Consider the following 250829-nt stretch of genomic DNA (forward strand, 5'->3'; position numbering starts at 1 on the left):
GTTTGTGGTACTTTCACTGTAAAACCAATTTCAAATCGGACACTGTGGTGGGATTAAGAAGATTACCCTTAACATGGTATAAGATACATGTTTGAGGAATTTTAATTATGAGATTTCTGTTGTTTTGAATTTGGCGCCCTGCACTTTCACTGGCTGTTGTCATATCGATCCCGTTAACGGGATTGCAGCCCTAAGAAGTTAAATCCACTTCAGCCGTGAAGTGGTAGGCTACACAAGCTCACAGAACGGGAGTGCTTAAGCACTAAAGAGTTCCAAACTACCTCTGAAAGCAACATCAACACAAGAACTGTACGTTGGGAGCTTCACGAAATGGGCTTCAATGGCCGAGATGTTGCACATAAGCCTGGCTTGTAAAGCTTGCCACCATTGGACTCTGGAGCAGTGGAAATCAAGCCACACCATCTGGCAGTCCGATGGACGAATCTGGGTTTGGTGGATGCCAGGAGACCTGGCCCAATGCACAGTGCCAACTGTGTAGTTTGGTGGAGGAGGAATCAGGGTCTAGTGCTGTTTTTCATGGTTCGGGCTAGGCCCTTTAGTTCCATTGTAGGGAAATCTTAATACTACAGCATACAATTACATGCTAGATGATTCTGTGCTTCCAACTTTGTTGCAACAGTTTGGGGAAGGCCCTTTCCTGTTTCAGCATGACAATGCACAAAGCGAGGTCCACACAGAAGTGGTTTGTCGAGATCGTTGTGGAAGAACTTAACTGTCCTGCAGTTGAGCCCTGACCTCAATCCCAACAAACACCTTTGGGATTCATTGGAACATCGACTGCGAGCCAGGCCTAATCGCCCTAATCAATAATACTCTTGTGGCTGAAAGTCCCAGCATCAATGTTTCAACATCTGGTGGAAAACCTTCCCAGAAGAGTGGAGGCTGTTATAGCAGCAAAGAAGGGATCAACTCCATATTAATGCCCATGATTTTGGAATGAAATGTTTGACGAGCAGGTGTCCACATAATTTTGGTCATGTACTGTATATTGAGGCAAAAAATTTGACAGTGTAGCCTACAATTAGCAAAATATAACTCAATAGACTGAACATGACATTTATTTAAATGTATAAACCCTGTTTAGCCTATAGGCCTACTGTATGTATCTTTCAATGCAGTCATCTCGGGTCATTTGAAACATGTTTTTATGCTTTGCTTGTTTGTAACATTTGCAAAGACATTGACAATTTTACAATTGTAGTCAGCTTCGTTCCGAAGTTATTATCTGTCAGCTTGATTCTGTTTAGCGGAGATCTTCTGTGTATAAAGTGATGCGGAAAGGCAAAAATAATCAAAAAATCTAACGACACACTTCAAAAGCATATCTGTTCGTTCAGATCTAGACAATCAGATCCGCCTAAGCATGGCGGTTGTGTTTGTGATGTCGAGGTAGAACTGTGTTAGAGCTGTCAAATCCACAAGCTGCTCCTGGCATTTTACCTAAAGTGGACATTGCCGTTGTCTAATTAAGAGAAATCCCATGCAGCCTTGTTTACAACTCCGAACACTGGAATGTGAGATGTTGTTCCGTGACAATGATCAAGAGCAGCTGCTCACTGATTGGAAGGTTCCAAAGCAGCTGCTCACTGATTGGAAGGTTCCAAAGCAGTTACACCTCCAAAACATCAGCTGTGCGCGTATTTTTTAATTTTTTTACCTTTATTTAACCAGGCAAGTCAGTTAAGAACATATTCTTATTTTCAATGACAGCCTGGGAACAGTGGGTTAACTGCCTGTTCAGGGGCAGAATGACAGATTTGTACCTTGTCAGCTCGGGGGTTTGAACTCGCAACCTAGTCCTAGTCCAACGCTCTAACCACTAGGCTACGCTGCCGTCCCAGGCTATCTGTATAGGCTATCGCCGGTTAACGCTTGATCTGATTGATAACGATCCTTTTCAAGTGCAACTTTACTAAAGATGGAAACAGCTTGGAGATGTATCGATGCACCTACGAAGGTTCTAACGACGAACTTGGCCTTAAAAATGCTTTTGGGAAACCGGGCCTAGAACCCTATGAGCCCTGGTCAAAAGTAATGCAATAAATAGGGGATAGGGTGCCATTTGGTATGCATCCAGACAGTTGGGTGACCACTCCAGTAGCCGTCACCTGAGACACCATAGATATTCTGCTAAGATATTCTTTGTCCAGTCATCTGTGGTTGCTACAGAGGTTCAATTGACTCACACAGTGGCTGGGGAGGAAGGGGGATGTATAGTGTATGGTGGTTATTTTATATTGTGCTTTTTCGATGTACTATAATTAAATATATTTTTTAATTACCCCTTATTACTCCCCCTTATTTGATTTGAATATATTACTCATTATTACCTGCAATATTGAACACATTAATATGTTATTGATTGTTTTTAATCCATTTATTCTTGCCACACAGAACATAATTGGCCAATGAATACAGAGCAAATGGACATTTCTCTCTCTTTATTCTAGAAAGGCAAAGTATTCACTGATCAAATCAAATATTACAAAAACAATGTATACACAATTAAAGACTTTACAAACAATTACTTGAAACATTTGTTCCCCAGGCTCAGCATTTAAAATATTACAAATAAATTACAAAACTGTTAGCTTCTTTGTTCTTTGCATAGTCAAAATCATTTTGACTCCAAATGTATACAATAAATATACAGACATCAAATTTAGGCGAGAAGCAGAACAGAATAATAAATGAACCAATCAGGATGCACGGTACAAACAAACACTGATGATGACATTGCTGTTGCCAGGTGAAGGGGGATCTTCCAATAAGGTTAGTAAGTGTGGACTCACTTCAGCTCCAGCTCAGATGAGGACAGATTTCTCCGTTTTGATTTCTTGTACATGTAGCCCAGGAGGATGGTGGCCACTAGAAGCACCAGACCCAGGACCAGTAGGACCCACTGGCCTGCTGCAGCTCCTGCACCGTCCAGACTCATCCCAAGGAAGTCAACTTTACCCTCTTCTGGGGCTGGGGGGGATGTTTCTGAGCTGTCACCTGGGAACACACACAGAGGTGAGTGATGCAAATCAGGTTGTGGCATCATACCCCCATCAATAGCCTTATAGCTAGAAAAGACTCACTCTTATCCTACATTACTTTTCACGACTGCTAGTGCCGAAACTCAGAACAGCTTATTTGATGCATATTTAGAAAGGAAAGAGTATATTTTTCGTATCCTTTCCTCCATTTAAATGTTGTACAGTCAGTGGGTCTGAGAACATAGGTCTCTCAATTTTGTGCTCCCCCCCTTTTTCTAACCCCATTCTATTTTCTCCGCTATCGTGTTCTCTTCCTCGGCTTTTTCCACATCCCTGTGTATTGCTCTCCAATGTTCTCTCCACCTATTGGATTTCTCTCATTTGAGTCCTGTCTCCCCTCTATCTAATCTCGAACTCGTCCTTTCAGCAGGAACTCATCAGTACATGATGGATTGGAGGGATTGATTTCATTGCTAGGCGCCTCAAACCCCTAAAAATCAATGCTTAAGCTCTGACAACAGTTGTTTCTCTGCAAAGGCATTGGTTTCAAGTTGACATTGGAATTTTGGTAGCTCTGATGCATTGGGAAAAAAAAACATACTGTGCCAGTCAAAAGTTTGGACACCTACGCATTCAAGGGTTTTTCTTTATTTTCAGATGTAGAAAATAGTGAAGACTTCAAAGCTACGATATAACACATATGGAATCATGCAGTAACAAAAAAAGTGTTAAACAAATCCAAATATATTTGATTTTTGAGATTCTTCAAAGTAGCCACCCTTTGCCTTGACAGCTTTGCACACTCTTGGCATTCTCTCAACCAGCTTCATGAGGTAGTCACCTGGAATGCATTTCAATTAACAGGTGTGCCTTCTCAAAAGTACATTTGAGGAATTTCTTTCCTTCTTAATGTGTTTGAGCCAATCAGCTGTGTTGTGACAAGGTAAAGTGGCATACAGAAGATAGCCCTATTAGGTAAAATACCAAGTCCATAATATGGCAAGAACAGCTCAAATAAACAAAGAGAAATGCCAGACCATCATTACTTTAACACATGAAGGTCAGTAAATCAGGACAATGTCAATGACTTTGAAAGTTTCTTTAAGTGCAGTCACAAAAACTATGATGAAACTGGCTCTCATGAGGACCGCCACAGGAAAGGAAGACCTGGAGGTACCTCTGCTGCAGAGGATAAGTTCATTCGAGTTAACTGCACCTTAGATTGCAGCCCAAATAAATGCTTTAAAGAGTTCAAGTAGAAGACACATCTCAACATCAACTGTTAGAGGAGACTCCGTGAATCAGGCATTTTTGGTCAAATTGCTTGAAGGAAACCACTACTAAAGGACACCAATAAGAGGAAGAGAATTTCTTGGGCCAAGAAACACAAGCAATGGACTTTAGACCGGTGAAAATCTGTCTTTGTGAGATGTGTAGTAGGGGAATGGATGATCTCCGCAGGTGTGGTTCCCACGGTGAAGCATGGAGGAGGTGGTGTGATGGTGTGGGAGTGCTTTGCTGGTGACACTGTCTGTGATTTATTTACACTTAACAATCATGGCTACCACAGCATTCTGCAGCGATACGCCATCCCATCTGGTTTGTGCTTAGTGGGACTACCATTTGTTTTTCAACAGGACAGGACAATGACCTAACACACCTCCAGGCTGTGTAAGGGCTATTTGACCAAGAAGGACAGTGATGGTGCTGCATCAGATGACCTGGCCTCAACAATCACTCGATATCAACCTAATTGAGATGGTTTGGGATGAGTTGGACAGCAGAGTGAAGGAAAAGCAGCCAACAAGTGTTCAGCATATGCGGGAACTCCTTCAAGACTGTTGGAATAGCATTACAGGTGAAGCTGGTAGAGAAAATGCCAAGAGTGTGCAAAGCTGTCATCAAGACAAAGGGTGGCAACTTTGAAGGATCTAAAATATATTTTGATTTGTTTAACACTTTTTTGGTTACTACATGATTCCATACAGGAGGTGTTATTTCATAGTTTTGATGTCTTCAATATCATTCTACGATGTAGAAAATCCTAAAAATAAAGAATGACCCCTGAAGGAGTAGCTGTGTCCAAACTGTTGACTGGTGCGGTATGTATATATATCTATTCATTATAATTCACATAATAATTCACATTTCCTGTTGCTGCAGGATTATTTTCCTTCTGTAGCAAAAAGGCTCAAATGAAGATCCTACATCTGTAATGTCAATATTGAGCTTTAGGGGTAGATTCTATCAGATCTGCACTACTTGACACCTGCATAGCATTCCTAGATGCTATTCCAAACTCCCTCCACCTACCCAAGGATTTAGGAGTACAAAAATCAGTTAACTACCTAACTGATGATCTAAACTGAACTTTGTGTAAAACCCTAGATGCAGTCGCACTGCTAAAAACAAAAGCAGTTGTCATAAGAAACTAGCTCCCAGGTTTACAGAAAATTCCCGAGCCCTGAAACTAGCTCCCAGGTTTACAGAAAATTCCCGAGCCCTGAAACTAGCTCCCAGGTTTACAGAAAATTCCCGAGCCCTGAAACAAGCTTCCAGAAAATTGGAACGGAAATAGCTCTCCACCAAATTGGAAGTCTTACGAATAGCTTGGAAAGACAGTACCGTGCAATATCATAAAGCCATCACTGCTTCTCGATCAGCCTACTCTTCCAACCCGATTAAGGAGAATGAAAACAATCAACATTTATTTTTGATACTGTCGCAAAGCTAACTAAAAAAGCCGCATTCAACAAGTGAGGATGGCCTTCACTTCGGCAGTGATGAATTCACAAATTTCTTTGATGCAAAGATCATGATCATTAGAAAACAAATTACAGTCTCCTCTTTCAATATGCAGTTTTCTCCAATCCTCAGTTGTCCTACTGGACCCTATTCGAACTCAACTACAGAAAGAGCTACTTCCTGTGCTTGGCCCTCCTATGTTGAAAATAATAAATGGCTCCCTATCTTCCGGATGTGTATGAAACTCACTAAAAGTGGTAGTAATAAAGCCTCACTTGAAAAAGTGAAACCTTGACCCAGGTAATGTTAAAAACTATCAGCCTGTATCGAATTTCCCATTCCTCTAAAACATTTTTGACAAAGCTGTTGCTCAGCAACTCACTGCCTTCCTCAAGACAAATAATGTATATGATTTCAGACTGCACTCATGAAGGTGGAAAAGGACCTCTTAATGGTGTCAGACCAAGACTCTGAGTCTGTTCTTGTGCTCCTAGGCGTTGGTGCCGCTTTTAACACCATCGATCACCACAATCTTTTTGATTGGAGACCTGGTTTAGATCTTATCGGTCGGAAAGATACACTACATGACCAAAAGTATGTGGACACCTACTAATCAAACATCTCATTCCAAAAATCATGGGCATTAATATGGAGATCGTCCCCTCTTTGCTGCTATAATAGCCTCCACTCTTCTGGGAAGGCTTTCCACTAGACGTTGGAACATTATTTCGTTCTCCTGGCATCCGCCAAACCTAGATTCGCCCATCGGACTGTCGGATGGTGAAGAGTGATTCATTACTCCAGAGAACGCATTTTCACTGCTCCAGAGTCCAATGCGTCAAGCTTTACACCACTCTGGCACTGCGGTGATCTTAGGTTTGTGTGCAGTTGCTCGGCCATGGTAACATATTTCACGAAGCTCCTGACAAACAGTTATTGTGATGACGTTGCTTCCAGAGGCAGTTTGGAACTCGGTATTGAGTGTTACAACCCGAGGACAGGTGTGTTGACTTGTTGGAAAAGTGGCATCATATGATGGTGCCACGTTAAAAGTTACTGAGCTCTTCAGTAAGGCTATTCTACTGTAAATCTTTGTCTATGAAGATTGCATGGCTGTGTGCTTGATTTTATACACCTGTCAGCCAGGGATGTGGCTGAAATAGCCAAATCCACTAATTGTAAGTGGTGTCCACATACTTTTGTAGATACAGTTCATTCGGAAAGAATTCAGACCCCTACAACTTTTCCACATTTTGTTACCTTACAGCCTTATTTTAAAATTGATTAAATTGTTTTTTTTCCTCATCAATGTACACCCAACACACCATAATGACGTTGAATAGTATTTCAGTTTTTAAAAATTTCTATAAACCTATTTTTGCTGACCATTTACTCAGTACTTTGTTGAAGCAGATTTACAGCATCGAGACTTCTTTGGCACACCTGTATTTGGGTAGTTTCTCCCATTATTCTCTGCAGATCCTCTCAAGCTCTGTCAGGTTGGATGCGGAGCGTCGCTGCACAGCTATTTTCAGGTCTCTCCAGAAATGTTAGATCGGGTTCAGGTCCGGGCTTTGGCTGGGCCACTCAAGGACATTGAGACTTGTCCCGAAGCCACTCCTGCGTTGTCTTGGCTGTCTGCGTAGGGTCATTGTCCTGTTAGAAAGTGAACCTTTGCCCCAGTCTAAGGTCTTGAGTACTCTGGAGCAGGTTTTCATCAAGGATCTCTCTTTACTTTGCCCCGTTCATCTTTGCCTCAATCCTGACTAGCCTCCCAGTCCCTGCCACCGAAAACCATCACAACAGCATGATGCTGCTACCACCATACCATAGGGATGGTTTCCTCCAGACGTGGCGCTTGGCATTCAGGCCAAATGGTTCAATCATGGTTTCATAAGACCAGAGAATCTTGTCTCTCATGATCTGAAAGTTTTTACTGTTGATGCCTTTTGGAAACCTCCAAGTGGGCTGTCATGTGCCTTTTACTGAGGAGTGGCTTCCGTCTGACCACTCTACCATAAAGGCCTGACTGGTGGAGTGCTGCAGAGGTGGTTGTGCTTCTGGAAGGTTCTCCCATCTCCACAGAGGAACTCTGGAGCTCTGTCAGAGTGGCCATCGGGTTCTTGGTCACCACCCTGACCAAGGCCCTTCTCCCCCGATTGCTCAGTTTGGCTGGGCGGCCAGCTCTAGGAAGAGTCTTGGTACTTCCAAACTTCTTCCATTTCAGAATGATGGAGGCCACTGTGCTCTTGGGATCTTCAATGCTGCAGACATTTTTTGGTACCCTTCCCCAGATCTGTGCCTCGACACAATCCTGTCTCGGAGCTCTACGGACAATTAATTCAACCTCCTGACTTTTTGCTCTGACATGCACTGTCAACTGTGAGACCTTATACGGACAGGTGTGTGCCTTTCCAAATCATGTCCAATCAATTGAATTTACGATAGGTGAACTCCAATCAAGTTGTAGAAACATCTCAAGGATGATCTATGGAAACAGGATGCACCTGAGCTCAATTTTGAGTCTCATAGCAAAGGGTCTGAAAACGTATGTAAATAAGATATCTGTTTTCGCTTCTTCATTATGAGGTATTTTGTGTAGATTGCTCAGGATTTTTTGTTATTTAATCCATTTTAGAATAAGGCTGTAGCGTAATCAATGGTAAGTTTCGATGTTCCTCAAGGCTCCGTTTTAGGACCACTATTGTTTTCACTATATATGCTATATATGCTACCTCTTGGTGATATCATTCGGAAACACATTGTCAACTTTCACTGCTATACAGACGACATACAGCCATACATTTCGATGAAACATGATGAAGCCCAAAAATAACCTACCCTGGAAGCATGTGTTTCAGACATAAGTGTATGGCAGCAATTGTTTTAAACGTTTAAACTCGGACAAAACAGAGACAGACCTATTTCTATGTCCAAAAAACAAAGAGACGAAAATATCAAAAATATTTCAAGAGCAGCTTTTTTCCATCTTTGTAACATTGCGAAACTCTAACCTTTTGTAAAAACAATATGCAGAAAAGCTAATCTATGCTTTTGTCACTTCAAGATAAGCCTACTGCAATGCTCTATTCTCCGGCTACCGGGATAATGCTAATGCTAAGTACATCTGTTAGAATGTTGACTAGAACCCCCAAATTCAATCATATTACTCCAGTGCTCACCTCTCTACACTGGCTTCCTGTTAAGGCAAGGGCTGATTTCAAGGTTTTACTGCTAACCTACAAAACATTAAATGAACTTGCTTCTACTTATCTGTCCGATTTGGTCCTGCCGTACATACCACGCAGGTCTCCTTATTGTTCCTAGAATTTCTATGCTGGAGCCAGGGCTATCTCCTATAGCGCTCACATTTGATGAAATTGTCTGCCGATGCACACTCAGTCTCAACCTTTAAGTCTTATCTCTTTAGTAGGTCATATGATTGAGTATAGTCTGGCACTGGTGGTATGGGGGCTGTGTTTTGGCCAGTTGTGGGTGGGGTTATATCCTGCCTGATTGGCCATGTCTGAGGGTGTCGTCGGATGGGACCATGATGTCCATCGACCCCTCCCCTGTATCTATGCTGTAATAGTCTGTGTGCCGGGGGGCTAGCGTCAGTCTGTCCTATCTGGTGTATTTCTCCTGTCTTATCTGATGTCCTGTGTGATAGTATGCTCCCTCTAATTCTCTCATCTCTCTTTTTCCCCTCCCGGAGGACCTGAGCCCTAGGAACATACCTCAAGACTACCTGGACTGACGACTCCTGGCTGTTCCTGTCGTGCTGTCCACCTGGTCGTGCTGCTGATTCAGTTTCTGCTGTTCTGCCTGCGGTTATGGAATCCTTACCTGTTCACCGGAGCTCCTACCTTATCCCAGACCTGCTATTACAACCCTATCTCTCTCTCTCTACCTCACATGTTGTCTCAATGCTCAGTTATGAAAAGCCAACTGACATTTACTCCTGAGGTGCTGACCTGTTGAATCCTCTATAACCACTGTAATTATTGTTTGACCCGGTTAGTCATCTATGAACGTTTGAACATCTTGAAGAACGATGTAGCCTTAATGGCCATGTTCTCTTCTAATCGCCAACGGCACAGCCAGAAGAGGACTGGCCAGCCCTCAGAGCCTGGTTCCTCTCTAGGTTTCTTCCTGGGTTCCTGCCTTACTAGGGAGTTTTTCCGAGCCACCCTTTTTCCACATCTGCATTGCTTGGTCTTTGGGGTTTTAGGCTGGGTTTCTGTATAAGCACTTTGTGACATCTGCTGATATAAATGCATTTGATTGATTGATAGCAGTTGTTTTGTCTGTGTCCAAGGTGAAACTACATTAGAGCTGTCAAATCCACAAGCACAATCTACACCTCGATTAGGCTGATAGAATTCCTAATTATTTTGTTTAAATTAGTTTCAATTTGAGCGTCATCATTTTTATGTAGACTACACTTTCTCGTTCTGAACTTCTAATGCGAGTGGGACGGGTGTGGCTTTGTGCAAATGATCACAAGAACACCGGCTGCCCGATTTTGACAGCTCCAACGCAGTTACACCTCAGACATGATAAAACATCAGCTATGCGCGGGTGTCTGAATCCTGACCCCATAATGTTGTCATTAAGTGCAATTTCCCTCAATGAAGGAAGTTGAAATGTAGTTGAGGATAGCGTTTAAAGCCAGCTATCATACTCACTTGGTGGTTTCCAGTCGTATTCAGGCCAGCCTCTGACCTCATCGTTCTTGTTGTTCTCTGCTTCCAGCCAGTCAGTGAGAGGTTTGAAGTACTCTACCAGTGGCTGAGCAGACATGATGGACTTTCCAGTGATCATGGCCATCGTTTCAGGCCAGGGCTTACTGAAACCCACTTTCATCACGTCACTGCAAAACACACGGAAAGGAAGGATACAACAGGTAAAACAAGTCCAAAGAGTCTATCAGAATGGCTGTCTGTTTCACTATAGTCTCACAAATACGGTAACTTCCAAAACGACGTCATTTATCACATTCAAATATTGACAGTGCTGTCCTCGCGGTGATAGAATGCTACTTGTTTTGCGGGTGTGCACAGTACTGACCCTAGAAGTTTCCCTGCCTCTTTGGAGCGGTAGATGTCACAATCGTGGAGAGGGCCGACATGCCCGGCGGCGTTACACAGAGCCTGGTGGAACTGGAACTGGATGATGAAGCTCACAAAGTACCTGATAGGAAGACACACAGTCACATGACGTTCCCACTGCATCTCACGTACAAAACCAATCTGTTTTATGAACGAATGTCACTTCATGCAATGTAGGCCTACTTGTGTTTTATGGGCAAGAAAGAGAAGTGATCAAATTGAAGTTAGGTAACTTAACGTTGAACATTTGGCTCACTATTGTTTTCAGCATGTACATTGCACCACTGATTTCATCTCCTTTCATCTCCAGTAATAAATGTGGCAGACACCATGGCAGACACCGTACCTGACATAGGGCACATTAGCAGGGATGTGGAACTTTGCACCTGGGTCAAAGTCCTGCTCAGTGCGGGCCACAGGTGGACACAAGCCCTGGTACTTCATTCTGGAAGGGACAGACACAGTACAAAGAAACAATTCAGTCTTTCTTTTAGATAGATGAGATATGGAGGATGGAGGTTATTCACTAAAAGTACTGGTCTTTACCTCATATTCCACCATTCCTTGTTGTACTCCTCCTCAGAGATGCGCCCGTCAAACACTTTCCACCTCCACTGGTCCATCAGGTAGCCGAAGGGCAGGAAGGCTATTTTGTCCAGGGCGATGCTCATGAGGTAATTGATCGTACTCTCTATGGAAATGAACAGACACATTCACGTTTAGAGTGGCATAGCACATTCACAGTGCAATCACAGCGTATAGCTAGTTAATTTATGTTCGCCACACAGACTGCTTTAAAATATTATATTTTGTTGATGCTCTGTCTGCAGCTATGCTGTCGTCACATAACTATTTTTTTTCCGGTTGGAAGGTCTTGGTAGTGAATTGAAAATGTACCTTGCAAAACAATGCTTCTTTATTTTCCTCATATTTATGACAGGGAAAAAAGCAGGGCAGAGTCCAAATGATTCATAAGTAAGAGCTCACCGGCGTTGTCCTCCACCACATCCAGTAAACCAATCTCCTTTAGATGCTTGGGAGTCGCGACAGACAGGGCCAGCACATCACCGATGGCCTCGTGGAAACCTGGATTGGCGCCTTCGCGGAAGGATATGGGCTGGTCCTTGTACTGCAGGAAGTACTGCACATGACCCATCTCATGGTGAACGGTGATGAGGTCATCCATGGTTATCACGGTGCACTGTTTGATCCTGGAAAGGAAGCATATGAACTCATCATTTGAATGGCCAAAAAGGGCAGCCATCTTTGTTTTTCATGGGGAACGCAAACACATCTTGAAAGTTGAACGGGTTAGAATACAACGATGACGGGTGGGGGTACCTCAAGTGAAACTCACACCTGCAATCCTGTACATGTGAGTCCCAACCGCATTCACCAAGAGTTCCAAAGCTCCTTGCAAAGTTTCTGATGTTTTACTGCACTAAGAAAGCTACAGACTCTACATCCCTCCAAATTACCGGAAGTCTTTGCGGTTGTAGAAGTCCCAGGCGGAGGCATGACACACCACATTGCGTCCATCCTTGGGTTTCTCCAGCATGGACTTGGCCCAGAACTCTGGAGGCATGGGCAGCAGCCCCAGAGAAGTGAAGAAGTTGTCTGACTCTTGGAACATCCTGGTGGCATTCCAGCCCTGTGGGGAAAGTTGAGGAAAGCCAATAAGGTTTACCTGGTCAGGTCACATGGAAACGCAATAATATCCCACCGTTAAACAGAAAAACTGGTAGTGGTCAAATTTGTTACCTTGGCTATCATGGCTGGTGTGGCGTCTACTTGTGTGGCATCGGGGTAGGGAATGGCCAAGTCCATGATGCCAGACCAGGTCTGCGCCCACATGTTACCTGATAGGACAAGAGAAACATGGCTGTGCTGTTTTATCCATAACTAAACAAATGTTAAAAGGTATTAGCTATCTTTCAACCTTGCACCCCTGACAGAGCTAAAAACAGTGGGATTTAGATTCAGAGCCAGCGCAATCCCTAGCCTGGTGGACCTGTCACAATCAATGTCATGCTCAAGGAACATCCACAAAACAACAGTAGAATATCAATGTGCAATGGTCATACATAACAAGAGTTTTGGCCTTAGTGCTGGAATCCATGCGGGATTCTGACTCTTGGTCTCACCTAGAAGATGGGCAGGGATGGGCCCTCTCAAGTTGATGTGTTTGCCGCCATACTTTTTGTAGAGAGACCTGCGCACGTAGGCATGCACGTTGAGATAGAGGGGCTCCAGCTCCTTCCACAGATGCTCCAGGTCCTCTTCGAAGGTGGGGGTCTCGTACAGGGAGCGCCAGAATGCCCCGTTATCAGAGTGTCCTATGAACAGAAGCATTAGAGGGAAGGAGCATACGGTGCCAGAATAGAACATAAGTAGATTGCGGAGGCCGACAGGGCTGCTCCCTATTGCTTATTTTTTTCATATTAGTAGATGAAACCCTTCCTGAACCAATTAGAAAACCTACCAACTGCCAGCCTCTGTAGAAATGTCTTTGGGTCTTTTATTTTGAAGACCTTACCATTAAGAGTGGCAGCTTTGTTGGCCAGTTGAACATATCTCTTGTAGTCCTGTCGCAGTTCTCTGCCAGAGGCGTTTCTCCAGCCCTGCCAGGCAAATAACAGCTCATTATAGTCTCTGGACTCAGCCATAATCTGCTGGAGGTCTGAAACAAGACACAAACCAGAGAAAGAGTCAAGACCAGAACTCTCGGGACTCAAACCAAGACCAGACCCAACCATTTGAGACCCAGAACAAGTGTATAAAGGCCATGATGAGATCAAGACCCAAAAATGTGAGAGGAAAAAAAACAAGACCCAGACCAACCAATTAAAAAAGTTTGTGTATCTTGACCACATGACCACAGTTAAAAAACTGAGACAAACCTCTTTGAAGTTTCATATTTGTCTGGTTTTGCAGAGTTAGTTGACACCTCTTTTGCCAAATGTTATCTAGATAAGTTGTTATATTTATTACTATATATATATATATATCTTGGATGTAAAACAAATATCACATGGACTAATAATACAAACCAGTTCGAAAAATGGACAATAGATGGACCTTTTAATTAGGTAAGTGTTGAGTTTCAGCAAGTGTATTGTGGGATCTTACCTGGGTCCAGTGGATGGCAAGTCCCATTAGCTCTGCACACCTGAGCCACACTGTACTTGGTCTCCATGTTCGCCAGCAGAATGTTGTACTAATAAAAAAGCAAATCAACGGCATAAGAACTTGCGACTGCCCTAAAAACATTTTATAGTCCTACGTACCTGTTAAATAGCTGAGGCGTAATTTCATTAACGATTGAGGTTAATGTACTGTGTGATTTTGCCCTTGATTTTTGTGTCAATGAACAGGGGATCATTTCAAAGGTATTGGGTCAATAAAAGCACACAACCCATTCTTACCTCTTTCAGTTCCTCGTCGGGAAGTCCTGCTCTTTCGATGTCACTGAGTTTCTTCAGGATACGTTTCACAGAACCATCCTGGAAGTCTGTGGTGTCATACTTGCGGGCCTCTTTTCCGTAGGTCAGTGTGTGGATAGACATGTCCAAGTTCTTTTGCAGCTGGAGACAGAATACACTCACTCGTCACAACGGTCCATTGATTTGTCCAAGTGCAAGAAATGGGCCAGAAAAGCTGCAGGATGTGCAGTAGAATCTAGTGTGTTAATGCTGGGCTGGAACAAAAGCCTGCTCATCCTGTAGCTCCTTCAAACCCTGGTTCATCGATACTAAGAGCAGTTTTTGAGCTGTGGGTTAGTTGTGTGAAAGCCAATTGCCAATGTGTACAGTATGAGCGAGTGCGATGCGCCATTAAGACACCAGACCCAACTCTTACCATGTTCTGCTTGTTCTCCTCATTGATGTCAGTGTTGTAGGCCCACGATGCTTCAGTGTAGGCATTCCAGACCCCCTCAGAAGTGCTGTTGTACTCTTCCAGGAACTTCTTAGCCTGCACCTCATCTGCAATCTTGTCTAGGTTAAGAGAAAGGTACAGGTACATTTAAGCTACATGGCTATGTGACTGTGGCCTGTTTCTAACTTAAGATCTGAGGGTATAGCTTGAATTTGTATAAAGGTTCATCTTCCAGTGACATCCATGCATGATTTAAGAGAGAAGTGAATTTGTTTGAAGAATCATTTTATTGATTTTCAGCACGAGGTTTCAATTTAGTTTGCAACAATGAGAGTTCTCAATGTAATGTCCAAACAATGGAAAACAATACCCACCACCAGTAACACAATTATTATCGTTATCATGTTCATTGATAATAACTATTACAACAATCACAATAATAATTGCACTGCCTACAATTTCATCAACATGTAAGTGGAATCAATCAACAACAAAAATAGATGAATCACCAACAATGAAGGGCTCATATTAGAATTATAGACAGATGGTATAGAGAGTTTAACACCGTTCTTTGTCAGAAAATGAAAATGGAATAAAAAAAGAAGAAACAAAATGAATACACAAATAAATGAATTAGAATAAAGAGTTAAATAAATCAAAAATCTAACAAAACAAAAGGTTATAGATTAAGATTTTCCTTCATTTGTCCTACAATCGTATAAACTGAATTTGATATTTTCCTGTTTGAAACTCTGTACTGTGTGTATATATGTTTTTTTATCTGACAAATAAAATGAATGAATCCATCAAGTGGGGAAAAAACATTGATGCATCTGCCAAAAGTAGGAGGGGCAGACTTCTTCCAATGCAAAGTAACCATGTTGAAAAGGTCATTATAGTGCACTTGTCATCAGCTATATCATCAATAACCATATAAATCACATTGAAAGATGATCATTTTCCTCCACCAAATTTAAAGGTTGACTTTTGGAATTCTCCATGTTTTATTTGATGGAAAAATCCTCCTCCTCCTTCGGTTAAACCTGTTTACTGGCTTACCAATATCCTCGGGGTAGCCCTCTGGTACGGGTGGAACCCAGTTAAAGTCTGGCCAGCCCAGGGTCTCATTCGTCGCTGCATTCTGTTCCTCCAGCCATGTGATGATGGGACCAAAGTATTCCATCAGGGCACTGGCGTCCATCTTGTTTGTTCCGACGGCTTCCTGGAGCACCTGTGTCCAGGGCTTTGATTCTCCGGATTTAAGGACCGTCCTTTCAAATTCAACAGAGGCCACATGGGGAAATGTGTTAAGCCTCATTTACTAATGTAGCTTTGTATGGTTTAGCTTTAGCAAGTCTAGGGACAATGTTTTATGACTGATTCAGTTAGGGGGGGGGACTACATTTTAGGGTCATTTGAGATTAAATATATTTTGTGTCTCATCTCTTAACTTGATCAGGTAACACCATTGTTTATATGGCTGTAATGAATGTTCTAAGAGAGGCAATAACAGAACACATACTCTAAAATCTTTCCCGCCTCCTTGGACTGGTAGATGTCACATGTGTGCAGGGGTCCACTCTGATTGGCTGCCTGACAAAGCTTCTTGTGGAACTGGAACTGCAGAATGAAGCTCGCAAAGTATCTGCAGGAGACCAAACAACAATCTTGAATCAATCATCCCAGCAAACCAAAATTGGTTTGTTCGCATAAAACATTCGCCTGATATTGTAAGAAAGCTCCCAGAACACATTTTGACTGTTTTTTTAAAGGTTCCCAAAATGTTTCATTCGGTTGTGGGAATAGTCTTGTGGAATCATTGTAGGGATATCACAAAATATGAACTGTCCAGATGATTATACAATATTTATTTTGGGGTGCAAGAAACAGTCACCTTTTCTTTAAAAGTTAACATTTTAGTGAATGTTAGGAGAACATTCCAAGGATATTTAATTTAAAACATTATATTTGTTTTGTTCCAAAAATATGTTGTTATCAAAAACATGATTTCAATGTTTTTGGGAGGCTATCAACCTAATGTTAGATAAAACCCAAACTATAACTTAATGTGAATCTTATCTAATGTTCTGGGAATGTTTGAGGATTGATGACATTTGAGGATAAAAAAAATGTATGAATGAATGCATATTCGAAATATGTATATTCCCTCAGTGGTCTTTATTCCTGAAGTGTATGCGCATAATAATCACCAATAAAATGACCTGTATGTGGATATGAGGAAAGAAGTGCGATGGTTTGAAAGAGAATCCTACCTGATGTATGGGGTGTTTCCTGGAATGTGGTATTTGGCTCCAGCATCCATGTGCTCCTCTGTGCGTTTGGTGGGAGGACAGATACCCTGGTATTTTGTCCTTGAAAAGTGAACAAGGGAAGACAAAACAACAATGTTTTTTTAAATGAAACATATTCCCATTGTATAAAATTTACTATTATCTTGGATATAAAACAATTTCCCTCCGCAAACTTTGGTAATGTTGAGTCTTTTCTTGGCACTTACCTGAGGTGCCACCAGTCTGCGTTGTAGCGCTCTGGGGGGGTGCGCCCACTAAACACACTCCACCTCCACTGGTCAATGAGATAGCCGAAGGGGAGAAAGGCTATCTTCTCCAGAGCCATCTTCAGCAGGTAGTTGATGTCGCTCTCTACAATGAACAAGCCAATTAAATCACACACAAAAATAATAACCACCACAATAACTAAGTAAGTAAGTAACTTACTCACTAAGTAAGTAAGCAAGCAAGTCGGTAACTAACTAAATAACTACTTACTAACTTACATACTAACTTACTTTCTTACTTAAGCTGCTACTTTCATACTACTTACTCTCTTAATTTCTTACTTACTTTACTTAGCTACTTAGTGAGTTACTTACTTGGCAACACTGTACCTACTAACTTACTAACCACCAAAAATCCAATTGTTTTATAACAGTGTGCCATAGATTTATTTTTGCGTACCGTTGTCATTGGTCACATTGGGCAACAGGCCGATGCTGGCCAGATGCTTAGGCGTGGACACAGAGAGGGACATGACATCACCAATTGCCTCATGGAAACCTGGGTTAGCCCCGCGGCGGAAGCTATAAGGGAGTTCCTTGTACTGCAAGTAGTATTCAACATGGCCCATCTCGTGGTGCACTGTGAAAAGCTGCTGCATGTTGACTGTGGTGCACTGTTTGATCCTGAATGTGAGGAAACATCACATATGAAGACATTTCATTTTCATAGCATCGGGTAACTGAAGCCTCTCTTTCCTCGACTCCGGAGTTCATTTCCATAACCCCCTTTCCACTTGCTCACCTGAAGTCCTTTCTATTGTAGAAGTCCCAGGCAGATGCGTGGCACACCACCTCCCGATTGTCTGGCTTCTCCAACATAGACTTGTCCCAGAACTCTTGGGGCATTTTGATGAGGCCCAGGGAGGTGAAGAACTCCTCAGCCACCCGGAACATATGAGTAGCATTCCAGTTCTAGGAGGAGGAAATCATTGTATTTCAGGTATATACAGCCAAGCTTAACAGACTTTCAGTGGATGAATTCTGAGTTGGTACAAATGATTTCAACTAGGCTAGACAAGAGTTTGGGATTTTATTTTGCCATTTCTTAACATTAAACTATTTCCCACCCAGTGATCTACATGTAAACTGAGCTGATAACCATTTCTCCAATTTCACCAGCTTACTTGGGCCATCATTTCATCTGTCACGTCCACATTGGGTTTGCCGGGGAAGGGGATCATCATGCCATAGATGTTGTTCCAGGTTTGTGCCCACATGTTTCCTGAAGAAATGAAGCACACGCACCTAGCATTAGCCAGAGGCTTAATAAATCTACTCGCCGAGCCTCACTATTCACAAACACTGTGAGCAATGGGCTATAGGTAGCATCTGATGTTTCCTGACTACGTGACTTGACCAGGAAACCGCAGGGCCTGTTCTAACCTACATTATGTGTCTGATAGTAACGTCTATAAGCACGGCCCAGGTCAGGGCTAAGTGGTCAGGAAAAACTCAGGGCACCACCTTAAGTTAATGCTAAACTTTGATGGAGTGAGATTAAGTTGACAAAACAGCTGATAAATGAGTGATTGAACATTTTGCATTGGCTATAAGTTCAAAATGAAATGCAAAGGTAAACTCACCTAGCAGATGAGCAGGGATAGGTCCTTTAAGATTGATGTATTTCGGGCCGTAGTGGTTGTAGAGCTTGCGGCGCACAAAGGCGTGAAGATTCTGGTAAAGCGGCTGTATCTGTTTGTAAATAGCCTCCAGGTCACTCTCGAAAGTCGGTGACTCGTACCACGAGCGCCAGTATTCTCCCGTGTCATCAAAACCTAGAGAGACAGCACAACCACATGTTTATGAACAATGACCTTTCACCCCTTGTCCATCTGTCTCCCTCACTACAACCATGGACCAAACGTACAATGCCTATGAAATATGCTAGAAATAGTGACATTCACAATGACACCGTTGTGGGGTTTAACCATATGTAAGGTCAACGTGATATTTTGTACCATCAGCTTTATAGGCCTTGTTGCTAAGCTCCACAAACTTTGGATACTCTGCCTTGAGTGGCACACCCGATGCATTGTGCCAACCCTCCCAAGCGTACAGCAGTGTCTTGTAGCTCCGTGAGTTGGCCATGATCTCTGTCAGCTCTGTGGAGGCAAAGTCAAAGAGACCCTCAGTTACAGAACACAGAAACTCCCCACACAGGGGACTTCTGGATTTCCAAACGGCGCCAACGGAAAGAGAACAATGGTAGTTTTAACTTTTCTTAAACAATGAGGTGTAGAAGTGTTTAGATGACTTCATGCTCTCCTCTCAGTGGGAGAGGTGCCTAAAATACACATTTGCTAAGAGATTAGCCTTAAGTTATGATGATGCGACGGAGGCAGATAGTGGCCTAAAAAAACCATAGATATTTTACAGGTTGGGTACAGGAAGTGAAGGTGAGGAAAGAGGGAAGTTGAAGGCCACTGAACAAAGTGAGTTTGGTAATCCAACGGCTGGCGTTGTTTTGGGATGAGGGACCCTGGACCACCCAATGTTAACTTTAGTCGATTGTAAAATGAGGAATCATCTGGGGGAAGTGGACTCTAATTTTAGAGTGTGAACACGTGAACAGAAACCATTTCCATGACCTATAGGGTACCGAGTTTAGGACACCCCGAACTAAAGGTGTCAAAATGTACACAGTGTAGTAGGCCTGTCAGAACATTTTGTATTCGGTTGGTGTTTGATTTCCATCCATTACACTGCATGACATTAGGAAATGACTGACAGTAAGTTCAAAAATGATTGTGTGGGCGTATTACTGAATCACTTATGTTTTTTGGCCCAACACGATAGTTCACATTCGTTTTTTGGGGGGCACAGCTCACAAACCACAGGCCAGGGTTTAAACCAACATCTAGGTAATTGGGAATGACTGATGAAGTCAGCGTGCTCTGCACCGTAGTAATGACCAGTACTTGGCCATTTCAATGTTCCTAAAGAGCTTAAACCACATCCTCCAGAGACCTCTTCAAAGTAATTGCCCTCATCCTTTTCCTAACTTGTTATTCCATCCTCCCTTAAGGTTCCCTCATTTATTTTTACAATAAGCATAATATTGTAATTATAACTGTAATTACACAAAGACACCCACTCACCTGGCTCAAGAGACCAGCATTCATCTGTCTTTGGACACACTTTGGCAGTAGAGTATATTTCAGACATCTTGCTTAGTATGACGTTGTACTGGGTAAATAATAAGGAGATTGTGAAAAGACAAAATTGCTCTCTGAATCCATTCAGACCTTGCTGATGCTCTCCTTACAACAGCTGAACTAAACATATTATGTTTTATAACATCTGCTACAGACATGTTGACATTTCACTATCACATGGATACACAACATCTAATTCTGAGTCTGACTCAAAGCTTGTAGTAGCGCTCCTCTAAAAAGATGTCAACAATATGAGACTGACCTCATGTCTTTCTCCTGCAGGTAAGTTAGCCGCTCCCAGAACGTTGATCTTCTTGATACGCCTCTGCAGAGCATCATTAAAGGTGGCCACTAGCATATCAGAGAAGGTTTCTTTGGCCTTCTTCCCCCAGGCTTCTGTGAAGGCCTGCTTTAACCCATCAGATTCCACCTGTAACCACAGACAGGTTTTGGGGTTACTATAGTGTAGCAGCCCAACGGCCCTCACGTCACAGCATCCTGTATCTTGAGTAGTCACGGTCCAAGTCGGAAGTAGAACGCACAGGTACCATTGACATCCAATCGTTTTAGGGAAATTGATGATGCTGTATATTCTGTTCAGAAAACTATGAATAGCCATTACAAAACTACTTCCCAGAAACAAGGAATCCACTAACTGTACAGTCTCTCTTTCTATATCATGGCCACTCACACAATCATTTTCCTACCTCCATTTTCCTACTGTATTTGTCTTATTCCCTACTTCGTCTAGTGTCGTAAGACTGATTGCATTGCACTAAATCCCAAGCAAAGGCCCACAGCATATTGAATATTCATGGGGATCATGACAGTTAGCTGTGGGCCAGAAGGCCCTCTTTGTGACAACAGTCAGAGCTCAGGGGTTGAGTGGGAGTACAAAGACTAGAGAACCCTGGCCGGCCGGATCAAAAAGTTCCTTATGCATCTTATTAAGGAGTGGAGACGACTACTTAACTAGGAAAGCGGCAGAATCACTCAGTTCAAGGACAACACACAGACATTATACTGCTCTCTTGCTCTTACTACGTAGGCAGTACATAAACTCATAAAATGAGACGTGAGACCTGTCCTTGACATCGTCCTGGAAGGCCACTTTAGAGTAGAATACAGTCAATTCAACATTGTGCTCTGCTGTATGATAATGCTGATGATACACGAGGGATGCTGGAAGACAGGGCCACTCAACGCATCACACACATACCATGTTATCCTGTCCATTATGACACTGACTGAAGCGGAATACAATTGCGTCGAAGGGGTTGAGAGGCTTCAGCCCAAACCGCCTCAGTTCACCTTAGTGACTGCTTCTGACAGTTGACGTGTTTTACCTGCCAAGAACTAGACTATTACAAACAGATTAGATGGTGTTGCTTTGTTATCGGGTTAAGAGTGTTTTCACAGTAGAGTGAACGCCTCACCGGCGACACAAGGTGTACTGTGTGATAACAAAAGACAGATGACACACGGCCAACAGGGAGAATGATAACCTCAAGATGACACACAGTCACACACCCATGTGTGCTACAATGTGGACCCAGTGTGAATATGCCACAAGCGACAGTCGTTTTGGGTTTCCCTATACTGTAGTATCATGTTTGGGGAACACACAAAGCAACTCCTTTTCCTCCTGGGTGTTTGATCCTAGGACTGGGTAGACTGGTCCATTGTAAACTGTCCCTTTGTGTACTCTTGTGCACTCTCCATAAATGTTCATTTAACCCATTTGGGTACTGTTGTTTTTGCCGCGCTGTTAAAAACTCGAATTGAAAACCTACTAGTTCCCCAGCCGCCTTTCTTGTTTGTGATTTCCTACAGGGAATATTCGGCGCATTCTGTCTACGTCCACTGCATTAGCGGTTGAAGATTCTCCAACAGGACCTCCAGTCCATTAGTTGTGTTATTTGTATCTTAACCACAGAAGCATAGAGTCACTGTCAGGAGGACACTGGGGGCTGTCTGTCACAGCCCAGGACATAGACATCCTGTCAGGGCTGACAAGACAGTAGCTTCTGTTACGTGATGTTTTCATTGAGGTCCAGCTTATCCTCTGTGTCTCTACCGCCACTGATTAACTGCTGGGCTGGACGGAAAACTGGTACCAGATTTGAGGCATTAACTCTGACCTCTCTCCCACTCTCTGCCTCTCTTAAACTTGGTTTTGCTGCCACACACACTCAATTATATCATCAGATTGAGCTCTCCTCTCTTTTTTAATAGGATAATAAAGATAAGGTGAGAAGTTGTTGACTTACCCCCCCCCCTCTCTCTCTCTCTCTCTCGCTCTTTCTCTGTATATTTCTCCCTCTCCCCCTTTCTCTCTCTCTCAAGGCTGTTGAATGTGTTCACTCACTTATGAAAGATTGACTGTAATTCAGTAAGGTATAGTGTCATTAACCAAAGGGCCCAAGGTTCACTCTTGTAAAGTTCGCCAAGATAAAGTTAATTTGTAAAAAGGCCAATGGGGAGGGAAAGGTATCCTACAACGAGTTAGTCAAATGTTCCAATTAGAACGTTGGAATTCTGAAAAACTAGGAATCTCAGTCAAATTCAAAATGGTACTCTCAGTGTTTGGCTAAATAAAGTACTGTGCTTCTTCGCTTCATATTATTTCAGATTTTCTGAGGAGGACGAATGTTTCATTCAGTTGTGCTCTATGAAGTGAAGTGAAAGAAGACGCTTTGAAAACACAACTCCATGGATTTGGACCTGCTTCGACAGCCCTGGGTGCACACGCATCATGTACTTTTTGGATAGTTGATATTCCATCCGCATTTCAAAGTAACTGAGGCCCACAACCAGTGGTGCTCGTTGAGCATTGCATTTTTTTAGAGCTTACTTGATATTAACATCCCGGACTGACCTGTGTGTGTGTGTGTGTGTGTGTGTGTGTGTGTGTGTGTGTGTGTGTGTGTGTGTGTGTGTGTGTGTGTGTGTGTGTGTGTGTGTGTGTGTGTGTGTGTGTGTGTGTGTGTGTGTGTGTGTGTGTGTGTGTGTGTACATAGAGTTGCAAGGGGAATACATCTAGTCTAATTCAATTGCTTACCATGCTTTACCATGGTACAGTTTAACAGCACGTTTCTGCTATTTTCGCCTTATCCACAACGACAGGACTGAGACAAAGATTAACTCAGTGACGTAGGAATCCCAGGCCCAGCCCAAGTTGAATGGAGTGTTGGTGTTAACTTTACAGTACATCCCCACCAGTCAATAGGCCTTTCTCTCGCGTGATGGTGGGTCATGCTAATCCATTGTCACAGCCTGCGGGGAGGAGACTCGGAGAGAGACCAGGAAGGCTACCCTGCCAGATCTTATAGAACACCAAAACCCCTGATTCCCTTTGATCCAATATTTGATGTGTGGGGAATAATAGCGTTCATAACTGGCAGAGACGCTCGATGCCTGGTGCGCGTGTGTGTGTATGTGCGCACATGCGTGTTTGTGCATGTGTGTGTGTGTGTGCACTTGCATGCATGCGTGTTTGTGCATGTGTGTGTCTATGTGTGTGTGTTTGTTTCTCTCTCAGAGCGACAGATTACTGCCTCACACCTCCGCAGTTTCATTGATCCTTCCCAACTGCCTGGATGGCTTTACTTTTTCTAATTTTTCACAGTCTCTAGCTAACACTGTTCCCCAGCCCATTTGGTTATGCAAATGTCTCATGATAGCATATGGTGAGACGGGAGGAGCAGTAAAAGAGAAACAGGCGGCACTAGCATGCAAATGTCTCATTACTCCACTCTGAAAAGTCCCATTTAAACCGCACTATAGAGTCTTTAATTGTTTGTACTAGGAAGTCCATGTTATGCATCAACCTGTGAAATTGCATTTTCCTCAAATACCAGTACAATTCTTGGAAAAATAATCAGGCATTTGAACTTATAGGCATCTAACAAAACAACAACCCTCATTCTACCCTCTCCACACACACCCCACACCCCTCGGGCTTCATTCAAGACTCGGAGACGCTCAAACCACATGTGTGTGGGTTCTTTTGATGATTTCCGAAAACATACAAGCTGAGTTGGCAGAAATGGGAGGAACTGAGCATATCATTTTGGATGAGGATGAATAGGGTTGGTTGTAAAGCCATGCGGGGCTCAACCCAACAAACATCCCTGACAAACACAACTGAGTAAGACTTTACAGTACTCGCCTCCATGTTTATGCATACATAAAGCCTTTATAACAGCTGTGCGACATTCATAAAGCCTTTATGACAGCTGTGCAACATTCATAAAGCCATTTTAACAGCTGTGCAACATTCACAAAGTCTTTATAACAGCTGTGCAACACTCATAAAGCCTTTATAACAGCTGTGCAACATTCATAAAGCCGTTATAACAGCTGTGCAACATTCATAACGCCTTTATAACAGCTGTGCAACACTCATAAAGCCTTTATAACAGCTGTGCAACATTCATAAAGCCGTTATAACAGCTGTGCAACATTCACAAAGCCTTTATAACAGCTGTGCAACACTCACAAAGCCTTTATAACAGCTGTGCAACATTCACAAAGCCTTTATAACAGCTGTGCAACATTCACAAAGCCTTTATAACAGCTGTGCAACATTCACAAAGCCTTTATAACAGCTGTGCAACATTCACAAAGCCTTTATAACAGCTGTGCAACATTCATAAAGCCTTTATAACAGCTGTGCAATATTCATAAAGCCTTTCTAACAGCTATGCGACATTCATAAAGCCTTTATAACAGCTGTGCAACATTCATAAAGCCTTTATAACAGCTGTGCAACATTCATAAAGCCTTTATAACAGCTGTGCAACATTCATAAAACCATTATAACAGCTGTGCAACATTCACAAAGCCTTTATAACAGCTGTGCAACACTCATAAAGCCTTTATAACAGCTGTGCAACATTCATAAAGCCTTTATAACAGCTGTGCAACATTCATAAAGCCTTTATAACAGCTGTGCAACATTCATAAAGCCTTTATAACAGCTGTGCAACATTCACAAAGCCTTTATAACAGCTGTGCAACATTCACAAAGCCTTTATAACAGCTGTGCAACATTCACAAAGCCTTTATAACAGCTGTGCAACATTCATAAAGCCTTTATAACAGCTGTGCAACATTCACAAAGCCTTTATAACAGCTGTGCAACATTCACAAAGCCTTTATAACAGCTGTGCAACATTCACAAAGCCTTTATAACAGCTGTGCAACATTCACAAAGCCTTTATAACAGCTGTACAACATTCATAAAGCCTTTATAACAGCTGTGCAACATACATAAAGCCTTTATAACAGCGGTGAGACATTCATAAAGCCTTTATAACAGCTGTGCAACATTCACAAAGCCTTTATAACAGCTGTGCAACATTCATAAAGCCTTTATAACAGCTGTGCAACATTCATAAAGCCTTTATAACAGCTGTGCAACATTCATAAAGCCTTTATAACAGCTGTGCAACATTCACAAAGCCTTTATAACAGCTATGCAACATTCACAAAGCCTTTATAACAGCTGTGCAACATTCATAAAGCCTTTATAACAGCTGTGCAACAATCACAAAGCCTTTATAACAGCTGTGCAACATTCATAAAGCCTTTATAACAGCTGTGCAACATTCATGAAGCCTTTATAACAGCTGTGCAACATTCATAAAGCCTTAATAACAGCTGTGCAACATTCACAAAGCCTTAATAACAGCTGTGCAACATTCACAAAGCCTTTATAACAGCTGTACAACATTCATAAAGCCTTTATAACAGCTGTGCAACATTCACAAAGCCTTTATAACAGCTGTGAGACATTCATAAAGCCTTTATAACAGCAGTGCAACATTCATAAAGCCTTTATAACAGCTGTGCAACATTCACAAAGCCTTTATAACAGCTGTGCAACATTCACAAAGCCTTTATGAATGCATGCATAAGAGGGCTACAGTAAAGTGCTACCCACAACTCTAACTGGTACATAATGGTTCGCACTGGACTGAAGAGGCTAACGACTAACTAATCCAACAACTGTCAACCTTTCATTGAAACACCTCTGTGTGCTGTGTGCAGAGTGGGTAAGGGGGGCCGGGGGGAGGAGTCCTACCTTTTTGTTGGAGTTGTGGGCCGTAATGTTGGTCTGGTATGTCCAGCTGGCCTCTTGGTTTTGGTAGGTGACAAGCTCGGCGGTGGTATTGTAGGCAGTGACAAAGCTTTCAGCCCCGACCTCTGTGGCAGGGTAGTCCTCTGGCACCCACTCGGGTGGCAGGACAAATTGACAGAGTCCCAAGAGTGGCAGTACCAGCACCACTGCTGCCCAAAGCATTCTGGCCATTCTGGCCCTAGAGTAGTCTCTCCAATCAGAGGATAGTAAAGTCAAGAAAATAAAGTGGAGGAGGAGGTAGGAGAAGCTGCCTAAAAATGAACTTGTTGCAGTGAGAGGAGAGTAGAGGAACACCTTCCCTGGTTTTCTCTCATCCCAGTCTCCCTCCTGCTTCTCTTCTCCTACTGCCACTGTCTGTTCCTCCAATGCTGAGCCGCCACAGCCAGCTCCTTTTAAGTAGCTAGCAGTCTAACCCAGCCCACACTTTTCTGCAGCCTTCCCCTTTCCACTTTACAGCACTGCCTGCCGCACACTTACAAACAGTATCTCTTTCTCGTTTTTCCTCTCCCTTTCCACCCCCTCTTTTCCTCTTTCCCCACACGCCCTTCTTTACCTGTCTCTCTCTTTCTTTAATTAACAGTATCTCTCTCTCCTTTTTCCTCTCCCTTTCCACCCCCTCTTTTCCTCTTTCCCCACACGCCCTTCTTTACCTGTCTCTCTCTTTATTTAATTAACAGTATCTCTCACTCCTTTTTCCTCTCCCTTTCCACCCCCTCTTCTCCTCTTTCCCCACACGCCCTTCTTTACCTGTCTCTCTCTTTATTTAATTAACAGTATCTCTCTCTCCTTTTTCCTCTCCCTTTCCACCCCCTCTTTTCCTCTTTCCCCACACGCCCTTCTTTACCTGTCTCTCTCTTTATTTAATTAACAGTATCTCTCTCTCCTTTTTCCTCTCCCTTTCCACCCCCTCTTCTCCTCTTTCCCCACACGCCCTTCTTTACCTGTCTCTCTCTTTATTTAATTAACAGTATCTCTCTCTCCTTTTTCCTCTCCCTTTCCACCCCCTCTTTTCCTCTTTCCCCACACGCCCTTCTTTACCTGTCTCTCTCTTTATTTAATTAACAGTATCTCTCTCTCCTTTTTCCTCTCCCTTTCCACCCCCTCTTCTCCTCTTTCCCCACACGCCCTTCTTTACCTGTCTCTCTCTTTATTTAATTGTCTCTTTGTCTTTTTTTAACCCCCCCCCACCTTTACCTACCAATAGTAATGATTGGAATCGCAAGCACTCGCTCTTTTGCCCAAAGCCAAAGCACGTAGAGGGAGAGAGGGAAGAGAAAGGGGGAAGATACAGAGAGAGAGAATAAGAGAGTGGGAGAGAGGGAGAGGAGGTGGGGAGAGAGAAACTGGAAGAGAGAGATACAAAGTGAGAGAATGAGAGGAGGGGAAGATATGGGTAGATGTTAAGGGGGTGAAACAGAGATACAATATGTGAGACAGGGGATTCTCTGTGCACAATTGTAGGGCCCCCTGACTTCCCAGCTCTCTCATCCTATAGCTACTGTATGAGAGCATCAGTGTTATTTCTCTCAAAAGAGAAAAAGATAACACAGGGGAAGGTTTTTGCTGCAGCTCCATTTTCAAAGTAATATCATCATACTAGCTAGCTGTGGGCAAAACAATAATACTGCACAGTGCAAGCATTTTCTTCACTATTTAATTTGTTTACAAGGGTATAGTAACACGTCACAATTGTAACACGTCTCTCAATTGTTTTCATGAGAAGCTGTTTTTGCTTTCTTTGACTGTGGCTAGTTGTGGATCACATAATCTCCTGTCTCAATCTGTGATTCAATTCTACATGTATTGACACTCAAAACTGAATTTGGAAGAAAAGCTTGTCATTTTCATCTTATTCAAGGTTTAATACGGGCTTTTTTGTTTCCCTCATCAAAGACTGTAGATAGAACAATGGCCAGCGATTAAATTGAATGTGTTTTTTTTCTTTGTTCTTGAAAAATACCTACTTTAATGAGTAAAAACAGATATAAGCTGTGTAGAAATTACAATAGTGACACAATGACCCTGCTAACAATCACTAAAACGATAAGTGAGCCCATCAGGGAGCATTGAAAACCCTACAGGCATGAGTGCTTGGATGAGCAAACATGGAGCTAGCAATAGTCCAAACTGCACAATGGCTCAGTACTGTATTAGAGGAGGGTACTCTAAAAGCACATTCTCACAGTGATGTTACAACAGCTACTCTTCAACACAACAAAGCTGAGACAGCACAGCAGTCAGGTCCTCAACAAAAATAGAGGACGAGGGAGGAGGAGAGTGTGAAAAGGCAGAGGCAGGGGATTTTCATTCTGTCTTTATCACCATATTCTGGATAGTTGTCTGTCATCCAGACTGTAGTACAGCAAGCTAAACTCTTTGTCACTTGCTGTTGCACGGCAACTGACAATGAGGGGGGAGGGGGCTGGCCAACGTGAGAGAACCTAGCTCAGCTTCTCTGGTATGGGGGAAATCAGAGGGAGAAAGAACACATTATTACACAATCAGAATAAAACTGGGGTAGGCCTATTCATAGGCAAAATAGCCTAAATCTGGAGGCTGCAAGTGCCCAACAAGTGGGAATATTGAAAATGTGCTGGCGTATAGGGATTTGGCATAATCATTGATGTAAGCTATGTCACCCCAATGACATTTTCCATAGAAGACCATTTCCAGAGAATGGGTTTTTGACTGGGTCTCTTCTGTACAGTTGACCAATTTTATGGGTTATTCAGTGGTGTGAATCATACCGTTATGACTATAATTACTGTTCCCTGAAGGAGGGAAATGAGCTACAACACAGCTATGGGGAGTTTGTGCTCTACTGCCCTCTACTGAAGAGCTTTAGATGAACACCGTGCTTCACTGGAAACCCCACCTTCCACAGGTGATAGTTCCCAGAACATTTGTTAGGTTGCGGAAAATGTTCTCATAACACAAAAACTGTCCAGTCATGCTGATGATTATACAATGTTTGTACAAAACATTCCCCTGATGTTTCAAGAACATTCCCAGAAAATTCCCATTTAGTCTGTTCTTTAAAAGTTTCCAACTTGTTTCTTTAGATTGTGGGAACAGTCTGGTGGGAATATTGTGGGGACTTCACAAAAGATATGTTCCCAAAACACTGTCCAGTTGTGCACATGATTATACAAGGTTTCTTTTAGGGTGCAAAAACATTCACCTAATGGTACAAGAATGTTACCAGAAAACATTTGGTCTGTTCTTTAAAGGTTACCAGAATGTTTCGTTAGGTTGTGGGAACAGTCTGGTGGGAACATTGTGGGGATATCACAAAATATATGTTCCGAAAACACAAAGAAATGTTTCAAAATGTTCAAATAAGTCCGTTTTTATGACGTTCATAGTATATTTGCTTTAGATTTAACATACTATTCTATTGATGTCCATACATTGTATCTTGTCTTGGAGATTCTCAGAATACTTCTAGAACATTAACAAAATTGTATATTTATGTTTGACCTAATATTCCCAGCATGCAAATTTGTAGCTCCTTAAGCGTAAGAAAGCAGATTGGAATGCATCTCCATTATTTCTATCCAGATGTAATGGCAAATTGCATTGGGGGACTGTATTGTAGGTCCACTACTTAGGTGACATAGAGATAAATGGCATTTTAATTTCATAGGACATTTGAACAGCATTTAATCATACAAACATTGGTCAAAACATATAAAGTGTAGATTCAATGTAAAGATGGGAAGAGGTCTGTCTGTAATAAAAAGCTGCTCTGCTTTTTTGACACCGCACTCCACAAAGCAAGTCCTGCAGGTTCTAGTTGTATCTTCTGTTGCTTACTGACCAGCCCAGTGTACAGTTGAAGTCGGAAGTTTACATACACCTTAGGAAAATACATTTAAACTCAGTTTTTCAAAATTCCTGACATTTAATCTGAGTAAAAATGTCCTGTCCTAGGTCAGTTTGGATCACCACTGAAGAATTTGAAATGTCAGAATAAGAGTGGAGAGCATGATTTATTTCAGCTTTGATTTATTTCATCACATTCCCAGAGGGTCAGAAGTTTACATACACCCAAATAGTATTTAGTAGAATTGCATTTAAATTGTTGAACTTGTGTCCAACTTTTCGAGTAGCCTTTCACAAGCTTCCCACAATGAGTTGGGTGAATTTTGGCCCATTCCTCCTGACAGAGCTGGTGTAACGGATCCCGGTGTGTAAGCCTCCTTTCTCGCACAAGCTTTTTCAGTTCTGCACACACATTTTCTACAGGTTTGAGGTCAGGGTTTTGTGATGGCCACTCCAATACCTTGACTTTGTTGTCCTTAAGCCATTTTGACACAACTTTGGAGGTATGCTTGGTGTCATTGTCCATTTAGAAGATCCATTTGCGACCAAGTTTTAACTTCCTGACTGATGTCTTGAGATGTTGCTTCAATATATATACACTGCTCAAAAAAATAAAGGGAACACTAAAATAACACATCCTAGATCTGAATGAATGAAATATTCTTATTAAATATTTTTTTCTTTACATAGTTGAATGTGCTGACAACAAAATCACACAAAAATGATCAATGGAAATAAAATTGATCAACCATGGATGTCTGGATTTGGAGTCAAACTCAAAATTAAAGTGGAAAACCACACTACAGGCTGATCCAACTTTGATGTAATGTCCTTAAAACAAGTCAAAATGAGGCTCAGTAGTGTGTGTGGCCTCCACGTGCCTGTATGACCTCCCTACAACGCCTGGGCATGCTCCTGATGAGGTGGTGGATGGTCTCCTGAGGGATCTCCTCCCAGACCTGGACTAAAGCATCCGCCAACTCCTGGACAGTCTGTGGTGCAACGTGGCATTGGTGGATGGAGCGAGACATGATGTCCCAGATGTGCTCAATTGGATTCAGGTCTGGGGAACGGGCGGGCCAGTCCATAGCATCAACACCTTCCTCTTGCAGGAACTGCTGACACACTCCAGCCATATGAGGTCTAGCATTGTCTTGCATTAGGAGGAACCCAGGGCCAACTGCACCAGCATATGGTCTCACAAGGGGTCATCTCGGTACCTAATGGCAGTCATGCTACCTCTGGTGAGCACATGGCTGTGCGGCCCCCCAAAGAAATGCCACCCCACACCATGACTGACCCACCGCCAAACCGGTCATGCTGGAGGATGTTGCAGGCAGCAGAACGTTCACCACGGCGTCTCCAGACTCTGTCACGTCTGTCATGTGCTCAATGTGAACCTGCTTTCATCTGTGAAGAGCACATGGCACCAGTGGCGAATTTACCAATCTTGGTGTTCTCTGGCAAATGCCAAACATCCTGCACGGTGTTGGGCTGTAAGCACAACCCCCCACCTGTGGACGTCGGGCACTCATGGAGTCTGTTTCTGACCGTTTGAGCAGACACATGCATATTTGTGGCCTGCTGGAGGTCATTTTGCAGGGCTCTGGCAGTGCTCCTCCTGCTCCTCCTTGCACAAAGGCGGAGGTAGCGGTCCTGCTGCTGGGTTGTTGTCCTCCTACGGCCTCCTCCACATCTCCTGATGTACTGGCCTGTCTCCTGGTAGCGCCTCCATGCTCTAGACACTACTCTGACAGACACAGCAAACCTTCTTGCCACAGCTCGCATTAATGTGCCATCCTGGATGAGCTGCACTACCTGAGCCACTTGTGTGGGTTGTAGACTCAGTCTCATGCTACCACTAGAGTGAAAGCACCGCCAGCATTCAAAAGTGACCAAAACATCAGCCAGGAAGCATAGGAACTGAGAAGTGGTCTGTGGTCACCACCTGCAGAACCACACTTTTATTGGGCGTGTATTGGGCGCGTATTGGGCTTTTATTCAACAGCATGTGAAATGTATTGTCAATCAGTGTTGCTTCTTAAGTGGACAGTTTGATTTCACAGAAGTGTGATTGACTTGGAGTTACATTGTGTTGTTTAAGTGTTCCCTTTATTTTTTTGAGCAGTGTACCTCATTTTCCTACCTCATGATGTCATCTATTTTGTGAAGTGCTCCAGATCCTTCTGCAGCAAAGCACCTCCACAACATGATGCTGCCACCCTCGTGCTTCACGGTTAGGATGGTGTTCTTCGGCTTGCAAGCCTCCCCCTTTTTCCTCAAAACATAAAGATGGTCATATGTGCCAAACAGTTCTATTTTGTTTCATCAAACCAGAGGACATGTCCCCATTTGCAGTTGCAAACCGCAGTCTGGATTTTTTGTGGCGGTTTTGGAGCAGTGGCTTCTTCCTTGCTAAGCGGCCTTTCAGTTTATGTCGATATAGGACTTGTTTTACTGTGGATGTAGATACTTTTGTACCTGTTTCCTCCAGCATCTTTACAAGGTCCTTTGCTGTTGTTCTGGGATTGATTTTCACTTTTTGCACCAAAGTACGTTAATCTCTAGGAGCGTTATGACGGCTGCGTGGTCCCATGGTGTTTATACTTGCATACTATTGTTTGTACAGATGAACGTGGTACCTTCAGGCATTTGGAAATTGCTCCCAAGGATGAACCAGACTTGTGGAGGTCTACAATTGTTTTTCTGGGGTCTTGGCTGATATCTTTTGATTTTCCCATGATGTCAAGCAAAGAGGCACTGAGTTTGAAGGTAGGCCTCCATTAGCCTATCAGAAGCTTCTAATGCCATGACATCATTGTCTGGGATTTTCCAAGCTGTTTAAAGACACAGTCAACTTAGTGTATGTAAACTTCAGACCCACTGGAATTGTGATACAGTGAATTATAAGTAAAATAATCTGTCTGTAAAAAATTGTTGGAAAAATGACTTGTGTTATGCAGAAAGTAGATGTCCTAACCGACTTGCCAAAACTATAGTTTGTCAACAAGACATTTGTGGAGTGGTTGAAAAACAAGTTTTAATGACTCCAACCTAACTGTATGTAAACTTCCAACTTCAACTGTAAGTGAGCGGAGCATAGCGGTGCTGGAGCGGAGCTCGCCCAATTTGACTGGAGTGCAAAGCAAGATTCCCAAAGGCTGGAGCGCTGGCCTTCTCTCCCGCTCCAATTTCACTCCAGTAGCACTCCAGTAGAGCTCACTTCACGGCCCAGCATGCATTTGTAGGATACTTGTGTGCTGCTATAGCCTCTTGCTTTATTTTTATTGAACCTTTATTGAACTAGGCAAGTCAGTTAAGAACAAATTCTTACTTACAATGACCCTCTACCAAAAGGCCTCCTGCGTGGATTGGGGCTGGGATTACAAATACAAATAAATGTAATAAAAATATAGGATCAAAATCTCACAGCGACAAGAGAGACAACACAACACAACATAAAGAGAGACCTAAGACAACAACACAGCATGGTAGCAACACAACATGACAACAACATGGTAGCAACACAACATGGCAGCAGCACAATATGGTAGCAAAACAAAACAGGGTACAAACATTGTTGGGCACAGACAACAGCGCAAAGGGCAAGAAGGTAGAGACAGCAATACATCACGCAAAGCAGCTGCAACTGTCAGTAAGAGTGTCCATGAGTCTTTGAATGAAGAGATTAATATACAACTGTCCAGTTTGAGTGTTTGTGGCAACTCGTTCCAGTCACTAGCTGTGTTCTATAAGGAGCATTGGTGGCAAATCTGATGGCCGAATGGTAAAGAACATATAGCCGCTCGAGAGCACCCTTACCTGCCGATCTATAAATTACTCTCCATAATCTAGCATGGGTAGGATGGTCATCTGAATCAGTGTTTGTTTGGCAGCTGGGGTGAAAGAGGAGCAATTATGACAGAGGAAACCAAGTCTATATTTAACTTTAGCCTGCAGCTTTGATATGTGTTAAGAGAGGTAGTAATCACACCTGTGGGGAGAGGGGCATTCTTCTTACCAAACCACATGACCTTTGTTTTGGAGGTGTTCAGAACAAGGTTATGGGTAGAGAAAGTGTGTTGGACACTAAGACATCTTTGTTGTAGAGTGTTTAACACAAAATCCAGGGAGGGGCCAGCTGAGTATAAGACTACCATCTGCATATACATGGATGAGATAGCTTCCTACTGCCTGAGCCATGTTGTTGATGTAAATTGAGAAGAGCGTGGGATCGAGTCTTAGGTTACCCCCTTGGTGACAGGCAGTGGTTGAAACAGCAGATGTTCTGACTTTATACACTGCACTCTTTGAGAGAGGCAGTTAGCAAACCAGGCCAAAGACCCCTCAGAGACACCAATACTCCTTAGCCGGCCCACAAGAATGGAATGATCTACTGTATTGAAAGCTTTGGCCAAGTCAATAAAAATAGCAGCACAACATTGCTTAGAATCAAGGGCAATGGTGGCATCATTGAGGACCTTTAAGGTTGCAGTGAGACATTCATAACCTGAGCGGAAACCAGATTTCATACCAGAGAGAATACTATAGACATCAAGAAAGCCAGTCAGTTGATTATTGACAAGTTTTTCCAACACTTTTGAAAAACAGGGCAAAATAGAAATAGGCCTATAACAGTTAGAATCAGCTTGATCTCCCCCTTTAATAAATAAAAGACTAACTGTGGCTGCCTTCCAAGCAATGGGAACCTCCTCAGAGAGGAGAGACAGGTTAAAAAGCTGTATTTTTCTATAGAAAAATAAAAAATAACTCTGCATTTCTGCCAAGCCTGACAAGAGTAGCCAAAAGGGGTGTTTAGCATCCCAAGTGGCTCTGCAAGTGTGGAGAGGATATTCTCTACTGCCGACCGGCTCTCCAGCCACCATCGCATGAGCCTGAAGCCACTTGTGCTAAAAATGAATTCAAAAGGCACCAATGAGTCATTTTAATTTAATTTGTAATTAGTTCTAAGTCACAGCCTTTATGCGCAATTTACTACAATAAAATGCTATTTAAATGCTGAGTGCTTTATGTCCTTACCAGCCTATTTTGTCGCACTTGCAAAAGCTTCACAATGTATTTCTTTGAAATAAATGAAATAATATAGCCTAAATAATAATAATAATATAGTCTAATAATTGTGTTCCTTCTTAGGCTCCCTGTCTGGCTCCGGACCTATTTAGAGTGTTTATATGCTGTTTAATATGACATGTAGCCTATTTCGAAATGATGATCGGCTATGAAAAGCCAACTGACATTTACTCCTGAGGTGCTGACTTGCTGCACCCTCGGCAACTACTGTGATGATGATTATTTGACCATGCTGGTCATTTATGAACCTTTGAACATCCTGGCCATGTACTGTTATAATCTCCACCCGGCACATTCAGAAGAGGACTGGCCACCCCTCACAGCCTGGTTCCTCTCTAGGTTTCTTCCTAGGTTTTGGACTTTCCAGGGAGTTTTTCCTAGCCACTGTGCTTCTACACCTGCATTGCTTGCTGTTTGGGGTTTTAGGCTGGGTTTCTGTACAGCACTTTGAGATATCAGCTGATGTACGAAGGGCTATAGAAATACATTTGATTTGATTTGATTATTAATTTGAATACTGTTCATTCAAATCATGTGGTTTGGTTTCAATACTTCAAAACCAAATGGTAGGTCCAGGTAGTCACAACAATAGATGGGTTTTGGTTAAATGGTGATTTTAATGAATGGAGTGAATTTTGAGCTGCATTTGTTCCCCCTGTGAGTGCGGAGTGTTTTTTAGCGGAGAGGTTGGAAAGGATGTGGAGCACTGCGCTCCATGAGCGATGAGCAGGTTGATGAGCGGGATTTCCAACTCTCAATTCCACTCACAATCTCTGGTCAAGTCATATGGTCAAGTGCTGCAAGGAAGGACCTAGTTAATCTGCACCTGGATCAGAAACGAGCAGCACGTCTTGTTCGTCATTGTAATTAGAGAGCTAATATCAAAACTATGCATGCCAGTCTCTCTTGTCTGAGAGTTGAGGAAAGACTGACTGCATCACTTCTTGTTTCATAAGAGACATTAATGTGATGGAAATCCCAAATTGTTTGCATAGTCAATTTACACACAGCACTACACACTCTTACCCCACCAGAAATGCCACCAGGGGAATTTTCACAGTCCCTAGGTCCAGAACAAATTCACGGAAATGTACAATATTATACAGAGCCATGAGTGCATAGGACTCACTTTCATCTTACATAGCACAAGTGAACAGCAAACCTGGTTTCAAAAAATAAAGCAGCACCTCACGGCACAACGCCTATTCCCCATGTGACCTACATGTTGTGTGTATGTACTGACATGAACAGCATGTGTAACTGATAGACACACACACACACACACACACACACACACACACACACACACACACACACACACACACACACACACACACACACACACACACACACACACACACACACACATACGTTAAGAGCGTCTGCTAAATGACTTAAATGTAAATGTAATGTAAATGTTAAGGTGTTTGAATGTACAGTCAAAAGTTTGGACACCTACTCATTCCAGTGTTTATTTTCTAGTATAATAGTGAAGACATCAAAACTATGAAATAACACATCAAATCATGTAGTAACCAAAAAAATGTATGTTTTAACAAATTTAAATATATTTTATATTTGAGATTCTTCAAAATAGCCACCCTTTGCCTTGATGACAGCTTTGCAAACTCTTGGCATTCTCTCAACCAGCTTCATGAGATAGTCACCTGGAAAGCATTTGCATTAACTGGTGGGGCTTGTTAAAAGTTCATGTGTGAATGGTCTTTCCTTCTTAACGCGTTTGAGCCAATCAGTTGTGTTGTGACAAGATAGGGGTGGTATATAGAAGATAGCCCTATTTGGTAAAAGTAGGGTAGGCAACAACCCATCTGCCATGCTGATCCTCAACACCGGAGCCCCTCAGGGGTGCATGCTTAATCCCCTCCTGTGCTCCCTGTTCACCCACAACTGCATGGCCAAGCACAACTCCAACACCATCATTAAGTTTGCAGAGGACACCACAGTGGTAGGCCTGATCACTGACAACGATGAGAAAGCCTATAGGGAGGAGGTCAGAGACCTGGCAGTGTGGTGCCAGGACAACAACCTCTCTCAATTTGAGCAAGACAAGGGAGCTAATTGTGGACTATAGGAAAAGGAGGGCCAGACAGGCCCCTCATTAACACCGACGGGACTGAAAAGGAGCAGTTCAAGAGTTTCAAGTTATTTGGTGTCCAAACAAACAAACTATCATAGTCCAAACACACCAAGACAGTTGTGAAGAGGGCACAACAGCACCTTTTCCCCCTCAGGAGACTGAAAGGATTTGGCATCCCCAGATCCTCAAAAAGCTCTACAGCTGCACCATCGACAGCCTCCTGACCGGTTGCATCATCGCCTGGTATGGAAACTGCTCGGCATCTGTAAGGTGCTACAGAGGGTAGTGCGTATGGCCTCGTACATCACTGGGGCCAAGCTTCCTGACATCCAGGACTTATATACTAGGCGTGTCAGAGGAAGGCCCAAAGAGTTGTCAAAGACTCCAGTCACCCAAGTCATAGACTGTTCTCTCTACCGCATGGCAAGCTGTACCGGAGCGACCAAAATCTAGGACCAAAAGGCTCCTTTACAGCTTCTACGCCAAAGTCACTGCTGAACAATTAAACTAATCCAATAGTCACCCGGACTATTTACATCGACATTCCGTTTTTACACTGCTGCTACTCGCTGTTTATTATCTATTTATAGTCACTTTACAAATGACATCGACTAACCTGTACCCCCACACATTGACTTGGTCCTGGTACCCCCTGTATATACCCTCGTCATTTTTATGGAAATTGATTGGGTTACTTTTTGATTGATATAAAAAAAAGTACTTTAAAATGTATATATATTTTATATTTAGTAAATAAACTATAAACTCTATTTCTTGAACTGCATTGTTGGTTAAGGGCTTGTAAAGTAAGCGTTTACAGTAAGGTATACTGTTGTATTCAGCGCATGTGACAAATACAATGTGATTTGGTTAAAACGTATGAAGGCACTGTACCATTACTACAGTGCCTTCAGAAAGTATTCACACCCCTTGACTTTTTCCACATTTGTTTTTTTCCCTCTGGCCCACACATTATTTTATTTTTTTTACAAATGAATACAAAATGAAAAGCTGAAATGTATTGACTCATTAACTATTCAACCCGTTTATAATGCCAAGCCTAAATAAGTTCAGGATTAAAGATGTGTTTAACAAAACACACACTAAGTTGCATGGACTCACTCTGTGTGCAGTAATATGGTTTAACATGATTTTATAATGACTACCACATCTCTGTACCCCGTCATACAGTTAGTTATCTGTAAGGTCCCTCAGTCGAGCAGTGAATATCAAACACAGATTCAACCACAAAGACAAGGGAGTTTTTCCAATGCCTTGCAAAAAAAGAGCACTTATTGGTAGATTCAAAAGTTAAAAAGCAGACACTGAACATGTTGAAGTTATTACTTACACTTTGAGTGGTATATCAAAACACCTAGTCACTACATAGATACAGACGTCCTTCCTAACGCTCAGGGATTTCACCATGAAGCCAATAGTGACTTTAAAATAGTTACAGAGTTTAATGAATACAGTGAATGTTCATGAGTGGCTGAGTTTAAGATTTGAAAAAAAATCTATTTGGAAATCTATGTCCTGAAAATGGAAGTTAAAAGAGGGGATGCTGGATGGGATGCTGGCCTTATAGGCAGAATAGCAAAGAAAAAGCCATATCTCATACTGGCCAATAAAACTAAAAAGATTAAGATGGGCAAAAGAACACACTGGACAGAGGAGACACTCGCTAGAGGAACTGTGGTCCTTCTGTAGCTCAGTTGGTAGAGCATGGCGCTTGTAACGCCAGGGTAGTGGGTTCGATTCCCGGGACCACCCATACGTAGAATGTATGCACACATGACTGTAAGTCGCTTTGGATAAAAGCATCTGCTAAATGGCATATATTATTATTATTATTATAACTCTGCCTGGAAGGCCAATATTCCGGAGTTGACTCTTCACTGTTGACGTTGAGACGGGTGTTTTGCGGGGTATTATTTAATAAATTTTCCAGTTGAAGACTTGTGAGGCGTCTGTTTCTCAAACTAGACACTAATGTACTTGTCTTCTTGCTCAGTTGTGCACCGGAGCCTCCCACTCCTCTTTCTATTCTGGTTAGGGCCAGTGTGTGCTGTTCTGTGAAGGGACTAATACACGACATTGTACCAGATCTTCAGTTTCTTGGCAATTTCTCACATGGAATAGCAATCATTTCTCAGCACAAGAATAGACTGACAAGTTTCAGAAGAAAGTCATTTCTTTCTAGCCATTTTGAGCCTGTAATCGAACCCACAAATGTTGATGCTCCAGATACTCAACTAGTCTAAAGAAGGTCAGTTTTATTACTTCTTTAATCATAACAACAGTTTCCAGCTGTGCTAACATAATTACAAAAGGGATTTCTAATGATCAATTACACTTTTAAAATGATAAACTTGGATTAGCTAACACAACGTGCCTTTGGAACACAGGAGTGATGGTTGCTGATAATGGGCATCTGTACGCCTATGCAGATATTCCATTACAAATCAGTTGTTTCCAGCTACAATAGTAATTTACAACATTAACAATGTCTACAATGTATTTCTGATCAATTTGATGTTATTTTAATGGATTTTGTTTTTTCAAAAACAAGGACATTTCTAAGGGACCCCAGACTTCTGAACGGTAGTGTACATGCATCGGGTCCATGGGAGAGCATTCACTTATACTTTGCAGAAGACTGCAAGCAAAATGTTTTTGGTTGTTATGGATGCATATGCTAGATTGGCAGAAACTGTACACATGCAGAGTACTACTTCAGCTAAAACTGTTGAGGTACTCAGAAATCTGCACCAGGAAGTCGTCACAGATAATTGCCCACTCCTGTGAAATGAAATCATTCTTAAAATTGAACTGTATCAAGCATACCACGTCACCTGCATATCACCCAGCTTCAAATGGGTTAGCTGAAAGGCTAGTACAAGATCTTAAGAAGTCGCTAGCTAACAACAGAACAATAGGTGGTATGACGTTACTGCATTGTGTTACTAACTTCCTATATGGCTACCTTAACACACCGCGTACTAGTACACGGAAAACGCCAGCAGAGCTGTTCTTAAAGAGACAGGTTCGTACACAACTGTCCCTTGTCAAATCACAGTTCTCGCCGAGTGTATAGATTGAGGGGGTCACAAATGAACAGTGAAAAACTACAGTACGTCAGATCCTTCTCTGTTGATCAAGAGGTCTTGTTAAAGAATTACAGGGGAGGAGAAAAATAGTTCTGGGTCCTGTCACATACATGGTTAATGTTGAGGGTAACTGTGTGAATAGACATGTGAATCAGATATTGACCATCAAGCCAATGAGACAAGGTGATGTTCCTGCACAGGGAGCTGGTTCTCTTTATGCGGGAGGATCTAGAGGATCTGTTGACATTGATATGGACAATGCGATCAATGTGCCTCAGAGCACAGCTGCTGAACCAGTTGAGGTGCCTCCACCACAGCCTCCGAGTGTTGTTCTGAGACCCCGTCCTGTCCGGAACAAACACCCACCACAGAGGATGAACTTGTAAAAGGACTACTGGAAAAATACTTTAAAAAAAAGAATAATATGTAAACAAACTAAATTGTAACAACTTGTTTTGAAGAATCTTCTTACCTGTAAAAGGAAATGTTAAAACGCCGTAAATGGGTTATGTACTGTTATGTTATTGTTAAAGGTCAAATAAGGTCAAATAAGAGAGTAAGGTTTTCAAAACTAGTTGAAGTTACAAGGGACGAGCTGTAGTGTAGCAGCGTGCTATTATGCACTTCTGGTTTAAATGGTATACACATGTAGCTTAATTGGAGGCCCTCATTGGTTGCTGGCCAGGGTATTCAAGTGTGCTACATTTGAGCAGGTGCAGATGGACTTAGCTTGGAACAGGCTATGTTGTATCTGCTGTTATGTTGGAAATAAACCATCTTCGTGATCCGAAGGAGCGGAACACCACCTTGTGGGTTTGGAGAACTTGGTGATTTTTTTTTTCATTTCCACCACTCTCGACAATCAAGTGTCTGACTGTGGGCAAGGGATTCATTTGATTCAGCTCACATGGAGAACACAACACTCTCGACGGCTGTGAGCACTGCGGAACTTGTGGTAGAAACAAGGTGTTTAAGTTCCGACGTTTGCCTGAAGTCGGTCCATTCTGGGTGTGGGGGCTTTGGCTACTAGTGTCGTAGCCCGATTGGCTTTGCCTCTTGGGGGTACTGTTGTCACGAAGAACTTCTAGGGAGGGGACCGTGCCACCTTCCCTCTCTAGCTGAGCTGCAGAGGGACCAGCTTTCACTTCACCCTTGGGAGTAAAACCGCACTTGTGCCAAGCAGACTGGCGCTGCTCTTGTGGAACAGGATAAACAGGAGCAGAATTGGCCTCTGTCTGAAGATCCTCTAGATGCCGCCGCAGCAGCAAAGGTCCTCAGAGGAAGGAAGACGAGCAACACCTCCTCCTTCTTCTTTTTCTCCTCAAAACGAAACTGCATAGATTCCAGGGCCTAGCCTTACAACCATGTAGGAGAAATCGGCTCATCCAAGTACAACTGCTTGTCTCTCTCAGGCACCTGTAACAAAGTCAACTAAAGGTTCGGCTGCACCACCAATGTAGCCCCCATGCTCGTCCCGAGCTCCGACACCGTGCAACACGCGCAAGACGAAATCGGCCGTAGCACGAATCATCTATGAGCGCTGCATGGGGCTCCCCAGCAGCCAGAACCGTGGCCAGGTCTACCAACAGCTCATTCTGGTAACCCTGCAGGACTGTGACCCTATGCACCTTGTCCAGCTACGCCCCAGAAAAAGGACTGCTTATTGGGGAGCCAACAAGGCTAGGTCGTCAGCTAGCTTCCCATCTACATGAGGCATGTGGATAAGTCATGCCCCCTCAAAATACAAGAAGTGGGAATACCCATGCAACATCAGCTTGGCAGAATGTGGCTGGGTCCAAGTCTGGGGGGGAAAAGGCAAGTGGTGTTTGACTGCTGCTAGCACTTGTGGCAGGTATTTCCCACCAATTCTAGACACCTCCCGCCGTGGGGTGGGCGGACACTCCACTGACAAGCATGCAGCCACTCTGCGACATAGATCAATGAGTGGTGCACTAGAAGCCAGGGAATCCCTTACTCCATACGAAGGAGTGATGTGTGGCTGCTGAGAAGCCAAATCCTCTCTCTCTCAGAAAAGTCCCTAGATCCGACACCACGTTGTCAACCGAACGTGAGTCCTGACTCTCGTGTAACACTGAAGGAGACCGAGATATCAGCCAGTTCTATATTGCCATGCTGGGAGGATAGTTACATGGGATCCGACCACAAGCCCAGATCCACCCCTGTATCCTACAACTCAGACTCCGCTGAGGTACAGGCACCCAGGGGAAGAAAGTCAACTTCAGTTCTATCAAGCCTTCTAAGGAAGGCAACGCATACAGCCAGCCAAGACATACAAGACACCAAGACATAGTGAAACCGCCTGACTGTGGGCAAGGTTGTGAACACAAACCCAGCCTTCGTGGACTTGTTCGTGCTTGTCATCTTACTTACATCCATTTAGTGAGGTTAAACAGTCAGAAGAATAACTAACAAATTGGTAAGGAACTTCACAAAACTAGTATGTAACATACAACGTCTAGAAGGATGAGCACGGCGTCCTTAAGTGGGACAGTTAAGTTGGAGTATTCCAATGTTTGTTTTAAAAAACATTTTTGAATTGTTCTGCTCAGCTCGAGGTGAAGAGCGGAAGAATTGGCATTGTCGGGAGTGATTTTAATGTTCTTCAATAGAGGGCTCTAGCTTGTGAACTCCCCATAGTTGTGTTGTACCTAGTTGACAAACTGAAAGGGAACCTACTTGACACACACTGTATAGGTTTCGATGTTACCACTGAACCAGAAGGTTTTGAGACCAAAACTTACATTTTTTTCAGATGAAATGTTTTATTACCAAGGATCATTTTTCTGATTTTGAATTTGAATTGTCATTTGCCCTGGAATGACTTTTGGCTGTCTGGCTGACTGTGACTGTTAGTAACTTGTCATTGTCAAACAATTAATTTACTTAAATGTGCAATATGCAGAAATCGCTCTGCCATTTCCTGGTTGCAAATATTCTAATAGTTTGCCTAATTTCAGTTTGTGACAAGCAGTGATTGTGTAGAGCAGGGGTGTCAAAGTCAAATGGACGGAGGGCCAAATAAAAAATTTAGCTACAAGCCGAGGGCCGGACTGTTCGAATGTTCATTGAAAAACTTTTAAATGACGCATATAGTCTAGTGAACCTAATTGAACCTACTGAAAACCTAACAAATATATTCCAATATGATCAGATAAATAAAGCAATATTTTCTTATGGCTCTGTCAGTAATCTTTAATTTTCAACAGACACAAAAGACAAATTTCCTTTATATAAAAATCCCCATAACATGAACATTAAATGAAAGAAACCGGTATTCAAGGTACCATCAGTAGCCTATATTTTCTATTTTAGCTAAAGTGGGCTAAATTTACTTCAAAGAAAAAAACAATAATAGCAATTTTCTATCATCCACTCAACTGAAATATTTTTAAAATATAATTGGATTGAAATACAATAAAATAAAGTGCAAAACAACACTTTGTTTAAGGAGAAGTAACATGCAGTGAAAACAAATATTAAACTTTAACTTTTAAACTTGAACTGAGTAAAAACTCTAAATATGTGATTGCACAGTAATGTTCACTTGTTTGAGGTTGAGGGTGATACTTGGTGGTGTCCCATCTTTTCCACAAGTTCATCAATGTTCGGGGTAAGGCTCTGAGCTGAGGAAATCCTCAGAATTGAGTGGAGGTGTTCAGCAGTAAGTCGACTTCTGTGTGATGTTTTGTTCAAGTTCATCAAAGAAAACAGTTGTTCACACAGGTATGTGCTGCCAAACATAGACAACGTTTGAGCAGCCTGGATGCGCAGCTGGGGCATTGTGTCGGGGAGGAAACGGGCGAACTCCGCAGCACCCACTGCCGCATATTTTGCCCTCAGTGCATCATTGCATTGGAGGTCAATCAACTCCATTTGGAGGTTTGGTGGTGAGCTTTCCACGTCAACAGCAAATGGGTTACCGAGCAGTTCCAACCTGCTTTTGTGCTTCAAAGTCAGCAAATCGGCGTCGAAAGTCAGCGGCAAGCATACCTATTTTATCAGCCAACTGTTCGGGAACGCACTGGTAGAGAGCTTCTCTTTCATGGTCTGGCAGCTGGGAAAGTGGCTCAAATTTTCTTTCCGCATCTGCGTCTCCCACAGAGTCAGTTTGGTTTTAAATGCCTTCACTGTACTGTACATATCAGAGATGACACGATCCCGACCCTGCAGCTGCAAGTTCATTGCATTCAGATGACTCGTAATGTCACACAGAAAAGCCATTTCACACAGAAACATTTCGTCTCGGAGTTGTGTTGTGTCTTTCCCTTTGCTGTCCAAGAACAGACAAATCTCCTCACGAAGCTCGAAACATCTTTGAAGCACCTTTCCCTGGCTTAGCCATCGCACCTCTGTGTGATAAGGCAAATCACCATGCTCCGTTTCTAACTCCGTCAGAAATGCCTTGAACTGGCGGTGATTCAAACCTTTGGCTCTGATAAAGTTAACTGTGCGCGTGATGATGCTCATTACATGCTCCATTTTCAAGGCTTTACCGCACAACGCTTCCTGGTGTATGATACAATGATAAGCTGTCAGCTCACCTGTCGCGTTTTCCTCTTGCATCTTTTCCCGTATCTTCGCCACCAGTCCGCTCCTGTGTCCACACATCGCAGGTGCTCCGTCGGTTGTCAAACCCACGAGTTTTTCCCAAGGCAGCTCCATCTCATTTACACATCTTGACACCTCTTCATACAAATCATGTAGTTGTGCCATGCATAGGACGTAAAGCCAAAAACTCCTCTGTCACGCTTAGGCTGGAGTCCACTCCGCGGATGAAAATTGACAACTGGGCAATGTCAGAAATGTCGGTGCTCTCATCCACAGCCAAGGAATATGCAATGAAATCTTTTCCCTTTTTCACAAGCTGCTCTTTTAGATTGATGGACAACTGGTCTACTCTCTCGGCAATGGTGTTTCTGCTCAGACTCACATTTAAAAAGAGTTGCCTTTTTTCTGGGCAAACTTCGTCACAAACTTTAATCATGCAGTTTTTGATGAAATCCCCCTCCGTAAATGGCCGGGCTGATTTAGCGATCTCTTCTGCCAAAATAAAACTGGCCTTGACAGCAGCCTGGCCTTGTGATTTGGCTTTTTTGAACAGAGCCTGTCGAGATTTGAGGCCTCGTTTTAATTCCTCTGCCTTTTGTAGCCTTTGTTCCATGTCCATATTCTTGTTTTTGTCCGCGTGTTTCGTTTCATAATGTCGTCTCAGATTATACTCTTTCAGTACCGCCACACTTTCTCCACACAGAAGACACACAGGTTTTCCAGCTACCTCCGTGAACAAATACTCCGACTCCCACCTTGTTTGAAACCCCGGTTCTCAGTGTCCACCTTCCGTTTTGCCATTTTTGATGGGTATCTGAAAGTTAATTTTACTGTGATGCTGACAACTGCTGTGCCAATAAATATTGAAATGAAGCAGCCTACTGCTAGTGCGTCACCGTTGCATTGTGGGAAATGTAGTATTGGTGCGTGTAAAAGATCTGCGGGCTGCCGGCTTGCTGCGGTCTGCGGGCCGGTTCTAATAATAAATCAAGATCATCCCAGGGGCCGTAAAAAACCTTCTCGCGGGCCGGATGTGGCCCGCGGGCCTTGACTCTGACATATGTGGTGTAGAGAATCATTTTACCATCTAAACCACCGTGAAATATATTTTCCATGACCACCAAAAATATTGTATTTTCAGCTGTTTGAAGCTGGTGTCCAAACCCGAAAGTAAAAGGTGCAAAACTAAACTTAATAACGGAAAGTATCGAAATAGCACACATAGAACAGATCTACCACTTCTTAGACTTGCTTTCAATGAGAATGACAGATCTATAACTCAGATTTCTATGTGAATTAGATCGGGTTGCCCAAAATGTTACATATTGCATATTTAAATAAACTATAGAGACTATAAAACTATGACAGGTTCTAATTGTGTTTTAGGTACCTTGACAAACCATCTCAAACCTCCACTCCATTGAGGTTGCAGAACATGCAACCCCTAGAGATGGTGAATGTTTGAACAAGTAATGTTACTGAAGTGTGGGAGATTCTTCAGGTGATTGGATGACACACCACAGTAAACAGACGGGATGGAGAGGGATTCCAAATAAGAAGCTTTAATTAACTCATTTACCTGGCAACTAGAGACAAACTGTCACTTCCTGTTTTTAATAAAGCTTCAAACGTTTATTTCACACAATTCAAGTGTGTGTAAAAGTACAAAGTTTAGCTTCAGAGAATACAATATACACTACATGCTTTGAGAGAGTATCAACATACCAAAAAATACCATAACAACTGGATAATACGTTTTCATATTTTCCCATAAAAGAGTTGACAAAAGGAAGATTTCAACAACCTAAATGACTTCACTAATCAAGAACAGAATCACTTTCTTTCACTGGTGGTAACTCAAATCTGCTCACATTAGGAGAGTGAATGAGGTCAATAGGGAACGATAGCATTGAAAAGGTAGTTCCTATGTTGAGCCTCGAACAATGAATGATTATTAATGCCAGTTACAGTTTCAGATTGAGATCCTTGAATGGGCCAAGTTTACACCCAAGCCGTGGCATGCCATTTACATGTAAGAATGTACCTACTGGGCACACACTGGCTGGTTCAATGTTTCCACGTCATTTCAATCAAATTAAGTTCAACCAACGTGGGCTAGACGTTGAATTGACTTTTGTGCCCGGTGGGTAGTTACTCCCCTTTCTGCTGCTGTGAGATACCTACTGTAGATCTAGCTTGAGGTACAACTCCCAACCACAGATCTAGGATCAGATTAAACTACCCTAAAACTTCACCTTAACCATTAGGTGGACAAATTATCTGACCACGTGTCAGTAGTTAGGGAAAACCTTTATCCGTAAATCTGCTGTCTCAATATCCCAGTGTACTCTTACAAATGTATATGACGATTTACAGTTCAAGGTGATGTTGTTGTTCAAAGTCTGTGAAACCTGATAACTTAAGCACCTCGGACTACTCTACATGTGGCGACTTGATTCTTTATCAATTCAGCCAAGGTCTTTGAAGCCAAACCTTGTCCGATTCACCACTTAACTTTTGCCTCCCCTCTCCATCCTGATAACAAGGTATGTTGATAACTGTCTGATTGTACTTGCTCATTGCCATAACCAGAGGTTACTATATCTTTTACGGGCCTTTGCTCCATACTTTTTTTTTATTGCAAATGAACTTCTGTAACACATTGGTTAATTTGTGACCATAAAGTACAGATGTGATTGATACAATAAGATAAAGACATACAGCACAATTGATTGAACATTAAAATATCTCTTAGGAATGTATTAATGATGATTCATTAATTCATAATTCATTCATATTCATAATTAATATGATCCATTTAATTGTGCTACACTCTCAGTAAACACGTTCTTGACTTGCAGTTGATTAAAAAGCATTCGTTTAGATCAGTTGGTTTGCTTGTTTCAGCCATGTTACGTAAATAGTAGATTTAGGGCAGGATCAAATAATAGGTTTCTAGTTCAACCTAAAGCAGGTTTTGACTTAACAACCTCAATCAGGGTCACTATAGGTCAATGTCACATGAGGACATCGGTCTGAAGATGCTCTTTCTGTCTGGTCAGAGTAGCAGGAGGATGTCAGCTGGGATACACATCATCACAGATATCTCATCTGCTCTCACTTTCAACTCTAGGTGTGCGCACGCACACCCGCACACGGTCTCCATACTGCTTCTGAAGTGTTTGGGCTCTTGATGCATCTTTGGGGAATAGCAGAAGATGACGAGGTTACTCACTGAGGGAGGATCTCACTACTCACTGGGCTTTGGTCTTGGTGGTCTCCTTCGACATACGGATGAGACACAAGGTGGGGCGGCAGCGTAGCCTAGTGGTTAGAGCGTTGGACTAGTAACCGGAAGGTTGCGAGTTCAAACCCCCGAGCTGTCGTTCTGCCCCTGAACAGGCAGTTAACCCACTGTACCTAGGCCGTCATTGAAAATAAGAATTTGTTCTTAACTGACTTGCCTGGTAAAATATATATATTTTTTAAATATATATAATTGGAGCATGTCGCATGATGGAGTAGTCCGGTGTGCATGTGCATCGTTCAGAAAACAAGGGCTGAACCTTGTGGTAACCTGTTCATACAGTACAACACATGAATACATGCCACATGAATACATGCCACATGTAAAATACAGTGGAAGCGTGTCTCAAGCAATATTTGTGTCAGATGATATTGTGCTTTAAGAACGTCAGACATTCCTGCTCTCTCCATAGCCTAAGTGGGAAACCTCCACATCCCAAGCTGATCAACAATAACAAGTTCCATTTGACTAAACGGTGGGAGGGGGAAGCCCTCAAGGTCTTGAGCGATCAATGCTGTAAATGTGAGGCTGATAAACCATCAGACATGGATCTTAAGGTCAATGTTACCTGGGAACAAAACAGTTTCCTGGGACTATAGCGTCAGTCAGCGAGCTCACCATGAGTCGTTAATCATGAAACATACACCCCCGCCCTTCTTCAGGTGTAGAATTGAGAGCATCCTGTCGGGCTGTATCACCGCCTGGTATGGCAACAGCACCGCCCACAACCGCAGGGCTCACCAGAGATCTGCACAACGTATCACCGGGGGCAAACTACATGCCTTCCAGGACACGTACGGCAACCGATGTCACAGGAAGGCCAAAAAGATCATCAAGCACAATAACCACCCGAGCCACTGCCTGTTCACCCCGCTTCCATCCAGAAGGCGAGGTCAGTACAGGTAAATCGAAGCTGGGACAGAGAGATTGAAAAACAGCTTCTATCTCAAGGCCATCAGATTGTTAAACAGCCACCACCAGCACAGAGACGGCTGCCTACCTACAGACTTGATATCATTGGCTACTTTAATAAATGGAACACTAGTCACTTTAATAATGCCACTTTAAGAATGTTTACATATCTCGCATTACTCATCTGATATGTACAGTATATTCTCATCCCATTCCTTTACTAGATTGTGTGTATTGTTGTGGAATTGTTAGATATTACCTGTTAGATACTGTTGCACTGTTAGATCTAGAAGCATAAACATTTCTCTACACTCACAATAACATCTGCTAACCATGTGTATATGACCAATAAATTTGATTTAATGTCTGTCTATTACTGTCTATGCAAGACAACCTCAGTCAACCCTTCCTCCAGATTCTAGGACTATAATTGAATTGAGAAGCTGCAATGGAACTCTGTGAAGTGTGGCGAACCCACGATATCCCTGAGCATCCAATCACCACAGATAAAAGAGGCATGTACAATACACACACACACACACACACACACACACACACACACACACACACACACACACACACACACACACACACACACACACACACACACACACACACAGGGGTGTGTGTGTGTGTGTGTGTGTGTGTGTGTGTGTGTGTGTGTGTGTGTGTGTGTGTGTGTGTGTGTGTGTTGGGGAGTTGGTTCGTTGGAGAACACATGGTTCACTCATCGACTCTGGTTGTGAATTGCCCATACAGTGAGGCTACAGCAGGGATCAGAGATGTTGTAATTGGGTTTATATCATGGTCCCCTACTCTCCTCATCTCCACCTTCTGATGGTTAATCAATTCACTATCGTTTTTGTTCCGGTGGAGTGTGGTTGGCAAATATGAACCATATCACACAATGACATGAAGCACTTGCAACAGCGTTTCCCAACCCTGGTCCTCCAGTAACCCCAACAGTACAATTGTACTGTAACCCTGGACAAGCACACCTGATTCAAATTGTCAGCTAATCCTCAAGCCTTCAATGAGTTGAATGAGGTGTGTTTGTCCAAGGGCTACAACGAAACTGCGTACTGTTGGGGGTACTGGAGGACCAGGGTCAGGAAACACTGACTTACAACGTTTACATTCTGTTCTGCCAACGACATCTTCGAAAACATCCAAATACAGTACCATCAGTGTCTTTCGAATGGTTATAGTATAGTAGTATATGATAGAAAACACAAGTGCAACTCACTTCAATACTGATACTGTGATCAATTCCTTACCAAATGTGTCAGGCTCCCCTGCCCCCATAAGAATAACAAAACTGATATATAAACAGTTGTGTTTCCCATCAAATGAGGTCATTTGTATCAAATGGCTAGATGAGCACGTGAGTTCCACACTGTGCCTCAGTTACAACAACAAGCCTATAAAACAGCACTACAGCAGTGCGCCATACAGTTAGTGCTGAGGTGGATATTTTCAAGGGTTTGGTTTCTCCATGGGAGGGGGGGGACAGGGGGGGGGCAAAATGAGTAAATAATATGCTTTCTATCGTGAGAAAGTTTAATCTCTTGAGAATATTCTGCGATGCACACTGTTTGCGTTTAAGGATAAGCCTATAACGAGTATACACAGTGTGTGATATTTTATCCTAGGCTCTTGGCTACAGAAGAAGCACATCTATGGGTATACTTTTATGAAACAGACTCTGGAGAAAAAACATTGGTTACATTTGATTGGTTATGGCATTACTCAACACAGCAACCTCTGGGTATTATTCAACTTAACTCAGGCCTCGGTATAAGCCTAGTGATTTTTTTTTCAAATGTGAAACGGCACCTTATTCACAAGCCAAAAAAGTGACTTTCCATAACACATGGAACTACTGTATGCAATCTTTCGTAAACATAACAGCTAGAGAGTGCTTCATGGCAAAGTAATCATAATCATAAAAACAGGTCATTAATGGTTACAAAAATCCCAATCTGCACTCAACAAGCTCAGGGAGCTACTGATGTAATGACTTGAGGTCAATAGGAAAACAGTGAGAGACACTGAAGAGGGCAACCTCGAGGTCTCTACATTCCCTATGCTACATCAGTGTGGTCTCTCCTATGGTATGTGAGTGCAGTCTCTATAGGGCATGATGAGTGTGGACTGTCCTCGGCATAACAAGGGCTTGGTACTAAGATGGTTAATCATTCATCACAATAATTATTATTATTAATGTATCATTTCAATGTGTGAGTTATTATAGATGTAGCTAGTGTTATTGTGTTGTAAATTGAGCGGAACAACGAGCACCAGCTATGTAATAATAGACATGAATACATGTCAGACTACAGGGAACGCTTAGTGCTGCGCAAGAGCACTTTATTAGGAAGGAACAGAGGCGTGTTCTTATTTTCGAATGAATGAATCCTGAGGGAGGTACTGCACAGTACGCAGCAGAGTATACTTTTCCTGCTTAATGTCGAATAAGGAAAGGACCCCTACACTGCTGTTTTTCTTTGTATCTACCTCTCAATAGATTGTCAGAGAGGAACCAAAGTATATGAAAGGCATTATCTTCTGTATGCGACCCAAATCTAACTATCTTTGAACAAATGTAGACTCCATTATTATTGTGCACAGATTTTCTCAGCTGCAATGCGTTTTTTCAATGAGCTAAACAATTCCAATTGAATCTATAGTCCATTCCATTGCCCCCAGGTGTGCCGTGCATGGTGGGATACACATTCAAGCACCACCCGTTCGACAGAAAAGACACTGAAATCAATCATGTTTGTGATGGCATGATAGTCTGAAATAAATCAATCAGGATCAAATGCTCTATTCCAAAATGAAAAACCATTTCAGGTGACCCTTGACCTCTAGCTGCTCCGGATTCTGAATGGTCTGTGTGGAACACGGCAGTATAAGCAGCACAAGAACGCACATAAAGATATCAAAATTGCAAAGCAGTAGTCCTTATCAGGTCAACAGGACACAAAGATCATGTTTACTAGGTTAATGTGGGCCATAAAATGTGATTAACCATGGCTGAAGACCGAATGACACAATCCCATAATCATATTCTGTCATAAAACAAAAGGTAGAACAACGATGAGTCAATGAGACAAAGATGATGTAAGATACTGTAGCTACCCTTATACAATATCTGACAGTGAAAGAACTCTAGATAGCCTGACTGAAGCTTGTTTGACTGTTTTATATATTAACATTTATTTTTGATGGAATATAAATTGATCCAGGCACAAAAGACAGCGGGTAATATTATTTTCATATTGAACTAAGCTAACTATATAACACAAGGGCACTAAAAAGTTGTATGTTCGTAAGGCCTGGGGGGTTTATATGATTTTCTCTTTGCTTTTTAAGTTGAGGCTAATAACTTCTAGGGACAGATAATCCCTTCCCCTAAGTATAGGAGAAGGTGCATTATGTTAGGTTGTGGGTAGCCACCCCCATGTACAATCATACGTTGTTGACCAAGACTTGTAATTGTATGAGTGTTGCGTGTATTTTAATTCGTTTTGTGAGGCTACAAAATACATTATTCTAATATGAAAGGCCTTGAAGTGAGATGAATATTATTATTATTATGATTATTATTTATGTTATATGGGGATAGCTATCCCCTTCCCTTTGGATAATGTATATAACACTGTGTGTGTCTCCTCCTGCGCTGTCCCCCTGCTGAGTCAGACTGTGGCTACTTTGCACTGTTCTGTGAAGGGAGTAGTACACAGCATTGTACGAGATCTTCAATTACTTGAATGGAATATAGCCTTCATTTCTCAGAACAAGAATACACTGACGAGTTTCAAAATAAAATGATTTGTTTCTGGCCATTTTGAGCCTGTAATCGAACCCACAAATGGTGATGCTCCAGATACTCAACTAGCCTAAAGAAGGCCAGTTTTATTGCTTCTTCAAACAGAACAACAGTTTTCAGCTGTGCTAACATAATTGCAAAAGGGTTTTCTAATGATCAATTAGCCTTTTAAAATGATAAACGTGGATTAGCTAACACAACGTGCCATTGGAACACAGGAGTGATGGTTGTTGATAATGGGCCTCTGTACGCCTAAGTAGATATTCCACAGAAAATCTCAAATTTCCAGCTACAATAGTCATTTACAACATTAACAGTGTCGACACTGTATTTCTGATCAATTTCATGTTATTTTAATGGACAAAAAAAGTGCTTTTCTTTCAAAAACAAGCACATTTCTAAGTGACCACAAACTTTTGAATGGTAGTGTGGATATATCTTTTTTGATTCTGTTGATACCCCTATACAATATCTGACAGCGAAAGTACTCTATAGATAGCCTGACTGAAGCAACTCACAGCGAGGGAGAGCTGTGACACACTGGTCTGGGCAGGATGCCATTGCAAATGCAGTCTATGCACAGAAATGTGCTCCTGAAGGTGCTGAGCTTTGATTGGTTCTCTCAAACGTTTTGTTTTCCGTGGGCTTGAGTCCTAACCTTGTTTCGATTTGAAAATCCAACAGTTGGCGGCTGTGTGTGGTGGTCTATGTGAATGTGTGAGTGAGAAAGACAGAGGAGAACCAATCAGTAAAAAAGCACATCCCCTTCATTCTGGCAGACATATCAGTGTGGATGACGGATCACCACCTCAAGCTGAACCTCGGCAAGACGGAGCTGCTCTTCCTCCCGGGGAAGGACTGCCCGTTCCATGATCTCGCCATCACGGTTGACAACTCCATTGTGTCCTCCTCCCAGGGCGCTAAGAACCTTGGCGTGATCCTGGACAACACCCTGTCGTTCTCAACTAACATCAAGGCGGTGGCCCGTTCCTGTAGGTTCATGCTCTACAACATCCGCAGAGTACGACCCTGCCTCACACAGGAAGCGGCGCAGGTCCTAATCCAGGCACTTGTCATCTCCCGTCTGGATTACTGCAACTCGCTGTTGGCTGGGCTCCCTGCCTGTGCCATTAAACCCCTACAACTCATCCAGAACGCCGCAGCCCGTCTGGTGTTCAACCTTCCCAAGTTCTCTCACGTCACCCCGCTCCTCCGCTCTCTCCACTGGCTTCCAGTTGAAGCTCGCATCCGCTACAAGACCATGGTGCTTGCCTACGGAGCTGTGAGGGGAACGGCACCTCAGTACCTCCAGGCTCTGATCAGGCCCTACACCCAAACAAGGGCACTGCGTTCATCCACCTCTGGCCTGCTCGCCTCCCTACCACTGAGGAAGTACAGTTCCCGCTCAGCCCAGTCAAAACTGTTCGCTGCTCTGGCCCCCAATGGTGGAACAAACTCCCTCACGACGCCAGGACAGCGGAGTCAATCACCACCTTCCGGAGACACCTGAAACCCCACCTCTTTAAGGAATACCTAGGATAGGATAAGTAATCCTTCTCACCCCCCTAAAAGATTTAGATGCACTATTGTAAAGTGGCTGTTCCACTGGATGTCATAAGGTGAATGCACCAATTTGTAAGTCGCTCTGGATAAGAGCGTCTGCTAAATGACTTAAATGTAAATGTAAATTATCGAAGCATTGTGCCGACAACATCTAAATAGCCTTTCCAGACTCTGAAGTCAGGAGGACTTTGGGTTAGGTGTTAAAGGCAGTCCACTCTATAGAGATAATACAGCTCCTTTTACACAGGTTGACAATTTTTTTATTTTACAATCAATTTCAAGGTAATTCAAGTTGAAGCATTTTGTCCGACAAAAGCTTTGTTCCAATCTCATGTATGCATCGCCATATCTCAGAGGAAACAGCTATGACTTTACATTTTTGAAAGGGACAAGACACCTGACTGCACGATTGTCCATAAAACAGTCAAAATGGCTATCAGTTCATTATCAGGTATTCTTTATTGGCTTATTGGTAGGTAATCATAGCAGTGTCAGAACATTATCATGGGCATTGATACCCAGCAGTACTTATTGACTGACCTCACTTAATGTGGCTCAAAGGCTGTATAGTCTTTACAGTCTCCGCTGCTGGCTTGTTTGTTACACAGGAAATAATGAAGAGTCATTACAGCAGAGTTAATATTATTGTACTATAAAACTAACTCTGCAGAGTGAACTTAAAACTCGGTTGTGTAAAAGAACCCCAGTGTTGTTAATTTCCAGAGTTGAGCACGATTCTGACATTTTTCACTCTGTGTAGAGTAAAACACTCAAAACCACGCCATTCATTATAATTTTCTCCAGCGTGCTCTACTGCAGTTTCAATATCTGTGTTCTTCCATGTACATAGATTGATAAATTAACCGTATGCAACACAAAGATAAATAACATACATTTTTCTAAAGTAATCCAATCTGTTAGTTGGACTTATTGCACCCGTTACTGAAATGATTGTTCTATTTTAGATGGTTTAGGTAGTGTCATTTCTTTATCTTTCTAACCATGGCAATAATTCTGAATGCAGCTTGTGGGTGAAAAGATATTCCAATTGTTGGATATCCCCACTCTGGCTGGATTCCAATAGGAATTAAACATCAAGCCAGAATAATGTGACTTGCAGGCCTAATGTGGCCTGCAAACCAGGAGTTTCAGGTCACTGTATTACAATAGTATTTTTCTGTGTTTACCCTGATCCAAGTCAATTTAACCCTGATCAGAGTCAATTTATTTAGTATTATGAGTCAGAGTAAATATGTAATGACACTGGTAGAAATAAAAATTAATCTAAACAATGAACTCTAGAAGAGTGGACAACACTGCAGAGAGTTAATAAAAGTAATGTTGTGCAGGGTGAAACGCAATGACGCAGAGTTAAATATCAACAATAAATTGAGCAAATACAACTCTGAAAAATAACTCTTTTGCCAGAATACATTTAGCTTGTTTTAGACAGAGTAATGTTATCTGCACATTCATTGTACTTTGTGGGAGCCTATCTATGGATCATGGCAAGGAAGGTACAATGCAGCAAATAGACAGGAGGAAGCACACTTTATGGATGCACAAGTTTTTTAAATGTAAAAACGTGAATTTGACATCATAATTTCATGCTATTATGGAGATAGGGTATGGATTTAGATACAGTATACACTCTTCAGTTGTCCCCATAGGAGAAAGCTTTTGGGTTCCAGATCAAACCGTCAGTAGAAAGGGTTCTACCTGGAGCCAAAACGGTTCTTCTAAGGGTTATCATATGGGGACAACCCTTTAAGGTTCTAGATAGCACCTATTGTTCTAAGAGTGTAGAGAGTGTTATCCATATAGCACAAGCAGACAGACAGACAGACAGACAGACAGACAGACAGACAGACAGACAGACAGACAGACAGACAGGCAGGCAGGCAGGCAGACAGACAGACAGACAGGCAGGCAGGCAGGCAGACAGGCAGACAGGTTCACGCACAAGCCCATGAGAATGGACCTATATGAACTGTTGATGCCTTTAGAAAATGCATTATATAACACTGACCTCTAGTGGACGTTCAAAAGAGTATCGCTTTATCCATGTATTTTACCTTTTTTACATTGTACCTTTATTTAACTAGGCAAGTCAGTTAAGAACAAATTCTTATTTTCAATGACAGCCTAGGAACTGCCTGTTCAGGGGCAGAACGACAGATTGTCAGCTCGGGGATTTGAACTTGGAACCTTCCGGTTACTAGTCCAACGCTCTAACCACTAGGCTACCCTGCCACCCCGGTGAGTTCCAAAAGTATCGGGACAGTAACACATTTTTTGTTGTTTTGGCTCTGTACTCCAGAACTTTGAATTTGAAATTATACAATGACTATGACGTTAAAATGCAGACTGTCAGCACAATACCCATACCCCCTCCCCCCCAAAATACAAATACCCATACCCCCCCTAACCTAACCTACCCTGTTACTGTAATCAGACTACCAGATGGTTAAGCATGATTCATCACCCCAGAGAATGTGTTTATACTGCTCCAGAGTCCAATGGCAGCGAGCTTGACACCACTCCAGCTTATGCTTGGCATTGTGCATTGTGATCTTAGGTTTGTGTGCGGCTGCTCGGTCATGGAAACCCACTTCTTGAAGCTCTCGACGAACAGTTCTTCTGCTGACGTTGCTTCCAGAGGCAGTTTGGAATTCGGTGGTGAGTGTTGCAACCGAGGACAGGCAATTTTTACGCGTTAAGCGCTTCAGCACTTGGCCACAACACCCAGGAGACAAAGGGCTGTGAGAAGGGTTTAATTCTAGATACATGAAAAGTGGGATGTATACAGAGGGTGCGGGACAAGCAAAGACTAACAGCAGAGGGGCTAAGGATTTTAGAGATGGGGAAAGTCATACCCTCTGCCCGGGAAGATAGCGGGGAGCAGGGATCCGGTGGGCGCTCCGCTTGTCGCAGATTCTTGAAAAGAATGTCTCTCTTCCGGGTATGGCAATAGCGGCAGGATGAACATTTGGGCTAAAGGTATGCTGACCTCTTCTTCTTGTTCAGAGAAGAAATACAACTGCAATGCAGGGACTGCGTTGCAGTTGTATTTCACCCACACAAGTTGCTGGCTCCAAGTTGTAGGCTTGGGAGAAGCCTCGGATCCTCCGCCATTCCCGCAGAGTACCAGGACCTCTGGGGGGTTTTCAATAAGGCCCGCACTACATCTCTCCCTCCGCATCGACCCTACGACTGCGCAATCGGCCTTCTCCCGGGTACTACACCGCCTCGGGGGCGGCTTTATTCTGTGCCGGGTCCGGAGACCAAGACCATGGACAGGTACATTAAGGATTCTCTTGCAGCAGGGAGTATTCGTCCATCTGCCTCCCCCACTGGCAACGTTTACAGGGGTTTGCTCATTTCTACCGCAGCTTCATCTGGGGTTACACCACCCTGGCTTCCCCCCTCTTAGCACTCACCTCTCCCAAGTTTCCGTTCATGTGGTCTCCAACAGCTGACCGGGCATTCTCAAACCTGAAGAATCGATTCACCACAGCTCCCATCTTAGTCCATCCGGACCCGTCCCGTCAGTTCATGGTGGAGGTTAACGCCTCGAACATTGGATTGGGGGCTGTCCTGTCCCAGCATTCTGCCCAGGACCAAAAGTTGCAACCTTGTGTTTTCCTTTCCCATTGTCTTAACCCCGCTGAGAGGAAATACAACGCGGGAAATCAAAAACTACTCAAGATGACATTGGAGGATTGGACATCCCCGGCTAACCGGATGTTTGTCCCGGACTCTGCCCTTTCCCCGGCCCTGGATAGACTCATTCCTCCAGACTTGTCTACCATCCTGGCCCCCGTCGGACCCTGGCCTTTGTACGACAACGCTTTTGGTGGCCCACCATGGTTTCTGAAGTCTCCGCGTTAGTCGCTGCCTCCACTGTGTGTACTCAGAATAAGACTCCACGGCAAGCTCCGGCTGGCCTCCTTCAGCCACTCCCTGTTCCTCACCGCCCCTGGTCTCATATATCCCTGGACTTCGTCACTGGCCTCCCTCCATTAGATGGCAACACCATTATCCTTAAGATAGGTTTTCCAAAGCTCATTCCCCTTCCCAAGTTACCCTCAGCCAAGGAGACGGCCCAGCTCATAGTGCGGCACATCTTCCGGATCCATGGACTTCTGGTGGACTTGGTCTCCAATCGCGGGACCAAGTTCTCGTCACGGTTCTGGAAGGCTTTCTGCACCCTCATTGGGTTGTCGGCCAGCAACTTGTGTGGTTGGAATACACCTGAAACACCATTCCCTGCTCGGCCACTTGTCTCTCGCCTTTCGAGTATTCCATGGGATATCAGCCCCCGCTATTCCCTGAAAAAGAGATAGAGGTCAGTATACCCTCGGCCCGCATGTTTGTCCACCACTGTCGCCGTACCCAGAAGAGAGCCCTGAACGTTCTTCTCAAGACCACCTCCAGGTATCGGTGACAGGTGGATCTCCACCAGACCCCTGCGCCCCTGCTCAGGATCTGCCCCTCTGGGTGGAGTCTCGTAAACTTTCCCCCCATTTCATCGGCCCTTTCCCCATCTCTAAAATCCTTAGCCCCTCTGCTGTTCGTCTTCTGTTGACCCGCACCCTCCATATACATCCCACTTTTCATGTATCTAGAATTAAACCCCTGTCTCACAGCCCTTTGTCTCCTGTTTCCAGGCCCACCCCCATCTTATCGATGGCCATCCGGCATACACAGTGAGGCGCCTCCTGAGTGTTAGACCTCGAGGCAGGGGATTCCAGTACCTGGTTGACTGAGAGGGTTATGGCCTGGAGGAGAGGTGCTGGGTCCCCGCTAGGAACCGGATGGACAACTTGTGACCCAGCCCTCGGCACCCCGGGCAACCAGGTATGTGCCCAGGTAGGATGCCAGGTGGCGCCCCTAGAGGGGTGGTACAGTCACACCTTGATCTGTTTCACTTGTGTTGTGCTTGTCTCCACCCACCACCAGGTGTCTCCTATTTGTCCCCATTATCTCCTCTTGTCCTGTCCTGTGATCTTTTTTTATTTGTATTAGTCTTCCCAGTTCTAACCTTTCTGCTTGTCCTGACCCTAAAACTTCCCGCAGTCCTGTACCTGCCTGACTCTGATTTGGATTACGACCCTTTTCTTGCCTCAACTACTCTTTTGCCTGCCCTTTGTACTATAAGAAACTCTGAGACTCGTACTATCTGCCTCCTGTGTCTGCATCTGGGTCTTAGCCTGAGTCATGATAGTACAAACTGGCAACAGATGAACAGAAAACGCAGGTATAAATACACAGGAGATAACGGGGACAGATGGGAGACAGCTGGTGGGGGTGGAGACAAGCACAAGATGGGTGGAACAGATCAGGGTGTGACACATATACTATCACTAAGGACATACATTATATTATAGTACTCTGTACCATTCTGGAAGAAAGCAATTGTCAGAGTGGTACAGTATACTGCTCTGTGCTCAGTGTGCACAGTATACCAAGAAGATGCCTGCAGCATATCACATTTTATGATTTCCCTTAATGTTTAAGCAGGAGGGCATTGTTTGTATGAAAAAAAAGAGTTAAGATACCATACTGTACTGTTTCACAAGTTACTTCATGAGACTAGTGTACAGCATAGGACTTTTGTTCAATAGAAGTACAATATATTTGGTTGGGAATACACAAATGTGTGTCCCAAATGGCACCCTAGTCTCACTGTAGGTAACAGCGTGCCATTTGGGACCCAAACTAAGTGTTGTAATACCTGTGCAGTTTCCCAGGCTGTAGATCCATCAGGGGAAATAAGCTCGGAGAGAGACTTTACCACAGTAACAAAGTTGGGTTTGCACCAAATTAACGAGCCCTCCCAAAGCTGGCCGGGAGCCCAGGGTCCGCTACACCAGACAATACATTTTCCCTTGTGGAGAAATGTATCCCATTAGACTTAGCATTGATATTTGTTAAAGTAATATGTTATTGACTTGACAATGCCAGCAGCACATAAACAATACTCTCTCTCTATGAATAATATATAGCAGTCTACATCATTGACATGACAAGTCTCTGGTATTATTAGCACTCGTGCTCATTAGCACTTACTTAGTCTGTAATTCAATGCCGCCATTGCAATGTTATTCGGCCATCTTGTTGTGTCAGCTATCTATCTAGATGCTGACTTTAGAGCAATAATATGGTTGTGATGTTTTCCCAATTTTTTGTCTTCCCCAGCTCAATGAGCTGCAGCCTGGGAAGAGAACAGAGAGCGTGCAGAGTACATGGAGCTGTGGCCTGGGAAGAGAACAGAGAGCGTGCAGAGTACATGGAGCTGTGGCCTGGGAAGAGAACAGAGAGCGTGCAGAGTACATGGAGCTGTGGCCTGGGAAGAGAACAGAGAGCGTGCAGAGTACATGGAGCTGTGGCCTGGGAAGAGAACAGAGAGCGTGCAGAGTACATGGAGTTGTGGCCTGGGAAGAGAACAGAGAGCGTGCAGAGTACATGGAGCTGTGGCCTGGGAAGAGAACAGAGAGCGTGCAGAGTACATGGAGTTGTGGCCTGGGAAGAGAACAGAGAGCGTGCAGAGTACATGGAGCTGTGGCCTGGGAAGAGAACAGAGAACGTGCAGAGTACATGGAGCTGTGGCCCGGTGGAGTGTCCAGTTGCTCCTGCTACCTAGCCTGGGGAACCCTCCTCTGCCAGCATCAATAATGGTCTCTACAGGTAAGCACAGGACAAGTTGGAGTAGCGATGGGGTATGACCAGTACTGTAGTTAATTAAACCAGTGATAATGCACATTACCAGTAACAGATGGACATTAGTCTAAATTGTCTCAAGATGGGACATACTGTACATTTAAATGAGGGATTCTGAAGAAAAAAAAACATCACAATTGATCTATAAAATATCAATTGAATGGAATCTTCTCATTGTACCAACCTACAGTATATATAGACTACTGTTCAAACATTTGGGTTTGCTTAGCAATGTCCTTTTTTAAAAGAAAAGCTCATTTTTGTCCATTTTTAAAATAACATCAAATTGATCAGAAATACAGTGTAGACATTGTTAATGTTGTAAGTGACTATTGTAGCTGGAAATGGCTGATTTATGGAATATCTACAGAGGCCCATTATCAGCAACCATCACTCCTGTGTTCCAATGGCACGTTGTGTTGGCTAATCCAAGTTTATCATTTTAAAAGGCTAAATTGATCATTAGAATACCCCTTTGCAATTATGTTAGCACAGATGAAAACTGTTGTTCTGATTAAAGCAGCAATAAATCTGGCCTTCTTTAGACTAGTTGAGTATCTGGAGCATCAGCATTTGTGGGTTCGATTACGGCTCAAAATGTCCAGAAACAAAATACTTTCTTCTGAAACTCGTCAGTCTATTCTTGTTCTGAGAAATGAAGGCTATTCCATGTGAGAAATTGCCAACAAATTGAAGATCTCGTACAAAGCTGTGTACTACTCCCTTCACAGAACAGTACAAACTCTAACCAGAATAGAAAGAGGAGTGGGAGGCCCCGGTGCACAACTGAGCAAGAGGACAAGTACATTAGTGTCTAGTTTGAGAAACAGACACCTCACAAGTTCTCAACTGGCAGCTTCATTAAATAGTACCCACAAAACACCAGTCTCAGCATCAACATTGAAGATGCGGCTCTGGGATGCTGGCCTTCTCGGAAGAGATTAGCTAACACAACGTGCCATTGGAACACAGGAGTTATGGTTGCTGATAATGGGCCTCTGTATGCCTATGTAGATATTCCATGAAAAAATCTGCCGTTGTTACGATTAATGAGTGAAGAGGTGTGGAGTCAGGCGCAGAGAGCAAAAGGATGTGGGAAAAACACGCTTCAATGTCCAGGAAAAATAACATGAACAAAAGTAGGAAAACAAATGATCAGAATTAATAACGGACAGCACGAAACCCGAAAATGCAAACAAAAATCACTCTAACACAAAACAGACGAACAAGCCTGCACGAAACAGAAGCGGGCTGAACAAACTTATATAACCCCACCCTAACAACCAAACAAGAAACAGGTGCTACCAATCAGACAAAACCAAAGGAACACAGAACAAAGGATCGGTGATAGCTAGTAGACCGGCGACGACGACCGCCGAGCGCCACCCGAACAAGAAGGGGAGTCACCTTCGGTAATATTCGTGACAGCCGTTTCCAGCTACAATAGTCATTTACAACATTAACAATGTCTACACTCAATTTCTGATCAATGTTATGTTATTATAATGGACAAAAAAATATGCTTTTCTTAAAAAATCAAGGACATTTGTAAGTGACCCCAAACCTTTGAACGGTAGTGTATGTATGTATGTATGTATGTATGTATGTATGTATGTATGTATGTATGTATGTATGTATGTATGTATGTATGCAGGTATGTATGTATGTTGCGAATTCACATATAAAGTAAAATGCACACCATCAAAGGGAGTGAAACCCACTCTGACTCTCTGTCAAGTCACTCAGTCAGAACAGAAAAGCAGAAAGGTAGTGCCGAAAACATTTGAGACCAAAAAAAGGGCTCGATGCCGACGCTGCTAAATTTGTGAAATGAACAGACTTATTTGCTAATAGTTCTGGTACTGCTTGTCCGAGTGCTGTGTCTGTGAGAGAAAACAGAGAAAGACACAGTAATGCACACTGACACACTGCTGCCAGTTAGGCCAAATATTGTGGCTGTATATTGTGGCTGTATATTGTATGAAATACATTTCATACCTACTATAGTGGAATCACATTACATCACCACCACCACTGAAGGCCGGAAAGTCCCGCCTATCTCCAGCTTATTTCATTCGCTGAAAGGCCCATCGCTTCTTATCAGAAAGACGCGTGTGTCACTGTCAAACGTACCACAGTGGTAGAAATCTATGCGCATTCACATAAACTAGTCCCTGCATCGTTCTATGACAAACACAGAAGGTTGTATATTGAATTCAATAGAAGAAAACAGAGATAGGCAGAGAGAGAGAGACTGTCAGTTCCTTAATGTAGCCATTGGCTGTATTATACAGCCAAAACATTAAGGAACTTGCAGTCTCTTGCTCTCTTTCTCTCTCTGTTTTCTTCTATATAATTATATGTAGTCTAATATTTAAACACTTAGCTACATGGGCAAGGGGGAACACATGGCATGCACTTATTTGAACATGTAGTTAAGCTGATATAAGGTATACAGAGGAGAACAAAGGAGAATGTGGACTAGTGGCTAAAATGCCAAGGCTGAATGTTTGTCCCAGTCCGCCCCTGCCTCAGAATGCTATTTTCTGTATTCTCCACATAGAGAGAGACCTATCACAACAACAGACTATGATGGACACTGACAGTTGGTTACTTGGTTCAATAAAGTAAGTCTTTATTTTTCTGTTTCATTCTGTTTGTGATCTGCACCACTATCAAAGGGAAAACAACTCATTTCACTTAATACTCAGATGTGGATGTACTGGATACTACACATCAAATCAGTATGTGAGCAATAACATGAGGTTATAGATATTTTAAAGACAATATCCTAATGTAAAAGTATAAAATATGATGCATTTGGTGTACTATTTATAGGGCTAGGTGAAAACTATTATTTTGATCTCAAGTCCTTGCGTCCATAGCTCTATCTATGAATTTGAGAGTGGTTACATTTCTCCAGCCCCGTCCTTCAGCTGTTGACCAAAACAGTGCTGGGGTGTTCGCTTTGGTGGTGTTAGATCTGCAAATTCCCCCTTTAAGTTAGTCTGCCCCATTTCTTTTTGTTGCAGTTATATCAGCAGATTTTCTACCAAAGCATTTCAACACACCTCACAAGACTAAAATAGTTTCTGTAATTAGAAAATACTATTTTTTACCCCCAAAAAAGAACAGATGTAGCGTCACTAAAGCACTAAGTTACACAATCTCATTCAAAAGAGCACATTCACTGTTTTGACCTGCACAACTACACCTGGCAATAGAGAGATCTCTTAAAATAATTATTATATAATAATAATATAGTAGATCGGCCAACCGGGAAAAAGTGTTTGAAAAAATGTTTCTTGTTAAAAGCCGTCATCTGGGGGCCTCCTCTAAGGCACTGCATTGCAGTTCTAGCTGTGCCACCAGAGATCTGGGTTTGAGTCTAGGCTCTTATGCAGCCGGCCGCAACCGGGAGACCTATGGGGTGGTGCACAAATGGCCCAGCATCGTCCGGGTTAGGGGAGGGCTTGGCTGGCAGGGATGTCCCTGTCCCATCGCGCACTAGCGACCCCTGTGGCGGGCCGGGCGGAGTGCACGCTGACATGGTTGCCAGGTGTATGGTGTTTCCTCCGACACATTGGTGCGGCTGGCTTCCGGGTTAAGTGGGCATTGTGTCAAGAAGCAGTGCGGCTTGGTTGGGTTGTGTTTCGGAGGATGCACGGCTTCACCTTCACCTCTCCTGAGTCTGTACAGGAGTTGGAGTGATGAGACAAGACTAACTACCAATTGAATACCTCGAAAAAAGGGGCTAAATTAATTAAATTAAACACAAGTTGTCCATCTTTGGCCTCTGTATAACCAACATTGATAATAAAATAAATGAGTCCATCAAAACGAATGTTCTTCCCAGAAACAGTCAGACACTATAAGTGATAGTTCACATTAAGAACTTTTGAAAATGAAGTGCGAACAGTAATCAAACAAGTACACATGATTTAAATTACACATGATTTAAAGTACACATTATTTAAATTACACATGATTTAAATTACACATTATTTAAATGATCTAAAACATTTCTTAGGGGACTAAATTAATACTTACTGATTGTGGTCTATGCTACAAAGATCACGAACGGAATTATTTCCAACATCTCACACAATAAACCATTTAAAAAACAACATATTTGATAAAAACATGGCAACAAAGAACAAAGAAATGAAAGCTGACAGTAAAATATTCCAATCTCGGAGTAAGAAAATAGATCATGTGCTGCAACCAGGTAAATTCAACAGAAGGATGCGTTGTTGATTGCTGTGTGAATGTCTTTGCGTGTGTGCCTATGCATTCATGCAGGCATTTGTGTATATTTATCTCAGATCATGTATTGCTATTGCTATGCCATCGTAATTTTTCAACAAAGAACATTAATAAAGAATAAGTACAGTAAGATCAACAATTGTCAATTATTTACAATGGTATGATCATATGACCAAACATACAACATTTCATATGAAGAATAGTTACAGTTGGCCATAAAATGAAACACTGAATGTAAACATTGCAGTACATCGTTTTTGTAAGATTTGGTAAGGCCCCAATTTTCTTTAATAAATAAATATTTGGTAAGTCTAAAAATGTTCAGTGAACTCCTGGTAGTATAACAATGTTCATTATACTCCAAGAACTCCAGTACAGTATTTGCTAAATATATAAGCCTACTTCAACCTATATAACATACTGTCACTCTTATCACTCACATGCTACGCACTGTACCTCAAAACACCTCTAACGCCTCCACAACAAATACCAATATATATTTTGTTAATATATTTTTTTATGTAAATTAGGCTTATCATTTTTACAGAAATTACAGTTCAATATCATGTCTGTGGAGGAACTATAATTTGTGCAACAGTCTACCATGAGGCAAACCCCTTGCACTGGAGCATCTGAATGGGCCCTTTTACAACAGGCCTCCAACCAATACCCCATGAAAGTGATGCGTTCCTATGTCATACGTCCGTATCTATGTCCCTGGGCCCGGGTTCCCCAGAAGCATCTTAAAAGATGTACTGTAAATGGCATGCTATTGAAAGGTCCAGACACTTTCACTTTGGTTTTGAGAAACTTAGCAGCGATTGACTTTCTGAGTTCCAGGACGTACAAAGAACACTAAACAACCACCGAAATACGTCTTTTTACAAACGGCAAAGCTCTTAGCATCATGATGCAGGTCTTTAGAATCTTTACAAATTACATTGCGGATAAAGTTCAGAATGACACAATGTTATAATCCATTTTGTGGTTTGGGGCACTGACCATAAGGTGTGTATGGACCAATTGAAAGAAAATAAATAAAACATCTTTAAAAAAAAATCTATAATATATATATTAACAACTGCAACAGTGATGAATGATGGGGCCAGAGTAAAAGTCAGTTGGGGGGCTGGGGGGGAAAATGTCCATACAGAAGCATGTAAGGTAAATAACCGTTGAGGGGGTGTGGGGAGGAAATGTCCATGGGGGAGTGGCAGGGGGAGATGGAAGACCCGTCAAGAAGTGCAGGACCCAGGTACATATGGACGAGTTCAGACCCATGGCCGTGAGCTTTGTAATGAGCTTATAGGGCACTATGGTATTGAACGAGCTGTAGTCGATGAACAGCATCCTCACATATAATAATATGATGGCATATTGTTTGTGCATTGCTTTGTGCATTGCTTTTGTCCAGGTGGATAAGGGAAGTGTGCAGTGTCAATGGCGATTGCGTTGTTTGTGGATCTGCCAGGGTGGTAGGCGAACAAGAGAGGGTCGAGTGTGTCGGGGAGGGAGGTGATATGGTCTTTGACTAGCCTCTCAAAGCACTTTATGATGACAGAATGGCATCTGCAGTACGGCCTCAGTGGAGACTGAGTGTGTAGCCCACATTGTCATCATGGGCTTTCCTGGGCAGCTCAGGGTCATTGTGCTCAAAACGTGAGAAAAAGGTGTTTAGCGCCTCCGGTAGGGTGGCATTGGTGACCTGCCACACATGCCTTGTGTTTGACCCGCTGAATTGCCTCTCCACTTTGTCCCTATACTTGTGTTTTGCCATCTTAATCGATCAGAGTAGGTCTTATTGTACTGTTTAACCAAACTATTTGTCCCTGGTAACCTTGCCCTGTTTATAAGCAGCATCGCTCTCTTTCAGTTTTCCTACAAGGCTGCTATCAATCTGTCGTTTTTAATTCAGGAACGTTTTGAAAGACACTATTGGTATCACGTCATCTATGCATTTTCGTATGAATCCGGTGACTGAGTCGGCGTATTCATTGATTTTATCTCCAGAGGTGACCCAAAACATATTCCAGTCCATGTGATCAAAACAGTCTTGGAGCGTTAATTCTGATTGGTCCAACTCTGTACAGACCTGTCCACCGGAACTTCCTTCTTGAGTTCTTGTTTGTAGGTGGAGAGAAGCAAGATGGAGTCATGGTCGGATTTAACGAAAGGAGGATGGGAGAGGGCCTTATAACCACGTCGAAAGGTGTGTAGCAGTGGTCAGGAGTAGAATTTCCACAAAATAGACAGTCGTCGTGTTGGTAATAATTTGGGTGCACAGCTCTCAAATTACTTTTGTTAAAGTCCACCGCAACAATGATCGTTGCCTCCGGGAACGAGGTCTCCAGTTTGTTCAGGGTCTAATGAAGATCTTTGAGATCCTTTTAGGTGTCGGACTGAGAACTCTCTCGGGAGCTAAAAAGGGCGACATTTGATAACCAAGTATTCCAAATAGGGGGAGCAGAAGCTCGCAAGTTCATGTACATTTCCTCCATTGGTCCTTTATTGGTCATAAAGCAGAGCCCAACACCTTTGCTCTTGCCAGAGAGAGCCCGCTGGTTGTATATAATCCGTTTGGATGTCGGAGGAAAGCCAAATCTCAGAAAGGTATGTTGCAGGATCGGATGTCCCTCTGGAAGGAGATCCTCACTCTGAGTTTGTCAATTTTGTTCATTTAATGACCGAACATTGGCGAGTAATATGCTCGGTAATGTAGGACGGGGCGCACAGCGTCTTAATCTCACTAAGATCCCACTCTCCGTTCGTGTCTTTGCTTCCTTACTCTCAGGTAGACCTCGCAAGCAGCTAGGCACCTCGCCAAAGAAGCTAGTCCATTGTTTCAATTTCTCACGGATTCGGGGAGGTCGGGGTGGACGGTGAGTACCAAGTGATTCATATTCTAATAGTTCTACCCGGGTGTATGTAGTAATGCATGAAGTAAAATGATTATGAAAATTTGAAAAAAAAAACTGTAGAAATACACAACAAAAAGTAGAAGCCTGTTTAATCAGAGCTCGAGGCGAGGCGCCCTTGGTCGGCGCTATCTTAACCACCCACTCATACAGAGATCTCCGCTAAACATAGAGTTAAGATGTTTAGCTGTCTCTCTGTGACCACCGATAATTTCACAACGAAGTCGACTACAAATACAACGTTGGCAATGTCTTTGCAATTGTTACAACCAAGCAAATGACAAACAATGCTTCAAATGAAAACTAAGATGACTGCATTAAAATATAAATAATATAGGCTGCAAGGGCCTATTGTCACGCCCTGGCCATAGAGAGGCATTTATTCTTTATTGTGGGTAGGCCAGGGTGTGACTAGGGTGGGCATTCTAGTTTCTTTATTTCTAGATTTTCTGTTTCCACGTTTTGGCCGGGTATGTTTCTCAATCAGGGACAGCTGTCTATCGCTGTCTCTGATTGGGAATCATACTTAGGCAGCCTTTTTTCCTTTGTATTTTGTGGGTAGTTGACTTTGTTAGTGGCACTATAGCCCTAGGAAGCTTCACGGTCGTTTCTTTGTTTCTTGTTTTGTTGGCGACATTTATATTAAATAAAGGAAAATGTACGCCCACCAGGCTCCACCTTGGTCCGGTCATTTCCACGACGACGACCCTAACACCTATGTACAGTATTTCAATCATATTGAAATACATTTTATGTTCAATCAGTTCTATTTTAGGTTCAGCTACTCTTTGTAAATTTGGCCTCACTATTTGTCATTATGTGTCGCAACATGTGCAATGATGTGCCAAATTGTGTGCATTATTATTGGATACGTGTTAGAATAAGCAGCCTGAAATATCTAAAGCCGATCCGAGAGCAGCACTGCCTTTCTTTCGACCCTATCAGTATCGACACACGCTCCAACGACGCATTTAGCAAACATTCTCTCTGCGTGGTGTTTTGGGAAACGCATGTTACATATTCGGCCGTTGTAAGGAACGATAGAAATGTTAAAAACACTCGTATGCCTAAGTTACTATTGGGGAAACTATTGGGAAACCGGGCCCAGATCTTTTGAATGGTAATGAAGACTTTTATAATCAAATTGAGGAAAACAATGTGATTTAAGATATTTATGACATATCATATTCATATTCGTGATTTAGTCATATCAATGCCTTCGCTAAAAATATTTGACGCTCAAGAAGTAAGACACATGGCAGAAAGGTAGGAAAGTCTCCTTTTGAACTTCGTCTCCTGCTGCTTTGACAGCATGCCGGAGCATGCATGCTCTAGCCGAGAACTTACTCGTTTGGTCCTGCTAATAGGCATTTCTATTAAGATTTACATGAAACATTTGAACTTTTACTCTTTATTGATGCCAAGTTGTGGAAAGAACTGTAGCCTGGATCCCTTCATCAAACAAACGTAAACTATTCGGGTTTCACTAACAAAAAAAAAACATTTCCCATCAACAAATGCAGATCCATAATGTCAAGGACAGTATGATATGTCGGGTTGAATGTGTCCCTCACTATCAAATAAGTGTTTGAAACACATTTTTATCCTCTTTTTATCCATCTTCCGGATGTGGGGTGACATTGTAGATCACGCAGTAGCTAACTCTCACAGGAAGAACTCGTTACTTACAGGCTGTTTGATGTGTTGTATATTAGATTACGCGGTTTTTGTTAATGAACATTGCCAGCCGGTACTTTTTTTTTAATGCAAAAAAAATAATAATTGTAGACCTGGCGAGCTGCCGAAAGATTTGTAGTTCTAATGAAACGGATTTCACTTTTCGGCTTCATGCTTCTTCTTGGCCATCAAATACATTGAAATCCATCATATGCTAGAGTATACAATTTCACATATATCTTAAATGACCACGTTTTCATGACTTGGACGATGCAAATTTGAGGCTCATTTTTAGCCTACAAAACAAGGGAAACAGAACTAAAATTGACGTAACTTGCACATCGTATAGCGTTACACGCTGCTGAGGGAAACTCACCTCTTTTACAATTTACTCTCTCCTAATTGGTCCCACTCTGCCTGCCAACTCCTCAGACCTTTGACCCCTATTCTGACCTCCTGACCTCTAGCCCTGACCTCTGATTGATTGGCCTTTAGAAGACCCAGCTGACAGGAACCCACTGCTGCTCTGAGCTCAGTCTCTCCAGTGCCGTCTTCAGGCCGCAGAAGGCCCCCTCTAGGCTGTCATTGATGATTTTCAGGTCAAAGAAATGTCCGTAGGCACGCTGGATCTTCTCGCTCTCATCCAATGTCCTCTTCAGCTCAGAGTCCTGCATGGGAGGAACAACATGGTGATGATAATGGTGATAGGAGGTCTATGATAGAGTTCTACACCCAAACAGTTTGAGCTTCTAATTTTAAAAATGTTTCTCTCCAGAAATAAGTCTCTCACTGTTGCCGCAAGTCATAGACCCCCCCAGCTCCCAGCTGTGCCCTGGACACCATATGTGAATTGATTGCCCCTCATCTATCTTCAGAGTTAGTTCTGTTAGGTGACCTAAACTGGGATATGCTTAACACCCGGCAGTCCTACAATCGAAGCTAGATGCCCTCAATCTCACACAAATTATCAAGGCACCCACCAGGTACAACCCTAAATCTGTAAACATGGGCACCCTCATAGATATTATCCTGACCAACTTGCCCACCAAATACACCTCTGCTGTTCTCAATCATAATCTCAGCGATCAGTGCCTCATTGCCTGCATCCGCGGTCAAACGGCCACCCCTAATCACTGTCAAACGCTCCCTAAGACACTTCTGCAAGCAGGCCTTTCTAATCGACCTGGCCCGGGTATCCTGGAAAGATATTGACCACATCCCGTCAGTAGAGGATGCCTGGTCGTTCTTTAAAACTAATTTCCTCACCATCTTAAACAAGCATGCCCCATTCAAAAAATGTAGAACTAAGAACAGGTATAGCCCTTGGTTCACTCCAGACCTGACTGCTCTCGACCAGCACAAAAACGTCCTGTGGCGGACTGCACTAGCATCGAATAGTCCCCGCGATACGCAACTCTTCAGGGAAGTCAGGAACCAATACACGCAGTCAGTTAGGAAAGCAATGGGTGGCTTTTTCAAACAGAAATGTGAATCCTGTAGCTCTAACTCCAAAAAGTTTTGGGACACTGTAAAGTCCTTTGAGAATAAGAGCACCTCCTCCCAGCTTCCCACTACACTGAGGCTAGGAAACACTGTCACCACCGATAAATCCACGATAATCAAGAACTTCAAAAAGCATTTCTCTATGGCTGGCCATGCTTTCCTCCTGGCTACCCCAACCCCAGCCAACAGCTCCGCACCCACCGCAGCTACTTGCCCAAGCCTTACCAGCTTCTCCTTCACCCAAATCCAGTTAGCAGATGTTCTGAAAGAGCTGCAAAACCTGGACCCGTATAAATCAGCTGGGCTAGACAATCTGGACCCTCTCTTTCTAAAATTATCCGCCGCCATTGTTGCAACACCTATTACCAGTCTGTTCAACTCTCTTTTGTATCGTCCGAGATCCCTAAAGATTGGAAAGCTGCCGCATCATCCCCCTCTTCAAAGGGGGTGGCACTCTAGACCCAAAATGTTATAGACCTATATCCATCCTGCCCTGCCTTTCTGAAGTCTTTGAAAGCCAAGTTAACAAACAGATCACTGACCATTTCGAATCCCACCGCACCTTCTCCGCTGTGCAATCCGGTTTCCGAGCTGGTCACGAGCGTGGCTGAGGGGCACCCAAGGTACTAAACGATATCATAACCACCATCGATAAAAGACAGTACTGTGCAGCCGCCTTCATCGACCTGGCCAAGGCTTTTGACTCTGTCAATCACCGTATTCTTATCGGCAGACTCAACAGCCTTGGTTTCTCAAATGACAGCCTCGCCTGGTTCACCAACTATTTCTCAGATAGAGTTCAGTGTGTCAAATCGGAGGGCCTGTTATCCGGACCTCTGGCAGTCTCTATGGGGGTACCCCAGGGTTCAATTCTCGGGCCGACTCTCTTCTCTGTATATATCAACGATGTCGCTCTTGCTGCGGGTGATTCCCTGATCCACCTCTACGCAGACAACACTATTCTGTATACATCTGGCCCTTCTTTGGACACTGTTAACTAACCTCCAAACAAGCTTCAATGCCATACAACTCTCCTTCCGTGGCCTCCAACTGCTTTTAAACGCTAGTAAAACTAAATGCATGCTTTTCAACCGATCGCTGCCTGCACACGCCTGCCCAAATAGCATCACTGCTCTGGACGGTTCTGACCTAGATTATGTGGATGACTACAAATACCTAGGTGTCTGGCTAGACTGTAAACTCCTTCCAGAGTCCTATTAATCATCTCCAATCCAAAATTAAATCTAGAATCGGCTTCCTAATTCACAACAAAGTCTCCTTCACTTATGCTGCCAAACATACCCTCGTAAAACTGACGATCCTACCGATCCTCGACTTTGGCGATGTCGTTTACAAAATAGCCTCCAACACTCTACTCAGCAAACTGGGTGCAGTCTATCACAGCACCATCCGTTTTGTCACCAAAGCCCCATATACCACCCACCACTGCGACCTGTATGCTCTCGTCAGCTGGCCCTCGCTACATAATCATCGCCAGACCCACTGGCTCCAGGTCATCTATAAGTCTATGCTAGGTAAAGCTCCGCCTTATCTCAGCTTACTGGTCACTATAACAACACCCATCCGTAGCAAGCGCTCCAGCAGGTATATCTCACTGGTCATTCCCAAAGCCAACACCTCTTTGGCCACCTTTCCTTCCAGTTCTCTGCTGCCAATGACTGGAATGAATTCCAAAAATCGCTGAAGTTGGAGACTTTTTCCTCCCTTACTAACTTTAAGCATCTGAGCAGCTTGTCGATCGCTGCAGCTGTACACAGCCCATCTGTAAATGGCCCATCCAATCTACCTACCTCATCCTCATATTGTTTTTATTTACTTTTTTGCACCTCAGCATTTCTACTTGCACATCATTACCTGCACATCTATCACTGCAGTGTTAATTTTCTAAATTGTAATTACTTTGCTACTATTTCCTATTTATTGCCTTACCTCCTCATTTGCACACACTGTATACAGTATATACTTTTTTCTATTGTGTTATTGACTGTATGTTTGTTTATTCCATGTGTAACTCCGTGTTGTTGTTTATATCGCACTGCTTTGCTTTATCTTGGCCAGGTCACAGTTGTAAATGAGAACTTATTCTCAACTGGCCTACCTGGTTAAATAAAGGTGAAATAAATAAATTATAATAAATAAAATCACAATTATAATAAAATCACGGACAAATATGACTTATTTGCGTACAAATAATTGTGCCCATTCAAAAAGCGTCTGAGAGTAGGGGTGCTGATGTAGCACTGTACATCAGGTCAAACTGATACTATGACATGACCGAGATGGTAACAAGGGGTGATGTAACACTGAGATTAGTGGTACACAGTCAGAAATTAATAAGGTGTTAATGGGCTTATTACAGTTTTTCTCAATTGCTAAAACACAATTACTTAAATCTTGCTCCATTTCCTGAAAACATTAAACACAAAACCTCATCTTCATGCACTATTTACATAACCTCTGACTCCTCTTGCAAAATGAAACATTCGCCTCGAAACAGTTTTACCTGTGTTCAAAATCAAACACTGCTCTCGAATCATAAACAAAGTGATCAAAATGATATACACTCTCAAGCAGTCAGTAAACAATACGCCGAAAAATAGAAAACACATTGTTCAAAACATACAATTCTCATGGAGAAGTACATTTTTAATCCCAAAAAATATTCATATTTTTCCATCATTGTCCTTTGATGAACGAAAACATGTTCTATCATAGTAGCTCAAAATTGATCAGAAAATACTACTCTGCTTTGCTCTTTGCAATTTTGTTTTTTGTTCTTCCTCCTCCTTGTACCCCTATTTTTACAGTACTGTACCCTGCATCTCACAAACTTGTCCTTTGTCTCTGTGATACTGTAATTCTTGTTCTTTGTTGATATGAACCTGCAACCAGTCAAAATCTATTGAGCAGTCAGTACTGTTAATAAATGGAAAGCACAATGTTCAGGGCCATACAAGTCATCCATTGTACAGTATACAGCCTACAATGCACTGTACTACAGTATCCATTCTCAGACTTTCTCCTTCCCACCTTCAACAACCTGTTTGCTCTCTGAACTGGCTTATTTTGTGTGTTTAGAGTTTTGCTGAAAGTCTGCAAATTGTGTTTTATCATGTGAAATGGTTTAAGGTATTGACAACAGACTGCATAATTAGCTAAATGAGTCCAGGCAACTGGGAACTTGGGTTTTAGTGTTTTAGCGATTGAGAAAAACTGTAATTAAATAAGATGATTTGCTAGGGTTATTGCATGTTCAACATACCAGTCATACATTTTAACGTGTTTCAAACAACATATTCTGCTAACTGGAACAATGATGTAGCTATGATACAACTGTCCAGTCTGTCTGGGACTCACCGTTAACTGCTTCGTCACCACTCCGGCTTCTTTGGCAGACTTATTCATGGCTTTGAGGACCTCATAATCTGGAGCCTCAATAAACACCACGTAGGGAAGGAACTCAGATGTACGCAGAACCTTAAGTGCCTGCAGAAAGAAATGACATAGTTGAAACGCAGTTTTAATCATACATTAGTAGTAGATGCTAATGCAGTAACGAGCTAATCAAATTAGCTATGAACCACTTGGGAATATTGAGACACATTAAAAAGTTTTCCATTCCTTCCATTTCATCTCCGTAATGTAAACCTTGGCTTTGGTTGAAAAAAAAATAAGAACGTTCTATAATAATCCTATTACTTCACTGATCTATGTGCCAAAGTTTGGCATAGTGGTAATGTAGACAACAATCTCAATAAAACAATAACATACGAAGGGGGGACCCAATTCTGTTGTCCTTTCAAAAAGAAAGAAAAAGGTCAAGATCAACCTATTCTCTAGACATTGTGTCTGGAGTATTACACCCATGAATGAATAAAGATACCCAGATGCTATAGTCTACCTGTGGGTTGACATCCAGGATGCAGATCTTTCCAGCATCCACCACCTCATGGATGGAGTTGATCTTGGTGCCGTAGAGGTTCCCGTCGTACTCGCCGTGCTCCAGGAAGCGTCCGTTCTTAATGTCCGTATCCATCTCAGTGCGAGTCATGAACGAATACATCTGTCCATCTTTCTCATCCACCTTGGGTTTCCTCGAAGTAACTGGAAACAGGTAATAAAGAGAGATTGACGGTTGTTGTTGGGTGCTGTACAGAAAGGTGTAGCAACCGTGCTGAGCAACGCACACAGAATAAAGAAATGTAGTCCTTGTATCTCATACAAATGTGAATACAGTATTTGTATTTCTAAATGGTATGTTTTTAAAATATTTGTTTTAATATGGCATAAATCACAGAGGGTCAATGTCAATGGCTTGTGTTAAATACTACTGTAGTGCTACTCACAGGGGATGGTGGTCCCGTAGCGCAGGGGGTCTGACACCAACAGTTTGTTTTTTAGACTACGGCGGCCTACTCCCTGTGCTCCAATCAGAACCAACGTCTTCCGGCGAAACGGGGAAACCTTGGCAACCTCCTCGTAGATCCTCAGCTCGTGCCGATCAAACTCTGAACAGGAACATATTGATATCAGGCATCCACATAATCAGTGTTACTATCAGTATTACTTTACCTAATCTAATTCATGCTGCACATACACAATATAGCATACCACATTGACAACCGTTTACACTGTTTTCTAATCAAGTTTACAAGTAAAGAATACAATGGCAGCAGTTTCAAACATTGTTACGTTTACGAATGGTCATTTTGGCACGAAAAAAAACTTACCTGCATTTTTGGTTGTCAGATACATCATCTTTTTTTTCTTCTTCCCACCCATTCCAGAACAAAGAGGACCTGAGAAAGGCAACACACAAAATGTTGTCTTCGTTCAGTACTTCTCAACCCACTTAAATTGAGTCTTTATCAATTTAATCGATAGTACCTGCCAGTCAGGGTCGGCTGCATTTTATAATGTTGCTGCTCTGTATCATAAATCAAGTCTGCAATATGTAGCCTGTACCACCAGAGGGGAGTATGCCAATGCATTACAGCAGGGGCCTTCAATCTTACCCAGAAACCTCGTCCCAGGCAAACAGCGACCCAGGGACCCCCTTCATATATTAGCAAAAAATGTAAATGTTCCCACGTCTTGTCTTATCATTAGGTGACAGATAATGGCAAGGAGAACTAATCAACATTTTATAATGAATGGATTTTTTACTTATTATTATTTTTTTTACCTTTATTTAACCAGGCAAGTCAGTTAAGAACATATTCTTATTTTCAATGACGGCCTGGGAACAGTGGGTTAACTGCCTGTTCAGGGGCAGAACGACAGATTTGTACCGTGTCAGCTCGGGGGTTTGAACTCGCAACCTTCTGGTTACTAGTCCAACGCTCTAACCACTAGGCTACGCGAAGAAGACTGTTTTTCATTATTTTGACCTCCCCACATTGGATTTGTCAGAGGAAGTGTAACTCTAACAGCCTATTAGCTAGAAAGGTAACTCCAGCTGTTTAGCTGTATAAACAAAGTTTATCTATGTGTTGGCAAAAATGTATGTTCAAGCGAAGAAAGCTTACTAGTAGTTTTATTCTCCTCTTTTCTACTGTAGATAAGTCAATTAAAATGTGTTTATTCTGCTGTTTCTCGTGATATTCATAAAAACATGAATAAAAAATAACTTATTTTATTGAATATATATATATAATTAAAAAAAAATAAGACTCCAGGTTGAATACCCCTGCATTACAGAAAGGATGGCAGTTCAATTTGATTACAACAGTACACCTGGGAATCTCTGTCACTGCCCAGTCGTCTCTTCAGTATGGCTGGCTGGGAATCTCTGTCACTGCCCAGTCATCTCTTCAGTATGGCTGGCTGGGAATCTCTGTCACTGCCCAGTCGTCTCTTCAGTATGGCTGGCTGGGAATCTCTGTCACTGCCCAGTCGTCTGTTCAGTATGGCTGGGAATCTGTCACTGCCCAGTCGTCTCTTCAGTATGGCTGGCTGGGAATCTCTGTCACTGCCCAGTCATCTCTTCAGTATGGCTGGCTGGGAATCTCTGTCACTGCCCAGTCGTCTCTTCAGTATGGCTGGCTGGGAATCTCTGTCACTGCCCAGTCGTCTCTTCAGTATGGCTGGCTGGGAATCTCTGTCACTGCCCAGTCGTCTCTTCAGTATGGCTGGCTGGGAATCTCTGTCACTGCCCAGTCGTCTCTTCAGTATGGCTGGCTGGGAATCTCTGTCACTGCCCAGTCGTCTCTTCAGTATGGCTGGCTGGGAATCTCTGTCACTGCCCAGTCGTCTCTTCAGTATGGCTGGCTGGGAATCTCTGTCACTGCCCAGTCGTCTCTTCAGTATGGCTGGCTGGGAATCTCTGTCACTGCCCAGTCGTCTCTTCAGTATGGCTGGCTGGGAATCTCTGTCACTGCCCAGTCGTCTCTTCAGTATGGCTGGCTGGGAATCTCTGTCACTGCCCAGTCGTCTCTTCAGTATGGCTGGCTGGGAATCTCTGTCACTGCCCAGTCGTCTCTTCAGTATGGCTGGCTGGGAATCTCTGTCACTGCCCAGTCATCTCTTCAGTATGGCTGGCTGGGAATCTCTGTCACTGCCCAGTCGTCTCTTCAGTATGGCTGGCTGGGAATCTCTGTCACTGCCCAGTCGTCTCTTCAGTATGGCTGGGAATCTCTGTCACTGCCCAGTCATCTCTTCAGTATGGCTGGCTGGGAATCTCTGTCACTTCCCAGTCGTCTCTTCAGTATGGCTGGGAATCTCTGTCACTGCCCAGTCATCTCTTCAGTATGGCTGGCTGGGAATCTCTGTCACTGCCCAGTCGTCTCTTCAGTATGGCTGGCTGGGAATCTCTGTCACTGCCCAGTCGTCTCTTCAGTATGGCTGGCTGGGAATCTCTGTCACTGCCCAGTCGTCTCTTCAGTATGGCTGGCTGGGAATCTCTGTCACTGCCCAGTCGTCTCTTCAGTATGGCTGCTGGGAATCTCTGTCACTGCCCAGTCGTCTCTTCAGTATGGCTGGCTGGGAATCTCTGTCACTGCCCAGTCGTCTCTTCAGTATGGCTGGCTGGGAATCTCTGTCACTGCCCAGTCGTCTCTTCAGTATGGCTGGGAATCTCTGTCACTGCCCAGTCGTCTCTTCAGTATGGCTGGCTGGGAATCTCTGTCACTGCCCAGTCGTCTCTTCAGTATGGCTGGCTGGGAATCTCTGTCACTGCCCAGTCATCTCTTCAGTATGGCTGGCTGGGAATCTCTGTCACTGCCCAGTCGTCTCTTCAGTATGGCTGGCTGGGAATCTCTGTCACTGCCCAGTCATCTCTTCAGTATGGCTGGCTGGGAATCTCTGTCACTGCCCAGTCATCTCTTCAGTATGGCTGGCTGGGAATCTCTGTCACTGCCCAGTCGTCTCTTCAGTATGGCTGGCTGGGAATCTCTGTCACTGCCCAGTCGTCTCTTCAGTATGGCTGGCTGGGAATCTCTGTCACTGCCCAGTCATCTCTTCAGTATGGCTGGCTGGGAATCTCTGTCACTGCCCAGTCGTCTCTTCAGTATGGCTGGCTGGGAATCTCTGTCACTGCCCAGTCATCTCTTCAGTATGGCTGGCTGGGAATCTCTGTCACTGCCCAGTCATCTCTTCAGTATGGCTGGCTGGGAATCTCTGTCACTGCCCAGTCGTCTCTTCAGTATGGCTGGCTGGGAATCTCTGTCACTGCCCAGTCGTCTCTTCAGTATGGCTGGCTGGGAATCTCTGTCACTGCCCAGTCGTCTCTTCAGTATGGCTGGCTGGGAATCTCTGTCACTGCCCAGTCGTCTCTTCAGTATGGCTGGCTGGGAATCTCTGTCACTGCCCAGTCGTCTCTTCAGTATGGCTGGCTGGGAATCTCTGTCACTGCCCAGTCGTCTCTTCAGTATGGCTGGCTGGGAATCTCTGTCACTGCCCAGTCGTCTCTTCAGTATGGCTGGCTGGGAATCTCTGTCACTGCCCAGTCGTCTCTTCAGTATGGCTGGCTGGGAATCTCTGTCACTGCCCAGTCGTCTCTTCAGTGGCTGGCTGGGAATCTCTGTCACTGCCCAGTCGTCTCTTCAGTATGGCTGGCTGGGAATCTCTGTCACTGCCCAGTCGTCTCTTCAGTATGGCTGGGAATCTCTGTCACTGCCCAGTCGTCTCTTCAGTATGGCTGGGAATCTCTGTCACTGCCCAGTCGTCTCTTCAGTATGGCTGGCTGGGAATCTCTGTCACTGCCCAGTCGTCTCTTCAGTATGGCTGGCTGGGAATCTCTGTCACTGCCCAGTCATCTCTTCAGTATGGCTGGCTGGGAATCTCTGTCACTGCCCAGTCGTCTCTTCAGTATGGCTGGCTGGGAATCTCTGTCACTGCCCAGTCATCTCTTCAGTATGGCTGGCTGGGAATCTCTGTCACTGCCCAGTCATCTCTTCAGTATGGCTGGCTGGGAATCTCTGTCACTGCCCAGTCGTCTCTTCAGTATGGCTGGCTGGGAATCTCTGTCACTGCCCAGTCGTCTCTTCAGTATGGCTGGCTGGGAATCTCTGTCACTGCCCAGTCATCTCTTCAGTATGGCTGGCTGGGAATCTCTGTCACTGCCCAGTCGTCTCTTCAGTATGGCTGGCTGGGAATCTCTGTCACTGCCCAGTCGTCTCTTCAGTATGGCTGGCTGGGAATCTCTGTCACTGCCCAGTCATCTCTTCAGTATGGCTGGCTGGGAATCTCTGTCACTGCCCAGTCGTCTCTTCAGTATGGCTGGCTGGGAATATCTGTCACTGCCCAGTCGTCTCTTCTGTATGGCTAGCTGGGAATCCCTGTCACTGCCCAGTCGTCTCTTCAGTATGGCTGGGAATCTCTGTCACTGCCCAGTCGTCTCTTCAGTATGGCTGGGAATCTCTGTCACTGCCCAGTCGTCTCTTCAGTGTGGCTGGGAATCTGTCACTGCCCAGTCATCTCTTCAGTATGGCTGGCTGGGAATCTCTGTCACTGCCCAGTCGTCTCTTCAGTATGGCTGGCTGGGAATCTCTGTCACTGCCCAGTCATCTCTTCAGTATGGCTGGCTGGGAATCTCTGTCACTGCCCAGTCGTCTCTTCAGTATGGCTGGCTGGGAATCTCTGTCACTGCCCAGTCGTCTCTTCAGTATGGCTGGCTGGGAATCTCTGTCACTGCCCAGTCATCTCTTCAGTATGGCTGGGAATCTCTGTCACTGCCCAGTCGTCTCTTCTGGCTGGGAATCTCTGTCACTGCCCAGTCGTCTCTTCAGTATGGCTGGCTGGGTGGGAATCTCTGTCACTGCCCAGTCGTCTCTTCAGTATGGCTGGGAATCTCTCACTGCCCAGTCGTCTCTTCAGTATGGCTGGGAATCTCTGTCACTGCCCAGTCGTCTCTTCAGTATGGCTGGCTGGGAATCTCTGTCACTGCCCAGTCGTCTCTTCAGTATGGCTGGGAATCTCTGTCACTGCCCAGTCGTCTCTTCAGTATGGCTGGGAATCTCTGTCACTGCCCAGTCGTCTCTTCAGTATGGCTGGCTGGGAATCTCTGTCACTGCCCAGTCGTCTCTTCAGTATGGCTGGCTGGGAATCTCTGTCACTGCCCAGTCATCTCTTCAGTATGGCTGGCTGGGAATCTCTGTCACTGCCCAGTCGTCTCTTCAGTATGGCTGGCTGGGAATCTCTGTCACTGCCCAGTCATCTCTTCAGTATGGCTGGCTGGGAATCTCTGTCACTGCCCAGTCATCTCTTCAGTATGGCTGGCTGGGAATCTCTGTCACTGCCCAGTCGTCTCTTCAGTATGGCTGACTGGGAATCTCTGTCACTGCCCAGTCGTCTCTTCAGTATGGCTGGCTGGGAATCTCTGTCACTGCCCAGTCATCTCTTCAGTATGGCTGGCTGGGAATCTCTGTCACTGCCCAGTCGTCTCTTCAGTATGGCTGGCTGGGAATCTCTGTCACTGCCCAGTCATCTCTTCAGTATGGCTGGCTGGGAATCTCTGTCACTGCCCAGTCGTCTCTTCAGTATGGCTGGCTGGGAATCTCTGTCACTGCCCAGTCGTCTCTTCAGTATGGCTGGGAATCTCTGTCACTGCCCAGTCGTCTCTTCAGTATGGCTGGGAATCTCTGTCACTGCCCAGTCGTCTCTTCAGTATGGCTGGCTGGGAATCTCTGTCACTGCCCAGTCGTCTCTTCAGTATGGCTGGGAATCTCTGTCACTGCCCAGTCGTCTCTTCAGTATGGCTGGGAATCTCTGTCACTGCCCAGTCGTCTCTTCAGTATGGCTGGCTGGGAATCTCTGTCACTGCCCAGTCGTCTCTTCAGTATGGCTGGCTGGGAATCTCTGTCACTGCCCAGTCATCTCTTCAGTATGGCTGGCTGGGAATCTCTGTCACTGCCCAGTCGTCTCTTCAGTATGGCTGGCTGGGAATCTCTGTCACTGCCCAGTCATCTCTTCAGTATGGCTGGCTGGGAATCTCTGTCACTGCCCAGTCATCTCTTCAGTATGGCTGGCTGGGAATCTCTGTCACTGCCCAGTCGTCTCTTCAGTATGGCTGGCTGGGAATCTCTGTCACTGCCCAGTCGTCTCTTCAGTATGGCTGGCTGGGAATCTCTGTCACTGCCCAGTCGTCTCTTCAGTATGGCTGGCTGGGAATCTCTGTCACTGCCCAGTCATCTCTTCAGTATGGCTGGGAATCTGTCACTGCCCAGTCGTCTCTTCAGTATGGCTGGCTGGGAATCTCTGTCACTGCCCAGTCGTCTCTTCAGTATGGCTGGCTGGGAATCTCTGTCACTGCCCAGTCATCTCTTCAGTATGGCTGGCTGGGAATCTCTGTCACTGCCCAGTCGTCTCTTCAGTATAGCTGGCTGGGAATCTCTGTCACTGCCCAGTCGTCTCTTCAGTATGGCTGGCTGGGAATCTCTGTCACTGCCCAGTCGTCTCTTCAGTATGGCTGGCTGGGAATCTCTGTCACTGCCCAGTCGTCTCTTCAGTATGGCTGGCTGGGAATCTCTGTCACTGCCCAGTCGTCTCTTCAGTATGGCTGGCTGGGAATCTCTGTCACTGCCCAGTCGTCTCTTCAGTATGGCTGGCTGGGAATCTCTGTCACTGCCCAGTCGTCTCTTCAGTATGGCTGGCTGGGAATATCTGTCACTGCCCATTCGTTTCTTCTGTCTGGCTAGCTGGGAATCCCTGTCACTGCCCAGTCGTCTCTTCAGTATGGCTGTGAATCTCTGTCACTGCCCAGTCGTCTCTTCAGTATGGCTGGCTGGGAATCTCTGTCACTGCCCAGTCGTCTCTTCAGTATGGCTGGGAATCTGTCACTGCCCAGTCATCTCTTCAGTATGGCTGGCTGGGAATCTCTGTCACTGCCCAGTCGTCTCTCTTGGCTGGGAATCTCTGTCACTGGTCTCTTCAGTATGGCTGGGAATCTCTGTCACTGCCCAGTCATCTCTTCAGTATGGCTGGCTGGGAATCTCTGTCACTTCCCAGTCGTCTCTTCAGTATGGCTGGGAATCTCTGTCACTGCCCAGTCATCTCTTCAGTATGGCTGGCTGGGAATCTCTGTCACTGCCCAGTCATCTCTTCAGTATGGCTGGGAATCTCTGTCGCTGCCCAGTCGTCTCTTCAGTATGGCTGGGAATCTCTGTCACTGCCCAGTCATCTCTTCAGTATGGCTGGCTGGGAATCTCTGTCGCTGCCCAGTCGTCTCTTCAGTATGGCTGGGAATCTCTGTCACTGCCCAGTCGTCTCTTCAGTATGGCTGGGAATCTCTGTCACTGCCCAGTCATCTCTTCAGTATGGCTGGCTGGGAATCTCTGTCACTGCCCAGTCGTCTCTTCAGTATGGCTGGGAATCTCTGTCACTGCCCAGTCGTCTCTTCAGTATGGCTGGGAATCTCTGTCACTGCCCAGTCGTCTCTTGGCTGGGAATCTCTGTCACTGCCCAGTCGTCTCTTCAGTATGGCTGGCTGGGAATCTCTGTCACTGCCCAGTCATCTCTTCAGTATGGCTGGCTGGGAATCTCTGTCACTGCCCAGTCGTCTCTTCAGTATGGCTGGCTGGGAATCTCTGTCACTGCCCAGTCGTCTCTTCAGTATGGCTGGCTGGGAATCTCTGTCACTGCCCAGTCATCTCTTCAGTATGGCTGGCTGGGAATCTCTGTCACTGCCCAGTCATCTCTTCAGTATGGCTGGCTGGGAATCTCTGTCACTGCCCAGTCGTCTCTTCAGTATGGCTGGCTGGGAATCTCTGTCACTGCCCAGTCATCTCTTCAGTATGGCTGGCTGGGAATCTCTGTCACTGCCCAGTCATCTCTTCAGTATGGCTGGCTGGGAATCTCTGTCACTGCCCAGTCATCTCTTCAGTATGGCTGGCTGGGAATCTCTGTCACTGCCCAGTCATCTCTTCAGTATGGCTGGCTGGGAATCTCTGTCACTGCCCAGTCGTCTCTTCAGTATAGCTGGCTGGGAATCTCTGTCACTGCCCAGTCGTCTCTTCAGTATGGCTGGCTGGGAATCTCTGTCACTGCCCAGTCGTCTCTTCAGTATGGCTGGCTGGGAATCTCTGTCACTGCCCAGTCGTCTCTTCAGTATGGCTGGCTGGGAATCTCTGTCACTGCCCAGTCGTCTCTTCAGTATGGCTGGCTGGGAATCTCTGTCACTGCCCAGTCGTCTCTTCAGTATGGCTGGCTGGGAATCTCTGTCACTGCCCAGTCGTCTCTTCAGTATGGCTGGCTGGGAATCTCTGTCACTGCCCAGTCGTCTCTTCAGTATGGCTGGCTGGGAATGGCTCTCTGTCACTGCCCAGTCGTCTCTTCAGTATGGCTGGCTGGGAATCTCTGTCACTGCCCAGTCGTCTCTTCAGTATGGCTGGGAATCTCTGTCACTGCCCAGTCGTCTCTTCAGTATGGCTGGGAATCTCTGTCACTGCCCAGTCGTCTCTTCAGTGTGGCTGGCTGGGAATCTCTGTCACTGCCCAGTCGTCTCTTCAGTATGGCTGGCTGGGAATCTCTGTCACTGCCCAGTCGTCTCTTCAGTATGGCTGGCTGGGAATCTCTGTCACTGCCCAGTCGTCTCTTCAGTATGGCTGGGAATCTCTGTCACTGCCCAGTCATCTCTTCAGTATGGCTGGCTGGGAATCTCTGTCACTGCCCAGTCGTCTCTTCAGTATGGCTGGGAATCTCTGTCGCTGCCCAGTCGTCTCTTCAGTATGGCTGGGAATCTCTGTCACTGCCCAGTCGTCTCTTCAGTATGGCTGGCTGGGAATCTCTGTCACTGCCCAGTCGTCTCTTCAGTATGGCTGGTCGAATCTCTGTCACTGCCCAGTCGTCTCTTCAGTATGGCTGGCTGGGAATCTCTGTCACTGCCCAGTCGTCTCTTCAGTATGGCTGGCTGGGAATCTCTGTCACTGCCCAGTCATCTCTTCAGTATGGCTGGCTGGGAATCTCTGTCACTGCCCAGTCGTCTCTTCAGTATGGCTGGCTGGGAATCTCTGTCACTGCCCAGTCATCTCTTCAGTATGGCTGGCTGGGAATCTCTGTCACTGCCCAGTCATCTCTTCAGTATGGCTGGCTGGGAATCTCTGTCACTGCCCAGTCGTCTCTTCAGTATGGCTGGCTGGGAATCTCTGTCACTGCCCAGTCGTCTCTTCAGTATGGCTGGCTGGGAATCTCTGTCACTGCCCAGTCATCTCTTCAGTATGGCTGGCTGGGAATCTCTGTCACTGCCCAGTCGTCTCTTCAGTATGGCTGGCTGGGAATCTCTGTCACTGCCCAGTCATCTCTTCAGTATGGCTGGCTGGGAATCTCTGTCACTGCCCAGTCATCTCTTCAGTATGGCTGGCTGGGAATCTCTGTCACTGCCCAGTCGTCTCTTCAGTATGGCTGGCTGGGAATCTCTGTCACTGCCCAGTCGTCTCTTCAGTATGGCTGGCTGGGAATCTCTGTCACTGCCCAGTCGTCTCTTCAGTATGGCTGGCTGGGAATCTCTGTCACTGCCCAGTCGTCTCTTCAGTATGGCTGGCTGGGAATCTCTGTCACTGCCCAGTCGTCTCTTCAGTATGGCTGGGAATCTCTGTCACTGCCAAGTCGTCTCTTCAGTATGGCTGGCTGGGAATCTCTGTCACTGCCCAGTCGTCTCTTCAGTATGGCTGGCTGGGAATCTCTGTCACTGCCCAGTCATCTCTTCAGTATGGCTGGCTGGGAATCTCTGTCACTGCCCAGTCGTCTCTTCAGTATGGCTGGCTGGGAATCTCTGTCACTGCCCAGTCGTCTCTTCAGTATGGCTGGCTGGGAATCTCAGTCACTGCCCAGTCATCTCTTCAGTATGGCTGGGAATCTCTGTCACTGCCCAGTCGTCTCTTCAGTATGGCTGGGAATCTCTGTCACTGCCCAGTCGTCTCTTCAGTATGGCTGGCTGGGTGGGAATCTCTGTCACTGCCCAGTCGTCTCTTCAGTATGGCTGGGAATCTCTGTCACTGCCCAGTCGTCTCTTCAGTATGGCTGGGAATCTCTGTCACTGCCCAGTCGTCTCTTCAGTATGGCTGGCTGGGAATCTCTGTCACTGCCCAGTCGTCTCTTCAGTATGGCTGGGAATCTCTGTCACTGCCCAGTCGTCTCTTCAGTATGGCTGGGAATCTCTGTCACTGCCCAGTCGTCTCTTCAGTATGGCTGGCTGGGAATCTCTGTCACTGCCCAGTCGTCTCTTCAGTATGGCTGGCTGGGAATCTCTGTCACTGCCCAGTCATCTCTTCAGTATGGCTGGCTGGGAATCTCTGTCACTGCCCAGTCGTCTCTTCAGTATGGCTGGCTGGGAATCTCTGTCACTGCCCAGTCATCTCTTCAGTATGGCTGGCTGGGAATCTCTGTCACTGCCCAGTCATCTCTTCAGTATGGCTGGCTGGGAATCTCTGTCACTGCCCAGTCGTCTCTTCAGTATGGCTGGCTGGGAATCTCTGTCACTGCCCAGTCGTCTCTTCAGTATGGCTGGCTGGGAATCTCTGTCACTGCCCAGTCATCTCTTCAGTATGGCTGGCTGGGAATCTCTGTCACTGCCCAGTCGTCTCTTCAGTATGGCTGGCTGGGAATCTCTGTCACTGCCCAGTCATCTCTTCAGTATGGCTGGCTGGGAATCTCTGTCACTGCCCAGTCGTCTCTTCAGTATGGCTGGCTGGGAATCTCTGTCACTGCCCAGTCGTCTCTTCAGTATGGCTGGGAATCTCTGTCACTGCCCAGTCGTCTCTTCAGTATGGCTGGGAATCTCTGTCACTGCCCAGTCGTCTCTTCAGTATGGCTGGCTGGGAATCTCTGTCACTGCCCAGTCGTCTCTTCAGTATGGCTGGGAATCTCTGTCACTGCCCAGTCGTCTCTTCAGTATGGCTGGGAATCTCTGTCACTGCCCAGTCGTCTCTTCAGTATGGCTGGCTGGGAATCTCTGTCACTGCCCAGTCGTCTCTTCAGTATGGCTGGCTGGGAATCTCTGTCACTGCCCAGTCATCTCTTCAGTATGGCTGGCTGGGAATCTCTGTCACTGCCCAGTCGTCTCTTCAGTATGGCTGGCTGGGAATCTCTGTCACTGCCCAGTCATCTCTTCAGTATGGCTGGCTGGGAATCTCTGTCACTGCCCAGTCATCTCTTCAGTATGGCTGGCTGGGAATCTCTGTCACTGCCCAGTCGTCTCTTCAGTATGGCTGGCTGGGAATCTCTGTCACTGCCCAGTCGTCTCTTCAGTATGGCTGGCTGGGAATCTCTGTCACTGCCCAGTCGTCTCTTCAGTATGGCTGGCTGGGAATCTCTGTCACTGCCCAGTCATCTCTTCAGTATGGCTGGGAATCTCTGTCACTGCCCAGTCGTCTCTTCAGTATGGCTGGCTGGGAATCTCTGTCACTGCCCAGTCGTCTCTTCAGTATGGCTGGCTGGGAATCTCTGTCACTGCCCAGTCATCTCTTCAGTATGGCTGGCTGGGAATCTCTGTCACTGCCCAGTCATCTCTTCAGTATGGCTGGCTGGGAATCTCTGTCACTGCCCAGTCGTCTCTTCAGTATGGCTGGCTGGGAATCTCTGTCACTGCCCAGTCGTCTCTTCAGTATGGCTGGCTGGGAATCTCTGTCACTGCCCAGTCGTCTCTTCAGTATGGCTGGCTGGGAATCTCTGTCACTGCCCAGTCGTCTCTTCAGTATGGCTGGCTGGGAATCTCTGTCACTGCCCAGTCGTCTCTTCAGTATGGCTGGCTGGGAATCTCTGTCACTGCCCAGTCGTCTCTTCAGTATGGCTGGCTGGGAATCTCTGTCACTGCCCAGTCGTCTCTTCAGTATGGCTGGCTGGGAATCTCTGTCACTGCCCAGTCGTCTCTTCAGTATGGCTGGCTGGGAATCTCTGTCACTGCCCAGTCGTCTCTTCAGTATGGCTGGCTGGGAATCTCTGTCACTGCCCAGTCGTCTCTTCAGTATGGCTGGGAATCTCTGTCACTGCCCAGTCATCTCTTCAGTATGGCTGGCTGGGAATCTCTGTCACTGCCCAGTCGTCTCTTCAGTATGGCTGGCTGGGAATCTCTGTCAGTCTCTTCAGTATGGCTGGCTGGGAATCTCTGTCACTGCCCAGTCGTCTCTTCAGTATGGCTGGGAATCTCTGTCACTGCCCAGTCGTCTCTTCTGGCTGGCTGGGAATCTCTGTCACTGCCCAGTCATCTCTTCAGTATGGCTGGGAATCTCTGTCGCTGCCCAGTCGTCTCTTCAGTATGGCTGGGAATCTCTGTCACTGCCCAGTCATCTCTTCAGTATGGCTGGGAATCTCTGTCACTGCCCAGTCGTCTCTTCAGTATGGCTGGGAATCTCTGTCACTGCCCAGTCGTCTCTTCAGTATGGCTGGGAATCTCTGTCACTGCCCAGTCATCTCTTCAGTATGGCTGGCTGGGAATCTCTGTCACTGCCCAGTCGTCTCTCTTCAGTATGGCTGGGAATCTCTGTCACTGCCCAGTCGTCTCTTCAGTATGGCTGGGAATCTCTGTCACTGCCCAGTCTCTTCAGTATGGCTGGCTGGGAATCTCTGTCACTGCCCAGTCGTCTCTTCAGTATGGCTGGCTGGGAATCTCTGTCACTGCCCAGTCATCTCTTCAGTATGGCTGGCTGGGAATCTCTGTCACTGCCCAGTCGTCTCTTCAGTATGGCTGGCTGGGAATCTCTGTCACTGCCCAGTCATCTCTTCAGTATGGCTGGCTGGGAATCTCTGTCACTGCCCAGTCATCTCTTCAGTATGGCTGGCTGGGAATCTCTGTCACTGCCCAGTCGTCTCTTCAGTATGGCTGGCTGGGAATCTCTGTCACTGCCCAGTCGTCTCTTCAGTATGGCTGGCTGGGAATCTCTGTCACTGCCCAGTCATCTCTTCAGTATGGCTGGCTGGGAATCTCTGTCACTGCCCAGTCGTCTCTTCAGTATGGCTGGCTGGGAATCTCTGTCACTGCCCAGTCATCTCTTCAGTATGGCTGGCTGGGAATCTCTGTCACTGCCCAGTCATCTCTTCAGTATGGCTGGCTGGGAATCTCTGTCACTGCCCAGTCGTCTCTTCAGTATGGCTGGCTGGGAATCTCTGTCACTGCCCAGTCGTCTCTTCAGTATGGCTGGCTGGGAATCTCTGTCACTGCCCAGTCGTCTCTTCAGTATGGCTGGCTGGGAATCTCTGTCACTGCCCAGTCGTCTCTTCAGTATGGCTGGCTGGGAATCTCTGTCACTGCCCAGTCATCTCTTCAGTATGGCTGGCTGGGAATCTCTGTCACTGCCCAGTCGTCTCTTCAGTATGGCTGGCTGGGAATATCTGTCACTGCCCAGTCGTCTCTTCTGTATGGCTAGCTGGGAATCCCTGTCACTGCCCAGTCGTCTCTTCAGTATGGCTGGGAATCTCTGTCACTGCCCAGTCGTCTCTTCAGTATGGCTGGGAATCTCTGTCACTGCCCAGTCGTCTCTTCAGTATGGCTGGCTGGGAATCTCTGTCGCTGCCCAGTCGTCTCTTCAGTATGGCTGGGAATCTCTGTCGCTGCCCAGTCGTCTCTTCAGTATGGCTGGGAATCTCTGTCACTGCCCAGTCATCTCTTCAGTATGGCTGGCTGGGAATCTCTGTCACTGCCCAGTCGTCTCTTCAGTATGGCTGGCTGGGAATCTCTGTCACTGCCCAGTCATCTCTTCAGTATGGCTGGCTGGGAATCTCTGTCACTGCCCAGTCGTCTCTTCAGTATGGCTGGCTGGGAATCTCTGTCACTGCCCAGTCATCTCTTCAGTATGGCTGGCTGGGAATCTCTGTCACTGCCCAGTCGTCTCTTCAGTATGGCTGGCTGGGAATCTCTGTCACTGCCCAGTCGTCTCTTCAGTATGGCTGGCTGGGAATCTCTGTCACTGCCCAGTCATCTCTTCAGTATGGCTGGCTGGGAATCTCTGTCACTGCCCAGTCGTCTCTTCAGTATGGCTGGCTGGGAATCTCTGTCACTGCCCAGTCATCTCTTCAGTATGGCTGGCTGGGAATCTCTGTCACTGCCCAGTCATCTCTTCAGTATGGCTGGCTGGGAATCTCTGTCACTGCCCAGTCGTCTCTTCAGTATGGCTGGCTGGGAATCTCTGTCACTGCCCAGTCGTCTCTTCAGTATGGCTGGCTGGGAATCTCTGTCACTGCCCAGTCGTCTCTTCAGTATGGCTGGCTGGGAATCTCTGTCACTGCCCAGTCGTCTCTTCAGTATGGCTGGCTGGGAATCTCTGTCACTGCCCAGTCGTCTCTTCAGTATGGCTGGCTGGGAATCTCTGTCACTGCCCAGTCGTCTCTTCAGTATGGCTGGCTGGGAATCTCTGTCACTGCCCAGTCGTCTCTTCAGTATGGCTGGCTGGGAATCTCTGTCACTGCCCAGTCATCTCTTCAGTATGGCTGGCTGGGAATCTCTGTCACTGCCCAGTCGTCTCTTCAGTATGGCTGGCTGGGAATCTCTGTCACTGCCCAGTCGTCTCTTCAGTATGGCTGGCTGGGAATCTCAGTCACTGCCCAGTCATCTCTTCAGTATGGCTGGGAATCTCTGTCACTGCCCAGTCGTCTCTTCAGTATGGCTGGGAATCTCTGTCACTGCCCAGTCGTCTCTTCAGTATGGCTGGCTGGGAATCTCTGTCACTGCCCAGTCGTCTCTTCAGTATGGCTGGGAATCTCTGTCACTGCCCAGTCGTCTCTTCAGTATGGCTGGGAATCTCTGTCACTGCCCAGTCGTCTCTTCAGTATGGCTGGCTGGGAATCTCTGTCACTGCCCAGTCGTCTCTTCAGTATGGCTGGCTGGGAATCTCTGTCACTGCCCAGTCATCTCTTCAGTATGGCTGGCTGGGAATCTCTGTCACTGCCCAGTCGTCTCTTCTGTATGGCTGGCTGGGAATCTCTGTCACTGCCCAGTCATCTCTTCAGTATGGCTGGCTGGGAATCTCTGTCACTGCCCAGTCATCTCTTCAGTATGGCTGGCTGGGAATCTCTGTCACTGCCCAGTCGTCTCTTCAGTATGGCTGACTGGGAATCTCTGTCACTGCCCAGTCGTCTCTTCAGTATGGCTGGCTGGGAATCTCTGTCACTGCCCAGTCATCTCTTCAGTATGGCTGGCTGGGAATCTCTGTCACTGCCCAGTCGTCTCTTCAGTATGGCTGGCTGGGAATCTCTGTCACTGCCCAGTCATCTCTTCAGTATGGCTGGCTGGGAATCTCTGTCACTGCCCAGTCGTCTCTTCAGTATGGCTGGCTGGGAATCTCTGTCACTGCCCAGTCGTCTCTTCAGTATGGCTGGGAATCTCTGTCACTGCCCAGTCGTCTCTTCAGTATGGCTGGGAATCTCTGTCACTGCCCAGTCGTCTCTTCAGTATGGCTGGCTGGGAATCTCTGTCACTGCCCAGTCGTCTCTTCAGTATGGCTGGGAATCTCTGTCACTGCCCAGTCGTCTCTTCAGTATGGCTGGGAATCTCTGTCACTGCCCAGTCGTCTCTTCAGTATGGCTGGCTGGGAATCTCTGTCACTGCCCAGTCGTCTCTTCAGTATGGCTGGCTGGGAATCTCTGTCACTGCCCAGTCATCTCTTCAGTATGGCTGGCTGGGAATCTCTGTCACTGCCCAGTCGTCTCTTCAGTATGGCTGGCTGGGAATCTCTGTCACTGCCCAGTCATCTCTTCAGTATGGCTGGCTGGGAATCTCTGTCACTGCCCAGTCATCTCTTCAGTATGGCTGGCTGGGAATCTCTGTCACTGCCCAGTCGTCTCTTCAGTATGGCTGGCTGGGAATCTCTGTCACTGCCCAGTCGTCTCTTCAGTATGGCTGGCTGGGAATCTCTGTCACTGCCCAGTCGTCTCTTCAGTATGGCTGGCTGGGAATCTCTGTCACTGCCCAGTCGTCTCTTCAGTATGGCTGGCTGGGAATCTCTGTCACTGCCCAGTCATCTCTTCAGTATGGCTGGCTGGGAATCTCTGTCACTGCCCAGTCATCTCTTCAGTATGGCTGGCTGGGAATCTCTGTCACTGCCCAGTCGTCTCTTCAGTATGGCTGGCTGGGAATCTCTGTCACTGCCCAGTCGTCTCTTCAGTATGGCTGGCTGGGAATCTCTGTCACTGCCCAGTCATCTCTTCAGTATGGCTGGCTGGGAATCTCTGTCACTGCCCAGTCGTCTCTTCAGTATGGCTGGCTGGGAATCCCTGTCACTGCCCAGTCGTCTCTTCAGTATGGCTGGGAATCTCTGTCACTGCCCAGTCATCTCTTCAGTATGGCTGGCTGGGAATCTCTGTCACTGCCCAGTCGTCTCTTCAGTATGGCTGGGAATCTCTGTCACTGCCCAGTCATCTCTTCAGTATGGCTGGCTGGGAATCTCTGTCACTGCCCAGTCATCTCTTCAGTATGGCTGGCTGGGAATCTCTGTCACTGCCCAGTCGTCTCTTCAGTATGGCTGGCTGGGAATCTGTCACTGCCCAGTCGTCTCTTCAGTATGGCTGGCTGGGAATCTCTGTCACTGCCCAGTCGTCTCTTCAGTATGGCTGGGAATCTCTGTCACTGCCCAGTCATCTCTTCAGTATGGCTGGCTGGGAATCTCTGTCACTGCCCAGTCGTCTCTTCAGTATGGCTGGGAATCTCTGTCACTGCCCAGTCATCTCTTCAGTATGGCTGGCTGGGAATCTCTGTCACTGCCCAGTCGTCTCTTCAGTATGGCTGGCTGGGAATCTCTGTCACTGCCCAGTCGTCTCTTCAGTATGGCTGGCTGGGAATCTCTGTCACTGCCCAGTCATCTCTTCAGTATGGCTGGGAATCTCTGTCGCTGCCCAGTCGTCTCTTCAGTATGGCTGGGAATCTCTGTCACTGCCCAGTCATCTCTTCAGTATGGCTGGCTGGGAATCTCTGTCGCTGCCCAGTCGTCTCTTCAGTATGGCTGGGAATCTCTGTCACTGCCCAGTCGTCTCTTCAGTATGGCTGGGAATCTCTGTCACTGCCCAGTCGTCTCTTCAGTATGGCTGGCTGGGAATCTCTGTCACTGCCCAGTCGTCTCTTCAGTATGGCTGGCTGGGAATCTCTGTCACTGCCCAGTCGTCTCTTCAGTATGGCTGGCTGGGAATCTCTGTCACTGCCCAGTCGTCTCTTCAGTATGGCTGGCTGGGAATCTCTGTCACTGCCCAGTCGTCTCTTCAGTATGGCTGGCTGGGAATCTCTGTCACTGCCCAGTCATCTCTTCAGTATGGCTGGCTGGGAATCTCTGTCACTGCCCAGTCGTCTCTTCAGTATGGCTGGCTGGGAATCTCTGTCACTGCCCAGTCATCTCTTCAGTATGGCTGGCTGGGAATCTCTGTCACTGCCCAGTCATCTCTTCAGTATGGCTGGCTGGGAATCTCTGTCACTGCCCAGTCGTCTCTTCAGTATGGCTGGCTGGGAATCTCTGTCACTGCCCAGTCGTCTCTTCAGTATGGCTGGCTGGGAATCTCTGTCACTGCCCAGTCATCTCTTCAGTATGGCTGGCTGGGAATCTCTGTCACTGCCCAGTCGTCTCTTCAGTATGGCTGGCTGGGAATCTCTGTCACTGCCCAGTCATCTCTTCAGTATGGCTGGCTGGGAATCTCTGTCACTGCCCAGTCGTCTCTTCAGTATGGCTGGCTGGGAATCTCTGTCACTGCCCAGTCGTCTCTTCAGTATGGCTGGGAATCTCTGTCACTGCCCAGTCGTCTCTTCAGTATGGCTGGGAATCTCTGTCACTGCCCAGTCGTCTCTTCAGTATGGCTGGCTGGGAATCTCTGTCACTGCCCAGTCGTCTCTTCAGTATGGCTGGCTGGGAATCTCTGTCACTGCCCAGTCATCTCTTCAGTATGGCTGGGAATCTCTGTCACTGCCCAGTCATCTCTTCAGTATGGCTGGCTGGGAATCTCTGTCACTGCCCAGTCGTCTCTTCAGTATGGCTGGCTGGGAATCTCTGTCACTGCCCAGTCATCTCTTCAGTATGGCTGGCTGGGAATCTCTGTCACTGCCCAGTCGTCTCTTCAGTATGGCTGGCTGGGAATCTCTGTCACTGCCCAGTCATCTCTTCAGTATGGCTGGCTGGGAATCTCTGTCACTGCCCAGTCATCTCTTCAGTATGGCTGGCTGGGAATCTCTGTCACTGCCCAGTCGTCTCTTCAGTATGGCTGGCTGGGAATCTCTGTCACTGCCCAGTCGTCTCTTCAGTATGGCTGGCTGGGAATATCTGTCACTGCCCAGTCATCTCTTCAGTATGGCTGGCTGGGAATCTCTGTCACTGCCCAGTCGTCTCTTCAGTATGGCTGGCTGGGAATCTCTGTCACTGCCCAGTCATCTCTTCAGTATGGCTGGCTGGGAATCTCTGTCACTGCCCAGTCGTCTCTTCAGTATGGCTGGCTGGGAATCTCTGTCACTGCCCAGTCATCTCTTCAGTATGGCTGGCTGGGAATCTCTGTCACTGCCCAGTCGTCTCTTCAGTATGGCTGGCTGGGAATCTCTGTCACTGCCCAGTCATCTCTTCAGTATGGCTGGCTGGGAATCTCTGTCACTGCCCAGTCGTCTCTTCAGTATGGCTGGCTGGGAATCTCTGTCACTGCCCAGTCGTCTCTTCAGTAGCTGGCTGGGAATCTCTGTCACTGCCCAGTCGTCTCTTCAGTATAGCTGGCTGGGAATCTCTGTCACTGCCCAGTCGTCTCTTCAGTATGGCTGGCTGGGAATCTCTGTCACTGCCCAGTCATCTCTTCAGTATGGCTGGGAATCTCTGTCACTGCCCAGTCATCTCTTCAGTATGGCTGGCTGGGAATCTCTGTCGCTGCCCAGTCGTCTCTTCAGTATGGCTGGGAATCTCTGTCGCTGCCCAGTCGTCTCTTCAGTATGGCTGGGAATCTCTGTCACTGCCCAGTCATCTCTTCAGTATGGCTGGCTGGGAATCTCTGTCACTGCCCAGTCGTCTCTTCAGTATGGCTGGCTGGGAATCTCTGTCACTGCCCAGTCGTCTCTTCAGTATGGCTGGCTGGTGGGCTTTAAGGATATTTGTTTGAAGCAGAGACAACAATGGGCATGACATAACCTTTTGATATGACTCTTTGTTCATAGATACAATTATGACTGTGATATTGACGCAGTTTATATATTTGTTGATGGAATGCATTGAAAATGGACCACTTCTGCTTTTTAAATATATCTCGATCACATTAAAATCATATACTGAATTCTGGTTCCAATGGCTCAGTCGGTAGGACCATGGTGCTTGCAACTCGACTACTGTGTGTTTGATTCTTACATTGACTGGATACAATCAATATATGTGTTGACTATAAGTAGCTTGGAATTGGCATTTTGTATACAGTCGTGGCCCCAAAAAATAGCATCCTTGTACTTTTTTCAAGTAACTCACAATTTTCCCTAAAAATAATAAGTTGAAATTGAACAAAGTATTTGATCTCCAAATTCTTTATTTCACTGTTAATATTACAGAACCTTTGTTTTTTATTCAGAACTTAATATATCCATTAAAAAGAAAAAAAAAATACATTGACAAAATTATTGATACCCTTGACTTAATATTTGGAAGCACAGCCTTAGGTCAAAATAACTGCAATCAAGCGCTTCATGTAGCCAACGACGAGCTTCCTGCACCTCTGTACTTGTCGTCTGAACTCATTGCTGGCCACTTCAGAACAGTCCAGCGTTTTGTCATTAACCATTCCTGGGTGCTTTTTGAAATGTGTTTGGGGCCATTGTCCTGCTGGAAGACCCATGACCTTTGACGGAGACCCAGTGTTCTGACACTGGGTTGTCAGAAAGGCATGCTCAAGTCTGTTTTGTCAAATTGCAGTCAGGCTTTCCAGTCTTTCTCTCAGCAGTGGGGTCCTCCTGGGTCTCCTACCATATAACCCCCTTCCATTGAGTTGGCGACGGATGGTGCGACAGGAAACTGTCCTACCTTGTGTCTGATGGTCAGATTGAATATGTGTAGCAGTTGGCCGAGGTGCTTATCCACCATTCTAACAATCCTTCGCTGCAATCTTCCATCAAGTTTCCTCTTGTGGCCACGTCCAGTGAGGTTGGCTACAGCGGCATGGGCCTTAAACATCTCGATAACATTACGTACGGTGGAAACAGGAACATCAAGGTCTCTGGAGAGGGACTTGTAGCCTAGAGATTGTCCATGCTTGACTACAATCTTGTGTCTGAGGTCCTCAGATAATTCTCTGGTTCTTTCTTTTGTCCATGCTCGTTGCGGTACACACAGTGTCAAGAGAGATCTGGAGCTGGTTACTACAGGTACCAGTCCTTTTCTCTATTTAACCTGGATGAATACGTGATGTTTATACTGCAGGCACCTGCAATTCACCACCGGTGAGTTCAATTCCGAAGTAAAGGAGAATCACCTGCTTGAAATCTACTACTTCTAGATGGTGCAAATAATATTGTCCGGGCCATTTTAGGATTTCTTGGTGGAATAAGCTAAGATATAAATCAATTATTCAGAACTTTTTTATTTATTATTATTATTTTTTGCACACTGAAGACATACGTATTTGGATACCAAAATGTTTTATTTTTAAAACAGTTTTCTGGAAGAAATTGTGCATATTTGAAAAAAGTGCAAAGGAGCCAATAGTTTTGGCCACGACTGTATGACCATATCATATACTGTGTGAATAGCCCCCACAAGTGTCCCATATTTGTCTCATACAGGTCCAAGGGCAGTCTTAGTGCCTTAGTGTACTGCCTGACTGCCACCTCCCTCTACTGAAGTGAAGAGCATGTGGCTGCAGGCAGGGGCGGAGGGGGGGAATCACCATCTACCACCTGTGCTACAGACAGAAAGAGAACACTACAGTATGAATGTGACCTGGCACCTCCTGTCTAGAATGAGCTTAACGAGGAACAGCCTGCCTTTCTGAGTCATGTCTTTCTAAGTCTGCTGCTTTATGCTGGTCCCTCTTCACTGATTAAACAACCACCTTGAAGGGTGACGAGGGGACAAACAGGCAGTCAAAGCGTATGCACACAAAACACCCAGAACATTTTTTTTTTTGTCGCAATTTATTCTACTCATGTTTCATGTTGGTGGACCATATTTTGCGCATTCAGACAAAAAAAATATAATCTTATCCCATTTGAGTTTTTCTTGTTTTGTGGACTCCTGAGTGGAGCAGCGGTCTAAAGGCACTGCATCGCAATGCTAGAGGCAACACTAGAGACCCTGGTTCGATTCCAGACTGTATCACAACCAGCTGGGATTGGGGCGGCACACAATTGGCCCAGCGTCATCCGGGTTAGGGTTTGGCTGGGGTAGGCCGGCATTGTAAATCATTTGTTCTTAACTGACTTGCCTAGTAAATGTGTTCCAATTGAGTGCTGTGTGTAGAAGATGCCAAGCTCCTTTGTATCCTCAGTATATAATATACAGTACCTGTAGTAACCAGCTCCAGATCTCTCTTGACAAAAGCCTTCCTCTTCTCCTCCAGTAGCTGGCTAGGGATGAGGCCTGCACTGCCCCCCACTAGGTGACATGCCTGTGGTGGAAATACATACAGAAAGTGCTTCTATCACTGCATTGCAACCACAACATATATATATTTTAACTATTTAGGACAAACATGATAAAGTGAAAGACTAAACAGTGGCTGTCCGTTAGAAGTGACTGACCTGCCACCAGTTGAGGTCCTCCTGGTTGAAAAGCTGCAGGATGTCTCCACTGCTGAAGCCCAGGCCTGCCTCCTTACAGGGGATGAGGTTGTCATGGGACGGGTCGTAGTCAAAGTGACACTTCACATACGCCTGAGGGAGATGTAGAGGGAGCTCGGTGAACAGGTCAGAGCTGGAGTAGAGGTAAACGCCATCTAAACATAATACATAATATCCAGTGCTCAATACACTGCCTACTTCAAAATGCTACGTTAAACCCTTTATTACAGTATTTGTTTACATGCCATACTACTATAAACACAATACCGGCAACCAGTGTGTGGTCTCAATGGTTCCTAGTGAATAGCTACAGTATCTGGTCAAGACCATCTACATCAGACAGCCTTGCTCACTTGAAATTCATTCATCTGCCTCTTACTGTCCCAGACAACACAAAGCAAGAGCACCACCCCTGTATCCCATCTCCTGAAAATGGAAGAGGCGGAAGGAGTTAGAGCCCAAACAGGTAGCCATGGCAACCCTTCCCTATGCTCAACGGTGATTACTCATGGCAGCAAGTTGAAGTGTGAATGAACTGCTCCCCTCATCCCCTGAGCTACTCTAGCCCTCCCATCACCCCTTCTAACCCCCAGTGATTTTAGCAATGTGGAGGGAAATGTTGTCACTTGGAGTCACCGACAGGACACAGGGTAAAAGGAGTATTCTACTTAGCTTGGTCACCTCAGCATACACCAGCACAGTACAGAGAGATGGGAGTTAAAGTTGATACTTCGTAATATACCGGGCAGATCTCTTTAATGGACTGGATTAATTGAGCACTTAAGAGGAATGTATCATCCATTATCAATGTAGTGTAGCACCCACCTGCACAAAACGCCTTGTATGTAATGTAATGTTACGGTGTTTTGACAAACTGTTTATCTCATTGTTGAGGGCCGCCATTGTCCCTGTTCCCAAGAAAGCTAAGGTAACTGAGCTAAACGACTACCAGCAGCACTAAGACTAGTCAAGGACCATATCACCTCCACCCTACCTGACACGCTAGACCCACTACAATTTGCTTACCGCCCCAATAGGTCCACAGACGACGCAATCGCAACCACACTGCACACTGCCCTAACCCATCTGGACAAGAGGAATACCTATGTGAGAATGCTGTTCATCGACTACAGCTCAGCATTTATCACCATAGTACCCTCCAAACTCATCATCAAGCTCGAGAACCTGGGTCTCGACCCCGCCCTGTGCAACTGGGTACTGGACTTCCTGACGGGTTGCCCCCAGGTGGTGAGGGTAGGTAACAACATCTCCACCCCGCTGATCCTCAACACTGGGGCCTCTCTCCTGTACTCCATGTTCACCCACGACTGTGTGGCCACGCACGCCTCAAACTCAATAATCAAGTTTGCGGACGACACAACAGTGGTAGGCTTGATTACCAACAACGACGAGACGGCCTACAGGGAGGAGGTGAGGGCCCTCGGAGTGTGGTGTCAGGAAAATAACCTCACACTCACACTCGACAAAACAAAGGAGATGATCGTGGACTTCAGGAAACAGCAGAGGGAGCACCCCCCTATGCACATCGATGGGGCAGTAGTGGAGAGGGTAGTAGGTTTTAAGTTCCTCGGTATACACATCACGGACAAACTGAAATGGTCCACTCACACAGACAGTGTTGTGAAGAAGGCGCAGCAGCCAGCGCAGCAGAAATTCGGCTTGTCACCAAAAGCACTCACAAACTTCTACAGATGCACAATCGAGAGCATCCTGTCGGGCTGTATCACCGCCTGGTACGGCAACTGCTCCGCCCACAACCGTAAGGCTCTCCAGAGGGTAGTGAGGTCTGCACAACGCATCACCGGGGGAAAATTACCTGCCTTCCAGGACACCTACACCACCCGATGTCACAGGAAGGTCATAAAGATCATCAAGGACAACAACCACCCGAGCCACTGCCTGTTCACCCCGCTGTCATCCAGAAGGCGAGGTCAGTACAGGTGCATCAAAGCAGGGACCGTAAGACTGAAAAACAGCTTCTATCTCAAGGCCATCAGACTGTTAAACAGCCATCACTAACATTGAGTGGCTGCTGCCAACATACTGACTCAGCTCCAACTCACTTTAATAATGGAAATTGATGTCAAAAATGTATCACTAGCCACTTTAAACAATGCTACTTAATATAATGTTTACATAACCTACATTACTCATCTGATGTGTATATGTATATACTGTACTCTATATCATCTACTGCATCTTGCCATCTTTATGTAATACATGTATCACTAGCCACTTTAAACAATGCCGCTTTTATGTTTACATACTCATCTCATATGTATATACTGTACTCGATACCATCTTGCCTATGCCGTTCTGTACCATCACTCATTCATATATCTTTATGTACATATTCTTTATCCCTTTACACTTGTGTGTATAAGATAGTAGTTTTGGAATTGTTAGGTTAGATTACTCGTTGGTTATTACTGCATTGTCGGAACTAGAAGCACAAGCATTTCGCTGTACTCGCATTAACATCTGCGAACCATGTGTATGTGACAAATAACATTTGGTTTGGTTTGAAAATGTGTTATGATGATGGAGCAGTTTTGAGAGGCAGGGGAAATGTCTGCACAAACAGACAATAGCATCTCGTCTGTCATCTCTCTCCCTTTCAGAGAAGCCATTTTGTAGCAACTCTCGGTTTGGATAGGCCTGAAGTCGCCTCCGGAGATCAAAATACTTCAATATGGACCCTCGCCGGTCGCCAGGAAGCATTTCAATGCCATAACCTCTACATTTTCTTCTCAGAACCTTTTGAAATGCGCCAAATGTAATTTCCAAAAGAATAGCCCAGGGACTGATTTCAAAATGTCAGTGGACTGGATGGACAGTACAGCTGTGGGCTGTGGGCTAATAGCATGCCATGAATTACTGCTATTTGAGAGAGGTGTCCAGTCCTGTGAGCTTTTCCTTGATCTCTGAGTCAGTTACCGTAGAGTCGCTGGTTCAAATACTCCAGCCGACAAGGTGAAAAATCTGTCGATGTGCCCTTGAGCAAGGCACTTAACCCTCATTTGCACCAGGGGTACTGTATTACTATGGCTGACCCTGCAAAAGAAAGCCTTTCACTGTACCTATCCGGTGTATCTGACAAAACATTTTATAGTGATTTATTTCATTTGGGTCATGATGCCACTGAGTACAATCAATCTCGCACACTCTTTCCCACTGGGAACACAGTGGTTGGAACAACAGTGCTTCAAGATCATTTCATGAATTGACATTGAACCAACGTAGAATAGACATTGAATTGACATCTGTGCCCAGTGGGTTGACTCCTCAGAGATTCTGGGTCCATTAGCTAGACTCACAGAGCTAAAGGACACTATACTAACAAGGAATACAAAGGCTGGGCGGAAAAAGGTTCAAGGGGACTAATAGTAACCAGTAATGTGTTTTAGGTGTATTCATTTAGGGTGCATACACTATTTTGAATAACTATTTTTGTCAACTGAATGCTGAGTCTGTGGGTTGAAATAACCAATTGAAACATTGTCTTTCTAGTTGGAACAGATGTACTGTACAGATCTTTTTCTGTTTTTCTGGACCTTTTTGGTTTGCTTCTCTCATCCTCACGGTGACTCCAGTAGCTAATGCATTATTCATGAGAGAAAAGCCATTAGTAGGATTACACTTAAAACATTTTTTTTTTTTTTTTTAAATCTCACAAAATTGTAAAAGTAAAATTGCCAGCGCAATTGGCAGGTTGATGTTTATGGTCATGAATCTTGGCCTGCAGGCAGAACTGAGTGATTTCCACTAGATGGACCAGCTACAAAGTCAAAATTGGATATATCGTACAAATACAGGGAAATGTAAATGTGCTTTTTGGTCTTAATCTAAGGTTAGGGTTTGACATTAGCATTAGCAGTGTGGTTAAGGTTACCACTCTGCAGAGCTGCATCCAAGGTAATATTCATGACAATAAATATTCTTGGAAGGAGACACAAGGTTAAAGACTGCAGGAGGGAGACATTGGCTGTACAGTATTTTCTGAAAAACCAAATAGAATTTCATGTAAATCTGAAAAGATTTGATAGACTAAGTGGACGTTTTTGGCATATTGGATACATATATAAAATGCTTTCAGATATACAGAAATCCCAAAACAGATATGGGCTAGGGTTACATTTATACTGAACCAAAAAATAAACGCAACATGTAAAGTGTTGGTCCCATGTTCCATGAGCTGAAAAAAAATATCCCAGAAATTTCTCAAAAGCATAAAAAGCTTCTTTCTTGCAAATGTTGTGCACAAATTTGTTTACATCCCTGTTAGTGAGCTTTTCTCTTTGGCAAGATAATCCATCCACCTGTCTGGGTTGGCATATCAAAAAGCTGATTAAACAGCATGATCATTAAACAAGTGCACCTTGTGCTGGGGACAATAAAAGGCTACTCTAAAATGTGCAGTTTTGTCACACAACACAATGCCACAGATGTCTCAAGTTTTGATGGAGAGTGCAATTGGTATGCTGACTGCAGAAATGTCTAAAGAATTGAACGTTCATGTCTCTATCATAAGCCGCCTCCCATGTCATTTTAGATAATTTCGCAGCATGTCCAAACTGCCTCACAACAGCAGACCACACGATACCACGCCAGCCCATGACCTCCCCATCTGGCTTCTTCACCTGTGGAATTGTCTGAGACCAGCCACAAGGACAGCTGAAGAAACTATGGGTAAATAAGGTATTTCTGTTTTTTAATACATTTGCAAACATTTCTAAAAACCTGTTTTTCTTTGTCAAGGGGCATTGTGTGTAGATTGATGAGGATTTTATTTATTTAATCCATTTTAGAAAAAGGCTGTAATGTAACAAAATATAGAAAAGGGGAAGGGGTCTGAATTCTTTATTTCGGGTAGCTATTTGGTCAACTATTTAACTAACTACTTAACAGTCGTATGGTTTGGAGTTGCAAGTTGTTCAGGGTCCTGTTGGCACCAGACTTGGAGCAGAGGTGCAGCTTGCCGTGCAGTCGCAGAGAGAACAGTCTATGACTTGGGTGGTTGGAGTCTTTTGAAAATGTTTAGGGCCTTCATCTGACACTGACTGGTATCGAGGGTCCTGGATGGCAGGTCATATGGTTCACTGTATGGGGTCACAGAGAAATCATGGGTCAACTCACCTGGCGTGGGGTGTGAGGCTCCTGGTAGCTGGGGAGGATCTTGAGCACCACACTGCCGCTGGCCTCTTTCAGCATCTGCTGGAGCACCTTGGGGTCATTGCCCACCTCTTTCGCGTTCACCTCCTTGATAATGTCACCAACGTGGAGGAGGCCCTGCTGGTCGATCATCCCGCCGTGGAGGATGCGGGCGATCACCAGCTCTCCGCTCTCTACCCGAAACGTCACACCCTACAAAGGCAAAGGTGTATTTTACATTGCCGTTTTTAACTACATGAGCAGAGTCAAAGAAAAGTAAAGAATCCACGACACTGAGTGGAAGGACCTACAAAGGTATAACAAGGACCGCCATTTAAAAAAAAAAATCATTAAGAAACATACTCACAAACTCAACAAACAGTTGCACTGTAAGCCACTGTAAAGTAAGCCATTTCAAAATGGCTGCCAGGGTGTCCAGCATTTCTTGCCCCTCACTGAGTCTTACCAGGTGCTCTCCAGACACCTTGCGGATGCCCACCATCCTGACTGCGTCTGGGGCAACAGGCTGGGTGTTGAAGGCAGCGTCCATGAAGGAACAAGGGCTGGGAGGAGGAGTCTCAAAGGTCTTGGATGCCACCGAATCATGGGTTTCCAGGAGAGACTGTGTGTGGACCAATAGGGGCAGAGGATAATGATGTTGATGATTGCGTGACACATACTGTAGGATGGAATTGATCTAGTAAGATTCACAACTGATCTTAAGAAGACGGCATTCGATACATTAAACGCGGTAGCATGCCATCCATGGTAGCTACATACGTTAGGTCACTTTTCCCTCAATAAGGTAAAGCTCTTGGAGAATGGGTAAAAAAACAAACTCTGTGTAGATGTCCCACAGTAGGAGTGCTGATCTAAGATCAGTTTGGCCATTCAGATCATAATGAATAAGATTACGTAGACAGGAGGGAACTTGTCCTAGATCTCCCCTGATAAAAGTTTAAAACATTGAGTGTTTAGACCTGGAAGTGTGGCTCCTTCAGTATGCGTGCCAGTTCGTCTGCAGCCTTGTTCCTGTGTGTGAGGGGAGTGAGCTCCTTCAGGATGTCCTGCACCAGCTCCATGTTGTTGTCACTCACCGCCTCCAGCCTGGACTCCTCCAGGTTCTCATGGGCCTGAGGGTAGCAGGGAGACGGGAACTGAAGGTAAAAAAAAAACGGTCTTGTTAATAACCATCTTTGTTGGAAATTTTAGCCGACACTATTTAGCCGACACTTTTATCAAACGCGACTTACAGTGCAGTGTGTGCACACATTTTTGCATTCAATCCCACGACCCTGGCCTTGCTAGCGCCATGCTTTTACCAACTGTGCCACACAGGACCATTGGAACCAAATCAGAACCAATTAGTGCCAAATCTCACAATGTACTTAGGCCATAAAAATAAGTGCAAATAGTCACAGAGTATTCACCAGTCGCTCAGTTCTTTTCTAGCAATAAAGTCAATGAATTGTAAAAAGACGGGAAATCCCCAAATAAACACAGTACAACTCCCATTCAGAAACAAACAACAAACGTCTCAGAAGAGAAGCATCTGCCCTAAAACAGTCAAGTACGCTGTGTGTTTTCTCCCTGTGCTGTGGAGCATCAACACAAGTTTTTTTTGTCTCTCGTACCGAGGGCACTGGGCCCTCACCTTTCACCACGACTGGCCTCTGGCCCACACCCCATGTGGAACTAATGAACTGAATGATAATGTGTTACTGCTCATCAATCTCCAAATGTTTCTTTTTGGCTCCCATTAACAGCAAACCCTTTAATTTAGAAGTTTGAAACACTGCATAGTACTTAAATGGTTTAACCTGATATCAACTTATCCTGTCTTAAACCCATTAGATAAACCAGTACATACATTGGTAGGCACAGTGTAACTATATAGTGTTGATTCAAATTAGCACCAGATAAATGAATGAGAACACGAAGAAGACTACTAAAATAAGGATCTCTATGCATAGCCGTTAACAGTACGCTGCTGCATAGAATATAAAGATAGAATAGTCAATTATAAATGATCTATCATCCTGCTACGTTACTCCCAAACAGATACAAATAGCCATGTTGTTTTTGTGGGTAGACTCACAGAGACAGTCATACCCCCTTGGGCCTGTTGTCTAATCTCTGATCTGGCAGCCATGGGCTGTTTGTTTACGTGAGGGAAAGGAGAGCGCCCCTGCCGTTAAACAAGACGGACAGAAACACAACACACACACAGTGTAACGATTTTCTTCCTCTTCTGACGAGTAGTAGGAAGGATGGGACCAATATGCAGCGTGGTACGTGTCCGTGTTATTTTATTCGAACAGAAACACTAAACAAAATGACAAAGAGAGTGGAATGAAAATGACACAGTCCTGTGAGGTGCTGCAACACTAAACAGAAAACAACTACCCACAACTCAAGGGCGAAACCAGGCTGCCTAAGTATGGTTCTCAATCAGAGACAACGATTGACAGCTGCCTCTGATTGGGAACCATACCAGGCCAAACACATAGAAATACAAAACATAGAACACCCACCCACATCACACCCTGACCAAACGAAACATTGAAACATACAAAGCAATCTACGGTCAGGGTGTGACTCACAGACAGACACTCACACACACACACACACACAAAGAGAGAGAGAGAGAGTGACACCCACACACATATAGAATGTGTTTTGGTAAGGGTGGCAAGGCTGGTGGAGCAAGCTTCAGAGAGTGGCCCTTGGACAGCAGAACAACACAGCCAAAGGCAGGTTATGCCCCCATATAATAGCTATCTTTGCCCTCTGCTGTTGTTGTCTGGCTTTGTAAGCTACTTCACAGGCACATTGGAAATATGGGAGGCTGAAGAATCCAAAAAGAGCAGAAGACCTGCAAGTCTGCTGTTATTTATTTAGATACAGTATCCACTCATAGAAAATGGGTTCAAAAAGGGTTCTTCAGCTGTCACCATTGGAGAAACGTTTTGGGTTCCAGGTAAAAACCCTCTGTAGAAAGGGTTCTACATGGAATCCAAAAGGGTTCTACTTGGGGAAAAATAGGGTTCTTCAAATGGTTCTCCTACGGGGACAGCCAGACAATCCTTTTAGGTTGTAGATAGCCTTTTATTTTAAGAGTGTAGGCAACCTAAATACGCGAGGGAGAGCAAGAGCGCATTTGTTATCTCATGATCTACAACTTCAATAGTTCTAACGACTCCAAGATAAGGAGCCAAGCAGTAGCTGCCAAGGAAATGACTGATCATAATGTTCTGTAGTTTTGTGAATTGCTGCTTCTGCCAATATCCATTCATTATTTATATATACATCTCTCACCATCGTTTAGACAAGCATTTCGCTACACCCGCAATAACATCTGCTGTGTATGTATAACATTTGATTTAATAGTACAGAACCTTGCTGAATGCACACAGGGCCCTGTTCAAAAGCCCTGTAAGGAAAAGGGTGCCATTTCAGATGCACCACGTAATATATTCCATTTATTCTTTATCATGAATATTATACAATAGACCCGCTACTGTCTCAAGTCCTTGAACATGGACCAGTGCTCTTACAGCTGGCATCTGTGGATGAATAATTTATGATGTTTCCCATCGATAGACACAATGGGCACACACACAGATAAACACACAGATAAAACACAGAGAGAGAGAGACTTTCATTTAATTTAAAACTCACCCCCCTTAGAAATGAAACACCAAAATATATCCTGTACTGCATACATGTACCATACTCAGCTTGCCCTCTACCCTATGATACAAACCAACATCACAATAGCCAAAACAACTCACCACTTCTACAACCGTATATCCAAAACATCTTCCCCAGCTATACAGACAGCCCCCCAACACACCATATCTCCTGAAACATCTCCACACATTTTATCATTCTATAGATCTCAAACTCAACCCTAAGGCGTGCAGAGACCATCCCATTAAACAATAGTAAAGGGTCTGTTACCCCCCCCAACTTTGACCCTGTTCCTCTTTGTTTGCCAAATAGCCAACTTCGCCTGAGCAAACAGAAAATTCAACAAAACCCATTTGGCCTTCTCCTTAATCGATACCCGTATCCCATTATGAACATCCCAACAGTAAACCCCCCCCCCCCCCAACCTCTCACACAGACATTCCAACAGAGACATTAATGGCATTAACCTGGTGTACACAGAAAACACATCACAGTTCCTTTCATTACACAGAAAGGACACCCCTGCCCGATTCTCGGTTCAACCCGTGCCAACCAGCTGTTAGTGGCCAGGGCTCCATGTAGAACCCTCCACTGGAGGTCCCCTGACCTCTTTAGTACTGGGGGTTTGTAGAGCCCCCTCCATCTAAAACACACCATACTCTCCGCCCCATATACCCCCTGCCACTGATGTGCCTTCACTCCTGTTAGGCTCCTAATGTTCCTAACCTTAACGCAGAGGTTGTAGAGGGCTTTACCTGCCACATCCTCAAACTCCCCCAGGCTCGGAGTGTTCAAATCTAACAAGTCCTCCAGACCCCCTTGCCAGTCTCCAGTCTCTGCCATCACCTGCAGTGGTGGAAACATTGGTGGCCCCTCCCCCTTTGGCCGCTCAAACACCCCCCTTACTTGCTCAGACAGTGCCTCCTGGGCCTCTTCCAGGAATCTCTCCAGCAGCCTAAGAGACTTTATTCCTGTTTGTTGTGCCAAGACTTCCGGGGTTTTCCACCCCTCCTTTCCCAGCACTCGCAGGTTGTGGAAGATAGGCTCCTCCCACACCCACAGCCCAGGCTCCACACCCCCTTCTCCTGTGGGCCTTAGTAGCTGCCAGGCCCTAAGCACTGCAGAATAAAAATCAGAGAGACCTGCTGTACTCAGCCTCTCCAGCTTCATTGAGGAACAGCTGCCGGTCCAACGCTAATCCGCCAGCTCTCCTCAGTAGTACTGGTTCCCTCCAGCCAACACCAGTATGGTACAGCAGTCTCTGCACCGCCTTTAGCCTGAAAGCAGCCATCCTGCTCTCCAGTTCCACCAGGCCCTGTCCTCCTTCGTGGATGGTCATGTAAAACCCTGCCGCCCTCAGCCAGTGATGGCCCGACCAGAAAATGTGCACCAGCTTGTGTTGCAGGTCTGCTCTTGCCCCAGTTCACCTTAGCTGAAGAAGCACCCTCGTACACCTTCAGACTAGTCTCCAGTGCCTGCATATCCTGACCATCACAGAAACATCATCTGCATATGCTAACTCTGCTATGCCTGGCACCATATCCATGCCTGTCCAGCACACTCCCTGCAGTCTCCTGCGTAGCAGTCCTAAAAAAGGCTCAATGGCTAGCGTGTACAGCTGCCCAGATAGAGGGCATCCCTGTCTAATGCCCCGTCTCACCCAGACTGGACTACTGAGCCTTGACCATACATGACGCCCCAGCATACAACATCTTCACACAGGCCGAAATCCTTTCTCCAAACCCAAACATCACATTAAACAGATACATGGTCAACTCTCTCAAAAGCCTTCTCTTGATCTAAAGAGACCAGTCCAAAGTTCACATTAGAACCTCTCGACAAGTCCAACATGTCCCTGATTCAGAACAAGTTGTCCGTGATTGAGCGTCCTGGTACACAATATGTTTGGTCCTTATGTACTATCGAGTCCAAATGGGACTTCAGTCTGTTAGAGAGGACCTTGGCAAAAGCATTGTAATCTGCACAGAGTAATGCCACAGGCCTCCAGTTCTTAAGTTTACACAAGTCCCCTTTTTTGGGCAGGAGAGTCAGAGCCGCCCGACGGCAGCTCATTGGCATGTCTCCTACCCCGACGCATTCACGCAACACGCAAAATAAGTCCTGTTCAATTATTCCCCAGAATTGTTTATAAAACTCCACTGGGAGTCCATCGACCCCCGGTGCACGACAGGGGGACATCTGGGTTACTGCCTCTGCCAGTTCATGGGACAACAGGGGAATGTCCATTTCATCCTTCTGTGCCAGAGAGAGCTTAGGGAGTCCTGCGAATAAGACCTGAGCACACATAGGATCACACACTTATGCCCTATACAACTCAGTATAAAACTCCACAGTCCGCTCCCACATCTCCCCCACGAGAGGTCACCGGCCTATCAGACAGCCGTAGACAATGCATACCCTTGGCTTCACCGCTCTGTCTTTCCAAACCAAAGAAGAAGGAGCTGGGAGCATCCATCTCCTTGAACATGGAAAACCTGGCTCTTACAAGTGCTCCATTTGCTTTAACCTGGAAAAAAACTGCCCAGGTCCCGGCGTAACTCAGCTAAATTAGCCTGGAGGCCTACATTGCCTTTCCCCACCATCTCTACCTCCATCTCACTAATACAATGCTCTAGTTCCCCCAATACTCTCATAGCCTCTGAGGATGAGAGAGCTGTGTATTGTTGACAGAAAAGCCGAAATTGGACTTTCCCCACATCCCACCATTGACTCAGAGACTCATACTCCTCTCTTCGCTACCCCCACCTCTCCCAAAAGGTCTGGAAACCTAAGCAAAAAGTGGCACCTTTACATTGAACTTACAATAGGATGCCTGTCGGGGCCCTGGTGAAATAGACAGCCGAGCCATGGTTTTCCGAAAACCCCACCGGGAGAATGGTAGCGCCCAACAGGCTATTGCTCCGATTCCTAGACATGTAAAAACGATCAAGTCGGGCTGCACTCACCCTAGCCCCAAAAACCTTCACCCATGTCTACTGTCTTGTGTTGGGATGTTTAGTTCTCCAAACATCCACTAGGTCGAACTGATTAATGATGTCCCTTAACACTCCCACTGACACTGAATGAGGCTCTTCCCCATTTCTGCCTTTTGTCAAATCCATTGTACAGTTCCAGTCCCCTCCGACCACCAGCGTCTCCTCAGGCGCTAGCTGTGAGAGTTCCTGTCTAAGGCTCCCAAATAGAACCCCTCTTTCTCTCCCTGTGTTAGGCGCATACACATTTATAAAGACAAACCCCATGTTGTTAATTTCTGCTTTAACAACAAGCAGCCGACCCCGACACACCTCCATTGAGGAGCAAAGTTTTGCAGACAGACCCGGTGTTAAAGGACTGCTACCCCTGCACAAAGATCTGTCCCATGGCTCAACACACAGACAGCCCCGGTGCTAAAGGACTGCTACCCCTGCACAAAGATCTGTCCCATGGCTCAACACACAGACAGCCCCGGTGCTAAAGGACTGCTACCCCTGCACAAAGATCTGTCCCATGGCTCAACACACAGACAGCCCCGGTGCTAAAGGACTGCTACCCCTGCACAAAGATCTGTCCCATGGCTCAACACACAGACAGCCCCGGTGTTAAAGGACTGCTACCCCTGCACAAAGATCTGTCCCATGGCTCAACACACAGACAGCCCCGGTGTTAAAGGACTGCTACCCATGCACTAAGATGTGTCCCATGGCTCAACACACAGACAGCCCCGGTGCAAAAAGGACTGTCACCCCTGCACTAAGATTTGTCCCATGGCTTAACACACAGACAGCCCCGGTGCAAAAAGGACTGCCACCCAGGCACTAAGATTTGTCCCATGGATCAACACACTTGCCCCTTTCCATCAGAGCCCCCAATCGACTTCATTCAGCACATCACTATGTGTCTCCTGCAGAAACAACACATGTACTTTTTTTGGTTTTACATATTCACCCAACACACTCCTCTTTCCCGCATCTCTGGCACCATTTATAATGAGCGAGCCCACCCGAAGAGTCTCCATAAGAAGTGGGAGAAAAGCCAGCAAAGAAAGAAACCAATAGCAAACCTCAAAAAGCCCCAGTGTCAGAAAGACAATATACATCTAAACAGTGTCTGAAGGTAAACCACAATCTCTAGCCGGACTAGACCCAGCCTCTGCTACCCCACCATCTCTAGCCTGACTAGACCCAGCCTCCGCTACCCACCTTCTCTACCCTGACTAGACCCAGCCTCCGCTACCCACCTTCTCTAGCCTGACTAGACCCAGCCTCCGCTACCCACCATCTCTAGCCTGACTAGACCCAGCCTCCGCTACCCCACCATCTCTCGCCTGACTAGGCCCAGCCTCATCTACACCACCATCTATTGCATGACTAGGCCCAGCCTCATCTACACCACCATCCCTGGCATGACTAGGCCCAGCCTCATCTACATCACCATCCCTGGCATGACTAGGCCCAGCCTCATCTACATCACCATCCCTGGCATGACCTCTTCATCTCATTACCCCCTGCACGTTGACCTCGATTTCCCCCACTGGCGCTTGTACCCTTACCTTGTCTACGGCCTTTATGTGGGCACGCAAAGCTCTTATGCCTCAAATCCCCACACTCAAAACACCGTAGACTATCTGTGCTGGCATACCCTGGATAGAGCCCCTCCCCGTGCCTCACTTTAAAATGCACATTTAGCTGTTGCTCATTGTCATTCAGAAACAAACACTTGCCTCTGGAACGAAACAACTTGCTTAAAAACCGCTAGCAAACTTACCAAAACGACTCAGCTCTTTCCTGATTTTATCATCCGTAATAAACAGAGGCAAATTTGCAACTACCACTCTTGTCGAAGGGGTAGAGAAAGGTGAAACTGGCACCAACACATCCCTTACAAATATTCCACTAGCAATTAGCCTACCAGCCAAATTTGCTCTTTTGATGAACACAACTACAGCTTTGTTGATTCTAGAAGCAGAATGTATAAACTCAGCTCCTCCCTGTTCACCGACAGCAAGCAGAACCTTCTCCACCTTAACTCCATTCTCAGGAACACACCTGAATCCATGCCGTATAGACAGCGTCTCCTCCGCGCTAGGCTGAGAAGCCATCGCGCACCCCACACCTTCTGGACCCCAGGAAACTAAAACTCTGTCCTCTTCCACCCTAACTTTGAAAAAACTGTGGATGCCGCTAAAACAAATAGTGCATTAACCCTCCACCATAGAAAAAGAGAATTGAAAGAAAAGACCAAAAAAACTATCAAGAAAGTTAGTTAGGACAGAGCCCTCCACACCAAACACTAAACCACAAAAAAACTCCCAGCATGCACTGAGAGAGAGAGAGAGAGAGAGAGAGAGAGAGAGAGAGAGAGAGAGAGAGAGAGAGAGAGAGAGAGAGCAAAAATACAATTACTTAACACATTGCAAAGAAATTACAAAAATTTGGGTACACAGTGGCAGAATACCTGACCACTGAGACTGACCCAAAATGAAGGAAATCTTTGACTATGTACAGACTCCGTGAGCATAGCCTTGCTATTGAGAAAGGCCATGTGCACACTGCCCACAAAATGAGGTGGAAACTGAGCTGCACTTCCTAACCTCCTGCCAAATATATGACCATATTAGAGACACATATTTCCCTCAGATTACTCAGACCCACAAAGAATTCGAAAACACATCCAATTTTGATAAACTCCCATACCTATTGGGTGAAAAACCACAGTGTGCCATCACAGCAGCAAGATGTGTGACCTGTTGCCACAAGAAAAGGACAACCAGTGAAGAACAAACACCATTGTAAATACAACCTATATTTATGTTGATTTATTTATTTTGTACTTTAACATTAACACTGTATATAGACAGTGTTAAAGTACAAAATGTCTTTATTCTTTTGGAACTTTTGTGTTAGTGTAATGTCTACTGTTCATTTTTTACTGATTATTTCACTTTTGTTTATTATCTATTTCACTTGCTTTGTAAATGTAAACGTTTGTTTCCCATATGCCAATAAACTGTTCAATTGATATTGAGAGTGAAAGCGAGAGAGCGAGGGGCTCTGTTCTTTTCTTCAACTGGAGGTATTTGATGCAGTGCTCCCCAAAGAGCTCTCATCTTCTTATCTCTCCCCCCAAAAAAGTCTGTCTGAATGCTCTCTGTCTGGAGAGAGAGAAAGACCACACAGCACTAATGGGCCTGAGAGTCTGTTCTTTCTCTAAGCGCAAGGAAAAGAACACAGTATCCCCCAGGACATGGTATTGTAAAAGCTCAGAGCTTCTGTCAGTTCCTAAGGCATCAACTGCATTTGATTGGATGACGCAACAATTACGACTATGTTTTAATGTTAATAATTACAATGTTGATGTCAAGGTTGATTTGTTCATTTCAAAATGAAAACAAAAACCGTTTGCTTAAGATCATTTTCATGGTCGACTTTTCATTCTAGTAGCTCTTGTAAAAGTAAAATATTTTCAAACCGTACACGTTAACCCACTGTTCCCCGGGCACCGAAGACGTGGATGTCGATTATGGCACCCCCAACCCCCGCACCTCTCTGATTCAGAGGGGTTGGGTTAAATGCGGAAGACACATTTCAGTGGAATGCATTTAGTTGTACTGACTAGGTATCCACTTTTCCCTTTCCCTTCACTCGTGGGAATTTGCCTAAATAGGAATAAGGCAATTTTTGGAATAGGGCAAAATTGATTTAAAAAAAAAAAAATGTTTACAGAAGAAAAACATTTGCATAACCATGGTAGCAATTCAAAGGGAACTGTTTGGAGATTATGGAAAAATTGTTAGACTAAAGTTGAGGACACAACGGTTCACCTGACACAAGACTGCATGCAAACATTACACTGTTGATTTGATGTGCATTTTACATTCACTGTACATTTGTTGATAACAAAATCTGAAAATACTCTGGATACATTTAGTAAAATGATTTGATGGTAGTGTAACCGACGTTCCTCTAAACTGTGCACATGCACGGGCTCGCAGATCCCCCCCTGGAATGACGCACAGAAGAAATATCAGCCTGCGCAGAGAAGCGCGGGATTTAACTAGAAGAGTTTTCCCCGTTTCTAGAGTTTTCCCCCTGTTAACACTATCAACATTTCAACTTTTAGCCCAATTATAGATCATTTGTAGTCAGCAATGGGGAGAGTGATTGCTTCTTACAAGAGTACAAAATGTGTGCATTTTTCTAGACATCTTTGAAAAGAGAGTTTTTATCTTAAAGGGGAACTGTTGTATTTTGAGGCAGGCTTGAATAAGCTAAGTAGCCAATAGGCAGAGGGTAGCATCATTGTTCTGATTCTCTGTAATAATGGTATGGGAATAATGATGCATTTTATTTTGTGAAGTGGTTTCTTGCATTAAAAAACACCATAGACAAGTATGTATACTGTAGGTATTCTGTAGGTACATATATCCTTACCACGGGGCTCTCCATGATGCCCTTGAGGAAGATGAGGTCCAGGTCATTGGCGATGGTGGAGCTGGTGCTGTCACTCAGAGTGTCCAGAACCTGCTGCATGGCTGAAGACAAACACAGAGATGAGGACAGTTAGGACTCCAGGTCACTCACCGTTCCACTTTTCCCATGTGTGCAAAGCTGTCATCAAGGCAAAGGGTGGCTATTTGAAGAATCTCAAATATATATAATATATATAAAATATATTTGGATTTGTTTGACACTTTTTTGGTTACTACATGATACCATATGTGTTATTTCATAGTGTTGATGTCTTCACTATTATTCTACAATGTAGACAATAGTCAAAATAAAGAACAACCCTTTAATGAGTCGGTGTTTAAAACGTTTGTACACATTTACATTACATTTAAGTCATTTAGCAGACGCTCTTATCCAGAGCGACTTACAAATTGGTGCATTCACCTTATGACATCCAGTGGAACAGCCACTTTACAATAGTGCATCTAAATCTTTTAAGGGGGGATTACTTTATCCTATCCTAGGTATTCCTTAAAGAGGTGGGGTTTCAGGTGTCTCCGGAAGGTGGTGATTGACTCCGCTGTCCTGGCGTCGTGAGGGAGTGTGTTCCACCATTGGGGAGCCAGAGCAGCGAACAGTTTTGACTGGGCTGAGCGGGAACTGTACTTCCTCAGTGGTAGGGAGGCGAGCAGGCCAGAGGTGGATGAACGCAGTGCCCTTGTTTGGGTGTAGGGACTGATCAGAGCCTGGAGGTACTGAGGTGCCGTTCCCCTCACAGCTCCGTAGGCAAGCACCATGGTCTTGTAGCGGATGCGAGCTTCAACTGGAAGCCAGTGGAGAGAGCGGAGGAGCGGGGTGACGTGAGAGAACTTGGGAAGGTTGAACACCAGACGGGCTGCGGCGTTCTGGATGAGTTGTAGGGGTTTAATGGCACAGGCAGGGAGCCCAGCCAACAGCGAGTTGCAGTAATCCAGACGGGAGATGACAAGTGCCTGGATTAGGACCTGCGCCGCTTCCTGTGTGAGGCAGGGTCGTACTCTGCGGATGTTGTAGAGCATGAACCTACAGGAACGGGCTACCGCCTTGATGTTAGTTGAGAACGACAGGGTGTTGTCCAGGATCACGCCAAGGTTCTTAGCGCTCTGGGAGGAAGACACAATGGAGTTGTCAACCGTGATGGCGAGATCATGGAACGGGCAGTCCTTCCCCGGGAGGAAGAGCAGCTCCGTCTTGCCGAGGTTCAGCTTGAGGTGGTGATCCGTCATCCACACTGATATGTCTGCCAGACATGCAGAGATGCGATTCACCACCTGGTCATCAGAAGGAGGAAAGGAGAAGATTAATTGTGTGTCGTCTGCATAGCAATGATAGGAGAGACCATGTGAGGTTATGACAGAGCCAAGTGACTTGGTGTATAGCGAGAATAGGAGAGGGCCTAGAACAGAGCCCTGGGGGACACCAGTGGTGAGAGCGCGTGGTGAGGAGACAGATTCTCGCCACGCCACCTGGTAGGAGCGACCTGTCAGGTAGGACGCAATCCAAGCGTGGGCCGCGCCGGAGATGCCCAACTCGGAGAGGGTGGAGAGGAGGATCTGATGGTTCACAGTATCGAAGGCAGCCGATAGGTCTAGAAGGATGAGAGCAGAGGAGAGAGAGTTAGCTTTAGCGGTGCGGAGCGCCTCCGTGATACAGAGAAGAGCAGTCTCAGTTGAATGACTAGTCTTGAAACCTGACTGATTTGGATCAAGAAGGTCATTCTGAGAGAGATAGCGGGAGAGCTCGCCAAGGACGGCACGTTCAAGAGTTTTGGAGAGAAAAGAAAGAAGGGATACTGGTCTGTAGTTGTTGACATCGGAGGGATCGAGTGTAGGTTTTTTCAGAAGGGGTGCAACTCTCGCTCTTGAAGACGGAAGGGACGTAGCCAGCGGTCAGGGATGAGTTGATGAGCGAGGTGAGGTAAGGGAGAAGGTCTCCGGAAATGGTACACACACACACACACACACACACACACACACACACACACACACACACACACACACACACACACACACACACACACACACACACACACACACACACACACACACACACACACACACACACACCACACACACACACACACACACACACACACACACACACCACACACACACACACACACACACACACACACACACACCACACACACACACCACACACACACACACACACACACACACACACACACACACACACACACACACCACACACACACACACACACACACACACCACCCACACAAACACCACACACACACACACACACACACACACACACACACACACACACACACACACACACACACACACACACACACACACACACACACACACACACACACACACACACCGCTAACACACACACACACACACCACACACACACACACACACACACACACACACACACACACACACACACACACACACACACACACACCACACACACACACACACACACCCCACACACACACACACACACACACACACACACACACACACACACACACACACACACACACACACACACACACACACACCACACACACACACACACACACACATAGAGCAATTGCACCTCTGTCATTCACTTCCCTTTGAAGTCTCTTTCTGTCAGTGTTGACAGCCTCTCCCTTCCTCCTCAGTCTCTCTCTCTTCTATCTCTCCGATGTAGTCACAGTAGGGAGAGACGGGGGGGGGGCAGCGGGAGCTGTACTCAACAACTCCACTTGTTTTTACGAGGAAGGTTGGCAGTGCAGTTGGTCCACTGGTTTTACATAACAAAAGGGACACATTAAAGGAAAGTGGACTGACTAGTGGTGTGTATTCATAGGTGCCAAGGGAAGCCAAGCTTCCCCAAAAAATGTAACTAGATTTTTTTATTATGGAGAATAAAATAAAACCACAAGTCCATATCCATTCCATGACAAATTTAGGAAAGGGACAATTTTAGATCCTGGGACTAAACACCTCCCTCTGCAACTGGATCCTGGACTTCCTGACGGGCCGCCCCCCCCCAGGTGGTGAGGGTAGGTAGCAACACATCTGCCACACTGATCATCAACACAGGGGCCCCTCAGTGGTCAGTCCCCTCCTGTACTCCCTGTTCACTCATGACTGCAAGGCCAGGTACGACTTCAACACCATCATTCAGTTTGCAGACGACACAACAGTGGTAGGCCTGATCACCGACAACGACGAGACAGCCTATAGGGAGGAGGTCAGAGATCTGGCCGTGTGGTGCCAGGACAACAACCTCTCCCTCAACGTGATCAAGACAAAGGAGATGATTGCGGACTACAGGAAAAAGAGGACCGAGCACGCCCCAATTTTCATCGACGGAGCTGCAGTGGAGCAGTTTGAGAGCTTCAAGTTCCTTGGTGTCCATATCAACAACAAACTAGAATGGTCCAAACACACCAACACAGTTGTGAAAAAGGGCACGACAAAGCCTATTCCCCCTCAGGAGACTGAAAAGATTTGGCACGGGTCCTCAGATCCTCAAAAGGTTCTACAGCTGCACCATTGAGTTGCATCACTTCCTGTTATGGCAACTGCTCGGGCCTCCGACCGTAAGGCACTACAGAGGGTAGTGAGAACGGCCCAGTACATCACTGGGGCCAAGCTTTCTGCCATCCGGGGACTTCTATACCAGGCGGTGTCAGAGGAAGGCTCTAAAAATGGTCAAGGACTCCAGTCCCCCCAGTCATAGACTGTTCTCTCTACTACCGCATAGCAAGCGGTACCGGAGTGCAAAGTCTAGGACAAAAAGGCTTCTCAACAGTTTTTACCCCCAAGCCATAAGACTCATCTAATCAAATGGCTACCAGGACTATTTGCATTGTCCCTCTTTTTTATGCTGCTGCTACTATCTGTTTATCATACTGTATATGCATAGTCACTTTAACTCTACATTCATGTACATATTACCTCAACTAACCAGTGCCCCCGCACATTGACTCTGTACCGGTACCCCCTGTATATCGTCTCGCTATTGTTATTGTGCTGCTGTTATTTAATTACTTGTTACTTTTATTTCTTATTGTTATCCATTAAAAAAAATGTAACTGCATTGTTGATTAGGGGCTCGTAAGTAAGCATTTCACTGTAAGGTCTACTACACCTGTTTGAATTCGGCGCATGTGACTAATAACATTTGATTTGATTTGATAACCATTGGGGTTATGAAAAACATCTGACCCCGTATCAGTGGTTACTAGTAACTTCTACTAATTCCACCTCACTCCACAACACTAGCATCCGAAAGCAACGAGGGGCTAGAAGACATCAAATATAGAGAGGAGAGAAGCTGTGTACCTTCTCCGTTACATGAGGATCAGTGTGACACAAGGTCAACAGGGACAAGTAGTTCTGTACTCACATCACTATGGAGACACTTCACAGTAAGGCATTCATTGTACATCAGACACAGCCTTGACAAGGTCACATGGAAGTCACACACACTATGAATCACACACACACATTGTTATTATATATATTTTTTAACCTTTATTTAACTATGACGGCCTTTACAATGACAGCCTAGGAACAGTGGGTTATTAACTACCTTGTTCAGAACAACAGATTTTTTTACCTTGTCATCTCGGGGGTTCAATCTTGCAACCTTTCAGCTACTAGTCCAACGCTCTAACCACTAGGCTGCCTGCCGCCCCAATTGACGGATCTGTTACCGCATAATCAGAACGATACTGTTCATCTTCAAGCGAATACTGATTCATGGTCTGTTGCGTAACCTATCATTTTTTAACAGATGTCATTAGAGACCTCTCCTCAATAATAGAGACATTAGTGTAGTAATACACTATCAAATCAAATAATCACATTTTATTTATTTGTCACATACACGTGGTTAGCAGATGTTAATGCGAGTGTAGCGAAATGCTTGTAATACACTAATGTGTCGGAGGAAAGACCGTACACCTGGCTACCGTGTCAGCATGCACTGTGCCCGGCACGCCACAGGAGTCGCTAGTGCGCGATGGGACAAGTCTGAGCCTGGACTCAGGCGACAGAGCCTAGACTGGAACCCAGAATCTCTAGTGGCACAGCTAGCACTACAGTGCAGTGCCTTAGACCACTGCGCCACTCGGGAGGTCCTACGGTAGTAATACTGACCCTTGACAGGTTCTGCAGCTTCAACACTTCCACCCCCAGCTGTCAGCAGCAAAACAGGAGGATTAAAGATGCAGCCCTTGTCTTGATTTGGCTTTCACAAGACAGGAAGGAAGACAGGAAGAGAGGAAGGAAGGCCATAATTAAAAAACCCAGTCTCCATCTGCTTCCCTAAACAAAGAATTATGTGTGCAGTGGTGAAGGCTCGTTATCCCTCCCCTCTTCCCACCTAAACCCCTACTGTCATCAGGAGATCTGGAGCGGAGGTTGCCAGATTGGAGAACCGATCAAACTACCGACCCGGCTTTTACAGGCCCTGTATAATTCTCTTTAATAACCAACACTCACCACAGTGTGCCCACTCTACACTTTTACAATAAATGTTGGTTCTACTACTTTGCTTCGGCTTCACACAGGGTTTGTTTACACTTTAGTTTACTGGGCCCTCCCTTGCTTCTCTCATATTATCGCGCTCTCTCCCTCTGGCCTTTTCAGTGTCGCTATCTCTCCCCCTCTCTCTCTCTCCTCACATTTCGTCCTGTTCCTATTCCCGTCAGTTCCTACAATTCTGACAACATCATGTAAACGTTACATAGTCGGCTCTTTAAGCGGATTGAATAAGATAATACGGAGAGCTAGCTAACAGACAGGGGAAATAAGTAGCCGAGCCATGCTTTTCGATGAGGTTTTCTGATGTTTTGGAATAGGTTTGATGTCTGGACAAATTACGAGTGAAATGTGAAGCGAAAAGAGAATAAGGGCCCTATTGTATTATTCAGAAGGATTATTAAAAATCCAACTTGGCCTTCTTCTTGAGTCTCGCTGCGTGTCAGTTGCCAGATCGGGTTGCCTCGCTCACTATTCCTGACACACTACAACAAAACGTGTAAGAATAAATAGTTTCAAGTTTTATTAGTCGCTTACTTGCAGGTTCTTTCTCGATAATGCGGCAACAATAATAAATCACAAAAGATAAGAATATGAACATAAAGTAAATCGCTCAGTAGAATAGAATAAACATTTGAGCACAAGTATAATACAGGGAGGCACAATTTATAGTCCAATATTTACCCTGTTTTGGGAAGGGGGGATTGAGAGGCAAGTGTTTAAAATTGTGCAGTATTTAGCAAACATACTGTAATAAGAGTCTGATAGCAGCAGTTGTGATGCGTTTGTAGCATGAACGTGTGTGTGTGTGTGTGCGTGGTGTGTATGCACGTCTGTGCGGGCAGTCAGTTCAGTTCTGATGGCTTGTAGATAGAAACTGTCCCTGAGCCTGTTGGTATCAGACCTCATGCTCCGATACAGTCTGATGTCTTGTAGATAGAAACTGTCCCTGAGCAACCTTAATGATGGAGTTGGAAAAGTGTTCTGCCACGCAGTCGTAGATGAGCAGGAAATACAGGAGGGGACTAAGCATGCACCCCTGATGAGCCCCCTTGTTGAGAGGCAGCGTGGTGGATGTTTCGTTGCCTACTCTCACCCCCTGGAGACGACCCATCAGGAAGTCGGAGAGGGTTGCAGAGGGAGCTGGGAGGGAGCTGTTCAGTCCCTGGGTCCTGAGCTTAGTGATGAGCTTGGAGGGCTGGACGCTGAGCTATAGTCAAAGAACGAGTCAGCCTATAGGGAGCAAGTAAGTGGTGTCATGACAACAACCTCCTTCTCGACGTCAGCAAAACAAAGGAGTTGATTGTTGACCTAAGGAAACAGAGGAGGGAACATGCCCCGATCCACATCAACGGGACTGCGGTAGAGAGAGTATGCAGTTTTAAGTTCCTCAGCATCCACATCACCGAGGACTTGTCATGGACCAACAACAAAAACAACTCTTGTCAAGAGGGAGCAACAGCGTCTCTACTTTCTATGGCGGCTGAAGAAATTCGTCATGCCACCCCCGGTCCTCTCCAAATACTACTGCTGCACCATTGAGAGCATCCTGACCGGTTGCATCACGGCCTGGTACGGGAATGGCTGCTTCCATGACGGCAAGGCGAAGAAGGTGAAGATGGCCCAGTACATCACTGGGACAGTGCTCCCACCCATCCAGGACATCTACATGAAAGAGTGCCTGAGGAAGGCATGCAGCATCATCAAGGACCCCACACACCCCAGCCACGAGCTGTTCACTCCCTTACCGTTGGGCAGACTGGTTCGGACCATGAGGTCTGATACCAACAGGCTCAGGGACAGTTTCTATCTACAAGAGATCAGACTGTATCAGAGCATGAGGTCTGATACCAACAGGCTCAGGGACAGTTTCTATCTACAAGACATCAGACTGTATCAGAGCATGAGGTCTGATACCAACAGGCTCAGAGACAGTTTCTATCTACAAGCCATCAGACTGTATCAGAGCATGAGGTCTCATACCAACAGGCTCAGGGACAGTTTCTATCTACAAGCCATCAGACTGTATCGGAGCATGAGGTCTGATACCAACAGGCTCAGAGACAGTTTCTATCTACAAGCCATCAGACGGTATCAGAGCATGAGGTCTGACACCAACAGGCTCAGAGACAGTTTCTATCTACAAGCCATCAGACTGTATCAGAGCATGAGGTCTGATACCAACAGGCTCAGAGACCGTTTCTATCTACAAGACATCAGACTGTATCAGAGCATGAGGTCTGATACCAACAGGCTCAGGGACAGTTTCTATCTACAAGACATCAGACTGTATCAGAGCATGAGGTCTGATACCAACAGGCTCAGGGACAGTTTCTATCTACAAGCCATCAGACTGTATCAGAGCATGAGGTCTGATACCAACAGGCTCAGAGACTGTTTCTATCTACAAGCCATCAGACTGCTGAACACTGAAACTGAACTGACCACCTGTTCTGATTCTCCACACCTTAGCACACATGTACTCACTCATGTACACACCCACACAGACATACACAGACACATATTCAGTGGGTGTACAAAACATTAGGAACACCTTCCTAATATTGAGTTGCACCACCTTTTTGCCCTCAGAACAGCCTCAATTCGTCGGGGCATGGACTCTACAAGGTGTCGAAAGAATTCCAAAGAGATGCTGGCCCACGTTGACTCCAATGCTTCCCACAGTTGTGTCAAGTTGGCTGGATGTCCTTTGGGTGGTGGACCATTCTAGATGCACACGGTAAACTGTTGAGTGTGAGTAATCCAGCAGCGTTGCAGTTCTTGACACACTCAAACCACTTATATCTTTTGAAAGTGTGGAACTGTGGGAAGCATTGGAGTCAACATGGGCCAGCATCCCTGTGGGAACACGTTTGACACGTTGTAGAGTCTATACCTCAATTAATTGTGGCTGTTCTGAGGGCAAAGGGTGCAATTCAATATTATGAAGGTGTTCCTAATGTTTTGTACACTCAGTGTATTACTCTACCAAGGACAGGCTCTACTAGTAGCTAAAAGGAATAGGTCAAGTAAATCAAGTCACTCTACCAATAAAAGCAGGAAGTTGTCAAAAAAAGATATTCTCACGCTTGACTTAATCCCGGTTTAACAGGGAAACAAAGTGAACATTGGGTCTGCTAAAGCAGTCAGTGGGATTACCACATTCCACCCGCTTCAATAACAATAACAGCCTAAAATGGCCGACAGACGGAGACTTGGCCGCTAGCCAATCACAAAAGGTACAACTACGGCAAATAATGCTCCCTCCTTGTCCATTTCTGCCCAAAACAACAGCATGAGGCCACAGGTGACCAGCCTGTGACTGTTAAGCTTCAGTTGATCTCACGGGGAAGCTGCTAAGGTCCCAATATGTACATCAATGGCATAACGAAAACCATACAGTGAGTTTACTGGGTTGTAATAACCTCTGTTTGCTTAAGAGAAACAGGTAGACATATTTAAACTAGAAAGTACCTAGAAATATAATAGGTAGAGGGGACTGCCTTGAGTCACCCAGCATTCGTGCATTATCATACTACGTGGTCACCTCAACAACAACGAAACGCTGCACTGTTCTGTGTGACTGAAACGTTCAGAGTTGTTGTTGTTTGTGGTTCTGGTATGGGAACACAGTGGGGAACATTAACCTCATAGTATTAGCAGAGGTTGCTATGGAGCTCTGTGGCTCAAGTGAGCGAGACAGGGATAGGGGCAGAGGTTGCTATGGAGCTCTGTGGCTCAAGTGAGCGAGACAGGGATAGGGGCAGAGGTTGCTATGGAGCTCTGTGGCTCAAGTGAGTGAGCCAGGGGCAGTGGGTGTTTTTGTTGTGTAGTGACTCCACATAGGGAATATACTAATATACTAATATATATAATAATAATAATAAATAATATACTATTCTAAGATCTGTCTGTTGTTGTCATGCCATACATATGTCAGAAGCGTTGCCTAAAGTACATTCAGATCTCCAATATGGAGCACCTGACAACAACAGGATGTACTGTGGATATAGTTTTTTTTTTTAGAGGATTGAAGGATGTAGGAAATACAGACTAATAATGTCTAAAGACGAAGCTATGGCTTAAACATTTGAGTTTGCTGAAGAACTAAACAGTAATTCACACTGGCATGTCTTGAGGGTTTTAACAGGTAGTGTTTCTGTAGGCGATTTGGGTAGTTTCCCCTGAAATCCTCTTCGACTTTGCTCCCTCTGAGTAAATCCATGAGCTGTTTGATATGACTGTAAGGAATTGCTGTTAAATGGCTTTTTAGAAGTAAGTGCACCGCCATGGAGCGATTTATAAATCAAATACATTTCAAATTAACAATTACTGACACCCTAAATTGCCTAAATGATCTATCGGCAGTAAGACTTTAACAACATTAGATTTGACTGAGAAATGATGAAACAGTTAGAGGCAGTAGACATAAAATAAAAATATTCCCTGCTTTCCACGGAGTTGTGTAATTAAACTAAGGCCTCCAGTAAAGATGATGACTGCCAGTAGACAATATTCAGTAACTGTTTTGGAGTGGAGCTTATTCCTGAGTGGTATGTCCCTGATTAGGAATTTTTGATGGAACATGCACTTTTAATCACTAGCTTTCATTATTGTATGTGCTGTGATTCTGAACTTGGAACACTTGAAGAAAAACCTTAAATTCCCACTTTCAACCAACATCTAGACTACATCAAATATAATTCAAAATGCCATGCAGCACAAGAGGTATTGTAATTATCAATTGAGCCAGCCAAGTGTGCAAATGGAGTTCTAGTTTGTGAACAGAGTCTCGAGAGTTGAAGTCAACATTCACCCAGTGACACAGTAACTTCACTGTGTCAACATATTTGGGCTGATGTTTGTGTGCAGTACATGTGCATGCAGTGTGTGTGTATCTGTGCGCATTTGTGTGCAATGCATGTAGACAATATACAGTATGTGTGTTGCATATTCTGACAGTTAAGATATTTCCAACCCCCCCCCCCCTTCCCTGGAGAACACAACAAGCCCTCTGAAGGGCCTACAGTATAGCAGCCATTGACACCACAACATCTCCATGGTGATGGTCGTTGTCCCAGTCTACGTGCCTCGGGGCTCAGACCTCATTATCAAGCTGAAGGTCACCAGCCCAGACAACAACCAGTGATATTTAGCTCCCATTATATTTAATCCGAGCATGTCCAGGATAAAACAACAGGGTTGAAAAACAGGCTTATCATATGATGGCTGTCGGGGAAGAAACAATGAAAAAGGTGTGACACACTTTGTTCATTTCTATAATGACACTTGTAATATATAATCACATGTCAATAGCAATATGACCTGGCATTACATGACGTGACAGAGATGAAGACGTCACCATTGTCACCAAACCATCATTGGGTCATTGAAAATGGCTACATAACACCCAGGTATTATTATCATCGTTAACAAACCACACAATCAGATCAGGATGTAAGACTGTCACCGTCAGTCCAATACACTCATCAGTCACCCTTCTATGGCACCGCACTTCTATTCCTGACAGCCTTAATCATGCATGAAAACTCCCCTTACTCATCGGCAATGGTGCTGAAGGCCTGCGTCCCAAATGGCACCCTAATCCCTTTATAGTACACAACGTATGGCCAGAGCCGTATGGTTATATAGGGCACTATATAGGGAATAGGGTGCCATTTGGGACGTACACAATGATGTCTTTCCTGGGCCATTACCGATTGTGCATATCATTGAGTGTTTCAATGTGACAGGTCCTGCTACAGAGAGGGCAGAGAGAGAGGGATGTTGTTTGAAGGTTGTGTCTCTGTCTCCGAAACTCCCAAACGTGACCGCTCTGAGAAGTGCACTGTTGCATATGAATCCCCGCATAGCAGCTCCCACAGAATACACAATGCCCTGGGTAGGAGGGAGGTCCTGTGACAGTGTTGCGTTAGGAGGTAGGTGAAGGAGTCAGGCGCAAGAGAGCAGAGATGTCTGAGATGCGTACTTTTAATAGACAAGTCCACCAAATACAGGTATGGCACAATCCAAAAGTCAAACGCCCTCGACAACAGACACACCCCGTTACTCACGCAAGGAGGAACAAACAAGCTCCTCAATAACACTCGAATTAAATGCGTGAAACAAAAAAAAATTGTGCACAACCTCACTGAGGTACGTCACAAAATAAAACAATACCGCACAAACCTGGGCAGGCAACAGGGTAAATGTATACACACAGAAATGAAGGCAAATGAAACCAGGTGTGAAAGAACCAAAGACAAAACAAACGGAAAAGGAAAAAAGGATCGGTGATGTCTAGTAGGCCGGCGACGCCGAGCGCCGCCCCAACAGGGAGAGGAACCACCTTCGGTGGAGGTCCTCAATGAAGGACTAATGTGAATGTACTGACAGACTGTGTAGTTCACAGGACTGTGTTGTCTGTCACGTCAACTTGTATTGGAAGATGCTGTACATCTCCATCTCACTGTGTTATGCAGCAGTATGCACCACGTGCATTATCTTACTCATTCACCTCTCTCTTGCTGTTTATATAATGTATATAAGGACATACACTGAACACAAACATAAAAGCAACATGCAACATTTCATTTCAAAGAGTCTACTGATTTACAGTTCATATATTGGCTCATCACACTCTAGTGACACCTTGTGGCGGGCCGGGCGCCCGCAAGCTGATTCTGATCGTTAGTTGTTAGCCGGGTTAATCGAGCAGTGTGTTAAAAAGCAGCTCGGCTAGGCGGATCATGTTTCGGGGGGACGCATGACTCAACCCTCGCCTCTTCCGAGCATGTTGGGGAGTTGCTGCGATGAGAAAAGATTGACCAGAAAGCTAGTCAGTATCTTGTGACCACCGTTTGCCTCATCCAGTGCGACACATCTTCGCATAGAGTTGACCAGGCTGTTGATTTGTGACATGTGGAATGTTGTCCCACTCCTCTTCAATGGCTGTGCAAAGCTGCTGGATATTGGCGGGAACTGGAACACGCTGTCGGACACGTAGATCCAGAGGATTCCAAACATGCTCAGTAGGTGACATGTCTGGTCTGCAGGCCATGGCAGGACTGGGCTTCCAGGAATTGTGTAAAGGTCCTTGCGACATGGGGCTTTGCATTATCTTTCTGTAACATGAGGTGATGGCGGCGGATGAATGGCACGGCAATGGGCCTCTGGATCTCATCACGGTACCTCAGTGCATTCAAATTGCCATCGATAAAATACAATTGTGTGTGTTCGTTGTCTGTAGCTTGTGCCTGCCCATACCATAACCCCACCGCCACCAGGGGACACTCTGTTCCCAATGTTGACATCAGCAAAGCGCTCACCCACACTGCCCAATCTGGCCGGTACAGTGGAGGTCCTGGGCGTGGTTATAGGTGAGGTGGCTGGTCTCAGGCAACTGGGATTCATCTATGAAGGAGAGCACACTTAGGTGGCTGGTCCAGCATGCCAGTAGTCATTTAAGGTGGCATTTGGTCCATCCTGATGTGGAGGTGCTGGGCGGCTATGACACCGGTTGTGAGGTGGTCAAGACCCTGGTGAAGGAGGAGGTGCTGGGCGACAAGCACACAGATGAGCTTCCCTGACAGTTTGTGCAGAAATGATTTAGTTGTGCAAACCCACAGCTTCATCAGCTGTCCAGGTGGCTGGTCTCAGACAATCCTGCAGATGAAGGATGTGGAGGTCCTGGGCTGGCGTGGTTATAGGTGGTCTGCGGTTGTGAGGTGGCTGGTCTCAGACAATCCTGCAGGGGAAGAAGGATGTGGAGGTCCTGGGCTGGCATGGTTATAGGTGGTCTGCGGTTGTGAGGTGGCTGGTCTCAGGCAATCCTGCAGGGAAGAAGGATGTGGAGGTCCTGGGCTGGCGTGGTTATATGTGGTCTGCGGTTGTGAGGTGGCTGGTCTCAGACAATCCTGCAGATGAAGGATGTGGAGGTCCTGGGCTGGCGTGGTTATAGGTGGTCTGCGGTTGTGAGGTGGCTGGTCTCAGACAATCCTGCAGATGAAGGATGTGGAGGTCCTGGGCTGGCGTGGTTAGAGGTGGTCTGCGGTTGTGAGGTGGCTGGTCTCAGGCAATCCTGCAGGGGAAGAAGGATGTGGAGGTCCTGGGCTGGCATGGTTATATGTGGTCTGCGGTTGTGAGGTGGCTGGTCTCAGACAATCCTGCAGATGAAGGATGTGGGGGTCCTGGGCTGGCGTGGTTATAGGTGGCCTGCAATTTGAGGTGGCTGGTCTCAGACAATCCTGCAGATGAAGGATGTGGAGGTCCTGGGCTGGCGTGGTTATAGGTGGTCTGCGGTTGTGAGGCCGGTTGGACATACAGCCAAATTCAAAAAAAAAAATAAGTTGCAGGATGCTTATAGTCGAGGAGAAATGCTCACTAAAAGGGATGTAAACAAGTTTGTGCGTAACATTTTAGATAAATAAGCTTTTTGTGTGTATGGAACATTTCTGGGATCTTTTATTTCGGTTCATGAAACATGGGACCAACACTTAACATGTTGAGTTTATATTTATGTTCAGTGTATTATGATAGTCAATGCAACATAATGTATAACAAAGGCACATGATTCTGGTACGTCCTGTGAAAGCTTCATGGTCCATTTGGACCCCTATCCATTTGTACAGCGATACATTTCCTTAGTGGCTGTGATTTCAGTGACTGAACATATTTCTTAATTTCTTAATTTTGTTATTTTTCTGGATTATGTGTGTAATGTTTTATTTTTTATTGCTATATTATACTGCACTGTTGGAGCTAGAAACACAAGCATTTCGCTGCACCTGCGATTACATCTGCAAATGTGTGAAAGCTGCCAATAAACTGTTATTCAATTTCTATGACCAACAACAATCAATGCAAACAGCATGAACACGCATGCAGTAGAGTATGCAATATAGGGCTGGGAATTACCAGAGACCTCGTGGTACGATTTTATCACAATACTTAGGTGACAATACAATATGTATTGCCATTCTCACAATTCTATATGTATTGCGATTCGATACTGTGCTTTTATTACCATATATCTGCTGCAGAGAAACAAGAAAGCCATGAGAAAACAAGTTTTTAACAGTCATGGAAATAAAAGTTCTTAAAAGCAATTAGTTGCCTATTTTAAAAGAATATGGCGAACAAGCTATGCAGGTACAGCCAACTAGTGCAAATATAACATTACGATATTGTCAAAACGATACAATATATCTTCAAAAAGAATATCCCGATATGTAACTATCATTTTTTCCACAATCACTAATGCAATACATAAATACTTAACACCATCAATTATGGATATAATGTAGACGAGCACTTCCCCCACACACTCATTCAACTTTGTCAGGCACAGCGATTTACTGTTAAAGGGCAGCCATATTTGTCATAAAGGGTAGAATGTTTTATTATCACAGAAATACAATCTAATAGAGTGATTCTATTTCTATGGCCATTTGAGGGCTTTTGTTAAAAGTACTACATGTTTTCTCTCTGTGGACTCTCACTTTCCCCTAGTCATAATGGACATTGGATCAATACATAGTTTAGCTAGTATGTAATAATTACACTTTATCAATGGTCAAATCAAGGACAATAATGCCATACAACAATAGAAGTATTCCCACATGCTTGAGATTCTGCTGTTTGTTATTTCTGACATCGGGTGAAGACAGACTCCCACCTCACAGCAATGAGTCTCACACATCCACACCCTATTGGGATCTCATCTGTCTGTACCTAGTGTATCTATAGGTAGGTAATCATTCTCACTCACACTTCACTTCTAGACCAATACATAAAACAACATCCAAGAAGTAAGTGGAGCACATCCATAGATGAGCCATAGAATCCAAACCCTCATCCCTTCACCGTAGATGAACCACAGAGTCACAACCTTTATCCTATCACCATATAGTCCAAACCCTCATCCATTTACTATGACCCCCATCACCATTAGCATCACCTCAGCCCTCTGTCCTTACCTTCCCCACTGAGTTCTAGGCCCTCCAGGGACATGACAAAGTCCTCCACCTCCTCCTCCTCCTCCAGGGACAGTCTTCCAAACAGGCTGCCAGCCATGTAGACCACCCACCGACGACTCATACACTCACAACTGAGAAGCTCCTCCCCTCCTCTTTATCCTTCCCTTCCACAGAGCGCCTCTATCTCTCTTCTCTCTCTCTCTCTCTTCTCCTCCCAATAGCTGCCAAGGCTGATTGAGCCTCTCCCTCTGAATGGAAGCCTCTCAGAGGAGAGAAGGAGGGGGAGATAGAGAGAGTGTGGGGGGGGTAGAGCGATGCTTCTCTAGAGAGACAACATGAGAGAGGTGTGATGCTTGGAAATGGGGAAACAAGACACAATAATCTTCTACTACCGGCCACTAATCAGTATGTGTGTGTGTTGGGAAAGAGAGCAGGGGGGCTGAGAGAGGGATCTTCTGATTGGAATTTATACCTAGAACTTCCTTCCTGTTTAGTGACATCACCACAGTTCACCACCCATTGGATGTGTCCTAATTAGAGGTATTCACAGGCCCACCCAAGACCCTACCTGGGACTCAAGTCATCCGGGTCCAAAAATATTTTCTTTTTTGTCAGGGTCGGGTCCTGTTTGTTTGTCATCTGTCCTCGGGTCTATGCAACTACAGCTAATATACCAAGAACGGACCCAACCACGGCTCTGCCTAGCCTATAACATACACTGAACCAAAATATAAACGCAACATTTAAAGTGTTTCATGAGCTGAAAAAAAAGATCCCAGAAATGTTCCATACGCACAAATAGATTATTCTCAAAAACAAATTGCACACATTTGAATACATCCCTGCCAGTGAGCATTTCTCCTTTGCCAAGATAATCCATTCATCTGACAGGTGTGGCATATCAAAAAGCTGATTAAACTGCATGATCATTACACAGGTTCACCTTGTGCTGAGGACAATAAAAAGCCACTGTAAAATATGCAGTTTTGTGTGTATATATATATATATATATATATATATATATATATATACAGTGGGGCAAAAAAGTATTTAGTCAGCCACCAATTGTGCAAGTTCTCCCACTTAAAAAGATCAGAGATGCCTGTAGTTTTCATCATAGGTACACTTCAACTATGACAGACAAAATGAAGAGAAAAATCGAGAGAATCACATTGTAGGATTTTTAATGAATTTATTTGCAAATTATGGTGGAAAATAATATTTTGGTCAATAACAAAAGTTTATCTCAATACTTTGTTATATACCCTTTGTTGGCAATGACAGAGGTCAAACGTTTTCTTTAAGTCTTCACAAGGTATTTTTGGGGCTTTCTTTAAGTCTTCACAAGGTATTTTTGGGGCTGTTGCTGGGCAACACGGACTTTCAACTCCCTCCAAAGATTTTCTATGGTATTGAGATCTGGAGACTGGCTAGGCCACTCCAGGACCTTGAAATGCTTCTTACGAAGCCACTCCTTCGTTGCCCGGGCGGTGTGTTTGGGATGATTGTCATGCTGAAAGACCCAGCCACGTTTCATCTTCAATGCCCTTGCTGATGGAAGGAGGTTTTCACTCAAAATCTCACGATACATGGCCCCATTCATTCTTTCCTTTACACGGATCAGTTGTCCTGATCCCTTTACGGAAAAACAGCCCCAAAGCATGATGTTTCCACCCCCATGCTTCACAGTAGGTATGGTGTTCTTTGGATGCAACTCACCATTCTTTGTCCTCCAAACACGACGAGTTGAGTTTTTACCAAAAAGTTCAATTTTGGTTTCATCTGACCATATGACATTCTCCCAATCTTCTTCTGGATCATCCAAATGCTCTCTAGCAAACTTCAGACGGGCCTGGACATGTACTGGCTTAAGCAGGGGGACACGTCTGGCAGTGCAGGATTTGAGTCCCTGGCGGTGTCGTGTGTTACTGATGGTAGGCTTTGTTACTTTGGTCCCATCTCTCTGCAGGTCATTCACTAGGTCCCCCCGTGTGTTTCTGGGATTTTTGCTCACCGTTCTTGTGATCATTTTGACCCCATGGGGTGAGATCTTGCATGGAGCCCCAGATCGAGGGAGATTATCAGTGGTCTTGTATGTCTTCCATTTCCTAATAATTGCTCCCACAGTTGATTTCTTCAAACCAAGCTGCTTATCTATTGCAGATTCAGTCTTCCCAGCCTGGTGCAGGTCTACAATTTTGTTTCTGGTGTCCTTTGACAGCTCTTTGGTCTTGGCCATAGTGGAGTTTGGAGTGTGATTTTTTGAGGTTGTGGACATGTGTATTTTATACTGATAACAAGTTCAAACAGGTGCCATTAATACAGGTAACGAGTGGAGGACAGAGGAGCCTCTTAAAGAAGAAGTTACAGGTATGTCAGAGCCAGAAATCTTGCTTGTTTGTAGGTGACCAAATACTTATTTTCCACCATAATTTGCAAATAAATTCATTAAAAATCCTACAATGTGATTTTCTGGAATTTTTTCTCATTTTGTTAAGTGGGAGAACTTGCACAATTGGTGGCTGACTAAATACTTTTTTGCCCAACTGTACTTGTGCTTACATTCTTAATTTTACTGAACATAAATGGAATAATGTTCACATGGTTCAAAAGTCAAAACTCATGTCAACATTCATTATTATTGAAGGAGAATGCGGTTCTTATCCAGTTTCACAAATCCACAAGGAGTCAGTAGAAACAAATATTTATTTAATAAAGTCAGCCGTAAGCTCCACTTTTGGGACAGCTTTATGTAGGCTCTAACAGTTTGTGGGCACCGTTTTTTACCGTTATAGTGCATTTAATCTATTGTTTAGAGTTGTGTAGGGGCTTCGCTGGCATGCATCTAAAAGGAAATGGGTTGTTTGCCCCACCAAGATTGACATGCTAAAATTACCACTGCCCCATGGTGGCGGTGGGGTTATGGTATGGGGAGTCATAAGCTACGGACAACGTACACAGATGCATATCTGTATTCCCAGTCATGTGAAATCCATAGATTAGGGCCAAATTAATTTCTTTCAATTGACTGATTTCCTAATATGAACTGTAACTCAGTTAAATCTGAAACGGTTGCATTTATAGAGACGAGTACAAAGCTCTCTCTCGCCCTTCATTTGACAAATCTGATTCCTGCTTACAAGCAAAAATTAAATCAGGAAGCACCAGTGACTCGGTCTACTAAAAAGTGGTCAGATGAAGCAGATGCAAAACTTCAGGACCGTTTTGCTAACACAGACTAGAATATGTTCCAGGATTCTTCCGATGGCATTGAGGAGTACACCACATCAGTCACTGGTCACTTCATCAATAAGTGCATCTATGAAGTCATCCCCACAGTGACTATGTACATACCCCAACCAGAAGCCATGGATTACAGGCAACATTTGCACTGAACTAAAGAGTGGAGCTGCTGCTTTCAAGGAGCTGGACTCTAACCCGGACACTTATAAGAAATCCCACTATGCCCTCCGACAAACCTTCAAACAGGCAAAGCGTCAATACAGGACTAAGATCGAATCGTACCACACTGGCTCCGACGCTCATCGAATGTGGCAGGGCTTGCACCATCGAGAGCATCCTGATGGGTTGCTTCACTGTCTGGTATGGCAACTGCTCTGCCTCCTACCGCAAGGCACTACAGAGGGTAGTTGTCAAGACTCCGACCGAAGGTGGCTCCCCTTCCCATTCGGGTGGCGCTCGGCGGTCGTCGTCGTCGCCGGCCTACTAGCTGCCACTGATTCTTTCCTCCCCCTCCTTATGTGTTTATTGAGTGCACCTGTTTTGAGTTGGGTATAATTAGTGAGGCTTTATTAGTCAGCCGGCCCGCCTGGTTCCTTGTGCGGGATTAATTATTGTGACCTTCTGTTTTGTGTAAACTTGTGTGCACGTCTATGGGTTACGTGTTTTCCCATTTTGTGGGTTTTGCTGGACAGTTTAAGGCCCTCTGTTTGGGGCGTTTTGTTGTATTATACGCCCTGTGTTGGCTTACGTTCGCCGTTTTTAGTGCATTAAAGTAGCAGTCCCCTGAACGCTTTGCTTCCTGCGCCTGACTTCTCACCCATCACACTCAGAACGTTACTGTAGTGCTTACGGCCCAGTACATCACCGGGTCCAAGCTTCCTGCCATCTAGGACCTCTATACCAGGCGGTGTCAGAGGAAGGCCCTAAAAATTGTCAGACTCCAGCCCCCCTAGTCATAGACTGTTCTCTCTGCTACCACACGGCAAGCGGTACAGGAGCGCCAAGTCTAGGTCCAAGAGGCTTCTAAACAGCTTCTATCCCCAAGCCATAAGACTCCTGAAAATCTAATAAAATGGCTACCCAGACTACTATCTCTTATTGTCTATGCATAGCCACTTTACCTAACTCTACCTACATGTACACCTCTGTACCGGTACCCCCTGTATATTGCCCCGCTATTGTTATTTACTGCTGCTCTTTAATTATTTGTTATTCTTATCTCACTTTTTGGGGGATTTTCTTAAAACTGCATTGTTGGTTCAGGGCTTGTAAGTAAGAATTTCACTGTAAGGTCTACTACACCTGTTGTATTCGGCGCATGTGACAAATAACATTTAATTTGATATATATTTTTGTTCAGTATATTTATTTTACACTAAATAGGTGAATGTATTGACTTATAGATGCCTAGCCAACATGCAAAGATATATTCGTTAAAGGTGCAATGTAGCCATTTATTTCTCAATATAATATCACATTTCTGGGTAACAATTAAATACTTTACTATGATTGTTTTTAATTAAAATTGTCAAAAAATATATTTTTTAAATTATTCTTAGGAATTAGCAATTTTTCAAGCAAGAATTTTGCCAGCGGTCTTAATGGGATGTCACTCCATCCCATTTCAGGGGGTCTTTTCAAACAGCTCTTACACTAAAAGAGCATTATCATCAATTAATATACTTTGACATACTATGTGGTGGTGACCAAGAGCTAATAAAACTCTGGTCATCTGCCTGGTTCTTGCCGGACCGCCTGTAGTGGGCCAGACCAAGGACAAGTCAGCTTAAGTCACTAGCAGGTAATGGTCCTAGCTCTCGCCGGAATTAGCGACAAACAGTTTTTGTGGTCCCACTTTAACCTAATACAATTATAAAGGCTTTAAATAGCATACATACAGGTTTTATAATCAATGCTTCACAAATCATCTATAATTGTATATCGTACGACATAAATGGGGTATGAACATAGTGCGTTATGTCAGACTTAGCAAATAACCCTTCAGTGGGAATTGTTATGTCACCCCTTTATAGACCATTTAGAATATGACATACGCTTGATATGTGAGGCATTTATGTAGTGATTATGAAACGTTTATGTATGCTATATAAAGCTTTTAATTGTACTCCGTTTAAGAGTGGGACCCCGTTTTTACATGGTCCTTGGAGACAGATAATTGACTGAAAGGAAGGTGTTGTGGCATGCATGTGTAGTGACTGTATGCATCCCTTGTTGGACTTGCTGTCAGAAGCCTGCCTCTTTGAGTGATTGGACCTGCATCCCCGTCCCTGCACTGCTTTGGCGGTGTGTGTGTCAGGGGCCCCCGTGCCCGACAGCGTGTTGAGTGATGGCATAGGTAGCATTAGAGCTACCCCTCCCCCAATCCACAGTATTATCCCAACCTCATCATTTTAAAATATATATAAAACACAGGAAATCAAATGTTTGACTGCAGTGGGCCTTTAACCAGAAGAGCAACTTGGCTGAAAAACATGTTTTTGGTTCCAACTGTTTGGATCATACTGAAATAAGCTCACATAGTTCCTGTCAAAAACTCCAAACTCCACACAGTTGTCAGGATATTAATTTCCCACTGAGCAAACAATTTCTGTACTAACAGCAATCTTATGAATACATTTTTATCAGGTTTTTGCATTGTTGGACCTTGATTGTTTATTGAAATCTGTCAATAAAACTCATGAATACAACTGTTTATGTCAAATAGTTTTGTGTTCTACTTGTAGCCCTGGTTGTCCTGAAAATAAAAAGGTAATTGTGAGGCTAAATATAAGGGCTGGACATGCAGATAAATTAAAATGAGATAAGTTAGAGTCTCGGGACTGATAGGATTAAATTCCCTGAAGGTTTTGCCATGCTTTGTACCCATTTTGTGACCTGATTTCTGTACCTTTCTGTATCTGTACTTGCTATTGGACAGGGACAGGGCTCAGGGACAGTGGCAGAGACAAGGACAGTGAGAGGGAGAATGACATAAACAAGGACAGGGACACAGACAGACACAAGGACAAGGACAAGGACAGAGATAATAAATATCATGTTCATTTATCAATCCACCGGGAGGGGAAGTGAAGGAGAGAAGAGAGAGATGGAGGAGAGGGAAAATTGAGCTGTTTCCTTTTTATTTGGCTGGCTAAATCAATCTATTACCAAAAGTTGTATGGCCTCTGATGGAAAACATAAGTATATCGTGAGTTTGAGCAGGACGGAGAGAGGAGATGAATTTATTCTGATGGAAATTGAACTCCCCTGAGATAAATTCATCTCCTCTGAGATATTGATTGTGCATTTATCAGGGATCAAGGTAAGGCTGTCAAAGTGACATTGTTTATAGTAGCAACAGGCAAAGACAGGTCGAGGCAGGCAGTGGTCAAAAATCCAGGGTGAGGCAAAGGTACAGGACGGCAGACAAACTAAGGGTCAGGCAGAGAGGTCAGGTGGACAGGTACAGGGTCAGGACAGGCAAAGGTCAAAAACCAGGAGGACGAGGAAAGAGAGGCTGGGAAACAATAGAAGCTGGCAGGAAAAACGCTGGCAAGCTTGAACGAACAAGACGAACTGGCGAACACAGGTATAAATACACAGGGGATAATTGGGAAGATGGGCGAGACCTGGAGGGGGGTGGAGACAAGGACAGGTGAAACAGATCAGGGCGTGACAGCATTACATTTGTTTAAAAAATGTCCCGCACATCAATCTATTTTTGTAAACTAGCCCAAGGGGAAGTCTCCCGACTGGAATTTTCAGTAACCTAGAATAAATTGGGCCTCCAAACCATTTCATGTCTCCCGTTTATGAAAAAGGATAGCATTTATCAGTGTAGATATTTTTGGCAATGGTATGCAGCCGGATAAATTACATTTTGATTTGGAGCGAGTAGGTGGTTCATGCACTCAGTCAATGAACCTGCAAAGTTTTTATGTGCAATGAATGGTGAGCAAAATGCTCAATGTTACAGTGCCTTCAGAACCACTTCCCATTTTCCAAATTTTGTCACGTTACAGCCTTTTTCTCAAATTGATTTCGATAAAAAACATCCTCAGCAATCTACACACAAGACCCCATAATGACAAAGTGAAAACAGGTTTTTAGACATTTCTGCACATTTTATTATAGATAAAAAACAGAAATAACTTACTTACATAAGCATTCAGATCCTTTGCTATGAGACTCGAAATTGAGCTCAGGTGCATCTTGTTTCCATTGATCATCCTTTAGCTCACATATGTCAGAGTCAAGGCCCGCGGGCCACATCCGGCCCGCGAGAAGGTTTTTTACGGCCCCTGGGATGATCTTGATTTATTATTAGAACTGGCCCGCAGACCGCAGCAAGCCGGCAGCCCGCAGATCTTTTACACGCACCAATACTACATTTCCCACAATGCAACGGTGACGCACCGAGCAGTAGGCTGCTTCATTTCAATATTTATTGGCACAGCAGTTGTCAGCATCACAGTAAAATTTTTCAGATACCCATCAAAAATGGCAAAACGGAAGGTGGACACTGAGAACCGGGGTTTCAAACAAGGTGGGAGTCGGAGTATTTGTTCACGGAGGTAGCTGGAAAACCTGTGTGTCTTCTGTGTGGAGAAAGTGTGGCGGTACTGAAAGAGTATAATCTGAGACGACATTATGAAACGAAACACGCGGACAAAAACAAGAATATGGACATGGAACAAAGGCTACAAAAGGCAGAGGAATTAAAACGAGGCCTCAAATCTCGACAGGCTCTGTTCAAAAAAGACAAATCACAAGGCCAGGCTGCTGTCAAGGCCAGTTTTATTTTGGCAGAAGAGATCGCTAAATCAGCCCGGCCATTTACGGAGGGGATTTCATCAAAAACTGCATGATTAAAGTTTGTGACGAAGTTTGCCCAGAAAAAGGCAACTCTTTTTAAATGTGAGTCTGAGCAGAAACACCATTGCCGAGAGAGTAGACCAGTTGTCCATCAATCTAAAAGAGCAGCTTGTGAAAAAGGGAAAAGATTTCATTGCATATTCCTTGGCTGTGGATGAGAGCACCGACATTTCTGACATTGCCCAGTTGTCAATTTTCATCCGCGGAGTGGACTCCAGCCTAAGCGTGACAGAGGAGTTTTTGGCTTTACGTCCTATGCATGGCACAACTACGGGGCATGATTTGTATGAAGAGGTGTCAAGATGTGTAAATGAGATGGAGCTGCCTTGGGAAAAACTCGTGGGTTTGACAACCGACGGAGCACCTGCGATGTGTGGACACAGGAGCGGACTGGTGGCGAAGATACGGGAAAAGATGCAAGAGGAAAACGCGACAGGTGAGCTGACAGCTTATCATTGTATCATACACCAGGAAGCGTTGTGCGGTAAAGCCTTGAAAATGGAGCATGTAATGAGCATCATCACGCGCACAGTTAACTTTATCAGAGCCAAAGGTTTGAATCACCGCCAGTTCAAGGCATTTCTGACGGAGTTAGAAACGGAGCATGGTGATTTGCCTTATCACACAGAGGTGCGATGGCTAAGCCAGGGAAAGGTGCTTCAAAGATGTTTCGAGCTTCGTGAGGAGATTTGTCTGTTCTTGGACAGCAAAGGGAAAGACACAACACAACTCCGAGACGAAATGTTTCTGTGTGAAATGGCTTTTCTGTGTGACATTACGAGTCATCTGAATGCAATGAACTTGCAGCTGCAGGGTCGGGATCGTGTCATCTCTGATATGTACAGTACAGTGAAGGCATTTAAAACCAAACTGACTCTGTGGGAGACGCAGATGCGGAAAGAAAATTTGAGCCACTTTCCCAGCTGCCAGACCATGAAAGAGAAGCTCTCTACCAGTGCGTTCCCGAGCGCACAGTTGGCTGATAAAATAGGTATGCTTGCCGCTGACTTTCACGCCGATTTGCTGACTTTGAAGCACAAAAAGCAGGTTGGAACTGCTCGGTAACCCATTTGCTGTTGACGTGGAAAGCTCACCACCAAACCTCCAAATGGAGTTGATTGACCTCCAATGCAATGATGCACTGAGGGCAAAATATGCGGCAGTGGGTGCCGGAGTTCGCCCGTTTCCTCCCCGACACAATGCCCCAGCATCCAGGCTGCTCAAACGTTGTCTATGTTTGGCAGCACATACCTGTGTGAACAACTGTTTTCTTTGATGAACTTGAACAAAACATCACACAGAAGTCGACTTACTGCTGAACACCTCCACTCAATTCTGAGGATTTCCTCAGCTCAGAGCCTTACCCCGAACATTGATGAACTTGTGGAAAAGATGGGACACCACCAAGTATCACCCTCAACCTCAAACAAGTGAACATTACTGTGCAATCACATATTTAGAGTTTTTACTCAGTTCAAGTTTAAAAGTTAAAGTTTAATATTTGTTTTCAATGCATGTTACTTCTCCTTAAACAAAGTGTTGTTTTTGATTAATAGATTTTTGCACTTTATTTTATTGTATTTCAATCCAATTATATTTTAAAAATATTTCAGTTGAGTGGATGATAGAAAATTGCTATTATTGTTTTTTTCTTTGAAGTAAATTTAGCCCACTTTTGCTAAAATAGAAAATATAGGCTACTGATGGTGCCTTGAATACCGGTTTCTTTCATTTAATGTTCATGTTATGGGGATTTTTATATAAAGGAAATTTGTCTTTTGTGTCTGTTGAAAATTAAAGATTACTGACAGAGCCATAAGAAAATATTGCTTTATTTATCTGATCATATTGGAATATATTTGTTAGGTTTTCAGTAGGTTCAATTAGGTTCACTAGACTATATGCGTCATTTAAACATTTTTCAATGAACATTCGAACAGTCCGGCCCTCGGCTTGTAGCTAAATTTTTTATTTGGCCCTCCGTCCATTTGACTTTGACACCCCTGCTTTAGCTGTTTCTAAAACTTGATTGGAGCCCTCCTGTGGTAAATTCAATTGATTGCGTAGCAGTCAGGCGGCTTTGTCTTTGTCTTGTCTCGTCCCATGTGTATATATCTTTATCTTCTTTTTAATATTTTTCCTAAACCTCAACTTCAAACTACTCTCCCGCAACGTGCCTCACCCAATGTGGTGTAGATCTGTTTTTTTTCCTAAAGTATTTCTATTTACCTCCGAACTGGAATACCTCAACTGAAGCTAGCTAGCTAACTAGCTACCAGCTATCAGTCAGCTAACCACTGCTAGTGGTCATCAGCTAACCTTTAGCTCGGAAAGCTCTCGCCAGTTCGTACAATGCGTTTCAAACCAGAGCCTAACGGACCTATTTTTCTCTCCATAGCCCATTCTGCTAACCTGCTAGGCCTGCTAGCTACCTAGAGCTACCTGGACCCTACTAATTCCATGACTGGTCTATCGACGTCACCGCACGAAGAGGCAAAAACAGACTTACCCCTATCGCGACGTCCCCCAAAGGCTAACTTGCTAGCCCCGGTCGACTAACTGCTAGCTTGCCTGCTAGCTTGCCTGCCACGGGCTGTTAACTGCTAGCCCCTGCTAACTGCTTGCTTGCTAACCCGGTCTGCTAACTGCTAGCTTGTTTAGCCCCGGCCTACTAACTGTTAGCGTGTTAGCATCGGACTGCTAAATGTCTGAATCGCTGTGGACCCATATGTTCACTTGGTTACGCATGCCTCTCTCTAATATCAATATGCCTCATCCATTACTGTCCTGGTTAGTGATTACTGTCTTATTTCACTGTAGAGCCTCAAGCCCTGCTCAATATGCCTTAACCAACCATGTTGTTCCACCTCCTACATATGCGATGACATCACCTGGTTTTAAACGTCTCTAGAGACGAAATCTCTCTCATCATTACTCAATGCCTAGGTTTACCTCCAATGTACTCACATCCTACCTTGCCTTTGTCTGTACACTATGCCTTAAATCTACGCTATCGTGCCCAGAAACTTGCTCCTTTTACTCTCTGTTCCGAACGTGCTAGACGGCCAGTTCATATAGTCTTTAGCCGTACCCTACTTCTCCTCTGTTCCTCTGGTGATGTGGAGGTTAATCCAGGTCCTGCAGTGCCTAGCTCCACTCCCAATCCCCAGGTGCTCTCATTTGTTGACTTCTGTAACAGGAAAAGCCTTGGTTTCATATGCATGTTAACATTAGAAGCCTACTCCCTAAGTTTGTTTTACTCACTGCTTTAGCACACTCTGCCATCCCGGATGTCTTACCCGTGTCTGAATCCTGGCTTGGGAAAACCACCAAAAACCTTAATCTCCATCGCTAACGATAACATTTTCCACCAAGATAGAACGGCCAAAGAGGGCGGTGTTGCAATCTACTGCAAAGATAGCCTGCAGAGTTCTGTATTTACTATCCAAGTCTGTACCCAAACAATTCGAGCTTCTACTTCCAAAAATTCACCTTTCCGGAAACAAGTCTCTCACTGTTGCCGCTTGCTATAGACCTCCCTCTGCCACCAGCTGTGCCCTCGATACCATATGTGAATTGATTGCCCCTCATCTATCTTCTGAGCTCGTGCTACTAGGTGACGTAAACTGGGACATGCTTAACACCCCGGCCATCCTACAATCCATGCCCTCAATCTCACACAAATGATCAATGAACCTACCAGGTACAACTCCAAATCTGTAAACACGGGCAACCTCATAGATGTCATCCTAACTACCTCGCCCTCCAAATACACCTCTGCTGTTTTCAACCAAGATCTCAGCGATCACTGCCTCATTGCCTGCATCCGTAATGGGTCTGCGACCAAACGACCACCCTTCATCACTGTCAAACGCTCCCTAAAACACTTCTGCGTGCAGGCCTTTCTAATTGACCTGGCCGGGGTATCCTGGAATGACATTGAACTCATCCCGTAAGTAGATGATGCCTGGCTATTCTTTAAAAGTGCCTTCCTCACCATTTTAAATTAGCATGTCCCATTCAAAAAATGTTGAACTGGGAATAGATATGGTCCTTGGTTCACTCCAAACCTGTCTGCCTTTGACCAGCACAAAAACATCCTGTGGCATTCTGCATTAGCATCGAATAGCCCCCGTTAAACTTCAGGGAAGTTACGAACAAATATACACAGGCAGTTTGGAAAGCTAAGGCTAGCTTTTTCAAACAGAAATTTGCATCCTGTAGTACTAACTCAAAAAAGTTCTGGGACACTGTAGAGTCCATGGAGAATAAGAGCACCTCCTCCCAGCTGCCCACTGTTCTGAGGCTAGGAAACACTGTCACCACCGATAAATCCCCTATAATTGAGAATTTCAATAAGCATTTCTCTACCTGTGGCCATGCTTTCCACCTGGCTACTCCTACCCCGGTCAACTGCCCGGGACCCTCCACAGCAACCCGCCAAAGCCCCCACCATTTCTCCTTTACCCACATCCAGATAGGTGATGTTCTGAAAGAGCTGCAAAATCTGGACCCCTACAAATCAGCCGGGCAAGACAATCTGGACCCTCTTTCTAAAATTATCTGCCGAAATTGTTGCAACCCCTATTAGTAGCCTGTTCAACCTCTCTTTCGTATCGTCTGAGATTCCCAAAGATTGGAAAGCTGCTGCGGTCATCCCCCTCTTCAAAGGGGGTGACACTCTAGACCCAAACTGCTAAAGACTTATATCTATCCTACCCTGTATTTCTAAGGTCTTCAAAAGCCAAGTTAACAAACAGATTCCCGACCATTTCGAATCCCACCGTACCTTCTCCGCTATGCAATCTGGTTTCAGAGCTGGTCGTGGGTGCACCTCAGCCACGCTCAAGGTCCTAAACGACATCATAACCGCCATCGTTAAGAGACAGTACTGTGCAGCCGTATTCATCAACCTGGCCAAGGCTTTTGCCTCTGTCAATCACAACATTCTTATTGGCAGACTCAACAGCCTTGGTTTCTCAAATGATTTCCTCGCCTGGTTTACCAACTACTTCTCTGATAGAGTTCAGTGTGTCAAATCGGAGGGCCTGTTGTCCGGACCTCTGGCAGTCTCTATGGGGGTGCCAGAGGGTTCAAGCCTCGGGCCGACTCTCTTCTCTGTATACATCAATGATGTTGCTCTTGCTGCTGGTGATTCTCTGGTACACCTTTGCGCAGACGACACCATTCTGTATACTTCAAGCCCCTCTTTGGACACTGTGTTAACTAACCTCCAGACGAGCTTCAATGCCATACAACTCTCCTTCCGAGGCCTCCAACTGCTCTTAAGTGCAGGGAAAACTAATTGCCTGCTATTCAACCGATCCCTGCCCGCACCTGCTCGCCCGTCCAGCATCACTACTCACTACGGCTCTGACTTAGAATATGTGGACAACTATAAATACCTAGGTGTCTGGTTAGACTGTAAACTCTCCTTCCAGACTCACATTAAGCATCTCCAATCCAAAATGAAATCTAGAATTGGCTTCCTATATCGCCATAAAGCATCCGTCACTCATGCTGCCAAACATACCCTTGTAAAACTGACAATCCTACCAATACTCGACCTCTGTGATGTCATCTATAAAATAGCCTCCAACACTCTACTCAACAAACTGGATGCAGTCTATCACAGTGCCATCCGTTTTGTCACCAAATCCCCATACACTACCCACCAATGCGACCTGTACACTCTCATTGGTTGGCCCTCGCTTCATACTTGTCGCCAAACCCACTGGCTACAGGTTATCCACAAGTCTCTGCTAGGTAAAGCCCCGCCTTTTCTCAGCTCACTGGTCACCATAGCAGCACCCACCCGTAGCACGCGCTCCAGCAGGTATATCTCACTGGTCACCCCCAAAGCCAATTCCTCCTTTGGTTGTCTTTCCTTCCAGTTCTCTGCTGACAATGACAGGAACGAACTGCAAAAATCTTTGAAGCTGGAGACTCATATCTCCCTCACTAGCTTTAAGCACCAGCTGTCAGAGCAGCTCACAGATCACTGCACCTGTACATAGCCCATCTGTAAATAGCCCATCTACCTACCTACCTCATCCCCATACAGTATTTATTTATTTATCTTGCTCCTTTGCATCCCAATATCTTTACTTGCACATTTATCTTCTGCACATCTACCATTCCAGTGTTTACCTGCTATATTGTAATTACTTCACCACCATGACCTATTTATTGACTTAACTCCCTTATCTTACCTCATTTGCACACACTGTATATAGACTTTCTGTTTTCTTTCGTTCTACTGTATTATTGACTGTGTTTGTTTATTCCATGGGCAACTCTGTGTTGTTGTATGTGTCGAATGCTATGCTTTATCTTGGCCAGGTCGCAGTTGCAAATGAGAACTTGTTCTCAACTAGCCTACCTGGTTAAATAAAAGTGAAATAAAAAACAATTTTTTTTTAAATGTGGAAAGGCACACACCTGTCTATGTATGATCCCACAGTTGACAGGGCATGTCAGAGCAAAAGCCAAGTCATGAGGTCAAAGGAATCGTCCGTAGAGCTCCCGAGACAGGATTGTGTTGAGGCACAGATCTGGGTAAGGGTAGACAACATTTTCTGCAGCATTGAAGTTCCCCAAGAACACAATGGCCTCCATAATTCTTAAATGGAAGAAGTCTGAAACCACCAAGACTCTCCCTAGAGCGGGCTGCCTGGCCAAATTGAGCAATCGGGACTGAAGGGCCTAGGTCGGGGAGGTGACCAAGAACCCGATGGTCAATCTGACAGAGCTCTAGAGTTCCTCTGTGGAGATGGGAGAACCTTCCAGAAGGACAACCATCTCTGCAGCACTCCACCTATCAGGTCTTTATGGTAGAGTGGCCAGACGTAAGCCACGCCTCAGTCAAAGGCACATGACAGCCCTCCTGAAGTTTGCCAAAAGGCACCTGAAGACTCAAACCATGAGAAACAAGATTCTTGGCCTGAATGCCAAGTGTCACTTCTGGAGGAAACATGGCACCATCCATACAGTGAAGCATGGTGGTGGCAGAATAATGCTGTGGGGATATTTTTTAGCGGCAGGGATTGGAAGACTAGTCAGGATCGAGGCAAAGATTAACGGAGCAAAGTACAGAGAGATTCTTGATGAAAACCTGTTGTTTCTCTGACGAAGTCAGGGTGTAGGGTAAATTACAGAATGCTACGAGCCAGGACATATGGGCTGGCCGATTAATAAAGTATTCTGAGAAATAGACTCATTGGGCCAAAACGTAGTACTATTTCTGTCTCTCGTGTTTCAGGAGTGAGTAGACTGTCATTATTAATTTCTTAAGCCAGGACATATGGGCCGACCAATTAGAAAAACATTTGTAGATATTTTAGCTTGACTGAAGTGAGTAATTATCTCTCCATCTCTCGCGTTTCAGTAGTGTGAGTAGAACCAGGTGTATTTCTTCATGTTACCGCACATTCCGGTAAACATCAAGAAAATAACGCCTAAAAGGGTGAACTTGAGACGTCATTAGTAAACCCATTCCCTTGTTAAAAGGGACCATGTTGTGTTTGGAACCATAATTCCTGCACAAGTAAGGCTAGCTTTGCACTAGATGCTAAGCTAACACAGTGAGAGCAGACATTTTTTCCCCTTCTTTGTTCCCAAGGCAACACGCTGTGTTTTGGGAAACTGAAGTCTCGCCCTTTGGACTCCTGCTTGATTTCAGCTTTTTGTGACCAGTGACCCCTGGTGGTGAAGAATCGCCAGTAATTAAAAAATATACATTTCCATGTGACAGCAACTGTATGCTCACGTCTGTAACAGCGGGTTACACTTATGATATCCAGCCATTTTCAACTTATTGGATATCGTTGTCCAGTTCAATTTAACAAGGAAGTTAAATTGCCGAACATACCTTTCCAGGTCGATCATTTGGATGAGGTACAAATTGATTTGTTTCAACCAATGAGACATTTTAAACTCCACATTAACCTAGATACAGCGACCCTTTCAGGTTAATTAAAGTTTAAGTCCCAGATAGCCAATACAGGTATGATTAATCACTAACATTGATTAATCAATTTAATTTAATTTTTCAAATTCATTCACATCCAAATCCCACATAACTGATCTAGTATGGCTGATTCATTAATGTCTTTAAATAGATTTTACCGCTTCCAAAGACTCAAAACCCAAACCTTTGAAAAAAAGTAACTTAAAAAAAAAATAACGTGCAAGCTATCAGAGGGTGTGGTCCTCAGTCCCCCGCTAATTAGTGAACCTTCACCTATAAAAGGATTAATTGCTGACCTCGGCACTAATACAAACCCTAACTATGCCATTAGTGGAAAAACAGCAGAAATTGCGACAAAAGTTCTCAAAAATCAACCATTGGGCGCAGGCCTTGTAAAGGTTCTCTCCAGTTTAGCCCTGATGTATCGCCATCAGAGAAGGGCATCGGTCCAGTACCGCAGTGCACAGCGGTAGCACGAGCAAGAAATGGCTGATGTGAAGGGACAGGTGGAGAGAACAGGGAAACTAATGACAAAAGCAGAAAGGGAAAACGTCCGGCTAGCCGAGGAACTTTTGAAAACGGAACAATTAAAAGTAATTGCACGATGAACGAGCACAAACTCTCCAACAAAATTGTCGTCTACAGAAACAACTCGAATTAGCCAAAACTAAATACGATGAAGTTCACGCCAAACTAGATAAATCTGACGAGTTAGCACAATTTGATAACATGCAATAATGTTCTAATCCAAATGCTGCAGACCAAAGACGATCAGTTAATAAACACAATGACGATGTTTGGTTGACAGCTCAGCCGAACTCATTGAAGTTGGTGAAGATGGAAATATCGATTTCTAAGCAAGCTGAGGAAATCTCACCAAAGAATCTCTCACTCTGTACTCAAGACCTCCACCTGCACACCCTGACAGATAAGTATGAGGCCAAACGGAGCAAGTGTGACACTCATGTATCTGAAATAAGTACTTTAAGCGCCCAAGTGGACTCTGCGATGCAGCAGAATACCACCCTTAGGTACCATCTGGAGGAATTCCGGAACAGTCACGCACTACAGCGTGACTATCCAATCATGCAACCGGAGCTTGGTACACAAAGGAGTGAAGACGACAGAAGGTTTTAGACTTTGCCTCCCTCAGGTGTCCCTCAGTCATCTCCTCTCTGCCATTTGGCACAGAGTAATATGCGGCCTCCTCGCCAACAAAGCCAAAGCTTGGCTTCTCCTCTTGGCCTTTCAGCCACAATTTCCCCACGGGAAGAAGACGACAATATCCGCCCACTTGGCAGGGAACGCCTTGACAAACTCGGCAAAAGCTTCTACACCTTTGACCCCATTCCAGGTAAGCTAAACGACACTAGCAGACATATAGGATGCTTTGGATGGCTACCCAAATCCTATGGGTTCTGACAGGCTTTACATGTTGAAGCGAACATCGATTAGACACATGACAAGGTTAATTCGTCTACAACAGCAACACGTGCAAAATGACTACACTAATCTTGCTATGGCTTTGAAAATAGAATTCAGTGGTTCAGTGACTCGCTAACAAGACAGCTCGCTGCCCAAAACTGTGTCGTGACGTTGCTATCATTAATGCAATGATGGCTATTCATTGAATAATTACATAACACATTCAACTATTATGCAATTAAATTAATCATATAACAATTAATTGAGTAGTAATCTGGGGCACCACGGGAAAAGTTTATTTAATGAGTTACCATTTCCCAAATTAACTCCAAAATATCAGAATATCTCGATTTACTATCCGTCATCCATCAATCATTTGCTCCTATTTCAGTCTCATTCTGAATGTAGTAATATCCTACAAATATGCACAAACCCTGGTCTCCATGATGAATCAGTTTACACAAATTGGCTTAATTATTTATTTACTAACTAATGAAATAATCCCACAGAAATACATAAACACACACACAGTATAGTACTGAATATTAACATAATGCAATGAAAAGTCCCTAGTGGGGAAAAAACGATATGACGGCTGGTTACACAATGTAAGGGGGTGGGGCACGAAAGAACGGGAGGAGGAGAGACAAAGGAATTCAACTATCGTACATACAGTTGCATAACACGCTCATCGTAAATATGGATATTTAGCACCCTAACAACCGCTCATTCGTATTTAGAAATGCAACACATATTTACACTTCTATGTCTTTGTCGTCTCTCTCTGTTGAAAACGGCCGATCAGTCTGTGGAGTCAGTCGTCAAAAAGTCTCTGGTTGTGTAAGTCTCTGGTTGTCCAGAGGTCACCATGTCCTTTGTAGTTGTGGTAGGCTGGTTTCGGAGTATCTGTTAGAATGGATCTTCCAGAGGTGTACCACGCGGTGTTTCTGCGGGCCTTGTCCTTCACTGTTTGTTTAGAATAAATACCCTAGATATAACTATAAGGGTGAGAGGAAATTGTTCTTTATCTCTTGTCCTAGGCTAACAGTGCATAAACATCTGCAGACTAAATGTTCCTGTGTATTCTTCTTCTTCTTCTTCTTCGAGAGAGAGAAAGAGTTTCAGAGAGTCTTACCATTTTCTGGTATTGTAGTTTCAAACCATTTTGCCATATCCAGCTCGCCCTGTACTTCGGCTGGTCTTTTAAAACATTTCTCAGCAGTGTAGCCACCGCTTCACGCTGTCTGGTCTGGTAGAGGTTTTCTTCTTCTCTCTTGAAAGTTTCAGAGTTTCTAACCATTTCGTACCTTTCAGCTCATGCTGTCGGTCACGCTGGTCTAATGTAGAGTCTAACCATTTTACACGTCCGGTTTACCGTTCGTATACTGGTCTATAGAGAGTCCATTTCAACGCGTGGATGGTCCTTTCTAATCTACATTTCGTTAGCGGTCCTTTTATGCCCTCGCCTTGGAGGGTGGTTCCATCACATTGCCAAGGTCTGTGCTCATTTGGGCGTGGTTACTGACTGTGTAAAACTTTACATGAAAAACAATTCTCTCATTTAAAAGGCTAAAATCACATTTCATCTTCTAACAAATAATTTCATATTTAATCATATGAGATACACAACGTTTAGATGTAAATCTGATAACTGAGATGTATACATTTGTAGAGTTACCACTATTTGGTTATACCATCCTTATTGATATCCAAAACAACAACTGATCTGACATAATTGTCATTTAAGTCCCTCCCGACCAATTTCCACATCGTTTGTGTTGGGAATAACCTTTTGATGTTACAGTACTGCAAAGTCTCACTGGGGTTCCATGATCTCGCCATCACGGTTGACAACTCCATTGTGTCCTCCTCCCAGAGAGCTAAGAACCTTGGCGTGATCCTGGACAACACCCTGTCGTTCTCAACTACCATCAAGGCGGTGGCCCGTTCCTGTAGGTTCATGCTCTACAACATCCGCAGAGTACGACCCTGCCTCACACAGGAAGCGGCGCAGGTCCTAATCCAGGCACTTGTCATCTCCCGTCTGGATTACTGCAACTCGCTGTTGGCTGGGCTCCCTGCCTGTGCCATTAAACCCCTACAACTCATCCAGAACGCCGCAGCCCGTCTGGTGTTCAACCTTCCCAAGTTCTCTCACGTCACCCCGCTCCTCCGCTCTCTCCACTGGCTTCCAGTTGAAGCTCGCATCCGCTACAAGACCATGGTGCTTGCCTACGGAGCTGTGAGGGGAACGGCACCTCAGTACCTCCAGGATCTGATCAGGCCCTACACCCAAACAAGGGCACTGCGTTCATCCACCTCTGGCCTGCTCGCCTCCCTACCACTGAGGAAGTACAGTTCCCGCTCAGCCCAGTCAAAACTGTTCGCTGCTCTGGCTCCCCAATGGTGGAACACACTCCCTCACGACGCCAGGACAGCAGAGTCAATCACCACCTTCCGGAGACACCTGAAACCCCACCTCTTTAAGGAATACCTAGGATAGGATAAAGTAATCCTTCTCACCCCCCTTAAAAGATTTAGATGCACTATTGTAAAGTGGCTGTTCCACTGGATGTCATAAGGTGAATGCACCAATTTGTAAGTCGCTCTGGATAAGAGCGTCTGCTAAATGACTTAAATGTAAATGTAAATGTATGTAGTTATCAACTGAGGCTAGTGTCCTAAAGCGACACACCGCTAAGTAGTAATGCCCTAGACATTAGACACAATGCCATGATAGGGTAATTTTGGCAAGACCGTGGACGTATATAGAATACAGTCCCATTAGATGATTAAGGTGGGGTAACTAGTTTTTGTATATCTTTTGTTCATGCTTTTATTCATTTTTGTTTCATTTTTTTGACACATAGGAAGTAAACTCAGCAAAAAAAGAAATGTCCCTTTTTCAGGACCCTGTCTTTCAAAGATAATTCGTAAAAATCCAAATAACTTCACAGATCTTCATTGTGAAGAGTTTAAACACTGTTTCCTGTGGAACGGTCGTTAAGACACTAACAGCTCACAGACGGTAGGGAATTAAGGTCACAGTTATGAAAACTTAGAGGACACTAAAGAGGCCTTTCTACTGACTCTGATAAACACCAAAATAAAGATGGCCAGGGTCCCTGCTCATCTGCGTGAACGTGCCTTAGGCATGCTGCAATGAGGCATAAGGACAGCAGATGTGGCCAGGGCAATAAATTGAGATGTCCGTACTGTGAGACGCCTAAGACAGAGCTAATTGGAGATAGGACGAACAGCTGATCATCCTCGCACCTTTCTAGCCTACCCCACACATAAATGGTCTCAGGATGCTTTACTGTTGGCATGACACAAGACTGATGGTAGCGCTCACCTTGTCTTCTCCGGACAAGCTTTTTTCCGAATGCCCCAAACAATCGGAAAGGGGATTCATCAGAGAAAATGACTTTACCCCAGTCCTCAGCAGTCCAATCCCTGTACCTTTTGCAGAATATCAGTCTGTCCCTGATGTATTTCCTTGAAAGAAGTGTTTTTTTTGCTGCCCTTCTTGACACCAGGCCATCCTCCAAAAGTCTTCGCCTCACTGTGCGTGCAGATGCACACACACCTGCCTATTGCCATTCCTGAGCAAGATCTGTACTGGTGGTGCCCGATCCCGCAGCTGAATCATCTTTAGGAGACGGTCCTGGCGCTTGCTGGACTTTCTTGGGCGCCCTGAAGCCTTCTTCACAACAATTGAACCGCTCTCCTTGAAGTTCTTGATGATCCGATAAATGGTTGATTTAGGTGCAATCTTACTGGCAGCAATATCCTTGCCTGTGAAGCACTTTTTGTGCAAAGCAATCATGATGGCACGTGTTTCCTTGCAGGTAACCATGATTGACAGAGGAAGAACAATGATTCTAAACACCACCCTCCTTTTGAAGCTTCCAGTCTGCTATTTGAACTCAATCAGCATGACAGAGTGATCTCCAGCCTTAATCTTGTCAGCACTCACACCTGTGTTAACGAGAGAATCACTGACATGATGTCAGCTGGTCATTTTGTGGCAGGGCTGAAATGCAGTGGAACAGTTTTTTGGGGATTCAGTTAATTTGCATGGCAAAGAGGGACTTGCAATTAATTGCAATTCATCTGATCACTCTTCATAACATTCTGGAGTATATGCAAATTGCCATCATACAAACTGAGGCAGCAGACTTTGTGAAAATTAATATTTGTGTCATTCTCCAAACTTTTGGCCACGACTGTATATTTGGCCTTGTGTTTTATGTTATAGTACTGCTGAAAAGGGAATTTGTCTCCCAGTGTCAATTGGAAAATGTATTTCACCTCCAGGAAAGCAGACTGAACCAGATTTTCCTCTAGGATTTTGCCTGTTCTTAGCTCTATTCCGTTTCTTTTTATCCTAAAAAAAACTCCTGTAGTCTTCGCCAATGACAAGTATACGCATAACATGAAGCAGCCACCAAGAGTGGCACTCAGTTGTGCTGTATATGCCCCAAATATAATGCTTTCTATTATGGACAAAAGTACATTTCTTTTCCATATTTTTTGCAGTATTACAATATTTTTATTCTGGACAAGCTTCCTTCTTTTCACTCTGTAATTTACACTGAGTGCAGAAAACATTAATAACACCTTCCTAATATTGAGTCACACCCCCTTTTATCCCCAGAACAGCCTCAATTCATCAGGACATGGACTCTACAAGGTGTTGAAAGACTACTTCCCAAGATTGCTGGATGTCCTTCATGTCGTGGACCATTGTTGATACACACAGGAAACTGTTGAGCGTGAAAAACCCAGCAGTGTTTGCCGCTCTTGACACACTCTTGACACACTCAAGCTTGAAATTCACTGCTCAACTTACAGTAGGGACCTTATAGATAATTGTATGTGTGCGGTACAGAGATGAGGTAGTCTTTTAAAAAGCATGTTAAACACTATTATTGCACACAGAGTGAGTCCATGCTACTTATTATGTGACGTGTTAAGCACATTTTTACTCCTGAACTTATTCAGGCCATAACAAAAGAGTTGAATACTTATTGACTCAAGACATTTTAGCTTTTCATTTTTTAATTTAATTCATTTTTTTATTAATTTGTAAATATTTCTAAAAAACATAATTCCACTTCAACATTAATGGGTATCGTGTGGAGATCAGTGGAACAAGATCTCAATTTATTCTATTTTTAAATCTAGGCTGTATAGGCTGTAAATCTGGGCATTCCAATGAGATGTTACACACAGATGTCTCAGATTCAGTGGGGCGTGACTCCTCTAGTCCTTTCCTGTGTGATGTTTCATGCTGTGTTCCTACATAAGATCCTCCTTCATACCTAGCAGTTAAGTGCAATGTTGGGTGACTCAGCTCTCTGCTAGGTTCTGCTCAAATTGCTCCCAAACTGTGTAAATGTGGAAAAGGGGGTGTGAATACTTTCTGAATACACTGTATGGGTAACAGGGTTGGCGAGTTATTCTCAACCCACTCAGTTTTCCACCACAAAACACCAGAAAATGGCCAAAAAGAGTAGAATCAGCTCACCTGCTTTTACAATCTGATTTGACTATTTAGTTCACATATCAGGTTTGACCTTAAAATGAGTGGCAGATGTATGTGAAACACTAATCACATTAAATAAATTATAATCTTCAGAAAGAACTTTATCAAAGCAACAAAATAACTATGGCTTTACAATTATGGTGACAACTTGAAGAAATCTTGGATTTTGCAGGATGCTGAAATGTGGCACTTTATAGCAAGTCTTTAATCATATTAAGATATTCATTGAATTCTCCATGTGGTCTATATTAAAGGGCACTTCATTTCATATAAAAGGCTCTTAAAATACAATATTGGTACACTATCTTTAGTTCAAATTCAAAAGGGGCATTCATTTTGTGGAACGATCCACCCACTAGAGAAGCCTTGCCTGAAGGGCACGCACCAAGGGCAGTGTGCCTCCATTGGAGGGCAAGGAGAGCTGATAACAGACAGATCCTTCCAGCCAGCCAGATTGATAAGTCTGAGTTTGACTTTACTGCTCCAATAGACACATCATTAAGTCACATTAGTAGAGTGGAGACTTGCAGGGCCCCATGTGATAAACTGTCCCTCCCTGATCCTCTCTTTCTCTCTCTCTCGCTCTCTCCATCCCTCACTCTCCCATTTTAATGTTTTATCTCTCTTTATCCCTCTCTCCCTTTCTCTCCCTTTATCCCTCCGTCACTGTCTTCTATGCTTCCCTCCATCCCGCTCCTTTTCGTTTTAGCTGTGTTTCTCTCTGTTATGTGGAAATATGCTGGAGTACAGGTCACTCTTCCAGCCTCATTCATCAGAGAAGAAGGTTAAAACAACCCCCTTTCTCTCTCACACACCTTCTCTCTTTCTCTCACCTCCCCCAAGGTTAAAACCTGTCTACAGTTAACACCTTGGACCTCTACTTCTCACACTTTCTCTCTCTCTCTCAAATACACACACCCACGCACACACACCCACGCACACACAGGGCCGGCCCTAGCCTTTTGGGGGCCCTAAGCAAGATTTGGTTGGATGGCCTCCCCACCTCGGAGCGAAAATATTTTAGTGGCCCCCCTCTTGACGGCAGAGAGAAAATGTTTCATTTTTAAGTTGTTTTCCTGCAATTCTAGACATTTTGCCAAGACTTATGCCATGTTAATGATATCTGAGTGAAAGCTACTAACAAAATCAATGGACTAACTTATCAATCAACGTTTATTTTACTGTAATGTAATGGCTAATTGACTGTCAGAACAAGAGACAAACTGATGATGCACAACCAAATTTCACATTGCAACTTGCAACTTATTCTACTATTCTAACTCTCAACAGTAAGCTGAGACCCCGACTAAGTTCATAAAAAAAGGAGTCCCTAAGTGACCACTTATGTCGCTTAAGCGTGGAGCCACACACGTACACACACATACCTTTCTCACCCCTCTCTCTCGCTCTCTCTGTCTCTCTCTTGCTCTCTGTCACGATGAGGCCAAGCCACTTACCAGACTCTGAGTTGGCTGATGCCACAGGCATTTTGGAAATCTGGTACTCCCAAATCCTCTTCTCCGAATCTTGTAAGGTCAACTGGAGAGAGAAAGTGAGGGGAGGAAAGAAGGAGAAGTACATATTTTTGACCAGTTATTGACCAGTTATCAATACAATCACCCTAAAACACCAAACAAGAGGTGAAAAGAGGGAGGGAGGGAGGGAACTGAGGGTGGGAGCTCACAAGGGGGAGGGAGACAGGGAGTTTCTCTCACTCATGCTATTTGTGCCCAGTGCCCACCCAGTCCAAATATAGTTTCCATGCCCACACATGCCCAGTCTCCTACGCCCCCACACCCCTTCCTGTAAGTGAGTAAAAGTGTCTGCTAAATTACCAAAAAGCAGACATTGAATATCCCTTAGAGCATGGTGAAGTTATTAATTACACTTTGAATGGTGTATCATTACACACAGTCACTACAAAGATACAGGCCTCCTTTCTAACTCAGTTGCCAGAGATGAAGGAAACCTCTCAGGGATTTCACCATGAGACCAACGGTGCTTTTAAAACAGTTATAGAGTTTAATGACTGTCATAGGAGAAAACTGAGGATGGACCAACAAAAATTGTAGTTCTCCACAATACTAACCTAGTTGGCAGAGTGAAAAGAAGGAAGCCTGTACAGAAAGAAAATATTCCAAAACATGCATCCTTTTTGCAACAAGGCACTAAAGTAATACTGCAAAAAATGTGTCAAAGCAATTCACTTTTTGTCCTGAATACAGTGTTATGTTTGGGGTAAATCCAATACAACACATGACTGAGTACAACTCTCCATATTTTCAAGCATATAGTGCTGGCTGCATCATGTTATGGGTATACTTGTAGTCATTATGGACTGGGGAGTTTTTCAGGATAAAAAAGAAACGTAATGAAACTAAGCACTTGTATAATTCTAAAGGAAAACCTGGTTATGTCTGCTTTACGCCAGACACTGGGAAATGAATTCACCTTTCAGCAGGACAATGATGTAAAACAGAAGGCCAAATCTACAGTGGAGTTACTTACCGAGAAGACATTGAATGTTTCTGAGTGGCCGAGTTACAGTTTTGATTTAAATCTGCTTGTATTGTACAACCCAGGTGTGCAAAGCTCTTAGAGACTTCCCTAAAAAGACTCACAGCTGTGATTATTAACATGTATTAACTCTGGGGTATGAAATACTTGATATTTAATTTTTCTATACATTTGCAGACATTTATAAAAACATGTTGTGACTTTTTCATTATGTAGCACTGTGTGTAGATGGGTGAGAGAAAAAAAAACATTTTAATCCATTTTGAATTCAAGCTGTAACACATCAAAATGTGGAATAAGTCAAGGGGTATGAATACTTTCTGAAGGCACTGTATACACAAACACACAGACAAATTACAGAGCTTGTTGAAAGTATGCTGGGAGCAGGCGCATATGGTAGAGCCCTGCAAGGCATTCATTTTAAGCCTACATCCTACACAGGCCCGGCCCAGGTCTGTCCGAATAACTTTCTCCATTAGTAAATCCATTAGCTGCTCCTCTCTGTCTGTCACTCGCTCCCTGCGCACAGCTTGCTCTGCATGAGCTCCGCTCATGGCGGCTCTGAGTCTGTGAGTATCCTTAGCAACAGCTCCGCTTGGGCTGCTCTGCTTAATGAAGAGACGTGAGAGAGCAGTTAGCTGCTACTCAACGTCACTCTAAACTACAACAAAATTCAAGGAACATGATTTTTTTCTGTCATATTTGATGAGGTCGAAGCACTTCTGACACCATGTTATGTATGATCTTATATGACTGTACTGAGCGGCAGATCACGAGCCAATGTCTCAGCTTCAAAATGTTAGTTGCCAATTTAGTGATACCCAAGCCCTGCCCATATCCTAGTTATTGATGAAAAAAAGGCACTGCCCGGCACTAACCCAATGTATAATGTCGGGGCCCGTTGGGCTCAGGTCGGGTAGCAAAGCTCCAAGGCGTGGCAGCTAAGGAGTCAAGCAGATTGCAGGCTGCCTTAGCCATGCATAAGCTAGGATGATGGAGGGAGGGGAGAGAGGGTGTTTACAGACATATTAAATCTCTCCCTATCCCAGTCTGCTGTCCCCACTTGCTTCAAGATGTCCACCATTGTTCCTGTACCCAAGAAAGCAAAGGTAACTGAACTAAATGACTATCACCCCATAGTGCTCCCTTCTGTCATCATGAAGTGATTTGAGAGGCTAGTTAAGGATCACATCACCTCTACCTTACCTGACACCCTAGACCCATCAAAAAATATTGGACAGTTTAACATAATGTAGAATAAAGTAATCATTGTTAATATTTGGTCGCATATCCTTTGCATGCAATGACCGCTTGAAGTCTGCGATGCATCGACATTACCAGACGCTGGGTATCTTCCCTGGTGATGCTCTGCCAGGCCTGTACTGCAGCCATCTTAAGTTCCTGCTTGTTTCGAGGACTTATTGCCTTCAGTCTCCTCTTCAGCATGTAAAATGCATGTTCAATTGGATTCAGATCCGGTGATTGACTCGTCTAGTCAAGGATTTTCCACTTTTTGGCCATCAAAAACCCCTTATTTGCTTCTCGCAGTATGTTTAGGGTCATTGTCTTGTTGCATGATGAAGTGCCGTCCAATGAGTTTGGAAGCATTTGGTTTTATCTGAGCAAATAAAATATTTCTGTAGACTAGGGCAGTCTCTAAGAGCTTTGCACACCTGGATTGTACAATACAAGCAGATTTAAGTCAAAACTGTAACTCGGCCACTCAGAAGCAGTCAATGTCTTCTCGGTAAGTATCTCCAGTGTAGATTTGACCTTCTGTTTTACATCATTGTCCCTGAAGCGATTTCCTAACTACAGACGCTGGGAGATCGGAAGCAAGTACAGGGTGAGGATTTAATAATAAATAGACATGAAACTAAACAAGAACAGTGTGTGGAAAAAGTGAAACAAAACGACATCAATGCAGACACAGGAATAAAACTGAGGAAGTGACAGACATAGGGGAGAGAAACACTGGGGGTAGCATTTATACATTGCTAAACAGTCCTTTACATGTCTCTGAAATATATTTTTAATAGGGTTACTTAAACTAAAGCCCAGTTTCCACTGTCACTTAAAGTTAGGGCCAAAATAGGGCCAAATTCGAGCTGGGTCAAGGGAAACACGGGCCAGCGGAGCCCAGTTTCACAACTGGTGCCAGCTCAATTCAAATTTGGGGTGGTGACACCTGACACAACATGCTGACACAACATTTAGCTAGTTGCTGTTAGCTAGCACATGGACAAGCAGTACTGCAGTAGTCAGTCATGACACGAATTACCACCATAGCTGGATCATTCCTTTATTTTTGCACTACACAAAAAACTTTTAGGAGAACAGTCAGCCCACGAATGCTAGTTACTCAAAGTTAGCTAGCAAATCAGAGGTAAACAAGCTAGCTAGCTAGTTAGCTAACGTGTGCTAGCAGGAATTTTAGCTGGACAGGTTGTAGTGAAAGATAGCTAGCTAGCTAGCTACATCATATCACACCTGTCATCTGGTTTGCTTGGTTAGCTAGCTAGCTAATAGCCAATACCATGGCAAGCAAGGTAGGAATTAAGCTAGCTAACCTGTTATGCTAGCAATGACGCTAACCATTTAGCTAGCTAGCTAGCTAACGTGAGTCTGGCTGGCACTGGCAGGAGTATGGGGTCATTTTAGTTACAACATTCAACATCTTGCTAGCTAGCAACATTAGCAAAGGCAGCTGCAGTCACATATTGGCTACCTAGCAACATGACATCCTTTCTCATTTCTGGAGCAGGTGGAAATGCAATTTGAACTACCCCTCCAAGGCAAACCCAACCTGTCTTGGATCCATTGCAGTTTCATCAACCAACACATATTGGCCAGGAGCCAACCCCTACTTTCTTAATGTCTGTCACTGGCACACAGGTGTTATGTCTACCCCCACCAGGCAGTTTCCACCGTACAGCTGTGATACCAAGACTTACACACACACAGACCCTCTGACACACATGTACTCTGACAGAAACACAGACACACACTCGCATCACACCTAAAAATAACCCTGCCTGCGCTTCCACAGGTTCCTCTCCTCCTATCATTACTTTACAGGGGGAAATGCTGGTATCCAAGACAACCGCGAAGACCTCTTTTGTTTTTTTCCAGCGCTTTGCCATGGCAACAAGGAAAAATGTGTTAAATAATTAATAAGGGGAAAGGGAATTGCAATTGTACTCAATTTGGGAATAATTAAAAATAAAAATGTGTAGTTTAATGTATCTCTGCTACTGTATTTGAGTTTTTATATTAAAACAATACTGAGAATGTGAACAGCGCCATTGAAATCCAGAGTGTTGCCTCAAACGAATCACAGTGGAATCGATCACAGCGCAGTGAGATGCACCAACTGGATCGCAAGGTTTGGCTTACACAGCAGTTTAAAAGGCCAACTCAGAGGTCTATGATGAAAGCTCTCAATCAATGGGTGAGAAATTACTGTGTGAATGTGCTCTCTCACCCGAAAGACTGATTAACTTCATTTCAGAACCTGGGTCGATGTATGTCTCACTCCATTGACCAAAGTGCTTGAAAGAACTTCAGGGGTTTGAGTCTGATTGTCTAGAGTTTATATAGTTTATATTCAGGTCCACTGGTGCAATATTTGAGTGGCAAGAGTATGGTGCATTTGGTCTAGGGCCGGGTCTGTATTCATTAAGTGTCTTAGAGTAAGAGTGAAATCTACGATCAGTTTTTCCTTTTAGAACCTAATGAATATGACTACATGGACAGGAGGGACCTGATCCTAGGTCAGCATTCCTACTGATTAAAATTAGGGGCCTGATTTCTCTAGGAAGAACTAAATGCAGAGAATCCCAGAACATTTCTAAGGAGCTTTTAAATAACATATGAAATGTTTTAATAACTGTAATGAAATCAAGGGTGACCTCGATGTCTCCAAAACACACTCAAAATAATGAATTATTTTAACTCTACCTTCTGTGTCACACAACGGGAGCCCAAAATAACTCAAAATTACTTTTGTAGGGAGGAGAAACAAACTAATTGAAATGTCGTTTGAAGCTAGTACCTGCTACATGGTTGACTGAGATGTGCATATAGAACTGTTTTCATTCTCACCTCATGTATGTACAATCAGGCTTGTTATTTAAGGAAGAACTTGCCGATAACCTAATCTTTCATGGACATACTAACATAAATGGTATAAATAATGTGAGATTTTCGTTCTGGGTTAACCGAGATTACCAATAACCAGATCTAGGATCGGATTACACTACCCCCATGATAACCTTATAATTTTGAGATTTGAGGCTGCCCTCGTCACGGCCGTCGTTAAAGGCCCCCAAAGGTGCGGTCTCCGGACGCAAAACCTGAACTTATAGGGGAGGGTCCAGGTGGGCATCTATCCGTGGTGGCGGATTTGGTGCGGGACGTAGACCCCGCTCCACCTCTGGCTTACCCCACTTTGGTGGCGCCACTGGTGCGGGGATCCACTCTGCGGGCCCCGGACTGGGGACCTTTGTTGTGGGCCCCAGACTGGGGACCCTCAATGCTGGCCCCAAACTGGGGACCCTCAATGCTGGCCCCAAACTGGGGACCCTCGCTGCTGGCCCCGGACTGGGGACTCTCGTTGCGCGCCCCGGACTGCGGACCGTCGCTGGGGGCTCCGGACTGGAGTCCGTCTCTGGAGGCTCCGGACTAGAGGCCATCGCTGGAGGCTCCGGACTGGAGACCGTCACTGGAGCCCGTCGCCCGAGGCTCCGGACTAGAGGCCGTCGTTGGAGGCTTCGTGCCATGACTCCTCACTGGAGGCTTCGTGCCATGGATCATCACTGGAGGCTTCGTGCCATGGATCATCACTGGAGGCTTCTTGCCATGGATCATCACTGGAGGCTTCTTGCCATGGATCATCACTGGAGGCTTCCTGCCATGGATCATCACTTGAGGCTTCGTGCCATGGATCATCACTGGAGGCTTCGTGACATGGATCATCACTGGAGGCTTTGTGCCATGGATCATCACTTGAGGCTTCTTGCCATGGATCATCACTGGAGGCTTCTTGCCATGGATCATCACTGGAGGCTTCGTGCCATGGATCATCACTGGAGGCTTCCTGCCATGGATCATCACTGGAGGCTTCGTGCCATGGATCATCAAAGGAGGCTTCTTGCCATGGATCATCACTGGAGGCTTCTTGCCATGGATCATAACTGGAGTGAGGAGACGTATGGGCAGCTTGGTGCGTGGAGTTGCCACAGGGCTCACCCGGTTGGGGAGACATACAGGAGTCCTGGTTCTGGGAGCAGGCACAGGACTCACCAGGCTGGGGAGACTTACTGGAGGCTCGGTCCTTGGCGGAGGCACCGGATACACTGGACCGTGAAAGGCGCACTGGAGGTCTCGAGCGTAGAGCCTGTACAACCCGTCCAGGCTGGATGGTTATCTTTTGCCCTGCAAATGTGAGGAGCTGGCACAGGACACACTGGGCTGTGCACACTGTAAATGTCGGTGTTCCTCAAGGTTCCGTTTTAGGACCACTATTGTTTTCACTATATATTTTACCTCTTGGGGATGTCATTGGAAAACATAATGTTAACTTTCACTGCTATGCGGATGACACACAGCTGTACATTTAAATGAAACATGGTGAAGCCCCAAAATTGTCCTCATTAGAACCATGTGTTTCAGACATAAGGAAGTGGATGGCTGCAAACGTTCTACTTTTAAACTCGGACAAAACAGAGATGCTTGTTCTAGGTCCCAAGAAGCAAAGAGATCTTCTGTTGAATCTGACAATCAATCTTAATGGTTGTACAGTCATCTCAAATAAAACTGTGAAGGACCTCTGCGTTACTCTGGACCCTGATCTCTCTTTTGAAGAACATATCAAGACTGTTTCAAGGACAGCTTTTTTCCATCTACGTAACATTGCAAAAATCAGAAACTTTCTGTCCAAAAATGATGCAGAAACATTTATCTGTGCTTTTGTGACTTCTAGGTTAGACCTCTGCAATGCTCTACTTTCCGGCTACCCGGATAAAGCACTACATAAACTTCAGTTAGTGCTAAATACGGCTGCTAGAATTCTGAATAGAACCAAAAAATGTGATCATATTACTCCAGTGCTAGCCTCCCTACACTGACTTCCTGTCAAGGCAAGGGCTGATTTCAAGGTTTTACTGCTAACCTACAAAGCATTACATGGGCTTGCTCCTACCTATGTCTCTGATTTGGTCCTGCCGTACATACCTACACATACGCTACGGTCCCAAAACGCAGGCCTCTGGTCTGCCTACCCATGTGAGAGACGCAAACTCGGTCTCAACCTTTAAGTCTTTACTGAAGACTCATCTCTTCAGTGGGTCATATGATTGAGTGTAGTCTGGCCCAGGAGTGTGAAGGTGAACGGAAAGGCTCTGGAGCAACGAACCGCCCTTGCTGTCTCTGCCTGGCCGGTTCCCCTCTTTCCACTGGGATTCTCTGCCTCTAACCCTATTACAGGGGCTGAGTCACTGGCTTACTAGTGCTCTTTCATACCGTCCCTAGGAGGGGTGCGTCACTTGAGTGGGTTGAGTCAATGATGTGATCTTCCTGTCTGGGTTGGCGCCCCCCCTTGGGTTGTGCCGTGGCGGAGATCTTTGTGGGCTATACTCGGCCTTGTCTCAGGATGGTAAGTTGGTGGTTGAAGATATCCCTCTAGTGGTGTGGGGGTGCTTTGGCAAAGTGGGTGGGGTTATATCCTTCCTGTTTGGCCCTGTCCGGGGGTGTCATCGGATGGGGCCACAGTATCTCCTGATGCCTCCTGTCTCAGCCTCCAGTATTTATGCTGCAGAAGTTTATGTGTCGGGGGCTTTTGTTATATCTGGAGTACTTCTCCTGTCCTATCCGGTGTCCTGTGTGAATTTAAGTATGCTCTCTCTAATTCTCTCTTTCTCTCTTTCTTTCTCTCTCTCGGAGGACCTGAGCCCTAGGACCATGCCTCAGGAATACCTGACATGATGACTCCTTGCCTGGTTCCTCTCTAGGTTTCTTCCTAGGTTTTGGCCTTTCTAGGGAGTTTTTCCTAGCCACCATGCTTCTACACCTGCATTGCTTGCAGTTTGGGGTTTTAGGCTGGGTTTCTGTACGGCACTATGAGATATCAGCTGATGTACGAAGGGCTATATAAATCAATTTGATTTGATTTAATTTGCAGACGCACCGGAGACAGTGTGCAGAGCCGACGCAGGATATCCTGGGCCGAAAAGAAGCACTGGAGACCAGGCGGGCTGAGCCGGCACCATCCGTCCTGGCTGGATGCTCACCCTAGCCCGGCAGATGCGAGGAGCTGGGAGGTAGTGCACCGGGCTGTGAACGCGCACTGGAGACACTGTGCGCTCCACCAAATAACACAGTGCCTGACCAGTACCACGCTTCTCCAAACGGTAAGCACGAGGAGTTGGCTCAGGTCTCCAACCTGACTCAGCCAATCTCTTCGTGTGCCGTCCCCAAACATTTTGGGGGGGCTGCTTCTCGGGCTTCCATGCTAGCCGTGTTCCCTCGTAACGCTGGGCCCCCTTTCTAGCGGCTCCTGGCTGACTGGCGGCTCCTGGCTGACTGGTGGCTCAGGCGGCTCCTGGCTGACTGGCGGCTCCTGGCTGTCTGGGGGCTCTGGTGGCTCCTGTCTGACTGACGGGTCTGGCGGTTCCTGGCTGACTGGCGGCTCCTGGCTGACTGGCAGCTCTGGCCGCTCCTGGCTGACTGGCGGTTCCTGGCAGCTCCTGGCTGACTGGCGGCTCTGGTGGCTCCTGGCTGACTGGCGGCTCTGTTGGTTCCTGGCTGACTGGCGTCTCCTGGCTGCCTGGCGGCTCTGGCGGCTCCTGGCTGACTGGCGGCTCAGGACAGACGTGAGACTCTGGCGGCTCAGGACAGACGGGAGACTCTGGCGGCTCAGGACAGACGGGAGACTCTGGCGGCTCAGGACAGATGGGAGACTCTGGTGGCTTAGGACAGACAGGAGACTCTGGCGGCTCAGGACAGACGAGGCACACTGTAGGCCTGGTGCGTGGTGCCGGCACTGGTGGTACTGGGCTGAGGACACGCACCTCAGGGCGAGTGCGAGGAGCAGGAACAGGGAGTACTGGGCTATGGAGACGCACAGGAAGCCTGGTGCGAGGGGCTGCCACCGGAGGGCTGGTGCGTGGAGATGGCACCGGATAGACAGGACCGGAAGGGTGCACTGGAGCTCTTGAGCACCGAGCCTGCCCAACCTTACCTGGTTGTATGCTCCCCGTAGCCCATAGCCCGGGCTGTGCTGGCGAACCGGGGACACCATGCGTAAGGCTGGTGCCATGTACGCTGGCCCGAGGAGAGGCACTGGAGACCAGATGCATAAAGCCAGCTTCATGGCACCTGGCTCGATGCCCACTCTAGCCCTCAATATTGTTATCTGACGCAATACGAAACATATCCCAGGCCACGTGATGGAAGCAGTCTTGGAGTGTGGAGTCAGCTTGGTCGGACCAGCGTTGGACAGACCTCAGCGTGGGAGCCTCTTGTTTTAGTTTCTGTCTGTAGGCAGGGATCAACAAAATGGAGTCGTGGTCACCTTTTCCGAAAGGAGGGCGGGGCAGGGCCTTATATGCATCGCGGAAGTTAGAGTAACAATGATCCAAGGTTTTTCCACCCCTGGTTGCGCAATCGATATGGTGATAAAATTTAGGGAGTCTTGTTTTCAGATTAGCCTTGTTAAAATCCCCAGCTACAATGAATGCAGCCTCCGGATAAATGGATTCCAGTTTGCAAAGAGTCAAATAAAGTTCGTTCAGAGCCATCGATGTGTCTGCTTGGGAGGGGATATATACGGCTGTGATTATAATCGAAGAGAATTCTCTTGGTAGATAATGCGATCTACATTTGATTGTGAGGAATTCTAAATCAGGTGAACAGAAGGATTTGAGTTCCTGTATGTTTCTTTCATCACACCATATCTCGTTAGCCATGAGGCATACGCCCCCGCCCCTCTTCTTACCAGAAAGATGTTTGTTTCTGTCGGCGCGATGCGTGGAGAAACCCGCTGGCTGCACCGATTCCGATAGCGTCTCTCCAGTGAGCCATGTTTCCGTGAAGCAAAGAACGTTACAGTCTCTGATGTCCCTCTGGAATGCTACCCTTGCTCGGATTTCATCAACCTTGTTGTCAAGAGACTGGACATTGGCGAGAAGAATGCTAGGGAGTGGTGCACGATGTGCCCGTCTCCGGAGTCTGACCAGAAGACCGCCTCGTTTCTCTCTTTTTTGGTCGCTGCATGGGATCCATTCCGTTGTCCTGTTTGGAAGGCAGAACACAGGATCCGCGTCGCAAAAAACATATTCTTGGTCGTACTGGTGAGTTGACGCTGATCATATATTCAGTAGTTCTTCTCGACTGTATGTAATGAAACCTAAGATGACCTGGGGTACTAATGTAAGAAATAACACGTAAAAAAAACTAAAAACTGCATAGTTTCCTAGGAACGCGAAGCGAGGCGGCCATCTCTGTCGGCGCCGGAAGTACTCCTGCGTTCTTTGCCGCTGCTGCTGCTGCTGGCCGTTACCACGCTGCTTGGACCATTGTTGGTGGGTCTTTCTGTCATGATCGTCGTAGTGAGGAGACCAAAGCGCAGCGTGGTGTGAATATATTCTTGTAGATGAAAGAACACGACGAACACTAAACAAATGAACAAAATAATAAGACGAACGTGACCGCTATCAATACTGTGTGCAAACATGCAACATCACATAGACAATAACCCACGAACCACAATACAAAACAGGCTACCTAAATATGGTTCCCAATCAGAGACAACGACAAACACCTGCCACTGATTGAGAACCATATCAGGCCAAAACACATAGAAACAGACAAACTAGACATACAACATAGAATGCCCACTCATATTACACCCTGAACAAACAAAACATAAAAACAAACAACGCAAATAATGGTCAGAGTGTGACAGCATCACACCAATAGGGTTAACCTACTTGGTGGGAATTGCAACATGGCTCAGATAGCAAGGATCACTACACTGCCCTTCCGAAACGGAAAAGCACGTCCTCATGCTTCAACCTACCATTGACTCCCTCCCACATCCGGCTGTGCGGTCCGATGGCTAGAGATACCATATTTCAAGACAAACAACATATATGTCCTCTACCATTAGCAACTGCAATTTCAGCTCTAGGGTAAATTAGTTTAAATTCAATAGATGAAAACAGAACGACCGCAACATTATTTTTGTACCTGCCAGTGGGGCGGGAGTAACACAGCCTTGGGCCGGAAATAACACAGCCTTGGGCCGGAAGTAACACAGCCTTGGGCCGGAAGTAACACAGCCTTGGGCCGGAAATAACACAGCCTTGGGCCGGAAGTAACACAGCCTTGGGCCGGAAGTAACACAGCCTTGGGCCGGAAGTAGCACAGCCTTGGGCCGGAAGTAACACAGCCTTGGGCCGGAAGTAACACAGTAACACAGCGGACTAAAATGTATCACATAATAGCTATATTAACCATCATTTTCTCATCTAACTTTAATGGTAATGTAGTAGAATATGTTTTTCACCATTTTCAATGACTATTCATGCTTAGCCCTACCAATCATTTGTGCTCCAGCTGTCCTTGAAATGCTCGCTGCTTGTATTGCGATAAAATTAATTTTTTTGGCAAGAGGATCGAAAATCAGGCTGAGGCATAAGCCTACCTCCTCACTCCGCCATCCACACCATCACATAAAATGACAGCGCCAATGACAGAGAGAATACCAGACAAAGAGGTATTTGGTATTTTTGTTATTTTATTAGGATCCCCATTAGCTGTTGCAAAAGCAGCAGCTCCTGTTCCTGGGCTCCACACAAAACATGAAACATATAACACACAATGACATAATACAGAACATCAATAGACAAGAACAGCTCAAGGACAGAACTACAAAAAAAATTAAGGCACACATATAATACTGTGTATAACATAGTTGTTGTGAAATTGTTAGATTACTTGTTAGATATGAATGCACGGTCAGAACTAGAAGCACAAGCATTTTGCTACACTCGCATTAACATCTGCTAACCATGTGTATGTGACCAATAAGATTTGATTTGATTTAGCCTACATATCAATGTATACACACAAACTATCTAGGTCCAATAGGGGAGAGGTGTTGTGCCACGAAGTGTTGCTTTATCTGTTTTTTTAACCTGTTCAGGATACCACGGTTTACTGCCCCTTCTGGAGGATTTGGGTACCCATATAAAACATGATACATTTTTGTCAAAAGTTGCTAATATATGCAAATAAAAAAAATATTATCGAATAGAAAACACTCTAAAGCTTTTAAAACCATTTAAATTATGTCTCTATGTATAGCAGAACTCTCAAAATCTGCATTTTCCCAAAATATCTCTTCTCATCTGAAAAGTTGGGTCACCTTTGACCTCATCGCAAACACCCTTCACAAACAGTCACAGCACCCGGAACAGTCTCCACGTGTTCAGCGTGATCTCAGCTTTCAATGGGACTTCTCATTGTGAGAATCGCCCGCTCGCCAGAGTTTGAGCATGCGGTAAGCTCTCAGTCACTCAAAAAAACCTGTGCGCAATGGTCAAGTCCTCTCTCTTTTCCAAGATCGATTGAACAGTGCTTGTGTTTCTGTTTGTTCTCAAAATTGCTGTACACCTTTATAACATGTTAAAGCTTGATTATGAAGTTAGTTTGACAAGTTTACTGGACATATTATATATACTTTCGAAGTTTTGGTGCGCAACCACTTCAATTTTGACTACATTTTTACCAAAATCAGGCTATTTTGAGAACCGAAAGACGCAGACTTGAAAACTGAAAGCTAATTTGGTGAGTATAATCCCTTACAGGTCGTTTGATGGAAGAATAACAAAGGTAAGGGAATATTTAATGTATTCATTTTGGGTTTCTGTCGACTCCAAGATAGAGGAGTCATTATGCTACTGTGGGAGCATAATATTATAGTCTAGTGAACGCAAAATGTAACGTTAAAATTAAATGTAACAATGCAATTGCATTTAGAAGAAGTGTATCTTGCTATACATATGTAAAACATGCATATTTAGTCAAAGTTTATGATGTGTATTCCTTGTTAGCTGACGTTATCTGCCGGGGCTATCGTCATTTCTCAGGACATTTGGGTAGCATTTTTGAACGATGCATCATTGTAAACAGAGATTTATGGATATATATAGCATATTATTGAAAAAAAATGAATGTACTGTGTAACATGTTATATTACTGTCATCTGATGAAGATTTCAAAAGGTTAGTGAAATGATTTTTCTTTTAATCCTGCGTTTGTTGATTGCATATTTTTTCCTACTTGGCTATGCTAATGAGCTATGTCTGCGGTGGTGGTTTGACATAAATATGTGCTATGTTTTTGCCGTAAAACATTTTAGAAATCTGACTTGCTGGCTAGATAAACAACTTGTTTATCTTTCATTTGAGCTATTTTACTTGTTAATGTGTGGAGGTTAAATATTTTTAGGAATATTTTTGCGCATTGTGCGTTATGGTAATGAGCTTTAGCTGTAGTCACGCTACCAGCAGAGGAATTAAACTCCCGAGCTGGTTAAACCAGGTTTACTTTTCATTTGAGCAATATGAGATGGAAGGAAGTTCAATGCAATAAGGGCTCTATATAATACTGTACACTTTATTGAATTTGTTCTGGATTTGGGTACAGTGAAAAGACCCCTGGTGGCATGTCTGGTGGGATAAGTGTGTCAGAGCTGTGTGTAAGCTGACTATGCAAACAATTTGGGATTTCCAACACATGAATATTTTTTATAAAAAGAAGAAGTCATGCAGTCAGTCTCTCCTCAACTCTTAACCAAGAGTGACTGGCATGAATCATATTTATATCAGCCCTCTGATTACAATTAAGAGCTAAATGTGCTGCTCAATTCTGGGCCAGCTGCAGCTTAACTAGGTCTTTCCTTGCAGCACTGGACCACACGACTGAACAATAATCAAGATTAGACAAAACTAGAGCCTGCAGAACTTGCTTTGTGGAGTGTGGTGTCAAAAAAAGCAGAGCATCTCTTTATTACGGCCAGACCTCTCATCTTCACAACCATTCAATCTATATGTTTTGACCACGACAGTTTACAATCTAACAGCAAGTAATTTAGTCTCCTCAACCTGTTCAAGAGCCACACCCTTCATTACCAGATTCAGCTGAGGTCTAGCACTTAAAACTTCTTTGGGATAGGGGGCAGTATTTTCACGTCCGGATGAAAAGAGTGCCCAAAGTAAACTGCCTGTCACTCAGGCCCAGAAGCTCGGATATGCATATAATTGGTAGATTTAGATTGAAAATACTCTAAAGTTTCTGTTAAAATTATGTCTGTGAGTATAACAGAACTGATATGGCAGGCGAAACCCCGAGGACAAACCACCCCCCACCCCAAAACAAATTCACCTTACCACTGTTTTCAATGGTTAGTACTATAATTATATTCTCAAGTCCTCCCAAATTGCCGTTCCTAGGGCTTCCACTAGATGTCAACAGTCTTTAGAAAGAGTTTCAGGCTGGTTTTTGGAAAAATGACCCAGAAATTGTAGTTTTTCTAGGTGGCTCCCATTTTGGCTGTAGTGTTTCCATGTGCGTGTGGAGGTGAAAGCGCGTTCTTTGTTATTTATCTCCGGTAATGAACATACTATTCTCCGTCTTAAATGTTTTGTTGTTTATTTGCGTATTAGGATACCAAAGGTTTGATTAGAAACGTTGCTTGACTTGTTTGAAAAAGTTTATTAGTAACGTTTGGGATTCATTTTGTATGCATTTTGATGGAGGGAAACTGAGTGGATATTGACTGAAGCACACCAGCTAAACTGAGTTTTATGCATATAAAGAAGGACATTGTCGAACAAAAGGAACATTTGTAATGTAACTGGGACCTTTTGGAGTGCCAACAGAAGAAGATCTTCAAAGGTAAGGCATATATTATATCGCTATTTCTGACTTTCATGTCGCATCTCCTTGGTTGAAAATGATTTGTTATGCATGGTTTGCTATCGCCGTAGAGCCTCTGAAACGGTGGCTGGATTAACAATAAGTTAAGCTTTTGATGTATTGCACTTGTGATTTCATGAAAATGTTATATTATTAGTCTAATTTGAATTTGGCACTCTGCCATTTCACCGGATGTTGTTGAGGTGTCCCGCTAGCGGCACGCCTTTCCCAAACAGGGTTTAAGGAATGATTTGTAACAAATACAATGCTCTTAGTTAAAGAGATATTCAGGTCCAGTTTATTACTGGGCACCCGTTCCAAAACAGACTGCAACTCTTAGTAAAGGGTTTCAGTGACCTCATTAGCTGTGGTTGCTGATGTGTATATGGTTGAATCATCAGAAGGACACACATGCTTTGTTTAATGCCAGTGGCAGGTCATTGGTAAAAATAGAAAAGGGTAGAGGGCCTAGAGAGCTGTCCTGCAGTACACCACACTTTACATGTTTGATATTAGAGAAGCTTCCATTAAAGAAAACGCTCTGCGTTCTATTAGACAGATAGCTCTGAATCCACGCTATGGCAGATGTTGAAAAGCAATAACGCATATGTTTTTTCAAAAACAGGTTATGGTCAACAATATCAAAGGCTGCACTGATATCTAACAGTACAGCTCCCACAATCTTCTTACTAACAATTTCTTTCACCAAATCATCAGTAATTTGTGTCAGTGCAGTACATGTTGAGTGCCCTTCTCTATAAGCATGCTGAAAGTCTGTTGTTAATTTGTTTACAGAGAAATAGCATTGTATTTGGTAAAACACATTTTTTTCCAACAGGTTGCTAAAAGCTGGCAGCAAGCTTATAGGTCTGCTTTTAGAAGCAATAAAGGCCGCTTTACCACTCTTGGGTAGCGGAATTACTTTAGCTTCCCTCCAGGCCTGAGGACAAAGACTTTCCTCTAGGCTCAGATTAAAGATATGACAGACATGAGTGTCTACAGAGTCAGCTACCATCCTCAGTAGCTTTCCATCTAAGTTGTCAATGCCAGGTCTGTCATTATTGATTGATAATCATTTTTTCACCTCTCCCACACTAACTTTACAAAATTCTAACTTGCAATACTTTTCTTTCATTATTTGTTTTTTTATGCATGAATACAATTTCTCACTGTTAGAACAAAGTTCTACAGCATTAGTAGAAATGTGATCGATACATGTGGATGATGTTGTTCTTGTAGTGTTTGTAAACACCCTGGTAGGTTGATTAATAACCTGAACCAGATTACAGGCACTGGTTACAGTGAGAAGCTTCCTCTTGAGCGGACAGCTTGATGAAAACCAGTCAATATTCAGGTCCCCAAGAAAGTAGACCTCTCTGTTCACATCACATACACTATCAAGCATTTCACACATATTATTGAGATACTGACTGTCAGCACTTGGTGGCCTATAGCAACACACTAAAAGAAAATGATTTAGATGTGCCAAGTAAAACTGCAACCACAACACTTAAATAACCCTTGACACAAGATCTGCATGACAGGGATATGGCTCGGAATACAGTGGGGATTTTGCAGGTTTTCCTACTTACAAAGCATGTAGAGATCTGTAATTTTTATCATAGGTACACTTCAACTGTGAGAGACGGAATCTAAAACAAAAATCCAGAAAATCATATGGTGTGATTTGTAAGTAATTAATTTGCATTTTATTGCATGACATAAGTATTTGATACATCAGAAAAGCAGAACTTAATATTTGGTACAGAAACCTTTGTTTACAGAGATCATACATTTCCTGTAGTTCTTGACCAGGTTTGCACACACTGCAGCAGGGATTTTGTCCCACTCCTCCATACAGACCTTCTCCAGATCCTTCAGGTTTCGGGGCTGTCGCTCGGCAATACAGACGTTCAGCTCCCTCCAAAGATGTTCTATTGGGTTCAGGTCTGGAGACTAGCTAGGCCACTCCAGGACCTTGAGATGCTTCTTACGGAGCCACTCCTTAGTTGCCCTGGCTGTTTGTTTCGGGTCGTTGTCATGCTGGAAGACCCAGCCATGACCCATCTTCAATGCTCTTACTGAGGGAAGGAGGTTGTTGACCAAGATCTCGCGATACATGGCCACATCCATCCTCCCCTCAATACGGTGCTGTCATCCTGTCCCCTTTGCAGAAAAGCATCCCCAAAGAATGATGTTTCCACCTCCATGCTTCACGGTTGGGAAGGTGTTCTTGGGGTTGTACTCATCCTTCTTCTTCCACCAAACACGGCGAGTGGAGTTTAGACCAAAAAGCTCTATTTTTGTCTCATCAGACCACATGACCTTCTCCCATTCCTCCTCTGGATCATCCAGATGGTCATTGGCAAACTTCAGATGGGCCTGGACATGCGCTGGCTTGAGCTGGGGACCTTGCGTGCGCTGCAGGATTTTAATCCATGATTGCATAGTGTGTTACTAATGGTTTTCTTTGAGACTGTGGTTCCAGCTCTCTCTAGGTCATTGACCAGGTCCTGCCGTGTAGTTCTGGGCTGATCCCTCACCTTCCTCATGACCATTGATGCCCCACAAGGTGAGATCTTGCATGGAGGCCCAGACCGAGGGTGATTGGCAGTAATCTTGAACTTCTTCCATTTTCTAATAATTGCGCCACCAGTTGTTGCCTTCTCACCAAGCTGCTTGCCTATTGTCCTGTAGCCCATCCCAGCCTTGTGCAGGTCTACAATTTTATCCCTGACGTCCTTACGCAGCTCTCTGGTCTTGGCCATTGTGGAGAGGTTGGAGTCTGTTTGATTGAGTGTGTGGATAGGTGTCTTTTATACAGGTAACAAGTTCAAACAGGTGCAGTTAATACAGGTAATGAGTGGAGAACCGGGGGGCTTATTAAAGAAAAACTAACAGGTCTGTAAGAGACGGAATTCTTACTGGTTGGTAGGTGATCAAATACGTATGTCATGCAATAAAATGCAAATTAATTACTTAAAAATCATACAATGTGATTTTCTGGATTTTTGTTTTTGATTCCGTCTCTCACCGTTGAAGTATACCGATGATAAAAATTACAGACCTCTACATGCTTTGTAAGTAGGAAAACCTGCAAAATCGGCAGTGTATCAAATACTTGTTCTCCCCACTGTATATACAGCAACACCTCCCCCATAAGCATTTCTGTCTCTTCTATAGATGTTATATCCTTGTATTGCTACTGATGTATCATCAAATGAATTATCTCAGAGTCTCAGAAATGGCTAATATATGAATGACATCTGATTTTAGCAAGTTATTGATTTCATTAACCTTATTTCTAAGGCTACATATAATAATATAGGCTATTTTCAGCCCTTTCCTGGGTAGTTTATCAGAGAGGCACATGGGCTACAAACAGCTTACGACACAAAATACACTTAGTATTACTTTCTTAGCTACAGTATACATATCTCTCTGGCATATTACTTTTTTTTTTACAATAGCATACAATACATTTTCGGACTCACAGTTGTGCTGTGCTCACTTGAAAAGGAAGGTGGCACGACGGTCCTTCTTGTGGGATAATTTTGTCATGAAACTTTGTCATCAAAGTCTGGCATTCTCTGGATTTATGGTGCTTTCCCAGCTCATTTCTGTTCAGTTCCCGGTAGTCTTGAACTCGCTTAAGTCTGAGATATCCCAGTTCCGAGTTTCCTTTGACAATTGGGGCCAATTTATTCAACCTTCTCTTGCCCATGGTGTTGCATGTGAATTTGTATCCTTTTAAGCTTGGAAAGACACACCTAAACTTAGACACACCCTCTCCACCAAATAGCAGGGCAAGCAAAATAGTCATTGCTTTGCAACGCTTACAGTTATCCACGGATTCCTTCCGAACCACTCATTGTTGAATTTGCCATTTCCAACTTGTTGTGTAATGTTTATGTCCAATGGCTGATGAGCACCAATACGTTTTATCTATCATTTCTCTTTTTTTTACCTTTATTTTACTAGGCAAGTCAGTTAAAGAACACATTCTTATTTTCAATGACAGCCTAGGAACAGTGGGTTAACTGCCTGTTCAGGGGCAGAATGACAGATTTGTACCTTGTCAGCTCGGGGATTCGAACTTGCAACATTTCGGTTACTAGTCCAACGCTCTAACCACAAGGCAACGCTGCCGCCCTCTTCATTTGACAAGGACTGAAAAAGATTTGTTAGTAGATTGTCGATGTGATTCATGAGAATGACTGCTTGTCTAGCTTGCTAGCTAAGATTTTGAACGTATGATGTTGACATAATTAGTCCAATCAAAGCTACAAGTAGATATAACGTGATTTGACAATTTTATCTGTGGCCAATGACCTTGAGCCTTCTTGGACGGGCACTTTTAATGTAAAGCCTTCTTGGACGGGCCCTTTTAATGTAAATCTATGGCACCAACCAAGGGGTCTCCCTGTAGATTTTGTGGTGAAGTAGTGTCCCCATGAGTAACAGAACACTGAGCAAATCAAAGCGCAACTAGACAAGATTACCAACCCTTACGCTCTGTATTTGTCGCTGGCTGCCCCTCCACTACAGAAAGCACTGAGCTAGGCTTAAACGCTTGCATTTTGGACCTGCCTTACTCAAGATAGCGAAAAAGAGACCATGTTTGTATGAATCTTTATTGACTCAATACATTTTTTTATTAAATTGTTTGCAAACGGATACATGACACGTATTAACGCCAAAAGAACATGCAAAACAGGTTGGGTTCAAGCAGGTGGGGCTCTCCCTGAATGACAGGTCTGTCATGCCTGCTCCCGCTCCCCCTCCCTGGTGCTCAAAAGGCGCCAGGCTCCCCAGCATTACACACTCCTGCCACCATCATTACGCACACCTGTCTTCCACCGTCACACATGTCAGCGATTATTAGACTCACCTGGACTCAATCCTCTATGTCATTACCTCCCTTATATGTGTCTGTTCCCAAGCTCTGTTCCCTCCAGGATTAATGTTAGTTTGTCTCTGCATACCCGGTTCTGACACTGTCTCTGTCCTGTTTGATGTCTGTTCCCGGTCAGGATTAATGTTAGTTTGTCTCTGCATACCCGGTTCTGACACTGTCTCTGTCCTGTTTGATGTCTGTTCCCTGTCAGGATTAATGTTAGTTTGTCTCTGCATACCCGGTTCTGACACTGTCTCTGTCCTGTTTGATGTCTGTTCCCTGTCAGGATTAATGTTAGTTTGTCTCTGCATACCCGGTTCTGACACTGTCTCTGTCCTGTTTGATGTCTGTTCCCTGTCAGGATTAATGTTAGTTTGCCTTTGCATACCCGGTGCTGACGCTGTCTCTGTCCTGTTTGATGTCTGTTCCCTGTTTGATGTCTGTTCAGGATTAATGTTAGTTTGTCTCTGCATACCCGGTTCTGACACTGTCTCTGTCCTGTTTGATGTCTGTTCCCTGTCAGGATTAATGTTAGTTTGTCTCTGCATACCCGGTTCTGACACTGTCTCTGTCCTGTTTGATGTCTGTTCCCTGTCAGGATTAATGTTAGTTTGTCTCTGCATACCCGGTTCTGACACTGTCTCTGTCCTGTTTGATGTCTGTTCCCTGTCAGGATTAATGTTAGTTTGTCTCTGCATACCCGGTTCACACTGTCTCTGTCCTGTTTGATGTCTGTTCCCTAGTCAGGTTTGACAATGTCTGTTGTTTAATGTTAGTTTGCCTTTGCATACCCAGGATTAATGGTTTGCTGCATACCCGGTGCTGACGCTGTCTCTGTCCTGTTTGATGTCTGTTCCCTGTCAGGATTAATGTTAGTTTGTCTCTGCATACCCGGTTCTGACACTGTCTCTGTCCTGTTTGATGTCTGTTCCCTATTAAATGTTCTACTCCTCGTACCTGCTTCTCTTCTGCAGCGTCGGTCCTTACAGGGTCGCCACTGGTAAAACGACATCTAGCCTATTTTAAATGATGAGCGCTTCATACATTCACCTTTTCATGTTTTTATTGTATTTATTTTTTTATCATTCAAATCATATTGTTGAATTTCTATACTTCAAAAGCAATACTTCAAAAGCATTCAAGGAGACCCCCGGGTCGGTTCCGAGAATTGATCCTCAGGGACGAGTACTTGAAGGGGAAGCATTAGGGTGGGCAGACCCTACCCCAGGCTGGCAGCACCAGTTATGCTCATTGTTTATGGGGTTGTGATGGTAATAGAGGGGGGGCTGCACATAGGTTTGTGGGGATATAACTATTGGGGAGAGCCCCATTTTCTCTCTGGGGAGATACCTCCAACAATGTTTATAACTAACCAAAGATAGACCACAGCCTGTATTGAGATCAAATGTTTTTGAAATTAGCAGAATGTTGGCCCAAATTTATCTCATTCCATCTTCTCCCACCGTCGGCCACTGGGCTTCCTCTCACCACCATATTTGGTAATGAGTGGAAACCCACAACCGGATGCTTCACATTTATACATCCCGTGAAATATCTGTGATAAGCTGTACTGCTAGCTAGTTCAGACCAGGTTTGCTGTTTTGTGCAGCGATATCCCCGTACCTAATGTAGTCTAACATTGTCTGTGACATGAACCGTATTTCCCTCTCTGTCAGTGTGTTATTTAATCTAACGCTAGTAAAGTTGTAAAATCGGGAAACCCCTAAACACCTCAATATATTCCGAATAAAACTGGGTGGCGACGTGGGCATGCGCCAGGTTACAGGTGCTACAATGCATATGATGTCCCACTGTCCTTATAGCTACATAAAGTCTGGAATTCTGCTATTGTAAAACAGCCATTTTCTCCCAGTCCAAATTACATGTACAATTGGATTATTGATCATTCATCATTAACTCATAGGTTATTGTTCATACTTGTAAAGTCAGGGAATGTTATAATTCACTAGCGCAAAATATGGGAGTCTGCACACGGTTTACTATCCCCTCACACAACTCGAGTCCCGTAAGTGGGATAAGAAAATGAAATCAGAAATAGTTTTTGCTTAAATGCTTTTCTCTCAGGCCAGTCCTCACGAACTGTGGGCTTTGTATGCACTACGCACATATGTAGGCTCCAGCGTAATAACCATAGCCATCGATTGTGGACGAAATCTAGAGGTAAAGTGCTGGCTAATGGTTTGCACTGTCATCCTTCGTGAGATTGTGATACCACCACTATCATGAATTCACACTGTCTAGTCAATTAATTTGTCATTTGGATTCCAGCATAAAACAAGCCACCTGGTGCCAGGCGCACATCACGGCAGAATCCCAATCGATTTTAAATAGCCGGTCTACGAAGAGGAACATTATAATGACAAAAATGTATAATATTCTAGTCTATATCAACAAACTCATTCATTCTATTCAACAAATTACTAGTTTATGAGCTCATACCTGTTAGGTTACCTTGCTTCAGTTAGTTCCAGTGTCCAATTCGAGCTGAAAACTAGACGGAGCGGCTGAAATGTAAAATCCCTCCTGAGCACGGTTGCTGGAGATAAAGGGGGAAATGGGCTGTGTGACAGTGCAGACCCCACTGAACTGCGATTTGAATGCCTATTGTCGAGTAGGTTGCTTGCGATGGGAATTTCACAAATGATCAGACAGTATAGCCTACCATAAAAAAATGAAAGAGTAAACTAATACTGTGTCCAAAAGTTTCAGAATTATGAGTTTCATCTTCACCCTAGGATAACGGTATTAAAATACTTACACTTCAATACATCCCGACTCTTTTTTTATAATATTGTGAGGAATTATGGTCAACGTAGGCTATGCATGTCCTGCAGCATGGTCAGTAGACTATGTTGTCTAATGCATACATTGTCACAAAACTCAAATGGCAAATAAGGCAGAGATAGAAAATTGTTAGAGTAACTGAATTCTCTTGTAATATACTGTCACCTATTGGTATGAATATGTAACATATACTGTTAGAAGATGGTACTCTTATAACAACAGGCCTGAATTGCTTGTGGTCTAGGATAATTTATTTCCAATCATGGCTTGTGAACCGAAAGGTCAACTAAAACTAACTGCAACCAGATGTATTATTACACATTAATTTCTTTATTATTCATTATTTAATAACACATTATTTACAGGATGAGAGATGTGTGTCGGACAGAAGTAGTGGGCCGCACAGTCCAGTGAAGGCTTCCAGTTGAGCAGCCTGTTTGAGTTGTTGTCAGGCCCACCATTTAAGTGGAACAGCAGAGCAGCACACCAGAGGTACGATATTTACCATAGATCACTGCCATCTGAACTGAAAGAAAAATACACAAAAAGTCAGTACCTCAAACTCACTAAAATACAGTGATCAAACTTAGATATTGCTATTCATTGTTGGCACTACTTTTTGGAATTTCAGAATGGATTGGTTTAATTCCACAAATTCAATTCTAATTAAATTACCTCTCCCCGTAAATTCAATTTAATTCAAATTCTAGATTAGTCATTGAATTCAGAGATAATTCAATTCCTCTCAATTCCAATGTTAGGTAGATTCCAATAAGTCAATTCCCAATTCAATATTATCCCCACCAATTCCACAAATTCTAATTCAATTCCCGTAGGCTTTCAGGATAGTCACTTTTCAGACAGTTATACTGGAAATGTAGAAATACAAGTTTAAATAATTTAAAACAAGGACGGGCAACTGGCGGGGGTCTCAACTTACTCTTGGGAGTGAAAAATAGTACAATACACAGGTACCAGGTGCAAATTTGACATTTGGTTTGTGCATCAAACAGATGCCTACTGTTCCTAGGCCGTCATTGAAAATAAGAATTTGTTCTATACTGACTTGCCTAGTTAAATTAAGGTAAAAAATAAAAAATATATATTTTATATCAGTCACTCAATTAGCCCATGTCAGCAAACATCTTTTAGATTGGTAAGCTAGTCTAGTGGCCAGCCATCTAAACGTGTAGTGATCATGGTCGAATTACCGACTGGGGGAACCCCATTGATTGATGTTGTTAGACACTCTCACTCAGATGTCATACATAAAAAATGTCTCCACCCTATGGCAAAATGTGTAGAATTCCAGCAAATTAGCTGTAAAATTGCTAATTTTTCTCTCCGCCCAATAGCAAAATGTGTAGGATTGTACAAATTTAAATCTAAAACGTAAATGTTTTCTCTCCACTGTCAAAATGTTTTCCTTGCAAGATGGGGGGGTTATTTGTTCCAACAAAATGTAGTTTAGGGGCCATAAAAGGCTAGGGCTGGCTTTGACTGCATGTGTGGGTAAAGATGTGGGTATGCAGACCCTGTAGGGACCGACGCCGGAGATAAGAAGCAGGTACGGGGAGTCAACATTTAATAAAGAACAGACATGAAACAAGACAGGAACAGCGTTAGCAAAACAACGACGATTGACAATCAATGCTGAAGCGGGGAACAGAGCAGGGGAACAGACAGATATAGGGGAGGTAATGACAGAGGTGATTGAGAACAGGTGAGTCCAATAATGGCTGATGCGCGTGACGAGGGAAGGCAGGTGTGCGTAATGATGGTGGCAGGAGTGCGTAATGCTGGGGAGCCTGGCGCCCGGGAGCGCCAGGGGGGAAGAGTGGGAGCAGGCGTGACAGAGCCATGAACCACTGCGTCTCCTTATGAGTTCAGATTTTTTGTGGCCCCCACCGCAATCAAAGTTGCCGATCCCTGATTTAAAACAAATCCTGCTGTCAATGTTTTATGCTAAGTGCATTAATTTCACTGCCAGGGAAATGCACAAATGATGATTTCCAATTAAATTCCAAAGATTAAATGTTTTTCCAATTCAACCCCAATTCAAACAGTCCAAACAGTCTAATTCCACTTCGATTACAATTCCAAAACTTGAAGATTGTTGAATTTCGAATTGACTTCAATGTAAATTCTCCACGTCATGAGTGAATTCAAGAAATTAATTGGAATTTCAAATGAATTTGGAATTGACCCCAACCCTGTGGGTCATGTTGATATATTCAATGTATGAGTATATTGGAACACATCGGAGACGCAGTTATTTTGAATAACCTTGTCCCCCAATCTCTTCATCCCCTCACCGTGTTGTTAAGTCGCCTTCTGACTCGTCTCCAAACAGCAACCACGCCATAGCTGACTCAGGGGAAGACCTCTTCCCATACCTAGTGTACACAGAGAGGCCATCATTGTTGCTGTATGTCACCAAGAGATATACATTGCTTGCTGGAGTGTGCCGACAGGGGTCCTATGATCATGTCATGTCCCCTTGTGGCCATGAGTAGCCTGCCCATCTCATAATTTACATCACCATGAATTCCAATACCTACAAATTCATATATCCAAGATCCCTTGTGTCCCATCTCCTCACCTTCTTCTCAACCGTAATGGAGGAGAAGATCCAAGATCCTTTCCTTCGGACCTCCCTCTCACATACGTTTTGAGAAGAAGGCGAGGAGAGAGGATGCTAGGAATCGAGGAAAGATTCATTGAGAAAGAGTAAAAGTGTCAAGAAATGAGACATTCTAAGTGCTTATACCCTACTCGGTGTACTCACTAATCACCAATGCCCATTTCATTTCCAGAGGCAAGATCACATATCTCTCATAGCTCCAAACGAGGATGTGCAATGCTCAGTAAGGCTAGCAATCCTCAGCTCCACAGGCAGCGCCAAGTCTTTTAAAATATCTTTACTGAAATCAATGCCTGGCCATTGTGGAGTGATTCTCCCTTTGTGTGAGAACAGAGGGGCTGAACTGCATGGCACACAGCCCTTGCAGTGCATTGACAGCTCCAGCCCTTTTAATGATAGACCCTGCAGTTTTTAGACGTTTAATAGGAGACTGGTTCAGGTTCCCTCAAACTCTATACGCCTACATGAAATCTCTCTCTGAGGAACAGACGTACCTGCACAGATACATACGCACAGATGCACAAGCAGTCACTCATATGCACACACAGATGGAGACTCCACATGCATGCATGGACACACACACACACACACACACACACACACACACACACACATATATATATACCACTGTTGATATATACTGTCGACGCATGTTTCTGAGGACTTTTTATTGTCGACAGTGACAAAAGTGTCAGTTGTGTGTGCATAGAAATGTAAGTTGCAGGGGGGTTTTACTGGAGGTTTTGATAAGATTCAGCCATATGTTCAACTGTTAGTGTTTTGTTAATGTTATTAGTATTCTTTAAAGTTACAGTTGCCAATGCTGCTTTGTGTATTGTTTATCATATGCAGTGGTGACCTGTTTTGCATGTTATTTTGACATTAATACGTGTCACATATCAGTTTGCAATGTAAATAAAAAAAATAAAAGTGGTTGAGTTAATAAAGCCTCCATACAAACATGGTCTCTTTTTTTGTTTTGTTGAGTAAGGCAGGTCCAAAGTGCAGGTGTTTCAGTCTAGCTCAGTGCTTTCTGTGGTGGAGGGGCAGCCAGCGGAGAATACAGAGTGTAAGGGTTCTCTCGTTGCGCCGTGATTGGCTCAGTGTTCTTTCACTCGTGGGGACACTACATCACTGCCAAATCTAACGGTAGAGCTGGAAAATTCAAGCCCCTTGGGTGATGCCATAGAGTTACATTAGAAGTGCCCATCCAAGACGGCTCAAGGTCATTGGCCACAGATAAAATTACGTCAAATCACGTTATATCTACAGTAACTTTGATTGGACTAATCATGTCAACCTTATAATTTCAAAATCTTAGCCAGCAGTCATCTACATTAATCAAGTCAACAATATACTGGCATATGAAGAGAAATAATGATAAGAAATTATAGATAAAACGTATTGGTGCTCATTGGCCATTGTACATAAACATTACACAATAGGTTGGAAATCGCAAATTCAACAATGACTGGTTTGGAAGGAATCAGTGGCTTAATGCAAGCATTGCAAAGCCATCACTAGCCTGATATTCAGTGGAGTGGGTGTGTGGTCCCAATTCTCATTTAAGGTTCTCTTTCCCAAGCTTAAAATGATAAACATTCAACACTGGCCATGCTGTCAATCCAGCATGATTTTTGCCACGCTAAAAACAACTGTTAACTCAGAACTGGGAAATTTGACTTCAGTGATTTCAGGATAAATGGGAACTCAGGTAAAAACGAGCACCGACGGTGAAAATACGTTTTGAACGGTCATCCAACTGGGAATTGTACGTATGGAATTTAGGCCTGTTTCTCGAGCTACAACCTGAAGATCACTGAAATCATCATGATTCAATCTTGGGTTTTTTTCTCCAGAATTCCCAGTTGTCTTGAAAGCACCATAAATCCAGAGAATGCCAGACTTTGATGACAACATTTGCCCACAAGAAGGACCGCTGCACCACCTTCCTGTTCAAGTGAGCACAGAACAACAAGTTGAGTCGAAAAATGCTGCTGCATAAATGACGTAATATGCAAGGAAGATATGTATACTGTAGCTAAGAAAAACAATACAAAGTGTATGTTGTGTAGTAAGCTGTTAGTAGCTAATGTGCCTCACTCTAATAAGTTGGTCTATTTTCCCCTCTTAATATTGCCTACTGTTCTGACTTGGTGTACATGTAGCAAATAGTCTGTTTTAGAGAAATGTAATCATTGAATATTGTAAGAGCTTTCATTGTCTGCTTCTATGCCCCCTTTATGTATCCAACAGTTCTGACTTGGTGTACAGAGAGAACACTGTAAGAACAGCCCATGTTCTGAATTCTGTCACTGTACATTTCAAAAGTGCTGAACAAATAGTTACATTGACTATGTCCACCCTAGCTCGCTCATTAATGTCTTAATTGAAATTACGGGTTGCCTCTTATCCGCTTGTCGTCCCCTTGTGCTACAGTTTCTACATCTCAATTGTCAGTAGAAAGCATATTTGTTTAAGCAAGTCAGCCATATCAGCTCTGTTTTTTTAAAGGCAGTAAATGAGGCTGAATGAATTGTTTTGCTGCCAGACTAGGCTTTGCTGATAGCCAGCTGTAGCAGTGGTAAGGTGTTGGGACTGCTGTTGGGACAGCTTTATGTAGGCCCTAACAGTTTGTGGGCACAGTTTGTCACCATTATAGTGCAATTAATGTATTGTTTAGTGTTGTGTTGTGTTGTGTAGTAGCTTTACTGGCATGCATCCTCCCCACAAAAAAATGTGGATTTGCCCCACCAAGATTTACATGCTAAAATCTCCACTGATTGCATGCAGCATTATTCCGTACTGCCATAATTGTTATTGCATTGGTTGCAAAAGTACTTCTGCAGAAGTGGTTTATTTGTTGTATTGTTAAACATCGTCTTTTGCATGCACACGCTACCACAGCGTTTTCCATAGTGCCCTTTATTAAGGTGTTTTTTTCTGCCATTGGCGAGCTTCTAGAGACATCCCAGGCAGCTCTTGGAGCTTGCTCATGCGCAGAGTAAATTACGACCCTGTGGTACCAGGGCAGCTCTGATGAGGCCTCAGCCTGGCAGATTCTGGAGAGAGGGTGCCATAAATCTTGACACTTTGTCAAACCAAGTACTTGGTTTCTCTCTCTCTACAAGAGGCAAATGTTTCTGTTTATATTGATGCTGATAGTTAAATAACTCTTCATTCTTAATACTGTTTAGTATGTGTTATATCTTTGTCTTGTAGAACCACATCAATAAGATTCCAAGTCATTCGGATTACTGAAATCATATAAATATCCAGCTGTTTGTGTGTGTGTGGCGGTGACTATTAAGAGTACAGCACTGTACTGGGCAGAACCAAACCAATCAGCTATAAGTATATAGTGGGTGAGGGCATTCACATTGACCACTCAGACGGGTGAGGGCATACCAGCCAATCGTTTTTAATTGGTACTTCTAGATGGATTTACTGACTAACAGTTTTTACATGGTCGGTAATCTTTACGGATTTAGTGACCAATAGTTTTCACAGCTGTACTGAGAGACAGGGGCAATTCCTGTTGAGCTTTCCTCTTGCCCCAAGACACAGAGACAGGACATGCACTTAAGTTAATGCCTACTTTTTTTCTATCCAACACACCAGTCATTGGAGATCACACATGCACTGTACAGCAGCGCATCATTGCCTACAGCAGTCTTGCCTTTACAACCCAGGTTGGGGGAATAATGATAGCAACTCATTATAGATCAGTATAATGAAGCCAGACCAGACCAGACAGATCAGGTACATTTGCCGGTAATAGCACATCTCCATTACACAGACCAAGGTCTCAGTGGAGCCATTATAGGTCTCTATCGCTGAACGCAAGGAAGGTCAGTGAGGGAGCAAAACCAGGCTCCTTTCCGTTCCTTTCCATACCATCATTATTTTTAATAACTACACTCTGCAATCTCCAAATACTAATCTCTCTGTTGCATATGTGGCTTTCCAAAACTGGAATTAAGTTATGTTATCACAGTGTTCAGAACAACAGGCTGGTCGGAGAGCCAAGACATCATTATCCTCAGGCTTAGTTCAAATATCCTCTATAGAAAATGTTGTTGTCATGCGCACATCTTTAAAAACTTAGGTGCTGGGCTAATAAATAACATTTGTAAAGAATCATAATGAATCACAGAGGTACATGTGGTCATAAACGATTATAATCAAAAGAGTAAAACCCACAAATTCAGATATGCAAAAAGTTCCATATCAGATTATGCATATTGTTTATGTGTTGGCACCACATATTTATGAACAGCTGTGCCTGGTGTCCTTTGTGGTGTGCTATCTCATGAACTGATATCATGTATTCAGGTGAGAGGACACCTGGGGCAGTTGATTCGTGACTTGCCCTTCGTGCCCGCTCCCATACCCTATAATTTTGTATTTCTTTGTGACTCGTTTGTATATAGGTAGAGCAGACAAGCCACATGCCTGATTGGCAGATGACTGGCAACCCTGATTAGAAGCACCTTCTGCTCATCGGTTGTTCTCTACAAATGCTGTTTTGAATTCAAATAAAATTGTACCTACACACTGAAGAAGGCTGTAATGTCGAAACCTCTGTGCAAACTATCCCTGATGCAATTAAAATAATTTAAGTACGCTTTATGAAACATCTTTTTGAGTGCGAACCCATTACACCTTTCTGTTCATAAAGGATTATAAAGTGCCTTCGGAAAGTATTCAGACCCCATTAACTTTTTCCACATTTTGTTAGATAAATATGACATTTACATAAGTACAGTACTTTGTTGAAGCACCTTTGGCAGCAATTATAGCCTTGAGTCTTCTTGGGTATGACAATACAAGCTTGGCACACCGGTATCTGGGGAATTTCTCCCATTCTTCTCTGCAGATCCTCTCAAGCTCTGTCAGGTTGGACAGGGAGTGTTGCTGCACAGCTATTTTCAGGTTTCTCCAGAGATGTTCGATGAGGTTTAACGCTGGGCTCTGGCTGGGCCACTCAAGGATATTCAGAGACTTCAGAGACATTCTAGACAACTCCTGCGTTGTCTTGGCTGTGTGCTTAGGGTCGTTGTCCTGTTGGAAGGTGAACCTTCGCCCAAGTCTGAGCTGGCTGGAGTGTTTATGGACATATTCATCTCTCCTGTCTGCTGTCCCTATGCTTCAAGATGTCCACCATTGTTCCACCATTGTTCCTGTACCCAAAACATCAAAGGGGACTGAACAAAATGACTATCGCCCTGTAGCACTCACTTCTGTCATCATGAAGTGCTTTGAGGGACTAGTTAAGGATCATATCACCTCTACCTTACCTGACACCCTAGACCCACTTCAATTTGCTTACCGCACCAATAGATCCACAGACGATGCACTCACCATCGTACTGCACACTGCCCTATCCCATCTGGACAAGAGGAATACATATGTAAGAATGCTGTTAACTTCTTGGTGACAGGGGGCAGTATTGTCACGTCCGGATTGAAATGCATGCCCAAATTCAACTGCCTGCTACTCATCCCCAGAAGATAAGATATGCATATTATTAGTAGATGTTGACAGAAAACACTCAAACACTCAAACACTCATGTCTGTGAGTATAACAGAACTTATTTAGCAGGCGAAACCCAGAGGACAAACCATTCAGACTTTTTTTGAGGGTGTCACTCTCTTTTCAATGGATTTTCATTGGGAATCCAAATTTCTAAGGGACCTTATTGTTGTTCCTACCGCTTCCACTGGATGTCACCAGTCTTTAGAAATTGGTTGAGGTTATTCCTTTGTGTAATGAAGATGTAGCACTGTTCAGAACGAGGGTCACTTGTAGTGTACTGTTAGATAGAGGCACGTGACCAGAAAGCTAGCTACAGTTTGTTTTCCTCCTGTATTGAACACAAATCATCCCGACTTCAATTTGATCGATTATTTACGTAAAAAATACCTAAAGTAGTATTACAAAAGTAGTTTGAAATGTTTAGGCAAAGTTTACAGGTAAACTTTTGAGATATTTTGTAGTCACGTTACGCAAGTTGGAACTGGTGTTTTTCTGGATCAAACGCTCCAAATATATTGACATTTTGGATATATATTGACAAATTTAATCGAACAAAAGGACCATTTGTGACGTTTATGGGACATATTGGAATGCCAACAAAAGAAGCTCCTCAAAGGTAAGGCATGAATTATATTTTTATTTCTGCGTTTTGTGTCACGCCTGCAGGGTTGAAATATGCTTTTCTCTCTTTGTTTACTATGGTGCTATCCTCAGATAATAGCATTGTTTGCTTTCGCCTAAAAGCCTTTTTGAAATCTGACATGTTGGCTGGATTCACAACAAGTCTAGCTGTAATTTGCTATCTTGCATGTGTGATTTCATGAAAGTTTGATTTTTATAGTAATTTATTTGAATTTGGCGCCCTGCATTTTCCCTGGCTTTTGGCCAGGTGGGACATATCCCAGAGAGGTTAACTGACTATAGCTCAGCATTTAACACATAGTACCCTCCAAGCGCATCATTAAGCTTGAGGCCCCGGGTCTGAACCCCGCCCTGTGCAACTGGGTCTTGGACTTCCAGACGGGCAGCATCCCTGGTGGTGAAGGCAGGAAAAAACACCTCCACTTCGTTGATCCTCAACACTGGGATCCCACAAGAATGAGTGCTCAGCCCCCTCCTGTACTCACTGTTCACCCATGACTGAGTTTCCATGCACGCCTCCAACTCAATCATCAAGTTTACAGACGACACAACAGTAGTAGGCCTGATTAAACAAAACAAAGGAGCTGACCGTGGACTTCAGACAGCCTACATGGGGAGAAGAGGTGGAGGGCCCTGAAATGGGAGTGTGTGGTGCCAGGAAAATAACCTCTCACCCAGAGTAAACAAAACAAAGGAGGCTCCAGACCGTGGACTCCTCAGGAAACAGCAGAGCCAAAAATATAATCAAGGAGCACTGCCGTTCACCCCATTACCATCCACATAGATTAGAGCTGAAAAACAGCTTCTATCTAAAAACACAAGCATTTTGCTGAAACACCCTTTAATAATGTTTATATATTTTGCTTCTCAATAACATCTGTATCTTAGTAAATGCCACGTGTATGTGACAAATACAATTTGATTTGATTTGATTTGAGTACTTTGGAGCAGGTTTTCGTCAAGGATCTCTCTGTACTTCGCTTTGTTCATCTTTCTCTCAATCCTGACTAGTCTCCCAGTCCCTGCTGCTGAAAAACATCCCCACAGCATGATGCTGCTACCACCACGCTTCACCATAGGGATGGCGCCAGGTTTCCTCCAGAAGTGACCTGGCATTCAGGCAAAAGAGTTCAATCTTGGTTTCATCAGACCACAAAATCTTGTTTCTCATGGTCTGAGAATCTTTAGGTGACTTTTGGCAAACTCCAAGCGGGCTGTCATGTGCCTTTTACTGAGGGGCTTCCTTCCGTCTGGCCACTCTACCACAAAGGCCTGATTAGTGGAGTGCTGCAGAGATGGTTGCCCTTCTGGAAGGTTCTCCCATCTCCACAGAGGAACTCTGGAGCTCTGTCAGAGTGACCATCAGGTCCTTGGTCACTGCCCTGACCAAGGCCCTTCTCCCCTTATTGCTCAGTTTGGCCGGGCGGCCAGCTCTAGGAAGAGTCTTGGTGGTTCCAAATTTCTTCCATTTAAGAATGATGTGTTCTTAGGGACCTTCAATACTGCATAATTTTTGTTGGTACCTCTCCCTAGATCTGTGCCTCGACACAATCATGTCTCGGTGCTCTACGAATGATCATATGGGCATGTATTCCAGCAGTTTCCAATGTCATCTTTTTTTTACTGTTGCCTAGGTTTTAATTTGGACCAATTTGTATATAATTCTTTGACCATGATTGACTATGCACAAAAGTGAATTATATATTTTGGGACGTGAGCACTCAGCCTGTTTGACCTGAGGAAGATCAGTTTCAATCTAAACGTTGTCAATAAAGTTGCGAATTTGGAGCACAAACAGTGTGTGGGCCTTCCTGTTCATTATTAGTTAACATAACCCCCCCCATAACTACTCCTGTGTCCTTGCCTATAGTGGTCATTTGACCTCTTAAGATTATCAGCAAAAATTTGATTGGAATTTATGTGGGGCATTTTTCTGTGTGATTTTTTTTGTATTCAAATTGAATGAAGGAACATGTAATCAATCTATTGGTTGTTAGTAGGAGCTTTACGCTTCCTGAAAACCCAATAGGCTGAAATGTTTGCTTTGTTAGAGTGCTGACTCACTCACCTCTGTCTTGTAATGAGGTTTATGTAGTGTCGCAGCGCCGTGTTGTATCTGGCCCATTCCTCCGGAGGCGCGTTGTTGTCCGGGCTCACAGGCTTGGGCGGGTAGGCATCTGCGAAGGTGCCCAGACTAACCAGCACGCACATGAGGAGGGCTACGAGGATCAACCAGGGTCTCAGTATGTTGGCCATCTGTAAATAAAGAATGTAGTCAAACATTTCCCTGAAAACTGCTGGACATAGTTTTGTTTAAGGTAAAGCTTTTGATGAGTAAGATTTGGTATTTTTGAAAGGAGGATTCATTAGAGACGCGTTAGCAGGTGCTCGGTCTATGGTGCCGAAATGTGTGCCAAAGTTGTTTACGAAATAAATAAATTGGTCTTCAACCTATTGATTTTACAGTGCTATAGGTAACAGTCTGGAAATGTTAAGTAATGATAATGAAGAATCGCTTTTGTACTCTTAACATTCGGACTTGCTACTGCAATCGGTCGTTCTTGAATTGCGGTGGCAGTTTGCGTCCCTTGCCTTTGCAACCACGAAAACCACTTTCAAATGACAAACAGTTACACATGCATGGTTTTGTTTACATTGAAGTGTTTATGATGTGTCCCTAAGTATTATGTCATTGGTGTTAACACTTTGAAAATGACTCATTACAAAGGATATACAAGGACCTTGAGCATTCCCTCCAGTGGCAAACTGTTTTTTGGGGAGTGGTCTTTATTAATAATACAAAATGATTAACTAATCACACCCTTTTAGTATGTCCTAAATTGTAGGATTCCATTGATCATGTGGTGTGTCTAAATGTTACTACGGGTTAAAGGGTTAATTCATTACCTTATATTTGGGCATTTGTTGCCTCCATTTAAGAAAATCCTCAATGATCAAAAATGTGTCATGGGTGTTATCATCATTGGTGTTACTACTCCTAGGGTGAAGTCAGCATTAGCGAGACACTTTTTGGTGAATCACTATGTATAAAATCGAAATCAGCCTACCCTACTCAACTAACGTTTATTTCAATTAATGAAGGTTGTATCTACATGTTTATGATGAAACAAGTTGATAGTTTATTATTTGGTGGGTGCTACAGTCTCTAAAACAACATCAGACTTTGGCTAAAGTGTGTCTCTCAGTTGTAGTGGGACACTTTAGTAGATGTTTTATTTAACGAGGCAAGTCAGTTAAGAACAAATTCTTATTGACAATAACAGCCTAGGAACAGTGGGTTAACTGCCTTGTTCAGAGGCATAAAATGACAGATTTTTACCTTGTCATCTCGGGGATTCAATCCGGCAACCTTTCAGGTTAGTGGCCCGACGCTCTCACCACTAGGCTACCTGCGGCCCCACGGCCCCCCTTCAGCAGATGAAGTAGAGAACACTTCGCAGGGGCTTATAGATAACACACTCTCCATGCCCTTGCAAAAGTGATGTTGGGACATTCCAAGCTCTCCATGAAACTCTAACTAAAGCACTGTGGAGTCCGCACAGCCTTTACTTGATCCTGAAGCAACTCTATTATTCCTCAAATGTTGTCCACTTTCATAAATGTAACCTCTTTTCTATCCTTACTTTCTTACATGCCATTGTTCGTTGTTTCCTTTCTTTCCTGCCCTTGTTATTGTTTCTCGCATTCCTTCCAATGTCATTTTATTGTTATATTATGCTGTTTATGTGCTATATAGTGTCTAGAATACATTTTGAGATGTTATAAACTGCTACAACAACCTATTTTAAAGGCCTGGTGCAGTCAAACAACTGATTTGTCCGTGTTTTATGTACAGTGAGTGTACTAAACATTAAGTACACCTGCTCTTTCCATGACGTAGACTGACCAGGTGAATCCAGCTGAAAACTATGATGCCTTATTGATGTCACTTGTTCAATCCACTTGAATCAGTCTAAATAAAGGGGAGGAGACAGGTTAAAAATATATATTTTTAAGTCTTGAGACAATTGAGATTGTGTGCTATTCAGAGGGTGAATGGGCAAGACACAAGGATTTAAGTGTATTTGAACGGGTATGGTAGTAGGTGCAAGGCGCACCGGGCTGCTGGGTTTTTCACGCGCAACTGTTTCCCGTGTGTATCAAGAATGGTCCACCACCCAATGGACATCCAGACAACTTGACACAACTGTGGGAAGCATTGGAGTCATCACGGGCCAGCATCCCTGTGGAATGCTTTCGACGCCTTGTGGAGTCCATGCCGATGATTTGAGGCTGTTCTGAGAGCAAAAGGGGGAGGAGCAACTCTATATTAGGAAGATGTTCCTAATGGTATACTCAGTGTATATCTCCACGCTACGAGGTTGGAATAATGTTGTGAAAACTAAGACGATGCCCTTTTAGTGTAAGAGCTGTATGAAAGGGCCGCCTGAAATTTCTGCCTGTTTTAGTGCGATGGAGTTTTCGACTTCCGTGGTAACATCACCATGCAATAAATTAGTTAATAGACCAATAGGTCGTTAACAATAAAACGTCACAATAGGGTGCAGAGCGTTCGATTTGCCTGCAGCGGGGCTCGGGTAAAACCATTGACAACTGCGTGCCGTTATCAAGGGATTTTTAAATAAGTTGGTTGTAATATCATCCCCTCTTGAAGAGCATTGTCAAAACTACAATGTGTAGATTATTCAATGCAAAACAATTGCACACATTTAGCTCTATCATCAGAGTTATAGGCCTACAGCCAGTAACTGCATGCCTTTCATGATCAGTAAACATCATGTAATCATGATTTCTGTCAATATTGGCCACTATTAATTGCATATTTGAGTGATATAAAAGTGAACTATACCTGACCAGTATGAGTGATTTAAGGCTCATTTCCCATCCTTAGTGGGGTCTGCCTGTCAAGCAGCAGTAGGGGCATTCGCCAATGTAACGGTAATGTTACAATGCATTCAGGAAGTATTCATACCCCTTAACTTACACCAAATGTTGTTTATTTAATTATCTATAGTGGTGATGACAGTAGTCTGACTGACACCTTTAACCAGGACGATATCAAGCACTTTCCAAAAGCCTCATCTCTGATGAAGCAAAGCTAAGATACATATTGTTTGCTTTAGCTATCTAGCTAGAAGCCAAATGGATCTGGCTCGCCTGACTTAATTGAAAATACATTATCAAATGATGTTTGCTGATTGCTGTAAAACTGATGATAGAGCTAAATGTGGAATAATCGGAAATGCTAGTTCTGACTATGCTCTTCAAGAGGTGATGTTAAAACCAGGTAGTTATGATGTTTATTTAGAAATCCCTTGAAAACGGCATGGATTTGTCAATAGTTTTAGCGGAGCTGGGGTCTCCTTGCCCCACAGCAGACGAATCAAACGCTATTGTGATGTTTTTGTTGATAAGCAAAAGATAAGAGTTCCAAACCTTTCTGCCAATTACAGCTCATTTTCACTTTTCCCCTCCCCACTTAGACCACTCCCACACAATCTTAGCAATATTCTTGCTTGAGAAATTGCCCTTTGCTAAGCTATTTTACGTTTATTTTTGACAATTTGACAATTGAAAACAATCACAGTAAGGTACTTCATTGTTAGAAATCATACGATATTGAGACACAAACGGCTGCATTGGATATTTCATGTATTTTTGAATATCTAAAGGAAATTGGATTTATATTGATTAACAAATGTTTTGTGCACAGTACACATTTAGCAGAAAACCAACAGCATATGTTGTGATTGGGTTGCAAAATGACCACAGTGCAGGACATTCAAACAGAATGCCCCACTACACCTGTGGGATATATTACAAAGCAGGACCAAAGAGTTAGTCAGATAACTTGTCTAATTGTTCTGAAATAACTTTCAAAAATGTTGAAAGATAAGCTTGAAATGGGCATGGTCTAACTGGCTCAAAAACCCAAACTCTAAGTTTAGCTTTCTCAATGAACCTGGAAATCAAGTTATTTCAGGTTGTTTATCAAAATTAGCTGGCAAATTCATTGATACTGCTTTGTAGTATATCACTCTGATGTCTCACTAATTCTGACTTCACTTTACTGGTGGCACAATGTTATCATAATGGTAAAATATCACCAAGCTGCCGTATTAATTGATTTACAATGGGAAGATACTCACGTAGATATTATTTTATTTATTCAAATGTAGGCTAAGATTTTTTCTCTTCTAAAATGCATTGCCCAAAATGCTACCGCAATTCAAGAACGACCCAATTGCTAAAACTACCACAACAGTCAAAACCTCCCAAACTCAGCCTTACATTGATAGTCTCGGAAAGCAAAAACTCACTTTTACTCACTTCGCGGCAGGCTTGCTTCCCAGGTTTTCACTTGGTTCTTGTTGTGCGTCTTGTTTTTATTCCCAAATACCGAAGGTTTATATAGGCAAGGCTATGCGATGCGCGCGCCATGAGATACAAGTAGGCGCATCCAATGAAAACCACACCCCTATTCTTTTTAACAATAGTCATTGGCCAGCTGGTGATCACAGTGTTGTGTAACAAATGTTTATGACAAATTGACTGTATCAATAACGCACAATAAGGGTAAATACATGCATATAATAACCAATAAAGAAGAAATGCATTCGTACATAAAGGCCTACTTCTGTCTAAGTGCATGACACATCGTGTGTGCTGGGTTTCATCACTTAGAGGACAGTTGGAAAAGTAGCCAGTCCTGATTGGACCACAACTGCAAATGTGGGACAAACTGCCAGTTCTCAAAGATGATTTCACCATATATTTCGACCCTTTATTATAACAGTATTGGGTCACCACTACTCATGCTACCCATTTAAGGCCAAGTTGGTCTCCTGAGAGGAGCACACACATCGCATTCATTCTCATTGTGTACTGAATACTAGTGTGTTTTCCATACATTTGTGAATCATTGCGTTTGTCAGATAATATTTAATCTTTCACAAAATATGTAGATTCATTTTCCACTTCTGCACACAACTCCTGTAATGCAACACACTTTATTCCATTACTAAAAACTGCACGAAAATAAAAAAGACTTCATTCCCCAATTGCAAAGTAGCTATAAAGCTCTAAGAGTAACACACCAATATAAATTAGGCCTATGTCTGACAGCAGTTATTAAGCCACATTTTTAATTCTATGCTGCTGGCCTTTTTTTTATAGGCAACTATTAGTTTAGGCCTATAACTAGGGGGGAGTCGTGAGTCATGCCCTCTGGTTTGAGAAGTTTAGAACCACTGGTTTAAAGCAGTTTCTATGGACCCCCCAAGGTCGTTCACCCCCCTCCCTAAAATAAACATCTAATCTGTCCGCCAGACAGCCACTCATACAACAGTCAACAACAACAAAAAGAAACTGAAAGAAAGTACAGACTACCGATCGCTGTCCACGGTTCTGAAATTGCGCAGGGTTCGCACAAGGTGCTTGAGTTGCTTAAAAGTACTTGAATTCGGCTATTAGTATACCTTGAAAATCATACATTTTCTCAAGTTGCTACTTGGAAAGTACTTGAATTAAAATCATAGGAGAACAGAAAATGCTCAAAAATGTTAATATGAAAAATATTAGAAAAATGTACTAGTCTTGCGAACTAATTTCCATGCAGACTACCGAGTTTAATTTCCTCGTGTTTCGAGTTCTGGTTGCCATGCGAGCTCGCTCATTCCACACACAGTCACTCAGTCAGGCAGGTACAGAACTGACTGACAAACGTAACATCGAGAGCTGAAATGCCAAGCAAATGTAGATTCAAACCTGCCTGGCAAGATGTTGATGTTTATGAATGGGTTTTGCCATACCCAAACAGGGATGTAGTGGAGGGTAAACGCATGTACGCACCTTTTTATTTGTGAAATAGCGTTTACTCGTTTTTATTTAGTTAATTATCGTTTACGCACTTATTATTGCGTTCCAAGCAATGATCAACGCTCAGAAGGCTTATTGATCTGGGTTCTAATTAAGCAATAAGGCCCGAGGAGGTGTGGTATATATCCAACATACCACGGCTAAGGGCTGTTCTTATGCACCACACAACACGGAGTGCCTGGACACAGTCCTTAGCCGTGGTATATTGGCCATGTATCACAAACCCCCGAGGTGCCTTATTGCTATTATAAACTGGTTATCCAACGTAATTTGAACAGTTTTGTCATACCTGTGGTATACGGTCCGATCAGCATTCAGGGATCGAACCACCCAGTTTATAATTTCAAATTATTCATGTACGCATGCACGTTATATTTGCCTGCTCCCCGGATTTGCCTTGTTAGCAGCGCATTCATTCACCACTCTGTCATATGGGTAATTCTGCCTGAATTTAAAATGGATTCAATTTAGATTTTGTGTCTACATACACACAATACCCCATAATGTCAAAGTGGAATGAGGAAATCGGTCAATTGAAATAAATTCATTAGGCCCTAATCTATGGATTTCACATGACTGGGAATTCCTGATATGCATCTGTTGGTCACAAATACCTTTAAAAAATGGGCCTCACAATGGGCCTCAGGATCTCAACAGTGTTTTTGTGCATTCAAATTGCCATTGATAAAATGCACATGTGTTCGTTGTCCGTAGATTATGCCTGCCACATACCCTAACCGTACCGCCACCATGGGGCACTCTGTTCACAACGTTGACATCAGCAAACCCCTCGCCCACACGACGCCGTACATGTGGTCTGCGGTTGTGAGGAGGGTTGGATGTACTGACTGATTCTCTAAAACGATGTCGGAGGCGGCTTATGGTAGAGAAATTAACATTCAATTCTCTGTCAACAGCTCTGGTGGACATTCCTGCAGCCAGCATGCCAATTGCACGCTCATTCAAAACTTGAGACATCTGTGGCATTGTGTTGTGTGACAAAACTGCTCATTTTAGAGTGGCCTTTTATTGTCCCCCGCACAAGGTGCACCTGTGTAATGATCATGCCGTTTAATCAGCTTCTTGATATGCCACACCTGTCAGGTGGATGGATTATATTGGCAAAGGAGAGAGGCTCAGTAACAGGGATGTAAACAAATGTGTGCACATCATTTGAGAGTAAGAAGCTTTTTGTGCGTATGGAACATTTCTTTTATTTCAGCTCATGAAATTTGGGACCAACACTTGGGTTTATATACAGTATTTCTTTCAGTGTAAACTGTATACCTCGAGAAGTTGATTGCTGACATGCAAAACATTTTTCGGACGATAACAATAATGTACTAATGAAACAAAAGACAGGTTTTTGGGTAGAATTTTCCTTTAAATATTTGACACACTGACTTTAAGCTGTTGACATTAACAAGCAATTACGCAGAGAAGTATATGAGAGCACCATAAAGCCTCCAAGTGGATTACACATTGATTACTTTGCTCCGGCCATTAAACAATCAATAATTGTAGAATATTTTAAACCCTTCCACTTTCAAACAGTGTGCAGACGTTGAGAAGCAGTTTGTGTTTGTTTTACAAAATGATCTGTTCCTTAATTAAAAATCAAAGCACGGAAGAGTAAGAATGAGCAGTTAAAAGTCCAAATGCTAAATTATTCAATTTCTTACTCTCTCTTACCGTGATTGGCATGTATCTTTCTCTTACAGCCCTCACCTCTTGTCTATGGGATAACAGTAACAGCACAGAGCATATCCTGTTGTCTCAATCTACCTCTCTCTGTTTCCCCTGCTCCCAATAAAAGTCAATGACAAGAAACAACAGGTAGAAGACAAACTCATCTCAGAAGATAAACTGATCTCTGTCTCAATAGGTAAACATTCAGAAAGTAATGGCAGATAACGAAAAAAGCAAACAGTTTAGGGTTTTTCGTGGCTCATCGGGCCCAATAAACTCCCCCAGGCAGGTCTCTGGCTAATGTACTTCAAGACAGCAGCAGATACAACTAATTTACAACTCAATTACAACTCATTCAAAACCACATTCTGGCTCAATGCCAACAGAATCTCACTGGATTGCACTAGATTTGTGATGTTTCACATCTGTATCAGGCCTTGCCATATTTTCTTACTAACGATGTTGTTGTGCCCATTACTCAATTACAGGTTTAATTGATACAGATGTATGTGCTGATGAACCTCTTTATCAGTAGGAAACATTTGACATGTTCTTTACATAGACACTGAGTGAACAAAACATTAAAGACATCTGCTCTTTCCATGACAGACTGACCAGGTGAATCAAGGTGAACGCTATGATCCCTTATTGATATCCCTTGTTAAATCCACTTGAATCAGTGTAAATGAAAGCTTGAAGAAGTATTTTAAGCTCTTTTATTTAACCTTTATTTAACTAGGCAAGTCAGTTAAGAACACATTCTTATTTACAATGACAGCCTACCGAGGAACAGTGGGTTATCTGCTTGTTCAGGGGCAGAACGACAGATTTTTACCTTGTCAGTTTGGGGATTCAATCTAGCAACCTTTCAGTTACTGGCCTAACGCTCTAACCACTAGGCTACCCGCCGCCCCAAAATTGAGACATGGATTGTGTATGTGTGCCATTCGGAGGGTGAATGGGCAAGACACAAGATTTAAGTGCCTTTGAATGGGGTATGGTAGTAGGTGCCAGGCGTACCAGTTTGTGTCAAGAATTGCAAAGCTTCTGTGTGGTCCACCACCCAAAGGACATCTAGCCAACTTGACACAACTGTGCGATGCATTGGAGTCAACTTGGGCCAGCATCACTGTGGAACGCGTTTGACGCCTTGTAGAGTCCATGCCCCAACGAATTGAGGCTGATCTGAGGGCAGAAGGGGGGAATGCAACTCAATATTAGGAAGGTGTTCATAATGTTTGGTATACTCAGTGTATATTATCTGTATTTCAGGGAATACTCGTGTGTATGCTAATTATGAATGCTAGACCAAAATCCTCTATTGTTTGAAAAACCTCTCGCTTTGAAGACTAGACAATATGATTCTGCCCTTTTTTGCACTCATTACGTTTGCTGCTTCTACAAATAGAAGTAGAGGGAGGAGTAATACACACAGACAGAAAATTGTCTTCATAACATGGATGTCTCCCCAGAGTAATCTGTGACTCCTTCCGGTAGTATTGGGAGGTTGTAAAGGGGGGAATGATTATGCGTTTTTATTTAGCCTTATCTTCCGAGTGAGGCATCCACTAATGTGAGCAGAGTGCTTTCCAGTGATCCAGTCAACCCCGTCTGTTTACACTGCATACTTCATCATTGGATAGAAAACGGAGGTCGACGATTGTCTGTTAGTGCAATCATTCATGAACACATGAACTGCCCTGAAAAGACTGCTGAGCATCACTCAGAAGCACTATCGACTATGACAGTGACCAAACGATGAGATATTTCCCAGGAGGTTTCTCATTTATTGTGGGGAAAATAACCCTTGAGTCACGACACGTTGGAGAGAATAGGTATAGTAAGAAATGCCTGGCTGTCATTTGTAGCTTATGTGTCCCAAAAGAGTTACTCCTTTTACACATGAAGCCCTCTGTGTGTATACATCGTATCACTCCTTATAATGACACCCACGCAAAATATTAACATCCGTGTTTCGCAGTACATATCGGCAGATATTAGTCTTGCTAGCTATGGATGAGACACGTGGCTTTGATTCCCTCATGAGAGATGTAATTCGTCACCTCCCCAGAGGAACAAAGCCAGTCTGCCTGTAGAAGCAATTAGACCGTTTTTTAAAATTGAAAACAAATCTGACCAATTAAACCAATAGAAAGCCACCTGATATATCTCGTTATGACCGAACAGACAGCCACAGTCCCAATTTCCATGGTTAACTTTGATCGATTGACTCAAAGACCGTTGAGAGTTGGGACTTAATAGATGATGCCATTGGTCTGAATCCCTAGGTACTGTATATGTGTGGTGTCTGGGGAAGAAATTGACACCGTGGCTGTGTCATGGACACCAATTAAACACAACATGAAATTAGGTTGTTTGCGAGGGGTTCAATATCTTTTAATCAGTCCCGAAGAAATGTCCAAATTAGAGATAGACGCTAGTGTCACAAAAACAACCACCAAATAAGAACGTTAACAAGCACACTCGATGCTGATGGTATTGATTTCTCTGGCTGTGTTTACACAATTTGGATATTTTTCACTAATTGGTATTTTGACCAATCAGATCTGTTAAAAAATATCTGCTGTGATTGGTCAAAAGACCAATTAGTAGAAATACATCAGAATTGGGCTGCCGGTATAAATGCAGCCCGTGGAACTGAGACTGATTGGCAATTAGCCTACATGATGAAATCATTGTTCATTGTGGCAGTCAGAAAATAATATACAAGGATCTACAAAGGCTATTCAGAAAAAGAGGTGGATCTTCCCTGTTGGACGTTATTGGACTGATCACTGAGGTGGACAATAGCAGGTATCAAAGCCCCCATATGGCAAAACTCTTCATTTCTATTTCATTTCTTCCAGCCTTGTTATTTTCAGAAATGACTGTGTTCTAGGAAATTTGAGAAACATCTCACAAACATGCAAAGCTTCTGCGAGTCTGATGTAGCTGCCAAGACAGGCTTCGCAGACTGTAGAAGAAGGATGGGGGGCAAACTGAATGGCAGTGGTGATAGAACCTTTAACCTTCATTTCATGTACTGGAGGCACACGCTGCAGTACATCATGTTCTGTGATCTCTTCAGTGATAGCAGGGTTCTAGTAGATATGTCAAATATGCAAGTGTCCAAGTGTCCATTACCAACTGCTTTTCTTCCACTGGTGAAATTAGGTTCCAAGCCAGCCAGCCAATCATAATAATGATGAAGATTTCATTATAAAATACATTTGTTCCAAGAAGCTACCCGAAAACCTAGCAAGACACAAACGACATCAAACGCAGACAATTGTGACCATAAACAGAGACGCATACAACGGCTGAAGTTTACAAGTCGACTACTATACATAATAGTCTCGGTGCTTTTGATTTGTCCGAAAGATGAAATGCACAATGTTAATCTGAGCATGGGGTTGTGAGCCGTCTCTGCTTCCCTTGAGCTATGGCTCCTGGTTCGCTAATAAAGCAGCGTGTCTGCCTGAGTAATTGCAGTCGTTTCTCTCAGTCATATGAGCAGAAAGGACTATCTGGACCAGACCAGCGAAACACAGGTCCCCTGGCAGCAAGCACACAGACAGAGATCATGATTCAGACCAGTGTCTCTACCAGGCTGTTTCAATGGTGGACAGAGGGTCATTGACACATGCACCATGTCATTCAGACCTGAGTAACATAAACAGGCAAGCCCTCCTGGAGACTTAATGTTGACAGCCTACCATTGTGACTTATGGACATGGGCGCTTCCACAATAGTAAAACATTGGACATATTCCGTGGCACAAATTCAAACTGCAAAAGTTGGCTTATGAAAAAAAAGATCAAAGTTGTCCTATTGCTTGATGAATATTTTGTTCATTTAATACCAACTGTGGAGAACTGTTAACAATAGCTTCAGTTAATGGTGGTTGTGGGCAGAGGCAATATCCACTACTTACATTAAATTCCCTTAATAAATAATCAGAAGGGGATCATACTTTAAAACAGAGGTCAAACCAAAGAAATCACTGAAACAATACAAAGGAGTGCACTTCTGGAGGGCACTTGAAACAAAACATGCCAGCCCTACTCTAAGATCTAAAAAGAACTAACTGAACAGCATGACAGCATACATTCTATTGCTTTATAAATACAAGCTCTTTCATTACAATTCAGAGCTTTCTTGGTCGGATCGGTTTTCAATAAGAGACATCAATTTCCTAACGTTTTAACAAACAAAAATCTCTCATATGGAAAAAAATAAATCATCGAAAAAGAAAAATGTGATTATCACAACACACAATCCATTTACAAAACAGTCCGACATCTGCCATCTTCTACCCAGTCTTCCCCATCACTGTGTCAGCCATCTTGGGCAGGAACATTTCTAGGAGAAGTGAAATAAGTCCTGGTACAGTCCGACGCCATCAGCAGAGGGGCGAAACATGATCACGGCCTTGGTGTTCTCTGTGCCGTCCACCACCTGGGCCTGAACCTGTAACTCCAGTGGCTCCTTGTCCACTATGTGCTGGGTCTCCAGCTCCACACTGCTGCCCTCTGGCCTGGAGTCCATGTTCATCGCCCCTTTAAACAGCTCCCACCTCACCTCCCGCCGGCCCGCTCACACCCTGTGCCTCTGGACATCGCTCCAGGGTGGGGACCCGGGGTGATTCCCGCTGTAACTGACATGGAGGCATCACTGCTCTCAGAGGACAGCAGCGCTCTCTTGGCTCCCGGTGTGGCCTTGCTCTGGGGGCTGCAGTCACTGCTTGAGGAGGCACAGCGGTTGGCGTCCTCACCGTGTTTGTTGTTGATTTGCTGTATCCATTCCCTCAGCTGCAGTGCTTTGCTGCTGTGTTAATCAGGCTGCACTTGAGCACTCCCTGAAACAGCCCCTCCACAGCAGAGCACACCCTCTGGAACGAGAGCAGGCGGAAGCCGTCCCCGGGGGAGTGCAGACGTCTGCAGACCTCCTCGGGGAGCGAAGAAGCCTTGAAGGGGATGCTGATGGCTAGTGCCTGCTCCGCCCCCTGGAGGTGAGGAACCTCGTCCCAGGGGATGCTGATGGCTAGTGCCTGCTCCGCCCCCTTGAGGAGAAAAGGCGCAGAAGGACCCACACCTTGCCTTTGGTGGACTTGGGCTCGTACCGCAGGCTGCAGCAGTGCTTCTCTGCCTCCTGGCACACCCTCTAAAAGCTCCTCTGGCTGCGCTCCGTTGTGGCTCAGCTCGAAGGGGTCCAGCACATTGAAGGGGCCAAGCTTAGGGTCTGAAGTCCTCTCCTGCTCCATTGCCTCCCATTCCCGCTTTACCTTGTCTCGTTTAAGAAAGCTGGTGACGGGGAGTGAACAGCCCTCCCTGATGGCGCTGACAGAGCTGGCAAAGACAAACTGGGCATAGAAGGAGAAGTTCGACAGTAGGGAATCTACAGAGAAAAACAAAGGAAAACAAAGCTTCAAGATATTGATCAGCCCAAAATGAATAAATGATGTGAAAACAACTGAGGGTGTTGTACCGAAGATGTACTTAGAGACAGTTAGGTAAAATGAGGACAGATTTAATTGATAATCTGTAAATAACACATCCAACTTCACCATTCCCTAATTGGTATAAAAACGGATTTAATATTGTACCTGCCAATACCACTAAGCTATTTTAATTACTTTTATGAAGAGTGCCTTACTTTTCCATCTTTGTTTTTCTCTAAACCAAATAAGCACCTTCAATTCTACTACTGATATCCTGACTTTCTCTCGTAACGCTGCCCATCCTCCTCTTCTGCATGTTTGGATGTATTTTCCATGCAATTTTTGGCAGAAATTGCCCAGATCCTGGGTGTTCTTACTGGAGGGCACAGCAATGGGCTTACTGGGGAAGGTGCAGTTCCAGTCTTCAATAACATACTCTTCCTCCTCGCCTTAGAGGAGCAGAGAAGTACAGTGAAAAAAAACACATCATCATTTAATTCACTAGGCACAAAACTATACACATCCTCAGGTTAAACCTATTTTCTGCCTTATAGGCGACTGCATGGGTTAATATAGGGTACAACATGGACTACATAAATACTAGTCCTGACAGTAATATAAGTCCTGTACATGCTGAATAGAAATGTCTTGAGAGGAGATGTGTGTTATCAGCATGCATGTGATATTTGTGTTGAGCTTGAAAGCGGTGCAGACAGGAAGAAGTACCTGTGTGGGGAGAACAGGAGGGTCACACTTCTACAGATAGATCACCAGCAGGGTCAAAGCACAGTTATTCAGCAAGGGTCCCGCACCACTGTGACGACCTATGGGAGAAACACCATAGAGAGAGAACCGTCATTCCAAGCATGTGACACAGAGCAGCACAATACCGTATCGTCTGTTGACAAAAAGGTTAAAGAAATGCAGCAAGGTTCTGCTGCCCCATACTGAATACAGTTCAAAATGGTATGAAATCTAAGACGTTAGTCTCTCATAGAGGATGCTGTGAAGATCACTCACCGGCCAGTGTGGGAGCAAGCGGTCCATATAGGGACAAACATAATACTGTAGAGCAAAGGTGTACATTAGACCACAAGAGGAAGAGGATACACTTAGAGTGCATTTGCCATTCTGGTAAAAACAGGAAACCAATAAATAACAGACGTAATGGCCAAAGCCATAAAATGCATAAATGTTTAGGATCAAATGCATTGTCTATTGTAGAGGACAGGAAACCAAAGCAAGGCCATGAGAGCATAGGACAGCTGGACATACTGAGGTCAGAGGGACACACAAAGGAGGGTGTCAGCCAAATGACCAACTGATGGACTATAGACATAGTACATATATTATTTTTAGGACATGAAGAATTTTAGAAGAGACACATAGTCTACGAGTCCTAATAAGGACAGACATACCAAAGAACACACCAAGCTAAACATAAGGGGCCCATAGGATAAGATGGGCATGTATTATTTTTCGGACAAGAAGAGGTCCTGCCACCATTATAACTTAACTAAAAGCAGATATGGGCGTGAACAAGCAGGAAGCACAGATTGAAAGATAATGGTGGCAGATGGACTGAGGGAAGTAACTTCATTTGCATGTTGGATGGACTCATATGTTGTATGTGTATAAATACAGAGCCAGTGTTCTGGAAAAGTCTGTGTTCCGCGGACCATCTAGGCTTCTGATATGTTTGTATTAAAAGCCTATATTGAATTCACAAGTTCTTGTAAGTGTTATATTTTGAAACGATTCTCCGCGACACCAGCTGCTTCTGTTTGGCCCAATAGCGGGATGGTGTCCAGCCCTGAGCACAGCTGCAGAAAACGGGTGCACCTCACCACCAGTCTGATGGGTGGAGGAATAGAGAGCAGGAGGGTCAGTTGGTGGTGACCCATGTTTGTGTTCATACCAGAAATACTAAGAGTTGGCCTCCCGGGTGGCGCAGTGGTCTATCGCAGTGCTAGCTGTGCCACCAGAGACTCTGGGACTCTGGGACTCAGGCTCTGTCGCAGCCGGCTGCGACAGGGAGGTCCATAGGTCTATACTTAGTTTGACAAGTTTCTTCAACCTGTAATATAACTTTTTGAAGTTTTCGACAAACGTTCGGATGGACCAGCACGAGCGTTTGGATTTGTATACCTAAACCCTAACAAAAGTAGCTACTTGGACATAAATATTGGACATTATCGAACAAATCAAGCATTTATTGTGGAACTAGGATTCCTGGGAGTGCATTCTGAGGAAGATCATCAAAAGTAAGGGAATATTTATAATGTGATTTCTGGTTTCTGTTGAATCCAACATGGTGGATCATTTTCTTTTTTTTCTGAGTGCCAGATTATTGCATGGTTTGCTTTTTCCGTAAGGTTTTTTAAACATCTGACACGACGGTTGCATTAAGGAGAGGGATATCTGTAATTCCATGTGTATAACTTGTATTTTCATCTACATTTATGAGGAGTATTTCTGTAAAATGATGTGGCTCTCTGCAATATCACCTGATGTTTTTGGAACTAGTGAACGTAACGCGTAACGTAAACTCAGATTTTTTGATATAAATATGAACTTTATCAAACAAATCATACATGTATTTTGTAACATGAAGTCCTATGAGTGTCATCTGATGAAGATCATCAAAGGTGTGTGATTAGTATTATCTCTTTGTGCTTTTTGTGACTCCTCTCTTTGGCTGGAAAAATGGCTGGTTTTTTTTAGTTAGTGGGCACCTAACATAGTCATTTGTGGTGCTTTCGCTGTAAAGCCTATTTGAAATCGGACACTGTGGTGGGATTAACAACAAGATTACCTTTAAAACGGTATAAAATACATGTATGTTTGAGGAATGTTAATTATGAGATTTCTGTTGTTTTCAATTTGGCGCCCTGCACTTTCACTGGCTGTTGTCATAACATCCCGTTAATGGGATTGCAGCCCTAAGTTTTAACAAACTATAGTTTTAGCAAGTCGGTTAGGACAACTACTTTGTGCATGACACAAGTAATTTTTCCAACAATTGTTTACAGATTATTTCACCTATAATTCACTGTATCACAATTCCAGTGGGTCAGAAGTTTACATACACTAAGTTGACTGTGCCTTTAAAAAGGCTTGGAAAATTCCAGAAAATTATGTCATGACTTTAGAAGCTTCTGATAATTTACATAATTTGAGTCAATTGGAGGTGTACCTGTGGATGTATTCCATGGCCTACCTTCAAACTCAGTGCCTCTTTGCTTGACATCATGGGAAAATCTGAATAAATCAGCCAAGACCTCAGAAAAAAATGTGTAGACCTCCACAAGTCTGGTTCATCCCTGGGAGCAATTTCCAAACACCTGAAGGTACTACGTTCATCTGTACAAACTATAGTACGCAAGTATAAACACCATGGGACCAAGCAGTCGTCATACCGCTCAGGAAGGGGACACGTTCTGTCTCCTAGAGATTAACGTACTTTGGTGTGAAAAGTGAAAATCAATCCCAGAACAACAAAGGACAGGTACCGCTTCCTTTTTAGTCACCATGGGTGTGGAGTCTCTATACACCACCATTGAGCATGAACAAGGTTGGGCAGCTATGCACCGTTTCTTGAGTCCCCGACCTGAAACTGAGATGCCTCCTACAGAATTCATTGTCTCACTGACTGAATGGACTCTTAATCATAACATCTTTATCTTTCAGGGCCGTATTTTTAAACAAAGGATGTGCCATGGGAGCTTGCTACAGCCCTACAGCCCTACAGCCCTACGCTATATTGATGATGTTTGCCTGTTTTGGTCCGGCTCAGAAGATTAACTTAATTCCTTCCACCAATACCTTAACAGCATTAACCCTCACATCAAACTAACTATGGAGTACAGCAAGGATAACATTCATTAACCCTCACATCAAACTAACTATGGAGTACAGCAAGGATAACATTCATTAACCCTCACATCAAACTAACTATGGAGTACAGCAAGGATAACATTCATTAACCCTCACATCAAACTAACTATGGAGTACAGCAAGGATAACATTCATTAACCCTCACATCAAACTAACTATGGAGTACAGCAAGGATAGCATTCATTAACCCTCACCTCAAACTAACTATTGAGTACAGCATGGATAACATTCATTAACCCTCACATCAAACTAACTATGGAGTACAGCAAGGATAATATAATAATAATATATGCCATTTATCAGACACTTTTATCCAAAGCGACTTACAGTCATGTGTGCATACATTCTACGTATGGGTGGTCCCGGGATTGAACCCACTACCCTGGCGTTACAAGCGCCATGCTCTACCAACTGAGCTACAGAAGGACCACATGGAGTACAGCAAGGATAGCATTCATTAACCCTCACATCAAACTAACTATGGAGTACAGCAAGGATAACATTCATTAACCCTCACATCAAACTAACTATGGAGTACAGCAAGGATAACATTCATTAACCCTCACATCAAACTAACTATGGAGTACAGCAAGGATAACATTCATTAACCCTCACATCAAACTAACTATGGAGTACAGCAAGGATAACATTCATTAACCCTCACATCAAACTAACTATGGAGTACAGCAAGGATAACATTCATTAACCCTCACATCAAACTAACTATGGAGTACAGCAAGGATAACATTCATTAACCCTCACATCAAACTAACTATGGAGTACAGCAAGGATAACATTCATTAACCCTCACATCAAACTAACTATGGAGTACAGCAAGGATAACATTCATTAACCCTCACATCAAACTAACTATGGAGTACAGCAAGGATAACATTCATTAACCCTCACATCAAACTAACTATGGAGTACAGCAAGGATAACATTCATTAACCCTCACATCAAACTAACTAGCAAGGATAACATTCATTAACCCTCACATCAAACTAACTAGGAGTACAGCAAGGATAACATTCATTAACCCTCACATCAAACTAACTATGGAGTACAGCAAGGATAACATTCATTAACCCTCACATCAAACTAACTATGGAGTACAGCAAGGATAACATTCATTAACCCTAACATCAAACTAACTATGGAGTACAGCAAGGATAACATTCATTAACCCTCACATCAAACTAACTATGGAGTACAGCAAGGATAACATTCATTTTTTTTGGACCTCGACATTAGTAAAAATGACAAAGGTTGTTTGCACACAAAATTCTTTAGGAAGCCTACAGATGTAAATACCATTCTGAGGGCAGACAGCTTTCACCCCAAAAGGCTAAAAGAAAACATTCCATATGGCAAATTCCAAAGAGTCCGCAGAATTTGCGATCAGGAAACAGACTACAGTGTCAAATCTGCTGAATTGGAGATTCGCTTCTTGAATCGGGGCTACAGCGTTCAAGTCCTGAAAGATGCCGGTATAAGGGCTGGATTACGTGACAGAGAGAACTTGTTGCGAAGGGAAGTGCCCCGTGATACATCAGTGTATTTTGTTACAAAATACAGCACTGAAGCAGAGAAAATTAAAAGAATCATTCAATTAATTTGGGGAATCTTCCAGTGATATGCTACTAAGTCTTTCCTGAGCCACCAGTCAAGCTTTAAGAGATGTCCTACTCTAAATGACAAATTCAAGACCACAAAACCCAGGGGCTCTTTTAAATGCAACCAGTGCAACCATTGCAGAAATATTGCACAAACTATTTTGTTAACACAGCTTCTAAAATGGAGTATTACGTCAAGCATTTAATGAACTGCGAAACCACTCATGTCATCCATAGATTGGAATGTGCAAGGTGTTCTACATTGGACAGACAAAGAGACGCCTTCAAGACCGCTTAGTGGAACACCAGTACACCAGGCAATGAAGACTACCCCATGGCAAGGCACTACAAGTCCTTACACCATGGCAACCCTGCCTCCCTACAAGCTATGGGTATTGATCATGTCCCAGCCTCTATTAGAAAAGGGGACTGTCTTAAACAGCTAAACCAAAGAGAACGTTTTTGTATTTACAAACTACAGGCCACTAAATACCCTGGTTTAAATGAAGATATGGATGTCTCACCCTTCCTGTAGGGTTGTGATAGGTCCATTTGCTGTCATCTAGTGGACATTTTGCTCAATTGCCCTCAGCTACGTTTAGACTGTTCATGTTTGCTGTGTATATATTGCTTTCTTTTTCTTGACACTTCTCCCAGTCATATTTAAAGCTAGATCTACCTTTCTAGGCATTCGGATACTTCTAGCTTGGAGTTCAATTTTTAACATAGCTCCAGCATTTCACTTTTTAATGTTTATAGTCTTGCTTACTAGGTGTGTCCAATCAATTTTATAAACACTCCCTCTTCAAATTAGGGCTAATTGGAAAATCTGTTCAAAAGAGGACATTGTATTATGTCTTTGTACTCCCTGAGGAAGGCCATGCAGCCGAAATGCGGCAAACTTTAAAAAAAAGTTGTTTCTATTGAACATGCCATACAAATACAGGCATTTTAATGAATTATATGAAGAGTGCCTTGGTCCTCCTTTCTTTTTGACAACAGCAAAGGACCTTGTGAAGATGTTGAAGGAAACCGGTACAAAAGTATCTCCACAAGTAAAATTAGTTCTATATCGATATAACCTGAAAGGCCGCTCAGCAAGGAAGAAGACGCTGCTCCAAAACCACACAAAAAGCCAGACTACAGTTTGCAACTGCAAATTGGGACAAATATTGTACTTTTTATAAAAATGTCCTCTGGTCTGATGAAACAAAAATAGAACTGTTTGGCCATAATGACCATTGTTATGTTTGGAGGAAAAAGGGGGAGGCTTGCAAGCTGAAGAACACCATCCCAACCGTGACGCATGGGGGTGCTTTGCTGCAGGAGGGACTGGTGCACTTAACAAAATAGATGGCAACATGAGGAAGGAACATTGTGGATATATTGAAGCAACAGCTGAAGACATCAGTCAGGAAGTTAAAGCTTGGTCGCAAATTGGTCTTCCAAATGGACAATGACCCCAAGCACACTTCCAAAGTTGTGGCAAAATGGCTTAAGGACAACAAAGTCAAGGTATTGGAGTTGCCATAACAAAGCCCTGACCTCAACCCTACAGAACATTTGTGGGCAGAACTGAAAGTGTGTGTGAGCAAGGAGGCCTACACATCTGACTCAGTTCCACCAGCTCTGTCAGGAGGAATGGGCCAAAATTCACCCATCTTATTGTGGGAAGCTTGTGGAAGGCTACCTGTAACGTTTGACCCAAGTTAAACAATTTAAAGGAAATGATACCAAATACTGATTGAGTGTATGTAAACTTCTGACCCACTTGCGAATGTGATGAAAGAAATAAAAGCTGAAAGCATTCTCTACTATTATTCTGACATTTCACATTAAAATAAAGTGGTGATCCACTGATGAGGAGTGTTACTGTAGTCTAATCAGGAATTAACCAAGGCATCTGGTGAGGAGAGTGACAGTTGTCTAATTAGGAAGTAACCAAGGCATCTGGTGAGGAGTGTTACAGTAGTCTAGCCAGGAAGTAACCAAGGCATCTGGTGAGGAGTGTTACAGTAGTCTAGTCAGGATGTAACCAAGGCATCTGGTGAGGAGAGTTACAGTAGTCTAATCAGGAAGTAACCAAGGCATCTGGTGAGGAGTGTTTCAGTAGTCTAGTCAGGAAGTAACCAAGGCATCTGGTGAGGAGTGTTACAGTAGTCTAGTCAGGAAGTAACCAAGGCATCTGGTGAGGAGTGTTTCAGTAGTCTAGTCAGGAAGTAACCAAGGCATCTGGTGAGGAGTGTTACAGTAGTCTAGTCAGGAAGTAACCAAGGCATCTGGTGAGGAGTGTGACAGTTGTCTAATCAGGAAGTAACCAAGGCATCTGGTGAGGAGTGTGACAGTTGTCTAGTCAGGAAGTAACCAAGGCATCTGGTGAGGAGCGTGACAGTTGTCTAATCAGGAAGTAACCAAGGCATCTGGTAGAGTGTTCTGTAGTCTAATCAGTAAATAACCAAGGCATCTGGTGAGGAGAGTGACAGTTGTCTAATTAGGAAGTAACCAAGGCATCTGGTGAGGAGTGTTACAGTAGTCTAGCCAGGAAGTAACCAAGGCATCTGGTGAGGAGTGTTACAGTAGTCTAGTCAGGAAGTAACCAAGGCATCTGGTGAGGAGTGTTACAGTAGTCTAGCCAGGAAGTAACCAAGGCATCTGGTGAGGAGTGTTACAGTAGTCTAGTCAGGATGTAACCAAGGCATCTGGTGAGGAGAGTGACAGTTGTCTAATCAGGAAGTAACCAAGGCATCTGATGAGGAGTGTTACAGTAGACTAGTCAGGAAGTAACCAAGGCATATGGTGAGGAGAGTGACAGTTGTCTAATCAGGAAGTAACAAAGGCATCTGATGAGGAGTGTTACTGTAGACTAGTCAGGAAGTAACCAAGGCATATGGCGAGGGGAGTGACAGTTGTCTAATCAGGAAGTAACCAAGGCATCTGATGAGGAGTGTTACAGTAGACTAGTCAGGAAGTAACCAAGGCATCTGGTGAGGAGAGTGACAGTTGTCTAATCAGGAAGTAACCAAGGCATCTGATGAGGAGTGTTACAGTAGACTAGTCAGGAAGTAGCCAAGGCATATGGTGAGGAGAGTGACAGTTGTCTAATCAGGAAGTAACAAAGGCATCTGATGAGGAGTGTTACTGTAGTCTAATCAGGAAGTAACCAATACGTCTGGTGAGGAGTGCTACAGTAGTCTCGTCAGGAAGTAACCAAAGCATCTAGTGAGCAGAGTTACTCTAGTCAGTAAGTAACCAGGGCACCTGGTAGTGTTACAGTAGTCTAGTCAGGAAGTAACCAGGGCACCTGGTAGTGTTACAGTAGTCTAGTCAGGAAGTAACCAGGGCACCTGGTAGTGTTACAGTAGTCTAGTCAGGAAGTAACCAGGGCACCTGGTAGTGTTACAGTAGTCTAGTCAGTAAGTAACCAGGGCACCTGGTAGTGTTACAGTAGTCTAGTCAGGAAGTAACCAGGGCACCTGGTAGTGTTACAGTAGTCTAGTCAGGAAGTAACCAAGGCATTTGGGGAGGAGTGTTACAGTTGTGTAGTCAGGAAGTAACCAAGGCATCTGGTGGAGTGTTCTGTAGTCTAGTCAGGAAGTAACCAAGGCATCTGGTGAGGAGAGTGTGACAGTAGTCTAATCTGGAAGTAACCAAGGCATCGGGTGAAGAGAGTGTGACAGTAGTCTAATCTGGAAGTAACCAAGGCATCTGGTGAAGAGAGTGTGACAGTAGTCTAATCTGGAAGTAACCAAGGCATCTGGTGAAGAGAGTGTGACAGTAGTCTAATCTGGAAGTAACCAAGGCATCTGGTGAAGAGAGTGTGACAGTAGTCTAATCAGGAAGTAACCAAGGCATCTGGTGAAGAGAGTGTGACAGTAGCCTAATCTGGAAGTAACCAAGGCATCTGGTAGTGTTACTGTAGTCTAATCTGGAAGTAACCAAGGCATCTGTTGAGGACAGTGACAGTAGTCTAATCAGGAAGTAACCAAGGCATCTGGTGAAGAGAGTGTGACAGTAGTCTAATCAGGAAGTAACCAAGGCATCTGGTGAAGAGTGTTACAGTAGTCTAATCAGGAAGTAACCAAGGCATCTGGTGAGGAGTGTTACAGTAGTCTAATCAGGAAGTAACCAAGGCATCTGGTAGAGTGTTCTGTAGTCTAGTCAGGAAGTAACCAAGGCATCTGGTGAGGAGAGTGTTACTGTAGTCTAATCAGGAAGAAACCAAGGCATCTGGTGAGGAGTGTTACAGTAGTCTAGTCAGGAAGTAACCAAGGCATCTGGTGAGGAGTGTTTCAGTAGTCTAGTCAGGAAGTAACCAAGGCATCTGATGAGGAGAATGACAGTTGTCTAATCAGGAAGTAACCAAGGCATCTGGTGAGGAGTGTGACAGTAGTCTAATCAGGAAGTAACCAAGGCATCTGGTGAGGAGTGTGACAGTAGTCTAATCAGGAAGTAACCAAGGCATCTGATGAGGAGAATGACAGTTGTCTAATCAGGAAGTAACCAAGGCATCTGGTAGAGTGTTCTGTAGTCAGGAAGTAACCAAGGCATCTGGTGAGGAGTGTGACAGTAGTCTAATCAGGAAGTAACCAAGGCATCTGATGAGGAGAATGACAGTTGTCTAATCAGGAAGTAACCAAGGCATCTGGTAGAGTGTTCTGTAGTCAGGAAGTAACCAAGGCATCTGGTGAGGAGTGTGACAGTAGTCTAATCAGGAAGTAACCAAGGCATCTGGTGAGGAGTGTTACAGTTATCTAATTAGGAAGTAACCAAGGCATCTGGTGAGGAGAGTTACAGTAGTCTAATCAGGAAGTAACCAAGGCATCTGGTGAGGAGTCTTTCAGTAGTCTAGTCAGGAAGTAACCAAGGCATCTGGTGAGGAGTGTTACAGTAGTCTAGTCAGGAAGTAACCAAGGCATCTGGTGAGGAGTGTTTCAGTAGTCTAGTCAGGAAGTAACCAAGGCATCTGGTGAGGAGTGTGACAGTTGTCTAATCAGGAAGTAACCAAGGCATCTGGTGAGGAGTGTGACAGTTGTCTAGTCAGGAAGTAACCAAGGCATCTGGTGAGGAGCGTGACAGTTGTCTAATCAGGAAGTAACCAAGGCATCTGGTAGAGTGTTCTGTAGTAAGGAAGTAACCAAGGCATCTGGTGAGGAGTGTTACAGTAGTCTAGTCAGGAAGTAACCAAGGCATCTGGTGAGGAGTGTTACAGTAGTCTAGTCAGGAAGTAACCAAGGCATCTGGTGAGGAGTGTTACAGTAGTCTAGTCAGGAAGTAACCAAGGCATCTGGTGAGGAGTGTTACAGTAGTCTAGTCAGGAAGTAACCAAGGCATCTGGTGAGGAGTGTTTCAGTAGTCTAGTCAGGAAGTAACCAAGGCATCTGGTGAGGAGTGTGACAGTTGTCTAATCAGGAAGTAACCAAGGCATCTGGTGAGGAGTGTGACAGTTGTCTAGTCAGGAAGTAACCAAGGCATCTGGTGAGGAGTGTGACAGTTGTCTAATCAGGAAGTAACCAAGGCATCTGGTAGAGTGTTCTGTAGTAAGGAAGTAACCAAGGCATCTGGTGAGGAGTGTTACAGTAGTCTAGTCAGGAAGTAACCAAGGCATCTGGTGAGGAGTGTTACAGTAGTCTAGTCAGGAAGTAACCAAGGCATCTGGTGAGGAGAGTGTGACAGTTGTCTAATCAGGAAGTAACCAAGGCATCTGGTGAGGAGAGTGTGACAGTAGTCTAATCAGGAAGTAACCAAGGCATCTGGTGAGGAGAATGACAGTAGTCTAATCAGGAAGTAACCAAGGCATCTGGTGAGGAGAATGACAGTTGTCTAATCAGGAAGTAACCAAGGCATCTGGTGAGGAGAATGACAGTTTTCTAATCAGGAAGTAACCAAGGCATCTGGTAGAGTGTTCTGTAGTCTCGTCAGGAAGTAACCAAGGCATCTGGTGAGGAGAGTGACAGTTGTCTAATCAGAAAGTAACCAAGGCATCTGGTAGAGTGTTACTGTAGTCTAATCAGGAAGTAACCAATACGTCTGGTGAGGAGTGTTACTGTAGTCTAATCAGGAAGTAACCAAGACATCTGGTGAGGAGAGTGACAGTTGTCTAGTCAGGAAGTAACCAAGGCATCTGGTAGAGTGTTACTGTAGTCTAATCAGGAAGTAACCAATACGTCTTGTGAGGAGTGTTACTGTAGTCTAATCAGGAAGTAACCAAGACATCTGGTGAGGAGAGTGACAGTTGTCTAGTCAGGAAGTAACCAAGGCATCTGGTGAGGAGTGTGACAGTTGTCTAGTCAGGAAGTAACCAAGGCATCTGGTGAGGAGTGTGACAGTTGTCTAATCAGGAAGTAACCAAGGCATCTGGTAGAGTGTTCTGTAGTAAGGAAGTAACCAAGGCATCTGGTGAGGAGTGTTACAGTAGTCTAGTCAGGAAGTAACCAAGGCATCTGGTGAGGAGTGTTACAGTAGTCTAATCAGGAAGAAACCAAGGCATCTGATGAGGAGTGTTACAGTTGTCTAGTCAGGAAGTAACCAAGGCATCTGGTGAGAAGAGTTACTCTAGTCAGTAAGTAACCAAGGCATCTGGTAGTGTTACAGAAGTCTAATCAGTAGAGTAACCAAGGCATCTGGTGAGGAGTGTGACTATAGTCTAGTCAGGAAGTAACCGCGGCATCTGGTGAGGAGAGTGTGACAGTAGTCTACTCAGGAAGTAACCAAGGCATCTGGTAAATAGTTACAGTAGTCTAATCAGGAAGTCACCAAGGCATGGATGAGGGTTTCGGTGCTGGAGTGTGACAGTGAGGTGCGGAGCCTGGAGTTTTTGCTGTCCGGGTGATGGTTTTTATGTGGGGGTCGAAACAGAGGGAACTATCCAGGGAGACACCGGGGCTTTTGACTTCTGATTACAGTGGGACAGGGAAATGCTTGGAGAGAGTGGATTTAGAGCCGATGATCATGACCTCTGTTTTGTTGAGTTTGAGGTTCATTCTCATCCAGCTCATCTGGATGTCCTGAAGGCAGCTGATGAGGGAGGGGTGGTGGGTTTGGTGGAGAGGTAGAGCTGGATGTCCTTAAGGTAGCTGATGAGGGAGGGATGGTGGGTTTGGTGGAGAGGTAGAGCTGGATGTCCTTAAGGTAGCTGATGAGGGAGGGATGGTGGGTTTGGTGGAGAGGTAGAGCTGGATGTCCTTAAGGTAGCTGATGAGGGAGGGATGGTGGGTTTGGTGGAGAGGTAGAGCTGGATGTCCTTAAGGTAGCTGATGAGGGAGGGATGGTGGGTTTGGTGGAGAGGTAGAGCTGGATGTGATCAGCATAGCAGTGAACTAACTTCATGATGTTGCCTGATCTCGCCCAGGGGTAGTAGAAATATGGATTCTTCTGACAATTAGCATTCTTGGTTGAGGAAGGTTTTTGCACATGAATGAGTGATTTACAGGAATGAGGTCCATGGTTTGAATCATAAGTGAAATGTATTCAGAAATCTATAAAAAAACAATGCGGTTCACTACAAATCACGTATCAATCCATAATCACTCAGCAGTTGTGAGATGGATGCCTATATAAGTAGTAATGACAGTGTATTTAGTCACACTGCATCAAGCTGCCCTCAAACGTATATAACTAGTACACAGTAATAAATGCAGTATCAACATTGTTCTGAAACATGTTGGCTGGAGTTATCTAATAACCAATACCGCTAGACTGTAAGTACATAGCAGTTTTTATGGAAGTACAAAGTGATGCCATGAAAGCATTTTTATCCAGCCTGGCATTATCACACCTGAATTGACTGGCCAATGAATCACAAAGACGTTGATACAGCCAAATGCGATTAGTTGTATCTGCGTGAGATTTCACATAGACAGCAGATTTATATCTGCACCAATATCTTTCAGCACCGATATTAGTCACTTCTCTGTAATCAGCATTGGAGCGCTCCACAATAATATCACACAATCTGGAGGTCATGTGTTTAGGGAGACGTGTCCAGGGAGAAGGAGAGCTGATCCTGGCTTGGAGGTCATATGTTTAGGGAGATGTGTCCAGGGAGAAGGAGAGCTGATCCTGGATGGAGGTCATATGTTTAGGGAGACGTGTCCAGGGAGAAGGAGAGCTGATCCTGGCTTGGAGGTCATATGTTTAGGGAGACGTGTCCAGGGAGAAGGAGAGCTGATCCTGGATGGAGGTCATATGTTTAGGGAGACGTGTCCAGGGAGAAGGAGAGCTGATCCTGGCTTGGAGGTCATATGTTTAGGGAGACGTGTCCAGGGAGAAGGAGAGCTGATCCTGGCTTGGAGGTCATGTGTTTAGGGAGATGTGTCCAGGGAGAAGGAGAGCTGATCCTGGCTTGGAGGTCATATGTTTAGGGAGATGTGTCCAGGGAGAAGGAGAGCTGATCCTGGCTTGGAGGTCATATGTTTAGGGAGACGTGTCCAGGGAGAAGGAGAGCTGATCCTGGATGGAGGTCATATGTTTAGGGAGATGTGTCCAGGGAGAAGGAGAGCTGATCCTGGATGGAGGTCATATGTTTAGGGAGATGTGTCCAGGGAGAAGGAGAGCTGATCCTGGATGGAGGTCATGTGTTTAGGGAGACGTGTCCAGGGAGAAGGAGAGCTGATCCTGGATGGAGGTCATATGTTTAGGGAGACGTGTCCAGGGAGAAGGAGAGCTGATCCTGGATGGAGGTCATATGTTTAGGGAGATGTGTCCAGGGAGAAGGAGAGCTGATCCTGGATGGAGGTCATGTGTTTAGGGAGATGTGTCCAGGGAGAAGGAGAGCTGATCCTGGATGGAGGTCATATGTTTAGGGAGATGTGTCCAGGGAGAAGGAGAGCTGATCCTGGCTTGGAGGTCATATGTTTAGGGAGACGTGTCCAGGGAGAAGGAGAGCTGATCCTGGATGGAGGTCATATGTTTAGGGAGACGTGTCCAGGGAGAAGGAGAGCTGATCCTGGATGGAGGTCATATGTTTAGGGAGACGTGTCCAGGGAGAAGGAGAGCTGATCCTGGCTTGGAGGTCATATGTTTAGGGAGACGTGTCCAGGGAGAAGGAGAGCTGATCCTGGCTTGGAGGTCATGTGTTTAGGGAGACGTGTCCAGGGAGAAGGAGAGCTGATCCTGGCTTGGAGGTCATATGTTTAGGGAGATGTGTCCAGGGAGAAGGAGAGCTGATCCTGGATGGAGGTCATATGTTTAGGGAGATGTGTCCAGGGAGAAGGAGAGCTGATCCTGGATGGAGGTCATGTGTTTAGGGGAGACGTGTCCAGGGAGAAGGAGAGCTGATCCTGGCTTGGAGGTCATATGTTTAGGGAGACGTGTCCAGGGAGAAGGAGAGCTGATCCTGGATGGAGGTCATATGTTTAGGGAGATGTGTCCAGGGAGAAGGAGAGCTGATCCTGGATGGAGGTCATGTGTTTAGGGAGATGTGTCCAGGGAGAAGGAGAGCTGATCCTGGATGGAGGTCATATGTTTAGGGAGATGTGTCCAGGGAGAAGGAGAGCTGATCCTGGCTTGGAGGGCATATGTTTAGGGAGACGTGTCCAGGGAGAAGGAGAGCTGATCCTGGCTTGGAGGGCATATGTTTAGGGAGACGTGTCCAGGGAGAAGGAGAGCTGATCCTGGCTTGGAGGGCATATGTTTAGGGAGACGTGTCCAGGGAGAAGGAGAGCTGATCCTGGCTTGGAGGGCATATGTTTAGGGAGACGTGTCCAGGGAGAAGGAGAGCTGATCCTGGCTTGGAGGGCATATGTTTAGGGAGACGTGTCCAGGGAGAAGGAGAGCTGATCCTGGCTTGGAGGTCATATGTTTAGGGAGATGTGTTCAGGGAGAAGGAGAGCTGATCCTGGCTTGGAGGTCATATGTTTAGGGAGACGTGTCCAGGGAGAAGTAGAGCTGATCCTGGCTTGGAGGTCATACTTACGTTTCAACTCCGCGACTGCCGTTGCTGGAAGTCTCTTGTCCTCTCAATGCAGGCCAGCCTTTACAAATAATGGGAATCCTCTGTCCACTGGAGAAACACCAGATACACCCGAGCGCACTCAGTTAGGTGACCCATGTCACACCAATAAAACTTGGGTATTCCGTAATGTTTTTATTAGAGAATAATTTAAAAGTGATTTGTTTTATTACATAAATCAATTTGTTTTCCAACATATTTAGAAAGAGGTTAAGCTACGCATTACTAAGTCTCTTAAATGGCATATATTATCATATATTATTAGATCATATTATATGTGGACTATAATATCTTTATAATATTAATACAGACATGGGTCACGTGCGTTATTGTGTGTTTATAACCTACTGCATCGGCCTGTAGGGAATGTAGGGGTTCAGTCCATTGTTAGGGGAGTGCAGTGAGCAGGTGGGAATGTAGGGGTGCAGAAGGTCAATGAGGTATGAGGGTGCCAGTCCATTGTTAGGGGAGTGCAGTGAGCAGGTGGAATGTAGGGGTGCAGAAGGTCAGTAAAGGTATGAGGGTGCCAGTCCATTGTTAGGGCAGTGCAGTGAGCAGGTGGAAATGTAGGGGTGCAGAAGGTCAGTAAAGGTATGAGGGTGCCAGTCCATTGTTAGGGGAGTGCAGTGAGCAGGTGGGAATGTAGGGGTGCAGAAGGTCAATGAGGTATGAGGGTGCCAGTCCATTGTTAGGGGAGTGCAGTGAGCAGGTGGGAATGTAGGGGTTCAGAAGGTCAATAAGGTATGAGGGTGCCAGTCCATTGTTAGGGGAGTGTAGTGAGCAGGTGGGAATGTAGGGGTGCAGAAGGTCAATAAGGTATGAGGGTGCCAGTCCATTGTTAGGGGAGTGCAGTGAGTAGTTTGAAGGTGATCCTATATTGGTCTAGTAAGCCAATAGCTCTTTCACCACAAAAATGTCCTCTGTTATAGTTGACATCAGTATACAATATTGTCATCTCAGGTGACCTGACAACCCTCAGTGGCAGGTGAGGGAGTTTAGGTGAGATGGAGAGGAGGAAGTTCGAGAAGATGGCTGAGGAGCTCTGGGCATCCAGGGATGAAGGACAGATGGCTGAAGACGTTAGGGCAAGAAGAGTTGATGACCACATAAAGTCATTTAAAGCCCAGGTCAGAGTAGGATGGCAGCCTAACACTATATTTTAGCCCACACTTTTTTTGTAGTTTATAAGTGTTTCATAGGTAGTTTATTCCATTTATTAGGTATTACTTAAATTTGATTTCAGCAACCCTCCAGTCATTTGAACCAGTGACCTTGCAGATGTTGGCTTTTACATATCAGGGACTAATTAGCAGCTTTTAACTGTGAGCTTAATTTTTTGTTTTAGAAATATATAGATATTTTTTATTTAACCTGTTTTTAAATAGGTAAGTCCGTTAACTTTTTGGAACACTAGGGGCAGTATTTCATTTTTGGATGAAAAAACATTCCTGTTTTAAACAAGATATTTTGTCACGAAAAGATGCTTGACTATGCATATAACTATGCATATAAACAGCTTTGGAAAGAAAACACTCTGACGTTTCCAAAACTGCAAAGATATTATCTGTGAGTGCCACAGAACTGATGCTACAGGCGAAACCAAGATGAAACTTCAAACAGGAAGTGAGCTAAATTTGAGGCGCTTTCCATTGTCTCCTTATATGGCTGTGAATGCGCCCAGAACGAGCCTACACTTTCTGCCATTTCCCCAAGGTGTCTGCAGCATTGTGACGTGTTTGTAGGCATATCATTGGAAGATTGGCCATAAGTGACTACATTTACCAGGTGTCCGCCCGGTGTCCTTTGTCGAAATTGGAGCGTAATCATCAGCTGCAAGCATTCTTCCATGTGATTCAGAGGAGAGAGCAGACTTCCACGAACAATATATCATCGAAGAGATATGTGAAAAACACCTTGAGGATTGATTCTAAACTACGTTTACCATGTTTCAGTTGATATTATGGAGTTAATTTGGAAAAAAGTTTGGCGTTTTGATGACTGAATTTTCGTTTTTTTTTGGTAGCCAAACGTGACGAACAAAACAGAGCGATTTCTCCTACACGAATCTTTCAGGAAAAACTGAACATTTGCTATCTGAGTCTCGTCATTGAAAACATCCGAAGTTCTTCAAAGGTAAATGATTTTATTTGAATGCTTTTCTTGTTTTTGTGAAAATGTTGCCCGCTGAATGCTACGCTAAATGCTACGCTAGCTATCAATAATCTTACACAAATGCTTGTTTTGCTATGGTTGAAAAGCATATTGTTAAAATCTGAGATGACAGTGTTGTTAACAAAAGGCTAAGCTTGAGAGCTAGCATATTTATTTCATTTCATTTGCGATTTTCATGAATAGTTAACGTTGCGTTATGGTAATGAGCTTGAGGCTGTATTCACGATCCCGGATCCGGGATGGCTAGAATCAAGAGGTTATTAAGAACAAATTCTTATTTACAATGACAGCGTACCCCAACGCTGGGCCAATTGTGCACCACCCTATGGGACTCCCAGTCACGGCCGGATGTGATACAGCCTGGATTACAACGTGTTAGTGTTTCAGAACCCCACATAGGGTAAAATAAGAAGTATGAGAGAAGAGGTTAATATAGGTTCAGAGATTACTTTTTGTTTAACAGAAAATGTAATCTGTTTTCAGTGTAAAAAGTGTACAATCTACTAGTTCTTATAAATAAATTGAATGTTTGGTCCCTCCTTGTGTAGTTTAATAAATGTTCTTATTAAGTTGTCCGATTTTGGGATGGAAGCTGTTGTCCTCATCTTGAAGAGAAATAGAGACCAAAAGGAGGTGCAGCATCTGGCCCCTGGTGGAGCGTAACAGGTTGTCATGCCAACTGGAGTTTGGTCTTTTCTTTGCAGGTAAAGTACCAATGAAAAACAGATTAAAAGCCAGACAATGTGGTTGCTGTGTTGTTTTCCTAGGCATATTTACCATAAATACCTATAGTAATAATTAGGTGGGTGCTTATGCTTGTCCTATTTTGTGTCATTCTGCACCATGTTATTTTAATTGTTCATAGGTGTAAACACACAGGCTGTTAAAGACGTCTTCAATTCTACATGTAGTATGTTTAAAGGGATTTCCTTTCTCACAATAGCAAACAGCAGATACATTTACTCACTTCAATAGATTACAGGTACATTTGGTCACTTCAATAGATTACAGGTACATTTGGTCACTTCAATAGATTACAGGTACATTTGGTCACTTCAATAGATTACAGGTACATTTGGTCACTTCAATTGATTAGACTAAATGTAATTGTATTGTTTAGTGTTACCAGTAATGTAGTATGTAACATTTGATGTTTGATATATACAGTATGTATGTTATCCATGGCAAGCTCTGTGTCTTCCCTGTTAGATGAATGTGGTGGAAAAGGTTGGTTCCTGGGGCCTGAGTTCACCATCAAGAGACCGTCATCTTTTGGAACGAAGCAGCTGGAAAACCTACTGGCAAAGGCAGGGGACTTCAAATGTAAAATTAGTAGGAGTACATGAGTTCTATATTTGTCTCATAATATTATTGTTACATTTTCAGGGTCTGCCTGTTTTGCCTGGGCCTCCAGGTCCTGCAGTTGCTGGGTCAGTGGGACTGCCTGTCTTGCCTGGGCCTCCAGGTCCTGTAGTTGCTGGGTCAGTGGGTCTGCCTGTCTTGCCTGGGCCTCCAGGTCCTGTAGTTGCTGGGTTAGTAGGTCTGCCTGTTTTGCCTGGGCCTCCAGGTCCTGTAGTTTCTATTTCAGTGGGTCTGCCTGTCTTGCCTGGAGCCCCTGGGCCTCCAGACCCTGCAGTTGCTGGGTCAGTGGGTCTGCCTGTCTTGCCTGGACCCCCTGGGCCTCCAGGTCCTGCAGTTGCTGGGTCAGTGGGTCTGCCTGTCTTGTCTGGGCCTCCAGGTCCTGCAGTTTCTGGGTCAGTGGGTCTGCCTGTCTTGCCTGGGCCTCCAGGTCCTGTAGTTGCTGGGTTAGTGGGTCTTCCTGTCTTGCTTGGACCCCCAGGCCTTGTAGTTTCTGGGTCAGTAGGTCTGCCTGTTTTGCCTGGGCCTCCAGGTCCTGTAGTTTCTATTTCAGTGGGTCTGCCTGTCTTGCCTGGAGCCCCTGGGCCTCCAGACCCTGCAGTTGCTGGGTCAGTGGGTCTGCCTGTCTTGCCTGGACCCCCTGGGCCTCCAGGTCCTGCAGTTGCTGGGTCAGTGGGTCTGCCTGTCTTGTCTGGGCCTCCAGGTCCTGCAGTTTCTGGGTCAGTGGGTCTGCCTGTCTTGCCTGGACCCCCTGGGCCTCCAGGTCCTGCATTTTCTGGGTCAGTGGGTCTGCCTGTCTTGCCTGGGCCTCCAGGTCCTGCAGTTTCTGGGTCAGTGGGTCTGCCTGTCTTGCCTGGGCTTCCAGATCCTGCAGTTGCTGGGTCAGTGGGTCTGCCTGTCTTGCCTGGACCCCCTGTGCCTCCAGGTCCTGCAGTTTCTGGGTCAGTGTCTGCCTGGTTCACCAGGTCCTGTAGCTGCTGGGTCAGTAGGTCTGCCTGTCTTGCCTGGGCCTCCAGGTCCTGCAGTTGCTGGGTCAGTGGGTCTGCCTGTCTTGCCTGGGCCTCCAGGTCCTGTAGTTTCTGGGTCAGTGAGTCTGCCTGTCTTGCCTGGGCCTCCAGGTCCTGTATTTAACTGCATGGCAGTCCATGTTAGTATTTTTGTGCATTTCAACTATACATTAAATATGCAGTTGGTTATTGTCAATAGGTGTATTGGAGGTGAAGTTGGGTGCAGGAGAGCAGAGTATAATAAACAGGCACACTTTTTTATTATAGTTCCAAACATGAGCATACATAAAACAAACGCACTCAAAACAGAACATAAAAGTAAAGCGCCTAAATTTACACCACATAACAAACAATTACACACAAGATGGGAAACAGAGGGTTAAATACAAGTAGACAGATTAGGAAATGAAAACCAGGTGTGTATGAAGACAAGACAAATGGATATCTGAAAACTGGAGTGGCGATGGCTTGAAAGCCGGAGACGCCGAACGCCGCCCGAACAAGGAGAGGAGCCGGCTTCGGCGGAAGTCGTGACAGTTATGAGTCCTAATACATACATTTGTGTTACAGATAACCCCAGACCCCCTGGTGACATTGGACATCTCCCAACTTTATCAACATTTCAAATGGGAAGATTTGTACTATTTGTATTTTGGTCAGTTCTCTACCTTTTCACTTGCCTCCTTTTTTGCAGTAATGCTGCAATCACTTGGTTGCACGTATGTTTTCATCCTATTCATGGTATTGTTAATAAAGATAATACCATTTTTAATTTAATTCATTAATTAATTTAATAATACAATCTGACCATTTTTTGTTGGCATAAGTATTCATATTGCTCATACCAACTGAGCCATATGTTTAAAACGGTCAACTTTGTCATCCATGGGCCAGATAGAATGGAATTTACTGTAAACGTTTGTTATAAATTCTGGAAGCAGTAGGCATAGCACACATGCATACTACCTTTACTCTGGTCACTGTCCTTATTGTCAGTACTTAAAGGGCTGTGAAAACAATGTGAAAGTGTCCCAACTGGCGGGACGAATTTGGCCTGTGACTAGTTTTATTTGGCCCCTCAAGTTTTTTGAGCAACAAAATTATTATTATTATATAAACTCAGCAACAACAAAAAAGTCCTCTCGCTGTCAACTGAGTTTATTTTCAGCATGCTTAATGTGTAAATGTTTGTATGAACATAAGGTTCAACAACTGAGACAAACTGAACAAGTTCCACAGGCATGTGACTAACAGAAATGGAATAGTGTGTCCTTGAACAAAGGGGGGCGGTCAAAATCAAAGCAACAGTCAGTATCTGGTGTGGCCACCAGCTGCATTAAGTACTGCAGTGCATCTCCTCCTCGTGGACTGCACCAGATTTGCCCGTTCTTGCTGTGAGATGTTACCCCACTCTTCCACCAAGGCACCTGCAAGTTCCCTGACATTTCTGGGGGGGGAATGGCCCTAGCCCTCACCCTCCGATCCAACAGGTCCCAGACGTGCTCAATAGGATTGAGATCCGGGCTCTTCGCTGGCCATGGCAGAACACTGACATTCCTGTCTTGCAGGAAATCACACACAGAACGAGCAGTATGGCTGGTGGCATTGTCATGCTGGAGGGTCATGTCAGGATGAGCCCGCAGGAAGGGTACCACATGAGGGAGGAGGATATCTTCCCTGTAACGGACAGTGTTGAGATGCCTGCAAAGACAACAAGCTCAGTCCGATGATGCTGCGACACACCGCCCCAGACCATGACGGACCCTCCACCTCCAAGTAGATCCCGCTCCAGAGTACAGGCCTCGATGTAACGCTCATTCCTTCGACGATATACGTGATCAGACCATCACCCCTGGTGAGACAAAACCATGACTCGTCAGTGAAGAGCACTTTTTGCCAGTTCTGTCTGGTCCAGCTACAGTGAGTTTGTTCACATAGGCGACATTGTTGCCAGTTATGTCTGGTGAGGACCTGCCTTACAACAGGCCTACAAGCCCTCAATCCAGCCTCTCTCAGCCTATTGCGGACAGTCTGAGCACTGATGGAGGGATTGTGCGTTCCTGGTGTAACTCGGGCAGTTGTTGTTGCCATCCGCTACCTGTCCCGCAGGTGTGATGCTCGGATGTACCAATCCTGTGCAGGTGTTGTTACACGTGGTCTGCCACTGTGAGGACGATTAGCTGTCTGTCCTGTCTCCCTGTAGCGTCTTAGTTGTCTCACAGTACGGACATTGCAATTTATTGCCCTGGCAACATCTGCAGTCCTCATGCATCCTTGTAGCTTGCCTAAGGCACATTCACACAGATGAGCAGGGACCCTGGGCATCTTTCTTTTGGTGTTTTTCAGTCAGTAGAAAGGCCTCTTTAGTATCCTAAGTTTTCATAACTGACCTTAATTGCCTACCATCTGTAAGTTGTTAGTGTCTTAACGACCATTCCACAGGTGCATGTTCATTAATTGTTTATGGTTCATCGAACAAGCATGGGAAACAGTGTTTAAACACGTTACAATGAAAATCTGTGAAGTTATTTGGATTATTACGAATTATCTATGAAAGACAGGATCCTAAAAAAGGGACGTTTCTTTTTTTGCTGAGTTTATTTTTCAGTCTCTCGGTTCAGCTTTGATGCACATGTACCGACCTAGCCTTCTGGATGGTAAGCGGGGTGAGCAGGCAGTGGATCAGGTAGTTGTCCTTGATGTCTCTTTTGGCTTTCCTGTGACATCGGGTGCTATAGGTGTCCAGGAGGGCAGGTAGTTTGCCCCTGGTGATGTGTTGTGCAGACCGCACCACCCTCTGGAGAGCCCTGTGGTTATGGGCAGTGCAGTTGCCGTACCAGATGGTGATACAGTTTGACAGGATGCCTTCAATTGGGCATCTGTAAAAGTTTGAGGGTTTTAGGTGACAAGCCAAATTTCTTCAGCCTTCCGATGTTGAAGAGGCGCTGTTCTACCTTCTTCACCATACTGTCTGTGTGGGTGGACCATTTCAGTTTCTCTGACGTGTACGCCAAGAAACTTAAATGCTGAGTGCTGAGCTATCGTCGATGAACAGCATTCTTACATAGGTATTACTCTTGTCCAGGTGGGATAGGGCAGTGTGCAGTGTGATGGCGATTGCATCGTCTGTGGACCTATTGGGGCGGTACGCAAATCGAAGTGGGTCTTCAACAAAGAAGTTGCTTAGTGTGTCTGGAAGCAAGACATCGGTGTCCTTGATGTGGCTGGTTTTCTTTTTGTAGTCCGTGAATGTCTGTGGACCCTGCCACATACTTACCGTGTCTGAGCCGTTGAATTGCAATTCCATTTAGTCTCCATACTGACATTTCGCTTGGTTGATTGCCTTGCAGAGGGAGTAACTACACTGTTTGTAAATGTGGTGGTTCGCACTTTCAGTTTTGAGCGAATGCCGCCATCTATCCACGGTTTCTGGTAAGGGTAGGTTTTAATAGTAACAGTGGTACAACATCTATGTACTTCCTTATCAACTCACTCACCTAATCAGCGTGTAAATCAATATTGTTCTCTGAGGCTACCCGGAACAGTGGATTTCGATTGGTCAGACCAGCGTTGAATAGGTCTTGCTACGGGTACAACATGTTTGAGTTTCTGTAACAATGTCAGCCTACTTGTTACATACAATGTTTAAAACAATCCAACGTTTTATCCAAAAACGTAGCCGGGATTCAAACGGAAGAACGATGCAGCAACAAGAATCGATTCATTAGAAAATTCCGAAATAATAATAATAATAATAATATATGCCATTTAGCAGACGCTTTTATCCAAAGCGACTTACAGTCATGTGTACATACATTCTACGTATGGGTGGTCCCGGCTGAGACATTTTTAAAGGTAATTTCAGACTAAGCTGACATATGCAGCATTAACTGTGAATGAAATCTCCGTAAAATCTAGAACATTTCCTTTAAATTTCAACAACTTGTAGGCCTATGTATGCTGTATATGAATATGTGTAGCCTGGCCTGTATGATGAGTAACGTTTTATTCAACCCGAGCCCATGTAGTGTTTCAGGCCTTCAGATAGTGAAAACTGATGCGTTTTGTGAAAAGCCTGTTGGCTTGACATGTGGACATACACTTTCTGATCAATCAAATATGTTCTTATCATTACAAGTCTCTAGTAGTACAATCAAGCTGTTTCCCTAGTTTACTGAGGAGTATATTCAACACCAGCTAAAAGCCCACAGACTTATTTATTAAAATAAAGTACACCACTGTCCTCAATCGTAGTGAGAACATTGTGCAATATGTTTAAGGGGTGTTTCATGATTGTGATTCCAAAACAAAAATGTCACAGTGCTTAGGAACTGTAAAGGCCTCAAATACACCTGTGCTTTCTGTGAAGAACAACAATTCCCTGTTTCACGTTGCATCGTGTCCAGTGGCGGCAACCGGAAATGGCGCCGAAATTGTAGTTCTAACCCCTTTGTGGTTTAGAAAATGATTTCTTAAATGTGCTACTTCAATCACACCATGGCCTCGAGTCTCCCCTCTCCAGTAAAGTACATGTATCGGAAATGACGAGTGTACAAGGCTTGATCTCTAAATTGGTTTCTCCGTTACATACTTAACCCCGGAAGCTAGTTGCTAAATTAGTTGCTAAATCCATTTTGGGACTGTTAAATGTTGCGGGAACCAGTCGGTCTCAGGTACAGAAGTTATTTAAACATGACATTTGTATCTAGATATTCAAATGACAATATTTACAAAATAATGTAAATTGACTTATATTTTTAAATACATTTACAATCTCCACAACTAACAGGTCAATGAAAAGACAATACTTTGGAGGAAGCAACCCGGTCTGATCCATTAGACTCAGTTTGGGGTATAACAGGCTCAAGTCAGGTTCTCCTCACCATGACATAAATAGTAAATGACATGCACAATGGCCTGTATCACAGCTAACAATTAACCAGAAATGTGTTTCTTTTAACCCCAAAAGAACAATACAACACAATTGTAAACTAAGGGCTATTCTACTCCTCCATCAATATTACCATCGGTGTCATTGCCGTCGTCGTCGACATCCTCATCCACTTCCTGGATGTCCTCCACTTCAAAGTTTCTGCCACTGCCCTCAATAAAAGCCCTTCGGAACAATTCACATTGTCCATCTGCATACTGGAGCTCATCAAGCTTTCCATCAAGGACAGCTCTTGCTCTGTGTAATGTTGTGAGAACTCCACGATCAGTTCCTGCTCATGTGATTAGAACTTCTTGGCAGTGAAGACATTATCCTCAATGTACCGCTTCTCCTCACAAACCCACTCTCTGTGGGAATGGAGCACAAAGACACTTTGCTTGAGGTGAACCTCCCCGTCATCCTCTGCTCCTGCTCTCCAGGACCAAACAGTGCTGTCCACCTGCACTGCATCATCATACACCAGGGCCTGTGGGAGCTGTGAGGACAAACCTTGCTACTACTGACAGTGGCAAGCATTTTGGACAGGTGGTTGGCAATACCTTGACCATCTATTTTTAACAGATAATACAGTGGGGCAAAAAAGTATTTAGTCAGCCACCAATAGTGCAAGTTCTCCCACTTTTTATCATAGGTACACTTCAACTATGACAGACACATTGAGAATTGTTTTTCCAGAAAATCACATTGTAGGATTTTTTATGAATTTATTTGCAAATTATGGTAGAAAATAAGTATTTGGTCAATAACAAAAGTTGATCTCAATACTTTGTTATATACCCTTTGTTGGCAATGACAGAGGTCAAACGTTTTCTGTAAGTCTTCACAAGGTTTTCACACACTGTTGCTGGTATTTTGGCCCATTCCTCCATGCATATCTCCTCTAGAGCAGTGATGTTTTGGGGCTTGGTGTGTTTGGGATCATTGCTGAAAGACCCAGCCACATTTAATATTCAATGCCTTTGCTGATGGAAGGAGGTTTTCACTCAAAATCTCACGATACATGGCCCCACTCATTCTTTCCTTTACACGGATCAGTCGTCCTGGTCCCTTTGCAGAAAAACAGCCCCAAAGCATGATGTTTCCACCCCCATGCTTCACAGTAGGTATTGTGTTCTTTGGATGCAACTCAGCATTCTTTGTCCTCCAAACACGACGAGTTTAGTTTTTACCAAAAAGTTCTATTTTGGTTTCATCTGACCATACGACATTCTCCCAATCTTCTTCTGGATCATCCAAATGCTCTCTAGCAAACTTCAGACGGGCCTGGACATGTACTGGCTTAAGCAGGGGGACACGTCTGGCACTGCAGGATGAGTCCCTGGCGGCGTAGTGTGTTACTGATGGTAGGCTTTACTTTGGTCCCAGCTCTCTGCAGGTCATTCACTAGGTAACCCCGTGTGGTTTTTGCTCACCGTTCTTGTGATAATTTTGACCCCCCACGGGGTGAGATCTTGCGTGGAGCCCCAGATCGAGGGAGATTATCAGTGGTCTTGTATGTCTTCCATTTCCTAATAATTTCTCCCACAGTTGATTTCTTCAAACCAAGCTGCTTACCTATTGCAGATTCAGTCTTCCCAGCCTGGTGCAGGTCTACAATTTTGTTTCTGGTGTACTTTGACAGCTCTTTGGTCTTGGCCATAGTGGAGTTTGGAGTGTGACTGTGAGGTTGTGGACAGGTGTCTTTTATACTGATAAGAAGTTCAAACAGGTGCCATTAATACAGGTAACAAGTGGAGGACAGAGGAGCCTCTTAAAGAAGAAGTTACAGGTCTGTGAGAGCCAGAAATCTTGCTTGTTTGTAGGTGACCAAATACTTATTTTCCACCATAATTAGCAAATAAATTCATAAAAAATCCTACAATGTGATTTTCTGGATTTTTTTTCACTAATTTTGTCTGTCATAGTTGAAGTATACCTATGATGAAAATTACAGGCCTCATTTTTTTAAGTGTGAGAACTTGCACAATTGGTGGCTGACTAAATATTTTTTTGCCCCACTGTACAGACCAAACAATATGTTAAAGGTAATCCAATCTAAACAAAAAAACATTTTTAAAAAATGACAAAAGCTGCTATGCAAGTACTCTATTAACATCCAACAATAGAAACTTGAAAAAGAGCTAAAAATAAAAATGATTGTGTTTGCCCACCCAGAAATATCATAGAACTGATGAGTTGACTTGTTCCTATTGTTGAATATACAGTTGAAATCATTAACTCGTTTTTCAACCGCTCCACAAATGTCATGTTAACAAACTATAGTTTTGTCAAGTCGGTTAGGACATCTACTTTGTGCATTGACACAAGTCATTTTTCCAACAATTGTTTACAGACAGATTATTTAACTTATAATTCACTGTATCACAATTCTAGTGGGTCAAACGTTCACATACACTAAGCTGACTGTGCTTTTAAACAGTTTGGAAAATTCCAGAAAATGATGGCATGGCTTTAGAAGCTTGTTAGGCTAATTGACATCATTTGAGTCAATTGGAGGTGTACCTGTGGATGTATTTCAAGGCCTACCTTCAAACTCAGTGCCTCTTTGCTTGACATCATGGGAAAATCAAAAGAAATCAGCCAAGACCTCAGAAAAACAATTGTAGACCTCCACAAGTCTGGTTCGTCCTTGGGAGCAATTTCCAAATGCCTGAAAGTACCACATTCATCTGTACGAACAATAGTACGCAAGTATAAACACCATGGGACCACGCAGCCGTCATCCCGCTCACGTACTTTGGTGCGAAAAGTGCAAATCAATCCCAGAACAGCAAAGGACCTTGAGAGGATGCTGGAGGAAACAGATACAAAATTATTTATATCCACAGTAAAACGAGTCATATATCGACAACCTGAAAAGCCGCTTAGCAAGGAAGAAGCCACTGCTCCGAAACCGCCATAAAAAAGCCAGACTACGGTTTGCAACTGCACATCGGGGACAAAGATTGTACTTTTTGGAGAAATGTCCTCTGGTCTCATGAAACAAAAATAGAACTGTTTGGCCATAATGACAATCGTTATGTTTGGAGGAAAAAGGGGGAGGGCTTGCAGGCCGAAGTACACCATCCCAACCGTGAAGCACGGGGGTAGCAGCATTATGTTGTGGGGGTGCTTTGCTGCAGGAGGGACTGGTGCACTTCACAAAACAGATAGCAACATGAGGAAGGAACATTATGTGGATATATTGAAGCAACATCTGAAGACATCAGCAAGTTAAGTCAGGAAGTTAAAGCTTGGTCGCAAATGGCTTCCAAATGGACAATGACCCCAAGCATACTTCCAAAGTTGTGGCAAATGGCTTAAGGACAACAAAGTCACGGTATTGGAGTGGCCATCACAAAGCCCTGACCTCAATCCTATAGAACATTTGTGGGCAGAACTGAAAAAGTGTGCAAGCAAGGAGGCCTACAAACCTGACTCAGTTACACCAGCTCTGTCAGGAGGAATTGGCCAAAATTCACCCAACTTATTGTGAGAAGCTTGTGGAAGGCTACCCAAAACGTTTGACCCAAGTTAAACAATTTAAAGGCAATGCTATGAAATACTAATTGAGTGTATGTAAACTTCTGACCCACTGGGAATGTGATGAAAGAAATAAAAGCTGAAATAATAAATCATTCTCTCTACTATTATTCTGACATTTCACATTCTTAAAATAATGTGGTGATCCTAACTAAATGTCAGGAAATGTGAAAAACTGAGTTTAAATGTACTTGGCTAAGGTGTATGTGAACATCCAACTTCAACTGTATATGTAAAAAAGTATATATATACAGTGCCTTGCGAAAGTATTCGGCCCCCTTGAACTTTGCGACCTTTTGCCACATTTCAGGCTTCAAACAAAGATATAAAACTGTATTTTTTTGTGAAGAATCAACAACAAGTGGGACACAATCATGAAGTGGAACAACATTTATTGGATATTTCAAACTTTTTTAACAAATCAAAAACTGAAAAATTGGGCGTGCAAAATTATCCAGCCCCCTTAAGTTAATACTTTGTAGCGCCACCTTTTGCTGCGATTACAGCTGTAAGTCGCTTGGGGTATGTCTCTATCAGTTTTGCACAACGAGAGACTGACATTTTTTAAACAACACTTTTTATGGATATCTTTAAGAAATGGCTTTCTTCTTGCCACTCTTCCATAAAGGCCAGATTTGTGCAATATACGACTGATTGTTGTCCTATGGACAGAGTCTCCCACCTCAGCTGTAGATCTCTGCAGTTCATCCAGAGTGATCATGGGCCTCTTGGCTGCATCTCTGATCAGTCTTCTCCTTGTATGAGCTGAAAGTTTAGAGGGACGGCCAGGTCTTGGTAGATTATTATTATTATTATTTGCAGTGGTCTGATACTCCTTCCATTTCAATATTATCGCTTGCACAGTGCTCCTTGGGATGTTTAAAGCTTGGGAAATCCTTTTGTATCCAAATCCTGCTTTAAACTTCTTCACAACAGTATCTTGGACCTGCCTGGTGTGTTCCTTGTTCTTCATGATGCTCTCTGCGCTTTTAACAGACCTCTGAGACTATCACAGTGCAGGTGCATTTATACGGAGACTTGATTACACACAGGTGGATTGTATTTATCATCATTAGTCATTTAGGTCAACATTGGATCATTCAGAGATCCTCACTAAACTTCTGGAGAGAGTTTGCTGCACTGAAGGTAAAGGGGCTGAATACATTTGCACGCCCAATTTTTCAGTTTTTGATTTGTTAAAAAAGTTTGAAATATCCAAAACATGTCGTTCCACTTCATGATTGTGTCCCACTTGTTGTTGATTCTTCACAAAAGAATACAGTTTTATATCTTTATGTCTGAAGCCTGAAATGTGGCAAAAGGTCCCAAAGTTCAAGGGGGCCGAATACTTTCGCAAGGCACTGTATATATATATATATATATATATATATATATATATATATATAAGCTGCATATTTAGTCATCAGACCACAGAGGAGCCTCCGTTCTAACAGCAGACTGAAGGTTCCCTCCAGATTGGTCCTCAATTTGTTACTCTGCAGTCTGGAGGAGACTGCTGGTGGGGGACCATCAATCTGTTCCTCTGCAGTCTGGAAGAGACTGCTGGTGGGGGACCATCAATCTGTTCTTCTGCAGTCTGGAAGAGACTGCTGGTGGGAGACCATCGATGGAGGATGCTGTTCTTCCTCTCCATCGTCTTCAGTTTTCTGTCATCAGAAAGGTTCTAAATACTTTGACCAGGGAGATCAATTATATTAATTGATCTAACAATTGCACTGTTAAAAACTGAGGAAGTACCTCTCGATCTGCACAAGCTGAAAAACAGCTGTTCCTGCTATGCCCTGAAAGTAAAAAATGTATTAGAGAGGGCATACAATAATGCATGCTGAAAAATAACAACTTTGTTTAGTCATTTTGAAATGATCTACATACATTGCAAGTGTATGTTGCTGGAGCATTGCAACATATTGCTCCTCCCAGCACAGAGAAGGTTTTTGCCTATCAAGGGTGAAACTGACATTCCTGCCCCAATCCCTAATGGTGTCCAGTGTTGTTCCTAAAACATAACAACAGCGACAGATGTGACAACATTTCTAATTAGTATTGAAACTCTGTGCTTAGATTATTGATACAATGGGTTACCTGGAAGAGACTGTGTAATTTCTGCCATTTCCCTTTCTGCCTCTTTTGCAACTTCTGTTGCTTGGGAAAAACCTCTGTGGCAGGAAGTCCACTACAACAAAACAACAGGAAATGTTAGGAACATCACTAGAGACAACCAGCAAGTAACTTAATAACAATTCCAAGCGTACTAACGTGGCCTCTGGCGTATATTTTTCCCATGGTGGGGAAGTACATCAGTCAGGAGGTCAATACGATGGGGCGGCCTCATTTCTTTTTCCCATGGTGGAGAAGTGCATCAGTCAGGAGGTCAATACGATGGCACGGCCTCATATCTTTTACCCATGGTGGAGAAGTACATCAGTCAGGAGGTCAATACGATGGGGCGGCCTCATTTCTTTTACCCATGGTGGAGAAGTACATCAGTCAGGAGGTCAATACGATGGGGCGGCCTCATTTCTTTTTCCCATGGTGGAGAAGTACATCAGTCAGGAGGTCAATACGATGGCACGGCCTCATTTCTTTTACCCATGGTGGAGAAGTACATCAGTCAGGAGGTCAATACGATGGCACGGCCTCATATCTTTTACCCATGGTGGAGAAGTACATCAGTCAGGAGGTCAATACGATGGCACGGCCTCATATCTTTTACCCATGGTGGAGAAGTACATCAGTCAGGAGGTCAACACGATGGGGCGGCCTCATTTCTTTTTCCCATGGTGGAGAAGTACATCAGTCAGGAGGTCAATACGATGGGGCGGCCTCATTTCTTTTTCCCATGGTGGAGAAGTACATCAGTCAGGAGGTCAATACGATGGCACGGCCTCATATCTTTTTCCCATGGTGGAGAAGTACATCAGTCAGGAGGTCAATACGATGGCACGGCCTCATATCTTTTACCCATGGTGGAGAAGTACATCAGTCAGGAGGTCAATACGATGGCACGGCCTCATATCTTTTACCCATGGTGGAGAAGTACATCAGTCAGGAGGTCAATACGATGGCACGGCCTCATATCTTTTACCCATGGTGGAGAAGTACATCAGTCAGGAGGTCAATACGATGGCACGGCCTCATATCTTTTACCCATGGTGGAGAAGTACATCAGTCAGGAGGTCAATACGATGGCACGGCCTCATTTCTTTTTCCCATGGTGGAGAAGTACATCAGTCAGGAGGTCAATACGATGGGGCGGCCTCATTTCTTTTTCCCATGGTGGAGAAGTACATCAGTCAGGAGGTCAATACGATGGGGCGGCCTCATTTCTTTTTCCCATGGTGGAGAAGTACATCAGTCAGGAGGTCAATACGATGGCACGGCCTCATTTCTTTTTCCCATGGTGGAGAAGTACATCAGTCAGGAGGTCAACACGATGGGGCGGCCTCATTTCTTTTTCCCATGGTGGAGAAGTACATCAGTCAGGAGGTCAACACGATGGCACGGCCTCATTTCTTTTCCCATGGTGGAGAAGTACATCAGTCAGGAGGTCAATACGATGGGGCGGCCTCATTTCTTTTTCCCATGGTGGAGAAGTACATCAGTCAGGAGGTCAATACGATGGGGCGGCCTCATTTCTTTTTCCCATGGTGGAGAAGTACATCAGTCAGGAGGTCAACACGATGGCACGGCCTCATATCTTTTTCCCATGGTGGAGAAGTACATCAGTCAGGAGGTCAACACGATGGCACGGCCAATTTTTCAGTTTTTGATTTTTCCCATGGTGGAAATACATCAGTCATGAGGTCACTTGATGGGGCGTCCAAAAAATACATTTCTTTTTCCCATGGTGGAGAAGTACATCAGTCAGGAGGTCAATACGATGGCATTGCCTCATATCTTTTACCCATGGTGGAGAAGTACATCAGTCAGGAGGTCAACACGATGGGGCGGCCTCATTTCTTTTTCCCAGTGGTGGAGACTGCTGGTACCATCAGTCAGGAGGTCAAGAGATGCTGGGGGGACCTCATTTCTTTTTCCCATGGTGGAGAAGTACATCAGTCAGGATGCTGTCTCCACGTCTTCATGTCACGGCCTCAAATCTTTTACCCATGGTGGAGATCAATTATATTAAGTAACATCAGTCTGAGGTCAAGTACCTCTCGATCTGCACGGCCTCACATCTTTTACCCATGGTGAAAGTAAACATCAGTCAGAGAGGTCAATACGATGGCACGGCCTCAATCTGTTTACCCATGGTGGAGAATGTACATCAGTCAGTGTATGAGGTCAATTGCTCCTCCCAGCATGGGGTTTTTGCCTCATATCTTTGGTGACCTTCCCAATGCGCCTCAGATACGACCACAGCCTCTCATCTAGAAATATAAAATCATGTAAAAGGGTAATTTGGTTTAACCTTATAAAATATGAATAATACCTACTGACAATATTAAAGATCCTGTTCGAGTACCTGACATGGCAAGTCATGTCCATCAGCATGGAAAACTGGCACAAACAATTTGGTCCCATGCTTCAATTCAGGAAAGTTTCTCTAAAAGTTTATGGACAAAATGTTAATGTTAAAACTATTTTTGGAGAAAACTGCTATTCAGATGTTAAAGTCAATTCGATCTTGAATAAAAACGGTTAATTACTTGCACATGTGGCTACATCTTGCATGCGATGTCATACATGAAGATGAGATTGATGTTCTTGCCTCTCATCCCCCCCTTCATCTCTCGCAGCAGGTACACTGCATTTGACAAATTACAGAAGAGGTACATCATTGTTTATAAACTAAATGAATCAAACACTGGAAAAAAATACTGAAAAAGATTACTGCAATCCCACCTTTCACATATTTTCATGTTCAGGAAGTGAAGTGGGTGCTCATACTTAAATCTAAATGTAAATGAAACCCCCAACACAGCCGGTCTCATCTAGAAATATAAAGGCTGTTTTGGGTTTGGTTTAACCTGTAAAATATGGCCTTGACAATATTAAAGATCCTGTTGAAATCCATGGCAACCCTCAAAAAATATAAAACAATACCAAGTACAGTACAGGAATAACAGTTTACTGAGCAAAGTGGTACCAGGTTCATTTTTGAGAAAACTTCAGATGTTGCATGAGACAATAAAAATAATATTACATTCAACATACACAATACCAAGATGAGACCGTTCTCCAACCATCAGACCACTGAATCAACAAAATACCAACATCAGACCACTGAGAAACTAAATGAATATTACATGGAAAAAATACTGAAACAATACCAACATACCTCTCCATACCATGTTCAGACCACTGAATCAACCAAAATACCAACACCGGTCAGACCACAGAGTCAACCAATAATATTACATTCAACATACAAAAAATAAACATACCGTCTCCAACCATCAGACCACTGAATCAACCAAAATACCAACATCAGACCACTGAGACAACCAATAATATTACATTCAACATACACAAAACCAACATACCGTCTCCAACCATCAGACCACTGAATCAACCAAAATACCAACATCAGACCACTGAGACCACCAATAATATTACATTCAACATACACAAAACCAACATACCGTCTCCAACCATCAGACCACTGAATCAACCAAAATACCAACATCAGACCACAGAGTCAACCAATAATATTACATTCAACATACACAAAACCAACATACCGTCTCCAACCATCAGACCACCAATAATATTACATTCAACATACACAAAACCAACATACCGTCTCCAACCATAAGACCACCAATAATATTACATTCAACATACACAAAACCAACATACCGTCTCCAACCATCAGACCACTGAGTCAAACAGATGAAGTGGAGGGAAAACGGCATCATTTAAATATGAATTAGTGGCCAGGTTTCATATCATGAGTTCAAGATTCTAGATTTTGTTCACATTCCCTTCCAGTTGTACATAAGGTAACAATGGAAGGTAACCTTTAAGATGCAGTGCATATTACATTCAGGCATTACCCGTTGGTGATATGGGCTTACAAACTAATCGATGCACATCATCTTGGTTTGCAAAGTACTTTTCTCCATGTTTTGATGGCTCATAACTTGATCCAGATGACTTTTACCAAAAAGCCTGCTACCACCACTGTTCTATTGTCCTGTACAGATATCTCTAATATACCTGGATACAACTTAATAGTTTTTGGACCCCAGGAAGAGTAGCTGCTGCTTTGTAAGCAGCATTTTTATTATTTTATTTCACCTTTATTTAACCAGGTAGGCTAGTTGAGAACAAGTTCTCATTTACAACTGCGACCTGGCCAAGATAAAGCATAGCAGTGTGAACAGACAACAACACAGAGTTACACATGGAGTAAACAATAAACAAGTCAATAACACAGTAGGAAAAAAAAGAGTCTATATTCATTGTGTGCAAAAGGCATGAGGAGGTATGTGAATAATTATAATTTTGCAGATTAACACTGGAGTGATAAATGATCAGATGGTCATGTGCAGGTAGAGATACTGGTGTGCAAAAGAACAGAAAAGTAAATAAATAAAAACAGTATGGGGATGAGGTAGGTAAATGGGTGGGCTATTTACCGATGGACTATGTACAGCTGCAGCGATCGGTTAGCTGCTCAGATAGCAGATGTTTAAAGTTGGTGAGGGAGATAAAAGTCTCCAACTTCAGCGATTTTTGCAATTCGTTCCAGTCACAGGCAGCAGAGGACAGGAAGGAAAAGCGGCCAAATGAGGTGTTGGCTTTAGGGACGATCATTGTTTGACAAAATTGGAACAGATGTTTCTAATACATATTTTGTGTTAATAAAAGAGGGAGACATCACAATTGATAACTTATGTTTGATGTGTTTTTTGGGGGTGATAAAACATTTAATAGGTTAAAAAAATTACAACCAACCTTGGGACAGAGTGTGATGACTGTGATCTTTTGTGGGATAAACCTCTGCGAAGGCCTCAGACACTGACCATTTCACTTAACTTATGTTTGAGAAATTAATTTATTTGTCAATTGGGCACATGATGAAACATTGTCGATGATAATTACCTGCCAGATCTTCAGGCAGCACACAATCTTTTTGTCTTTATGGGTTGCCACCACACAGTCACAGCGAACTCTCGTCTCAGCCCCACAGTCAGTGCACCCGCACCGCCAAATGATCTCTGACTCGATCCCACACATGGAGCAGATGGGGGCATGTTCTCCACAAGGATGTTGTGCAGCTGCTCCCTCATCTCTCTCCATGCAGCCACTGTTTCCCCTTTCCTCCTTTGAGCATTGGTAGTCTGGGTATTATTTGTAGCTGGACATTGGTCCTACCTTTGGGCTTGAGGAGTTTCCGAGACGGAGGTGCAGCACTGAGGGACAATGTGCCTCTTTTGCCTCAGAGCCTTGCCTCTCAATGGAATTTCCTTTCCCACGATAAAGATTTTTGTTTTCCCAAATTTGGAATTGTTGCACAATTCTAAAACAAAGACAGTTATGATGAATCAGATGAAATACATATAGATGATCACAAACTCAAGGAAGGCAAGAGGCCAGAAAAGTATTGTCCACTTTCAAAAGGTATTCACCATATGTCTGTGATGTTTCACAAATCTTTTGACAAGGACTATGCAACATTTAGGGCAGGGATCATGAACTAGATGAAGCCGCGGTCCAATTTTTTCTTGAGTGCAGAGTCGGGGGGCCTGAACATAAAACAAATATTTGTAGATTGCAAATTGACTTCAAGAAGCCTAAACAGCTATAAATATTTTACTAAAATTGAAATTTCCCTGCGTAGGGTTACGTCTTTCGGATGGGACGTTAAAACGGGTGTCCTGACTCTCTGTGGTCATTCAAAATCCAATGGCACTTATTGTAAGAGTGGAGGGTGAGGGTTTACCTCAGTGTCATGACTAAATTCCCAACCTGGCCACATTCAATCATGGTCACCTAATCATCCACCTCATTCATAATTGGCTTATATCACTCCTCACCTCTCCACCTGATAGCTGATGTGGTCGTTCTGGCACAAAAATGGTTGGGTACTACACAATGATGGTGGATGAGGTGAGTTCTACCTACTGCGCTTTGAGTATCTCAGTTGGCAGAAAAGTGCTATATTATTTATACACAATCACAAATGTCTCTCTATTATGCGTTTAATTGCAAGCTGATTTCCTGGTGTTATTAGTATTTTATGTACAACAAGAAAAATATATATAAAATTATAATACCCCAAAAATAATAATAATAACCGTTCAAAACTTTGGGGTCACTAAGAAATTTCCTTGTTTTTGAAAGAAAAGCAGATTTTTTTGTACATTCAAATAACATCAAATTGATCAGAAATACAGTGTAGACATTGTTATTGTTGTAAATTAATATTGTAGCAGGAAACGGCTGATTTTTAATGGAATATCTACATAGGCATACAGAGACCGATTATCAGCAACCATCACTCCTGTGTTCCAATGGCATGTTGTGTTATCTAATCCAAGTTTATAATGTTAAAAGGCTAATTGATCATTAGAAAACCCTTTTGCAATGATGTTAGCACAGCTGAAAAATATAGTTTTGATTACTGGCCTTTAGACCAGTTGAATGTCTGGAGCATCAGCATTTGTGGGTTCGATTACAGGCTCAAAATGGCTAGAAACAAAGAACTTTCTTCTGAAACTTGTCAGTCTATTCTTTTTCTGAGAAATCAAAGCTATTCCATGCGAGAAATTTCCAAGAAACTGAAGATCTCGTACAACGCTGTGTACTACTCCTTTCGCAGAACAGTGTAAACTGGCTCTAACCAGAATAGAAAGAGGATTGGGAGCTCTCAGTTGTCATCACTCAGTGCTTCTACCAAAAAAAGGGGGGAGGGGGAGGGGGGCAGTGAATGAAGTGGAGAGGGCAGGACAGCCAGAAAGTCAAAGTGCAGCAGCAGAGTTAGCCACATTTTTAAGCACTCAGCATCCTTAAGCTATTGGGTGTCAGTCAGTTATTTAACAGCATATTTAGTGAATGGGCAAACTAAGGGCGTTTGACATAAGTCATGACATTAGGAAAAGCATTTATGTCCAGCTAGTGTATTTGATGGGTTTTGTTTCTGTACGTAACTTGGCTGGCTAGCCACTTTGGTAACTAGCTGGTTTGCTGCTGAGACGAAGCATGAGAGAAGGTTTTTCTGACTGAAGCATATATACAGTATCTTCTGACAGTGACACAGTGTCCCCCTGTGGACTGAAGCTGAACTTTACTACAACTTGATTTAACCCTGTTTACAATAGGCAAATGTTCAGGTGGTTGAACTTACAGAATAGGAAAGGGGATACCTAGTCAGTTGCACAACTGAATATAGAGGTCTTATAACCTAGGTCCATTCTACAGGTAAACATGCTTGACTCATGTCTGTTATTTCCACATATATCTATTTGTAAAAAAAAAAAACTATTATTAAATTGGTGAAATTATTGAATTGAGCTTGTATTTCTCTTTTTATTCACTTAGCTACTTACTTTTTCTATTGTTGTGTAGCGGGTTTCTTATGTACCACAGGAGAACCAAGAAATTAAGAGCGACACCACATTCTTATGTACCACAGGAGAACCAAGAAATGAAGAGCGACACCACATTCTTATGTACCACAGGAGAACCAAGAAATTAAGAGCGACACCACGTTCTTATGTACCACAGGAGAACCAAGAAATGAAGAGCGACACCACATTCTTATGTACCACAGGAGAACCAAGAAATGAAGAGCGACACCACGTTCTTATGTACCACAGGAGAACCAAGAAATGAAGAGCGACACCACGTTCTTATGTACCACAGGAGAACCAAGAAATGAAGAGCGACACCACATTCTTATGTACCACAGGAGAACCAAGAAATGAAGAGCGACACCACGTTCTTATGTACCACAGGAGAACCAAGAAATGAAGAGCGACACCACGTTCTTATGTACCACAGGAGAACCAAGAAATGAAGAGCGACACCACGTTCTTATGTACCACAGGAGAACCAAGAAATGAAGAGCGACACCACGTTCTTATGTACCACAGGAGAACCAAGAAATGAAGAGCGACACCACGTTCTTATGTACCACAGGAGAACCAAGAAATTAAGAGCGACACCACGTTCTTATGTACCACAGGAGAACCAAGAAATGAAGAGCGACACCATGTTCTTATGTACCACAGGAGAAACCAAGAAATGAAGAGTGACACCACGTTCTTATTTACCACAGGAGAACCAAGAAATGAATAGCGACACCATGGCTGTCTTTTAGGCTTTTATGTTGATCTGCAATAGTATTGTGAAAAGACAGGACAGGAACACATCAGTCTCCAATGCACCATCTGACAAGTTGTTCTACACAGGAGCATGAAGAATGGTAAAAACCCATATCCTGTCTCACATCCCCAATTCATTGCTAGGTGATGTCAGTGTTGACAGAACCAAAATACAACAACTCATGTACAAAAACACTGCAACATAAACAAGTTACAACGTGAAATCGCCTCTATTCCATTCACACCGTCGATGACCAAACTACATCTCCCATAATGCAAAGCAGGCACCAGTCGGCAGCTCAGCTAACAGTCTGCATCACAGAAAGGCATGCTAGCTAGCAACGGCAGCACTTTTAGCACTCTGTAAACTATAATAACAACAATAAAACTCTGAAAGGTACATGTTTAGACACCAAAAGTAAAGTTCCTGGCGATCATAGCGATCTGACTCCCCCCTTCTGTCTGAACTTGGAATATTCCTGTTCCCGGTTTTGGCCACTGACCCTCAACCTGGTTGTTCTGTTCTGCGTTGTGTACCATTCTAATAATTTGAAGTTTGATGGAATAAACATTTTAACTCTACTACAGTTGTATTGTCGAGAGGTTACCCTGCAACTAAGCATTTCATTGTGCTGTGTACTCCATGTATATCATGTGTACAGTGCATTTGGAAAGGAATCTCACCCCTGGACTTTTCCCACGTTTAGTTTACATTACAGCCTTAATCTAAAAATAAATAAAAATGCTCAATCTATGGTAGGAAGCATACATTCTTGTTAATCTAACTGCACTGTCCAATTTACAGTAGCTACGACAGTGAAATAATACAATGCTATTGTTTGAGGAGAGTGTATCATTTTGAACTTGAAAAGTTATTAATAAACATATTAGGCACATTTGGGCAATCTTTATACAACACTGCTGTCATCTAGTGGACAAAATCTAAATTGCACCTGGGCTGGAATAATACATTATGGCCTTTCTCTTGCATTTCAAAGATGGTACAAAAAAATACAAAATAACTTTTGGTTTTGTCTTTGTATTATCTTTTACCAGATCTATTCTGTTATATTCTCATACATTCCTTTCACATTTCCACAAATTTCAAAGTTTTTGCTTTCAAATGGTACCAAGAATATGCATATACTTACTTCAGGGCCTGAGCTACAGGCAGTTAGATTTGGGTATGTCATTTCAGGTGAAAATTGAAAAAAATTTATAAAACGAAAGAGACACAAGATACGGAGACAGCAACAGAAGAATAGGTGATGGAGAAAGACACACCAGACAAGACATAGAGACCGGAACAGAAGAGGAGAGACACATCGGACAAGACAGAAACAGCAACAGAAGAATAGGTGATGGAGAAAGACACACCAGACAAGACATAAAGACCGGAGCAGAAGAGGAGAGACACATCGGAAAAGACAGAGACAGAGACAGCGACAGAAGAATAAGAATCAACACCATTATCCCAGAAACCCTAGAGCCACTCCAATTTGCATACCTCAACAACAAATCCACAGATACAATCCCTATTGCACTCAACATTGCCCTTTCTCACCTGGACAAAAGGATCACCTATGTGAGAATGCTATTCATTGACTACAGCTCAGAGTTCAACAACATAGTGCCCACGAAGCTAAAACTAAACTAAGGACCCTGGGACGAAACACCTCCCTCTACAACTGGATCCTGGACTTCCTGATGGGATGCCCCCAGGTGGTAAGGGTAGGTAACAACACATCCGACACACTGATCCTCAACACGGGGGCCCCTCAGGGGTGTGTGCTCAGTCCCCTCCTGTACTCCCTGTTCACTCATGACTGCACGGCCAGGCACGACTCCAACACCATCATTAAGTTTGCTGATGACACAACACTGGTAGTCCTGATCACCGACAACGATGAGACAGCCTATAGGGAGGAGGTCAGAGATCTGACCGTGTGGTGCAAGGACAACAACCTTTCCCCTTACGTGATCAAGACAAGGGTAGGTAACATAGGTGGACTACAGGAAAAGCAGGACCGAGCACACCCCCATTCTCATCAACAGGGCTGTAGTGGAGCAGGTTGAGAACGTCAAGTTCCTTTGTGTCCAAATCACCAACAAACTAACATGATCCAAGCACACCAAGACAGTCGTGAAAAGGGCACGACGAAACCTACTCCCCATCAGGAGACTGAAATTATTTGGCATGGGTTCTTAGATCCTCAAAAGTTTTTACAGCTGCACCATCGAGAGCATCCTGACGGGTTGCATCACTGCCTGGTAAAGCAACTGCTCGGCCTCCGACCGCAAGGTACTACAGAGGGTAGTGCGTACGGCCCAGTACATCACTGGGGCCAAGCTTCCTGCCATCCAGGACCTCTATACCAGGCGGTGCCAGAAAAGGGCCCTAAAAATTGTCAAGGACTCCAGCCACCCTAGTCATAGTGTCACGCCCTGACCTTAGAGAGACTTTTAATGTCTCTATTTGGTTTGGTCAGGGTGTGATTTGGGGTGTGCATTCTAGGTTTTGTTTTCTATGATTTTGTGTTTCTATGTTTTGGCCGGGTATGGTTCTCATTTACATTACATTTAAGTCATTTAGCAGACGCTCTTATCCAGAGCGACTTACAAATTGGTGCATTCACCTTATGACATCCAGTGAAACAGCCACTTTACAATAGTGCATCTAAATCTTTTAAGGGGGGGTGAGAAGGATTACTTTGTCCTATCCTAGGTATTCCTTAAAGAGGTGGGGTTTCAGGTGTCTCCGGAAGGTGGTGATTGACTCCGCTGTCCTGGCGTCGTGAGGGAGTGTGTTCCACCATTGGGGAGCCAGAGCAGCGAACAGTTTTGACTGGGCTGAGCGGGAACTGTACTTCCTCAGTGGTAGGGAGGCGAGCAGGCCAGAGGTGGATGAACGCAGTACCCTTGTTTGGGTGTAGGGCTTGATCAGAGCCTGGAGGTACTGAGGTGCCGTTCCCCTCACAGCTCCGTAGGCAAGCACCATGGTCTTGTAGCGGATGCGAGCTTCAACTGGAAGCCAGTGGAGAGAGCGGAGGAGCGGGGTGACGTGAGAGAACTTGGGAAGGTTGAACACCAGACGGGCTGCGGCGTTCTGGATGAGTTGTAGGGGTTTAATGGCACAGGCAGGGAGCCCAGCCAACAGCGAGTTGCAGTAATCCAGACGGGAGATGACAAGTGCCTGGATTAGGACCTGCGCCGCTTCCTGTGTGAGGCAGGGTCGTACTCTGCGGATGTTGTAGAGCATGAACCTACAGGAACGGGCCACCGCCTTGATGTTAGTTGAGAACGACAGGGTGTTTGTTGTCCAGGATCACGCCAAGGTTCTTAGCGCTCTGGGAGGAGGACACAATGGAGTTGTCAACCGTGATGGCGAGATCATGGAATGGGCAGTCCTTCCCTGGGAGGAAGAGCAGCTCCGTCTTGCCGAGGTTCAGCTTGAGGTGGTGATCCGTCATCCACACTGATATGTCTGCCAGACATGCAGAGATGCGATTCGCCACCTGGTCATCAGAAGGGGGAAAGGAGAAGATTAATTGTGTGTCGTCTGCATAGCAATGATAGGAGAGACCATGTGAGGTTATGACAGAGCCAAGTGACTTGGTGTATAGCGAGAATAGGAGAGGGCCTAGAACAGAGCCCTGGGGGACACCAGTGGTGAGAGCGCGTGGTGAGGAGACAGATTCTCGCCACGCCACCTGGTAGGAGCGACCTGTCAGGTAGGACGCAATCCAAGCGTGGGCCGCGCCGGAGATGCCCAACAGGGACAGCTGTCTATCGTTGTCTCTGATTGGGAACCATCCCTCCTTTCAGTGTGGGAAGTTGTCTTTGTTTGTTGGCACTATAGCCTTAAGCTTCACGGTTGTTTTTGTATTGTTTATTATTTTTGTTGGCATCCTCCCAAATAAAATGGAATATGTTCGCTCACAACGCTGCACCTTGGTCCAGTTTTTTCGACAGCAGTCATCAAGGCAGGCACGAGAGGCAGCCCCCCAAAAATGTTGGGGTGGGCACACGGGGAGATTGGCGGAGTCAGGCTGAGCCAACTACCCCTGTCCTGAGCCAACTACCCCTGTCCTGAGCCAACTACCCCTGCTTACCGTAAGGAGCGTGGTACTGGTCAGGCACTGTGTTATGCGGTAAAGCGCACGGTGTCTCCAGTGCGCGCTCATAGCCCGGTGCGCTATATGCCAGCTCTCCGCAAGTGCCACGCTAGAGTGGTATCCAGCCAGGGCAGATTGTGGCAGCTCAGCACGCTTGGTCTCCGGTGTGCCATTTCGGCCCAGGGTATCCTGCACCGGCACTGTGTCTCCGGTGCGCTGTGACTGCTCAGTGCGTCCTATGCCTGCGCTCCGCCCGTGCGGGCTAAAGTAGGCATTCAGCCAAGTGGAGAGGTGCAAGTCTCAAGCACCAGATCTCTAGTCCTCCCCCACAGCCCGGTTCGACCTGTGCCTGCGCTCTGGAGGTGCCGGGCTAAAGTGGGCATTTAGCCGGGAAGAGTGGTGCCAGAGATACGCACCAGATCTCCAGTGCTTCCCCACAGCTCGGTCCATCCTGTGCCTCCTCCAAGGACCAGGCCTCCAGTAGGTCTCCCCAGCCTGGTTCATCCTGTGCCTCCTCCAAGGACCAGGCCTCCAGCGAATGTCCCCAGTCTGGAGCCCCCTGCGACGGTCCCTAGTCCGGAGCCTCCAGCGACGGTCCCCAGGCCAGAGTCCGCACTTTTGGGGGGGGATACTGTCACACCCTGAGCTTATAGAGCTTTTTATGTCTCTATTTTGGTTTGGCAGGGTGTGATTTGGGTGGGCATTCTATGTTCATTTTTCTATGTTTTGTGTTTCTTTGTTTTGGCCGGGTATGGTTCTCAATCAGGGACAGCTGTCTATCGTTGTCTCCGATTGGGAACCGTACTTATACTTACTTAACCATACCTTTTTCCCTCCTGTCTTTGTGGGTAGTTGTCTTTGTTTGTTGGCACTATAGCCTTAAGGTTCACGGTTGGTTTGTGGATTGTTTATTGTTTTTGTCGGCGTCATATGAAATAAAGGAATATGTATGCTGACCACCCTGGAACCTTGGTCCAGTTCTTTCAACGGCCGTGACACAGACTGTTCTCTCTGCTACCACAAAACAAGCGGTACCGGAGTGCCAGGTCTAGGTCCCCCCCACGCTACTGATACTCTCTCGCTCTCTCTCCCTGTTCAGGGGCAGAACGACAGATTTGTACCTTGTCAGCTCTGGGATTTGAACTTGCAACCTTTCGGTTACTAGTCCAACGCCCAAAACACTAGGCTATCCTGCCGCCGCACACTAGGCTACCCTGCCGCCCAATTGAGTACTGGCAGTTGGGAAGGTGCAAGTTACCTGAAAAATATCTAATCTCTCAATGTTAATCTCAAAGTGCATCGTTTAACTGTTGAAATTCTTTTTTTTTTCAGGGGGAGGATGCCCCAGGACCCTCCCAAATCCTTGAAATGCCCCTGCTGTAAAATGTATTTAATCTGTAGCCTAATAAACTGAAACCTTTCCTGTGTCGTAGTGGGAGCCTTCATGCAACAATGACTACCGCCCTGTAGCACATACATCTGTAATCATGCAGTGCTTTGAGAGGCTGGTTATGGCACACATTAACTCCACCATCCCAGATACCCCAGACCCACTCCAATTTGCATACCGCCACAACAGATCCACAGACGACGCAATTGCACACTGCCCTCACCCACCTACATAAGAGGAATACCTATGTGAGAATGTTGTCTATTGACTACTGCTCAGTGTTCAACACCATTGTCCCCTCCAAGCCTCTCACCAAACTTAGGACCCTGGGACTTGACACCTGCCTCTGCAACTGGATCCTTGACTTCCTGACCAACCCCAGGTGGCGAGGGCAGGCTACATCACCTCCGCCACGCTGACCCTCATCACAGGGGCTCCACAGTGGTGTGAGCTTAGTCCCCTCTTGTACTCCCTGTTCACCCACGACTGCGTTGCCAATCACAACTCCAACACCATCATCAGGTTTGCTGACGACGCGACAGTGGTAGGCCTGATCACTGGCAACAATGAGACAGCCTACAGGGAGTTAGTGACCTGGCAGTGTTGGGCCGGAATTAACAACCTCTGGTGTGGGTCGAGAGCTTCAACTTCCTTCGTGTCCAAATCACTAAGAACTTAAAATGGTCCGCGACAGTGTCTCTTCCGCCTTAGGAGGTTGAAAAGGTTCTACAGCTGCATCACTGCTTGGTATGGCAATAGCACCGCCCTCGATCGCATGGTGCTACAGAGGGTGGTGCGGACAGCCCAGTACATCACTGGGGGCCGTGCGGCCTGCCATCCAGGACCTCTATATCAGGCGGTGTGAAAGGAAGGCTCGGAAAATCGTTAAATACTCCAACCACCCAAAACATAGACTGTTCTCTCTTCTTCCGCACAACGAGCGGTACCGGTGCATCAAGTCTGACGCCAACAGGCTCCTGAACAGCCTCTATCCCAATGCCATAAGACTGCTAAATAGCGAACTAAATGGCTACAGGGACTCTGAGTTGACCCTTGTATTTCATTCTTATTTTTGCACGGTCTCTATGCACACTCACAGGGCCCTACACACACTGACACTCCAACAGACATACAAACACTCACTCCATCATTGGCTCACACACACACGACATGCACACACATTTACACTAACTCTACAGAAACCCACTCATATACAATCATCATTATACACTGCTGCTACGCTGTTTATCATATATCCTGATGCCTAGCCACACCCCTTCAAATGAGTGGATTTGGCTATTTCAGCCACACCTGTTGCTGACAGGTGTATAAAATTGAGCACAATGAAATCTATTTATATTTTTACATCAACACAGTGCTATACAGAAACCCAGCCTAAAACCCCAAACAGCAAGCAATGCAGATGTAAAGCACGGCGGCTAGGAAATACTCCCTAGAAATACCAGAACCTAGGAAGAAACCTAGAGAGGAACCAGGCTCTGAGGGGTGGCCAGTCCTCTTCTGGCTGTGCCGGTGGGAGATTACAGCACATGGCCAAGATGTTCAAACGATCATAGATGACCAGCAAGTTCAAATAATAATAATCACAGTGGTTGTAGAGGATGCAACAGGTCTGCACCCCAGGAGTAAATGTCAGTTGGCTTTTCGTAGCCCAGCATTCAGAGACAGCAGGTGCAGTGGAGAGAGAGTCGAAAACAGCAGGTCCGGGACAAGGTACACAGCCATGCAACCTTTATAGACAAAAATTGGCAGTAGAATGGCTTTACTGAAGAGCTCAGTGACTTTCAATGTGGCACCGTCATAGACTGCCACCTTTCCAACAAGTCCGTTTGTCAATTTCAACAACGGCAAAGCCGCGAAGTGGTAGGTCACACAAGCTCACAGAACGGGACCGCCGTGTGCTGAAGCTCATAGTGCATAAAAATCGTCTGTCCTCGGCCTCAACACTCACAACCGAGTTCCAAACTGCCACGGGAAGCAAAGTCAGCACAATAACTCTTCGTCGGGAGCTTCATGAAATGGGTTTCCATCGCCGAGCAGCCACACAAGCTTAAGGTCACCATGTGCAATGCCAAGCATTTACATTTACATTTAAGTCATTTAGCAGACGCTCTTATCCAGAGCGACTTACAGGAGTGGTGTAAAGCTCGCCGCCATTGGACTCTGGAGCAGTGGAAAGACATTCTCTGGAGTGATGAATCACGCCTCACCATCTGGCAGTCCGACGGACGAATCTGGGTTTGGTGGATGCCAGGAGAACGCTACCTGCCCCAATGCATAGTGCCAACTGTAAAGTTTGGTGGAGGAGGAATAATGGTCTGGGGCTGTTTTTCATGGTTCGGGCTCGGCCCCTTAGTTCCAGCGAAGGGAAATCTTAACTCTAGAGCATAGAATGACACTATAGATGATTCTGTGCTTCCAACTTTGTGGGAACAGTTTAGGGAAGGCCCTTTCCTGTTTCAGCATGACAATGCCCCTGCACATTTTAAATATGATACTGGAACTAAGTCTGTATATGGTTACTTACTTTTTTCAAGGTCTTCTTATTAGTTTTTGTTGTTGAAATTGTGTTTTTGTTCTACCTTAGTTTTACATTGTTATTGATTACTGTATTGTTGGGGTTAGAGCTAGCAATAAAGGCATTTCAATGTTATTTTTTTAATGACTTTACTCGCATAAAACTATGGATGAAAACATGGTTAGAGAGTCAGTTATATTAATAGCCTAACTAATACCTATCCAATCTTGGAATGAATAGTAGGCTCTCTTACATTAGTCTGCAAATGCAATTCCTTATCATAAAAGGTATATATGTTTGTTGCTTCCCTTAACTTGAAACTCACGTGCAGCCTATGCTATGGGATAATGTTGACTGCCAAAGTGCCTGCACGCTACTCTGTCAGAAGAACTCCGTAGCCTTCATTGGTGGTTGAGGGCCTAACGTTTGTATGGTCCTTGTAATGCCCCGTGCGAACCCAGGTGCCCCAGTATTTGCTCTTTTAGGTTCTTAAACTGTTTCCATTGCAAGACGTAATGAACACACCCACGATAACACCTGCTCCAATAAGGGTTAACCCTTTTGGAGGGGGTGTTAACAGGCAAGGAGTGCTACACTATCCCTTCCATTCAGGAGAGCGTGCCCCCACACTTCACTAAACCAACTCCCTCACGTGCGCACGCCTCTCCGATGGCCCCAAGGCACCATCCCAGCTCTGCCACCGGTGTCGCGATTATTGCGAACGGCTAGTGTAACGGCCCTTGCTGGTCTCGAACCCAATTATCGCAGCTCGTAGGCAGACCGTATAACCACTGAAATGATTGTCAATACTTGGTAACAGTTGCCTCTATTACTACACCTCAGAAGAGGTGTGTATCTGACAGAGACATGTCTCTACATGCCTGGTAAGTAATGCGGGTCAAGTACATGACTGTGGTGCAGAAGACTCCTATAGATGGCAGTATAAGACTATTTGACTAATTTCTTTATGTCTGAAATCAAAATGGATATTTAATCAAACACTGCTACAGGCACAAAGAAACAAGCACCGCAATTATTAAATGCCGATTTCATTTTGTTTTAAGTCGCCTGATAAATCTTGACAAAAATTGCAACGTATTCCAGACTTTTCAAATCGAGGGGAGTCCGTTGCTATTCCCGATTTGCTGCCGAGGGAGACGTGTGATGTTGTGGACAGGTGTAGTCCTCCTGATTGAGGAAGAGAAGTAGCTTTGACTGTATGAAAATAAAGAAAATACTAAATAAACCTTTATGATTCCTAGATACTCCATATTGACATCCTCTTCATCGTTCTTGCTGTTCAGACCAGTCTCTCTGCAAAGTCCCGGTCTAGCGGGGTAAAGAGAGTGATAGTAAGGGTTGTAGAACTCAGGGGCTCAGTAGCAGGGGTTTGTGTGTGTCAGTGTGTGCGACCGAAGGCGGGGTGCAGCACAGTGGAAATTCTTACAAAGAACAAGCGACACACAGAGAATGATCCTTTCCTGAGACATCGGTTTGTTTAGTACGGTTTGTGTGCATGTGAGAATCAAAAACTAGCCTCAGTGGTCATGTTTGGCTTCTACGAAGAATCCCACCAGGGGGTGGGGGGGGGGATTAGTGTTTCTTACTGGACAAGTCCAGGTAGACTCTCCCTGAGATATCAACTAAGTAACATGTTCGAGCAAACATATATATTTTTTCACTCTACTGTTTTAGTCCATTTTCTTTTGTTTGATGCCTAATGTATACGATCCAGTGCATTCGGAAAGTATTCAGACCCCTTCACATTCTTATGTTACAGCCATATTCTAAAATCGGTTAAATACAAAATGTCCTTGTCAATCTACACACAATAGCCCATAATGACAAAGCGAAAACAGGTTCAAATGTTTGTAAATGTACTAAAATAAAAAACTAAATACATTTATTCAAGTATTAATATACCTTATTTGAGTATTCAGACCCTTTGCTATGAGACTTGATATTGAGCTCAGGTGCATCCTGTTTGCATTGATCATCCTTGAGATGTTTCTACAACTTGGAGTCCACCTGTGCTAAATTCAATTGATTGGACATGATTTGGAAAGGCACACACCTGTCTATATAAGGTCCCACAGTTGACAATGCATGTCAGAGCAAAAACCAAGGCATGAAGTTGAAGGATTTGTCCGTAGAGCTCAGAGACAGGATTTTGTCGAGGCACAGATCTGGGGAAGGGTACGGAAATGTCTGCAGCATTGAAGGTCCCCCAAGAACACAGTGGCCTCCATCATTCTTAAAATGGAAGAAGTTGAGGCACCAAGACTCGTCCTAGAGCTGGCCGCCTGACCAAACTGAGCAATCGGGGGAGAACGGCCTTGGTCAGGGAGGTGACCAAGAAGCCGATGGTCACTCTGACAGAGCTCCAGAGTTCCTCTGTGGAGATGGGAGAACCAGAAGGACAAACATCTCTGCACCATTCCAGCAATCAGGCCTTTATGGTAGACTTGCCAGACGGAAGTCAGTCCTCAGTAAAAAGGCACAACAGACTGCTTGAAGTTTGCTGGAAGGCACCTAAAGGACTCTCAGACCATGAGAAACAAGATTCTCTGGTCTGATGAAACCAATATTGAGCTCTTTGGCCTGAATGCCAAGCAACACGTCTGGAGGAAACCAGGCAACGCTCATGACCTGGCCAATTCATCCCTACGATGAGGCACAGTGGTTTCAGCATCATGCTGTGGGGATGTTTTTCAGCGGCAGGGACTGGGGGTCCTCAGTCAGGATCGAGGGAAAGCTGAACGGAGCAAAGTACAGAGAGATCCTTGATGAAAACCTGCTCCAGAGCACTCAGGACCTCAGACTGGGGTGAAGGTTCACCTTCCAACAGGACAACAACCCTAAGCACACAGACAAGACAACGCAGGAGTG

At 44.3% G+C, this 250829-nt stretch overlaps 3 protein-coding genes across 6 annotated transcripts; all 3 read right to left on the minus strand.

Moving 5' to 3' along the window:
- Nucleotides 1-2447: 2447 nt before the first annotated feature.
- Nucleotides 2448-26995, minus strand: LOC118357611 (angiotensin-converting enzyme-like). The gene is made up of 25 exons (XM_052478387.1): nucleotides 26556-26995; nucleotides 20730-20897; nucleotides 20411-20498; nucleotides 19271-19414; nucleotides 18896-19087; nucleotides 18437-18534; nucleotides 18055-18224; nucleotides 17713-17936; nucleotides 17253-17397; nucleotides 17008-17106; nucleotides 16257-16379; nucleotides 15794-16005; nucleotides 14717-14853; nucleotides 14284-14442; nucleotides 13988-14075; nucleotides 13395-13538; nucleotides 13003-13194; nucleotides 12620-12717; nucleotides 12337-12509; nucleotides 11846-12069; nucleotides 11405-11549; nucleotides 11205-11303; nucleotides 10818-10940; nucleotides 10436-10620; nucleotides 2448-3018 (listed from the first exon to the last, which is right to left on the minus strand). Exons 1-25 carry the CDS (start codon nucleotides 26781-26783, stop codon nucleotides 2810-2812), a joined length of 3867 nt encoding a protein of 1288 aa, XP_052334347.1. The 5' UTR covers nucleotides 26784-26995; the 3' UTR covers nucleotides 2448-2809.
- Nucleotides 26996-66967: 39972 nt separating this feature from the next.
- On the minus strand, nucleotides 66968-177063 carry LOC118357612 (MAGUK p55 subfamily member 2-like). 2 transcript variants are annotated; one of them, XM_035734900.2, is made up of 13 exons: nucleotides 176928-177063; nucleotides 154528-154609; nucleotides 114457-114557; nucleotides 104314-104490; nucleotides 103800-103955; nucleotides 103319-103546; nucleotides 98123-98254; nucleotides 97887-97989; nucleotides 76758-76826; nucleotides 76374-76535; nucleotides 75929-76131; nucleotides 75385-75513; nucleotides 66968-71171 (listed from the first exon to the last, which is right to left on the minus strand). In XM_035734900.2, the coding sequence occupies exons 2-13, from the start codon at nucleotides 154556-154558 to the stop codon at nucleotides 70995-70997; spliced, it is 1668 nt and encodes a 555-aa protein (XP_035590793.1). In that variant the 5' UTR covers nucleotides 154559-154609; nucleotides 176928-177063; the 3' UTR covers nucleotides 66968-70994. The 2 variants fall into 2 exon arrangements, with proteins under 2 accessions (XP_035590793.1, XP_035590794.1); XM_035734901.2 differs by lacking the exons at nucleotides 114457-114557; nucleotides 154528-154609; nucleotides 176928-177063 and adding an exon at nucleotides 105432-105730.
- A 518-nt stretch (nucleotides 177064-177581) lies between these two features.
- Nucleotides 177582-192539, minus strand: LOC118402678 (peptide Y-like). 3 transcript variants are annotated; one of them, XM_035800846.1, is made up of 4 exons: nucleotides 192449-192539; nucleotides 188166-188353; nucleotides 179588-179668; nucleotides 177582-177798 (listed from the first exon to the last, which is right to left on the minus strand). In XM_035800846.1, exons 2-4 carry the CDS (start codon nucleotides 188351-188353, stop codon nucleotides 177774-177776), a joined length of 294 nt encoding a protein of 97 aa, XP_035656739.1. In that variant the 5' UTR covers nucleotides 192449-192539; the 3' UTR covers nucleotides 177582-177773. The 3 variants fall into 3 exon arrangements, with proteins under 3 accessions (XP_035656739.1, XP_035656738.1, XP_035656737.1); XM_035800845.1 differs by having other exon boundaries at nucleotides 192439-192526; XM_035800844.1 differs by lacking the exon at nucleotides 192449-192539 and adding an exon at nucleotides 188622-188758.
- Nucleotides 192540-250829: the final 58290 nt, after the last annotated feature.

This window comes from Oncorhynchus keta, chromosome 24 (assembly GCF_023373465.1).
Source record: "Oncorhynchus keta strain PuntledgeMale-10-30-2019 chromosome 24, Oket_V2, whole genome shotgun sequence".
In the NCBI taxonomy this organism is placed as follows: Eukaryota; Metazoa; Chordata; class Actinopteri; order Salmoniformes; family Salmonidae; genus Oncorhynchus; species Oncorhynchus keta.

Excerpts from the sequence above, each read along its gene's own strand:
- LOC118357611 (XM_052478387.1), bottom strand. The coding sequence starts at position 26,783 with ATGGCCAGAATGCTTTGGGCAGCAGTGGTGCTGGTACTGCCACTCTTG. Across the intron at positions 18,225-18,436 it reads CAGATGAAATGATGGCCCAA|AACTGGAATGCTACTCATAT; the intron begins GTAAGCTGGTGA and ends TCCTCCTCCTAG. Across the intron at positions 3,019-10,435 it reads ATACGACTGGAAACCACCAA|GTGACAGCTCAGAAACATCC; the intron begins GTGAGTATGATA and ends GTGTGTTCCCAG.
- LOC118357612 (XM_035734900.2), bottom strand. The coding sequence starts at position 154,558 with ATGCCTGTGGCATCAGCCAACTCAGAGTCTG. Across the intron at positions 76,536-76,757 it reads TCTGACAACCAAAAATGCAG|AGTTTGATCGGCACGAGCTG; the intron begins GTAAGTTTTTTT and ends GTTCCTGTTCAG. Across the intron at positions 76,132-76,373 it reads CTACGGGACCACCATCCCCT|TTACTTCGAGGAAACCCAAG; the intron begins GTGAGTAGCACT and ends ACCTGTTTCCAG.
- LOC118402678 (XM_035800844.1), bottom strand. Across the intron at positions 179,669-188,165 it reads AACCTCATTACAAGACAGAG|GTATGGGAAGAGGTCTTCCC; the intron begins GTGAGTGAGTCA and ends TGTGTACACTAG. Across the intron at positions 177,799-179,587 it reads GAAGGCGACTTAACAACACG|TTCAGATGGCAGTGATCTAT; the intron begins GTGAGGGGATGA and ends TTTTTCTTTCAG.